A 288,358-nucleotide genomic window follows, 5' to 3' on the forward strand; every position below is an offset into this window, starting at 1 on the left:
TCTATCACAGTGCTGGTGTCAGTGCTCTATATCACAGTGCTGGTGTCAGTGCACTCTATCACGGTGCTGGTGTCAGTGCTCTATATCACGGTGCTGGTGTCAGTGCACCCTATCATGGTGCTGGTGTCAGTGCACTCTATCACGGTGCTGGTGTCAGTGCACTCTATCACGGTGCTGGTGTCAGTGCACTCTACCACAGTGCTGGTGTCAGTGCACTCTACCACAGTGCTGGTGCCAGTGCTCTACATCACGGTGCTGGTGTCAGTGCACTCTATCACGATGCTGGTGTCAGTGCTCTATATCACGGTGCACAGCTAGTAATTATTTTGTTGCTGGAAATGTGACCTGTAGGTTTTTAACCACTTCAATACAGGGCACTTAAACACCTTCCTGCCCAGACCAATTTTGAGCTTTCAGCGCTGTCGCACTTTGAATGACAATTGCGCGGTCAAGCTACACTGTACCCAAATGAAATTTTTATCGTTTTTTTCCCATAAATAGAGCTTTCTTTTGGTGGTATTTGATCACCTCTACGGTTTTTATTTTTTGCGCTACAAATAAAAAAATACCGAAAATTTTGAAAAAAAAAATGTTTTTTTTTGTTTCAGTTTCAAAACTTTGTAAATAAGTACGTTTTCTCCTTCACTGATGGGCACTGATGGGGCTACACTGATGGGCACTGATAAGGCGGCACTGATGGGCACCAATGTGGCACCAATGAAGTGGCACTGATAGGCGGCACGGATAGGCGGCACGGATGGGCGACACGGATGGGCGACACGGACGGACACTGATAGGTGGCACAAATTGGCACTGATAGCTGGCACGGATGGGCGGCATGGATGGGCGGCACAGATGGGCATGGATAGGCGGCACAGATGGGCATGGATAGGCGGCACAGATGGGCATGGATGGGCATGGATAGGCGGCACAGGTGGGCACTGATAGGCGGCACAGGTGGGCACTCATAGGCGGCACAGGTGGGCACTCATAGGCGGCACAGGTGGGCACTCATAGGCAGCATTGGTGTTATACTATAGTAATGGATGCCAATCAGTGCCAAACAATAATGCATGCCAATCAGTGATGCCCATTGTGGTCACTGATTGGCATCCATTATGGGCACTGATTGGCACCCATTGTGCTGACTGGCATCCCTGGTGGTCTAGGGAGGATTGCCTTTTCCCTGGTGGTCTGGTGGCATCCCTGGTGGTCCAGTGTGGGCATCCTGGGGGGGCTGTGCTGATAATCGATCAGCACAGACCCCCCCCTGTCAGAGGAGCAGCCGATCGGCTCTCCTCTACTCGCGTCTGACAGACGCGAGTGAGGGAAAGCCGATCACCGGCTCTTCCCATTTACACTGTGATCAGCCGTGATTGGACACGGCTGATCACGTGGTAAAGAGTCTCCGTCGGAGACTCTTTACCGAGATCGTAGTTGCCGGGTGTCAGACTGACACCCCGCAACAACGATCGCCGCGATGCGCGCCCCCGGGGGCGCGCAGCGGCTCATAATCCTGATCACGTCATATGACGTCCGGTCAGGATTATGAAACCACTTTGCAGCCGTCAATTGCCTATTGGGCGGGCGGCAAGTGGTTAAAGTTCGCCTGCCATTGAAGTCAATGGAGCCCGCCGTGAACTTTGCGGTTCGCAAACTTTCGGCCACGTTCACGGTTCGCCTTTCGCGAAATGTCCCGTCGGAAGTTCATCCATCTCTACTTTTAACTCCTGCAGATGCCTGTACTACAGAACACCAGTAATAAAGGGTAGCTTCAGGTGTATATTGTGCTGGATGCACACAACACCCACTGTAAATGCTGCAGATGCCTGTATTAGAGAACACCAGCAATAAAGGGTAGCTACAGGTGTATACTGTGCTGGAGGCACACAACACCCACTTTAACTCCTGCAGATGCCTGTATTAGAGAACACCAGCAATAAAGAGTAGCTACAGGTGTATACTGTTCAGGAGGCACACAACACCCACTTTAACTTCTGCAGATGTCTGTATTACAGAACACCAGTAATAAAGGGTAGCTTCAGGTGTATATTGTGCTGGAGGCACACAACACTCACTGTAAATGCTGCAGATGCCTGTATTACAGAACACCAGCAATAAAGGGTAGCTACAGGTGTACACTGTGCTGGAGGCACACAACACCCATTTTAACTCCTGTAGATGACTGTATTAGAGAACACCAGCAATAAAGGGTAGATACAGGTGTATACTGTGCTGGAGGCACACAACACCCACTTTAACTCCTGCAGATGCCTGTATTAGAGAACACCAGTAATAAAGGGTAGATACAGGTGTATACTGTGCTGGAGGGACACAACACCCACTTTAACTCCTGCATATGACTGTATTAGAGAACACCAGCAATAAAGGGTAGATACAGGTGTATACTGTGCTGGAGGCACACAACACCCACTTTAACTCCTGCAGATGCCTGTATTAGAGAACACCAGCAATAAAGGGTAGATACAGATGTATACTGTGCTGGAGGCACACAACACCCACTTTAACTCCTGCAGATGCCTGTATTAGAGAACACCAGCAATAAAGGGTAGATACAGGTGTATACTGTGCTGGAGGCACACAACCCCCACTTTAACTCCTGCAGATGCCTGTATTAGAGAACACCAGCAATAAAGGGTAGATACAGGTGTATACTGTGCTGGAGGCACACAGCACCCACTTCAACTCCTGCAGATGCCTGTATTAGAGAACACCAGCAATAAAGGGTAGATACAGGTGTATACTGTGCTGGAGGCACACAACACCCACTTTAACTCCTGCAGATGCCTGTATTAGAGAACACCAGCAATAAAGGGTAGATACAGGTGTATACTGTGCTGGAGGCACACAACACCCACTTTAACTCCTGCAGATGCCTGTATTAGAGAACACCAGCAATAAAGGGTAGATACAGGTTTATACTGTGCTGGAGGCACACAACACCCACTTTAACTCCTGCATATGCCTGAGAAAAGAACACACTGTCCCTGCCTATCCTTCTCTCCCTGCACGCTGAAACACACTACACAAGGCCACCACGCTGGCGGCCTTATATAGTGTGGGGTGTGTACTAAACCCCCTGAGCTGTAATTAGCCACAGGCATCCTGCCTGTGGCCAATTATGGCTCTCCTCGCTGCCGGCGCTGTGATTGGCCAAGCATGTGGGGTCACAGTGCATGCTTGGCCAATCATGAGCTAGCAATGCACTGCGATGGTACAGTGCATTGTGGGCCGTGAGCGCCACAAGAATTTGGCGCCAACGGCCCATAACATTCGGTATTCGCCAAACGGGCGAACAGCCAGTGTTCGAGTCGAACATGCGTTTGACTCGAACACCAAGCTCATCCCTATTAACGAGTCCTGGATTAGCTGCAGCTATCAAGCCCCTGATGCCAATGTCACTGATTAAGTGCTTTCTGGATCTGGAATCTCTGAAAGACTGTCTAGGCTGCCTTGCTTTGTGGGTGTTGATTTCATCTGGAAAAAAAAATTTGGTGTAGGTTTCATGGGCACAATTAACACCCAAGGACCAATTTTTACACACCTGTTTGACAGGTTCATATCATTTAAATTTTTGACAGCAATGCCAATGCTTGCTTTCATCAAGAGTACCTCTATAGGGTTACCAGTGTGAAGGCACCACCAGCACCCAAAGCCCAATTTTTCACGCACCTGTTACTTCTATCCAAAGTCTGAGAAAGAGACACCGTAATCTATCCAAAAAATTTCTAATCCTGTTCCGAATGCACAAAATTGTTGCCTCATCATACAGACTCCACAAGCCATTGTTTATAAAATAAAGAAAGCTTGAATGAAAAACATTATTTTTTTGGCTTTAGTAATGTTGTTATTGCTGCAGCAGGCTCTATACACGGTACAGATGTAACACATTACAGGCAGACTAAGGGGACCCCCGGGCACTATATTGAAAGGAATTTCTCATTTTAATTATTTTTAATTATTATGGTTTCACGTTAAGCATCAGTAAATGGGGGCATGGTCTGGATGGGCATGAGGACGGACGCACTTCCCGTGAGCTCCACAAGCCTCCTGTCATCTATCCTGTTTCCAGGGCACCATACACCCTGATATCTCTCATCTTCCATGGCTTCCAAGGCCAAGGGTAAGCCAAAGCTGGACCCGCGGCCTCCACGCTCCATACGAGGCAAGGACTCGGGTGCCACCACCGCCATTTTGCCAGAGCCTGCATCTTCTCCTCACTCTTCACCGCACTCCATGAGGATGGCCGCACAGAGCTCTGGCGGGGGCCCCACTGAGAGTGCTGTACCCTCTTCTACCCCTAAGGCTGGTGCAGAGCCAATCACTAAGAACATTCTAGAGGCTATAAATGCCAGCAAGGGGGCATTAATGGTCAGAAATGATCACTTGGCATCTGAATGCATGCTCATTCGCCATGACATTGACAAAATGAGAGGCCAACTGTCGACTGTGGAAGGTCGCATCTCTGAGGTGGAGGACTCCATCTCCCATACAGCCCAGCTATCTAAACTGCAGAACATGGTAAAGGCATTGCAGCACAGGGCAGATGATGCAGAGGATCAGCAAGGGAGAAACAAAGTGCGGGTGGTGGAGCTCCATGAAGAGGCTGAAGGTTCTAAGACCACTACATTCACCGACTAGTTCTTTAATCACCTCAATACAGTGCACTTACACCACCTTCCTGTCCAGAGCAATTTTCATCTTTCAGCGCTCTCACAGTTTGAATGACATTTACTCAGTCATGCAACACAGTACCCATATGAAACGCGGCCAAAAGTTTGCGAACCACAAAGTTCGCGGTGGACGCCATTGACTTTAATGGCAGGCGAACCTTAAAAACCTACAGGTCATATTTTCAGCCACAAAATACTTTAGCTGTGCACACATAGTCCCACCACATGGACTCTGACATAACAAAAGTATTAAGTGAATCTGGGAACGACAACGACAAGCATTCTTTTTTTATCTGTGAAATTTTGACAATTCAGGAGCGCATGAAGGACATGGAGGAGAGGCAAGGTCAGGGCAGTCTATGAAGGGGGTGCAGGAGATGATAAGTGCCACAGTCAGGGCAGCGCAGTCCTGTGCCAGTGTCCCAACCTGTGCTTGAGCCCCTCCCTCTGCCCGGCCCTTACCCCCACCTATGCAGGGCTCCACTGCAGTGGTCCGGAGGTGCCAGTCCAGTGCTGATCCTCAGCCATGGTGCTGGCACTGCCTGCTGATTGGCTTCTCCCTCACTGTCTGAAACCAGCACCGCGATAGAGACTGAGCACTGACACCAGCACTGTGATAGAGAGCAATGACACCAGCACCGAGATAGAGAGCACTGACGCCAGCACCGTGATAGAGAGCACTGACACCAGCACCGTGATAGAGAGTACTGGCACCAGCACCGTGATAGAGAGCACTGACACCAGCACCGAGATAGAGAGCACTGACACCACACCAGCACCATGATAGAGAGCACTGAGACCACACCAGAACCGAGACCGGGAGCACTGACACCACGCCAGCACCGTGATAGAGAGCACTGACACCAGCACCGTGATAGAGAGCACTGAGACCACACCAGCACTGAGATAGAGAGAACTGACACCACACCAGCACCGTGATAGAGAGCACTGAGACCACACCAGCACCGAGATAGAGAGCACTGACACCACACCAGCACTGTGATAGAGAGCACTGACACCAGCACCATGATAGAGAGCACTGACACCAGCACTGTGATAGAGAGCACTGAGACCACACCAGCACAGAGATAGAGAGAGAGCACTAACACCAGCACTGAGATAAAGAGCACTGACACCAGCACCGAGATAGAGAGCACTGACAGCAGCACTGATACCAGCAACTCGCTGCGGGACCCAAAAATATGACACCGCTCAACCTCTTCAAACAGGAGGGTACGGTCATATAGTACGGTGTGCTTTTTTGTACAAGGAAGGGAGCCAAAGGTAGAAAAAAGGTCTGTGTGCTTGATTAAATAAATCGTTTATAGAGTTATGCATATACATTGTCTACTGGTCACATGTGTTGAATTCCTTCAAGATCCATGCCTCATTCATTTTTATAAATGTGAGGTAGTCAACACTGTTGTGAGCTAGGCGAGTGCGCTTATCGGTCATGATCCCCCCTGCTGCACTGAACGTCCTTTCGGACAGGACACTGGATGAGAGGCAAGCCAACAGTTCCATTGCAAATTGAGCGAGCTCTGGCCAGAGGTCAAGCCTGCCCACCCAGTAGTCCAGGGGTTCATCACTCCTCAGAGCGTCCACTTCGGCCGTTAACCTGATGTAGTCGGACACCTGACGGTCTAAGCCTTCCCTGATGCTGGATCCGGATGAGACCTGTCGATGGGTCGGCTGAAAGAATGACCTCATATCAGAAGTCACCAACACATCTTCAAAACGCCCTCTTCTTGCAGGCGCTGTTGGATTGGTACCCGCAACTCTTTCTCTGGGAGTGGAAATTCCTCCTCTGCCAGCGCAGAATGCAGCATTTCTCGAAGCAAGGCCTGGAAGTGCTCCATTCTGACAGCCCTCTGTGACATTGGTAACATTTCCACCATTTTGTGTTTGTACCGGGGGTCTAAGTACGTTGCCACCCAGTACTGGTCCTTGACCCTTATGCTTTTTATAGGGGTCCACTAAATTTGAAGCGGTGTGGTGGCCTGGCTCCTGCTCATCATCCAGGATAATGTCATCCTCCTCGTTCTCCTCTCCCCATCCACGCACAACAACAGGGATCCCAGAAAGGTTTAAAGCATGCTCTTATTGCTCCTCCTCATCTGCCCCGGCACCATTCTCCTCTGACTCCTCTTCAGACTTCTGTTGTTGACTTGTCTCAGATAGAGTAGCCCCCCCTGGGAATTCATCCAGCATTGCGACTTCCTCATATTCCTGCTCCTGCTCCTCCACAGCTTGATTAATGACACAGCGCAATGCAACGCTCCATAAAGAAGGCTTAAGGTACCATGTCACTGATGGCGCCATGGCTGTGACTGACCAGTTTGGTGATCTCATCAAATGGCCGCAGAAGTCTGCATGTATCACGCACGAGCAGCCACTGGCGCGGTGAAAAAAAAACAAGCTCCCGAGAACCTGACCTGCCACAGAATTCATACAGGTAGTCGTTAACTGCACGTTTCTGCTGGAGCAGCCTATCAAGCATATAGAAGGTTGTGTTCCATCGCGTCGGGCAATCGCAAATAAGACATCTGACTGGCAGATTGTGTCGCAGCACGGCGAGCCATGGCCGTGTAAGATCTTCTGAAATGGGCCAAGATTTTACTTGCCTGCCGCAAGATGTCCTGGACCCCAGGGTATTGGACAACGAATCGCTGCACGACCAAGTTTAAGACGTGTGCCATGCATGCCACGTGTGTAATTTTGCCCTGTTTCAATGCACTAAACAGATTGGCACCGTTGTCACACACCACTTTACCAACTGTCAAATTGAGCGGTGTTAGCCACTGATCTGCCTGTGAACGCAAAGCTGAAAGGAGTGCAGGGCCAGTGTGGCTCTTGGCTTCCAGGCACAATAGACGCATCACAGCATGGCAACGTCTCACCTGGCATGTCGAATAGGTTCTAGGGAGCTTGGGCGGCGCAGCGGAAGAGGCGCTAGCAGCAGAAAAGGAGGAGTCAGCTGAGGAGGAGAGGGAGAAGGATGGAGTAGGAGGAGGAGAAGAAGAGGCAGGCCTGCATGAAGTCCGTGGCGGTAAAACCAAATCTTCACGGGTGCCACGGGTTACATGCTTGACGGCCGTCAGAAGGTTCACCCAGTGGGCAGTAAAAGTTATATACCTTCCCTGCCCCGTCAGAAGGTTCACCCAGTGGGCAGTAAAAGTTATATACCTTCCCTGCCCGTGTTTGCTAGACCACGTGTCTGTGGTCAGATGTAACTTGGCACCGACACTGTGTGCCAGAGATACATTCAGTTGCCGCTGAACATGGCCATATAGCTCTGGGATGCCCTTCTGCGAGAAATACTTCCTTCCTGGGACCTTCCATTGTGGTGTTCCAATGGCCACAAATTTTTGAAAAGGCCTCCGAGTCCACCAGTTTATATGGCAGTAGTTGGTGGGCTATCAGTTCTGACAAGCCAGCTGTCAACCGTTAGGCAAGAGGGTTATCCGGCGTCATAATTTTTTACGCTCGACCATTAGGCCCACGGACGCCTGCCTTTTTGCAGAAAAACGTGAGGACGGCATGATGGAGGGTGGAGTGGAGGACAATTGTGAGGAGAGAGGAGAAGGAGAAGTAGAAGACGAGGCTGGATGGTGAGAGCCTGGAGTGTGGCTTTGTGGGTTCCATTGCTCCCACTGGGCTCGGTAATGGAAGCTCACGGTCGTCCCTAGGTGAGTGTTGGGCGTACCGCGACTTATGCGTTGACTGCAAAGATTGCAGATGGCAACACTATTGTCCGCAGCGGACACGTTAAAAAAGGCCCACACTGCGGAGCCATACATGTTACATGGTTGATGCCTCGCTCCTGATACATTAGCAGTCTGCTTTGTCCCTTCTGTGCAATCTAAGTTCCGCCTGCTTCTCCTCCCTATCTTCTGGTCCATATCTCCCTCTGAACTCCCCTCCTCTTCCTCTCTTGTCGGCACCCACGTGGCATCACTAGAAACGTCATCATCAATGTCACCTTCCCCACCGCTATAATTAGAGATCTCGGAGTAGGCAGCAACAGTGGGCACCAACCTCCTCCTTGGGCTGATCTGGGTACTGTCGTCAGACTGCTGAGTGGCGGTTGTTGCTACCTCCTCTTCCTGATCCAATGCAAAGAATGGCTGCGCATCGGAAATGTCTTGTGATGGATCGGAAAATAATTCCTGTTACTCGAGCGAGTCTTTGGGGGTGCACACAGCAGAGAGTGAAGAGGGTGCAGATCGAGAGGATGAGGAGGGTGCAGAAGAGTAAGGCTGAGTGAGCCACTCAACCAAGTCTGGTGCGTCCTTTGACGTAATCGCACCTTCTGCAATTTGCCCTTTTGGTTCAAGTCTGTTGCTCCTGCTCTACCCCTACCACCCCTGCGGAAGGGCCTGCCTCTTCCTCTGCCTGTCATTTTTTAAATGACCCTGTGACAAAAGTCTCTAGAGAAGTGCAGTATGTATGTGGAAGAAGGTATATAACACCCCGCTTCAATCTGTCGTTTTTGGGAGCCACTGGTCTATCACACCAGGTTATAATACTTTTTTTTTAATTGTGTTTGCCACTCTTTGTAGTATCGCTGCAGAACCCCTCACTAGTCACAATGCTGCACAGTGGAAATGCACTATACTATGCTTTCTATATGTGCAAGTATTTTATACGTGTATTACACCCCTATATACTGCACACCAAATAGTACACCTATACTAGTCCTTAAAAGGACCTTTGTGGACCTAGTAGCTCGTGAATTGCAGACTGTCCTTCAGTCCCTACACTGATAAAAGACAGTTGCAGAATCAGTCAGCAGTCAAGTATAATAGGCTTTCTATATTTGAAAGAAAGTATATTATACGTGTACAACTCTATATACTGTACACCTATACCAGTCCTTAAAAGGACCTTTGTGGACCTAATAGTAATAGCTAGTGATTAAACTGACTGTCCCTGCTCCACACAGCGTCCTGTCCCTACACTGGCAAAAGACAGCTGCAGAATCGGTCAGCAGTGCACTCAGCAATCAGCAGCACAGCAGTCAGCAGCAGTGCACCAGAACCCTATATACTGTACACCTATACCAGTCCTTAAAAGGACCTTTGTGGACCTAATAGTAATAGCTAGTGATTAAACTGACTGTCCCTGCTCCACACAGCGTCCTGTCCCTACACTGACAAAAGACAGCTGCAGAATCGGTCAGCAGTGCACTGAGCAATCACCAGCACAGCAGTCAGCAGCAGTGCACCAGAACCCTATATACGGTACACCTATACCAGTCCTTAAAAGGACTTTTGTGGACCTAATAACTAGTGATTTGTGTCACTACAGTCTGTCCCTGCTCCACACAGCAACCTCTTCCTACACTGGCATAAGACAGAATGTAAAATGGCCGCTAGATCAGGTCTATTTATAAGGTAGGATGGATGTGTCATCATGGGTCAAAGTTCTTCACAATGTAAATGCATATGTCCACCGCGTGAACAGCGCCAGAAGTCCACCGGTTTGGCAAATCACGAATACGCAAATCTCGCCTCAAACCGACCGCCAGACGAACTGCAAGGCCATCCCTATTAATAACTAGTGGGTTTTTTATTTTTTGTGCTATAAATAAAAAAAGCTTACATTTTGTGAAAACAAATGCCTTTTTCTTTGTTTCTGTCATAAAAGTTTGCTAATTAGTCATTTTTCTTCATACATTTTGGCCAAAATTTATACTGCTACATATCTTTGGTAAAAAATAACCCACATTAGTGTATATTATTTGGTCTTTGTGAAAGTTATAGAGTCTACAAACTATGGTGCCAATCACTGAAAATTGAATCTGATCAGGCCTTCAGTACATCAGGTGTATCTCATTTCTTGAGACACTAACAAGTCAGGAAAGTACAAATACCCCCCAAATGACCCCTTTTTAGAAAGTAGGCATTCCAAGGTATTAAGTAAGTAGCATGGTGAGTTTTTTTAAGTTGTCATTTTTTCCCCACAATTCTTTGCAAAAGTAAGATTTTTTTTTTTTTTTTTGCTAAATTGTCATATTATCAGGTTATTTCTCACACACAGCATGCATATGCATACAACAAATTACACCCCAAAATACATTCTGCTACTCTTCCCGAGTATGGCGATACCACATGTGTTATACTTTTACACAGCCTGGCCACATACAGAGGCCGAACATTGAAGTAATACCTTCAGGCGTTCTAGGAGCATAAATTACACATCTCATTTCATTCCTTACCCATCACAATTTTGAAGGTCCTGGAGCACCAGGACAGTGGAATTACCCACAAAATGACCCCATTTTGGAAAGTAAACACCCCAACGTATATATTCAATGAGGCATGGGCTGCAAATAGGTACTCGGGTACTCTGATGGGCTGCAGATAGGTACTCGGGTACTCTGATGGGATGGTGATAGGGACTCGGGTACTCAGATGGATTGTGACAGGTACTCAGATGGACTGACAGGTACACGGGTACTCATATGGAGTGTGACAGGTACTCAGATGGACTGTGACAGGTACTCGGGTACTCTGATGGACTGTGACAGGTACTCGGGTACTCTGATGGACTGTGACAGGTACTCAGATGGACTGACAGGTACTCAGAAGGACTGACAGGTACTCGGGTACTCTGATGGACTGTCAGTGACAGGTACTATGATGGGTGGTGACAGGTCCTCTTTATTGGGGGGGCAAATCAGTGTGATTGGTGTGTACACTAAGCGGTTAACGAGATGTTACTGCAATCTCCTTCTCACACATGATCGGTGTGTGAGGAGGAGAACCCGGTAACATCTCGCTACCGCAGTTTGTTTACATTTAGTGATTGGCTGTGAAAGGATCACAGCCGATCACATGGGTAAACAGCCGTCCAATGGCTGTTTACCACCGTCGGTGATGAGCAGTGTTCTCGGGAACACGCCGCCACCAACGTGCACGCGCAGCGTGCTTGCGATCACGTGCAAGCGCCGTGCACAGTGGGGGTGGATCTATCATCACGGCCGATCACGTGGTAAACAGCCATACCCAATGGCTGTTCACCCCCCCTCAGTGGCGATCGGTATCTCCGTGAAACGCCGCCACTGAAGGAACAGGGATGCGTGCACACGATCGCACGCATTCCCTGTTTAAATGGGAGGACGTCATATGACGCCCTCCCACCAAAAGAGCTGCGCCGCCTGGCCATCATTTGACAGCCGGTGGTCGGCAAGTAATTAAACAGCTACTAGCTCTAGAAAATCTCCCTCCAACTTATGTTGTGGAGCGAGCCCATCGGGTTCCCACAGGTAATCCCTCCTCCTGATGCACCTCTTCGGCCCTTCCTTGTGCAATTTTTGAATTACCGAGATAGGGACGTGATACTGCCAGATGCCAGGAAGCATCCTGAATTACGCTATGAGAATGCAAGAGTTATGATTTTCTCTGATTTATGTCAGAAACCCAGAGAAGACGGCGCTATTTCATTGATATTCAGAAGCATTTGAGAGAAAAAGGCCTACAATACAGTATGCTTTATCCCAGCAGGCTCAGGGTGCAGCATAATGGTGCTGTGAAATTCTTTAACACCCCGCGGAAGAGTGTGACTGGCTGGATGCTATCCCTTAAAGTTATTTGGGATCTGAATGCAGGTATCTACTGCATTCTTGGCTGTTTTCTACAAATCCTGTCCCAGACTTTACTCCTTCTGTTTGCCAAGGATGACTTAGTTTATACCAACTGTCCCTTATTTGCTCTAGCACCGACTTTTTAGTCATAAATCCCATCTGGTCAGTGGCAACTAAGGAGGTAATGAATTGAGATAATCTTGATTCAGCAGTCTGAGATGCCTTTAAAGCTGTACATAGAAGGGAATCTTTTTTCGGGATTTAAAATGGTTCGCAAAGCATCTTCTATCCGTACATTTTTTGGACCTGACACATACCGAATGTGAAGACGAGGCTGAGTCTCTCTTCATTCAGGGTGACAAAAATGGCAAACTTCTTGCTATGCTGGTGGCCGAGCATAAAATCAACTCTATCATTCCAGTGATCAAAATCACTGTTGGAGAATTACTTAATAACCCATGGGACATTCTAGAAGAATTTACGAGATACTATTTACAAGGATTTACGAGCACTCTTTCTCTATTACTGAGTCGGATTAGCCCTTGTACACACGGTCGGACATTCCGACAACAAAATCCGTCGGACAAAGTTGTCGGAAAATCTGATCGTTCGTAACGTGATGATGTTATTTAGTTACGATGGGACTACGTTCAGGCTAGTAGCCAATAGCTTTGGTCTAGGAATTTGATCTGAGCATGTGTGGCACTTTGTCCGATCGGAATTCTCTACAAACGATCCGACAAAGTCCGATCGGATCATGTCTGAAAATTTTTATATCCAGCTCTCAAATTTTGTTGGTTGGACATTCCGACGGAAAAAGTCAGATGAAGCCCACACATGGTCGGATTATCCGACAACACGGTCCGATCGGACATTTTCCGTCGGAATGTCCGACCGTGTGTACAAGGGCTTACAGAATGACTCTTTAATTAAAACACTGTCAATAACCTATAAGGAGTTGTTTAGGATAGCTCCTCCTAGGATGCTCCAATGTAGGGAGAATTGGCAGATGGAGGTACCAAGCATAGATGGGGAAGTCTGGGATGACATTTGGGAACGTCCCTTTAAATACCTAGTCTAAGCTAGAGATGATGAGGCTGATTTCATTTAAAATTTCTACATCGTACTTACTTTACCCCGACCCATTTGGTGGGCATTTAACCATCCTGTATAGAAGTATGTTGGCAATTTTCATCATATATTTTGGAGTTGCCAAGCTATTGGGGATTTCACTATAATTCATAATTGACATCCTTACCATTCCGATTCCTCAATCCATCTCGGTGTGTCTTCTTGGTTTAGTGGATGCTGTGGTCTAAAGCACACAGGACCCTTCTTAATATTTTATTATTTTACGCCCCCAAGGCCATTCTGCAACACTGGAAAAAACCAACTCCTCCATGGGTGTCCTTCTGAAGGGGTTTGGTTAATTCCATGATCCCCTTCTATAGACCCACATACAGTATCTCACAAAAGTCAGTACACCCCTCACATTTTTGTACATATTTTATTATATCTTTTCATGTGATAACACTGAAGAAATGACACTTTGCTACAATGTAAAGTAGTGAGTGTACAGGGTGTATAGCAGTGTAAATTTGCTTTCCCCTCAAAAGAACTCAACACAATTGGGCCCAATTAGCCATTTTCCCTCCCCGATGTCATGTTACTCATTAGTGTTACAAGGTCTCAGGTGTGAATGGGAAGCAGGTGTGTTAAATTTGGTGTTATCGCTCTCATTCTCTCATACTGGTCACTGGAAGTTCAACATGGCACTTCATGGCAAAGAACTCTCTTAGGATCTGAACAAAAGAATTGTTGCTCTACATAAAAATGACCTAGGCTATAAGAAGATTGCCAAGACCCTGAAACTGAGCTGCAGCACAGTGAACAAGACCACACAGTGGTTTAACAGGACAGGTCCCACTCAGAACAAGCCTCCCCATGGTCCACCTAAGAAGTTGAGTAAACGTTCTTAGCATCATATCCAGGGGCTGTCTTTGGGAAATAGATGTATGAGTGCTTCCCTCATTGCTGCAGAGGTTGAAGGGGTGGGGGGGTCAGCCTGTCGGTGCTCAGACCATATGCTGCACACTACATCAAATTGGTCTGCATGGTTTTCATTCCAGAAGGAAGTCCCTTCTAAAGATAATGCACAAGAAAGCCTGCAAACAGTTTGCGGAAGACAAACAGACTAAGGACATGGATTGCTGGAACCATGTCCTGTGGTCTGGTGAGACCAAGATAAACGTATTTGGTTCTGATGGTGTTGAGCTTGTGTGGTGGCAACCAGGTGAGGCATACAAAGACAAGTGTGGTAGTGCGAGTGTCATGATCTGGGGTTGCATGAGTGCTGGGGAGCTACAGTTCATTGAGGGAACCATGAATGTCAACATGTACTGTGACATACTGAAGCAGAGCATGATCCCCTCCCTTCGGAGACTGGGCCGCAGGGCAGCATTCCAACATAATAAAGACCCAAAATATACCTTCAAGAAGACCACTGCCTTGCTAAAGAAGCTGAGGGTAAAGGTGAAGGACTGGCCAAGCATGTCTCCAGACCTAAACCCTATGGAGCATCTGTGGGGCATCCTCAAATGGAAGGTGGAGGAGTGCAAGGTCTCCAACATCCACCAGCTCCATGATGTTGTCACGGAGGAGTGGAAGAGGAAACCAGTGACAAACTGGAGCTCTAGTGAACTCCATGCCAAAGAGAGTTAAGGCAGTGCTAGAAAAAATTGATGGCCACACAAAATATCGACACCTTGGGCCCAATTTGGGCATTTTTATTTAGGGGTGTACTCACTTTTGTTGCCAGTGGTTTAGACAATCATGGTTGTGTGTTTTAATTTATTTTGAGGGGACAGCAAAGTTACACAAGCTTTACAATCACTGCTTTTACATTGTAGCAAAGTGTAATTTCTTCTGTGTTGTCACAAAAAGATATAATAAAATATTTACAGAAATGTGAGGGGTGTTCTTGCTTTTGTGAGATACTATATATCTCCAGGGGTTGTAAGAAGAAATTTACAAAGGTCTGGCAGGCATGGCTGGACTCACCCTCCACTGTAGGGTATGGGACAGTTGAGAATTGAAGCTCCTTGAGGATTTACTCTTATGTAACAGACAGGACAGAGGCTCAAATAACAATAATTGATAGATGGCCTCTCATTAATGTCCTTTACTACTAAGGTATTGGTGATCACTCTTTTACTTTTTGACCTCAATGTATCTGACATTTATGGAGCTGGGTGGGCTGAGGGCCACCCATCCCTTATACACTTGCTATGGGACCTGAATTTTACAGTTTTTCACTCTAGCCTGTTGGGGCTTCATGGTTGGAAGGGAGACAGTTGTGGGGATTGATAGAGTGGGGGTGGGGGGGGACTTTATTAAATAGGTTGATGCATGTATTTTTGTTACATGGCCCTGCATGACCAATTGAAGGTGATATCTATTGTATTTCACCAATTGTTGAAAACTCAGTAAAAAAAATAATGTTTTTTATAAACTTTTCTTTCATTCATACATGTCCTCCAAGGCAATATCCAAACCCCCATAGCCATTGTAATTCCCAATTACTTGCAGATAAGCCTTCAAAATGGGCGCTTTTGATTTTTCCAGTTCAGGTCCCATAGACTTCAATGGCATTCATTATAGGGCTCCGAACATTTACGATGTTTGATAGTTCTGCCATGAACTGAACAGTGGGTCTTTCAGCCCATCTCTAGGTTCCTGTATTTGACCCCTCTCTGCACTAATCAACCCCTCTCCTACCCACATCCAATTCCCCTGCTGGCACAGGAGGTCCAGTGCTACCCCCTTATCAGCGGCCCTGACTACAGAACAACTTCCCTTATAGAAATGGGGAAAGGTGTTCTGTAGTCCTCACATACTTACTGCCCTAGGGTGACAAAGTTGCTCTTCTATAGTATTATTAGTGATCATTGTCAATGAAGGACAAAAGGTTTTACTAGCAGGATCACCAGGTGAAAATAGAGGGGGAAAAAGAATGCAGCAACCAGATCTAAGGACTGGTAGGATACAATATACTACATGTTTCTTTCTGGAGTTTAGATATGTTTTGGAGGCTATTTATATTTTTTTTTTTTAAATGGTAGTGTAAGTTTCTGAGAAATCATGCAAAAGTAACATTCTCTAACTTCTGATCCTAAGTAAAAATAGCCTTAAGAGCATTCATCCAAACAAGTTTAAGAACATTCGACCAATAGAGAAAATAGCCTAACACTGTAGGCAAAGAACAATCATCCAGAAGAGGAAATAACATGTGGAAGACCTCTGCACTGTAAACTATGGGGCGTGAAACTGCATGTACATTTATTTTATGCAAACTGGAGCAAAAAAGAATACTATTAGTCAATTTTCTATCCTGTTCAAATGCTTTTCATTTATAGTCAGAATAGAGTAAATCAGGAAAAAAAATTGCACCGTGACCACTAGATGGAGCTGAAGACCCTAGTAAACAAGTCATTCTTTGTAATAAAATAGCTGCTGCAGAGAGTAAACTGATATACAGAATTGATACAATGTTGCAGAGACAAGGCTCCATTGTTTGACAAGTTTACCTGACGGAAACCCTTCACAGATCACCTATGGTAAACAACAGTGTTCTGTACAAATGAAAAATATTCAAATGGAAGAGAAAATAGCCGAATAACATTATTTTTTGCCCCAATTCACAAAAAACAAATGTACATGCAGTTTCCCAGGATAAATAGCGCTGCTATTTTTTTTTTATTATTATTGGATTGGCTGTGAGAATCAGAGGCGCGGGCTGATGATGTTACAGCCTCTGCCAATCCGAGCAGAAATTGTATTCAATAATAGAATGCATAGCTCACCGTGATTGGCTCAAGGCGGTATACTGTATGTATACTGTGAAACAACATGTTACCCGGCGTCAACTTTATTTCTGAACATACGGTATTACCGCACAAGGGGATCGTCTTATACAGTGAGTACAGCATAAAACCAAAGTTTTAATTAGAAAAGTAAGGGGTCGTCTTATATGCCGGGTCATCTTATACGCCGTTAAATACAGTAGTTAAAGTGGTTGTATAGTAATTTTTTTTTACTTTTCCCTACAGGTAAGCCCAGGGCTGGACTGGGACAGAAATTTGGCCCTGGACTTCATCCAGACCGGCCCACTTACATTTTGAGTGTCCCATCAGCACCCCCTTACATCAGAGTGTCCCATCAGCACCACCTTACATCAGAGTGTCCCATTACCAGCCCCCTTACATCAGAGTGTCCCATCAGCACCACCTTACAACAGAGTGTCCCATAAGCACCAACTTACATCAGAGTGTCCTATCAGCAGCCCCCTTACATCAAAGTGTCCCATCAGCACCACCTTACATCAGAGTGGCCCACTGAGCCATCGGCCCACCGGGAAACTCCCGGTAGTCCCGATGGCCAGTACATGCCTGGGTAAGCCTATAATAAGGCTTACCTGTAGGTAAAAAAATATCTCCTAAACCTGTACGGTTTAGGAGATATTCTCCTCGCAATGCGCCGCTGACTGCAGCGGCGCATGCGCACAGGATATTCTTGGCTGAAAGTCTGGCAGACGCCGGACCCTGCCGGAAAGAACTCTCCCGCGCGCATGCGAGGGAGTGACAATATCGCGGCTCTGGCCACTCACAGCACCAGAGCCGCGATACCTGGAAGACACGCCGAGGGATCATGTCAGCTTCCTCAGCGTGGACCGAGTCAGATGTCGGGGCCTCATTCTAAGGTAAGTATTTCATAATGAGCTAATATGCGGTGCATATTAGCTCATTATGCCTTTTTCGTTGCAGGTAAAAAAAAAAAAAACTTCAGTGGGTTTACTCCCGCTTTAAAGTCCTTGTAGGTCTTATTTTCAGGGTAGGGCTTATTTTTGGGGGAAACAGGGTAGGGCTTATTTGGGGGGTAGGGCTGATATTGCAGCCATCACCGACAATCACGCTAGGTCTTATTTTCGGGGAAACAGGGTAGTATCAAAGGTCAGCCTGTGTAAGGCAAAAAAACAACAACAACATTTCACACTTGTTACAAAAGTTACAAGGATTATTTGTGACTTTCGCATACCAAATCTATTATAAGCAGACCTCTTTCTTTAACCGCTTGCTGACCTCCCTATAGCAGTCTTGCCACTACAGAATGGCTGATGTGCGCAGGATCACATATATATATATATATATATATATATATATATATATACTGTACACACGCACAAACACACACACACACACACACACACACACACACATATATATATATATGTATGATCCTGCACTTCCAGGTAGGAGGTATGAATGCACGCTGCAATCGGCATGGACCGGACAATCGTCAGGCAGAAACACAGAGCTGCAATCTGCTTATGTAAACATAAGCTTATGTAAACAAAGCATATTGCCGTTCTGATGGGGGGGGGGGGTGGAGTTTGTCATCTGAGCAGTTTTTATCATACTTTGTGGGTTAAAGCATATGCTTGACCAGCCTCAGCAACTGTCCTCAAGCTCTTACCCCCCCCCCCCCCCCATTCTCCCATTCTTCTCCTATATCATTTTTGGATGATGGTACTATTTTATGCCTAGATTTAGGCCTTGTTACTTGAGGCTATACTCAAAAATTCTCGCACAGTATAGTAAAACACTGGCTACACACACAGTTAACCCTTTGATCGCCCCTGATGTTAACCCCTTCCCAGCCAGTGTCATTAGTACAGTGACAGTGCATATTTTTAGCACTGATCATTAGCACTGTATTAGTGTCACTGGTCCCCAAAAAGTGTAAATTTTGCAGTCACACTAGACTTTTTCCTACCAAAAATATGTAACAAAATACAAATTGGCATAAATTGATGAAGAAATTTGATGTTTTCCATTTTTTTATTGGATATGTTTTATAGCAGTAAATAAAAAAATATTTTTTTCTAAATTGGTAGTTTTTTTTTTCTTAATAGCATAAAAAATGTAAAATGTAGAGGTGATCAAATACCACAAAAAGAAAGTTCTTACAAAATGTGATTCTGATGGTATTTTGATATCACTAATATACTGTTATTGTTCTGAACCTAATCGCTGATCTGAAACCGCTGTCTTACATTGTTATCTTCCTTTTCCTATTTCCGTTATACTTACATTGTGTTTCTTGAAACATATGCTCTTAAACATCTGTGTATGCTATATCCTTATTATTTACCCGTGAAACCTTTAATTTAAAGAAAAAAAAAAAAGCTCTTTTTGTGGTTAAAAATTACACAAATTTTATTTGGGTATAGTGTCGCACGACTGTGCAATTGTCAGTTAAAGTAATGCATTGGAAAGAATGTCCTGGTCCCGAAGAGCAGGTAAATCTTCCGGGGGTCAAGTGCTATCTGTCTGTTTTAAAGTGGTTGTAAACCCTTACAAACCCCTTTGACCTACAGGTAAGCCTAGATAAAGGCTTACCTGTAGGTCCAAGAAATATCTCCTAAACAGAGGCGGCTCTCTAATTAGGCAAAAGAGGCGGTTGCCTAAGGCCCCGCGCTCCCGGGGGCCTCGCGACCCGGCCAGTGTCTCCAAGCTGGCAGGGTGAGCGGGCCGGTATGGTAAAGCCTCACCGTCTTTAGTATACAGCGCTGCTGCAGAGTGCAGAGGAATTGTAGAGGAGGCGGAGCTGCCTCCACTGCTGAAACCGTCAGGAGGTAGGGGCGGACTGGGCCAGGGGGGCTCGTAAAAATGGTGCTTGCTCTGCACCACTGCCTGCAGACGACCGTGACCCGCCGGCCACCGCTGCACTGTGTTAACTCTGCAGCAGAGCGGTGCGAGTATTCTATGGGTCCGTCCATCGGACGCATTTACTGCTCTGTCAGGCGGAGTGATCTTCGCCCGACAGGAGCTTCCTAGTCCCGCCCGGTGTGATGTCCTTCATTCACAGGCCGGGAGGCGGGAGGAACAGGCAGAGGAGATTGTGGCTGCACAGACCTGCGAGGAGCCAGTAAAGCCCCATGCAAGAGTGAAAGTAAGTTTGCAGATGGTATTTGTAATATGCAGCATGGAGGGGGTTAATGCATTACTATACATTAACGACCAGTGTTAGTTAATTAACCCCTTTGTGCTGCATTAGTGGCAACAGTATCAGTGTTAATTAACCCCTATATGGTGCAGCATGAAAGGGTTCATAAACACTGATACTGTTGCCACTAATGCAGTGCAAAGGGGTTAATTAACTACCACTAGTCACTAATGCATCAGTGGTGTATTTGATACTATCCCCACCATACACTACGCACCCCTCTCATCTACATAATATCCCCACCATACACTCCGCACCCCTCTCATCTACATAATACCCCCACCATACACTCCGCACCCCTCTCATCTACATAATACCCCCACCATACACTCCGCACCCCTCTCATCTATATAATACCCCCACCATACACTCCGCACCCCTCTCATCTACATAATACCTCCACCATACACTCCGCACCCCTCTCATCTACATAATACCCCCACCATACACTCCGCACCCCTCTCATCTACATAATACCCCCACCATACACTCCACAACCCCTCTCATCTACAAAATACCCCCACCATACACTCCGCACCCCTCTCATCTACATAATACCCCCACCATACACTCCACAACCCCTCTCATCTACATAATACCCCCACCATACACTCCGCACCCCTCTCATCTACATAATACCACCACCATACACTCCACACCCCCTCTCATCTACATAATACCCCCACCATACACTCCGCACCCCTCTCATCTACATACTACCCCCACCATACACTCCACACCCCTCTCATGTACATACTACCCCCACCATACACTCCGCACCCCTCTCATCTACATACTACCCCCACCATACACTCCACACCCCTCTCATCTACATACTACCCCCACCATACACTCCACACCCCTCTCATCTATATACTACCCCCACCATACACTCCACACCCCTCTCATCTACATACTACCCCCACCATACACTCCACACCCCTCTCATCTACATAATACCCCCACCATATACTCCGCACCCCTCTCATCTACATAATACCCCCACCATACACTCCACACCCCTCTCATCTACATACTACCCCCACCATACACTCCACACCCCTCTCATATACATACTACCCCCACCATACACTCCACACCCCTCTCATCTATATACTACCCCCACCATACACTCCACACCCCTCTCATCTACATACTACCCCCACCATACACTCCACACCCCTCTCATCTACATACTACCCCCACCATACACTCCACACCCCTCTCATGTAAATACTACCCCCACCATACACTCCACACCCCTCTCATGTACATACTACCCCCATCATACACTCCGCACCCCTCTCATCTATACTACCCCCACCGTACATTCCACACCCCTCTAATTTACATACTACCCCCACCATACACTCCACACCCCTCTCATCTACATACTACCCCCACCATACACTCCACACCCCTCTCATCTACATACTACCCCCACCATACACTCCGCACCCCTCTCATGTACATACTACCCCCACCATACACTCCGCACCCCTCTCATGTACATACTACCCCCACCATACACTCCGCACCCCTCTCATGTACATACTACCCCCACCATACACTCCGCACCCCTCTCATGTACATACTACCCCCACCATACACTCCGCACCCCTCTCATCTACATAATACCACCACCATACACTCCGCACCCTTCTCATCTACATAATACCCCCACCATACACTCCGCACCCCTCTCATCTACATACTACCCCCACCATACACTCCACACCCCTCTCATCTACATACTACCCCCACCATACACTCCACACCCCTCTCATCTACATACTACCCCCACCATACACTCCACACCCCTCTCATGTAAATACTACCGCCACCATACACTCCACACCCCTCTCATGTACATACTACCCCCACCATACACTCCGCACCCCTCTCATCTACATACTACCCCCACCGTACATTCCACACACCTCTAATCTACATACTACCCCCACCATACACTCCGCACCCCTCTCATCTACATACTACCCCCACCATACACTCCGCACCCCTCTCATCTACATAATACCACCACCATACACTCCGCACCCTTCTCATCTACATAATACCCCTACCATACACTCCGCACCCCTCTCATCTACATACTACCCCCACCATACACTCCACACCCCTCTCATCTACATACTACCCCCACCATACACTCCACACCCCTCTCATCTACATACTAACCCCACTATACACTCCACACCCCTCTCATGTAAATACTACCCCCACCATACACTCCACACCCCTCTCATGTACATACTACCCCCACCATACACTCCGCACCCCTCTCATCTACATACTACCCCCACCGTACATTCCACACCCCTCTAATCTACATACTACCCCCACCATACACTCCACACCCCTCACATCTACATACTACCTCCACCATACACTCCGCACCCCTCTCATCTACATACTACCGCCACCATACACTCCGCACCCCTCTCATCTACATACTACCACCACCATACACTCCGCACCCCTCTCATCTACATACTACCCCCACCATACACTCCGCACCCCTCTCATGTACATACTACCTCCACCATACACTCTGCACCCCTCTCATGTACATACTACCTCCACCATACACTCTGCACCCCTCTCATGTACATACTACCTCCACCATACACTCTGCACCCCTCTCATGTACATACTACCTCCACCATACACTCCGCACCCCTCTCATGTACATACTACCTCCACCATACACTCCGCACCCCTCTCATGTACATACTACCTCCACCATACACTCCGCACCCCTCTCATGTACATACTACCCCCACCATACACTCCGCACCCCTCTCATCTACATACTACCCCCACCATACACTCCGCACCCCTCTCATCTACATACTACCCCACCATACACTCCGCACCCCTCTCATGTACATACTACCCCCACCATACACTCCACACCCCTCTCATCTACATACTACCCACCATAAACTCTGCACCCCTCTCATCTACATACTACCAACCATACACTTCGCACCCCTCTCATCTACATACTACCCACCATACACTCCGCACCCCTCTCATCTACATACTACCCCCCACCATGCACTCCACATTCCTCTCATGTAAATACTACCCACCATACACTCCGCACCCCCCTCATGTACATACCACCCACCATACACTCCGCACCCCTCTCATGTACATACTACCCACCATACAATCCGCACCCCTCTCATGTACATACTACCCACCATACACTCCGCACCCCTCTCATGTACATACTACCCACCCCCATACACTCCGCACCCTTCTCATGTACATACTACCCACCATACACTCCGCACCCCTCTCCTCTACATACTACCCACCATGCACTCCGCACCCCTCTCATGTACATACTACCCACCATACACTCCGCACCCCTCTCATATACATACTACCCACCATACACTCCGCACCCCTCTCATGTACATACTACCCACCCCCATACACTCCGCACCCTTCTCATGTACATACTACCCACCATACACTCCACATTCCTCTCCTCTACATACTACCCACCATACACTCCACATTCCTCTCCTCTACATACTACTTGCCTCCATAGACTCCGCACCTCTCTCATGTACATATTACCCACCGTCATACCCTCCACTTTCCTCTCCTACTCAAATTTACCGCCACTGTACAGTAGGGGCCCCTACTAGGGAGATGGTGACCCGTGGCATACAGAAAAAACAGTCAGTGTGGATAAATGATGCTACCTATTGGGCATGGCTTTTTAGTTTGATTAGAAATTTTAGTTTTTTTTTTTTTATATTCTTTACAGTTTTATTTTTTATACAATCTTTTTATTTATTTTTTTGCGTCTTTTGGTGAAAGTTTTTGGTTTCTTTGGTGAGATATCAGGGGTCTAAACAGAACCCTGAAGTCTCACTTTTGAGACAGAGAAAGGAAATGAGGAAACACGTTCCCCAGTTCCTTTCTCTATAGCGTCAGCTGCACTGCAGATGAATGAACAGGAGACAGAGGCTCCTGTTAATTCATAAACTAAAGCATAGTATGCTATGAATGAACACAGTGAGTGATAAGTTCCAATCACTCACTGTGTTCTTTTAGAAAAGGTAGGTTTACCAGCCCCCTTTTTCCTGGCCTCTATCCTGAAGATCCCCCCACAGCAGTCAGCTGGAGAGCAGAGGAGGGAAGTGGGGGCACACCTTTATTTTTTATCGATTGAATTATTTTTTCCATTATGGTCGTGAGTGGGGCCTCATGTCTAAGTTTTGCCTAAGGCCTCACAAAGCCTAGAGCCGCCTCTGCTCCTAAACCTATATGGTTTAGGAGATATTTGCCCGAAAACAGGCACCGTAGACAGCGGTGCGCAGGCACACTGAGCGCGGCATTCTCAATGAAGGAGCTGCCGCACGTGTCGGCTCCTGTGCGCATGCGCGGGGGTGACGTCATCCCGGCTTCGCCGAATGACAGCGGCGGAGCTACGAGACCCCACCAAGAAGATGGATGCAGCGGACTACAGGGGACAGCGGTGACATCGCTGGCTCCTGTGTCAGGTAAGTGACACATAATGGACTACTATGCGATGCATAGTAGTCCATTATGCTTTACCTTTGCAGGGAATGAAAGAGGAAGTAAACTCATTAGGGTTTACTTCCTCTTTAACCTATTGCCACCATATAACATATATAATATATATAAAAGGGTGAACATGTGCGTAACTGGGCAGTAAATGTTTGTGGGCTGAGAGCGCGCTTACTGAGTGCTCGTCCCCAGCACAGAGATTGAGCTGTCAATCAAGGGTAATGGCTGCCAATCATGTGACCACAGTGGTCACATGATTTCTGATCCTTCCCACCACTGGTGTGGGAGGGAAGGGGTTAAGTACACTTGTAAATCGAACCAAGTATCATTCTTTCCAAGCAACACAACAAATTGTAGTATTGTCTGCAATAATTGAACTAAAAAAGGGTTAACTACAGAATGATAATGTTAATTGCGGAATAATAACAGGCACTATAGAAGTTTTCATTTTTGCATGTCAGGATTTAACAGGTTGAAAATCTTCCTAACCTTTTGTTCCCTTATCTCACAAAACAATCGATTCAAGCCTCTCTCTGTGTGATGACCTGACAGCAGGTCCAGCTCGTGCAATTTAAGAGTTGAGGCTAGAAGGAATTTTCATTGTTCTTGTACTATGTCAGTTTTCCTCATCCAGTCAGGTTCATACCCCAAGAGGTATTTTCGGCAGCTTCAAGAGATACTTCTGTCTATTCAACTCAGCTGTGTATAACAATGTTAGTTTTTAACAGAAACATTGTAAAACAAATCTGTGAATGCTGTACATTTTTATATATTTCCTTAAACCATTGCCAAGTATCAGCTAATAAACATCTAATTGGTGCAGAAATGACCAACAAAAACTCTGCTCTACTCGGTCCCCAAAGACCCAACAGGTGCTGCCATCTTGCCTTTCATACAGCATACAGTAGGTGAAGACAGGCTATCGGTCACAGGCGCCATTCGTTTTCAATACAACACAATGCACAGGCACTGCAGAGCATCACAATGCACTGTAATTGACTACTATATGTTATGATGCACTACAATGCAAAAATTCATGCATGTCCAATTATTGTGGGACATTTTTGTGCTTTGCTAACCCATTTGTGTGAATAAGCAGTGTCAACTTACATAGAAACATGTGTTAATGCAATGCATCAGGGCCCCAAAGTCCTCAAAGGTGAAATTTACAGTGATTTGTTTTTTAAACAGCACAAGGGATGTTACTTACCAGCAATGAAGTGTGTCCCTGTGCTGGTGACTGCTATTTAGACCCCTTTCACACTGAGGTGGTTTTCAGGCATTTTAGCGCTAGAAACAGCCTCTAAATAACACCTGAAAACTGCCTCCCATTCATTGGAAGCTCTCTTGCATAAACCTGTTGAAATGGTTCTGCGCTGTGAGCATATATTCAATATATTCAATTTGCATATTTTTATGACAACTAAGCTGACTATTGCTCAGGCACAGAAATAGCATTCTCTTTATCTTGCTGAAGTTAATAGTCACATACAAGGCACATTTATGGTTGATGGCTATCCCAAACAACAGACATGACCAGTTTCTCAAAATCTGGAGACATTGGCTTGATTACCATGCACCTTCCCAAGCGACAAGTACTTATTGGACCTGTAGAGAGAGTCTACTTTACTATGCAATTTTCTGTGATGGCCTTTGGGGTACCCCCCCCCCCCCTATCATAAACTGAGGCATTGTTTATTGTATACCTTTATTGAAAGTGAATATTAATTCACCACAGCTGAACTGCGGTGACCAACTGAGCCTTCAGGTGAGCCCTGGTGCAGACATACTGCAGCTCTCCTCTCAATTGTAGTGTGAACCAGGCACCTAGACAACATAGTATTGTCTTCCATGGTGTCAACAAGCCCATACCCGTTTCCCAAAACAGTAACGTCTCCTTCACTTGGGCACACCTAGGTGTACACCCATGTGGCTGGGTTTTGCCTGCACAGGTATTCATCCGCAGGTGTTCATCCACATGCAGGCAGCGATTATTGGGACACTGCTCTTAATTTGACTTGTGTGTGGATACAAATCCATGTCAGTGCAACAGTGTGAGAAGGGGCACATGCACCCGCACCCACACGAATGTCAGATTGGGAGCAGCGGCTGAGTCTGAGCAAATCACAAAAGTCAATTCACTTAGGCCTCGTTTACACTTACAATTGGGGGGTGGGGGGTAAAATCCATGGTTAAGACATGTTTTTACCTCCTCTCAACAACTCCCTTTTTGCTGCTGAGGCAGCGCTCGGGGTTGTACACGTGCCGCAGCAGGAATTATATCCTTTGTCGTGCTCAGTGGACAGTACCGACTGCCAAATGTGACCCATTCAAGTGAAAGGGGTTGTGCTGCAACACGCATTCGTTTCAGTGTAGTAGTTCAGCATTTAGGGGGTTAAAACAGGTGGTGAGGAGGCGATATAACACCTCATCACCATCTGTTTATTGCTGTCTAAAGAGCGTCCTGAAAGTGGATCATGTTTTAGACTGCAAAACTCTATACTGTAGACGATCCATTAAAAATTGTATTCTTAGAATAACTTATGTGATATTTATATCAAAAGCAGTCAATTCACAAAAAAAAGTGGTACATTTTAATGTTTTGTGACATCTAGTGCTACTTTTATGTTGCTTTATCACTTTTTTCACAGGCTAACACTACACCAGAGGGCGATTGCTCTTTGAATGAAGGCACACAGAAATATTGCGAAAACATTTTAGCATACCTTCATTCACACAACCATCTCCCTCTATTACAGTGATCTTCAAATTGTGGCTTGGGCCTGAATACAGACATTTTTCTGTCTTGATCCGGCCACTGGGGAACTATTCCTTTCACTTGACATCAACAGTGGAGCATGATTCCTGCCAATGACGCCAATGGGGCACTATTCCTACTACTTATACCAATGATGGGGTGCTATTCCTTCTACTAATACCAACGATTGGGCACTATTCCTCTCAATATTACCAATGATGGGGTACTATTCCTCCAACTAACAACAATGATGGGGTACTAATTCTCCTACTAATAGCAGTGATAGGGTATTATTCCTCTAACAAATACTAATGATGGGGCACGGGCACTATTCTTCCAGCTAACACCAATGATGGGGCACTATTCCTCCTACTAATATCAGTGATAGGGTATTATTCCTCTAACAAATACCAATGATGGGACACTATTCCTCCAACTAATACCAATGATGGGGCAACATTCATCCAACTAATACCAATGATGGGGCAATATTCCTCCAACTAATACCAATGATGGGGCAATATTCCACCAACTAATACTAATTATGGGGCACTATTCCACCAACTAATACCAATGATGGGGCACTATTCCATCAACTAATACCAATGATGAGGTACTATTCCCCAAACTAATACCAATGATGGGGCAATATTCCTCCAACCAATACCGTTGATGGACCATTGTTAATTCAACTAATATCAATTAGACATGTGCAGAACGGAAAAATTTGTTCAGGTTCAGATAGATTTTTTTAAATTGTATTTTTATAAAATTTCAAAGCAAGTACAAAATAATCAAGCAATGAAATGATCAATAAGCAGAAATAAACATAGATTATAACGTAAACGTTAACTATAGAAGTCAGATATTAATGTCCATAGATGCAGGCACAAAAGTGAACTGCATAACTGTTACACTTAAAGTAAATAACATACAGTTTATGAAAAACGAAAGTCGGTACGACAATAGGCCGGAGGCCAAAGATAGACAAAGCAACAAAACAGCCATAAGAACATCATGACAATTCTCAGGGGAAGGGGAGAAGGTTACCCGGACTAATACATATAGAAAGTTAATGGGATGGGGAAAGATGGGCGCAAAGGCTGGAAAGGAGGCACTACCACCGGCAAAACTGCAGCCGTTAAGGGTGTACAGACAGGGGGGACCCAAATTCCGACCGATCCCAGGGTTCCCAGACTTTATTAAACTGGGAAACCAAGTCATGTACCGAGGCCGTCAGGTACTCCATTCTCCGTATTTCGGAAACCAGCATAACGGTATGAGCCTCTTAGCAGCTAAAAGAATATATGAGATCAGCTGGTTGGTATTTTTGGGTAGGCCTGGTAGAGGGAGACCCAACAAACAGTGTAGGGGATCGATCGGAAGGGACACCCCCGTCACCCCCATCACCAACGACCCCACCTTCAACCAAAAAGGACTTATCAGGGAGCACTTCCAGAAGATGTGGAACAATGACCCGACATTGAGCCCACATCTCCAGCATCGCGGCGAGACTGAGGGTTCAAATTTGTGGATGACATCGGGGGTCCTATACCAGAACATGAGAATTTTAATTGCCGTTTCCTTTTGCGTGACACACTTAGAGGACTTAAAAGTAGAGGCCCAAATCTTATCCCATGTCTGTAGGGGGATAGGTCTGTCTAACAACTGAGACCATTTACTTATATACAGAGGTGTAATTTCATTTAAGGGGGTTGACTCATGGAGGATTTGGTGGATAGAGGAGATTAGATGTAATTGGTGGGGACCCTGGGCGCAAAGGTGTTCAAAAGTCGTGGGATTGTCAAGGGTTAAGGTTGTAGATTTGGAGCTGAAAAGGTGCCTAACCTGTAGGTAAAAGTAAAACGAGTGCTTGGGGATGTCATATTTGTCATGTAAGGTTTCAAAGGTGTGAAGTCTACGCGAGATGGGGTGCACCAGGTTTCTAAGTTGGAAAAGGGGAGGGTCTAACCACGTGAAGATCCTGCCCAAAGACAGTCCATCCGGGATACTGGGGTTGAACAACACATTCGTGAGGGGGGGGCAGGGCGAGGAAAGGGAGTACTTTTTGTTGCATCTTTGCCATATGTCCAGGGTGAAGGACATTGGAGCCGTACATTGGCTCCTGAGGTTAGGATGCAGAGGGGAAGGGGCACCCCAGATCAAGGAGCATGGGTGCACCGGATACAGGACCCCCTTCTCAATGGCAGCCCACTGGCTTGTGGCGTTAAGAGAGGACCAAGAGGTAATAATTCGTAAATGGGTGGCATGATAATATTTTACGATATCCGGAGCCCCCAGACCTCCCCGAGCTCGAGGAGCAAATACCACTGAACTGGCAAGACGGTGAGATCTGTCAGCCCATATAAATTTTAAAAACCGTCTTTGGAGAAGTTTAAGCTGGGGGGTTGGAAGGGCGACTGGCAGTGTCTCAAAATTATAGATCAACCTGGGCAAAACTGACATTTTGAGGACGTTGATCCTGCCCAAGAGGGATAGAGGGTATTTGGACCAGGTCAGTAGGGAGTTATTGATGTCTTGGAATAGGGGAGGGAAATTTGCACGGAACAGGTGGGAATATGAAGGAGTCAGAAAAACACCCAAATATTTGAGTAAGTCAGTGCACCATCTATAAGGGTAAGTATCTTTAAGCCTGGAGAGTTGTGTAGTGGGTATGTGTATGGGTAGAGCTTCAGAGGTTCGGGTAGATTTGTTATGTTACTAATTTAGTTTCATTATGGAATTTGTTTTGTTTTGTTTTACATTTGCTGGTTGTTTTTGCTGGATGACAGTTTTTTGGGGCTAATGCCCCACAACTGTGAGCACATTTTTTGGGCTCACGGTTTCAGTGCAGCATCATTGACTTGAATAGGAGAGTTTGATAGATGGTGAAGCCTGCCGGCATGCCACGTTAATTTTGCATCATGGTCGTGGCATGTGAACAGCTCCCTCTAGTTGTATGGTAGACATTAGCTTTCCTCACAGGGCAGCAGATAGCAGCGGAAGCTCCTACCCCTTCCAGCCCCCCCACCCATACCTACAGTGGCAAGAAAAAAGTATGTAAACCCCTTGGAATTAGCAGGTTTTCTGCAGTAATTTGACATAAAGGGGGTTATTTACGAAAGGCAAATCCACTTTGCACTACAAGTGCAAAGTGCACTTGAAATTGCACTTGGAAGTGCAGTCGTTGTAAATCTGAGGGATAGATCTGAAATGAGGGGAAGCTCTGCTGATTTTATTATCCAATCATGTGCAAGCTAAAATGCTGTTTTTTACTTCCCTTGCATGTCCCCCTGGGATTTACAGTGACTGCACTTCTAAGTGCTTTCAGTGCAATTTCAAGTGCACTTTGCACTTGTAGTGCAAAGTGGATTTGCCTTTAGTAGATAACCCCCAAAATGTCATCTGATGCTCATCTAAGTTCCAAAAGACAAACAAAGTGGGGATGATTTACTAAAGACAAATATACTGTGCACTGCAAGTGCAGTTGCTCCAGAGATTAGTAAATGAGGTAAAGCTTCACTTTGCAAAGAATATCCAATCACATGCAAGGAAAATAAAAAAAACAGCAATTCTGCCTGCATGCAATAGAACGCAATATACCACTCAGGTGTAGATACTCACAAGGGTAACAGACAGGTGCTGACCCCAGTTAAGATTAGGCATAAAAACACGTTAACTGCATGTCAAGTCCTTGTGCTGTTTGTCCCATCTTGGAGGAATAAAGGATTTTTATTGGACAACATCAGAAGTCTGTGGCCACGTTTTACTTTCTCTTTAGTATTTTTGATTGTACATGATTGGATGATAAAAATCAGCAGAGCTTTCCCTCATTTCAGAGCTTTTATTCAGATCTAGAGCAACTGCACTTGCAGTGCACGGTGTATTTGTAAATCAACCCCAATGTGCCTAACATTCACAGTTCTGGGGGAAAACGTAAGTGAACCTTGATGTTAATAGCTGGACCTCCTTTGGTAATGATTTCCAGCAAGTACTTTCGGTGGCTCTGGATCAGACCTGCACAACTTTCAGGAGGAATTTTTGACCATCCCTGCTTACAAAACTACTTCAGTTCAAACGTATTTGTAGGATGTCCGGTGTGAACTGCTCTCTTGAAGTCATTCCACAGCATTTCTATGGGTTAAGGTCTGGGCTCTGACTGAGCCACTCCAAAAGACACATTTTCCTTTTCTGAAGCCGGCCTGTAATTGATTTACTTCAATGCTTAGGGTAATTGTCCTGCTGCATCATCCTACTTCTACTAAGCTTAAACTGGTGGACAGCCACCCTGACAATATCCTGTACGATATTTTGGTAAACTTGTCAAGTAATTTTCCCTACAATGATGGCAAGTGATCCATTCCCTGAGATAATTAAGCATGCCCAAATCATGATGTTCTCTCCACCATACTTCCCCGTTGGGATTATGTATTGATGTTGGTAAGCTGTGCCCTTTGGCACCATCCATAGAGCATTCTTCCCCAACTTTTCAGTTTTAGATTCATCAGTCCTCAAAACATTTTCCTGGTAGCCTTGCAGATCACCAAGGTGCTATTTGGTAAACCTCAGGGATGCAGCAATATTTTTTGGAGAGCAGCGGCTTCCTCAGTGGTAGTCTGCCACGGACACCCTGCCTCTTTAAAGACTTGCGTATGGCAGATTCATGAACTGGTATGTTTGCCAGTTCCAGACTCATGAACAGGGATGCTTGTTAGTTCCACTGATTTCTTTAAGCCTCTAGCTGTTACACATGGGTTCTTTTTACCTCACTGAGGATTCTGCATTGTGCCTTGGGAGTCATCTTGGCTGGGTGCCCACTTCTAGGAAGAGTAGCCAGTGAACTTAATTGTCTCCATTTATAGACAATTTGTCTAACTACAAACCCTACATAGGAGAATATAACAGCCTCAGCCAGGCCCCAGCCAGGCCATGTTCTCAACGTGTTACACTCCATCCCTGGAGCCTAGTCATGGGGAATCCTCATGACTAAGCTCCAGGGGCAGAGCAAAACATTGAGGTTGGCAACCCTGGTTCCGAGCCGCATTCCTGCCTGAATAATGTGTGTGGGTTTCAGGTGCACTGAAACCCGGACACGTGACTCAAAACCTGGACTGTCCGGGTGAATCCTGGACAGCAACCCTAAAACACGCCTGAGCCCCCCTTTAATCGGTGACTGCTATGGTGGGAGGACTATTTCACAACATAACTGGCAAGCCTAGCAATAGCTTAGCAAGTCATTTTCAAACTTGCAGCACCATTGCTTGCTATCTGGGCAGTAATACAAAGGATATGTGTCCACTCTTTTGCCATTTAACCACATGGGTAGCTAAATATTACATATAATCACCGGTACCTCCAAACATTTGGAGATGGAAATGAGGTACAAATACTAGTAAATGTATGTAGGCATAGGACACGCCCCATCACACCTCCTTAAAGGATTAACCCCCCAAAAAAGGTTAGATAAATCCACAAGAGACTTATTTTATCACTACTATTCCTTTATATTCGGTTATAAAATTTACAAATGCAGCAATTTAGAAATTGGATGAAAGGTTTAGCACTGGGAAACACTTTTTGAAAGATAAAAAGTGAATTTTCTATAAAATTATATAGATCAGACCAAAATGAGGGACAAATGAGAGGGAAAGAGGGACATTGCTCCAGGGACAGTTGAGCGCTATACTCACAGAGCTTTCTGTACAGAGGGATAGTAACCACACTGTGCACTGTTGGAAAGCAGACAGGAAGTTCCAGCTGTGTGTACAGCACGCAGCATCATGGAAGGAACGCGCTCTCTGATTGGCTGCTGTCTTTAGTAACAGAGTTACGCTTGGGGGCGGGACTTGGTAACTGGCAGCCAGGGCCGTGTGATGCCCCTCGGGTGGGTACGGGCTGTAGGTGACGGCGTTGTCCGGGTGGGTATGGGCTGTCGGTGTACGGGGCACACTCCGGGAAGATGAAGAAGTTCTTCGGTATCGGGAAGAAGAAGAAGAGCGGGCCCTCTCCCAGCCCTTCGGAGAGCGGCAGTGTGCTGTCTGTGGGCTACGAGCTGAAGGACAAGGAGCTGAGCAAGTTACACCGGGCTGCCTCCGCCGGAGATGTCCCCAAGATCAGGCAGCTGCTGCACAAGCAGGACATCAACCAAGTGGATAAAGAGAACCGGTGAGTAACACGTGACCAGCCTGCACTCCTCTAGCAGGGATGGACACCTGGAGGGGCTCTGCCAGCATCTACAGGGTCCTGCATGGCAGCCGATCCTCATCCCAAGTGCAGCCTTCAGCCTTTTCTTGTAAAGCTGAACCTGAATCCTCCAGGCCCCACTGCACAGGCTAACTGCTGTTTTTGTCTAGGGCAGTGATGGTCAACCTTGGCCCCCCCCAGATGTTTTGGAACTACATTTCCCATCATTCGCTACTACACTGCAGAGTGCATGAGCATCATGGGAAATGTATTTCCACAACATCCGGGGTGCCAAGGTGCACCACCACCTGATCCTCCGCTCCAGTGGTAATCGCCGCTCCCCCAGCATCCAGCAGTAGGCTGTTCCTGACGTCCTCGCATCCAAAGCAGGTCTATGAGTGTGATGACGGCGGAAATACCCCACCGCACTAGGTGCTGGAGCTTCAGGTTTTGCGCTGGGAGGATCGGAAGATTAGGTGAGTATATCTCTGTTCTCCAATCCCCTAGACAAAGACCAGCAGTACTGCGGGCACAGCCCGACTGTGGGAAAAACTATTTGCCCAGAGTTCAGCTTTAGCCTGAGTTCACACTAGGGATAAGCTCCGGCGTGTTCACACAGCCCACCAGGAAGTCTGCGCTGCACTAATCACAGGCAGTGAGACATTGTCCCGATGAGCAGCTGCAGAGATAGGGAAATGTCTCACTGTCTGTGATTAGCGCAGTGCCAACTTCCTGGTGGGCTCTGCACGTGGGCTGTGCAAACACGCCGAAGCTCATCCCTAGTTCACACTATTGCAAAGACAGGCATCGGATGGGATTTGCACCGCATTGCTGTGCAGATTACATGCAATGTCTGTGCAATGGATGTTCAACCAGTTCAAGTTAGTTGTACGGCTAAACTCGCATTAGATTTACACGCACTGGAATCAGATCGCATGGGCATTCATAATAATGTGATCCAATTCCTGTCCATATTCACAGTTCGCACTGCGACTGCGAACCGATCTGGGGGTGTCAATAACTTTGTATTGACACCCGCAGCGGTTCACAGAGGGCAGTGTGAACTGTCTGCGGGGGGAGATGTGATGTGGGAACCGCCACTGGAATCGCACTGGTTCCCACATCACAATAGTGTGAACCCAGCTTAACCTCCCTGGCGGTACGATTATTTCGGATTTTAGGTGCTGAAAGCGGTACCATTATTTTGCATGAAAATTTGGTGTTTTATATTGTAGTCCTGTAATTCTTAGCAATAACTCACTTAAATCTGTCCAAACCAGAGTCTAGCAGACATTCCGGGTATGATACAGTTTGAAAAATGAAATCATAAATTATAATATAATAAATAATTATAAATAATTGTACCAAATAATAATATAACAATAATAAAAATTATTCAATAATGTAATCAAAACAAAAACACTGTAATTTGCTCAGTTGCAGAATTGTCACTGTCATTACTTTTCAGTATTTGATGACAGATCTCCCCACAAATCACTATTCCTCAATTCTGTGAGTGATTACAATTTATTATCGCTGTTTTCTAGCTGGTCTAAAATCACTTTTGATGTAAAGGGACAGTTTTGGTTGCTATGGACAATCTCCAGTTTCCAGGCATAAAGAACAGTTTTTATTATATAAAACTACATGCAGGACACTGGACAGACCACTAGGGACAAAGGGGATGTGAAATTATTACATACAGCAATGTAATCTGTAAGATTACATTATACTGTATGTAATGTGTGTGTTTCGCTTTTTGAATTTGGCGCCGATCTCCGTCCCCATGCGTCGCAACGCTCGCAGGGCACGGAGATCGGCTCCATGATAGATCGAGCGAGACACGGCTCGCTCGTACAGCGGGGGGACATCGCTGGATCCAAGGGAGAAGGTAAGTAAGCATCCTCCTGGATCCAGCGATGCAGTCCCGAGTCTGGCTCGGGGTTACCACTTTTGGCATAAAAATTCCACCCCGAGCCAGACTCAGAAATACCGTCAGGGGGGGTTAAAGCAGAAGTAAACCCATTGATTTAACAGTTTAAAGAAACCGTTACTTTCCCGGCACGTGTCTGAAATGTAACTGTCACATTGTTTGTATTCCTAACCAAACTGTCAAACTATCCAGCGACTGGTGTCATAACTGATCACATGTGCAGGATCATGGCAGTTGAAGATTAAACAGAGGCCAACATGGCAGCTTCCATGGCTGGAAATGATAGGAGGGTTTACTTCCACTTTAAAGCAGTGTTCCACCCACAACTTTTTTTTCTTTTAAAGTCAGCAGGTATAAACACTGTAGCTGCTTTCTTTATAAGGACACTTACCTGTCGAGGAGCCCGTGATGTCTGCCCCCCGAGGCTGATCCATCCATCAGATCGGGTGCAGATGCTGCCATTCTAATTAAGGGAAACCAGCAGGGGAGCCTTGCGGCTTCACTGCCCGTTTCCTACTGCGCATGCGTGTTCGCGCATAACTTTGTGAATGGCCAGCTGTCTTCTGGGGCACACACATCCCAGAATACATGGGGGACGGGGGTCTCACCAAAGAAGAGGATATGACGTCCTGCTCCACAGACGGGATGGATCGGAAGTACAGGCTGTACTAAAAAAAGGTAAGTTAGAAGAAGAAAAATTTTTTTTCTTTAACTAGCCAAAAATGAGAGGTGGAGAGGTGGTCTTTCATTTAATACCACCTCTCAAAAGTGGGTGGAACACTGCTTTAAAGTGGAACTTTAGTCAGAAAATTAAGTCCTGCTTGATAACTTCTGGATGGCACCTTTTGCAGGTATAGTTTTGTAAAACGGGACTGTACTGTTTAAAATCCAGTAATACACTGTCTCACCCTGCTCTGTATGTGCTCAGTTTCTTCCATTTTAGGCACTGCCGAGTTTGTAGGGGCCGATCTGTTGACAGCCTTAAAGCGTAATTAAACCCTCCTATCATTACAGCCAATGAAGCTGCTTCTGTTTGAACTGCAACTGCCCTGGTGCTGCACATGTGATCAGTTATGACATTAACCATTTGATGGTTTGACAGTTTGGTTGAGGACAGAAACAAATGTGAGAAAGTCGTTATGACATTTTGCAATCTCTCCTAAGCCCACGTTCAAACTGGTGCGACTTGTTTATGCGATTTGACAGGCCCTAACCGCATGACAAGTCGCGCCCTATTGCCGGTAATGGAACTGTTCAAATCGCTGTGTCACCGATTTTGCGGTGCCGCACCTATTTGAAAATGTGGTTCCTGCTCTATATTTAGCGATTGTAGGTGCATGAGATTGCATAGACTTATGTGCATGAAATTGCACAAATATCAGCCAAGTCACACTGACATGTGACTTTGCAATTGTGCGATTTCAAATGAAGGCGCACAATTTAAAAGCCGCATTAAGCGTGAACCTAGATTAAATTCCTTTCTTCCTGTCAGCGGCGTTTTGGTGCAAACGATTGGCGCAAGTGTTTAGGCACATCAAACGCTTGGACGTTAATTAATTTAATTGGCTAAAATAATAGTTATTTATTTCAATGGCCAGAATAAATTAACTAGAGGTGCACTGACTGTACATACTGTTATATATATTTTGTAAATATTTTATTATATCTTTTCATGTGACAACACTGAAGAAATTACACTTTCCTACAATGTAAAGTAGTGAGTGTACAGCTTGTATAACAGTGTATATTTCTGTCTCACAGCCATTAATGTCTAAACCGCTGGCAACAAAAGTGAGTACACCCCTAAGTGAAAATATCCAAATTGGGCCCAAAATATGTCAATATTTTGTATGGCCATTATTATTTTCCAGCACTGCCTTAACCCTTTTGGGCATAGAGTATAGCATAGCTTCACAGGTTGCCACTGGAGCCCTCTTCCTCTGCTCCATGATGACCTCATAGAGCTGGTGGATGTTGGAGACCTTGGGCTCCTCCACCTTCTGTTTGAGGATGCCCCCAAGACACACTTGTCTTTGTACTTGTCACCTGGTTGCCACCACACATGCTTCACACCATCTGAACCAAATAAGTTTATCTTGGTCTCATCAGAACACAGGACATGGTTCTGGTAATCCACATCCTTAGCCCCTGTACACACGGTCTGAGAATCTGTCGGAATGCGTCTTATCGGACCGTGTCGTCAGATAATCCCACTGTGTGTGGTATGCATCGGACTGATTCCGTCCGAATCTCCGTCCGACCCAATTTTCCAACATGTTGGAAATATTTCCCGACCAACTGGGCCGGTCGGACCTAATCCGATCATGTGTATAGCATTTTGATCGGACCAAGTGCCACGCATGCTCAGATCAAATTCCTACATCAAAGCTATTGGCTACTAGCCTGAATGTAGTGCCATCGTAATGAAATTACGTCATCACGTTCTGAAAGATCGGATTTTTCGCCAACTTGGCCCGACCGTGTGTATGCAACAGTTTCGGACACAATCCGTCGGACTAAATCCGACGGACAAAATCCGACGGATTTGGTTGGCAAAATCTCCGACCGTGTGTACAGGGGCTTAGTCTCCTTACCTTCAGCAAACTTTTTGCAGGCTTTCTTGTGCATCATCTTTAGAAGACGCTTCCTTCTGGGACGACAGCCATGCAGACTAATTTCATGCAGTGTGTGGCATATGGTCTGAGCACTGACAGGCTGACCTCCCACCTCTTCAGCCTCTGCAGCAATGGTGACGGCACTCATACATCTATTTCCTAAAGACAACCTCTGCATATGATGCAGAACACGTGCACTCAACTTCTTTGGTCGACCATGGCGAGGCGTGTTCTGAGTGGAACCTGTTCTGTTAAACTACTGTATGGTCTTGGCCAACATGCTTCAGCTCAGTTTCAGGGTCTTGGAAATCTTCTTATAGCCTAGGCCAGCGGTGGCGAACCTTGGCACCCCAGATGTTTTGGAACTACATTTCCCATGATCCTCATGCACTCAGCGGTGTAGTGGAGAATCATGGGAAATGTAGTTCCAAAACATCTGGGGTGCCAAGGTTCGCCATCACTGGCCTAGGCCATCATTATGTAGAGCAAAAATTATTTTTTTCAGATCCTCAGAGAGTTCTTTGCCACAAGGTGCCACGTTGAATTTCCAGTGAACAGTATGTATGAGTGAGAGCGATTACACCAAATTTAACACACCTGCTCCCCATTCACACCTGAGAATTTGTAACACTAATGAGTCACATGACAGCGGGGAGGGAAAATGGCTAATTGGGCCCAATTTGGACATTTTCACTTAGGGGTCTACTCACTTTTGTTGCCAGCAGTTTAGACATTAATGGCTGTGTGTTGAGTTATTTTGAGGGGACAGCAAATTTACACTGTTATACAAGCTGTACACTCACTACTTTACATTTGGACATTACATTACTTTAGCAAAATGTAATTTCTTCAGTGTTGTCACATGAAAAGATAGAATAAAATATTTACAAAAAGGTGAGGGGTGTACTTTTGTGATATATATATATATATATATATATATATATATATATATATATAGTGTATATGTGTTAGATCCTGGATTAAATAGTCCTGGTCTCCAAATTGGCCCCACCCATTCAGCATCATCATGGGGTTGAAATCAACCAATGGGCTCACAAATTGTGAGGAGATGGGGCACATCCCTAGATCCCCTCCCATAGTTGCGGCCGATGGCATCAGTCTCACCACGTAAGTACAGCCGAGAGTGTCGGCTGTGCATAACATGGTGGACCCAGCCCAGTACTGCGCATCCTTGCCACCAGATTGGCGGCAATTTGATGACGCAGGACATGAGGGAGCCGGAAGCGTCAGAAGTCGCTGAAGATGGCGCCGATCCCTCTTGACTCAAGGGGCAGAAGCAAAAGGAGGCATGAACCACTCCATCCTTCGCTGGGGACACCACTGCCATGGGGAAAGGAGAAATTCCCATGGACAGGTGTCACCCAACACAATTTACGGAAAGTGGAGGAGGCATTGCAGCTCCCATGGAAAAAATAACGTGAGACCTGCTGGGACAAAAAAAACAAAAAAAAAAACACACCGCCTCAACCCTTCTAACATTAGCTCTCATTGCCTATTTCTCAACATATTGTCAGCTATTTTTCTCTAAATTCTTATTTTACCAAGGAGACAGCTAATACGTGTATTTAGTGAGAGGCACAAAAAGAGACAGATAAAGGAGCCACAGAGAGAGACATATAAATGGACACACACACATAGAGAGAGAGACTATGGGGGGGATTTACTAAAACTAAAAAAGCACTCAGCATCTGGTGCAGCTGTGCATGGTAGCCAATCAGCTTCTAACCTCATCTTGTTTCATTAAGCTTTGACAATAAAACCTGCCAGGAAGCTCATTGGTTTCTATGCAGAAGTGAGCCTGATTTTGCACTCTCCAGCTTTAGTAAATAAACCTTGTATAGGTGGGAGGGTAATAGTGTGACATTAGGTCTCTGCACCCCCCAAGCTTCCATGCTCTGCCAGGCCCACAGATCTGCAGATTTCTGAGGGCTAGAACCGAATGAGGATGCATTTTAGAGGGGTGCACACAATGTGAATAAGGTTATAACAACATTATTCACTAAACTTTGCAAAAAATTTGGGGGTACAACCAGTTCAGCCCCAGAAGGTCCCCCCCCCCCATGACCAAGCCATTTTTTGCGATACAGCACTGCGTAGTTTAACTGACAAGTGCGTGGTCGTGCGACGCTGTACCCACATAAAATTGATGTCCTTTTTTTGCCACAAATAGAGCGTTCTTTTGGTTGTATTTGATCTCCTGTGGTTTTTAATTTTTGCACTATAAACAAAAAAAGACTGACTGTTTTGAGAAAAAAAAAACAATATTTCTTCCTTTCTACTATAAAACACATCCAATAAAAAATGTAAAAAATAAAATTTCTTCATCAATTTAGGCCAATATGTATTCTGCTACAATTTTTGGTAAAAAAAAATCCCAATAAGCATATATTGATTGATTTTCGCAAAAGTTATAGCATCTACAAACTATGGGATATTTTTATGGAATTGTAATTTATTTTTATTTTTTTAAACTAGTAATGCTGGTGATCAGCAAAATATAGTGGGACTGCGATATTGCGGCGGACAAATCAGACACTTTTTAGGGGAACCAGTAATACCAATACAATGATCAGTGTTAAAAATATGAGCTATCACTGTACTAATGACACTGGCAGGGAAGGTGTTAACATCGGGGGCAATCAAAGGGTGAAATGTGTTCCTAGGTAGTGCTTACTAACTTTGGGGGATGTGCTTGTACTGTGAGAAAGCAGAGAGCCGTGTTCCTGCTTAGCAGAAACACAGGATCACTACCTTCCCTTCTCACAGAATGTATGTTCTATGTACACAAGGTAGATCACCATTCTGCTTCCCTCGGGAACGTTCAGTGGGTCCCTCGGGAGCGATCAGCGGGTCCCAGCGGACATTGAGTCTGCCAGACCTGCTGATTGGCTCCCGCTGTGTCCATTCACAGTGGGTCGCAGGCGGTGCACGTGCCACTGAGTATGTAAAGTATACAGTTGGCAAGTGGTTAAGCTGTTGAAGACTAAAGCTGGGCATACATGTAAACAATTTTGTTTTAAGAGCATTCGTTAGATTTTTTTGTTGGGGTCAAATCAATGTTCATTTTCAACCACAGTAATGGGAACATTAGAAGGAGCAGAATAGAAAACTTTACTCAACTGAACACATTTTCAGACCTTGTATGTGGTTTTCCTTCAGAAATTACATTCGTTTTAAAATCGAATGTTAAAGGCAAGCAACGTTTTTAAACTTCTTTTTTTTTACGGCCAGTTCACACCAGATGCAGTTGCGTGCGCTTTTTTTCTGCACAAAATGCATGCACAGTGTTTTCCATGTATTCCAATGGCCCTAGTTCACACCATGCAGTCAGTTTCCGGTCCAGAAACTGACTGCATGGTGTGAACTAGGGCCATTGGAATACATGGAAAACACTGTGCATGCCGTTCATTGATTACAGTGGATGGATTGAAAGCAGCGCAGCCATTGGCTCGCGCTGCTGTCAATCACATCCAATGATGCTGCGCGCCAGTGGGTGGGGCCGCTATGGCCGCTGGCTGTATCACAGGAGCGTGCCCGCAAGCACTCCACACCATGCGAGGGAGTCCTTACGGGGGGGGAGCCGAAACAGCCGCTAAGGGACCCCAGAAGACCATGTTTGGGGCCACTCTGTGCAAAACGAGCTGCACAGTGGAGGTAAGTATAACATGTTTGTTATTTAAAAAAATATATATATATCTTTAGTGATCCTTTAAGCAACAAAATGCTCAGCTTTGAGTGGGAGCTAGAACCTTTACAATCTTTGAGAATGAACTTCTTCATAGTACAGGCAGTCCCTGGGTTACAAACAAGATAGGTTCTGTAGGTTTGTTCTTAAGTTGAATTTGTATATGTGTTGGAACAAGTAAACTTTTTTTAAGTGTGACTCCAGCCAAAAAAAAATGTTTTTTTAATGTTTTTTTTGGAAAGCATAGGGAAGGGTTAACACTAGAGGTCGACCGATATGGGTTTTTCTCTGGCCGATGCGGATGCCGATATTTAGAAATCATGGCGGCTGATGGCCGATATATGATGCCGATTTTTTTTGGGCCGATATGTTAGGCCGATTTTTTTTTTATTTTATTTTTTATCCCCCTTCATCAAAAAAAAAAAAATGGACTAACTACTGTTTTATTTTTATTTTTATTTATTTTTTAAATCATTTAGTGTATTTTTTCCCCCCCAAAAAAATGCATTTGAAAGACCTCTGCGCAAATGCCGTGTGACATAAAATGTTGCAACAACCGCTATTTTATTCCCTAGGATCTCTGCTAAAAAAATATATATACTTTTTGGGAGGTCTAAGTGATTTTCTGGCAGAAAATACAGGACTTTTACTTGTAAGCAACAAGTGTCAGAAAAGATTTAGTCTTTAAATGGTTAAACTGAGAACTTCTACACACAGAGATGACTTCATTCATTCACATGTAAACATTGTATCTTTCTGTTCTTTTCTTGGCAGACTGCCCAGAGAGGAGGAAAGACCTTTCTATGATGACTCAGGCAACTTGCACTGACTTCTATTACAGAAGTCATTTCCAAGTCCCACTGTTCTAAATCGGCCTTTTTATCAGCTCAATCGGCCGATGCCGATTAATTAAAAAACGGCAAATATCGGCCGATATATCGGTCAACCTCTAGTTAACACCCTGTAATGTTTATTTTGCTGTCTGTGCCGCTGTTCAGAAGATTTCACCTCCCTTTCTGTCCTTGTGACAATTGGATTTAGAACATTTTGGGTTGTTGTGGAGACCAGGATTGGGGATAAAGCTTCAGGGGAGACACCTATTCCCATGATAACTCTGATGCCACACACACACGATCGGAATTTTGGCCAGCAAAAGACCGATGAGAGCTTTTCATCAGAAAATGCGACCGTGTGTTTGCTCCATTGGAATTTAGCTGGCCGAATTCCCGCCAGCAAAAATTTGAGAGCACGTTTTCAATTTTTCCAATGGAAAAACTTTTGAAAACTTTTGGAATATGCAATTCCAACGCGCAAAAACTCACATATGTTCAGATTCATCTACGAGATGGAAGCTATTGGCTACTGGGTATTGAACTTCCTTTTTCTAGTCCCGTCATACGTGTTGTACGTCACTGTGTTCTTGACGGTCGGAATTTAGTGTGACCATGTGTATGCAAGACAACTTGAGCGAAATCCCGTCAGGAAAACCATCAGAGCTTTTTCCGACTAAAATTCCGATCATATGTATGCTGCATTACAGGAGTGAATTTCCTCTAGCTTCCTGTTGTCTCCCACTGTTTGGAGGTATGAGTTGTTTGTAATTCGGGGACTGCTTGTATATGTAGCTAGAGTACATGTGTCAGACACAAGGCCCGCAGGCCTAATCCAGTCCTCCAGGCCATTGCACCCAGGGCTTTCTTTTAGAATGTGGTGGAACTCCATTCTGCCACCTTCAGCTGTCGCCCTCCGCTCCCCTTTCAGCACTGTTACTTTTAGACAACAAAGCCTTCTGTGTTTACAGAGACAGCTTTCCTCTCGGTGGTTCTCCCAGATCCCTGCCTCCCCTGAATTCATGGCAGGGACAAGGGAGATGCAGAGGTCAGAGCCAAGGAAGGGTGGAAGTGAGAAGTGGCCAGCCTGTGAAAGAGACTTTAACCATGCACACTGTGCATAGCACACCTCTAAACCTTGCACTGTGTACATGGTGCACTCCTCAACCCTGCACTGTGTACACGGTGCACTCCTCAACCCTGCACTCTGTATATAGTGCATTCCTGAACAATGCACTCCTGGTATTTATTGTCCCGTTAAGATCCTCCCACTGTTAGTGCAATTTGGCCACACCCACTGATGCAGTTTGAAGTGGGAGGGGGCATGGTTAAGTTCCTGCACCTATTCCATGAGGGAAAAAAGCCTTGGATACATTTATATAGTCTTTCAGATACAACTGGCCCTTTGAGGACAACCATAATTTTAAAGTGGAATCATACAATGCACAATTTTGTGTCTATGAAGCATGGAGAGGGAGCGATTAGTAATTAGCTGGAAAATTCACATTTTCACATAACAAGCTCTGCAAGGGGACATCTGCTGGGGTTGGGTAGAGCCTACAGAGATGAGATAATTGCTTGATCTGACCAGAACTCGCTTAACAAGACAAACATTCTGATCTACCTGTAGGCCCTCTAGTGCACTCTATGGAGGTTTCTTAGCAGGTGCTTCTCAGCCCTATTATATCATGGAAGTTGTATTTGATAACTCCCACAGTAAATGTCTGCTATTTTTTAAGGGGAAAATTGCTGCATAGTTGCTTTTGTGTTAAAAAATGGACTGCTGTAGACTTTGTGTAGCTTTTTTAGAGAATGAGCAAGTATCCTTCTTCTCCCCCCCCCCCCTTTTTATTTCTCAGTGCATAAAAAATTAATTAGCCCTATGTATAATTTTATATATTTTGTTTTATAGAGGTCTAATTTCTGCATGTTTGTAACATAACAGAGATGTCCGTGGATTATCAGCAATAGGTGCACCACAATCCAGGGAAGTCTGTTAGCTGTATTTTTACATGACTTCCAAAATGTCAAATTGTCAATTGGCTAGTCATACACTTTAAATGCCTAGGCTGCAAAACTGGACTATCCCCGGTCACTGTGGCGACTGAAATAACTCTCTGGGGACAGGGCCATTAAGAGCAAGAGTAAAGGAAGTGCAAGACAAACTGAACTAAAACTGGCCATAGATGAGTAGCCTTTTTCGTTCAGCCAGTAGGATCAACAAAAACATCAATAAGATGGATCGACTTGCGTACAACTAGCCTGCTCATACATGGATCAATATTCAGACGGTCCCTGCTGAACTGGCTGAATTTTGATCCATGTATGGCCAGCTTAAAGTGGTTCTAAAGGCAGAATGTTTTTTAACTTGAGGCTGGGTTCACACTATTGCAAATTGGATGTGGGTTCCCTGCATCCAATTCGCAATAGCAGGAGATTTTGACCGGCACTCTATAGAGCCGGTTCACACATTTTGGCAGCGGCTCCGGTGCGATTTGCACCGGAGCCCTGTCTGTCTTTTGGTTCGTTTCAGATCCGAATTCAGGCTGAAATTGGACCTGAAACGGTGAACCTGCTGTGAGCCGCGCACAAAGATAGTGTGAACCCAGCCTTGGGCTGGGTTCACACTATTGTGAATCGGATACAGAATTCCACGCATCCAATTTGCGTGTCAGGAGATTTTGACCGGCTCTCTATGGAGCCATTTCACACATCGATGGAGTGGCTCCGGTGCAAATTGCACATGAGTCCTGTGTGTATTCTGGTCCATTTCTGGTCTGAATTCAGGTCCGATTTCAGTCTGAATTTTTTACTGAAACGGTGAACAGAGAGGCACCAGACCCCTGCTGTGAGCCGATCCATGCTTCAGTGTGAACCCAGCCTCATGCATTAGGCTAAAAAACCTTCTGGGTGCAGCCCCCCCATACTTACCTGAGCCCCAAAATGACCTACCTTCCAAAGATACTCTACACTTTAGAGTCCTACCATTCCAAATACCCAGTCATGTCCTACATATAGAACATTGAAAGCTCCTGAATTTTATATGGCACTCCCATTGACTTGACTTAGGTTAGCTGCACGTTTTATGCCACTGCAGATTGACTGGTGGACTTGGTGTCCCAGACCTGGGGAAAGTGCTACACCACCATCTGACAACTTTGGTGTCACCCCACACCACTCATGAATTACCCATATAGACCCAATTACATTTTATTGACAGCTTGCCAATGCACATCTACAATTTGATCGGACTCTCTATACCTAATACATTTCTACAGCAATCCCTGAAACAATGGGACTTGATCAGTTTGGACACATTTTCAAAACTGGTCACTCTCTGGAAACTGGGGACTACTGACCACAGTCCATGTAATTGTTTACTGATAAATGCTAAAAAATGCGGCTCACCAGCATTTTTGGGCATTTTTGATCCCATTGATTTTTTAAGCCTGAGTTCTGTTTGGGGTGTCGTCTATTGAACAATAGCCTGGGTTCACACTGGTGCCGGTTGAACAGCGTAAGTGACAAAAGCACCGCATTCACATGCGATGTCTGTGCGATGCGATTGGAGCCATACATTTTGCATGGCTCCAATCGGATCGCGCTCAACACCAAGTGTTGTTGGAAGCCTTTTCTCACCCCAGCCAATTAAATGATTCCAGTGCGGACCAAAAGAAGGGTCCTGCACCATTTTGGTGTGAGATTTAATCTTGGTTGTAGCCTCTCCAAAAGTTGATCAAATGATGTAATGGACATGCACGTAAAGTTAAAGAATTTCTCCGGATAACTACGCAGCCCTGTATACATATTTGCAAAATATCCAGAGGATATGTGATGGGATAGCAAAGGATGGGTCCAGAATCGTCTTTGATGGCTACTTCACTCCTCCGGCTGTCTCTGTCTGCTCACCATCCTTAATAAAATCAGTAGCCTAGCCTCATCCATTTTCTGCATCACAGGATCCATAACACAGCAAGAACAAGCAAAATCGCTCCTGAATAATGCAGTGCTTCCTCTGTCCTCTAGAACAGTGGTCATCAACTCTGTCCTCAGGGCCCACTAACAGGCCAGGTTTTATGTATTACCTTGGGGAGATGCAGACTAGAATACTGCAATCACTGAGCAGCAAATTACATCACCTGTGATGTATTTCAGTTATCTTGCAAACCTGGCCTGTTAGTGGGCCCTGAGGAAAGGGTTGATGACCACTAATCTAGAACTCTTTCTGCCCTGAAAATGGTCACTAAACAATACACACAGGCTTTGCAGAGATGCATTGCGGGTAAATAGGGGTAAATGGGGGATACTAATAGCAGAGAGGTGGTTCTAGCTAAAAATCGCTGAAAAATGCTAATGCCAAAAACGCTTTTGCAAAAACGTTAAAAAAACATTGAAACTCACTGCAAAGCTACTGACGTTTTTATAACGTTTTTTTATCGTCCAGTGTCCATGAGGCCTAAATGTGCAAGATCAGCTTAGCAGTGCAGTATATGTTTCTTGGTCAGAAAATGTAGACTAGGCAACCAGTCTTTGTTGGGGAAACATTTAAAATTTGATACATTTTTCTTTATCCTATAGATGAACTACATTATACCGGGTCTGGAATCCACTAATAACCCATAACCCTTTTTAACTGTAATCAGATAACTAGCATTGTTTGCGTGGTTCTTTTTCAGTTATTCCCAACGTTGTGCAACTTGTTTTCAGTTGAAATGTTAATGACTGTTCTGCTTCCAGTTCACATTTCCCTTGTATTACTGGGGCATCTTGGTGTACTCGCTGCTATGGTAACCACCGCAAACATCTTTTGTCAAATAGGCAAGGTGCTCATTAATGTGCCCTCACATGTCTTGTCACAGAATAGATCCGCTCTGTATTGTTTTCTATCATTACATTTACATTCCTTACACATTCCTTCTAGCACCTTTTCACTGTGTAGTTTTACATTTTTTAAATACATTTAGTATTCTGCATCCTATAGTTAAAAACAATACTTTTTTAAATGTATTTTTGTTTTTTTTGTTTATTTTAGTTTTTTTTGTTTTTTAACCACTTGCCGACCGCCGCACGCCGATGTACGTCGGCAGAATGGCACGGGCAGGCATAAGCACATACATGTACGTGATTTGCCTCCCGCGGGTCGGGGGCCCGATCGGGCCCCCGCCCGGTGCCTGCGGCGGTCGGTTTTCGTTCGGGAGCGATCCCGGACGAGGGGACGGCCATTCATTCATGGCCACCCCCTCGCGATCGCTCCCGACGAATGGAAATCCCCGGTGACATCACTTCCTCTCCTGTAATGTAAACACAGGAGAGGAAGTGATGTATTCTCTCCTCCGTGTCGGTATTTTTCGTTCCGACACGGAGGAGAGCGGATCAGTGAGTTGCACCAACACATCCCACACACAGTAGAACATGCCAGGCACACTCACACCCCCCCTTTACCCCCCGATCACCCCCCCAATTACCCCTGCCCCCCAGTCACAGTGACACCAATGTCATTTTTTTTTTTTTTTTTTTTTTTTTGCATTGGTGTCATTTGTGACTGTAATAACTGTTAGGGCAGTTAGGGTTAGCCCCCTTTAGTTCTAATGTACCCCCCTAACCCCCCCAATAAAGGTTTAACCCCGTGATCACCCCCCGTCGCCAGTGTCACTAAGGCTGGGTTCACATTGCAGCGGTTTATGAGAACGAATGTGATTCGCACCGCACTGCAGTGCAAATCACATCCGATCTCTGTGCGATTCGAGTTCAGCCATTCGCCGCACCCGCCGCACCCGCCACACCCGCCGCACCCGCCGCAAATTCGCACGGGACCCTTTTTTTGGCCCGCAGCAGAATCGGATCGCATGGGTGTTCACACCATGCGATCCGAGTTTGCAGATCGCACTGCGATATGCGAACTGATCTGGGGGTGTCAGTAACATTTCACTGACACTCCCAGCAGTTCGCATAGGGCAGTGTGAACTGCCGCCGGGAGGCATGCGATGCGGGAACCCGCCGCGGATTCGCGGCGTTTCCGCATCGCTCCAGTGTGAACCCAGCCTAATAAGCGATCATTTTTCTGATCGCCGTATTAGTGTCACAGGTGACGCTAGTTAGGCAGGTAGGTATTTAGGTTCGCCGCAGCTTTTTATAGCGCTAGGGACCCCCATATACTACCGCATAAAGCCCCCTGATTGCCCCCTAGTTAACCCTTTCACCAGTGATCACCATATAACTGTTACAGGTGACGCTGGTTGGTTAGTTATTTTTTTATAGTTTCAGGGCACCCGCCATTTATTACCTAATAAAGGTTTAACCCCCTGATCACCCGGCAGGTGTCATTTGTGACTAATAACTGTTAGGGCAGTTAGGGTTAGCCCCCTTTAGTTCTAAGGTACCCCCCTAACCCCCCCAATAAAGGTTTAACCCCGTGATCACCCCCCGTCGCCAGTGTCACTAAGGCTGGGTTCACATTGCAGCGGTTTATGAGAACGGATGTGATTCGCACCGCACTGCAGTGCAAATCACATCCGATCTCTGTGCGATTCGAGTTCAGCTATACAGATAGTATGGCTGAATTCGTGTCGCACCCGCCGCAAACTCGCACGGGACCCTTTTTTTGGTCCGCAGCAGAATCGGATCGCATGGGTGTTCACACCATGCGATCCAAGTTTGCAGATCGCACTGCGATATGCGAACTGATCTGGGGGTGTCATTAACATTTCACTGACACTCCCAGCAGTTCGCATAGGGCAGTGTGAACTGCCGCCGGGAGGCATGCGATGCGGGAACCCGCCGCGCATTCGTGGCGTTCCCGCATCGCTCCAGTGTGAACCCAGCCTAATAAGCGATCGTTTTTCTGATCGCTGTATTAGTGTCACAGGTGACGCTAGTTAGGCAGGTAGGTATTTAGGTTCGCCGCAGCTTTTTATAGCGCCAGGGACCCCCATATACTACCGCATAAAGCCCCCTGATTGCCCCCTAGTTAACCCTTTCACCAGTGATCACCATATAACTGTTACAGGTGACGCTGGTTGGTTAGTTATTTTTTTATAGTTTCAGGGCACCCGCCATTTATTACCTAGTCTCACTAGTGTACCCCTAAATTTAGGGGTGTCTACTTTCTAAAATGGGGTCATTTGGGGGGGGGGGGTTTGTGCCATCTTGGCATTTTATGGCCTTCAAAACTGTAACGCCCTTAGAAAGCCTGAAGGCGGTGCTTGGTTTTTGGGGCCCCGTACGCGGCTAGGCTCCCAAAAAGTCCCACATATGTGGTATCCCCGTACTCAGGAGAAGCAGCAGAATTTATTTTGGGGTGTCATTTCACATATGCCCATGGCATGTGTGAGCAATATATCATTTAGTGACAACTTTGTGAAAAAAAAAAAAAGTTTGTAATTTTCCCGCAACTTGTGGCAAAATATAAAATATTCCATGGACTCAACATGCCTCTCAGCAAATAGCTTGGGGTGTCTACTTTCTAAAATGGGGTCATTTGTGGGGGTTTTGTGCCATCTTGGCATTTTATGGCCTTCAAAACTGTAATAGGTAGTGAGAAGTGAACTCAAAAAATTACGCCCTTAGAAAGCCTGAAGGCGGTGCTTGGTTTTCGGGGCCCCGTACGCGGCTAGGCTCCCAAAAAGTCCCACATATGTGGTATCCCCGTACTCAGGAGAAGCAGCAGAATTTATTTTGGGGTGTCATTTCACATATGCCCATGGCATGCATGAGCAATATATCATTTAGTGACAACTTTGTGAAAAAAAAAAAAAAAAAAAAAAAGTTTGTAATTTTCCCGCAACTTGTGGCAAAATATAAAATATTCCATGGACTCAACATGCCTCTCAGCAAATAGCTTGGGGTGTCTACTTTCTAAAATGGGGTCATTTGTGGGGGTTTTGTGCCATCTTGGCATTTTATGGCCTTCAAAACTGTAATAGGTAGTGAGGCGTGAAATCAAACATTTACGCCCTTAGAAAGCCTGAAGGCGGTGCTTGGTTTTCGGGGCCCTGTACGCGGCTAGGCTCCCAAAAAGTCCCACATATGTGGTATCCCCGTACTCAGGAGAAGCAGCAGAATTTATTTTGGGGTGTCATTTCACATACGCCCATAGCATGTGTGAGCAATATATCATTTAGTGACAACTTTGTGTAAAAAAAAAAAAAATATTTTTTTTTTGTCATTATTCAATCGCTTGAGGCAAAAAAATAAAATATTCAATGGGCTCAACATGCCTCTTATCAATTTCCTTAGGGGGTCTACTTTCCAAAATGGGGTCATTTGGGGGGGTTTTGTACTGCCCTGTCATTTTAGCACCTCAAGAAATGAGATAGGCAGTCGTAAACTAAAAGCTGCGTAAATTCCAGAAAACGTACCTTAGTTTGTAGATGTGACAACTTTTGCGCAAACCAATAAATATACAATTATTGACTTTTTTTTTACCAAAGACATGTGGCTGAATACATTTTGGCCTAAATGTATGACTAAAATTGAGTTTATTGGATTTTTCTAATAACAAAAAGTAGAAAATATCATTTTTTTTCAAAATTTGCGGTCTTTTTACGTTTATATCGCAAAAAATAAAAATCGCAGAGGCAATCAAATACCATCAAAAGAAAGCTCTATTTGTGGGAAGAAAAGGACGCAAATTTTGTTTGGGTACAACATTGCATGACCGCGCAATTACCAGTTAAAGCAGCGCAGTGCCAAAGTGTAAAAAGACCTCTGGTCATTTACCAGCAAAATGGTCCGGTCTGAAAGTGGTTAAATGGAAGTCCTTATTTCAGGAGTATTGTAACTCCATTAGACCAAGGCTCATTCTTCTATTTTACAATCTTTATGTAGACTTGACCTATTAAAGCAGACTTGTCTGCAGGCTATGGAAGGTAATTCTAAGATTAGTATGGTATTATCTCTATGGACCTTGTAAGAAGGGCATTTCTGCCAGCTGCCTTGTATTCTCCCTGAGTTTATTTTGCTTTTATTTTCCCTAGAGTCTTGTTATATAGTATCCATGCAACAATGTCTAAATCTCTTCAAGGATAAGCATAGTAAAAACAGCACATTTTTTAATCAGATTTGTTTCCTTTCCTAAAAGTACACTTCAGTTGAAGCTGAAAATTGAACCTTGAGATGCAAACAAGGTGCATAGCTTTCTTGCTAAGTAGTTTAGTTTCTTATCTAGACATAGCTTTACTGTAACCCCCCCCCCCCCCTCTGTGTTTTGTCTTTGATCTGGTAATCCTGGAACACACCCCCTGGGGATGAAGGAATGCACTCATTATGCTGTCACCAATAGCAGCTACCAATCACATGCAGGCAAACCGAGAGAGCAATTTAAGCTGCATTCACACCTGGGCATCACATTTTTTTAAGCGATTTTTATTTATTCATTTATTTTTAAATAAATAAAATATGTGAGGTCCCCCCTCTCCCCCCAAAAAAATCCATATTAGTCCCTCCGGTCTAGTATGGATTTTAAAGGGAACCCCACGCTCAAAAAAAAAAAAATGTGTGCGTTCCCCCCTAAAATCCATAGCAGACCCTTATCCGAGCATGTAGCCTGACTGGCTGCATGGCACATGCTAAGGCATATTTAGACACTTTCAGGAGCGTTTTGGGCATTTATTGATTTCATTGGCCAAAATATTGATTTATTCTGACAATTAAATGAATGAAAATGAATAAATGAATAAAAAATTTACTTAATCACTAAACGCGCTAGCATTTAGACACATTTTAGACGTGTTTACAAGAGTCTCAGTGCGTTGGGTGTTTTTTCAGCCCAAATGTTCCACTCCTAAAGGCAGCTTTGCTGTGTTCAAGTTTCTGCCCATAAATGCCCCTGTCTTATAGGCAAGCATGGAGGGGCATTTTAGGGGCAAAAAAAAAGTTAAATTCCTATAAAATGGGCGTTTGACAGCCTTATTAAGCCTTAAAATGTAGAGTTAATATTGAATGATGCTAATTGCAAAAACCTGTGGAACCTATGTGTGTGTTTGCATAGGGGGTCAAGGGGGTTTTAAAAAAAAAAAGTTTTAACTATTTTTATTATTTTAAATCCGCCTATCTGTACCTTGTATGAGCGCGGCTCCAGGTGCTCAGCTGATTGTCGGCTATATCTCTCTCCTCTCTCCCCCTCCTCCCCGGCTGGCGCCAGTGGGACAGCTTGGCCCTGCCCACTGCAGCTGTGAGCTGGAGAGGAATCGGCTGTGCGCCCGGAGCGGAGCTTATATCGACAGATTTTTTAGAGAACACAGGCACAGGGACACATGTTATTTAGGTACAGAGGGGAAAAGAAGATTTAATAGAAGTGAGTTAACAACCACTTTAATCTTCTCCACATAAAAAAATTTTAAAATATGAATTTTGTTCCAAACTCTTATACCAGCGCTATACAAATCTAATCTCCAGCCAAACAGCCGAATACACTGGTAAAGCCTAATTTCCAGCTTGGGCAAAAAAAATGGATCCCCAGGCGGATTTAAAGAAAAAAAAAAACTCAGTTTACGATATTTACTTCCTTTCCAGCACTATCTGCCTGCTAACCTCATTCAACTCCCTTCTTATGGGCACCATGGTGTCACGTCTCTTCCCCAGCCCTGGACATGAAGGGGAATGCTGTGAGCGGGCCACCACATCATTATGTGGTGCAGCTTTCTGCAGCATTTAGGAACCTCCTACCACTATAGGAAGAAGACCATGGACACCTGGAAAAAACATATGTATACAGCTACTTTTTTTTTTTTTTTTTTAAGGGAGCGGGGGTGCCATTTAGCGGTGGACTTGCAGGCATTTTCAAATTCTTGAAGTTGTCCTTTACACCATACATCTTGGTCATTCATCAAAAGCAGCCTGTGATTGGATAACAGGAACAGAAGCATGCTGATTAGGTCATCCACCTATAAAAGACAAAAACTGAACATTCCATGGCGCAACTCGCCAACCAGTCTGCTAACCAACCAAATTAACCTGTCCAACAGTCTGCGTTTAAAAACAGGGGTTTAGTTAGCATGCATTTCCAAACTCATCCATAAGCTGCAAGGCCTCTTCACGGCACTCTGTGTATGCTTGCAGTCCTAACACTACTGAATTTATGAGCGTCTCCACAGTGGGAGCACATGCATTCAATAGATAGAGGGGCAGGTGGGCCTGGGGGCAGCCCAATCCCCCTTAAAGGAACAGGAGAGCACTGGTTACCCAACATGTAGCACAGTGTGTCCCTGGACCATATTTACACCAGTAACAAACACATGCCCCTGCCCCCACCTATAACTGGCCTTCACAGCAAGGAGCACATGGCAGGGCAAATGCATAAAAGACAAAAACAGAACATTCCATACATTACATCCACATGTAAGCCTGTTATGGAAGGGAGGTTGATGGCAGTGAGCAAAGCCCTGATTGGCTTACATTGTTGACCCTCGCACTTCCACTTCTGTCCAGGATTACAATAGTTTGGTAGCAAGATATTTGCAGACACTAAGTGGCCTATTCACAGTGGAGTGAGGGTAACGTTATCTGCATTTTCTGGGACACCACAGTGCTTACTCTACACCATGTCTGTATTAATAAGCCATTTTTAAAATGATAAAATGCAGGCCACAGTGTGGAGCATGCAGTACCCCCTGAGTTGTCGCTGTGTGATTGGAAGACGGCCGGTCACATGACTTGCATTACGTTCCATTTGGGACTCTGTCATCACTAAGGATTTTTGGTGGCTGGAAGCTGATTTTCTGCCTTTTTTATGAAATGCTGTAGAAAAACAATTATTTTGGTACAACATATTTCCAGGGCTCATTCTTGATGACATTTGCTTTCAGTTCCTTGTATCAGCTGCTGGAGAAATGATGAACTTTTGTCTTCCCATTAACCAAACTGTTTACACACAATTCTCTAGGGCAACTTATTAGCTTGTCAATTCACAGCAACTGCAATTTGTTTTTTCCTTGGTGTTTACAGAGATATATAACATGGTTGTTATAGAAACCTGAGATTAGATACTTCACACTGACATAGGAACCCTGCACCACACATGTTACATTGTATGGTTTCTTTGTAGTCTGTGTGCTGCTGTTTATTTATTATTGTTTTAACATGTTTTTATTTTGAAAATCTGTCTTTTTTTTTTTCATTAAGACATCAAGTTCCACAAAATACATCCACAATCTCTTATAGTAACGATACATTTTAGGGTAGCTTAATATTCCACAACTGTATACTTTGGGATTTATTTACTAAAGGCAAATCCACTTTGCACTGCAAATGCATTTGGAAGTGCAGTCACTGTAGGTCTGAGGGGGGCATGCAGGAAAAATAAAAAGCAGCGTTTTTGCTTGCACATGATTGGATAATAAAAATCAGCAGAGCTTCCCCTCATTTTGGATCTTTCCCTCAGATTTACAGTGACTGCACTTCCAAGTGCACTTCATAGTGGAATTGCCTTTAGTAAATTAACCCCATAATATTCCAGTCTCAATAAAGCTCCTTCTTGTCTTCATGTTTTAGTAAGTAGCCACCACTAATGCATCAGGATTTACCCAAATGGACTCTTCAATTCTCCTCTTTCTTTCTTTTTTAAACAGAGAAAAGGGGATGGGGGGTGGGGGGAGAAGGAAGAAAAATAAACAATGATTCTCAGAGGAAATGGATTACCTGTGTGTATTGATTGGAACGAAGGCGGGGGGGAACGCACTCCCCCGAGCGACTCTAGCCTCTTCCGAATATACAAACGAATCCTGAGATGACCACGTTTTAGTATATTGTTTATTTCTGTCTTGAACGGAAAGCAGTAGCTCCTCCATGGTACCGATACTTCTGACCCTTTTAAATGGGGTTTATACATGTTCGTGTTTTTTCACCTTAATGCAGCCTATGCATTAAGGTGAAAAAACACCTGTCAGTGACCGCCCCCCCCATTTTTACTTACCTGAACCCTCGAACTAGGGGATTATTCTCGGCTGTTGTTTGGATAGATTGATAGCAGTGCAGCTATTGGCTCCCACTGCTGTCAATCAAATCCAATCACGTGGCAGCCGGGGGGGGGGGGGGGCGGGCCAAGTCCTGCATTCTGCGGTTATGGCCGCCGAATGCTGGACTCAGGAGCAAAATACTAATTTTGATGATGTTACATTGGCCAAACCAAGAGTATAAGCCTTGGTTCAATTTATCCAATAGGGATCGTACTGAGTTAAATAAAGATGGAAAATTTGCCACAAAACTGAATTTGATGGTACCCAAGTACCTTAACGCTGAACACGTCCATATAAGGTTAAAGTTAAGTTGTATAGTGCGACGCACAAAAAGAGGCAATGCAACTCCCATAGCTTCAGATTTGGTGTAATTTATTTTTGGATTTAATAAAGCTTCGTAGCATTCTTTTTGTGATAATTTTATATACTATTTCTCTGTTGGCTAAAAGAAAGAAAAATGTGTGTGTGTGTGTATGTGTGTATATATGTATATATATATATATATATATATATATATATATATTTAGTAATGTTATCCAACGTGTGTGTGTGTGTATGTATATGTATGTATATATATATATATATATATATATATATACACACACACTATACATTATATTGTAAGTAAGTTATAAGTATTTGGGACATCTGCCTTTACATGCAAATTAACTTTAATGGTATGCCAGTCTAATGCCTTGTACATATGATCAGTTAAACATACGACTTGTTTGCATTTTGTTGCATAATGCTAATATCGAATTCAACAGTGCATTTTGCGCTCTACGAAATGTACGATTCTGGAAAACCTTCCTGTTTGCATAGCTACGTATCAGAAATGATGTCAAATATATGTGACCCCTGTGTCTGCCAGGCCTTTTGGCTATTTCCTTTTGTATTGTAGAGGCATATTCGTGTACATTGTGCAAATGATTTTCTGTTCATATGTTGGAGCATTTTTGTAGTATGAACATGGTTTACGTTCTCCCATACCCTTCCTGGTTATTTTCGTGTTTCTGATCATGCTTGGTGTTTGTCTATCGATTTTTTTAGCAGACGCATAATGTACTGATTAAACTATTGTTGTTCGCTGGGCTATCGTCCAAGCAAAGTTTTCATGTTTGTCCCTTCGGATATTGGTGGACAAACTGTCATGATCAGCTGTTGAAAGATGTGTACTAACGATCAGACTATCCTGCGATCAATCTGAGAGTGATTTTGATCATCCAATTATCTGATCGTGTTTACGAGGCATTAATCTGTAGGGTTCAATATTGAGTTGGCCCACCGTTTGCAGCTATAACAACTTTAACTCTTTTGGGGAGGCTGTCTACAAGGTTTAGGAGTGTGTCTATGGGAATGTTTGACCATTCTTCCAGAAGCGTATTTGTGAGGTTGGGCAATAATGTTGGATGAGAAGGCCAGGCTTGCAGTCTCCGCTCTAATTCATCCCAAAGGCATTCTATCGGGTTGAGGCCAGGACTCTGTGCAGGCCAGTTAAGGAGTCATCCCTAAACTCTTCCCACAAAGTTTTTAGCATGAAATTGTCCAATATGTCTTGATATGCTGAAGTCTTAAGAGTTCCCTTCACTGCAGCTAAGGAGCCAAGCCCAACTCCTGAAAAACAACCTCACACCATAATCTCTCCTCCATCAAATGATTTGGACCAGTGCGCAAAGCAAGGGTGAGCCAACTTCATATCGAACCCTATGGTAAAGCGCTGCTAAGCCACTACATTGGCTGTATATTTGGGGCCGTTGTCATGCTGCAGTAAAAATTTGGCGGTGAAGGTGTGGCATGATAGATAAGCATTGGCCTGTATTTCTCGGCATTGAGAACACTATTGATTATGACCAAATCTCCAACAGGAATGCAGCCCTAAACTTGCAAGAAACCTCCACCATGCTTCACTGCTGCTTGCAGACACGTATTATAAAAAATAAACCACCAAATAATTATGCACTTGGTGCTAGAGGGTGATGCTGCACAGTATGTTCCGGATACAGGAAAAAATTAAATTATATAAACAGTGCACAAAACCTTTGACCAATAAAAACTCTATGAATACAAACAAAAAAGTGACTCCACTAGGGGGCCAATATAAAAATCTTGTGTGAAAATGAAAGTCCATTCCCGAGTGAATATTTCAGGGCTCCACTAGGGAGGCCAGTATGGAATATTTGTGTGTGTGTGTGTTTTAGTCCCAATCACCTTGGACATAGTCCTATATTCCCTAAGGCCCCTTTCACACTACTGCAACTTCAAAGTCGTGCGATTTTACGGCAATTTTGCGCCCACGATTTTGATGCAAACTTTTTTCTTTTTTTTGCCATGATTTCAGGAATGCCCTTGTAAACTTGAGGTATATGGACCTCAACTCGCATCAAAGCCAGACCAAAGTAGTACATGGACTACTTTGTAGTGTGAAAGGGGCCTTACTGAATAACCAGGATTTCCAGATTTTAAGAGATCTCTAGCGCAGGATACACCAAATACGAATCACACCAGGGTAATGGTAGCAACCTCCACGCCTACCAGGTCCTCCGCTGGCTGTCCAGAAAGCGCAATTCTCCACAGTAAGATTCAAAATATTGATTTAATTTAGATTTTTCTTTTGCTTGCTCACTTTTCATTTTAAAATTTGATACATTTAAAATTAAATATATTTATTTGAAAGCTTTCTTACTTTACAGCATTGCTTCATGTTCTGCATGTATTTTCTTTCACTAATGCACAATAACACAAAATGTGCTCTCCTCAAACATACACAATAAATGCTCTATAAAAAAAGTGGTGCTGCTGAAAAAAACCCGTAATTTATGAATATCTGTATCCATATCAAGTGTTTTTGTGATAAACAATACACACAATATCTTAAAAAAATATATATTATAATAATTCTATAATTTTGTATGTGCATCTTGAACACATTTGTAAGGGTAATTTGTTACACTTTTGCTTCACATTGTTGGTAGCACAGTAGGGTAGGGTTGCATTATATATTTTTTTTTCTAAAATGTTTTATTCATTTAACTAAATATGCCTAATAATTTCTTTCAGGACACCCTTACATATTGCTTGTGCTAATGGACATTTGGATGCTGTGAAGTTGCTGGTAGAAAGCAAGGCAAAGTTAAATCTTTGCGACAATGACAGTCGAACACCTTTATTCAAGGTATCTGTATAATGCCTTAGGAACTTTATTAATTACGGTAACTATTTTGCAAAGGGTATGAGAATTTTTCCCTATGACAATTATTTACTTTTTCTTTTCTAGTCTATACAGTGTCAGCATGAGCACTGCGCTACTGCTTTGTTAGAGCACAATGCAGATCCCAATGTTGTAGATGTCAATGGAAATTCAGCCCTTCATCTTGCTGCTCTTATTCCATCTTTGGCCATAGCAAATCAGCTACTGGAACATGGCGCTAGCATTAATACTGTAAATAAAGTAAGTATTACTTTGTATGGACTAAATTGTTAACCATGTTATGGTACAGAAGATAAATGCTGCAATGTTACATAGTTAGTAAGGTTGAATAAAGACACCAGTCCATCCAGTTCAACCTGAGTGAATGTCTACAATTGTCCCTATCCCTGTACACTGCACACTCACATCGGTCCCTACCCTCAAGGAGCCCACAATCCAAGGTCCACATTCATATACTAGGGCCAATTTTTGACAGAGGCCAATTAACCTACCTACATGTCTTTGGAGTGTGGGAGGAAACCGGAAGTACCCGGAGGAAACCCACGCAGGCACAGGAAGAACATGCAAACTCCAGGCAGGTAGTGTCGTGGTTGGGATGTGAACCAGCGACCCTTTTTACTGCTAGGCGAGAGTGCTAACCACTACACCACTATGCCGCCCATAAAATTATACTTTTATAGTAATTATCCTACAATATGAAATGGTAATGTCAAAATTCACAATGGATGTGTGACATTTTCAGTGTCCTTCCAGAAAAGGTGAAGAAGCAGCAGAATGTTAAAAAAAAAAAGATATTTAAATAATATACATTGTCATACACAATTGTAATATTTAGACTGTATTAAACTATGTTTAGTATGCATGTTAGCAATGATGTCAAATCTTTATAAGGTAACTGTAAGATAAATTAAAACCAATCCAAGAGAAGGTCAGAGACTGCAGGCATGCTTCAAGAGACAGATAGAAACTGCAGACATTAAATGACACTGGAATCACAGCCTCTCTGATGCTCCCATCACTTGCTCCATTCCCCAACAAGAAGACAAGGGCAGTCAAATGATAATCTGCTTGGGGCAGTCTTACAGCACCGTGGTTGTTGCAGAAAGGTTGCACATAGGTAGTATTTTGCCAGCTGGATGGCAACATAGTGGTACATTGGGCCATATGTAGGTACTGTTTGGGCTGCATGCTGAGCAGCAGGCCAGCACAAGTTTGCCAGCAAGGACATCTAAATCTCCTACTCGGGGAACCTGTGAGGGAGGAGGTTAGATCGATTTAATGTTCTGTTTATGTATTTATTTTTCTCAGGGAAGGGAGAATTCTGTAAACTAAACTAACCTGAATCTCTAATAATAATAAATTGGTGAATCCCTTCCTGAATGCTTTTATCTTTATACAAATAGATTTTCTGAGTTATCTACTTTAATTAGGCTATTTTATTATAACGCACCACTTGAGCATGTGTGGAAAATTCAATTGATAACTGTTATAAGAAGGTTTTGTAGTGCAAACAGCTCCTATTGCTCTGACAGGCTTGGAGTTGCCTCCAGTAGTTAATTGGTATGAGTCCCGGGAGAAGGTGACCCACACTGTTTGGCAAAAGTTGACCAGTTGCAGTATTACATATAAATATGTACTACTCTTGATTTTCACCCAGCAGGCTTTTTTTTTTGTGTTTCATGAAACCAAACGTTTACACAACTCAATAGCCAAAGCTTAGACTACACCTATACTCCTTCCTTCCTTTCTTTGCCCCTAGGGCTCCATACAGGGTCTCAGATAGAGAGAGAGCGAGAGTCTAAGGGTGCATTCGCATGTGCGCTTTGATTAGATGGCCAGTGGCCATGATTAGCTGCAGGAGCTGACAGCCTGTCATTGTTTTCAATAGGTCTGTCTCCTGTAGTTAATCATGAGAACCCCTGTTGAGTTTCTCGCATCTAATGGGAGTGCAGGTGCATTTGCAGATGTAAATATATCCTCACCTCTATTTCTGTGATCTGTATTAGAAAACCCATAATGCATTACATAACCAGTGTCTTTGGTGCACCCTGTACTGTATATGTTATTTGTAAAATAAAGGTTTTCTATCATATACTGTAGGTTAAAAAAAAGACGTGCCTGTCCAAGTTCAACCAAAACTATTAATAAGAAACTAAGAAAAAAATCCTGAAAAAATAAATAAATTGATCATAAAACCACTAAAGTTTTTTAATGTGAGCAGTTTTATTTTAAAGATATATTTATTGAGCTTTAAAAAAGGCAATACAAATTTGGAGAAAAGAAAACCCTAATTAATACAGAGAAAAAAAAAACCCTGAGTTGTTTCTCAATACTTCACAATTCACAGCAGAGTAGTACAACAGATGATACATTGAATACTGTAGGTCGTATAAATGTGCACAGTTTAATCCTAAATGTATGGTTTATATTGTTATATTGACGTTTTGTATTTACTGTAATATACTAATACTCTATCGGTTTGGATTTTAGGACGGCTGTACACCACTTGTTCTAGCAGCTACTGAAAATCATCAGGAAATGGTTGAATTTTTAATTAAAGAAGGAGCTGATGTGAATTCAAAGGACAAAAATGGAAGGTATGTTTAAGGGTAGATGTGCATGTGTTTATAGAACTGGAATGAGAAAAGGGTTTTTGTATTCCAAGCCAAGGACCACCATGTTTGGTGAAGATGAATATTGCAGTATGAGGAATAGATTTAGTCACCTAAATATAACTACAGTAAATGTATTATGATGTTAAAGTGGAGGGCCGCTCCCTAAAACAAAAAAAAAAATAACATAACATTGTTCCTAAAAATCTGAAGAAAAAAAACGAAAACATATATTTTTTTAACTTGCCAGACATGGCTGTTGCTAGGCAGATCGTCCTAATCTGCCACTTCCTACACCGCGGTGATCTTCAGTCTTCTCCTCCTCATGTTGTCTTCTGAGGAATGGGGAGCGCTGTGTTCTGGGAACTGTGTGTGGCCCAGAACACAGCCGGTTATTCACAAAGCGCTGCGCAGTAGAAAACGGGCAGTGAAGCCACAACGCTCCACTGCCTGTTTCCCTTAGTTAGAATGGCTGCCCCAGGAGCCGAGGGACGGGGTCGGCTTTGGGCGGCCGACATCGCGGGCACCCTGGACAGGTAAGTGCTTATTAAAAGTCAGCAGATACAGTGTTTGTAGCTGCTGACTTTAAAAAAAAAAAATAATAATTTCAGCTGGCCCACCGCTTTAATTTTATACTGGTGAGATGACTGTTTGCTAGTGCCACAACCAGGAAACTTGGGTGGTTATGTGCACTACAGAACACTGGCTTTTTGGTTGGAGTGGTGGTATACAGCAGATCCAAGACAGTGTAGAGAACCTCCTAATTGGAGTAAGTGGCACTCCTCCTTCTATCCCACTCCTGTTGACTTTAATGGGCAACCCCCCTCACATAGACGTTGCATGGAGCAGTAGTTTTCACTCCTTTTTGTTTATCACATTTATCATATTTATATGTCATTATTATAGTATTTCATATATGGATTTTGATTAGGAAGTCTGTTTTACTTCATCACATTGTTATTGAATTCCCCAAACTACTTCACCTGTGACACTGAGGAGGTGTCCTATTGTCCCGATTAGCAGCAATGTAGGCTAGCAAAAAGCTAAATGGGGTAGGGGCGGGGGGAGGATAAAACGGGTAATAAATTCTTACCTCTTGCATTACAGAACATCTTTAATGGTTGCTGCAGGCAATGGTCAGATCAGTTTAGTGAAGTATTTACTACAAAATAATGCTGATATCTTTGTAAAAGACGAGACTGGATGGACTGCTGATGATCATGCTGTTATGAATGGCCATCATGCGTAAGTTTTTAAAATTTACTTTTATTTTATTTTTTTATCTCTGCATTAAAGTGGTTGTAAACCTCAGATGTGAAATATGAACAAAGCATTTCCCTCTCTAGCGTGTACACGTCTCAATTAAGGTCACTAAGGGGTTAATTTACTAAAACGTAAAAAGTTAGAAGCTGATTGGTTTCTATGCAGAGCTGCACCATATTTTGCACTCTACAATTTTAGTAAATCAACCCCTAAGTGTCATTTCTGTCTGCTGCTTTGTTCTATTGCTATCAGCATGAATAATTTCTGACAAGTTTTCCTGACACCAAGAGAAAAAAGATGACATGGCGGGGACCTCCAGCTGATTGACAGCCTCAGCTCTGTTCCTATGTGCTGTGCAAGGGAGGGTGTGTCCCTTCCCTCCAATCGGCTCTCTCAGAGCTCTCCTCATTGAGTGCTGATTTTGCGATTAAGGGCCCTGCCACAGTATATGTACGTGGATCGGTCCTTAATCGGTTAAACTTGGGTACACATTTGCCGAAAATTGGTAAAGAACTATCCGTTCGGCAGGAATCGGTCAACTTTCTTTCTGTGTATACAGCTTCTCATACAACAGAAGCAGGTCTTATGAGAATGCTGGAACGCCAGCATCCTATCAGCCCTTGCATCCAGTGGCAGTCCCCCCTGTTAGAACACAATAACTCAGCAGGGAGATTGCAGCACTAACATCGGATGTGTTGCTACGGCGATCTGTACATTTTTTATTTTTGTTCTGCCCGCTGAGTTGAACAAAAGACAACTTTTTGCCATGTGTACCCAGCATTAGGCAGAACTAAAGTCACTCAGTGATGATCAAAGGCCTTTATTATAGGCCATTAGACCTCTTCAAATGAAAGCAATTGACTGGCATAACTAAATATGAACTCATACTTTGATTATATAAACATATATGAGAAATATTTAGGCTGCCGTTGCTGGTCTCTTTCAAAAAGTGCAAATTTCTTTGGCTGTTATCCCTGACCAAAAATACCTATTTATGCTACCTATAATATTTAAAGGGATCAATATTTAAAGGCAGACTTTTCATGTAATTTTCTAACATTTTAATTATTTCTTTTTTTTTCAGTTGTTCACATTTAATTATTGAACACGGTTCAAAGAATAAGCGTTCATCCCTTTACAGTGGTGGTAAAAAAGGCACATCAGTATTTAACAGTCCTGATCGAGTTGTGGAAGGTGGATTTGCTTTGGGCAGCCCAGCTATAAATAAAGAAGGTAAACCCGGATCTCTAGTTCTATTATGTATAGTTATTTTTTTAAAGCTAATATTTTTCACAAATTCTGATTAGAAGATAAACCTGGTTTATTCAGCAAAACAGTTTGGGCATAGAATGAAAAAAAATATTAGTGCCAACAGATCAATCTTCTAAGTTCTGTATGAATTGTTCCTGCTGGCGTCCAGCAGCAATCCATGTGGGTAATCCCTGGCTGGGTGGACAGCCACCGATAGCTGCAGCCGCCTCTGACTTGTCATATAGACCACTTTCACACTGGTGCTGCCCGTTCGTTATTGCTAAACTGCTGCTCATTGTAGTGGCGCTTTACCGCTGTTTACGCAGCACTTTTCGGCCACTACCAGGGTGCTTTTAACCAAAAGAAGGCGTTAAAATGCCCCTGTTGTGGCACTTTCGAAACGCTTTTCAGGCGTTTTGGAAGTGCTGCCCATTAATTTCAATGGGCAGGGTGTTTTGGGAGCGCTCCTAAACCACCCCAAAGATACTGCATGCAGGACTTTTTCTAATGTCCCGCAAGCACACCGCCCCAGTGTGAAAGCACTCGGGCTTTCACACTCAAGTCTTGGGAGGCAGTTTTCAGGCGCTATTTCTAGCGCTAAAATGCCTGAAAACTGCCTCATTGTGAAAGGGGTCTGAAGTGTATAGGGCTCGGCGGCTGCAGCTTCTCATTTGCAGGTGGCAGAAACGTGTACAGAAATCAGCAGATTCTTGCTGCTGTAATTTGCAGCGGCTCTAGTCACCTGTGCGAATGTAGCCTAAAAAGCCCAATTTAAAATGATGGTACGGGAATTTGGAGGACACTCTCGTATCAGTGTTTATACTTTGGGGGTTATTTACGAAAGTAAAATCCACTTTACACTACAAGTGCACTTGGAAGTGCAGTCGCTGTAAATCTGAGGGGTAGATTTGAAATGAGAGGAAGCTCTGCTGATTTTATCATCCATCATGTGCAAGCTAAAATTATGTTTTTTATTTTCCTTGCATGTCCTCCCTTTTCCTCCCTCCATGTCCCCCATAGATTTACAACGATGTACACTTCCAAGTGTACTTGTAGTGAAAAGTGGATTTGCCTTTCGTAGATAACCCCCTTTATGGGTGGTAAAACACCTAAGAGGTGGTCATTTGTTGTTCAAACATTTGTGTTATAATTTATTTTATGTACTTGCCATCCATTTATAATAGCTTATCAGCTTAGCCTTCTAATGTCCAGGGTATGATTACCATTTTTGTTTCTGTTCTTTCCATGCCTTTTCATGTATGGATGTAGAATTGCAAGTGACTTCAAAGCAAAAGTCAAGAAAAAGAGATTCAGAGAAAGGTATTATGTAGTGAATACACGTTAGCCATTAACGCGGCTTTATGCCTGTATACAATAAAGTAAGAATTCAATATAGGGTAGCAATCCTTAGATGCAGAGATGCAGGAGACACAAACTATAAATCAGGTAAGACTGATGTTTTGTGAATGTCCACATATTTGACACAGACCTTATAGTGACCGTCAGTGTACCGTTTTGTACAGCACTGCTCCTGATCATGAATTACAGATACTTCTAGTAACCAGGCCTGAACAGTGGAGGATTCCTAAGTACATATTTCAGCACAGTCCTGTGTTTGCGCTATAATCATACTTTATTATGTGATGATTGGTAGAACAAGGTGGAGTGTAAATAATATTAGTTGAGGCCCCAATGCCAAATCCCAAAAGCTAAAATTGCCTCTTTTCAAACCATTCTCTCTGATATGTGATCTAAAATATTTGCATTTAGATTAATTCTAATATCCATTTTAATGAAGGCACATCCAGTTTTCCAAGCTGCTGGACAATAATCCAACCATGCAGTACTATTTGAAAGGAAAACATTTGTTTAGAAGTACATAACAGACAAAATTCAACTTAGTTATGCCTAGCTTTAGGCATGGTCCTTTTTATACTGTATGATCATTTTACACAACATTTCTGTTTCAGATTGTGTTCATTATAGCTGTTTTATCCAGATTTAATTTACATGAAACCTTGTCATCAACAATAGACTAATTTTCCTCTTTTCTTTCCCATTTGCTGCCTTTATAGCACCTGTACCTATTAGTTGATAATATATTTCACATTCAAAATGATGAGAATGTTTTCTCTCTATAGGAACTGATGACTTTTCCCAAGGTGACTCCGAATCCCAGTAAGATTTTTCTAATTTCTTTAGTTTTAAATTCATCTGCAAATATATCATTGTAATTTTAAGCTGCGTTTTTGTTTTAAGAGTTTTTCATATGGTATTGGTGGCCTTATTACTCAGATTTTTACAGCAGAAATCTATTTTAGCACATGGACATTAACCACTTGCCGCCCGCCCTATTACAAATAGACGGCGGCAAAGTGGTTTGATAATCCTGACCGGACGTCATATGACGTCCTCAGGATTATGAGACGCTGCGCATCGCGGCGATCGTTGTTGCGGGGTGTCAGTCTGACACCCGGCAACTACGATCTCGGTAAAGAGTCTCCGACGGAGACTCTTTACCACGTGATCAGCCGTGTCCAATCACGGCTGATCACAGTGTAAATGGGAAGAGCCGGTGATCGGCTTTTCCTCACTCGCGTCTGTCAGACGCGAGTAGAGGAGAGCCGATCGGCTGCTCCTCTGACAGGGGGGGTCTGTGCTGATCGATTATCAGCACAGCCCCCCCGAGGATGCCCACACTGGACCACCAGGGACACCACCAGGGAAAAGGTAATCCTCCCTAGACCACCAGGGATGCCCATGGTCAGCACAATGGATGCCAATCAGTGCCCATAATGGATGCCAATCAGTGCCCACAATGGGCATCACTGATTGGCATGCATTATTGTTTGGCACTGATTGGCATCCATTAGTACAGTATAAAACCAATGCCGCCTATGAGTGCCCACCCGTGCCGCCTATGAGTGCCCACCTGTTATGAGTGCCCACCTGTGCCGCCTATGAGTGCCCACCTGTGCCGCCTATGAGTGCCCACCTGTGCCGCCTATGAGTGCCCACCTGTGCCGCCTATGAGTGCCCACCCATGCCCATCTGTGCCGCCTATCCATGCCGATCTGTGCCGCCTATCCATGCCCATCTGTGCCGCCTATCCATGCCAATCCGTGCCAGCTATCAGTGCCAATTTGTGCCACCTATCAGTGTCCATCCGTGTCACCCATCCGTGTCGCCCATCCGTGCCGCCCATCCGTGCCGCCTATCCGTGCCGCCTATCAGTGCCGCCTATCAGGCCGCGTACACACGCGGGGACTGTTCGCCCAACTTTGTCCGCTGAACAGTGTTTCGGCGGACAGTCCGCCCGTGTGTGGGCTTTCAGCGGACAGTTTCAGCGAACAGTTTGCTGAACAAGGTTTTTCGGAATTTCCGAAAAACTGTCCGCTGAAACTTGGTTTCAGCGAACAGTCCCCTCGTGTGTAGGCTTGTTCGTCAAACTAAGTTCCGCGCATGCTCAGAAAGGATTTACACGCCGAAAGTTGTAATGCAGTGTATAGGACGTTGTATTTTCCGTCCCGTCGTACGTGCCGTTCACGTCATCGCGCACGGTTTCAGCAAACTGTTCGTTCGTCGTGTGTGGGCAAGTCCGTCCATGCTAATTTTGAGCGGACTGTTTGCTGAAACTGTTTGACGGACAAAGTTGAGCGAACAGTCCCCGCGTGTGTACGCGGCCTTAGTGTCCATCAATGCCACCTCATCAGTGCCACTTCATTGGTGCCCATCAGTGCCGCCTTATCAGTGCCCATCAGTGTAGCCTCATCAGTGCCCATCAGTGAAGGAGAAAACTTACTTATTTACAAAGTTTTGAAACTGAAACAAAAAAAAACATTTTTTTTTTCAAAATTTTCGGTATTTTTTTATTTGTAGCGCAAAAAATAAAAACCGTAGAGGTGATCAAATACCACCAAAAGAAAGCTCTATTTGTGGGAAAAAAATGATAAAAATTTCATTTGGGTACAGTGTAGCATGACCGCGCAATTGTCATTCAAAGTGCGACAGCGCTGAAAGCTCAAAATTGGTCTGGGCAGGAAGGTGTTTAAGTGCCCTGTATTGAAGTGGTTAAAGGGGATGTAAAGGCTCAAGGTTTTTTACCTTCATGCATTCTATGCTGGCTCCAGAGCCAACTTAGGAGCGAGCACGCATGAGTGCCCCCATAGCAAGCCGCTTGCTATGGGGGCACTCGGCAAGGGGTAGGGGAGGGCCCCAGAGCACTGTTATACGTACATGTGCAATGGTTTTGCACAGATCAGACCAGATCCTCCTCTTCTGGGGTTCCTTGCCAGTGCCCTCCTCTCCTTCCCCCTGTTGAGTGCTCCCATAGGAAGCTGCTTGCTATGGGGACTCTTGTACGGGCTTAATCCTCAGCCATGCTCTGTGTGTCCATTGGCACACAGAGTGTGGCTAGGCCCCACCCCCAATCCCTCCTCACTGGCTGTGATTGACAGCAGCTGGAGCCAATAGCTTCTGCTACTGCCTATCTGTCCAGTGAGAAGAGACACAAAGCAGAGAGAGACACAGATAAGGTTTTTTACCTTCATGCATAGAAAGCAATAAGGTAAAAAAAAAAAATATATATATATATATATATATATATATATATATATATATATATTATTATTTTTTTTTAAACCTTACCAGTTTAACATGGCTCAAGTACATTTTCTGTTTAGCGCAATAATGTAATCCAGTAGAGTTTAATTCAATTAATGTATAGGAAACGGTAGCTCTACATGATTTAGGCTTTACTGTATTGCTCCCTGTAGTTATGCCAACATGTTTACGGGGATTGCACACAGCTAACCTTACTAGTAGGGTGATGCTCAGTCATGGCCGATGAGTAAATTGAAGATCAGACGTTGGCACAAGAAGCTACAGTGTGGTTTTAATGCAGTTATCGCAGGAGTGTTTTAATCATTTTTAATAGCTAGACAAGTAACGCAAATAAAACAGGTCATATTTATTTAATATATTTTAGTTATGATTGGATTTTTGCAGTATAAAGTGATCACGTACTTGGGAGAGGTAAGGCATCATAATGCCACTGTATTTAGAGTATTTAGTAAAAAAGCTATTTATAAAAAAAATGCAGAAGTTACTGCTAGTTGCCAGTCACATTTGAAAAGATAAAACCTGACTAAATATCTGAAGGAGCACCTGAAAAAATACAAGAGGGAGGTTGTGGCCCTGCAGTTGAGAACCACTCTGGTACAGTAGAAGGCTGCGATACAGCTGAGCTCCATTGCAACACAATTCTATATAGTATGTATAAAACAGCAACACAGCTAGTGCAATGATGTACAGTGTTACAGTATTCCGGTGTTACAATATTTTCAATAGCAAACTATTGTGTTAAATTGACATTACCAGGAACACAACTTTGAGTAAACTGAGAATTCCTACTAATGTAGTAATGCCTTCAAATTAAATCCGGTCTGCTACTGTTTCTGTAATATAGATCATTTTTAACAGGTCTTGCAGATATAATACATCCTGAAACATTGATAATTTGGTCAACAATATTTAGTCTAGTGATCTGCAGTAACTTCTTTATTTCACTTTTTTTTTCTGAATGTTTTTTTGGTACATAAATTCTCATTACAGTGTTTCTGGAAAAGCAGACTCCTGGCCTTCCTCTGATGAAGATGACTTAGATTTCAGTCCAAAGGTAAAAACAGGCTTTTACAATAACGTATAGGATAGTTAACGTAAACGGTATTGGTTTTACAGTTATCTGTTCTTTCAAATAGCTTTTGACAAAAAATATGGTCCAGACTGCTGCAGTAATAAACAAACCAAGGGTTGTGTGGGCTTACTTTGGCAGGCACACTGCAGCACTGATTCCAGAACAAAAGGTGTTTGGTGTAGAACTCTGGAACTCTTTCCCTGTTACTTTTGCCTTATTCAGGGACATACACAGATCGAAAGTCAGCCAATCTCTCCATCCACACTAAAGCCGGCCATAGATGGTTCAAATCTAAGCCAGTTTGGGTGGGACCGGCCGAGATTCAAACCATATATGGGTAGGGGGGTAATAATCAGCAATAAACTAGCAATAAACACTGTTCTCCCGGCCAAGATGGCTCTCCATGCACAATAGCTCCCTGGGAGGGATTCCCCCAATCCACACTGACTGATGGGGGAATCAAGCAAATTTCTTTCCTGCAACCATGTCGCGCTGTCTATGGCCAGCTTAAAGTGGAGTTCTACTCATTTTTGTGTTTATTAAAAATCAGCAGCTACAAAAAGTGTAGCTGGGGACTTTTAATAAACACACACTCACCTGTCCCACGGTCTCTTTTCTCTTATCCTTTCCATGGCCCCGGCATTGCAAGTGTTGGCACCCAGCTGTAACAGCTTGCGGCATCGCAGCCGGGTGCACACTGTGCATGTGCGAGTCACGCAGCGCCTCCCCATTGATCGGGCAATCTTCGGGGACCTGTGACATATCCCAGAAGATTGCAGGGAAGGAGGGGAAGAGGAGAAGCTTGAGTGGAAGGTGGAGCAGGTACCTGTCAAAACTAGGTACAGGGGGGAGGAGTGCTTAAAATTGAACTTCCCCTTTTGGGTGGAGCTGTTAGGGTCTCAATTTCTGCATGGCTCAGTTTATTTTTCTTGTTCAATATTTTTATTTATCAAAGGTAGATAGAGAATAAACTCCCATTTGATGCATGTGGCACAGGCAGTTATAGTACAATTATTTACAAAGGAGAGTAATGACTGTGGAAAGGGCCTCAGAGGAGTACCCCGGGAGGCCCTGACCACATATCATCAGATAACGTCTGAGGAGGGAGATGAAAGATATGTAGAGGAAAAGATAAGAAGAAAGAAAAAGCGTAAGAGAAGAAAAAGTGTAGGAGAAACAGCAAAGAGGGAGGAGGGAGAGGCCGTCTGTTCCGTATTAGGGTAGGGGATTAACTAAAGTAGGAGATTGGTCTTGCAACCTTAAGGTTCCAGGAGCATGGGATCTAATCGTGGAGGGAGGAAATGATTCACCCATGGTTGCAATATTTTCATGTGCCGTGGGATCTTATTTAGGATGGTCTCCTCGATCTTACTGTGGATCCTAGCGTGGGTGACTATATTTTGTCTCTACCGAGCAGAGATATGAGGATTTCCAGGCCCTTGCAAGATCACTTTCTAGTTGGTCTCAACAGCGAGCATGTTTTGGGACAAGGAATTAGTCGTGCCCTAATGTGATCCCAATCTTCCTGTTCTAGAGAGATGTTCAGGTCATTGGTCCAACGGGCAGTATAAGAGAGGAAGTGGGAATATGTAGTCGTGAGGTGGGTGTACAACTTGGAAATGATACCTGGAGCATGGGGATCAGAGTGGCAGATGCCTTTGCACAGCGTCATATTAGCTGGTGATGTAGAGGCACACAGGTAAGGAGAAAAAAAATGGGATATTTGTAGGTAATGGAGGATTTCCCCGTTTGGGATTTGGAATTACTCCTACAAGATCGAAAAGGTTTTCAGGGAAGAGGAAGTGACCAGAGTGATTAGCCTAGTTAAACTGAGATGCTTCCAAATTGTGAAAGCGTCTGGGTCAATGTGAGCCGGGAAGAACAGCGGGTGGCCTAGGAAGGATAGTAAGGGGTAGTGTGGGGAGTGTAGTTTAAAAAGGCCTTTGAGCCTATCCCATAGCTGCAGGAAGTGTGCTGTCACCGGATTATGTAAGGACTTACGTTCTGGGTGTTGTAACCAAAGCAAATTATCTACCAATAGAGGGTCGAGGCCTATAGCTTCAAGGCTCACCCACAGCGGAACCTCTGCAGTGTCGTGATATAGGGCAATCTGGGCCACCTGGTAGTATTTGGAAAAGCAAGGGACACCCATTCCCCCTGTATAATTTGTGGCACATTAGTATGGCGGAAGATTGCTCAGTTTATTTTTAAATCTGCCTTTGTCAAGCCAGGAGGTGCTTGCAAGTCCATTTATGGCTCCAAATGTTATCCAGTTTAGCAGGAATCGGTGTAAGAGCCGGTTCACACAGGGACAACCCGGAATCCGATTTCAGGTCGCCCCAAGTCGCGCTGTCAAGAAAATCAATGGTAGTGAATGGAGCCGTCTTAATGTACACTACAGCAGTCGCTCCGACTTCAAACCGACTTCTAGGCGACTTGTACCCATTGATTTCAATGGAAGGTGCCTCCAAGTCGGATCTCCATCTGTATTGAAGCGACAATGTCGCCTCTCTAATAATAAAAACGAGCGAGCGCCCCCTCCTGAACCATACCAGGCCACATCCTCTCAACATGATGAGGTGGGTGCTTTGGGGAAGGGGGGTGCCCTGTGTACCCCCCACCCCAAAGCCCCTTGTGCCCATGTTGATGAGGACAAAGGCCTCTTCCCGACAACCCTGGCCATTGGTTGTCGGGGTCTGCGGGCAGGGGGCTTATTGTAATTCGGGACCCCCCTTTAATAAGGGGGCCCCCACCCTATGTGAATGAGTAATGGGGTACATCGTACCCCTACCCATTCACCAAAGGAAAGAAATGTCAATAAAAAAACAAACTACACAGGTTTTTAAAGTAATTTATTGGGCAGCTCCGGGGGTCTTTTGACTTCTCTGCTCTCTTCGGCCTCTTCTCCCGGTGTCCGGCCTTTTCTCCCACTCTCCGGTTCTTCTGTCAGCTCCTCCGCTATCTTCTTCCAGCCCTTTTGCTAGCATTGGCCCAATCTTCTGTGTCATCTTCTTCCCTCTTCTCTTCCTGCGATGTTGACATGACGCTCTCTCCCGCTGTAATGCCGTGTGAGCGGGGCATGCTGGGACTGTGACATCATAAGGGTCGGGGTCACCGTGTGACATCACCGGGTGACCATGCCTATATAAGTTGCTGCACACCGCTCACACGGTATTACAGCGGGAGAGAGCGTCGTGTCAACATCGCAGGAAGAGAAGAGGGAAGACGCAGAAGATCGGGCCAGTGCTAGCAATAGGGCTGGAAGAAGATAGTGGAGGAGCCGATAGAAGAACCGGAGAGCGGGAGAAGAGGCCAGACACTGGGAGAAGAGTCCGAAGAGAGCAGAGAAGTCGGAAGAGACCTCCGAAGTCAGAAGAAGACCCCTGTAGCTGCCCAATAAATTACTTTAAAAACCTGTGTAGTGTGTTTATTAACACTTTTTTTCCCTCCGGTGAATGGGTAGGGGTACGATGTACCCCATATTCCTTCACATAGGGTGGGGGGGCCGGGATCTGGGGGCCCCCTTATTAAAGGGGGCTCCCGGATTGCAATAAGCCTCCCGCCCGCAGACCTCGACAACCAACAGCCAGGGTTGTCGGGAAGAGGCCCTTGTCCTCATCAACATGGGGACAAGGCCCCCTTCCCCAAAGCACCCACCCCCCATGTTGAGGGCATGCGACCTGGTACGGTTTGGGGGGGCGCTCGCGTGTCCCCACCCCCTTTCCTGACCGGCTGGGCTGTGTGCTCGGATAAGGGTCTGGTATGGATTTTGGGGGGACCCCACACCGTTTTGTCGTGTTGTAGGTCTCCCCAAGTCGTGTTGAAGTTGCGCTGTGATTCATACTCAAGTCATGTCCAAGTTGCCTCCCAAAGTCGTGCTGGAAGTCGTGTTGCCCCTGTGTGAACCGGCTCTTAGACAGTCCCTTTTATAGGGCTCCTGCCACATCTAAATAGAATACTTTCTCCAAATATGGCAAAGGTTCCAACAACATAGATGCCGGGGTCCACAACTGCAGGCACTTCCTGTCTTCAATGTGGCTCACAGATGTGCTCTAGTTTTGTAAATAGAATAACACTATCCAACCACCAATTTAGTGCATACACAGCAAAGCCACTGCTGACACTCATTCACATTCCCTCAGTTAATAAGCAGTAAATGTATTACAAAAGCATCGCCTTCACCTCCATTGCTGTTTATATTAGTGACAAGGAAGAGTGAATGCAGAGGGGAATTACAGGATGTCTTGCATATTTTTAGATACATTGTTGAAGGTAGCAGTATAGATATCAGTGACTTATAAGGATTGTGCTTCTACTAAACAAACAGTATGGAAAAAACAAATAGTGGTGTAGTTTAGTATAGGTAATGAGATTGACAGATGGGGTGTTTGGTACAGTAGAGCACTTGCTGCATTGGGTTGCAAAGCAGGGCCTCTGTTTTATAGCTCAGCAAAAATGGTACAATGCAGAACATGAATAGATATGCACTGATGGAAAAATACTGTGCTTCTTAATTTGTCTCCTATAATGTAAATCATTGAACTTGTCTTCAAACTAATGCCATGTATTTATGGTTCTTTTATAGAAAACATCTAAGCCAAATTTAACACAGCTACTGAGCTCCAAAAAAAAAGGTTAGTGGTGAAACCATTTTAGTAAACTGTGCAAGTTGTCGTGCTTGTTTGCATCTATGGGATTCTTAACTGATTTGTGCTTGTTTCTTTTGCTGTAGTTAATGAAAGCTTTGCCCTACAGAGTAAATCAGATAGTGATGAAGACTCTTTTCATGATAGTGAAGATGATGATGCAAACATTGCATCCCCTCCTAAGCCTGTTCCCGAAATCCCTTCCTTTCCTCAACCTTTGATTTTCTCACCTGGCTCCTTTACAAAACCTCCCCAGCTGGCTTCTGCTTCCCTCCACAGCATTATTAAGGTAAATGTTCACAATTATTTGTTTCATTAACTTGTTCTATTTTCTCCTGCTTTATTTGGCTTCATAATGGATTGTTGACTTATCAAGATGAGACAAAATCACAAGCCTGTGCTAATCAAAAGTCTGAGAAAAACGTTTGTCAAGAGAAAGATAAGGTGGAGGAAGAAAATAATGAAGAATGTGAAGAGGGTAATGACCAGTGTGAGGAAGATGGCGAAGAATCTGAAGCTTTATATGATGGGGAAGAGGAAGAAGAATGTGAAAGTGAGGAAGATCAAGAAGAGTCTGAAGCTGTAGCTGATGAGGAAGAACAATGTGAAGAGGATGAGGAGGAAGAACAACGTGAAGTTGATGAGGAAGAACAATGTGAAGAGGATGAGGAGGAAGAACAATGCAAAGAGGAGGATGAGGGTAGTTGTGACAATGATGAAGATGAAGAACCATGTCCTGAAATAAAAAATGATGGTGATGTTGATGATAGTTTTAAAGATGGTGAACATAACCATGGAAATGAAGTTGTAGGAAGTCTAGATCCTGATGAAGGTGATCATAGACAAACCAGTGAAATTACTGGGTCTGCTAGGCATGAAAGTGTAGGTGCTTCTTGTTGTGATGGATATCGGGATACCTCTCAGGTTGAGCAAAATGCTGAAGACGTCCCAGACGATAATGATGTACCAGTATCTCTTATATATGGGCTACCTGAAAATTCAGATGAAAATAGAACTTCTACTGAACATGATCAGGGCTTATTAACAACCTGCATAAAAGCTTCCATTCTAAAAGACCAAGACATTGAAGATACCAATAAAATAGGAGGGCAAAATAACAATGATCAAAGCAATAAGAATGACTTGCACATAATAAAGGAATGTCAAAGATTTCAGAGTTGTCAACAACTAGAATTAAATACTGAGATAGATTCAGATTTTAAAGGGAGCGATGTAACATGCTTGCAAAGGACTCATACTAGTAAATTCCAAGATCATGTGAGTAAATAGCCCTGTGTGCTTAGAGTTGAGAGGTTTTGTGATTCTTTGTGTGTTTTTTAGATATTAGAGAGTGCAACCCCTTCCTTTTTTTTTTTTTTTTTTTTGCGTTTCATGTGCCTATTTTGTGAAATCTCCTTTTGTTTGTTGAATTTATATATGTGTTTTTGTGTTTGTGTATTTTCTTCCTTCCTCCCATATAACCTATAGTGCACATTTGGACATGGTCTTTTAAAATAGAACGTAAAGATTACAAATCAAATTTTGTATTAGTTTATTTATATTACTATTACATCATCCCTTATTACATGAGTGTCTCCCCAAGGGTACTGTAGTATCCATCACCTAGACATTGGTTCTTCATGTATATTGCATTAATTGAACCAAATAATGTTTTTGCATTTATCAACAGTCTAGTGATGATGTTCCTTAAGCCCCGTACACACTATCAGATTGTCTGCTGAGTTTTTCCTTCACATTTACCAAAACCATATAATATGAGGTCAAACCTTAGGAGTTTCAATGTGTGTTTGCAATCAGGCAGGCCCTTCTACTACATGGTTTTGGTAAATCTGAAGGAAAATCTCAGCAGACAATCTGATAGTGTGTACGGGGCTTTATCCTACCACAGCCTGTTTCAGTGGTATACCATGTACTAGAGAGGCACCATGCATGGCCATCAGCTAATTAGTAGAGCCAGTAATGTGATGCATTGTGGATTCTGATAGCGGTGATTGTACCCGTAATTGTATTGTACAATGGTCAATATGGCTCAAGGCCCAAGATATTGTACCTTTTTGACCATGGATTAGCTTTTGCACAGCAGCTGTTTTAAGATTTGTCTTGATTCAGTCAGAATGCTACATTCTCAGTTATGCTGAATACTGCCCCCCTGGCACTAAACATTTTTCTCTTTTCAAAAGTTTGTTGGGTCATGCCTTTAGGGTATCCTCAGGAATCTGTTCACCTACAAGAGAAGTGTAAGATTGAAGATAGAATGTCTCTATGTTGTTCTACATATGCAGATGAGGGTGGGCCCATTGTTGATTTAGGGGCTGAATTTTTTTCTCTTCCAAGTGCATCATTCCTTATTTTTTTTTTTTTATTGTGTTAATATAGGAGTGCAAACTTGCATAATATAGTTGGTTAAAGGAAATATGATTGAAGTCTTGCTGCATCCAGACAACGCATTAAACACTATTTCTGTATATGGATGATGACACTGTAATTATTTATATAAAAAAAACAAAAAAACAATCCAAGTACCTTTTTTCCTAATTGATATACAGCTGTCTCATGACCCAGCTTTTTCCCAGCCTGTCTGCAGGAAACCATAAGCAGGAGGAGCTTCAAGTCCTCTGCTGCTGGTCAAAAAATCAGCCTTTGGAATACTGAGTAAAAATAAGTAATAATAAACCATTTTAAATTGTCATATAGATATATATTTGAAATCAAATATTTGTTATTTTGTGGAAATATCCTGGTGTGAGCTGATTTCTGCCAGTAACAGCCTGTGTCATGACCCTCTAGCCTGTGTCTTAGAATAAGAGTGAGGTGAAGCCCCCATTAATCTACATGTAATATCCTGTCCAATTTGTGTTTAGCTGGTTAGTGGGCATGGACGAGGAGGGAGGGAGTGGGCTGTCATTTACCAATGTGTATATGCCCACATGTGTAATTCTATAGTCCCATTGGCTGCTCAGATGTAATAGGGAGGAAATGCCCAGCATAGAAACTCACTGAAAACTGAGCATGTGCATAGTTGCCACCAAAGTTGCAAAATCCCTAGGTGAATTAGGGACATGGACAGAAGGTGGAAATAGAGAGCAGCAGGATCAACTAGGTTTTTTGCAGAATACAGAAACTGAATCCCATGGTGACTGAGTGAGTATGTAATACAGATTTATATGATGTGGGTATAGTGACACTCTAAAGTGTCAAGAATTTTTGCGGGCTCCCCTGTGTCAAGAATTTGTGGCTCCCCTGTGTCAGTGAATGGGATAGAGTACCGACAACAGAGATGCAAGGGAATTGCAAAGGTTGATGCCATGATCTGGGAATTCAGCCCGGTTGACGAGCCCTCACTTACACAGAGAAGCCACCGCTTTTCAATCAAGTGACTGCACCAAAGCTGATTAAAAACTATTTACACTGATCTTTTTTTAAAGACGTATGTAGCATAGGTAGGAGTGGGGGAGCATTTTTTTTTTAACCAGACTTGTATTAGCCTTTGCTTATTTTGCCTTCTATATAATGTAGATTGTAATGTAATATAATTAAAAATGCACTCCAGTCCAAATAAACTTTTGGGATGCATACAGAGAGTACAGCCTACTGCCGAGTATTTTTTCATTCAGGCATGCCTGTAGTATAGCACATCCTTCACTCCCTTGTCTATTATCTGGAGATCCTGGAATACACCTGCTGGTGATTGTGGAACACCCTCTTTGTTGACTTTTATTCAGTGAAAGAATAATATCGCAAAAAATGCCAGCACTAAAGTTTCTAGTTGCCTCCATATTCAAATCTGATTTTGACATTTGATAGTGATTTGGTTAGAGAGCGTTACACACCACAGGCTTCAGAAAGTACACTCTGAATGACCCTCTATGGAGCTGTTTGTGCTTATTCTGCAGGGGAACACGGAACAAGGTAAATTGAGTAAATTTTCTGACTTTTTAACCATTGCTTTGCTTACTAGTAGCATTGGTACCTCACTGAATGCTTTCACTTATTTCCTAAAATTGTTCTTTAAGATATTTATTTTGGCCTGCATGCTATTCTTTTAGGAAAAATCTTTTTCAAGTGATGAAGATGATGATGATGATGATGAAGGCAGTGAAAGTTCTGAACATTCATTCACAGCAAATACTGCTGGGCAAGCAAAGGTACAAGCCGGTGGAGATGTGGGAAGGAAAGGTTTGTATATATTTTTGCTTATTTTTTTTTTCCCTATCTGTCCCAAATGTACATCTAAAGTAAAAGAGCAGAGCAGTCTAATCTAGTGCTAATTTGGATTACAGGGAATTTTTTGGTACATAGGCTCAACTGGCCAAGGCTGGAAGAAGACAGAAATGGCTAGTATAAAACCTTTAGACCCCTTTCACAATGGGTCATTTTACAGGCGCTATTGCTTTAAAAATAGCACCTGCAAACCGACCTGATACAGCCGCTGCTAAGTTTCCAGTGTGAAAGCCCTGAGGGCTTTCACATTGGAGCGGTGCACTAGTGGTAAAAAAAAGTCCTGTTGGCAGCATCTTTGGAGCGGTGAAGGAGCGATGTGTATACCGCTCCTTCACCGCTCCTGTCCATTGAAATCAATGGGGCACCGTGGCTATACCGCCAGCAAAGCGCCTCTGCAGAGGTGCTTTGCGGTGGTTTTTAACCCTTTCTCGGCCGCTAGCGGGGGTTAAAACCACAACGCTAGCGGCCGAATAGCGCCGCAAATCCGACGGTAAAAATAGCGTCGCTTTACCGCAACGCACCTCCCGCCCCAGTGTGAAAGGGGCCATAGAAGAACAGGAAGGGAGAACTATTTTGTTAATGTAGCTGTTGGATGTATATTATTATTATCCAAATCGGTGCAACTTTGTAAACCTTGGGAGTTATACCCAAGGTGGGGATGGCATTTAATTCTGCTTCTGGCACTGGATCCTGCTTGGGCGCTCACCTTGGCACTTAATGCAACACGTGTAATTAGCCACAGGGTGCTTGCTATACAGGGCCATGGTCCATCACTATGGAACTCAGGCTCTGTAGACCACTCTGGGGGCATGCCCACCATAACCGGCAAATCCTGGACCCTGATTAGGGAACAGTGACATGGACAGGTAAGACAAGGTTACCCTGTACTGAACTGATACTGTAGCCTAACTTGTTACAGGTTGTCAGAATAGTATTCATTCTATGTGAAAACTTTCAAGAAACTGGGAATTGTTTGAAAATCATTCACTTGTTCAGTGTTAAACTTTTCAAACTTGACCATAAAATTCCACCATTCAGAGCATAGTTTCAGGTTTCTCTGCTATAGTGTGAACTGGCCCTCAGACAGTGAGCTGAATGAATAAGACCCAGAGGCAGTGTTAGAGGAGGTTGCAGAAGATTTCTCACCCAGCCTCTCGTGCACTTGATGGTATGGCTTCACCAAATATGCTTGCCAATGTAGATATGCTCACTTCTGCTGTGCGCAAAAGCCTCAATATTGTGGCACTCAATTCTCGCCATTCCCTCTGGGGTACTAAGAGACTTGGTAAGTCAAAAATACATTCCCCATTCATGCGCAAATAGAATGGGCAATCTATGATGCTTAGGTTAACCCTGAAAAGATTTTCATTCCACGTGCACTATGCCGATATGTAAACTGCTCCTGTCTTCCAGAATCAAACCTTGGCAGAATTCTATTTAAATCTGTTCTTAAAGCGGAGTTCCACTGAAAAACAAAAAGTTTAGCTGCTGACCTTTTTAATAATTGGACTAGGCTGAGAGTGGTATTGTTGCGTATCAGTGACAGCATGGTGTAAGGTTGACCAGCCATCTGTCACAAGTTGGTGAAGTTGTCACTGGTCTAACGCCGTGTCTGTTGCAGGTGTTTCCTGTAGCCTCTGTTACCCAGCTTTGCAAGGCCACCACCTAGTCTTTAGTTCACACTTTCTCCAAGTTCTACCAGACAGGCCTCCAAGCTTCTGCAGATGCAGCTTTCAGCTGCAAAGTTCTTGCAGCAGCACTCTGAGTTGGTCCATTTACGTTTGTTATTGTTGGGGCTGTTAGCACAGTTCTGTTTTGCCTTATTGTTGCTCTCCACTGCTTGCTAAAAAAACTGAGGTCTTATGAAATGGGGTAGGGTTTTAAATGTTCGCCCAGTGGGCATGCCCTTTAAAGTTTTGCCAGTGTCCAGTCACCTGAAGGTACCAGTCTATGAATATATAGCTTGAGTCCTGTACTGTGCTCTATGATATGGAATTTAAGTCAAAATTCCTTGTTTTGCTCTAATTGGCAAGAATGTGTAGGATTGATGCATATAGTATTGTGATGATCGTCATTTTGGCATTTTTTTAAATCTTTCTGTAGTTGTACTAATGTCAGAACTTGGACTGGAAGATGATGATGTTGAATCACCTTGGGATTCTGAGGTAGGTTTCATCCTGATTTACAGTGATACTCTTGGTTAAAAAAGATAAAAACATTCTATCTATTTAGGTATGTTTTCCTATTGCTCTTCGCCTCCTACAATTCTTATGTTTTTTTTCTTTTTGCTGCTTTGACCTAACTTCCTATTAGAGGGTGGCTTCATTCATTCTCCATGGTCTCACTGTAAATAAGAATGTAGCCACCCTCTCTTGCTCCCTTTCCTGGTTGACTAGGGACTATAGACTTTGGATTAAGAGAATTGTAGTGCACATAACCGCAACTAACATACGCTGCTCATTTAAAACAAATGGAAGTGAAGGGGGGAAAAAAATAGAGCTTCAAGAGCTTATGGAGGATGTTACAAGAAGAGGAGAAAAATGCAGTAAAAAATATATTTTTTTTAAAGTAGGTAACAGCCATTTAAAGTGGTTTTAATACCAATTGTCATGTCTGTGCAATCCACCCTGTTCGACAACATGTGCCCCACTGTATGTCCTTTATGTAAAAGAAAGCAGATTTCTACCTTTATATCAGAGTGTCTCCCGCGCTCATGTGACTACTCGGCTCTCTCAGAAGGAGGGACCGAGAACTTCCACTGAGGCGCTCTGATGCAAGGTAGAAATCCCGCTTTTTTTTAAAATAAAGGACATACAATGGGACACATGTTATTATCCAACAGAGTGGATTGTAGGGACATTACTCTATTATTTTACCAGCAGAAGGGGAGTGGACGGAGCTGACAGGCGGGTGGGGGGGTGGGGATGGCAATCGGGAGAGAGAGGAGCACAGTGGATGACGGAAGCACGTAAACTAACCAAGGTGTTGTGGTTCAACAGCCATTATAAAGCATGGTCCATGGGGGGGAGGGCAGGATCAGCCAGGTATTTTAGGTGATATACAGGGTCAAATTACACAGCACAAGCACTGTACTGTATAAAATGCTTTAAAGGAACAGGGTCCATTATTATTTTTTTTTTATAGAGTTACAAGCACTTAGTAGTGGATGACTATGGAATATTTTTAGAGAACTCTTACTTTACTTTAAAGTGATTGTAAACACTTAGAAATCCACTTTTGACTACAGGTAAGCCTATAATAAGGCTTACCCGTAGCTACCCCGGATATCTCCTAAACCTGCACGGTTTAGGAGATATCCCATGTATCTGCATGTGCCGACATCATCGGCACATGGGCACTGAAGCCATGGCACATGCCATGGCTTCAGTTAGTGTTCTGTCGTCGCTGCTCTGGCCAGTCAAAGCACCGGGGCCCGTGATAACCAGAAGTAACTCCAGGAGTGATGTCGCCGGCCGAAGCTGTGTACTGGGACTGCTGCGGGGGCTTCAATCTAAGGTGAGTATTTCATAATGAGATAGTATGCTGTGCAGGTGTGTTTTGTGGGTTTACAACCACTTTAATAATGATGTTAAAATAAATGCATGTGTTGTATTCTTGATGTGGTTATTTACAGCTTTTTTGTAAATTCTTTTTTCAGTCTGCCTCAGACAGCCCTAGAAAGCAGTCTACCAGTGACATGCCTACACCTGCTGCTCCAGTCCATATGCAGTGTATTTCAGAGGAATCCCATGAGGGTATGTGTTGCCAATCTTCATGTAGATTATGATTTCAGTCTTATTGAAAAGCTGAATTGCAGTAAATCTAATTTACCTGTGCAGCAAGCCACATTTCTGAGTTTTATTCCAGTTACAGTTTATGTACCAGCTATGAATGCTTCCAGTAGAGCAAGCATGAGAAGACAATGAAGGCTACCACGTACGACCTCTCATTCTGAAAATGACAGTTCACGCATTTATTTGATTTTACGGCAGGGCAACAAGCTGATCTGGTTTCTCTGGATTGGTCGCTCTTTATAATATTGTTTTGCTTTACCCCTGCATTTGTTTATTTACCTGCATATGTAAGTTCTAAATTCTGGTTCCCTCATTAGATATGTATTACCGTCCTTGTTTTCTTAAACGTTCAAGAAGTTGTAAGATGCAGGATGAGGACTGGCTCTATAGACAGAGCGGTACGATTATGAATTTAATAAGACAATCCTTTGGATGCATGGCAGAAATAACAGGCTCCGTGTTCCTGCTATACTAATTCTCTGGCACTGCATATTCTGAAAAATTCTACTACTGTGGGCACCGAGCATGACTCTTTGCATGAAATCTGACTGTACAGATTAGATGAACTGAATTCCACTTTATTTTCTTTTCTTTAGAAGTTTCTGAAAAAAGTATAGCTCGGGAAGCTAACAAGGTACTGTTTGTTTCTTTTGTATACTTTTAATAAAATGTTCAAAACATATTATGCAAATAATATTGTTTTTCCATTTATTAAGCCACAGAAAACAGATTTGCAAATGAATAATGGTTCCTCTACTAACTCCGTGTCAAAATTAAATGAAAGAAACAGCAAATCAGGTATTTTTTTTATTTGTTTTTTAACACCATTGATTAATCATCCAGGTGTGTGTGTGTGTGTGTGTGTGTGTGTGTGTGTGTATGTATATATATATATATATATATATATATATATATATATATATATATATATATGATAGATAGATTTAACTTTTTTTTTTTTTTTTATGTCATAGATCTCATGGCAGATTTGGGCCTAGATGATGCAGATGATATTGAAGGTAATGTTCTTGTATTTTGTGTGTGTGTATAAAATTGGCTACAGGTAGGTGTCATCTATGTTTTCACCCAGCTGGAAGGGCCTAAATTTACATCTCTATACTGTACTAAAGATCTGACATGTTTCTCATGTGGGAAAATTCTACCCAATACTGTAAATCTAGTACTGGATACACAATATTATTAACCCAGAGTTTTTTTTTTTGTTTTTGTTTTTTCTGGTCTCCTCTCACTCAGAAATTAGCCTTACCTTTTTGGATCTAGTGAAGCCTGCTACTTGAAGCCTAGGACGCTATACTATGGCTCCATAAACAGTTTCCTACACTGTATTTTGGAATTGTTTTGAAGGCTCTGAAAATGGTAGCCAAGCTCACAGTTTTATGCCCCATGCACACGATCAGAAATTCTGCCAGCAAAAATCGGATGTGAGCTTTTGGTCAGAAATTCCGACCGTCTGTATGCTCCATCCGACTTTTGCTAGCTGAATTCCAACCAGAAAAAGATTGAGGGCAGGTTCTCTATTTTTTGGTCGGAAAAAGTTCCTATCCAAAAATGCGTTTGTCTGTATGCAATTCGGACATGCAAAAAATGCTCAGAAACAATTTGGCGCATGCTCGGAAGCATTGAACTTCATCTTGAAGTAATGCCTGTGTAATCTTGAGGTCTCTGGACATCAAGTGGCATCAAAGTCGGACCAAATTAGTGCAAGGACTACTTTGAAGTCACACAGATTAGAACGGTACTCATGGGAAATCATGGGGTACGACTTGTCATGCGACTTTGCAGTCCCAAGTCGCAGGACAAATCGCACACGTGTGAAAGGGGCCTAAAGTGGAACTACACTGCATCTGAGAACTAAAAACCAATAATGCTATTTAATTCATTTTGAATATTCAAAGCAAACACACCCATCCATCCACGTCTCAATGGTTTATTTTGCTGAGAAATGACTGAAAAACACCCCCTTAGCATTTCTGGTTGTGGCCCTTTTAAGTAAGGGCACTCATGTTGATGATTCATGTAGCATTTCCTTCCTGGAGTCCATTTGCCCTTAGCTCACTCAGGCAGGAGGATGTGCTTTAATGTAAAAATGTAAATAGTTATTTGTAGGAAGCACAAGGCATCTTAACTTTAATGCTTTGTTACTAATGGCACTTTTTAGATAAAATTCTATTTGAATGTAACTCTTGAAGCTTTTGGAAGACATTTTTACTATTCTGTTTTTGTTTAGATGCATCTGATTGGGACTCTACAAGCCATTCTCTTAAATTCTCTTCTCATATGCCGAGAAGTGTGGCTCAATCCCATCATAAGCTAAATGAAAGTACATCTCCACAAACCATCCTGGACAGTGCTTCAGCAAAAGGCACAGCAGCTTCCCTGTCTGCAGCATTAAGTTCAGTACAAGAAAATGACATTGAAGAGCATGTGCATCTGAAAAAGGACAACGCACAGAGCATGTCCAAGGACATTTCACAAGATTTACGGAAAAAGGAACATGGTAAGTTTATTTTTTTCAATTCATATTAATTGTTTGAGGTTTAAAGCTAAAATTGTATTATGTTTTGAACTTGTTAAGATCCATTTTAAACTGTTGTTTTTCTTTTTTTATATTATTAATACATGTTCTGTAATTTCAAGTTGAAGGGAATTCTAGATTTCAGAAGATTGTTTGTAGTGTTCAACATCTGTGTTTTCTGTCAAGGATATATAGATTCATTTTTTTTTTTTGTTTTTTTTCTTGTGTTATTTCCAAACTACGCGCACATTAATGTTGTGCAGTATTAAATCATTTTGGTGGTGGGTAACAGAAAAACAGACATTGAATACGATTACACTGTATTTTATACTGTATTTTTGTTAAACTAAATTTGAAACTTTGCAAGTAAGTGATTGGTTCTTGAAAGCTTAGTAAATCCATTTTAATATATTCATTTTAAAAAGAAAATTTCAGAAACCTAACAAACACCATGATTTTATTTTATTTTTTTAGGTTTACCGAATGGAAAAACAGTAATAAAGGATCATAATTCCCTAAAGGTAAGTTATAGTTATAGCATCATTCTTATTATTATTAGGTTTAGGAGTGTGTCTTTTTGAATTTTTGACCATTCTTCCAGAAGTGCATTTGTAACGTCAGGCCTGGCTCGCAGTCTCTGCTGTAATTGATCCCAAAGGTGTTCTATCGGGTTGAGGTCAGGACTCTGTGCAGGCCATTCAAGTTCCTCTACCCCAGACTCGCTCATCCATGTCTCTATGGTCCTTGCTTTGTGTATGGGTATGCAGTCATTTTGGAACAGGAAGGGGCCATTCCGAAACTGTTCCCACAAAGTTGGGAGCACAAAATTGTCCAAAATGTCTTGGTATGCTGATGCCTTAAGAGTTCCCTTCACTGGAACTAAGGGGCCAAGCCCAACCCCTGAAAAGCAACCCCACACCATAATCCGCCCTTCACCAAATGATTTGGACCAGTGCACAAAGCAAGGTCCATAAAGCCATGTATGATCGAGTTTGGGGTGGAGGAACTTGACTGGCCTGGACAGGGTCCTGACCTCAACCCGATAGAACACTTTTGGGATCAATTACAGTGGAGACTGTGAGCCAGACCTTCTCGTCTACATCAGTGCCTGACCTCACAAATGTGCTTCTGGTTAAACATTCTCTATATATGCACTCCTAAATCTTGTGGACAGCCTTCCCAGAAGAGTTGAAGCTGTTATAGCTGCAAAGGGTGGGCCAACTCAATATTGAACCCTACAGACGAAGACTGCGATTCCATTAAAGTTCATGTATGTGTAAAGGCATGTGTCCCAATACTTTTGACAGTATGGTGTATGTGCCGTGTTGGCAAACACTGGAGAAAAGCTAACCTGTCTGTGGTTATCCATGGATGGTTCTTTTTGATATGCTTGTGCCAGTCCAAAACCTTTTGTGTGATTAGCTATGGATTAGACAAACTGTTATGGACATATTCAAAAGTACTGGTAACTGACCTGGAAAACACCAAGTTGGTGCAGTCAGTCTGCCACTCAGCAAATTACAAATCCATCGCTTTTTAGAGGGCAGCAGAGCACTACCTTCCTGAAGTTCGGGAGACGTTCCTGCCACCTCCTGAATGCATTCTATTTTGTCTGTTTTTTTCTAAGCCAAATAGGGATTTTGCAGTGAAATGTTGCACCACAAGCCAAGCTTAGGCTCTTGGTTGCAGTGTGGCCCCATTAACTTCAGTGGCGAGTTTAACAAGTGGTGCAATCTAACAAAATCAGTGGCCATTAAGAAAACCATCACAGTTGCAGCATGTGTAAAATTCCCCTTCGACTGCTATGCCCACTTATAGGTATGAAGTCTAGGAGCAGTAAAAACACAGCAACTGCCTGTTTTTACCACCCCTTGACCTATCGTGTGAAAGCTTATTGGGTTCCTTGTTATTATTAATTTCATGTTCATTGAGGGCACAGGAATTTAAATACTGTACTGCTGTCTACTGGAGAACTGAACAATGGCAAATAAAAAACTGCAGGCCCGTCCGAGGTAACCCCTCCCTCCTTTACCTAGTATGTCCTAGGATTTGCTAGTGTCCTAGGAGAACGGATGACTATGTCTTTACCTTGCCCCTATGCTATGAAGTGTTGCCTGTCTAGCAGGCTGAAGCCCCAATTAAAAGAGTTATTTTTACGTCTGATATCTGATAATAAAGTCACAGTGGTCACCCAGTTCATACAGATGACCCAGTTGTCTTATGCCACCCTATTAAATATTAGTGAACACTCCAGACAAATTAAAAAATAAACACACTCTAATCCATGTTGGGCTACACGTACACTAGCACACCGTGGCCACGGGAAACCTGCAAAAACGTGTTTTTGCTGAGATTTGCATTTTCTCCATGGCTGGCGGTCAAAAGATTCCTATCCTGAAGGAAATTCTTCCACGTTCAGGAGAGGGAGGTTTAACCTCACCTAAACGCTGCAGCTCCGAAATTCTGATAAAAACCTATGTGTACATGGATAGGCTTTTTTTGGAGTTAAGTTTAGGAGCTTTGGAAAACAAAACACCAAAAGCTCCTAAACTCAAGTTTAGGAATTGCTAGTGTACATAAATCCTAAAGTGACACTAAAGCTTTGTTTTTGTTTTTTTAAATAATAAACATGTAATAGTTACCTCCACTGTGCAGCTCGTTTTGCACAGAGAACATCCTCTTCTGAGGTCCCTCGGTGGCTCTTGCAGCCGTCCCCTTGTTGGATGACCCCCTGGGAGAAGTGCTCTCCCGGGGGGGTTACCTTGCGGGCGCTCTCCTGAGTCATTCATTCGGCATCCATAGAAGCCCGAATGTATAAATCGGCCCCGGCGCCTGGGTCATTGGATTTGATTGAGAGCAGCAGGAGTCCATGGCTGCACTGCTATTAATCCATCCAATCAGGACCTGAGACACCGGCTTTTGCTGGTGTGCTCATCCCCGGGATGAGATAGAAGGGGGTACAGGTCAGTAAAACTGAGTCTCGGGAGGGCTACAGCATTTAAGGGTGTTTTCCACCTCAATGCATAGAATGCACTTTTTCAGACTTTGTTTTTGTTTTTTGTATGTATTTTGTGTATTTATGTGCATTTTTGTGTATATGCATTCGCACAAATGTGCGAAAATGTATTCTTGCATTCTCCTTCTGCACAATATGCAAATGGGCATTTGCGCAAATGAGGCGTAAATTACTGACCAAAAAAGCAGATTTTTCTATTTTTATTTATATATATATATATATATATATATATATATATATATTTTACTGAAGAATGCACAGCGCTCGTTTACGCCTGTGTGCATAGACACATTACAATTAATGGGCTGTATTTTAGCTTATTAAAAAAAAAAAAGGTTGTACTGATTGAAGCTGCAGTGTGCAAGAGGCCTTACAGGAGGAATCTGACATTATACATTATGAACCAATCAAATCAGACTCCATTGCATTTCATAATGTTCTCAAACCTGTACAGTAAATTTTCAGGTTTTGGAAGCTGAAAGAGGGGGGAGTCCAGAGAAAACTTCACCATTGAGGCTGAGGCGGCTCCTTGGCCTGTCCACATGTGTCCAAATGTTAATTTCAGGCATTTGGGAAGCATTGAAAACACTCAAGCCGGGTGCACAGTGGCCGAATGTCGGGAGACATTTGCCGGTTAAAAAAAAAAAAAAAGCCAACATTCGGGCTGTGTGTATGTCAGTATGTCTGACAGAAGCAAGCAGCCGACCGATTTCATGATCAGTGCTCTCAGCCAATGGCAGAGAGCGCTGATCGGAGTGTTCTGGTGGTGGCGGTGGGGAGCTCATTGGAGGGAAGAGACACACCCCCTTCATAGAGCTCACAGGAACAGAACTGAGGCTGTCAATCAGCTGGCGATCCCTCCCCTGTCATTTTTCTCTTGGTGTCAGGAAAACTTGTCAGAAGTGATTAATGCTGACCACAGAGGAATGGAGCAGAAAACAGAAATTACACTTATTGTTTTTAATTGAGACAAGTACGCACTATAGAGTTATATGCATTTGTTCATATTTCATGTCTGAGGTTTACAACCACATCCTGACAGCTGTAATAAAAGTCAGCCGAAATATTTCCCAATTGCACACATATATACATACAGGTGGTGGTCTTTGCTCTTACATACCATGATGTAGATATGATATCCAAATTCACAGCACACAAGGGATGTGACATAAGTATTGCAAACTAGCAAGGTGGTTTATTGCTTGTTCATTGTTTCAGTGGAGTACAGTCCATCTTTCTCAAGGCCCACGACTGCTCCGACTTGAATATCGTCTATATCTCTTCTTCTTTTTTATTTTATTTTTTAAACCTAATAACTGTTTAGTTGGCGTTCCAACTAAGAATGATTGTAAATGGCAACTAGAAATAAAAGTAGATACATTTGTGGGAAAACTGTAGCTAATCCAGTTAAGATGCTCTTTAGTATTATGGCATCACAGTAATTTGTCATTTATTTAACCAAACATCAAAAACATGTCTTTATAAAGGGTACACATAGGGGTTTATTTACTAAAAGCAAATCCACTTTGCACTGCAAGTGCACTTTGAAGTGCACTCACTGTAGATCTGAGGAGGACATGCAAGGAAAATAAAAAAAGCATTTTTGCTTGTACATGATTGGATGATAAAATCAGCAGCGCTTCCCCTCATTTCAGATCTTCCCCTCAGATCTAAAGCGACTGCACTTCCAAGGGCACTTGTAGTGCAAAGGGGATTTGCCTTTCGTAAATCAACCCCATCATATTTTCTGTGCATTTGCAGTCACCTTGTTTTCTATCACGGACTCTGTGGCCTGGTGTCACTGAAAACTGATATGTTTAAATCTCATGTAATTTGTAGTGATTTTGTTTCCATAAATGTATACAGCGTGTAACATTTTGTTGTTGATTGTTTTGTATCTCTTTATGTAATGGAGAATGAGCATATATTAATGACGTCCAACTTTAAAGTGAATCCTGAGCCAATCAGTCAGGAGGCGATTTCCCAACAGCCACTTGAAAACATGCCTGTCATGCAAAACGTTGATGAAAAACAGGAGTCTTCTGACTCTGAACTTCCTTGGGAGGAAAAATATGAAAACCTGTGGGTTGACAGTGAAAAAAAAGATGTAAAATCTCATTTTAAAGACATTACTGCAGAGCTAAAACAGAAATTTGGGGAATTCTCTAAAATGAAGAAAAAAAGTCCTTCCAAGACTAGTAAAAGTCAAGAAGAGGAGAGCTGCCCTAGTTCTCGGGATCCAGAAAAATGCCCTGGACAAGGAGCTAAAACTTCAGGCAGTATTGTAATGTATCCGGTTAGTGTTGATAAGGATGATAAGAGTCTTGGAAACAGCGAGTCAACTGACTGGAGTGAAGACACAAAAAGCAAAATGCAGGAACGATTTTTGGTTACACCTAACCATGGTGAGAAAGGTTCAAACCACATAAATCTGCAAGAAAAAGAACAGCAACCTTTTACATGTGGAGTTTCTAACTTTCCTATAAAGAAAAATGTAGGACATATATCTGCATTATCAACCAAAGATGTTGGGAAGAGTTGTCTCAATCCAGACTTAAAATTAGGAAGTGCATCATTGCAAGCTAAAGATAAAGTTGGATGTGTGAATAGGAAGGAAAGCGATGTGCATCCATCTAAAGGTTGCAATCAGAAGGTGATAGACAGTCCTCATCAGCTGGAAGAACATCTGCGGCAGCCCTGGCCTTATGATGCTCCTACTAAGCATAAGGATAAGCAAATGGAACAAGATATGAGAAAATTTAAGAATGAGGTAGGAGTGCTACAGTTGGAATTCCTGAATTTGACAAGAGAGCGATCGCAACTGCAAAAAGAGGTAGAGGTGTGCATTCTTCGGGCCCTTTTTTCTATGCTTTTCTCTGAACATTAAAAAAAATAATAATGTTCAGCTCTGTTGCCCTGTAAAAAAAAAAAAAAATCAAAGGATCCTGCTCTGTGGATATATACTGGTTGTCATCTTTACTTTACGTCCATCATCATTCCACTGTCCTTTTGCTGTGGTGTGTTCTTCAGTTGCGTTGTCTTAGCCTCATCTTCTTGAAGCTGTAATCTACCGTAATTGTGAATCATAATTATATTCATTTTCCTCTTGTTAACCAGGCTTTATTGTGTTCTGATAATTCACATTAATTCCAAATAAATGCTAAATTCCATTGTCCCAATGTTGTGTGTGTGTGTGTGTGTACTTCACTTTGCATTCATTTTAGTTGGTGCATGTGTATAGTGAACTGCAAATAGTATTCGTCATTTCTTTAATTTGCCTTCTTGCAGGTTGAGCGAGAAAAGACTAATATAAACAGACAGTTGGATCTGGAAAAATCAAAAAGAAGCTGTGACACAGAGTGTGATCTGCAAGCAAAATCACATATTCAGCCAAAAATTACATCAGAATCCGGCTCTTATGAAGGGTAAGTGAATATGTAGGAGGACCTTTTGAGGTTTCCGATTTTTCAGGGTTTTCAGTTATATATTGTGTTTTACGCGTATATTTTTGATTGATCCAAAAACTTGCAGTGTATATGTATGTGTGTGTGTATTTGCCGATTAGGAGAATGTACAGTACCTTGAAAAAGTATTCATACCCCTTGAAATTTTCCACATTTTGTCGTGTTACAGCCAAAAACATAAATGTATTTTATTGGTATTTTATGTGATAGACCAACACAAAGTGGCGCATAATTGTAAAGTGATAAATGGTTTTCAATTTTATTTTTTATTTTTTACAAATAAGTATCTGAAAAGTGTGGCGTGCATTTGTATTCAGCCCCCCTGAGTCAATACATTGTAGAATCACCTTTCGCTGCAATTACAGCTGCAAGTCTTTTTGAGGAGGTCTCCACCAGCTTTGCAAATCTTGAGAGAAATTTTTGCCCAGTCTTCTTTGCAAAATAGCTCAAGCTCTGTCAAATTGGATGGAGAGCATCTGTAAACGGCAGATTTCAAGTCTTGCCATAGATTCTCAATTGGATTTAGGTGTGGACTGGGCCATTCTAACGCATGAATATGCATTGATCTAACGTTAAAAATATTATGTGGCGCTACCTAACTAAAGAGTAAATTATTAATAAAAAATATATAAAAAGTGCGTCAAATATCAAATATAAATATGTGCAAAATAAGCAAATTCAGATGTGCAATGTACAAACCTTACGGTAAAAGTGCAACAAGTATTAAAGTGCAAAAAATCTCATAAGGTGCAATAAACAACTTATTTAAAAGTAAGCTGTGCAATAATCATAACTGTGAAATCCTCAAAGTATAATACTCAAATATACTGAAAAGTCTGTGTGTCCCAGCAAATATCTGAATAAATAATTGTTCAGTCCAGAAATTATAAAAATTCAAGTAGTGAAAGTTCAATCCATCTCCATGCTGTGAAAATCAGGATGTGCGGTACCAGTGGGTCTATATATCTGGAAAGTGGTTTTTGAAGGTAGAGGTTGCACATGTGAATGAAGTCTTAAAGCGGAGTTCCACCCAAAAGTGGAACTTCCGCTCATTGGTCTCCTCTCCCACTCCGGTGCCACAATTGGCACCTTTTGGGGGGGGGGGGGAGGGACAGGATACCACAGGTATCCACATCACCGCGGGGCACCCTCCTCCTCTTCCTTTTGCCAGGCCAGTAGGAGAGAGGAACGAGGCCTCGTACATGCACAGTGGGTTTCCCGGCATGAAGCCATAAGGCTACACTGCCGGGCTCCATTACCCGAAGTGGCGGTGGCAGCACCCGACAGCTGATGGAAACATGAGTTGTGGTGCCGACATCGTGGGACTCCAGGACAGGTAAGTGTCCTATTGTTAAAAGGCAGAAGCTGCAGTGTGTGTAGCTGCTGGCTTTAATTTTTTTGGGCGGAACACTGCTTTAAAGGGGAAAGTACAGCAGTGGTTGTAAAGCTCACAGGACACTAAGGCCGCGTACACACGGGCGGACTGTTCGCCCAACTTTGTCCGCTGAACAGTGTTTCAGCGGACAGTCCGCTCGTGTGTGGGCTTCAGCGGACAGTTTCAGCGGACAGTCTGACGAACAAAGTTTTTCGGAATTCCCGTAAGACAGTCCGCTGAAACTTGGTTTGAGCGGACAGTCCGCTCGTGTGTAGGCTTGTTCATCAAACTAAGTTCCGCGCATGCTCAGAAAGGATTTACACGCCGAAGGTTGCATTGCAGTGTATAGGACGTCGTTTTTCGAGTCCCGTCGTACGTGCCGTTCACGTCATCGCGCACGCTTTCAGCGGACTGTTCGTTCATCGTGTGTGGTCAAGTCCGCTCAAGCAAATTTTGAGCGGACTGTTTGTCGGATTGTTTGACAAACTAAGTTGGGCGAACAGTCCGCCCGTGTGTACGCGGCCTTAGGCTCGGTTCACACAGGGGGAGACACGACTTGCCGCACCGCGACCTGCCGCGACCTCAGCGGCGACTTGCAAATGACTTCTGTATAGAAGTCAATGCAAGTCGCCCAAAAGTAGTACAGGAACCTTTTTTCTAAGTCGGAGCGACTCGAGTCGCTCCTCTTAGAACGGTTCCGTAGTACAGAACGGGGGCGACTTGTCATTTTGCGGCGCGGCAAGTCGTGCCGCGTCGTGTCGTCCCCTGTGTGAACCGAGCCTAAGGCACCTTTTCTTGCATAAGGAAACTAATTTGGGACTTTCTCATTTTTGGGACTTTTTGTATTGGTTTGATGTTTCATATATAATGTGGTTTTATGTATAAACTAAGGGTATATAGTATTGAGCACATAACACTGTATATACAGTATATTTATGTATATCATTTTTTTTCTTCGCTTTGCTTGGATTTTTTTATAGTTTGGCTGAGCACTGTATTTACAGTTGTGCTCATAAGTTTACATACCCTGGCAGAGTTTATGATTTTTTTTAGCCGTTTTTCAGAGAATATGAATGATAACACAAAAACTTTTCTTTCATTCATGGTTAGTGTTTGGCTGAAGCCATTTATTATCAATCAACTGTGTTTACTCTTTTTAAATCATAATCACAACAGAAACAACGCAAATTACCCTGTTTACATACCCTGGAATGTTTGGCCAGATAACATGCACACAAGTTGACACAAGGGGGTTTGAATGGCTATTAAAAGGTAACCATCCTTGAAACTCTAATCAAGAAGTGGAAAATGAGGGTTTCTGTTGAAACCAAACCACGGGCAGGTAGACCAACTAAAAATTTCAGCCATAACTGCCAGGAAAATTGATCGAGATGTAAAGAAAAACCCTCAAATAACTTCAGGTGAAATACTCTCTGAAAACATGTAGTGTAGCTATTTCAAGATGCACAATAAGGAGGCACTTGAAGAAAGATGGGCTACATGGCTCAATGTTTCTCTATCAGCAGCTGCAGCCAATTGGCTGCAGCCGCTGATATGTGTATTCTGACTGTGGCGGGTCCTGCCTTCTATAGTGCTTCGTATATTTCCATAAGATATCCTCCTCTTTACCGCCATTTGTTTATAAGGTCACTTGCACACTGCAGCTTGAAAAAGCTCAGTACAGCTTCTTTTTTTTTATTTTTATTTTTTTGTGAGCTAAAATACAGCTTATTAATTGTAATGTGCCTATGCACACAGGCACGTAAACGAGAGCTGTGCATTCTTCAGTTATACAAAAATGGAAAAATCTGATTTTGGTCAGTAATTTACGCCTTGTGTATAAATACTCACAAATGTTAATTTGCATATTGTGCAGATCAAGAACGCAAGAACACGTTTTTGCACATTCGCTTGAAGGTGCGCAAATGCATATACGCAAAATGTGCATAAATACATGCAAATACATACAAAAAAAAGTCTGAAAAAGTAGATGCTCAAACAGGAGTGTCGTGCAAGAGGCCTAACTGTTTTTAGCACTGCTTCTCACAACTCTTGTACTTGGTTTAGTAATTGTATTTTTAAGCTAGTTAAAATGATGATATCTCTACAAAATATCAGTTTTAATGCTGCACTAGTAATCTGATTCTGTGGTCAACATCAGCATTCTGATCCTTTGCCACAAATTACTTTAATGATATATATTTGGCTGCAACCATCTTTAGATTTCCATAGTGATTTACCAAGCTCCATTTTTGCTTTCACTCCAGGAAAAATGTCAGACCTTCTCTCCAGTCTGGGTCAAAGCAAGATGATCAAAAGATTTCTAAAGTACAAAAGCAAATGGAGAATGGAGATGCACTTAAAGGACTTGATGATCATACACTCAGTGAGAATTCACAGAAATCTGGCAAAAGGTAAAAGGGAATTTTCTATATGTCTCAATTTATAACACTGACCTTTGATAGAGATTTAGCATCAGGCAATCTGTTGCAGCTTTTTTTGAGTATACTCACTTCTCATTGTATGCTGTTTTCAAGAGACTCAGGTGTCATGAAGGAAGACCTGTACTATTGCACTGAGATAGAACTCTATGGAGGTGCTATTTTTAGCGCTGTAGCGTCTGAAAAACGCTCCAGTGTGAAAGGGTTCTTAGTGTTTATCCACTGTTTAGAAGTAGATTCTGTTATTTTACAGTCTAGCTAATCTATAGATGTGCAAGCTAAGATGTATTTCTGCAATCATTTATTTCTTTTTATTATTTTTTTATTTTAGGGCAGCCGCTAAAGCTGTTGATGAAAAGTCTAAGGTATAATTACATTTTAATTTGAAATATTTTTTATTAAAGTTTGTAATTTGGTCCAAGTCACCTCCTATCTTCTTATACCGCTTTGGGTCTCAAGTGGTTTGTTCACCTTGCCAAAGTTCTGTCTCTGACCATCTTTGGGTGTTCCCAATCCAGGTCACAAAATAATTAAGGACAATGATTCTCCCTTGTAGGTATAACATTTAATTGAGTAATGACAGATACATTTTCTAATATAACTACATTTTGTTATCTGTTACAAGAATACTTGGCTATAGATGCCTTTTTGCCAAGGAGTCCCACCCTGTTCTTTTGCTGCTTGGCACAGAGGATCAAAATCAGGCACATGCAAGCAGTCCTGAGACGAGACTCTATTACAAGTTGTAGCTACAGTATATACAGGACCAGTGTGTGAGTAAATGACCAATCTTAATTGTTTGGAGGGTGATCTCACCTTTTAGGGAAGATAGTGAGCTTGGCCATATATTCAGTTCACAATGACATTTCTAAAGCATTAGGTCAGTTAAGGAGAAGCCATACTAATGTCCTTTATATGGTGCCCTAACCAGGTTCTGGAGGCATTTCTATACATTAATGAGCCACAATCCATTAAATATTAATTTCTCCATCACCATGCTACCTTCTTAGTCTTCTCAGGTGATACAATATGAAGCCTGATTGTCCTTTTTGGGTAATGGTAGCAAATTTTACACCATCTTTCATAAATGAGGCCCAGAACAAGGGATGTTTAGTCCCAAAATACAAACACTTTGCATCTAACGGAGACAAAAACGACTTAGGTTAAATAAACTGTGCTGGGGTTTTATTTTTGCTTAAAGCATTTGTTACCCCAACACTTCATATTCCTGATATGTGTCTGCTGTACCATGTACTTATATGAGAAAGTATCCTGTTCTATTTGTATTGCTTCCTTTACGTGAAATCCCTGGTGACCCTGTCAGTTATTAATAGTTAGTATTATTTTATTTTTTTATATCTAGGCACAAATGTTTTCATTTCTATTTTAAAATGAATAGGTTGTTTTACAAGGTGATTGTTTACAATCACTATAAGGGGATTCTCTGATTTTAATTGTGATCATCTGGGACTGAATTGACTATCCATCTGCTATTGACTCACTCAGATTCTTCAGTAACAATCATTTTATTTGTCATGCACATAATAGTGATATGTGCACTGTTTAGAAATTTTGCACAGGATTCTTGGATTTGATTTTTGCACAGGACCATTGGACACTGTTACACATATTTATTTAGTCTCTATATTATATTGTTTACTAGCATCATTTGCACAGTGATTATATGTGTGTGTGTGTGTGTGTGTGTGTGTGTGTGTGTGTATATATACAGTGCCTTGCGAAAGTATTCGGCCCCCTTAAAATTTTCAACCTTTTGCCACATTTCAGGCTTCAAACATAAAAATATATAATTTTAATTTTTTGTGTAGAATCACCATAAGTGGGACACAATTGTGAAGTGGAACGAAATCTATTGGATAATTTAAACTTTTTTTAGCAAATAAAAAACTGAAAAGTGGTGCGTGCAAAATTATTCGGCCCCTTTACTTTCAGTGCAGCAAACTCACTCCAGAAGTTCAGCGAGGATCTCTGAATGATCCAATGTTGTCCTAAATGACTGATGGTGATAAATAGAATCCACCTGTGTGTAATCAAGTCTCTGTATAAATGCACCTGCTCTGTGATAGTCTCAGGGTTCTGTTGAAAGCGCAGAGAGCATCATGAAGACCAAGGAACACACCAGGCAGGTCCGTAATACTGTTGTGGAGAAGTTTAAAGCTGGATTTGGATACAAAAAGATTTCCCAAGCTTTAACCATCCCAAGGAGCACTGTGCAAGCGATCATTTTCAAATGGAAGGAGTATCAGACCACTGCAAATCTACCAAGACCTGGCCGTACCTCTAAACTTTCAGCTCAGACAAGGAGAAGACTGATCAGAGATGCAGCCAAGAGGCCCATGATCACTCTGGATGAACTGCAGAGAACTACAGCTGAGGTGGGAGAGTCTGTCCATAGGACAACAATCAGTCGTACACTGCACAAATCTGGCCTTTATGGAAGAGTGGCAAGAAGAAAGCCATTTCTCAAAGATATCCATAAAAAGTCTCGTCTAAAGTTTGCCACCTGGGAGACACACCAAACATGTGGAAGAAGGTGCTCTGGTCAGATGAAACCAAAATCGAACTTTTTGCCCACAATGCAAAACGATATGTTTGGCGTAAAAGCAACACAGCTCATCACCCTCAACACACCATCCCCACTGTCAAACATGGTGGTGGCAGCATCATGGTTTGGGCCTGCTTTTCTTCAGCAGGGACAGGGAAGATGGTTAAAATTGAGGGGAAGATGGATGCAACCAAATACAGGACCATTCTGGATGAAAACCTGTTGGAGTCTGCAAAAGACCTGAAACTGGGATGGAGATTTATCTTCCAACAAGACAATGATGCCAGACATACAGCAAAATCTACAAAGGAATGGTTCACAAATAAACGTATCCAGGTGTTAGAATGGCCAAGTCAAAGTCCAGACCTGAATCCAATCGAGAATCTGTGGAAAGAGCTGAAAACTGCTGTTCACAAACGCTCTCCATCCAACCTCACTGAGCTCAAGCTGTTTTGCAAGGAAGAATGGGCAAGAATTTCAGTCTCTCGATGTGCAAAACTGATAGAGACATACCCCAAGCGACTTGCAGCTGTAATTGCAGCAAAAGGTGGCTCTACAAAGTATTAACGCAAGGGGGGCGAATAATTTTGCACGCCCCACTTTTCATTTTTTTATTAGTTAAAAAAGTTTCAAAAATCCAATAGATTTCGTTCCACTTCACAATTGTGTCCCACTTGTTGGTGATTCTTCACAAAAAATAAAATTTTTATATCTTTATGTTTGAAGCCTGAAATGTGGCAAAAGGTTGAAAAGTTCAATATATATAAAATATTGTTTACAAGCATTATTTGCACAGGATTTATACCTCATGATTGTAGTTTAATTAGTTGTGCTGATCACTTTCTATATATTTTATCTGTTATGAATGCACTGTATACACTTGAGATCTAGCTGCAATTTTTAGATAGATTATTGTTCATTTAATATATTCACTTTGATAGCGGGAGGGACCACACTTTATATTCACTTTAAGGGGATTGTGGTTTACAGACAAGGGAATATAAATTAAAGTGATATTAAACCCTGTTATATATTTTTTTTATTATTATAAATTCTCTTTTTAATATTGTCTTTTTCTCCTCTGTCCTGTCCCCAAGCCATTTTTTCTCCCCCGAACCCCAACCAGTTTGTAGGGGTCTGCTTAGCTGGCTGTTAAGGAGACAGCTGTGTTTGTGTGCACTCCCAAACAGTGCCATGTACACCCATAGATGCACACAAGGTGCCCAGCAAAGCACGCCCCATTCTCTCTCCTCCCAGGAGTTTGACGGCAGCAGGACCTTATAGCTGTGCTCTCTTCAGTACCCTTCTCTGCAATACAGAAGATCAGGGAAGTGATGCAGGGAGGTAGTGGTGGTGAGCATGGACCACAGGTCCAAAAATAAGTGGCACTGTAGTATTTTTTAGCCTAATGAAAGAATGCATTAGGGTAAAAAAATGTCTAGAATTTAGTACCATTTTAAAGAGAGGAAAATATGATTTTTAAATTCAACATCATACATACACAAAACTTACCTTGTAAACATGTAAAAAAAATGTTAGAAGTTGAAATACACACTCCTAAATGTGTTTTTTTTCCCTTTTTTCAGGACAATGATGATGAGGATATAGATGATTTTTCACAATCATCAGACTCAGTGACTGAAGAATTTGAAGTCCCTACCTCTGCATTTAGAAATGCCATGCTGTTAATTGAGCAACTTAACCTCGAAGGCCAAGGTAATTAAAAAGTGCCCTGTAGACAATGTTGTAATAGTTGTAGAAAGCTGTACCAGTGGTGCTCCTGTGCTCTTTGTCCAACGGCTTTTTACTGGGTTTCCCTAAGCCCCTGTGTCATCCATGCGGCTCCAACCTCCAGGTACTGTCAGTTTTTTAATCCAAGTCTCTCCATGACCATCAATTCACTGCTGTATGCCTTGGTGAACATTTTATTATTCTTTCAACAATAATAAAACGTTTTTACTTTGCCTCTGAGGGTCCTGCCGATCAGCGCTGTTCACCCCTTTGATTATATCTTCTGTCCTCATTTGTCTATGAGTTTTGGACAGCAGTGGCCACAGCTACATTTAATTTTTCTTTTTGAATTTGCACTTGGCCTCTGGTATGTGTGCCTGGATTTTTGTTTTTAGTGCACTGATGTCAGCGTGAGAAGGATGCCGATAACTGGCAAATCCTGTTTACATTGGGATTATCCGTGATTGACACACCGGTCACAGATGACTGCGGATGCCCACCACAGGGGGCATCATATAACATCTTCCCGGCAATGTGCACCCATGCTGTAGCCATCATTTGGCAATAGCGTGGTCGTGAAGAGGTTAAGTATAATACGAACTGGATAATGGTTGGCAGATCAGTTGTCATTTTTTTCAGATAATCCTGAGTGAATGAATAACCACTTTTGTTTTTTTATGTTTTTGTTTTCTATTGTATGGCTCAGATTCTGTGAATGTGTTGAAAATGCAAAATATTATTCATGAATATGAACGAGTAATAGAAAAAGAGAACCAACGGCATGTATTACTAGCCCAAGAAGTTAAAAAATTGCGCGAGGAACGAAAAGAAATGCAGCAAATGACAGAAAAAAACAGAGAGCTCAAGTCTTTGTTGGAATACAACAAAGTGGAATGGGACAGCGATATAAGCAGCTTAAGGTGAGAACATTACTGGGTATTATTTTCTGAACATTTATTGCAGGTGGAGGCGATGCTGTGCCATCAACAGTATAGGTACAGGTTCAGCCATTTTACACCATAGCCATGCCTGGCTCATAAGTACCTGTACATACTGTAGAATGTGGCGTACTGTAGACATTAACTCTTCCCAACCACTGACTACTAGACTATGGTAGATTGAAGGGTTGCTATGATACATCTAAGGTACCTGAATGTATGGATGAGGAAGGGGGCGGGGGTCTCATTCTCAAAGTTTGCTTTTTCTTTTCAGAAAAGTACTGTTCTTTAAAAAAAAAAAAAAATTGTAGCCAAGATTAACGTGTTGCTGCGTAATAGAGAAATAGACTGAAAAAACGATAGCATGTAAATCTGTAAATTGTGATTTATGTCTCCATACTTGGAGAGACCATAAGGCTGGTGTTATAAAGGGTCACAGACTTCAACGTATTGTATATTCTTTAGTTCTTATAAGCCTTATCATCGATTATTGATTTTTATTAACCTTTTTTATATGTCCTTATTTTCAATCAATATAGTGGCTTTCCGCAGTGTTTGCAACTTACCCCATGGAGGATGCATTTTAATAGCTGTATCCCCACTCCTAGATGCACAGACCTTGCTGTATGGTGTGTGTAAAATGTACAGCGCAGGACAAAAATCTAGCTCTTGTTTTCAGATTGAGAGAAAAAAAACAATGGGTCCTATGCGATTCCTATTACAGTAATAATTCTTTCACAGAACATTCCATTAAAGTATCTTATACCTATTGTGGTAGGTCTTCTCTCAAACAAGAAGAAGAAAAGAGAAAGAGTGCAGAAATGCTACATGACATGAGCAAAGAACAGTTCAGAAGGAAGGAGGAACAGTGCCGGCATGAAATAGAAGAAAAGCAACAGCTGGAACTAACATTAAGAAATCTAGAGCTTGAAATGAGAAGTCTGAGGAACAGCATGAAACAGGTACAAATCCATGGGACACTGAATTTATCATAATTGGAGCAGAAATAATCTGAAGTAGATATGCATGGCAACCAATCCACTTCTAGCTTCCAGTTTGAAAGCTTAACTGAACAAGCTGAAAATAGAAGCTGATTGGTTGATATGCAAAGCTGCTCCTTTTTTGATAAATGTCAATCTAAAGTTTATATTTAATTCATTTTTCTACTGGTAACCTAGTGTATAGTGATCATATTATTGTTTTGCTATATAGGCTCTTTAAGTATCCATGGTGCCTAATAGCTTTGTAAATATATTTGTGTCTGGGCAAACAGAGCCAGTAGAATATATCACTCTGTTTAGAGTTTTACAAAGTTGGTAACTTCATCTGTCTTGTGGAATCACATTTGTTAGGGAGTCAAGTTAGGTGTTTTCTAAAAACAAATGACTATTACAAAAAAACTGTACCTGCTTATTTTCTCAGGTTGAAGAAGAACGCAATGAATCTCAGCGACTATACACACAAGAACATAGTGCCAGATTACTTCAAGAAGAAGCTCTTAATAACTTGAGGAGAAGGCATGAAGAGGAAGAGAACAAAAAAAGGCTTGCTAAAAGTGTTGAGGTATGCAGCTTAGACTGGTACTCACTAATTGCAATGACATTTTTTACGATGTTCCCTAATTGTCTACAGTTTGATCCTCCTGTCGGGGGCTAGCAAAATATTTACCAACACCTATGTTTTAATAGTGATGGAGTCAAAGCGGGAAAGGAGTCCTGTGCCATGCTAGCAATTATTTCCTGTAAGCCAGTCTGCTAGAGATATGCATCCGCCCCTCAGTTGATGCTCTAAAGTTAGTAAAGGCTCTGCCATCCTCAGAAAGGCCAAACCAAGATTGAACCTTTTATACACCAAGACAAGTAACTGTTTTTATTATTTATATCTTAATTGTACAGTAGAAGATACAAGAATGAATTAATAGACCATGGGTTATATGCCACTACCTTCAGGTGATTGGGCGCTGGCAAAAGCTTTTCTGGGAACCGCCTCTCAGTGTACCCATATTACTAGTGTCCTTAGGTGATGGACCTCCTCTCCTGTTGGAGAAGAATTTTTTTTTCTTCTTTTTTTGCACTCGTTTTCTTTTTCTTTCTTCTCTGACACTTCTATCGAGACCTGACTGATTATTGACTTATGGCTCATTAGCAGTTTCCATGTTGGTTACCCTTGTCTACATTTTGGGAACTGCAGCCGGTCCAGCCTGTAATTTTTGCTTTGGGCACTGGATCTTGCGTTTGTCAATCACCTTGGTACATGATGCAACAACTGAGTTAGCCACAGGGTCCAGGGCTGTGGTCCATTCCTATGGCACCCAGACTTTGAAGAGCCCCTCCTTCGTCTTCCCACAGTAAACATGCAGGCACCAGGGACCTGAAGACCAGTGGAGAACTGGCCCGAGTAAGGATGGCACTGGATCCTTGGACAGGTGAGTGTCCTTTTATTAAAAGTCAGCAGTTACAATATTTTAATTTTTCTCTTTCGTTCACTGACTGACACAGCTCCAGTAATCTTGACCGTAGGGTTAATACGCCACCTTCAGGAGAGGACTAGGCAGAACATGTAATACATGTAAAAAAAACAGAACTTTACAGTTCCACCCTTGGGGCAGTCACTCTGGTAATAACCCCTCAGCCTACTTCCTGCAGCTCAGTTTTTGTTCTGCCTGGTGAAGGAGAAAGACCTAGGCTCCCTGCGGGACCATTGGTCCTGGGATTTTTTTGCTGAATGTTTGCCTTTTGCGCAAGTTTTTAAGATCCTGTGATCTCCTATCAACAGCTGGCTGGATGACAGGCTGTATACTCTAGATCCTTGTAGTCTCCCCAGCCTGGCCATCGAGTGTGTGTAGACCCTAGCTACGCGTTGGGTCGGCCATGACATGCCCCTCAGGCTCCAGGGGTGGCCGGTGGGCGCAACGCTCCGGGGCACCCATATGACCGGACTACCGATGTCCTTGTCACAGTGTGCCGTTGCGAGCAGCCACCCCATACTGCTCGGAGAGTGGGTCTGTTATGAGATGTTCCCAGCTCATCCGGACGGTAAGTACAGCTCTCCCTGCCTCAGCGGGATTGAGCAACTGGGCATTCCCTGGGCGGTCGATTAGGGGGTCCCTCTCCTCCCTCTCTTCTCTCCCTGTCCCTATTCCCCCTCGTGGTGGATGCTGCATGATGGGCTGCTAGCGGTGTGTGTGCGCCTGTAGCCAGGGGTTCCCTGGGGGCTCTCATGCTGATCGTCATAGCGCTGTTCTGCTGTCTCTTCACTGTGTACAGTTGTTTGTCGGCCATTTTTGGTGTGCCTCAGTGGAAAGCATGGTCAGGGGCCATTTTCTTTGTGATTATGTCCCTTACACAGGGCGGCCATTTTGTTGTAGCCCAGCGTGGTTTTTATTCTCAGCGCGGGTCCCTGCTGCTCAGAACGGCACGTTTTTTTGCTCAGGACACCTGGGAGCTGGTACTGGACACAGACACCTGTAACTGAATGGCGCAGCACTCGGTTGGGGTGGTGAGTCCTGCGGTGGGTGCTCCTCAGTCTGCTGCAGCTATGAGGGTGGGATTTTTCACCTGTCCTAAGTCCCCAAGGGTGGCAGACAGGGTGGGTCAGCATGGCTTCAGAAACTGGTGTTTCTTCCCAAGAACTCCGTGCAATTGCAACCGGCTCATCTATAAACAGTGCAGTGCCTTTGGATGCTTTTTCAGCGGTCCTTGAAATGTTCGTTGCCAGAGTGGAGGTGGTGTGCGGGTGCAAAGATGGTAAAAAGCGGGCCTCTGCCCCGACCCCCATCCTCCGGGGAGAGCTCTGACGCAGACTCGGCCCATTCTACTAGGGCAATTGGAACCTCTTGGGCTTTCCGACATCAAGCATCAGTCGCTCATGTGTGTAAGGTGGCGACTTGGTCGTCCGTTCACACTTTTACCAAATTCTGCAAAGTGGATGTAAGCACATTGTCTGATGCCTGCTTTGGCCGCAAAGTTTTGCAGGTGGCCGTGTAATGTTGCAATTCTGCACTCTTTCCTCTGTTTTTAAAAATACAGTTACTTTTGAGTATTAATTCACTGTGGCATTTGTTGACCGCAAGTTCTGATGCGGTTAGTTAAGATGATGGCTCCCCTGTTAGGGAGCACTGTTGGTTGTGGGTGAAGTTTTATGCTGTTCCCACCCCTCGTTATGACACTGCTTGGGGATGTCCCTACGGTTAAGATTACTGGAGCTGTGTCAGTCAGTGAATGAAAGAGAAAATAGGATTTTTGTACTCACCATAAAATCCTTTTCTCTGAAGTTCACTGAGCTGCAGGAAGCAAGCTAAAGGGTTATTACCAGAGGGACCTCCCCCTGGGCGGAACTGTAAAGTTCTGTTTTCTCACATGTATTACATGTTCTGCCTAGTCCTCTCCTGAAGGTGGCTTATTAACCCTATGGTCAAGATTACTGGAGCTGTGTCAGTCAGTGAACTTCAGAGAAAAGGATTTTACGGTGAGTACAAAAATCCTATTTTTTCATACAGCCTGAAGATAATCTTTAAAGCCTGGTACACACAATGAGATTATCAGGCAAATGATCGTCTGTGTTTTTTTTTTTTTTTTTTGCATGCTAGCCTCATATCAAAAATGAAGAGGTTACTAATGAAAATTGTATGATCTGGTATCGTAAGAGAAAAAAAATTGTGTTTTGTTCACAGATAATTTTGGATGAAAGCTGTGTACTAATGATCAGATTATCGTAACGATCACTACCAAAGTGGTATTTTTTGTATGATTTTCTGATCACGTGTACAATCCTTACATCCTGTACTGTACAATTAAGACTATGAAGTGTGATATATCTGTAAATTCCATATCTTCAGGACACAGGTCCCTCCCCTATGTCTTTGGTAATCTTGCTGCTTGCTAAAATATTAGAGCCTCAAGGAATGGGAGGTGCTTTATGGGTACACTGGGAGGCAGTTCCCAGCAAAGCTTTTGCCAGTGTCCAAACACCTAAAGTTCAAGGCATACAACCTGTGGTCTGAGAATCCACTGATGTGTCCTGTACTGTACTCCAAGTTGAGGTACAGTAAAATTCCGAAGTATGGCTACATTCCTTTTTTCTGCATAGGTCGGGAAGGCGCAAGTTTTCTAATGAAAGTGCATTTATCCTTTTATTCTTTTCAAACTTTGTAAATGTTATTATGGTGTAGCTGTTATACTGTGGTAACACTAAAAGAAATTACAGTGATCACATTACAAGGGTATTCCATGTTGGATGGGAATTACATGTTCAGATCTCCTACATGATCTACCTGCCATCTACATTGCTTTAAGAGCTGTTACTGCTGATAAACTGCAAACAAAAGCAATTGCATCTATTTTCTGGCTTGCTGGACATAAAATCTGGTTGGCTAACTTAAATGTTCATTTATTAGCAGGTACGAGGAGAACCTTCTGAAACCAATGTAAAGGTGAAGGACTTAACCCAGAAAAACATAACACTAGAAGAGGAAATCTATATGCTTAAACAAGAGCTGGAGCAAGTACGATCCCGTTTTCAAGAAGAGGAGAGTAGATATTTGGATGAAAATGAAGGCTTGAAGGAAAAGAATGATGATCTAAGGAAAGATCTTAAAGTAAATGAAGAAACCTTAACCCAAACTGTAATCCAATGCAACGGACAGCTTAATGCACTAAAGACCGAGACAAACCTACTATGTTCAAAGTTAGAACATGAAAAGCAGGCAAAAGAGAGACTGGAAACTGAACTAGAGTCAGTCCGTTCCCGGCTGAACTCTGCCCTACAGGATCTAGAAAGAAGCCAGATTTCGAAAACCGATGCAGAACGCACCTTGCAAAGAGAGCGTGATGACTGGTTGCGATCCAAAGATAAACTCAATCATGATCTTTCAAGTCTGCGTGAAAGCCACAACAACTTGTCCCAGCAGCTTAGCAGAGCTGAGGCTAAATCAAACACTTTTGAAAATGACCTTCATAGAACTGGCTTATCTCTACAAGAGAAAACTCTCCTCTTTGAGAGTTCTCAGAGGGACCTGAAAGAAGCGCAGAACAGAATAAAAGACCTTGAACGATCAGTTCAAGTGGAAAAAGACCAGACCAACAAAAGCAGTATAAAACAAGAGACCATGCAGGAGAGACTTGCCCAGATTACTAGTGAGAACATGCAGCTCCGTCAACAGCTAGAGGAAGCACAGAATAAAGGCATTATCAAGGAAAAAGCTGTCTGCGATGTACAAGACAGATTTACAGATATATTCAGCAAGCTGCGAACGGACACTGAAAGACAAGTTCAGATAGTCGAAGAGAGAAACAAGGACTTGATCAATAAGTCTAATGAGCTTAGAGAACAAATTTATAAGCTGGAGACTGAAAAAGTTGAGCGGGAGGTAGGCATTTATTCAATAATATTATGTATGCTTTGACTCCATTCAAAAGAAGCCATCAGCATGGATAGCTGTGCTGAATATATAGTTTATACTATACTTTATTATGTATTTATCTTAAAGCTGAATGTCAGGCAAAAATTGTTAAATACACAGTTAAAACACACATGGGTGCTGCTTACCTGCAAAATGATTTGTATTTCTATCCATCCAGTCCTAATGTTTGCACAGCCCTGCCAGACAGCAGTGCCAAGCTGGTAACCTGACATTTCACTACTGCCAATACCAAAACACAGCCTGGTCACCTCCCCAAACCAGCCTCTACTGGACAGTTAAGGAGACTAATGAGGTCATCTCTCTGCTCTCTCCTCTTGTCGGAATGTTCCTTATCGGCACATTTAAATGCAAAAGTTAGAAATCCCCATCATTATGCTTGTTCCACGTCAGTGACCAAAAGTAAGTGAAGTGGAGGCATCAGAATGAGAGCCAGGCAACTAACATTTTAAAAGGAGTGTTTAGCAATGGCTGCCTACATGTTTCTCTTAATAAAGATAATAAGTAATCTAAGATTTTTGAATTCCTATAAAGATACAACACCAAAGATGAAACAGCACATAATGTATGTTTCTTTATTGTACTTCCCAGGACACAGGGTATTTTCATCTGTATTATGATAGGTATATGCTGCCACCTTCAGATGATTGGACACTGGCCAAAAAAGACAGGAAGTCTCCATTCAGGGATACACCCCTCCTTGTTGGGCAAGGATTCCGATTTTTTTTTTTCTTTCTAGCCACTTAGGTGATGGTTATTTTGGTGAAGTTCTCTTCACGAAACCATAACTAGCTTCCCAAAGGTTCTCAGGCCCAAAGCCCAAACCCTAAAATAAGTTTAAGGTTTGTAGCATACATAACACATCAAGGAGTCATCACAAGTTGGACAGCCCAGGAGGGAGTGGATCTTCTCTCTTGGGTAGAACTCCTGCGCTATCTACCTTCCATTTCCAGACATGGAGAACTGGCAGGTGAATTTCCTCAGCCATTAACAACTGTCTCCAGGGAAGTGGGCTCTTCACCTGGAGGGGTTTTGAGAAGTTCTGCCGATGGCAGAAACCCCCAAATGTGATTTTCACCCTCGCAAATATGTGGTTGGCTGCATCCTGGTGTTTTCTCCAGTCTGGCTTTGGGACTAGCCTTAAAGCCAAACTACAGGTTTTGGTAAACTTTATGTAGTTCATTTGGACATAACTGGTCTAAACAAAATGTTTCCTTCACTAACATATGCAGCAGCTGTCAGTGTTGTATGAACTACATGTAATCTCAGCTACATACAGTACATAGTGCTGTGTTCCAGCAGCAGGTCGGGCCTTCCCGTTCCACTCCCAGAACAAAATCGAGTTGGCTGAGTACTGGAAACACAGAAAGATTTGTATTTTCTGAATAAATACAAAGCTTTCTCTGATTGGCTTGAAGCAGACATCATGACGTCACCCATCCACCCTTTTCCTTGAGGGGATATCAGATACAGCTTATGGAAATGATGACTAAATAGCTGTTCCTGTTATCCCCTGAGGCTTTGTTGGCTGGTTTTGGGGTGGTCCGGGTGTGCATCCTCTCGGGCACACATCACATATATAGGTTTTTAATTGATTGGTTTACCCTTGATGTTATACTGTAAAGTATACTTATCCCATTAATCTCCTGAAGAAATGCCATAGGTAGTCCATGAAACATCTCTATAAGAAATCCTCTCCCCACCCCTGATATGGCAGATTTGGGGATGTTCATGTTACATGTCTGCAATCTATAGTTCAGTGTAGGAGGAGAAAATAATAGAAGAGATGCAATAAAGCCAGGTAATCTGATTACCATGTCTGTGCTCTAATATTTTAATGCAGAATATTGTTTTAAGGAAAATTTAAAAAAACGTAAAATTTTATTATAATGGTGTGTTGGTTCCTTAAAACTTCCATGTTGGTTTATCATTTGATTTTATTCTAGGAATATTGGTGCCTTCCCTATAAGGGTATGATATCATACTAAAGGTTTTTATCTTTTTAGTATACAGTGCCTTGCGAAAGTATTCGCCCCCCTTGAACTTTTAAAACTTTTGCCACATTTCAGGCTTCAAACATAAAGATATAAAAATTTTATTTTTTGTGCCCATGCCGATGTGCAAAACTGATAGAGACATACCCCAAGCGACTTGCAGCTGTAATCGCAGCAAAAGGTGGCTCTACAAAGTATTAACGCAAGGGGGCCGAATAATTTTGCATGCCCCACTTTTCTTTTTTTTATTAGTTAAAAAAGTTTCAAAAATCCAATAGATTTCGTTCCACTTCACAATTGTGTCCCACTTGTTGGTGATTCTTCACAAAAAATTAAAATTTTATATCTTCATGTTTGAAGCCTGAAATGTGGCAAAAGGTTGAAAAGTTCAAGGGGGACGAATACTTTTGCAAGGCACTGTATGTAGAGAAATGAATTACTACTTTTGCGTCCCAAATTTATTGGTAATGTACTGATCACCAGATTGCATTTCTTATGTCAGTGTTTTTCTTGCATTTAGGAAATTTTGATGGATATAAATCATCCTCTTTGAACATACTGTTCACCAAAATTTGCTTATCTATACCAGTGTTTCTGAAGATTTTTTTTTTCAGTCAAGGCACCCTTTAAAATTAGGCACAATCTAGAGGCTCCATTCTAAAATGTAAAAAACAAAGTTAATAGTATAGCATAATGCAGCAACATCCACGCACATAGGACACCCAACATTAGAGGAGATTGATTCTTCTAAAGCAAACGGACCTTGATGGTAAGGCCGCGTACACACGCGGGGACTGTTCGCCCAACTTTGTCCGCTGAACAGTGTTTCGGCGGACAGTCCGCTCGTGTGTGGGCTTTCAGCGGACAGTTTCAGCGAACAGTCTGCTGAACAAAGTTTTTCGGAAATTCCGAAAAACTGTCCGCTGAAACTTGGTTTCAGCGAACAGTCCCCTCGTGTATAGGCTTGTTCGTCAAACTAAGTTCCGCGCATGCTCAGAAAGGATTTACACGCCGAAAGTTGTAATGCAGTGTATAGGACGTCGTATTTTCCGTCCCGTCGTACGTGCCGTTCACGTCATCGCGCATGGTTTCAGCAAACTGTTCGTTCGTCGTGTGTGGGCAAGTCCGTCCATGCTAATTTTGAGCGGACTGTTTGCTGAAACTGTTTGACGGACAAAGTTGAGCGAACAGTCCCCGCGTGTGTACGCGGCCTAAGGACTAGTATTCCAGTGTGTCTCTCCTTCACTCTACAATGTGACCCCAGTTCTGATTGAGACGGTCAAGGGAGGTATAAACAAGGATGCTGTGCAGGAGCCAGTGGTCCCCCTTATCAACCAGTGAAGTCATCGGTTGTTAGGTCTCCAGCTGCTGGAAGATTGTAGTGCACAATTAAAACCCGTGGATCGTATACAAGCCCTGTCCACTCGATGCCTCGTATACAATTTTTGGGCAGCTTTTAGGCATTTTGTCAAGGCATCCCTGAATGAAACCCTAGGGTGTCTGGACACCCCAGTTGAAAAAGGCTGATCAGTACTACAGTGCCTTAATATTCATACTCCTTGAAATTTTGCACATTCTGTCATGTTACAACCAAAAACGTAAACTTATTTTTTTGGGGATTTTATGTGATAGACCAACACAAAGTGGCACATAATTGTGAAGTGGAAGGAAAATGATAAATGGTTTCCAAAGGTTTTTACAAATAAATATCTGAAAAGTATGGCGTGCATTTGTATTCAGCCCCCCTGAGTCAATACTTTGTAGAAACCACTTTCAATGCTGGCGGCACTTTTGGGCGGCACAGTGGTGTAGTGGTTAGCACTCTCGCCTAGCAGTAAGAAGGGTCGCTGGTTCGAATCCCAACCACAGCACTACCTGCCTGGAGTCTGCATGTTCTCCCTGTGCCTGCGTGGGTTTCCTTAGGGTACTCCGGTTTCCCCTCACAATCCAAAGACATGCATGTAGGTTAATTGGCTTCTGTGCAAAATTGGCCCTAGTATATGAATGGGGACCTTGGATTGTGGGCTCCTTGAGGGTAGGGGCCGATGCGAGTGTGCAATGTACAGGGATATGGGCAATTGTAGACACTCACTCAGGTTGAACTGGATGGACTGGGGTCTTTATTCAACCTTACTAACTATGAAAAAAACTATGATGCATTTACAGCTGCAAGTCTTTTTGGGGATATCTTTACCAGCTTTGCACATATAGAGAGTGACATTTTTGCCCTTTTCTTCCTTGCAAAATGGCTCAAGCTCTGTCAGGTTGGATAGAGAGCATCTGTGAACAGCAATTTTCAAGTCTCGCCACATATTCTCAATTGGATGTAGGTCTGGACTTTGACTGGGCCATTCTAACACATGAATATACTTTTGATCTAAACCCTTCCATTGTATCTCTGGCTGTATGTTTATGGTCGTCCTGCTGGAAGGTGAACCTCTGCCCCAGTCTTAAGTCTTTTGCAGACTCTAACAGGTTTTCTTCTAAGATTGCCCTGTATTTGGCTCCATCCATCTTCCCATCAACTCTCACCAGCTTCCCTGCTGAAGAAAAGCATCCCTGCAACATGATCTGCCACCACCATGTTTCACGGTGGGGATGGTATGTTCAGGGTGATGTGCAGTGTTCATTTTTCGCCACACATAGCGTTTTGCTTTTAGGCCATAAAGTTAAATTTTGCTCTCATCTGACCAGAGCACCTTCTTCCACATGTTTGCTGTGTCCCCCACATGGCCTTTCGCAAACTGCAAACAATACTTCTTATGGCTTTCTTTCAACAATGGCTTTCTTCTTGCCACTCTCACATAAAGGCCAGATTTGTGGAGTGCACGACTAATAGTTGTCCTGTGGACAGATTCTCCCACCTCAGCTGTGGATCTCTGCAGCTCCTCAAGAGTTACCTCTTGGCAACTTCTCTGATGCTCTCATTGCTTGGCCTGTCAGTTTAGGTGGACGGCCATGTCTTGGTAGGTTTGCAGTTGTGCCATACTCTTTCCATTTTCAGATGATGGATTGAACAGTGCTCCTGAGATGTTTAAAGCTTGGGATATTTTTTTTTTTATAACCTAACCCTGCTTTAAACTTCTCCACAACTTTATCCCTGACATCTGGTGTGTTTCTTGGCCTTTGTGATGCTGTTTGTTCACTAAGGTTCTCTAACAAACCTCTTGGGGCTCTCTTACTCTAATTTAAATAAACTTACTAATTAGGTGACTTATGAAGTTAATTGGTTCCATTAGATTTTAGTTAGTGGGCTGAATACAAATGCACTCCACACTTTTCAGATATTTATTTGTAAAAAAATTTAAAAACATTTATAATTTTTCTTCCACTTCACAATTATGTGCCACTTTGTGTTGGTCTATCACATAAAAATCCAAATTAAATACATTTACATTTTTGGTTGTAACATGACACAATGTGGAAAATTTCAAGGGGTACAAATACTATTTCAAGGCACTGTATGTAGTAAGAAAGAAAGAGAAAAGGAAAATTAAACAAGTAAGAAATGCAATCGATAGTTTAAAGTGGGCCATTTACAGTATATTGAGTACACGCATGTCTTTGAAGCATCTTTGACTAGCAGCACCAAGCTTCTTCCTCTGTGACATTAGTTTATTATATTGGACTTTACTGTTTTCCCAGGTATGTGACAACATACAGACGTGACACACCTGTCCTGGAAATTTGATGTAATTGGTTTATGTGAAATCTTTTATTCTTGTTGAGAACGTGCTAAAAAAATAGATCTGTTATTGAACACGTTTGTTAGTGTAAGCTGGAGATTTTTTTTCTCACTTTCAGAGTTCTATAAGACAGCTACAACAGGAGCTTGCTGATGCTTTGAAGAAGCTATCAATGTCTGAGGCGTCACTTGAAGTTATTACACGTTATCGGAATGACTTAGAAGAAGAGAAACAGCACCTTCACAAAGAACTTGAAAAGTTCAGGACAAAGGTATGTAAAAGCTCTATTATGTTCTGATCGGACAATGATAATATGGATGTATGGATTTCATGATCCTTTTAGTCCTTAGGCATGGTTCAGTTTTGTGTATTTTATTTCTGTAGATACAGGATCTAGAAGAACAGTTTCTTCAGTCAGAGAGACGTAACCATCAATTGAAAAACTTATTAGATGATAAGGAGAGGGAAGTGATTGCAGCATTCCACAAAGTGCAGGAGCTTTCATCTGCAACAGCTGGCAGTGAGAAGTCAGTCAAACAACTGGAGGAACACATACAGAAGTAAGCTTTGCGAATTCACTTCCATTACTTATTTTATGATGTTCTAGTCAGTTGAAATGTATTAAAATATGTAAGCAAAGACTGAAGCTGACCATACGCTCAGTTGTTTTTTTGTTTTGTTCCCCCCCCCCCAACTTTCAGATTCCTCCATCCACAAACAAGGGACAAGGTGGATGGAGGAATGTCCACCACCTTGCCAGGATGTTGTATTCTGACAGCAGCAGAATACACTGATCAGTGGCAGCCGCATTGAGGAAATGTTTCCAACATGTGCCATCAACAGAAATCAATCAAACTATAGAAACATGTCGAGCAAGGATGTCCACACAGTGAAATTAGCCTGGTCCCTGCTGAACCTGCTAAATTGTGATCAGTGTATAACCAGCTTTAGCACCTCTGCCTGACTGCCTGTGTCACAGTTGGGGGCGATTTGCTCTTTACTTACCGACATATGACCGGAAGTTAGGGAAATTTCACAAAAATTTGAAGAAATCCACATGTGACAATTTTGTCACTGGAACAGGTGTTCCCCCATGAAGGATATGTCAGCCAATATTGCCAATTTTTTTTTTTAGTACCTTTTTTAGTTTTTTTTCCAAAATTGTCTTTGATGGTAGTCCTGCTTTTTAGGATAACCATAAATTACTTGATTTCATATTAATGTGCAATGATCGGGCAAGGATCAGGCCTTGTTGGGCTTTCCTAGGGGACCACCTTCTGTTATAGAAAGTATGATTTCCATGACACTGCCCACGTATCCATTAACGGAGACTGCGCTCCCTTGTTTTGTTGGGTTTTGTGCTGGAAGTGAGGATGTGTAAATATCTTCTGCTATACGAAGACAGTGCTGTATCTCTAGAGAACAATAACAAATGCTTCTGACATTCTGGAGTGATTGTTATCATACCCGGCGAATGGCCCATCCACCCCGCTTCACGCAGTATCATCTTCTTTTTTTATTTTATTTTATCAGGCTTGAAATTGAAAATGCCAAGATTGAAGCAACTGCAAAACAGCAGTCTGTACAGATTGAGACACTTCAGAAAGAACTGCAGGAATCCATTTCTGTAAGTAACTCACAGCTCAGATGTTAGATTATAAGCATTAGAAGCAATCCACAGCTGCAACAACAGCTAGCTGATTTCCAGGAACTGCTTTTGTAGGGAAGGAGATGGTGTATTTCCCACTTCCTCATGTACTGAATTTTTACAATGCAAAGTTATACCATTCATATTTCCTAGATGATAGTCATACTACAAACCCTTCAAGGGGTAATATTAGTATTATTTTTTTATTATAGTATTTCCTTTGCTTACGAAAACTGTATTTTGGCATATGTTACTATATATTTGTATTTGTGTATGTGTATGTATGTATGTATGTATGTATGTATATATAGAATACACACACACACATTTAGTAAATACATATTTGTACACTCCTGATATCCTCACACATGTTTTACAGATTCGGAATCGGCTAGAAGATTTAGTAACTGGTTTGCAAACATCAAAATTTGGGTTGGAAGAGAAGTTAAACCAGCACGTGAGTAGAGTTCTGTTCAGAACTTCAATATATACTGCTATAGATAATGTTTAGTAGCACAAATGTGCTCTTGCATTGCAATACTGGACTGTTCTTGGCTCACAAGAAAGCAACAAGATAGGATTTCAGTATGTGCTCTTGTGCAACTACAGTATTTGTTTTCTTAACTACTTTTACACCAAGGACAATTATTAAATTTTTCACATACATGTTCAAATCTGCATTTGTTGCTATGACCTAAAACACCCAAAAAATTATGTTTTCTAAAATAAAGGCCCTGTAGCATACATTGGTGGCAGTTGCAATTTTGTATGTTGCATGATATTTGCAGATATTTTTAGCAAATATATATTTTGAGGAGCAAATACACTAAAATAAATTTTAGTACACACAAACACAATAGAACAGCCAATTTTTGATAAAATATACAATTTGGGCTTGTGTCACGTAAATACACCAAACATGTCAAGCTTTAAATTTGCATTGTCCATAAAATTGTGAAAAACCCAAAACTGTCTATAAGTACAATCACAATATTCCCAATGCACACGTTCCTGGAAGTGGCTGTTGGGCAACAAGGGGTGCTGCAGGGATCAGCGGCTGGAAACCATTTGATAAAAGAAGCAGCCGGCAACTCCATAACATCAAGCGTATTTTAAAGCCTTCACAGTGAGTACAGTCAGCAGCAGACTAGTTTCGGCGATAAGCCTTGTTGGAAACCATTTGAAGCAGAAAAAATGTCACGAGCAAACCAGAGATTCTCCAAACTGTTCCAGAGCTTTATTCAGCGATCACATCAAACTTACAAGGGCAACGTTTCAGAGCTGTGCAGGACCCCTTCATCAGGCAAGTGACTGCTGATGCCTGATCAAGGGGCCCTGCGTGTCTCCAAAACATTGCCTTTTTACAACTGATGTGGCTGCTGAATAAATCCCTGGTGTGCTGAGGGACATATCCTTACAAGTTATTAGTATAGAGTTAACCGTGAATGGTAGAACTAGAATTATTGCTCTTATGCTGGCATTTGCAGGACTTGTGGCACAATCGCTTTATACAGGGGGGGGGGGGGGGGGATGGAGTTGCTTTTATATATATATATATATATATATATATATATATATATATATATATATATATATAGTATACTGTATACCTGTAATATAATTCTAGATTTTTTATATATTTTTTTGTATTTCATTTTTAAACACTTTTTTTTATTTTTTTTTTTACTTTTTGCTATCACAAGGGGGATAACCAGACATGTAAATCATAAAATACTTAAAGATATTTTTACTTTTTTTTATTTTATTTTTATTTTTTTATTGAAAGTGTCATGATCTTCTCTTTTAATCTAAACTACATGCTCCACTTCCTCCCAGATTAGTGTTCTTTTCTAACAAATTCAAAACACACTTGCCATTTTTATTACCTTTCCATCACAGAAAGTTAAAGTTCAGTCAATAATCCCTTTGGTTCTCCAAACTTCCTCCTTTACTATATAACCACCACTTCTCCTCTTCTCACCAGGTGGATACGGTCTCGTTTAGCATATCCTGATAAATGATGCTACATAAAGTTTATATAGCATAAATCTGTTTAATAAAATTATATAAAAATAAAAAATAAATCTGTTCACTCATGTAGAAAGGGGACACAGCACTAGAATAGCAGCTGGAACAAACCGGCCCACTAGTTATAGCTCAGCCTCACATGTTTCATCAGATTGGTTTATAAACCAATGGTTTTGAATGTACAATTGGGCAAAAAGCACAAATGAATTTGATGCGTGGCTGCTTCCACTATCCTGAAATGAGGAATAAAGCACTTATTTTGAGGATTTGTGATGGAAGTGAGGCTTACTGTATACTGCAGATGCCTTCTTTTTTAAGACTACTTTGCTTCATGTGACACTGTTGAAATGCAATTTCCACTGAGTTAAGTACATTCCCATATTTTGTATTTTTCCTGCTTTTTTATTAACCTCAATATACTCTTCACACCAGCCAGGTAGCAGCCTAGTTACAGTTAACACAGTTACAGAAATGTGTATTTATGAGAACTTTAGGTAAAAATCCTACAACAATCATGTTTTAAAAGAAGCCTTTATTGCAAGATAAATGGAGGGCTGTTGTTACTAGCCTCACCTTCTAAAAATGTTGATTGGGTGTCATGTAGAGCTAGTGGCTTTATTTTTTCCAGAGTCCCTAGCATGGAAAGCATGCAGATTGACCTCACTTACTGCATGCTTGTAGCTCATCATGGATTCAGAAAACATTGATGTCAGAGGAAGCCATTTTCAGAAAGTGGTCAGTTTAAGAAGCCCCTACATATTTGTTTCTCATTAACATTGGGTTAACACTTATGAAAATTGAATGTAGGTTTCCCCGCATCCAATTTGCATGACCGGAGAGTGTGACTGTCTCTCTAAGGAGCCGGTTCACACACCTCCGGGGCGCCCGCGTTCCACATTTGGAAAGGGTCCTGTGCGTCTTTGCCCCCGAATCAGTTGCAAATTCAGGCAGAAATTGGGAGCTGATTCGCACCCAATTCGGTATACAGGGATGCACCCGACCCCTGCTGTGGGCCGCATGTGTGAACCAAGCCTAAAGACGAGGTCTGTCTTCTACTAGTTGGCGTTGGTGTACTATATCAGAGGCAGATAACGTTTTAATGCAGAGTTGAATTTAGCAATATAAAAATTATTTAGGAATGATGGCTACAGTTTTGTATTATGTGTACGTTTTTCTGTCCCATCTTTGTTTTCAGGTTGTGCGACTAACACTTCTTTAGTACACTATGCACACTAAAAATATGTAATATATTTAAATGTATTCTGTGAAAATAACATAATTGTTCTAAATAAGACTTTTGATGTATGTAATCAATGATCTAGGTGCATAAGCAAACTGTGCTGTCGCAAAACGCACAAGACTCTCATAATTTGTGGGAAGAAGAGCTGAAATCACGATCACGATTAGGCGTTCGCTTGGCAGAACTCGATCGATCAAAGGCAGATTTAGTTGAACAGGTAGGTTACATCCTATTTTAGCTAAATAAAATTTTTGTTTTCCTTTTTACACAATTGATTACAGTATGTGATTTTTTTATTTCCACTAACCTTTACATTTTCAGGACAAACATTTAGGGGTGTATCCCATTCTTTTTAAGGTTTTTAATTTAACATTTTTCAAAGATCCTTCAACTAATTGTGGGACATTCCAAAAATTATTTGGTTGTGTTACCTTTTCCAGAGTAATAGATCTGGTAATAAATAACGGGATATAAACGTTTTCATTTGTATTTCTCATTATGTACTAAAGAGATAATAAGGGGTATTTACATCTTGGGTTTATTATTTATGTTGCTTTTGTTTTATTGTTTAAGGTTGAAAGTGAGAAAAAGAAAGTAAGGAAATTGTTGGATCAGAAGAAGTCTATGGAGGAGCGCTTTGATCAAGAAATAAAGAGGAACAATGACTTACAGCGTGAAGTATCTGGGTATACTGAAATATTTTTACCAATGTGTTTTAAGGATAACACAATAATCAAATATAGACTTGTAAATCCACTTAATAATTTGATGATCATTACATTCATTAAATTGAAAGGCTCACTACACAAGCATTGCTGTACTAAAATAGTGGGTGCTCCCTTTCTTAAATTCACCAGATAAATTCTAGGAATTATGTACACTCCCTTGCAGCATGTAGTATACTTACAAAGACACCTCTCCTCATTTTACCTTGCCACCATGCACCCCCCTTCCAAAAGAATTCTGAAAAGAGTTGTGTCAAACAGCAGAGCCAGATCCTGCACATCCACTGTAAATATAGAATATGTAAAGCCAAAACATATTTTGGTTTTGGATACAATAGGGAAGGGTTGGAACCTATGTCAGATTTTTACTGCTGGGTGTGCAATTATGAAAGCTCTAAAGGAAAGTATAAGGCCCGTTTCACACTGGAGCATTTTTTGAAAGGGGCCAGATTTTTTCAGGCGCTACACAGGCACCATCTTTAGTGCTTTAGCGCCTGAAAAAATCTGACCCCTTTCACTACAGTGTGAAAGCCAGCGGGCTTTCACACTGGAGCGGTGCGCTAGCAGGACGGTGAAAAAAGTCCTGCTAGCAGCATCTTTGGAGCGGTGAAGGAGCGATGTATTTACCGCTCCTAAACCACTCCTACCCATTGAAATCAATGGGGCAGCGTGGCTATACCGCCGGCAAAGCGCCGGTGTAGCGGCTCTTTGCGGGCGGTTTTAACCCTTTTTTCGGCTGCTAGTGGGGGTTAAAACCGCCCCGCTATCTTTAGAACGACCTTATGAGTTACTTACCTGTTTCCCCTGACCCTTCCCCGACTATGTCACGCTAGACCTCCTATTACTAATTATAGTGATAAAAAGTTATTTTCTACTGTGAAAATGTTATATTTTTGAAAGTGATAGGGCGGCTGCGTCCGCAAATGTTTGGCTTACTTATATGTACATTTGCAATGTCACTTGAATGCTCAACCATAAGAACATAGACCTTTAGCTCTTGCTAGTCACAGTCAGATCCCTTTAGGGGTGACTGGGTATTGAAACACCTATTATATATATCACTAACACACACAAAAATAATAAAGGGGCCGAACCAGAGCTTTATAAAGTGTCAGGATTATTGTTTAATCTCTAGAGTAAAATATATGTCCAGGAAGAAATAATGTTGTCACAGAGGGTCTGACTATATGCTTTGCAGAAGCACAGGGTCACATTGTGGGCCCACTCAGAAGACTGCTTGCTGTTAAGGGTACTTCATACTGTTTTTTTATTAGATTGTTTTTTTTTTTTTAAATTAGTATTTTTTTCCTATTTTTATGCACCTTGAAACTCTTTGCCCCATTAGACTGAAAAAACTTTTAAAGACTACAAAGAAAAAATTGAAGGAGTTTGAAAGTGGTGAAAAACAGCCAATTAGTATGAAGGAAGGGTCCTACAGAGGAAGCCATGAAACAGACAGTGATGTCCTCAAACTAAAGGAAAAGGTAATGCATTTAGTCACCTGTGATCTACACTCTTTTTTGCCCTGTACACACGCTCGGAAATTCTGATGGAAAAAGTCTGATCGGATTATGTTGTCTGAAAATCCGATCGTGTGTGGGCTCTATCGACTTTTTCTGTCGGATTTTCCGACACACAGAGTTTGAGAGCGGGATCTAAAACTTTCCAACAAAATGCGATCACATAAATTCCGATCGTGTGTAGACAATTCCGACAGACAAAGTGCCACGCATGCTCAGAATAAACTAAGAGACAAAAGCTATTGACTACTGGCCTGTTTATAGTCCCGTTGTACGTGTTCTACGTCATCTCGTTCAGAATGAGCAGATTTTCCGACAAATTTGTGCGACCGTGTGTATGCAACACAAGTTTCGGTCAAAATCCGTCGGAAAAAATCCAGGCAGATTTTGTGGTCGAAATGTCCAACCGTGTGTACAGGGCATTTCATCCCAAACACCAGATTTTAATGGATTCTCTTTTGCTGGACACTAAGGCTCGATTCACATCTATGAATGTTGCTTTTGAGCGTTTTTGCGGTGCTTGTCGCGTTTTTACCTTGATTTTGCTGCGTTTTGCTTTTTTTTCTTTCTTTTTTTTTATACACTGTGGTTGCTTAGCAACCAGATATATACAGTGAAAAAAAATGCAAATTGCAAATCGCGGCAAAAAAAACGCGGTACTTGCGTTTTTGATGCAGGTCCATTGACTTCTATTACATGCAAAATGCTGCATTTTGCATGAAAAAAAGTCCCTGACCCTTTCCAAAAACGCAGAGGCACAAAAATGCATTGATGTGAACATGTTCCATAGGAACCCATGTTAAAAAATTTCCTTGCATTTCTGCAAAATGCATCAAAAAATGCGCTTGTGTGAATCGAGCCTAAGCCGTTGTTTACACTGATGCAGTGCAGGAAAATGCAGTGATTCCTGCGCGTGTCCCGCCCCACATAGCAACTGCACTGTGTTCATGCGATCTGCTGCAGGTGTCAATTAAAAGTTAACAGCACCCTAAAAGCAGTTCGCAAAACACAGTGCATTTGCCTGAACTGGATAGCATGGTGCACCTTTTTCAGGCGGCTGTAGTGCGATTTGAGCCATTCAAAACAAATGGCCTTAAATTGCACCGCACAGAACTTTGTGTGATTTGCATAGGAATGTGGTGTGATTTGTATGCGAATCACATGCGCTGTGCAATGGGAATTGTGCTAATGCAAATACTGCAGCAGGTGCTCGCTTCTTCCCCAGCCAGTAAAATCAGTGGATATCCAACCGAGAGAGAACCGTACCAACTTCTCTCATTTCATAGGGCATATTGGGAAAGAAGGAAGTGGTTTACATTTTACTTTCCACTAAATGTCTTTAATGCTCTCTCTCTAATGTCAGCAGTTCACCGCCTTGTATTTATATTGTTTTGTTGTATTCTTTTACATTGCTCAGATTGAAGAGCTTTCCTCACATTTGGAAAGAGAATCCCACAAATACATTCAATTTGAGGCTTCAAACCGTGACTTACGTGAACAGTTATCTTCAATGAAGGCTTTGCACAAGAATCATGATCGATTAGAGAGAAGCAAGAGGCAGCTGGAAGAAGAAGTGGCTGAGCTCAGAAGACACATAGGTTCAAGCAAGATGGATCAAAGTTACATGGAACAATATAAAAGAGAGCTTGATGAGAGGAGCAGGCAAGAATTACGACAAAAGCTGGAGGAGGTCAATATGTTTCTACAGGTATAAATGAGAAAACCACTTTCACAGATTATAGTCACTCATATTTGCATAATTAAATCAGTATTAAACCCAAAAGCAAACATTTATTATATTGCGGCTTACTAATTCTTAGATGTGACGGGTGCTTTCGTTTTCTTTTTTAAGCTTTCTTGCTTCTATTTTCATTTGGTGATCCAGCCAGTAAGTGTGTTGGTTTTCAATAGAAAAGCTCTCTTGCAGTTACAGGGATGGGACAGACAATTTAACATTTGCATGGGTGCTTACAATGATCAGCTTTTATTTATTTATGTGAAACCTTTATTTCAAAAGGAAAAAACTGCTTGCTGATTATAAAGTATTAGCTGGAGCTCAGCTTCAATTTGTTAGACTGACAATGTTTCTGCTGAAATCTGCCCGCTGTGCTAATTTATCCAGCGTGGTGTCTGTATAATACTGACCAGATCACCAAGGGAAAACAGAGAGAAAAGGCCTAAAAACCCCTAATACAGCGAAAACATCTGATTAGTAAGCTGCAATATATTACATTTTTGGTTTTAAGTTTTATACTTTGCTTAATATTAGGCTGTTGGTTTGTTTACTACAGAGATACACAAATGGGGTTAATTTACTAAAACTAGAGAGTGCAAAATTTTGTGCAGCTGTGCATAGAAACCAATCAGCTTCCAGGTTTTTTTGTCAGCTTATGTAGAAGTCCACTCTAAGGCTGGGTTCACACCGCTGCGGGTGGGAGACCCGGATCTGATTCGCACTGCAGTGCAAATCACATCCGATCTCTGTGTGATGCGAGTTCAGCCATACAGATAGTATGGCTGAATTCGCATCACACCCGCCGCAAACTCGCACAGGACCCTTTTTTTGGTCCGCAGCAGAATCGGATCGCATGGGTGTTCACACCATGCGATCCGATTCCTGTCCGGGTTTGCAGAATTGCACTGCGATATGCGGACTGATCTGGGGGTGTCATTAAGATTTCATTGACACTCCCAGCAGTCCGCATAGGGCAGTGTGAACTGCCGGCGGGAGGTATGCGATGCGGGAAAACGCAGCGGATTTGCGGCCTTCCCGCATCGCTCCGGTGTGAACCTAGCCTAAAGGCCCATACACACGATCTGACTTTTTGACAACAAACATGCAAATTAGCTGTTTTAAGGCAACATCCGACCGTGTGTACGCTCAATTGGACAAACTTTTTTTGGTTTTCATCGGACTTTTGTTGGCTGTGCGAACGGACAAACTTTCTGGGAACAAAGGTCCGATGGAGCAAAGTCTGATTGTGTGTACAGAAAACCATAGAACTTTTGTACAAAGTACAAACACACATGCTCAGAACCAATGCAAAAGATCAGACAACAATACAGAAGTTGACCAAAGGTGGCGGTAACGAGCAGAAAAACCACGTGATTTGGTGAAAGTTGGCTGAAAAAGTCCTGCCGAGTGTTTGCAATACAAGTTCAGAGCCGACGCCCTTTGTACAAAAATCCACGGGAAAGTTTGTACAAAATCTGATCGTGTGTATGAGGCTTAACACAAAATTGCTACATCTATAGACATCCACAATCTAAAGCCTCACACACACGATCGGACTTTGTACAAACTTTCACGTGGACTTTTGTACAAAGGGTGTAGTCCACAAGTTTGTATTGCATACACACGATCTGACTTTTTAGGCAACAAACATGAGCGTAGTGACGTTTCAACGTACTGACGACACTTCAAAAGAGGACATTCAATTACTCCAGCGCCACCTTTGGTCAACTTCTGTATTGTTGTCTGATCTTTTGCATTGGTTCTGAGCATGCGTGTTTGTACCTTGTGCAAAAGTCCGATGGTTTTGCATACACACGATCGGACTTTGCTCCATCGGACTTTTGTTGTCAAAAAGTTTGTCCGTTCGCACAGCCAACAAAAGTCAGATGAAAATGGAAAAAGTTTGTCCGATGGAGCATACACACAGTCGGATGTTGCTCCAAAACAGCTAATTTGCATGTTTGTTGTCAAAAAGTCTGATCGTGTGTACGGGCCTTTACACTAACCTATATAGCCCTGCAAAGAAGAAATCCATATGCATACCTTTTCTGAAGTTGCTCCGGTACGGTCCCATGCTGACCTGTCAGCGGTGGCTTCTCTATGGCAGCCGACAACGTAAGCCCCATAGTAAATCTATGAGTGAAATCGCTCTCCATTCATTTTACACCGTTATCAGCTGTGTTCTCTGCTTCCGCTGCTGGATACCGGACCCGAGCAGCATCAAAAAAGGTATGTATACAGATTTCTCCTTTACAGGGCTAGATAGGTTAGCGTTGGATCATGGATGCCTGTACAGTGGTGTGAAAAAGTGTTTGCCCCCTTCCTCATTTCCTGTTCCTTTGCATGTTTGTCACACTTAAGTGTTTCGGAACATCAAACCAATTTAAACAATAGTCAAGGACAACACAAGTAAACACAAAATGCAATTTGTAAATGAAGGTGTTTATTATTAAAGGTGAAAAAAAATCCAAACCATCATGGCCCTGTGTGAAAAAGTGATTGCCCCCTTGTTAAAACATACTATAACTGTGGTTGTCCACACCCGAGTTCAATTTCTCTAGCCACACCCAGGCCTGATTATTGCCACACCTGTTCACAATCAAGGCATCACTTAAATAGGAGCTGCTTGACACAGTAAGGTCCACCAGAAGATCCTTAAAAGCTACACATCATGCCGAGACCCAAACAAATTCAGGAACAATTGAGAAAGAAAGTAATTGAGATCTATCAGTCTGGAAAGGGTTATAAAGCCGTTTCCAAAGCTTTGGGAATCCAGCGAACCACAGTGAGAGCCATTATCCACAAATGGCGAAGACATGGAACATTGGTGAACCTTCCTAGGAGTGGCCGGCCGCCCAAAATTACCCCAAGAGCGCAGCGACGACTCATCCAAGAGGTCACAAAAGACCCCACAACAACGTCCAAGGAACTGCAGGCCTCACTTGCCTCAGTTAAGGTCAGCGTTCATGCCTCCACCATCAGGAAAAGACTGGGCAAAAATGGCCTGCATGGCAGAGTTCCAAGGAGAAAACCACTGCTGAGCAAAAAGAACATCAAAGCTCGTCTCAATTTCTCCACAACACATCTTGATGATCCCCAAGACTTTTGGGACAACATTCTGTGGACCGATGAGACAAAAGTGGAACTCTTTGGAAGGTGTATGTCCAAGTATATCTGGCGTAGAAGGAACACTGCATTTCATAAAAAGAACATTATACCAACAGTAAAATATGGTGGTGGTAGTGTGATGGTCTGGGGCTGTTTTGCTGCTTCAGGACCTGGAAGACTTGCCGTGATAAAAGGAACTATGAATTCTGCTGTCTACCAAGAGATCCTGAAGGAGAATGTCCGACCATCTGTTCGTGTACTCAAGCTGAAACGAACTTGGGTTCTGCAGCAGGACAATGATCCTAAACACACCAGCAAGTCCACCACCGAATGGCTGAAGAAAAACAAAATGAAGACTTTGGAGTGGCCTAGCCAAAGACCTGACCTGAATCCTATTGAGATGTTGTGGTATGACCTTAAAAAGGCCGTTCATGCTCGAAAACCCTCTAATGTAACTGAATTAGGACAATTCTGCAAAGATGAGTGGGCCAAAATTCCTCCAGGACGCTGTAAAAGCCTCATTGCACGTTATCGCAAACGCTTGGTTGCAGTTGTTGCTGCTAAGGGTGGCCCAACCAGTTATTAGGTTTAGGGGGCAATCACTTTTTCACACAGGGCCATGATGGTTTGGATTTTTTTTCACCTTTAATAATAAACACCTTCATTTACAAATTGCATTTTGTGTTTACTTGTGTTGTCCTTGACTATTGTTTAAATTGGTTTGATGTTCCGAAACACTTAAGTGTGACAAACATGCAAAGGAACAGGAAATGAGGAAGGGGGCAAACACTTTTTCACACCACTGTAGATGTAGTGATTTTAGTGTTTGTTTAGTGTTGGATTTCCACTTTAATTGACAAGCTAAAGTTAGAAGCTGATTGGATACCATGCACAAATGATTTTGCACTCTCCAATTTTAGTAAATCAATCCCTAAGTGTTTAGAAGATTTGTGACAGTCCCTACAATGTGCAGTCTTGTATAGACTCTGGGCATTGAACCGCCGCATCTGTTGCTATAGGTACAGCAGAACACTGGTCAAGTTTTAGCTGCTCACATTGTTCAGGGGACTGAAAATTTGTCACAATGCAGATGTCTAAAATTGCTTCCATCTCTGCAAAAACAAGACAAATGATAGAGAAAGGGGGAAATAAATGGAAAATAACTTTTTTTTTTTATTATTAAGAAACACAAGCCAAATTGGTCTTGCATAGTTACATAGTAGGTGAGGTTGAAAAACGAGTCCAACCTATGTGTGTGATTATATGTCCGTATTACATTGTATATCCCTGTATGTTGCGGTCGTTCAGGTGCTTATCTAATAGTTTCTTGAAACTATCGATGCCCCTCACTGAGACCACCGCCTGTGGAAGAGAATTCCACATCCTTGCCAGTCTTACAGTAAAGAACACTCTACACAGTTTAAGGTTAAACCTCTTTCATTCTAATTTTAATGAGTGGCCTCGAGTCTTGATAAAAAAGTTTTATTCCTATTGTGGGGTCACCAGTACGGTATTTATAAATTGAAATCATATCCCCTCTAAAGCTTCTCTTCTCCAGAGAGAATAAGTTCAGTGCTCGCAACCTTTCCTCATAACTAGTATTCTCCAGACCCTTTATTAGCTTTGTTGCTCTATTTCCAGTACATCCTACCTGAGGACTGGTGCCCAGAACTGAACAGCATACTCTAGGTGCGGCCGAACCAGAGTCTTGTAGAGTGGGAGAATTATCGTTTTATCGCTGGAGTCGATCCTCTTTTTTTAATGCATGCCAATATTCTTTGTTAGCAGCTTGGCATATCATCTACTAGGACCCCCAGGTCCTTTTCCATCCTTGATTCCCCCAGAGGTTCTCCCCTGAGTGTATAGATTGCATTCATATTTTTGCCATCCAAATGCATTATTTTAAATTTTTCTACATTAACCACTTCAGTACCATGCACTTTCGCCCCTTCCTGCCCAGGGTAATTTTCAGCTTTCAGTGCTGTCGCAGTTTGAATGACAATTACGCGGTCATACAACGCTGTACCCAAACTAGATTTTTATAATTTTCTTCCCACAAATAGAACTTTATTTTTGTGGTATTTGATCACCTCTGCGGTTTTTATTTTTTGCTAAACCAACTAAAAAAGACCAACATTTTTGAGGAAAAAAAAGGTTTTCTTAGTTTTGGTTAAAAAAATAGTTTTCTTCTTCACTGTTGGGCACTGATGAGTTTGCACTGATATGTAGAATTGATGGGCACTGATAGGCGGCACTGATATGCAGCACTGATGGACACCAATAGGCGGCACTTATATGCAGTACTGATGGGCACTGACAGGTGGCACAGATGGGCACTGATAAGCGGCTGTTATGGGCACTGATAGGCGGCACTGGCACTGATAGGCAGCACTGATCGGCACTGGCAGGTGGCACTGATGATGAGGTTTTGACATGTGTTACTGTAGGGCACTGATTGGCAATGTGGTGGGCACTATATGGCACTGATTGCCACTTTATTGGGCACTGATAGGCGATCCTGAGGGGGCACTGACTGGGTACCTTTTTGGCACATGTGCTGATTATCACGCCCAGTCAGGATAACAGAACCACTTCCCGTTATTGACTGGGCGGGAAGTGGTTAAACCTCATTTGCCATGTAGTTGCCCACCCCATTAATTTGTTCAGATCTTCCTGCAAGGTTTCCACATCCTGCAGAGAAGTTATTGCCCTGCTTAGCTTAGTGTTGTCTGCAAATACAGAGATTGAACTGTACCCCATCCTTCGGGTCGTTTATGAACAAATTAAATAGGATTGGTCCCAGGACAGAACTCTGTCTTACTTTAATTTAAAGTAGTCCTAAAGGCACAACTTTTTTTCTTTTAATTTTGGTAAATGTTTTTTGCCCTTAGGGATATTTCCCTTCACTTCCTGTCCCATAGCCAAAACCGGAATTGGGAGAAAATCCCTCTAAAGTGAGAAAATTACTTGTTGTCACCAGAACTAGCTTCCCCATTGGAAATTTCCCCTTCTATTCCTGTTGTGGTGACAGCCCAAAATATGAGACTTTCTTTCTTTCAGTGAGAGCAGTAAACAGGCCAAATATAGAGGGTGAATCTATCTAACGAGGGCACAGACAGCAATAAAAACCTGAAAAATTTACAAATCCATAAGATATTAGAAAAAAGGAGGGTGCACTGACCTAGTGCATTACCAAAAATATTTTTAATCCAAGTAAAAATAGCAATAGTTCTGCTCAAATACAGACATAGTATATAGACATATCATGACAAATGCAAATCCGAACAGTCTTTGTCAGGTCTGTTGTATGAACCTGTGATGCCAGAAGACCAGGCGATATTTTCAATGGCTAACGTTTTTTGAGGGTGGACCCTTTTCCTCAGAGCCAAAGCAAAGAATGACTGACCTCTTCTTGCTACTTATATTTACTTATACACACACACGCACACACACACGCCCACATGATGATATGTCACACGGTTCCCATGGAGACTAGGGGAAGGAGAGTGTGCACCACTGTCAGACCAACATTACACAAGAGTGTCTTCTAAAACCCATCAGGGTGGGATTGCTGTACCCCATGCCCCTGTGTGATAGCCAGACAATGGCTTACATCTATTGGATTCATGTAGTCTAAAGCAAGTATGCTCCTTCTAGTACTCCTTTTTGTATTAGGAGTAATGAGAATCTTCCTAGGCGTGCTTTCCTTGCTATTCCTAACTAAATAAAACTACTAATGGGTCTACCTAGGCTCCTGGATATATATACCCCACTACATAGATGTAGAGGTACTCCAGGCCTAACATGTAAATGTGACCAATGCAAGGGATAAAACATAGAATAATGCTTGACAGAAGAGGCTGGGAAGGAGGGAAATAAAACTAAGCAAGAGCTAATTGCTTGAAGGGACCTGCCAAACAGAATATGTTTAGTGAAGAAGAAAGAAAAAGACACTTGGGGCTAAACCACATGAAGTAATTCAATCTCTTCGTTGAGACCTTTGGGGGTGAGGGATCCCAGAGTGAAGATCCAGAAAGCCTCTTATGTATCATTTCTGATGTTTTTTACCGCTATCCAGATCATTCTGACCAAATGTTCTAATCTCACTCCATTCTATCCAAAACTAATTAAAAATGGTTCCCGTTAAGTGTTACTAAACCCAGGACACTGCATTCACTATATCTGGCCTCCTACATTAAACAGAACATGGAAATGCAATAGTTTTAGTAAATATAAACTGCTAAATAGCTTTTCTCATTATCAGTTAGAACAGTCTTGTGACTTCTGTCAGTGTCTGTTTAGAGTTTGTAGGATAATTTTTCATTCTACTCTGGCTGTCCTATAAGGCTGCAGGACTGTCTGGACAGTGCTGATTGGTTCTCTGCTGATCACATGCATTTTCCCAAGAAAAACTCTCTAACAATACACACCAAACTGAGCATGTGCAGTGTGTCTTCTAGACTCACTATCAGCAGATGGGCTGGGGACAGTGGAAGAGGTGGTGAGGAACAGAGAGGACAGGATCAAACAGCCTTTTTATACAATGCAGAGGATTAACCCCCTAGGTTCCACCGTGATTATAACAAGCACTCTTTACTGCATATACAGACTGATTTTACTGTTGTGGTTTTAGTAACACTTTAACTGTGTAGTGTGAATAGTCTTACAATGTACATGTCATACTTTCCCAGAAGCAGTATCTCCCCACTAAGCATTTATTGTAAAAATTTGTAAATGGACCCAGATAGTAACTGTGAATTTTTTTTTCAGGCGCAAGCTGCATCAAAAGACAAGTTAGAACAGTTGAGAGCTGAAAATGACACTACAGTCAAGAATCAGTTGGATCATAGAATTCAAGACCTTGAATCTGAGCTAAACAAAATTAAGAATAAACAGGAAGAAAATATGAGCCAAAAAGACTCCACTCTCGCAGAGCTTAATAGGATCAAAGACATGTATGCTGAAGAGCAGAAGACTAGAAAATCATTGGCTTCAAAGCTAGAAAGGTGAGCAACTCTGAAGATATCAGTGAAGGAAATACATTCTTTATTGCTATTAGGAACAAAGAATGCGGAGGAGAGATGGGTTTGCTTTAAGAGCATATTAAATAAGGGCATTAGCCAATGCTTCCCATTGGGTAATAAATTGAAAAGAGTGAAAAAAAGTCCTGAATGGCTTAACTCCAATGTAAAAATGCATATAAAAGCAAAGGAGAAGGCCTTCAAATAATACAAGGTTGAGGGATCATCATCAGCATTCAGACTTTATAAAGAATGCAACAAGATATGTAAGGGTGCAATAAGGACGACTAAGATAGAACATGAAAGACACATAGCAGAGGAGAGCAAAAAAAATCCAAGAAATTCTTTAAGTATGTAAACAGTAAAAAAGGGAGGACAGACCATATTGGCCCCATAAAGAATGAGGAAGGACATCTGGTTACAAAGGATGGGGAGTTGGTGAAGGTATTGAATTTATTCTTCTGCTCGGTCTTCACAAGGGAATCGGGGGGGGCTTCAGTAATCTAAACTGCAGTGTTTATCCTCATGACACATCACAGGAAGCACCTCCATGGTTAACAGAGGACAGAATTAAAATTAGACTTGGGAAACTTAACATTAACAAGTCATCGGGACCAGATGGCTTGCACCCGAGGGTACTTAGGGAACTCAGTCAAGTAATTGCCAGACCATTGTTCCTAATTTTTACTGACCGTCTACTGACTGGAATGGTAACAGCTGATTGGAGAAAAGCCAATGTAGCACCAATATTTAAAAAGGGCCCAAAATACATCCCTGGGAATTACAGACCAGTTAGTATAACATCAATAGTATGTAAACTCTTGGAGGGGATGATAAGGGTCTATATACAAGATTTTAGTAATGAGAACGGTATCATTAGCAAAAAGATCTGAACAAATTAATGGGGTGGGCAACTACATGGCAAATGAGATTCAATGTAGAAAAATGTAAAATAATGCATTTGGGTGGAAAAAATATGAATGCAATCTATACACTGAGGAGAGAACCTCTGGGGGAATCTAGGATGGAAAAGGACCTCAGTAGGCTCAGTAATGACATGCAATGCAAGCTGCTGCTAACAAAGCAAACAGAATATTGTCATGCATTAAAAAGGGGATCAACTCCAGAGATAAACCAATATTTCTCCCACTCTACAAGACTCTGGTCCGGCCACACCTGGAGTATGCTGTTCAGTTCTGGGCACCAGTCCTCAGGAAGGATGTACTGGAAATGGAGCGAGTACAAAGAAGGGCAACAAAGCTAATAAAGGGTCTGGAGGATATTATTTATGAGGAAAGGTTACGAGCACTGAACTTATTCTCTCTGGAGAAGAGACGCTTGAGAGGGGATATGATTTCATTATACAAATACCGTACTGGTGACCCCACAATAGAGATAAAACTTTTTCGCAAAAGGGAGTTTAACAAGACTTGTGATCACTCATTAAAATTAGAAGAAAAAAGGTTTAACCTTAAACTGCGTAGAGGGTTCTGTACTGTAAGAGCAGCAAGGATGTGCAATCCCCTTCCACAGGCAGTGGTCTCAGCGGGGGGCATTGATAGTTTCAAGAAACTATTAGATAAGCACCTGAACGACCACAACATACAGGGATATACAATGTAATACTGACATATAACCACACACATAGGTTGGACTTGTGTCTTTTTTCAACCTCACCTACTATGTAACTATAGAACTGAAAATGTACAATATAATAAGATCAAAGCTGAGAATCAATTTATACTCCATCCTTTTATAATATCTCGATACTTCTTGCATCTACAGACTGAATAATCTGCCTTGAACACTTTCAATGAGAAATGTATATTGTATCTGTTTAGCAAATATATGTAAGCTCACTGTGTAATTGTTATTCTTGCTTGAAGGTGAGTAACATTTATTAGTTTCCAAAACTAGAATTATATGAGCTGTGTTTGACCACTTCTGCATAAAGCAAAAAAAAAAAAGTATAATTTAATATTTTTACAGAGCTAATGAAAGGCTTGCAGAAGTAAATGCCAAGCTACTTAATGAACGGCAAAGAAGCAAATCCTTGTTTGCAAGCAGTTTTCTGAACGGAAGTCTAAATGGAAACCCTCTTTTGGATACAAGTTCTCTTGGAGGTCTTGGTAGTAATCCAGCTCTGAGCCGAAGTCTGGGACTTGGAGGGGGTTTTCTCAACCCAGTCGGGAGTGGTTTTAGTGCTAATGAAATGGGAGCTTACTTTGTAAAGGTTAGTTGCATTTATGATTTTACATTGCGCCTGTCAAATTTTCTATTTTCCTTTGAACCTAATTTAAAGTGATAACTGATGGCCATGCAGACATGACTGCACCAAACCTAAAGAAACAATCATAGGTGTGCACAGCCTATTGCATTAGGGTGTGCACCCCAAAGCTCAAACGCAGAGCAACAGAGGCAGTGAATAGGGGGTGTACACATGCCTTGCAGCCACGGAGGAAATTATAGAGCGCAACGCACATGTAAACAAGTCCTTCATTATATATATATTTTTTATTTCATATGTTTTTAGACTTTACTTTTTTTACTTATTTATTTTTAACTGCCCTGTTGGGGGGCTTCGGTGAAATATCAGGGGTCTAAACAGATCCCTGATGTCTTACATTTAGGACAGAAAAAGAACTGAGGACATAGATTCATCAGCCCCTTTCTCTGCAGCCTTAGCTGCACAGATGAATAAATAGGAAGTGCTCTCAGGCTTCCTATTCGTTCACAATCTGAATCATACAAAACAGTTTACTATGTTTCAGCAATGAATGGGCAAAGGAGAAATCATTACCAATCACTCACTGTGTTCATTCAGAAAAGGAATATGTCATTTTTTTCAGCCCCTTCCCCCGCTCTCCATCGTGAAACATCCCTGTGTGCCCAGCGCTGCAGGGGAAAAGGGCACATGGTGAAGGGCCCAGACAGCAGGAAAATGGGGCCACAGATGCTTGAACTTATCTCCCTACAGCTCAGCCAGAGGGAGAGGAGGAGAAGCTTACAGCACTGCAGGAACAAAAGGACCGCTGCCTGCAATAAAACAATACAGTTCTGATAGGGCCTGGTCCAGGAGGGCCAGCTGTACTGTAGGAATTCTCATTACAGCCAGATTAGGTGATTATTTCCTGCCATCACTCAGGAGGGTGAAGCAGAAAACTGTTAGCAGCCATTTCTCTAGGGTATGTTGTACCAAAAAGGTTGTCCTGAGATGAGATGTTCCAGCACCATCTGCCTGCCCTGCACTCCAATTCCCACATCCCTCCTAACTCCATAGCCATAAACAGGAATGCTTGCCTCACAGAGGTGCCATATAGTGATCAGATTGTGCTTGAATGCCTGTCCTTCCCGTGTCCAAAGACAACCTAATGTGGTTGAAAAGGCAGAAGGTTTTTTTTTTTTTATCCGAATGCATTCTATGTATTAAGATAAAAAAAAACCTTCTGTGTGCAGCAGCCTCCCTAATACTTCCCTGAGCCCCATCTAAATCCAGCGAGAGACTCAGCTGTCCGGGACTCCCCTCCTCATTGGCTGAGACAGCAACGTGGCGCTATGGGCTCTGGCTAATCAAAGTCACTGAGCCAATGAGGGGGGGGGGCTGGGCAGGCCCACAGCTCAATGTCTGAATGGACACAGAGAGCTGCAGCTCAAGGCGGGTGCCCCAGTAGCAAGCTGCTTGCTGTGGGAGCACTCAACAGGAGAAAGGAACCCAAGAAGAGGAGGATCTGGGCTGCTCTGTGCAAAACCACTGCACAGCGCAGGTAAGTATAACATGTTTGTTATTTTTGACAAAAAAAACAAACTAGACTTTAGTATCACTTAGATAGCCCTATGACTTTTCAGATAGTGACGGTCAACATTTGCTTCCTACTTGATTGCATTATTGGCATATCATCTTTCAAAAAGTCACAGTGCTTATCTAAATATATATGAGCAGGGTTTAGCTTTGACAGAAAAAAAACAGAGCAATGGTAAATACTTACCCCTGAAAGTCAGCAACATGGAAAGATTCTTTGCATAGTCTGAACTGCATTCTTAGCCTTCCAAGTAGGTTACTGTATTAAAAAGGGGGTTCAGTCAGTGCAAAAACCAACACTAAAATACCAAAGCAGCTAAGCACTCAAGGTCAATATATCAAACCAAAACAAATGGCCCTTGTCCAATATATCAATCCCTAGGAATAAATTCATAAATAGTAAATGAAGCGCTAAAAATATTATATAATAAAATAAATAAAAATTCATATATGGCAAAGGAAAACTATACACACGAGTCCAAGTTCATATATAAGATCCGTAGCCAATCCAAGAAAGTGAAAAAAATACAGAAGCGGAAAACACGACAGAAGTTTGTTTCGCCAGTTGTGACTGGGGTGCTCAGAAATAAATCCTCTATGTGTATCCGTATCAGTGGCTCCTCCCTAGACAATGCGGGCCGCTCATCTCAGACTGTGGACCTCTGACTTAACAGACAGGTCAAACAAGACTTCCCAGATGGATATAATGGATGATCGTTGCCTCTGTGGGGATCCAGTTATTGATATCCTGCTGCTCCACATCACCAGCTGTATAGCACACTCAAATACCAGATGGAATTGTTGCGCTATGCAAAATCAATAGGAGATACATAGTGCTCTCTGACTTAGAACGTAATTTATTGAATATAAATACACTTACAAGCAATGTACTGATGACCAAGTGCCTGGATTCAAAGATTCAAAGCGTTCAGTAAGCATCTCGGCGAGACCATGAAATGAAAGGTGCTGCAAAAGATTTCATGGCGTCCTCCCGCACGGGTATCGTCCCAGTGGGTGGGACTTCCTCAGCGATTATGAAGGCTCGCACCATCATCCCACTTAAATACACACCACCTAATCACTTAACACATGTGATCCACCTCCTCACTGCATTCATTGCCATAGTGGCAGAGATGCTAAATGTCACTTCCTCGGTTATCAAAAAAACAGTGCGCTAATCTGGCTCTGAAAAAAGGCACCAAAGTCAGATAGTTTATAGTGGGAAAACAACACATCTTCAGCTCACCGGACATGACACTTGAGAAGGCCAGGATTCTCTATTTAAACTATTAGAATAAAAATCCTAATCCAATCATTATGGAGCTATAATGTATAAATACAACAATGCCATCATAATTATTCTAACGTCAAAGAAGCCGCCCTTCATTATACACATGATTAATACATAAAATTTCCTAAAAATGACATTACAATTACATTAAACATTACCTAATAACATCAGCGATCTAATAAGGCACATAATGAATTCCTAAAAGATTCCTCATAATAAACAACTATTAAATACTACCTAGTTATTAATAGTTGGTTATTATGAGGAATCCTTTATGAATTCATTATGTGCCTTATTAGATCGCTGATGCTATTAGGTCATTTTTAAGTAGTCCTTTTTACAAATTTTTATGTATTAATCAATACACAATTAATGTGTATAACGAAGAGTGGCTGTTTTGACGTTGGAGTACTTATGATGATATTGTTGTATTTATATATCTCCATAATGATTGGATTATAATGTCTTGTTTGCCTGCTATAACCTATCTGGCTTTGGTACACTTTTTGCAAAGCCAAATTAGTGCGCTGGATTTTTGATAACCGGGGAAGTTAAGTTTAGCATCTCTATCACTATGGAAATGGATGCAGTGAGGAGGCTGATCACATGTGTTAAAGTGGTTGTAATCCCTTACAACACACTTTGACCTACAGGTAAGCCTAGATTAAGGCTTACCTGTAGGTCCAAGAAATATCTCCTAAACCTACACGGTTTAGAAGATATTTGCCGAAAGACAGGCACGCTGTCTACGGCGCATGCCGCGAGTGGTAGCTCCTGTGCGCATGCGCGGGAGTGACGTCATCTCGGCTTCGCCGAATGACAGCAACGGAGCAGCGAGACCCACCGAGAAGATGGATGCGACGGACTACAGGGGACAGCGGTGACTTCACTGGCTTCTGTGTCAGGTAAGTGACACATAATGGTCTACTATGCGATGCATAGTAGTCCATTATGCTTTACCTTTGCATGGAATGAAACAGGAAGTAAACTCATCAGGGTTTACTTCCTCTTTAAGTGATTAGGTGGTGTGTATTTAAGATGATGTGTGAGCCTCCGTAATCTTTGAGGAAGTCACGCCCGCTAGGACGATACCCATGCAGGAGGACTCCATGACGTCATCTGTAGCCACCTTTCATTTCATTGTCTTGCCCAAAACGCTTACTGAACGCTTTGAATCCAGGCACTAGGTCATCAGTGCCTCGCTTGTAATTGTATTTTTAATCAATAAATTACAGTTGTGTTCATAAGTTTACATACCCTGGCAGAATTTATGATTTCTTGCCCATTTTTCAGAGAATATGAATAATGACACGAAAACTTTTGTGTCATTATGATTTAAAAAGAGTTGATTGATAATGGCAACAGAAACTACCCAAATGACCCAGATCAAATGTTTACATACCTTGGCGATTTTGGCCTCATAACATGCACACAAGCTGACACAAAATGGTTTGAATGGCTATTAAAGGTAACCATCTGCACCTGTGATCTGTTTGCTTGTAATTAGTGTGTGTGTGTGTATTAAAGGCCAATGAATTTCTGGGCTCCTGACAGACCCTTGCATATTTCATCCAGTGCTGCACTGACGTTTCTGGATTCTGAGTCATGGGGAAAGCAAAAGAATTGTCAAAGGATCTGTGGGAAAAGGTAGTGTTGAACTCTATAAAATAGGAAAGGGATATAAAAAGGTATGCAAGGAATTGATAATGCCGATCGGCAGTGTTCAAACTCTAATCAAGAAGTGTAAAATGAGGGGTTCTTTTGAAACCAAACTACAGTCAGGTAGACCAACTAATATTTCAGCCACAACTGCCAGGAAAATTGGAATGAAAAGAAAAACCCACAAATAACTTCAGGTGAAATACAGGACTCTCTGAAAACATGTGGTGCGGCTGTTTCAAGATGCACAATAAGGAGGCAGAAAGATGGGCTGCATGGTCGATACGCCAGAAGAAAGCCATTGCTAAGCAAATGCCACAAAGTATCCCGCTTACAATACGCCAAACAGCACAGAGACAAGCCTCAAACCTTCTGGCACAAAGTCATTTGGAGTGATGACACCAAAATTGAGCTTTTTGGCCACAACCATAAACACTACATTTGGATCACTGATGTTTTGGGGATGTGTGAGCTACAAAGGCACAGGAAATTTGGTCAAAATTGATTGCATGATGAATGCAGTATGTTATCAAAAAATACTGGAGGAACATTTGCATTCATCAGCCAGGAAGCTGCACATGGGATGTACTTGGACATTCCAACATGGCAATGATCCAAAACACAAGGCCAAGTCAACCCATCATTGGCTACAGCAGAATAAAGTGAAGGTTCTGGAGTGACCATCTCAGTCTCCTGACTTCAATATCATTGAGCCACTCTGGAGAGATCTCAAACATGCAGTTCATGCAAGACAGCCCAATAATTTACAGCAACTGGCGGCTTTTTGCCAAGAGGAATGGGCAACTTTACCATCTGAGAAGATAAAGAGCCTCATCCACAAATACCACAAAATACTTCAAGCTGTCATTGATATTAAAGGGGGCAATACACAGTATTAATAACAGGGGTATGTAAACTTTTGATCAGGGTCATTTGGGTAGTTTCTTTTGCCATTATGGTTTAAAAAGAGTAAACACAGTTGATTGATAATAAATGGCTTCAGCCAAACACCAACCATGAGTGAAGGAAAAGTTTGTGTTATCATTCATATTCTCTGAGAAATCATAAATTCTCTTAGGGTATGTGAACTTATGAGCACAACTGTATGTTCTAAGTCAGAGAGCACTAAGTATTTCCTATTGATTTTGCATGGTGCAACAATTCCATCTGGCATTTGAGTGTGCTATCCAGCTGGTGATGTGGAGCGGCAGGATTTTATTAACTGGATCCCCACAGAGGCAAAGATAATCCATTATATCCATCTGAGAAGGCTTGTTTGATCTGTCTGTTAAGTCAGAGGTCCACAGTCTGAGGTGAGCGGCCCGCATTGTCTAGGGTGGAGCCACTGATACAGATGCACATAGAGGATTTATTTCTGAGCAACCTAGTCACAACTGTGGAGAAACAAACTTCTTTCTGTCTGGTGTTCCGCTTCTGTGTTTTTTTATTTTTTCCGCTTTCTTGGATTGGCTACGGTTCTTATATGTGAACTTGGACTCGTGTGTATGGTTTTCTCTTGCCATATATGATTTTTTTTATTATATACTTTTTTTTAATTATATAAAATCAGTCAGTCTGCACTGACTATTTATGAATTATGTTGCTGTATTGCCTTACTGTTGTCGGTTTCATTGATGAGATGAAAATGGAAAATTAAAAATTTGGCAGTAGGTGGATTTGAAGCTCTGCAGTTCATAGGGTTATTTGACAAATGTTAACCCCCTTTAACAAAAGGGTGTATTTGAACTGAACTTTGTGTGGTAAATGTAAGCTTAGTTACATACAGTGTGCGTTACATTTTTAATACTCACCAGCAGTGCAAATATGTATTCCAGATGCAGCAGGAGCTGGAAAAGAATATCACTAAAGAATTGGACCAAGGTATGACCACCCATTTTTTGAAAAAGGATTGCTACTGTATTTCAAAAATGTTTTTAGATCCTTCATAAACATTTGAAGGCAGAGCATCACACACTGCTAGGACATGCTAATGAGATTGGTAGCTTGTATTATAGCTTAAAGTATGAGTTCACTTTTTAAAAATATAAATATATAAATGCACTTTTTTTTGTAGGTAAAAATGTGCATTTATTTTTTGTTGCAGGAGCCTGTAAAGCTTTGCACCAGCAAGCAGGAGATCGCTGGTGCCATGCAGGTCTCCTGCAGATCTGTCAGTGTATCAGCTTGCTCAAACCTCGTACGAGGAAACTGATACATTCAGGAAGACTCGATGAACTACCGCAGCACTGTGGTAATTCATGGAAAACTACATGCCGACAGCCACAAGGTTGCCGGACCTTGTCGTTTTTCCATTCACAGAGGACTGTGAATGAGTGACGCGACTGCAGGGAAGAGGATCTTCTGCCTGGTGCACTTCACTTGTGGGAGATGATCCCCTGCTTGGTGCGCTTCCATTGTGGGAGATGATCCTCCACCTGGTGCTCTTTCATTGTGGGAGATGATCTTCCACCTGGTGCGCTTCCATTGTGGGAGATGATCCTCTGCCTGGTGTGTTTCCATTGTGGGAGATGATCCCCTGCCTGGTGCGTTTCCATTGTGGGAGATGATCCCTTGCCTTTTGCGCTGCCATTGTGGGAGATAATCTCCTGCCTGGTGCGCTGCCATTGTGGGAGATGATCCTCCACCTGGTGCACTTCCATTGTGGGAGATGATCCTCCACCTGGTGCTCTTTCATCGTGGGAGATGATCCTCTGCCTGGTGCACTTCCATTGTGGGAGATGATCCCCTGCCTGGTGCATTTCCATTGTAGGAGATGATCCCCTGCCTGGTGCGCTTCCATTGTGGGAGATGATCCCCTGCCTGGTGCGCTTCCATTGTGGGAGATGATCCCTTGCCTATTGCTCTTCCATTGTGGGAGATGATCCCCTGCTTATTGCGCTTCCATTTTGTGAGATGATCCCCTGCCTGGTGCGCTTCCATTGTGGGAGATGATCCTCCACCTGGTGGGCTTCCATTGTGGGAGATAATCCTCCACCTAGTGGGCTTCCATTGTGGAAGATGATCCCCTGCCTATTGTGCTTTCATTGTGGGAGATGATCCCCCACTTGTTGCATTTTCATTGCGGGAGATGATCCTCCATCTGGTGTGCTTCCATTGTGGGAGATGATCCCCTATCTATTGCACTTTTATTGTGGGAGATAATCTCCTGCCTGGTGCGCTTCCATTGTGGGAGACGATCCCTTGCCTATTGCGCTTTTATTGTGGGAGATAATCTGCCTGGTGCGCTTCCATTGTGGGAGATGATCCCTTGCCTGGTGCACTTTTATTGTGGGAGATAATCTCCTGCCTGGTGCTCTGCCATTGTGGGAGATGATCCCCTGCCTGGTGTGCTTCCATTGTGGGAGATGATCCCCTGCCTGGTGCGCTTCCATTGTGGGAGATAATCTCCTGCCTGGTGCTCTGCCATTGTGGGAGATGATCCCCTGCCTGGTGCTCTGCCATTGTGGGAGATGATCCCCTGCCTGGTGCTCTGCCATTGTGGGAGATGATCCCCTGCCTGGTGATCTGCCATTGTGGGAGATGATCCCCCTGCCTGGTGTGCTTCCATTGTGGGAGATGATCCCCTGCCTGGTGTGCTTCCATTGTGGGAGATGATCCCCCTGCCTGGTGTGCTTCCATTGTGGGAGATGATCCCCTGCCTGGTGTGCTTCCATTGTGGGAGATGATCCCCTGCCTGGTGTGCTTCCATTCTGGGAGATCCTACAGGGAGGATGTGGTCAGTATAGTGAATACTTTTAAAGCGGCTGCTCTGATGACTAGAACATTGAATCAAAGTAGCAGTAAAACACTTAGAAAAAGGTAAATCTGAATTTAGAATATTAGGATTTATACACTTGCCAAAATGAAGTATTATTTTTCCCAAATGATGAAGATGTACCTTATTATTCTCTTTGTGTTTGAAGCAAATGCAGAGCTGGATACAGGATGTGCCAGAGTCTCTCCTGTGGGATCAACAGGCGGTTCCATGAGGAACCTAAGCAATGACCAGGACCTTGTTTCTCAAGCAAGACAGCAGTATCTGGAGGTCTTAAAGAAAAATTACAAAATTTAAACACTACTAGAACGTTTTAAACTTGAAATTGTTTACAGTAAAGATAAATCTTAATGTGAAAATGTTTTTTATGCTGTCTTAGCCAGTCATCTGGTTTGCAAAGATGCACAATGCACTTGCACTCAAATCACATCACTTAACAGAGTTGTGATGAATTGTTTTATATTGTTTTTTATTTATGTATTTATTGTGTTTTACTATACTCCTTCCATTGAACCACTACTACCGACTAAGTGTCTACTCTGAATAGTGTTTCATAACATGGTTGATGTTTTTCTAGGGTACGGCTACATTTGGGAAGCATCACCATATAGCTGATGAAAAATACATAATCCATCCCAGTGGGTTTTTTTAGGGAACCTATTCACTTTAGAGTGAATAAACCTGACAACAAGCAGCATTCTTTGCACACTTACTGCAGGCTAAAAGAGCTATATTGTTTTTCAATAATTTTTAGGTGCACCTGTAAAAGAGATTCACTCGATGTAAATAATATTGCCAGTATGTGTTTATCTTTGTAAAAAAAAAAAAACTTGATTCTCTGCATAGGTTTTAATTGTATGTAGGGAAGCAACCATATTTGCTATTGATCTAAGAAGACTTTTCTTCCTGCCTCACAATGATACATGTTTGTGCTTTAAAGTAATCCTTTCCGAAGAGAAATATGGGGGCTGCCATTGAATTCCTTCTGAAAATATTAGTTGCCTGGCCATTATGCTGACCCACGCTGGTTTCAACATTTTCAGGCTCACTCCATACATGATCCAGGTTAGTGACTAAAGCCATTGAAGTAAAATAGTCAGCCTGGGAGCCAAGCATTGGCAGAATGGTAAGTCGGCTAAGGCATTCTCCCTGCTTCTCTCACTAAAGTTTTGCTTTAAAGCCCAAATACAGTCAAAAGTTTGTTTTGATTGCCATTTGTGTCGTTCTTATGAAGCTTTTCTCTCACTTCTTGCCCTGTCATACAGAACAGGAAGCAAGGGGAAATAATAATGGGGGCACATAATGCATTGAAAACCTGATGGGGATTCTAACTCTTTCTAGTCTATCCAAAATTTAAAAACACATTTTATTTCTAATTGGACTTTAATGCTGCTTCTCACAATGCAAGTCTAAGTGGAACAACTCACTGAAAAAGATGCACTCAAAGTGTGGCTAATATCTTATGTTCAGCAACCCTGGGGTTGGTTTACTAAAACTGGAAAGTTCAGCATCTTGTGCAGCTCTGCATAGAAACCAATCAGCTTCCAAATTTTTTGTCAAAGCTTAACCACTAGCCCACGTCATTTGACAGCAGAATGGCTCCCCTGCGCAAATTGCTTTAGCTGTACAGCGTCAGCTTTAAGGGGTATGGGGGATGTGCGTGCCCACCACGTCACTGAGGAGAGCCGATGCTTGTGCCTGGGGGCAGCAATGTCCACCGGCACCCGCAATTGTTCGTGACAGGGCAGGAACGTGTATCTGTTTATGTAAACGCACAAATCCACGTCCTGTCAGGGCAGAAGAGACAGATCGTGTGTTCCTAGTATATAGGAACACTGATCAGTCTCCTCCCCCAGTCAGTCCCACCCCCCCCCACAGTTAGAACACACAATGAGGGAACACATTTAACCCCTTGATTGCCCCCCTAGTGTTAACCCCTTCCCTGCCAGTGACACTTATACAGTAATCTGTGGCTATTTATAGCACTGATCACTGTATAAAAGTCAATGGTTTCAAAAAAAATATCCGATCTTTACACCGTGATGTCGCAGTCCCAATAAAAAAAATCGCAGATCGCTGCCATTACTAGTAAAAAAAAAATTAAAAAATACCATAAATCAATCGCCTATTTTGTAGGCACTATAACTTTTGCTCAAACCAATCAATATACGCTTATTGCGATTTTTTTTTTTTTTTTACCTTAATATGTAGAAGAATATATTTTTTTTAATTGGGGATATTAATTATAGCAAAAAGTAAAAAAAATTAGTTTTTTGTTTTTCAAATTGTTAATAGCGCGAAAAATAAAAACCGCAGAGGTGATCAAATACCACCAAAAGAAAGCTCTATTTGTGGGGAAAAAATTACATCAATTTTGTTTGGGTACAGCATTGTACGCCCACGTCAGTTAAAGCGACACAGTGCCATATCACAAAAAAAATTGCCTGGTCAGGAAGGGGGTAAATTCTTCTGGGACTGAAGTGGTTAATAGAACAAGCTGAAGTTAGAAGCTGATTGGCTACCATGCACTGGTGTACCAGATTTTACACTCTCCAGTTTTAGTAAATCGACCCCTCTGTCGCAAAAATCAATCACAAAAATCAAAGCTGCCCCTGCAAAGAAGAAACAAAATATTTACTTCACCCATTGCCCACACCACCATACACCACTTTTGATGCGTCCTCTGAAGTCTCCTTGGAAACCAATACTACCTGGAGTGTCAATTTTCTCTTGTCCCCGCTGTGGTCTGTGGTTTCTGTTGCTGACCCCAAAGAACAGGTGTTAGGCATTTCGTCTTTGCATGGTCAACTCCTATTATGATTTTTTCGCAAGTCATTTTAAGCAGTTAGGCTGTCATAGCAGCGAGTCCACCCTGCACCTAGTGCCTAATGTACAATTCATAACATTTATTACCATTTGCAAAATATATAAAAATCACATCAGAAATTACTTTATACCTGAGAAATAACACCTAGAAAATGCATTGTACTTTCCTTTAAAATGGAACTGCAGAGAAAAACACCTTAAATGATGTCGCATTCCGAGGCAATACCTAAGCTCCTAATGGTGCAGTGTCATGCACCAAATTAACAGATTGAAATGGAAGCTAGCACAGGGTTTGCATCTGTATGGAATACAACAGTTTTCTATATAGTAAAACTGCCACTCATTCCTGTCAGGTACAACCTTGTCTAAAACAGACAGCTCACATCCCTCTCTCTGCTCATGCAGTGATTACACTACCCAAGCAGAGACTGCACAGGGTTAACCTCCTTCATTCCTCTGCTCTGGACCAAGGAGGAGGGCTGGGGATGGCAGAGAGATCGGAGGTCACTTTTTCTCTTGCAGTCACATCCATTGAGGTTGGCAATACTCCCATGGACCTTAAACTGTCTAAAAAGTATTGTCAGCCATAGTCATAGGCACATCTTATAACCTTTTACCTTGTGTGACCTGCTTTTCTATTTTGCTTCAGATCTCCTTCGACACATTTGCTTGCTCTGGTCCATGTTCAGTGTGGTGTGCACAATACTGAACAGCAAAATTACTACTTTCCATTTCAATAGGCTGACTGACTGATTACAAGATTAAAGACGTGAGATATTAATTAAAGAAAACAGTATATGCCTTGTACATCCGATAAGAATATCGGACGATTGATCATCAGTTTTCGGACGATTGATCATCAGTTTTTCTGTTTTTATTTTTGCATGCTAGTCTCATATCGAAAACCAATATGTTACTGTTAGGGTTGCACCAATATAATTTATTTATTTTTTTTACCGGCGAGTATGAGTCTCGATACTTTACTTTCGGTCAAGTACTTGTCGATACTGAGTACCGATACCTTTGTGGTGCGATTTTGAGCCCACACAAAATGAATGGGCTCAAATCACATTGCAAAGAATCTAATGCGATTTGAACAGGAATGTGGTGTGATTCCTGTACAAATCGCATGTGGTTCCCCCACCGCTCCTGTGTTAACCCAGGCTGAAATCACTATGACAAGCCTAGGCTGACACGAGCGGTGTGAGAAACTGCATCCGTTTTGGACAGGAATCGCACTGTATTCCTGTTCAAATCGCATACGATTCTTTGTAGTGCGATTTGAGACAATTCATTTTGTATAGGCTCAAATCGTACTGCAAAGGTCTCAGTTTTGGGTATCGGAGCATTTTCATGAGTAAGAGCACTTGTGAAAATTTCGGTATCGGCACCAATACCGTTATTGGTGCAACCTTTGTTCCTATAGTTACGGAAATTCTCATAGGACAGAATACAACTTCGGAAGTGATGTATTGAATTGTAATGTATTCTTCCGTTTCCAAGCATCTTCTTTCTCACACAATTTCTTTTTCGAACAAATACCATACTAATTACATGAAAATTGTTCATACTGTTATCGTAAAGCCGCGTACACACGGGTGGACTGTCTGGCCAACTTAGTCCATCGAAACACATTTCAGCGGACAGTCCGCTCGTGTGTGGGCTTCAGCGGACTTTTTCAGCGTGCAGTCTGGCGGACTAAGTATTTCGGAATTTCCGTAATATTGTCCGTCGTACTTTGGTTTCAGCGGACAATCCGCTCGTGAGTAGGCTAGTTCGACGGACTAAGTATGGCGCATGCTCAGAAAGGATTTACACGGCGAAAGGTTGCATTGCTGTGTATTGGACTTCCTATTTCTAGTCCCGTCGTACGTGCTGTACACGTCATCACGCAAACTTTCGACGGACTGTTTGTACATCCGTGTGTGGTCAAGTCCGTTCATTCGAAAGTAGGACGGACTGTCCGTCGGATTGTCTGACGGACTAAGTTGGCCATACAGTCCGCCCGTGTGTACGGGCTTTAGAGAAAAAGTTTTGTGCTTGTCCCTTTGGATAATTTTGCGTGAACTGTCGTGATTGGCTGTGTACCAGTGATCCAGTTATCTGCCAATCGTTCATAAAGCGGTATTTTTCGTCCTATTTTCTCATCATGTGTACTAGACATTAGTTTGAAATATCACTATGATCCATTTATTTATATTCTTTTCTTTAAAAAAAATGTGGTCTAAGCCATTTTAAAAGCAATAATTTTCTCTTTTCACGCTTTGCTTTAGGTTGACATACCAAAGGCTTGCATGTATACATGAGGCGATTGCTTTGATTTCATCACTCTTCAGGGGGAATGAAACTTTTTTTTTCAATGAGTTGTAAGGGTACCAACACATTTGTCTATGGCTGTAACTGATGTACCTTTTGCATTCCAAAGCATTGTGAAAAGTATCCTGAATACCAGTCTATATACACCTTTCTATCAGCCACCTTGGCTCCATCAAAGTTAGACTTTTGTATTGTAACAAAATAAGTGTAAAATTATTTTTTGTGGAAGGTGTGTGTATGTATGTGTGTGTGTATGTGTATGTGTGTGTGTATATATGTATATATATATATATATATATATATATACATACATACATACATACATACACACATATATATATATATATATATATATATATATACATACACACACACACACACACACACATATATATATTTTATTAAATATGTATTACCTGCATAAGTAACCTGCAGACATCTATGGAATTCATTGACTGGTACTGACTGTAGGTATACATCTATTTTATTACTCTTTTAAAATATACTATATCTAAATGACTGTATTTTCTTAAACATTGATCTTATAAAGTTACATAAAGAAGACCTTGAACCCAAAGCATTTATTTCTGAGTTGACGGAGACAAAAAAAAAAATAACATTTATACTTTGCTTTTGTAAAACTGTTGATGTCCGACACCAGGAGATCCCTGGTAAATCTCTTATCCGTACAAAAAGATATGTGGGTTATTGATTCCACCCCTCCTGTTTGGAAGCGTATCTGTACCTAAAATTTTCTTTCAGTTTTGGATAGAGTGGGGAAGGATTAGAAATCCTGGCAGGTTTTACTGCAATTGGAATTTCTGTTGGAGAGATTCCTTCATTTCCTATCTGGCAAAAGGTTTTTTCCCAGGACTCAAAGTCGGTGGAAAATTACCAGTAATACAGAAATAAAATTTTTTTTTTAATATATAACTAAAGGCAAAATGTAGAGTGGAGAGGGATTAGAATCCCTGTCAGGTTAGGGCAAGGTTTCTCAACCAGGGTTCCTCCTGAGGTTGCATTGGGTTCCTTGAGCAATGAGCAGTTTTTGCCTCTCATTAGTAACCACTGGCATCAGTGATCTTTTTAGATATCTGTTATTCCCAATGATCACAAATGTAAGGCGCATCCCTCCCACCAACCATCACATTTTTGTACTGTGAGCTGTAAATATAATACTTATTAGCAGGGGTTCCCTGGAGCCAAAAGATTATATTAAGGGTTCCTCCATGTAAAGGAGGTTGAGAAAGGATGGGTTAGGGAGATCCACTCTCTTATTTGTCCTGTTTACCATTATTATCGAAAGTGGGTAAAAGAAAATCACTAATTTTGGGTTGACACCAGAACAGGAATAGAGGGGAAATCTTCCAATAGGGACTAGTTCTGGTTGACATCCCAGGATTCCCTCACTTTGGAGGGATTTCCTCTACCTTCCTGTTTGGCTATGGGACAGGAAGTGAAGGGAAATCTTCCCAATGGGTCACAGATGGAAACTATCCAAAATGAAAAGAAAAGTTTTGCCTTTCTACTCTGTTAAGTAAGGGAATGCTAAAACCTCAGCCAGCTTTATATTGTTGTCTGTTTCCCAGTTTTGTGTTTTCCCTCACTTCCTGTCAGGCAAAACATTGTCCCTGGAGCAGTAAGCGGAGAGAAAACTGTCTTAAAGAGCCCCAGATAGCAGTAAAACCTGACAGGGGTTCCAGCCTTTCCCCGTTCTATAGAAAACGTAAAGGTCTGGGGTACAGATGCACATGAAAAACACGTGTAATTCTGCAAACATGACGCTGGCCCTTTATGTAAACAAAACTAAATGTATATGGTCTTTAATGTGCTTTATGTTCAGTGTGGTCCAGTTTGTTTTCTGTCAACATATTAATGTATATACTGTATTTCTTATATATTCTAATGTTTATCCATTCCGTACCTAGCTCATCCTTTGTCAGTATTTACCCAAAGTGTTAGTGCCAAGAAAGATTTGCTATGTATTTTTCTAGAGATAACTTTTATTCATAATATACTGCTGTGGAGACGGTACAGTTTTTTGCTTTTGTTGCTGAATTTGGTACGGATAGAAAATGTACTGTGTACCTTTGGTACAGTCTGCCTCAGATTGTCTTAGTCTAGACTGCCTCAAATGTTTATGGTTTTAAGCAGTCCTATCACCTACATTTAATAGAGAAAATGATACACAGTTGCTAAAACATTCCACATTATTTTTTAATGTCCACTTTTCTATTCATCAATGTCAATAAAATGGGTACAAGACTTCAGTTTACACAAAACTCTTCTGTAATTACTGTGCAAAAATACTATCATAATGTCACAAAAAATATACTTTGTGTTCATACCAAATAAACATTTTTTTTTTACAGATTTACTGCCTTTTTTGTCTTATTACAATGCAAGACTCTGAATTTTGTAAGCACATATTTTAATATGATTTAATTCTTGAATAAATTGACAGGCAGGTGCTTACCAAAATCTGTAAACCATAACTGAAATATGACTAAATTGTTTCCTATTAGTAGGGGAAAGGTATCCTGTGCAAAGTATTTAGGAGTTTACTGCAGTTCCTTAAAAAAAGAAATACCCTGGAGCTGAAGCTACTTTTTGGTATGGGAGTTGGAGAAGTGCTTACTTTTATTGAGTATTTTTCTTTTTCAGTCCATGACAGCTTAATTGTTTGCTCCTTTTCAAGAACCTCAGTGGTTTCTGGTCTTTTTCAGGTCAGGTTAAGCATCCTTTTATTGCTCTATGTTGCATCTGCTGGTTCCTCCTGGAGCTGGCTCTGGTTGCATTTTTCTATCAAATCCAGTGCAGCTGTCAGCGCAACCCAAAGATCCTGATTCGGAGCATGGGTGGGACGTGATTTAAGTACATCATGGATGTATGACATCACAAGCTGTGCAAAAGCACCTGGCTTACATTCCAGATACTTTCAGATCACACTTGTGTCTTTTGGAGGACCCTGAATTGGACTGGCATAGTGGAGCAGGTGTCTGGGTGGGGTACCATGCTGCAAGTGGCTCACCCTTTTTTAAGCAGCATGGAGCTCGATGGCAGCTTCATAGGTCCAGATGGCAGAGATGTAGTGGCTGCAGAGGATGCCTTTGGCCCAGTAAGTGGGAATCCTGCCTCCTGTTTGTCTTTTTTTTCTTTGCTGATTAGCTTCGAAAAGTGTTTACCTTTCTTCTAGTTATTTTCCATAAACCAAATGACCAGAGAGGAAAGAAAACCTGACCTGCATTAAAATCTAGCAGGAAGTCTAGAAGATGTGCAGCTAAAAGTCGAATTAAAATGTAATTAAAGTCCAATGTGGAGTCCAAGGGAAACATTTTGTGGCTCAGTTTATACTAGCTGACTCCAAAGTCAGATCAAAGTAGTGCAGGAACATTTTCTGAAGTTGCAACGACTTCAGTAGTGTCAATTGGAACAGCTCTCATAGAGATGCATGGCATTTCACATGTCCTGCAACTTTGGGTCTCAAAGTCGGATCCTAAGTCGCAGGAGTGTAAACCGAGCCTTAAGGCCTGCTTTAAACCTGTGGCTGCTATCCAAGAGCTATAAGTGAACTCTAAAAAAAAGGATTCAAGCAGAAAGAGGGGAAGCACCAACAATTTTTATTCAGCTCAAAAATTGTCAACTCGCATGTTAAAAACAGCAACTCGCTAATCAAAAATAGGTAAACACCATTGTCGTTCTAGTCCCAGGTTCCCACTGTGTACCAGGCAGCCACCGCTGTGTCTGTGTAGATATTGTAGCAGCCAGAGCCGACAAACCAGAGCCAGGAAGTGGAAGAGTAATGCAATGCAGCTTGGAGCGCACCACCATTGCAGGGGCAAAAGTGATGTCAGTCCTGCGCACAGAGTGGTGTATGAGCATGGCTACACGTTACAGAGCATGTGCTCCTTCCTCAGACCATTGGCATAGACACACTCATGCACCACTCTGTGCCCCAGGATTGACATTCCTGCATTGGCAGTGTGCTCCAAGCTGGATTGAATTACTCTTCTGCCTCCTGGTTCTGGTTGCTACAGTATCCACACAGACAACGGTGGCTGCCTGGTACACAATGGGAACCTGGGACTGGGACGACAGCAGTGTTTACCTGTTTTTGATGAGCAAGTTGACATTTTTAGCATGTGAGTTGCCAATTTATGAGCATATTAAAAAAATGTTGGTCTGCTACACTTAAATGGCGCTTCCCTCTTTCTGCTTGCATCTGATGGTGATGTCGCTGCGGAAGTTCCAATGATGAAACTGACAGATGAAGCACGGCAATCACCACAGGCCTCTTACTCTGCAGCTTTTCCATTCATCCATTCCATTCTTGGAAGACTTTCCTCCCAAATGCTTGATCTTGATCACCTAGAACGTCCAATCGATAGTGTCGAATGAACGTAGACATGCTTGACCACATGGCGGCCTTACATATCTGCTCTGGGGTAGCACTGTCTCTTTCTGCCCATGACGTGGCTAATGCCCTTGTGGAGATTGCATTCAAGTCTTGTGGAGGGTCAAAGTGTAAAGTTTTGTACCCTTCTGAAATGGCCATCTTTATCCACCTAGCTATTGTCCCTTTAGAAGCTGATTTACCTTTCTGATTTCCTGAGAAGAGGATAAACAAGGTCTCTGATGTTCTAAAGCTTTTGGTGGCTTCCAAATAGCCTATGAGACATCTGACATACAACCAATATAGTTGCTCTTCTTTGCTATTCAATAGTTTACTACAGAAGGAGGTTAACATTATATCCTGACTTCTGTGAAAGGTAGAAGCAACCTTGGGGATAAATACTTGGTCAGTCCCGAGAATGACCCTATCCTCCAATATCTGCATAAAGGGCTCTCTAACTGACAGAGCCTGTAGTTTGCTGACCCTAGCGATAAGAAAAATGTTTTACGGGTAATCGGTCTTAAAGATGTCTGTTCTGTCCAGAATTTGGCGAGGACTCTTGGGATCAGATGCATTCTGGAGGACGTCGACTGCCAATGGCTGATCTCTTGGGTTCAGCGAGGGAAAAAAAATTGTATTTTGGGGTTTGCTTTTTTTGCAAATAAGTCGATCTCTGGGAGGCCCCACTTGGAAACTATTTCCACAACCACTGTTGGATCTAGTGACCATTCTTCTTGTGAGATTAACTGTCTTCTCAAAAGGCCGGCTAGGTTGTTCTGCACTCCTTTTGAGATGGATTGCTGAAAGAGATTCTAGATTTTCGTCTGCCCAGGAGAATATTTCCTGTGCTATATTCATCAAGATGGGACTCCTGGTCCCTCCTTGTTTGTTTAGGTACGCTACAGAGGTTGTATTGTCCGATCTGACCTGTATATGTTGGCCTCTGAGCTGACTTTGAAATGCTGAGATTCCTCTGGCTACATCTTTGAGTTCCTTGTAGTTGAATGAGTGTTGTTTCCCTAGTTGAGTCCAGGTACCCTGCGCCCATTGTCCCTCTAAATGGGCCCCCCACCCCTGACTGCTGGCACCTGTAGTCAATCTGCATGAAATCAGGAAGCTACACAGTAGTCCCTCTTGTAGATTTGTTTGGTTTCTCCACCACCAAAGGGTTTGCCTTTTTTTTTTTTTCTGGGAGATACACCTTGTCCTCTTAAGTCTTTTCCCCACAAATTTTGAAGGAGGAAGGACTCTGGTAAAACCTGGCCCATTTGACTGCCGGGATGGAGGGCATCATAAGTCCTAAAACTTATTGTAACTGGGAGATTTGTCTGTATTTGTGATATCCGTTGTCCCATGCGATCGACCTTTTCTTGTGAGAGTACTATTGTTTGTTCCTTTGAATGGATAGTGTAACCTAGAAACAAGATTTCTTGAGAGAGATTCGAGTTCTCCATGTTGATGATCCATCCTAGCTGAGATAATCACTGTTGTGCCACTATTAGGTCTCTTAGTAGTTTCTCTTTTGTTGGTGCTATGAACAGCAAGTCGTCTAACTATGGAATAGTTGTTATGGCTTGCAGTCTTAGTGGTGCCAGGTATTTTGCCAGGATCTTGGTAAAGATTCTCGGGGACAAGGAGAGACCAAAGGATAAGGCTCGGGTTTGAAAGTGATAGATCCTTTCCCCTATCCATATTGCTATGCGGGAAAAAAAATTGAGCTTTCCCTGATGGGGATATGCAGATAGGCGTCATTTAGGTCTATTTTTGCCATGAAACAATCTTTTTGGAGCAGATTCCTGACAGAGTACATTGACGCCATTCAAATTTTTTTGTACTGTATGACTGTGTTCAATGGCTTTAGGTTGAAGCTCAGGTGGTATTTACCTGAAGGTTTCTGCACCAAAAAACATGTGCGAGTAAAAACCCTTTCCTTCTTCCTGTTTGGGGATTGGTATTAGGACTTTTTGGTCTACTAATTTCCCTATGAGTTGTAATGCCTGAGCTTTTGCTGGGTCTCTGAATATTTGAGTAATCAATACTCTTGCAGGAGGTCTTTGGTTGAACTCTAAGGCCGCGTACACACGCGCGGACTGTTCGCCCAACTTTGTCCGCTGAACAGTGTTTCAGCGGACAGTCCGCTCGTGTGTGGGCTTCAGCGGACAGTTTCAGCGGACAGTCTGACGAACAAAGTTTTTCGGAATTCCCGTTAGACAGTCCGCTGAAACTTGGTTTGAGCGGACAGTCCGCTCGTGTGTAGGCTTGTTCGTCAAACTAAGTTCCGCGCATACTCAGAAAGGATTTACACGCCGAAGGTTGCATTGCAGTGTATAGGACGTCGTTTTCTAGTCCCGTCGTACGTGCCGTTCACGTCATCGCGCACGGTTTCAGCGGACTGTTCGTTCATCGTGTGTGGTCAAGTCCGTTCATGCTAATTTTGAGCGGACTGTTTGTCAAACTGTTTGACGAACAAGGTTGGGCGAACAGTCCGCGCGTGTGTACGCGGCCTAAGGCATATCCTTTCTCGATCACTCCCCTGACAAACTGTTGGAGGTTAGTTTTTTTCCACTGTGGAAGGAAATCCTCCAATCTTCCTCCCACTTGGCAGCTGGCATAACTGTGGTTTGGGATTTTTGTCAGGAGGGTTAAAAAGCATGATTGTCTTTTGCCTCCCTTTCTGGGCATACTAGTTATTTTTTGGCTTTCTTTTATTCTATTATTCTATATTCTTTATAGGGATGACATTTTTTTCTGGGAAATTATTTTTTCTTAACAGGAAAGGTCTTTTTCCTATCGGCTCTATGCTCCAAGGCTTCATCTACAGTGGTGTGAAAAAGTGTTTGCCCCCTTCCTCATTTCCTGTTCCTTTGCATGTTTGTCACACTTAAGTGTTTCGGAACATCAAACCAATTTAAACAATAGTCAAGGACAACACAAGTAAACACAAAATGCAATTTGTAAATGAAGGTGTTTATTATTAAAGGTGAAAAAAAATCCAAACCATCATGGCCCTGTGTGAAAAAGTGATTGCCCCCTAAACCTAATAACTGGTTGGGCCACCCTTAGCAGCAACAACTGCAACCAAGCGTTTGCGATAACGTGCAATGAGGCTTTTACAGCGTCCTGGCGGAATTTTGGCCCACTCATCTTTGCAGAATTGTCCTAATTCAGTTACATAAGAGGGTTTTCGAGCATGAACGGCCTTTTTAAGGTCATACCACAACATCTCAATAGGATTCAGGTCAGGACTTTGGCTAGGCCACTCCAAAGTCTTTATTTTGTTTTTCTTCAGCCATTCGGTGGTGGACTTGCTGGGGTGTTTAGGATCATTGTCCTGCTGCAGAACCCAAGTTCGTTTCAGCTTGAGTACACAAACAGATGGTCGGACATTCTCCTTCAGGATCTCTTGGTAGACAGCAGAATTCATAGTTCCTTTTATCACGGCAAGTCTTCCAGGTCCTGAAGCAGCAAAACAGCCCCAGACCATCACACTACCACCACCATATTTTACTGTTGGTATAATGTTCTTTTTATGAAATGCAGTGTTCCTTCTACGCCAGATATACTTGGACACACACCTTCCAAAGAGTTCCACTTTTGTCTCATTGGTCCACAGAATGTTGTCCCAAAAGTCTTGGGGATCATCAAGATGTGTTGTGGAGAAATTGAGACGAGCTTTGATGTTCTTTTTGCTCAGCAGTGGTTTTCTCCTTGGAACTCTGCCATGCAGGCCATTTTTGCCCAGTCTTTTCCTGATGGTGGAGGCATGAACGCTGACCTTAACTGAGGCAAGTGAGGCCTGCAGTTCCTTGGACGTTGTTGTGGGGTCTTTTGTGACCTCTTGGATGAGTCGTCGCTGCGCTCTTGGGGTAATTTTGGGCGGCCGGCCACTCCTGGGAAGGTTCACCACTGTTCCATGTCTTCGCCATTTGTGGATAATGGCTCTCACTGTGGTTCACTGGATTCCCAAAGCTTTGGAAATGGCTTTATATCCCTTTTCAGACTGATAGATCTCAATTACTTTCTTTCTCAATTGTTCCTGAATTTCTTTGGGTCTCGGCATGATGTGTAGCTTTTAAGGATCTTCTGGTGGACCTTACTGTGTCAAGCAGCTCCTATTTAAGTGATGCCTTGATTGTGAACAGGTGTTGCAATAATCAGGCCTGGGTGTGGCTAGAGAAATTGAACTCAGGTGTGGACAACCACAGTTATAGTATGTTTTAACAAAGGGGGCAATCACTTTTTCACACAGGGCCATGATGGTTTGGATTTTTTTTCACCTTTAATAATAAACACCTTCATTTACAAATTGCATTTTGTGTTTACTTGTGTTGTCCTTGACTATTGTTTAAATTGGTTTGATGTTCTGAAACACTTAAGTGTGACAAACATGCAAAGGAACAGGAAATGAGGAAGGGGGCAAACACTTTTTCACACCACTGTAGGTGAGTGGCAAAAAAAAACTTGCCTGAAAAAGAAACACTACATAAGCGTAACTTGGGGGTTGTGTCCCCCGGCCAGGTTTTGAGCCAAAGGGTTCATCTGGCTGCTACAGATAATGAGGTTGCTCTGGCTGAGAGTTTTACAGACTCTGCAGAGGCTTCCGCAATGAAGCCTACTGCTTTAAAGAGCATGGGGAAAGATTTTACTTTCAATATTTTTATTGTTTTGCAAGTATAATACAGTAACAAGTTTTCTATAGAAGGTTCAACAAAATAAGTTGACAACAGCGGACAACAGAATACAGGCTGAGCGTATATATGGGAGAGAGATTGGGAGAGTGGGAAGGGAGTCAAGCTGAGCAGGTAGGGAGGGTTATTAGCCTAGAAACAAAGTTATGCCTTACTATAGGAGGAATAAAGATATATTTTAGGACTTGCATTTAGAATTTTTCCCCCGAAAATCAATGATCAATCACCTGAACCTTAGTGTCCCTGTGAAGATCACTAGAGAGGACTCTGGAGTGTAGGCTTTCCAGGCCCTCCGCGCTGAGCTCCCAAGATGTAATCCCAGTAGAGGGTGGTTTGGGCAGCTTGCCACAACATACAACCTCCCACTCCTAGGTATGCAAACATACATATAATGCTCGCCAACATAACCTGTAGGAACTTGAGAATATTTAAACATCAAGAAAAGCTGTGTTGTCGACCACACTATGGCATGAAACAGGACAAAGGAACCAATTAAGGGCTATCAAAAGGGGAAGAGAGGAAAGCACAAGAGGCAAGGAGAGTATAGGAAAGAGAAGAAGACAGAGGTCAGCATAGACAACGAGGGCGAGGAAGAGGCCTCTATTTAACCACCACTGGAATGCTCTGATGTCCAAACCTGGTGGGAAGTGAGGATTATTAAAGAGGTGTCTTAAAGGGCAGAGTTCAGAGGTTACATAGTAAGGTTGAATAAAGACACCAGTTAAACCTGAGTGTCTACAATTGTCCCTATCCCTGTACATTGCACACTCACATTGGTCCCTACCCTCAGGGAGCCCACAATCCAAGGTCCTCATTCATATACTAGGGCCAATTTTGGACAGAAGCCAATTACCCTACCTGCATGTCTTTGGAGTGCGTGCTGGGTTGGCTAGGAGTGTATGACACAGGGTCATAGAATGGAAAAGGGTGTGTGCTAAGATCGGAGGTCTACTTTTCCTGAGGCCACCAAATAAGGTAATCTATGGTGTATTTGGGAATGGATTGGCACTCCAAATATACCAAATCCGGTTTAATCCCTCTCGTGTAGATTATGGAGAACTGTGCCAGTTGAGCTGCCTGATAATATTTCCACAGGGCTGGAAGACCCAGGCCCCCTTGAGTTTGTAGTCTAAAGAGAACACTCCTAGGGCATCGATAGCCTTTGAAGCCCCAAATAAATTTGATAACTTTGGATTGAAATTTATTAAATTGAGATTTTTGGATTGGGATAGGGAGGGATCTAAATGGGTACAATAAGCACGGGAGAAGGGTCATTTTGACCGAAGCCACTCTGCCCAGCCAGGATAGATCACATTTTGCCCACGTGTCCAGATCGGTGCTCAGTTTTCTATATATTGCAGGGAAGTTATAATTATCCCACGTTAGCTGTCAGGTTGACCCCCAAATACGGAAGGGAGGAGGAGCTCCAGTTAAAAGGAAATATACTTAAGTCTCTCAGTAAGAGACGTTGGAACTGTGATGTTAAGTGCTGTAGATTTTTAGAGGTTAATATGTAAACCTGTCTTAAAAACATTTAAAAAAACCACCGCCCAGTTCTCTTTATAAACACAAGCGCTCACACACAAAAAAGTGTGCATACACTGGGGTCTGTGTAATTTCAGCACAATCTCAATCTATTCCAGCAGCCGCTTTAAATCTATTCAAGCATGAATAAAAAAACAATTATCATCCAAAAGGATCTATAAAACAAATAGTTGTATACAGATCTAGCAGCACTGATCAATTAAAATAAACTCCAATGTTTGTTGTATATAATAATTTTCATATCAAATGTGTATAAAAATTGACAGTTTAAAAAGTCCACATGAAATCAATGTAAATATTTGTCCATCAATTATATACTGAACAACGAGTCTTTTCGTGTTACAAGATGTGTTGCGCCACAGCCCATTAATCCGATTCACCTCCACACGTGCAGAAAAAACACACACAAGGGGAGAAAAAACATGTAAACCTGATACCTTCTCAAAGTTGTGTAAAAGAGCTAGGACATTTGGTGTAGAAGTTAAGGGTGATGTGATAAAAAGTAGTAAGTTATCCCTGAATAAAGTGCACTTGTGAGTCTCTGGGCTGCACTGAACCCCTCGAATGTCTGGGTGATTCCTGATGCCTATTGACAATGTCTCGATAGCTATTGCAAATATCAAAGGCGACAGGGGGCATCCTTGTCTAGTGCCCTTTGATAAAGGAAACCACTCCGAGTACTGGCCCTGAAGTCTCACACTTGCATTGGGATTTGAGTATAGGGCCTTGAGGATCTCCAGAAAATGGGGGCCAAATCGCCACCTGGCTAATACCTTGAATAGGAATGGCCTCTATTGTATGAAATGTCTTCTGCAGGTCGATCGACAAGAGATATCCCTCCTGAGGGGGGCCCTCATCCCACCCTGAGTGTAGTAGAGAGATAATGTCAATGGCTCTCCGTATTTGATCAGGTCCTTGTCTCCCCCCCGAATAAAACCCACTTGATCTTTGCGTACATATCATTCTATAAATGCGGACAGTCTATTTGCTAAGATTTTTGTTAGAATTTTAAGATCATTATTGATCAGCGAAATTGGTCTGTAATTGTTAACTTCAGAGGTGTCCTTGCCCAGTTTCAGGATGACCGATATGTATGCAGAATTAGCATCACCATTAATATGGGCGCCCTTCTGGAGAGCGTTGAAAAGTCTCGCTAGATACGGAGAGAGTGTTGGAGCAAAAGTCATATAACAGCAGACGGAGAACCCGTCAGGTCCCGGGACAGAGATTTTTAATTACTTCCAACTCTTTGATAGATTCCTCAAGGTCAGAGAGGTAAGCCGAAACCAGTTTGGGAAGGGGGATCCCATCAAGAAAGTTCTTCAACTCTCTGGAGGGGGTAAGAGCGTCAGCCTGATATAACTGAATAGAATTTATGGAATGTGGCCATTGTCTGGGTTTTGGGGGAATGAAAAGGATTGTGTTTAAGGAGTCAGTCTGTTCATGGGGAAAGATTGTAACAGCTTTACCCTAGGAGTACCCACCGTTAGATGCCCTTGCAGCTGTTTTAACCAAAATTCTAAATTTCGGGCTGCGCAAATTGTTGACAGTGCTGGTCTGAGTTTTGCCATTGTGGTATCCCATGATATTTTTAGGTTCACATTGCCTCTTTTGTCTATGGGGTGCCCCATGTCCTCAAAGACCAGATCCGAGTTTTTTGACACTTTTGCTAGGGGGCATGTATATTAGGGGATTGATTCCAGACTGGGTTTGAGTCCTCATCAAAGGGAAATCTTCTTTCCAGGCTACTTGAAAATTAGGGCCTTTTGACTGGTTCCGCCAACTCCCTAAGCACTAAATCTGACATGATGTGCACTGAGAATACCTTGGGTTTCTTTTTATTCAACCCTTGGTATATTTTGTCATGCTTTGAGAGTGAGGTTTTTTTCCTTCTTCATCTCTAAGGTCTCATAGCTTGCCCCCACTAGTTCATCCACTTCCTCCTGGGAAAGTTTGAACCTTGTGGGTACTTCTTAATCCTCCTGTCCTGAATCTGATTGGGAGGAATCCAGGACAGTGTTTTTAAGGGAATTCTCCCTACTTTCGAAATGCTCTCCTGAACCTGAAGCTACCGAAGTAGGGGAAGTGGGCACCTGATCAGGCTGGCTAACGGTCATGCCTGGTACTTGTGTATGAGATAAATTTTCTGAATGACTGAAAAGTAGATTGCATTTCATCCTTGAAGGAGCAGAGGAGTTTTAAAAAAGTAGAATCCTCATCGCTCTTTAACATGGCTGTGATGCAAGTGGGACACAAGGTTTTCGTGTAGCTAGATGTGAGCCTTGAACTACAAGGACATTTCTTCTTGTCTGTCTTGGTAGTGGCTTTCTCTGATCTGGATGATTCTGAGAGGGGACAAGAAGGAGAGAGTGGGGTTGTTTAACAAAAGAAACACATCCAGTCCTGGCCTCCTGCCAGTGTGCCAAGGTGCTCAACAGAGCTATAAGGTAGTTCCCCAGAGGGTCTTCTAGCGCCATTTGTAATGAGTGATACACAGGAAAAAATGCTCTGGCCAGGCCAGCCTACCTGTGATGAGCCAGCGTGGGATGCCTCCATGGTGCTCCATTGCTGTTGGCATCTAAAGCCCATGCTGTTGCGCCTTTTATATACGCCGACTCAGCCTTCCTCTTTGCTCTGTGCCCCGGAGGCCAGAACCACAACCTCTGGCACACAGTGATGACATCATATCTGCTGGAAGTGAAGCCCAGCGTTTTCCGGGTCAAGGCGTCCTACAGCGTGGAGAGTGAGCTCTCTCACTGCCAATGCTCTGTCATCACTGCCCACTCCCTCACCGGCACTGGAGAGAGGGGGGACAGGGAACTCCATACCAATGCAGAGGGAACCCATGGCCTGCGGAGAAGAAAGGTGAGGGGTATATTCGGCTGGTTTGGACAGCCGAATTTGGATGGATGCTCTCCAACTCCATCTCCCCATTGAATGATGGTTCCTCCAGGCAACATGACTCCTCCGACTGATCGAACATAAAAAAACTGTCCGCGTGCCCTCAACATGGGGGGTGCCTTGGGGAAGGGGGGCCGCGCGCCCCCCCCCCCACCCCAAAGCACCTTGTCCCCATGTTGATGAGGGGAAGGGCCTCTTCCCGCCAACCCTGGCCGTTGGTTGTTCGGTCTGCGGGCGGGGAGCTTATCGGAATCCGTGAGCCCCCTTAATAAGGGGGCCCCCGGATCCCGGCCCCCCACCCTATGTGAATGAGTATGGGGTACAATGTACCCCATACCCATTCATCTGTGTAAAAAAACACAACACACAAGGGTTAAAATAGTTTATTGCACAGCTCCGGGGGTCTTCTCACCGGACTCCTCCGCTATCTTCTGCTAGCTCTTTTACTAGCGGAGGAGCCCGGCTTTCTTCTTCGCCGCCGCCCTCTTCTTCTGACTTTGGGGGTCTTGTCCCCCTCTTTGGTTCTTCTTGCTGGGCCACCGCGCCTTCTTCTAGCTCTTTTACAAGCGGAGGCCCGGTCTTCTGTATCAAATCATGCAGTATGTGAATCCACACTGTGCCATGAAGTAAACTAACTCCGTGAGCAAAAAGAATAATTCCACCGGTGATCTTGTGAATCCTCAGAATCAGGTGTTCACACACTGAGTGCAATGGCTACCTTACCTCACTGCTGTAAGGTAAACCGCAATTAATTCTCAATTCCAGCAGTTACAATGTTATCGGCTGGTATAGGCACTACAGGCAGTCCCCTCTAGGTTCTAGATGGGAATTCCCTGATGAAGTCACATGATCAGTGACGATACGCGTAGGATTAGATTAGGAGGATACCGAAAGTGACGTCCAGGGTACGAACGTGGAGCCCGTTCGTTTTATGCTGTAACTTTGCTGATGAATATGTGATTAAATGTGAGTACCCAGGACTATGTCCTTTTTATAATAAAGTATATTTGGCAGTACATACTTCACTATTGGAGCTCCTTTTTTCTTTTATGGATATGATCCATGGTTTATGGCTGAGAACCTAGAGGGGGCTGCCTGTAGTGCCTATACCAGCTGATAACAACATTGTAACTGCTGGAATTAAGAATTAATTGCTGTTTACCTTACAGCAGTGAGGTAAGGTAGTCATTGCACTCAGTGTGTGAAAACCTGATTCTGAGGATTCACAAGATCACTGGTGCAATTATTCTTTTTGCTCATGGAGTTAGTTTACTTTATGGCACAGTGTGGATTCACATACTGCATGATTTGATACGGATTGCTTTGATGTTATAGATAAGAGACACTTTAATTTTTATTGGACTTTTTTTACCAACATTTTGTTCACTGTATGCACTTTGTGGATTGAGACACAATTTTGAATTTTATTGCAATTTTAGTATTAATTTATTTTTTCACTGTATGCACTTTATGGATTGAGACACAATATTGAACTCTATTGTATTTTCAGTAATTATTTATTTTCACTGCATGCACTTTTATTCACATTGCATTGGATTGAACATTGCTTGGTTGGCACCAATGCACTCTAGAAGGTGCACATTTAAAGTAATTGACTTTGAATAGTCATGTGTAATGTAAGGCTTACATCGGCATCAGGAAGGGTATTTACACAAACTCCCAGCTTCTGCAGCAGCCAAGACGGTGTGTACATTTGTAAATCCCACTCTGTTTTCTGATATTTTTTTTGTTTATATAATAAAAAGAACAACAAAATGAAAAAAATATACCATATTTATCAGCATATAACATGCACCCCAAGTTTAGGAGGGAATTTTAAGGAAAAAAACTTTTAGGAGGGAATTTTAAGGAAAACAAACTTATATTTAAATGCCCATCAATGCAGCCTTATCAGTGTCCATCATTACAGCCTTCCAGTTTAACCAGTTGCCGACCAGCGCACGCCGATGTACGTCGGCAGAATGGCACGGGCAGGCAAATGGGCGTACCTGTACGTCCCTTTAAATTTGCCGCCCTGCCATCGCGCTGGCCGGGACCCCCGTGAGTCCGGTCGCGGGACCCGCGGACTCGATCGCCGGAGGCATACCCGCGATCGTCTCATGGAGCGGCCGAATGAAGAAATGCCTTTGTAAACAGCATTTCTCCATTCTGCCTAGCAACTAGTGACGCTGATCTCTGCTCTATGTGATTGGAGCAGAGATCAGTGTTCACTAAATTAAAGCCCAGCCCCCAACAGTTAATAACACACCCCTAGGAACACTTAACCCCTACACTGCCACCCACTGGTTAACCCCTTCACTGCCATTTACACAGGAATCACTGCATTTATATAGCAGTGATTGCGGTATAAATGACAATGGTCCCACAAATGTGTCAAAAATGTCCACCATAATGTCGCAGTCACAATAAAAATCTCTGATCGCCGCCATTACTAGTAAAAAAAAATATATATTAATAAAAATGCCATAAAACTATCCCCTAAACGCTATAACTTTTGCGCAAACCAATCAATAATCGCTTATTGCGATTTTTTTTTACCAAAAATATGTAGAAGAATACATATCGGCCTAAACTGAGGGGAAAAAAAGTTTTTTTTATATATTTTTGGAGGGATATTTATTATAACAAAGTAAAAAATAATGCGTTTTTTTCAAAATTTTCGCTCTATTTTTGTTTATAGCGCAAAAAATAAAAAAATAATTTGAGGTGATCAAATACCACCAAAAGAAAGCTCTATTTGTGGGAAAAAAAGGACGTCCATTTGGTTTGGGAGCCACGTTGCACGACCGCGCAATTGTCAGTTAAAGCGACGCAGTGCCAAATCTCAAAAAGTGGTCTGGTCTTTGACCAGCAAAATGGTCCGGTCTGTAAGTGGTTAAATATGGCGTCGCCAAGATACAGAGCCGGATGTCCTGTGTATCTCGGCGGCGCAAGGCTCCTCTCGCAGTCCCACCCCATGATGGGCATAACACAGGTCAACTGGTGGGACTGCAACCGTGACTGAGCAGAGCCCCGCCGATATACACATAGCCGAGTGTACTCGGCAAGGCTCTACTCCTCTCGTAGTCACGCCCAGTCCCTGTGTTATGTCCATCATAGGGCGGGCTGGGCTTGACTGTGAGTGGAGCCGAGCACACTCAGCTATATGTATTTTGGCAGCGTACGCTACGCTCACAATCAGCATATAACACGCACCCACGATTTTCCCCTGATTTTTAAAGTGTGTGTTATACACCAATAAATACGGTATATATTTTACTTTGTTATAAAACATATCCAATAAAATTTCTTCATAAAACTTAGGGCAAAATGCATTCCGCTACATGTCTTTGTTTAAAAAAAAAAAAAAAAAAAATGCATTTTGGGGGACACAAAAAAAAGCTCTGATCATGAGCAAGATACTGTTGTATGAACACTATACTAGTAATGGTGGTGATCAGTGACTTATAGTGTGGCAGTCAATCTGGAGCCAACTGACATCACTAGTGACAGTAATAATACTGAACACTGTCACTATACTAATGACACTGGCAAAGCAACAAGGCATTCAAAGGGTTAAACATGCCTAACAAATATGTGCTTATAGTCACACAGAATCTGGCTGGCTTCTTTCCCTAAACGAAAAGAGCTCAGGGAGGAAGAAACTGGCCAGATCCTGTATGTTCTGTTTTCAAACACACAGAGGTCTGTGCTCTGATTGGCCACAGTGTATAAGCAGTTATATGGACATTATCATTGACTGTAACCTGCTGACACTTGTGATGTGGCCAGTCACAGCACAGGTCAGCAGGGGGCGAGTGCACGTGCACCCAGAATCAAGTCATGACGTACGGGTATGTTTCCTAGCCTGCAGCTGCTGCTTATCTGCAGTACTGCAAGTGTGTGGCAAGTGGTTAAAAGAGGAGGGGATGATACAATGTGGTAAACATGGCCCTATCCAAACATTAAGATGTGTTGCCGCTATCAATATCAAACTTACCTTTCTTGTTTTTTTTAATAAAATGGTAAATTTTCTCAGTTTAAACATTTGATATGATTTCTATTGTGAATAAAATATGAGTTTGAGATTTGCAAATCATTGCATGTTTTTATGTAGAGGTTACACAAGTTTATTGCAATTGGGGTTGTATACTGGCAGCCTTATTTATTTGCAAGCAATTGATCTTAAAAAGGGGTTGTAAACCCTCAAGTTTTTCCACCTTAATGCATCCTATACATTAAGGTGAAAACTTCTGACACTGACTGCCGGGGGATGGCAGAAGTTGCCACTCTGTGCAAAACAAACTGCACAGTGAAAATAAGTTTAATTTTATTTATTTTTTAAAAGAGGGTTTACAACCCCTTTAAGAGAAATTTGCCTTAAGAACATTCAACCAGAAGAGTTAGGCTCGGTTCACATATTAGTCGTGTGCAGTTCACACCAGGAGTCCGGTGTGTGCTGTTCCCCCGTTTCAGGTCTGATTTCAGCCCAAATTTTGGGCTGAATTAAGACCTGAAATGGACCAAAAGACACAGTTTTTGTGCAAAACGCACCAAACCCACTGCAGAGATATGTGAACCGACTCCAAAGAGAGGCGTTAAAAATCACCTGCTATTGCAAGTTGGATGCTGAGATCCCGCATCCAATTTGAAACGGTGTGAACCCAGCCTGAAAGACAGAAGAGGAAATACTAAGAGGGTGACCCCTGCTAAGTGTACGGTGCTCACCACTGACAGTGTAATGAATCAACTCTACTGCAGAGGGAACTGCTATACAGAATGGATACAATATTGCAACCTGTGATGATGCCTGAATTACAGCTTTAAAAGTGAAAAAAAAAAAAATATATCTAAATCCACTAACAGCAGCAATCCAGTGGGTGCAAGAATATCAGCCTGGATTCCTTGCTCTTTTACTTCTTTATAATACAAAGCAAATAGCCTAAATACAGACCATAGTAGCATGAAGAAAAAGTCTAAAAATGTACAAACATTTTATTATACATAATAAAGTAAACACAACAACAATAATAATACATATGATGTTTATCCAAACGCTTGTAAGAAAACATATATAATGAATAAAATCATGTACAGCTCATTATTTACACAGGGATCAATTTACAACAGAGTTCAAAGGTTCTGCTCTGATGTTCCCCAGATCCAATGCAGAGTCCGTCTCCTCGTCTATTTCTCCAATGACCGCTCTGTAGTGAGTGATGGAAAGAGTTAAAAGCAGAAAATTCTTAACAATATTCAATTAGTATCTTCCTGTGAAATATGGTACTGTTATAAACAAACAAGACAAGGGGCATTGTTCTGACCAGGGTGCTACCACATTCTGTACATCATGTACAAAGGTTAACAAATTTTCAAAGTGAAATCTCTTGCGACACCCTACTGACCATGACCACTAGATCCACACAAAAAAAAAAAAAAAATATCACCTCATTTGTAGCCACATACATAAACCCCACCCCACTTTTAACACACCCTGCAACAATTTGGCATGGGATTTTGGAATTAAAAAAAAAAAAAAAAAAAAAAAAAAAAAGACATGGAAGGCCTAAACATCAAAAAGTAAAGGCATTATGAGTAGAGAGATGATGTGGCATATGCTATGCATGCCTTGGAGAATTGTGGGTAAGGTCAAATTGTGGTAACAGTGAGAGGGTCCTAAAAGGGGCATGGTTAAATAAAACCTGAGCCTACTCTGCTATGGGTCAGGAGTATGTAAGGCACAGAGTGCAAGGGTCAGAAATATGTAATGTACAGGCCAGTGTACACAGTATAGCCAAAAATGACCCCCTTCACCAAGTGTAAATCCCCACAGTAAAGATTCCAAGGCCCTCTTCCCCTCCCAAATCCTCCTCAGTACAGCCCGCTCTCACCAAATGTTCTGTACAGACCTCTCTGCAACCTTCCTTCCTCCCCCCCCCCCCCCCCCCAGTACACTTAATTTCTTCCCTCCCCCCCCCCCCCCCCCCCTCTTCCTCAGTCCTGGTCTGAAAATTACAGCAATTGCAGTGCATATGGCACTACAGTACCAAAAGTTAAAATAAATAAATAAATAAGTCTGGTGGTCACTGTGTCAATAAGCACGGCACCCTGCAAGAGATAATGTGCACAGCACTAGCAACAAAATTTGCACTGCACCATGTGATGGCCAGGGACAACTCCAGGCTGATATTACCGAGTATACCTGGCAGTTCATACAAGCCAGTGTCTACATGGAAAATTATGGTGGGGAGCACTGCAAGTAATCAACACCACAAATTTTGTGTGCTACATAAAGCATTTTTAGCCTAAAGCCTCGTATACACGATCAGATTGTTGGGCAACAAAGCGTCAGACTTTTGTCCGAAGAGCATGTGCCAGGAACTTGTCTTGCATACTAACAGCACACAATTTTCAGCCAAACATGAACGTAGTGACGTACCACATGGAATTTCAGCTCTTGAGTGTCACCCTTTGGGCACCTTCTGCTAATGTCGTGTTTGGTGAGCACTGATTCCGAGCATGCGTGTTTGCACTTTGGACTTGTGTGACAGACTCGTGTACATACAATACGAAAATTTTACAACAGACTGTTGTCCGCCCAAAACTTACCAGCCTGCCATCAAACATTTGTTGGACAGAAGTTGTACAACAATTGTCTGAAGAGGCGTACCAACGGTCGGATTTTTGGCAGTCTGTCATCGCACAATTCCCTGCAGAAAATCCAATCGTGTGTACAAAGCTTTAGGCTGGGTATACAAGGGCTAAAAATCAGCCAGTTTGGCCGGAACCAGTCCACTTTCAGCCTGTGTGTACAGCGGTCTGTTGGACAGAAGCTTGTCTTATGACCAGCTTCTGTTGAACAGTCATGTTGGAAAACCAGCATCCAATCGGCCAATGGCTGCTAGCACTGATCAATGTGTTCTGGTGGAGGGGCAGCTCCCCTGTCAGAACACAATAGCACCGTGGGAGAGATCGCTGCACTAACATCACTAAGTTAATACATCGATCTGTCAATTTTTTTCCTGTTCAGCCCACTGGGTTAAAAACATAAAAAAAAAAACCCCACACACAAATTGTCTTGTGTGTACCCCCACATTACAAACACCAGTTTCAAAGGTTGTATAGGTAAACACATACAATACATAATACAATATAAAAAAAAAAAAAAATCACAATACATACACATTGTCTCCTCGTACAATGTATAGTCCCAGTACTACTTGCTCCACTCCTTGCGAAGAGCTGAATACTCGCTCATGGCTCTCGTCCAAAATTAGGTTTATTGTCTGATCAAAACCCTTGAGTGTTCCCTTAAAAGAAATAAAACAAACAGTGAAGTACATGCATATATACACACACACACACACACACACACACACACACACACATTTCAGGAATACACAGGCTGCCATTGCTAACAATGGCCATTGGTTTGAGTCCCTTAAAAGGGGCATGCAGCAAGTGAAATCAGAATTAACTGCATGCTGGTTCTGTCAGTAAATAAAAGCACTTATGAAATTGTTTAGAACAGCCTGGCAATACTTTTAATGTGATTTAACAACGGCATCCTACATACTTCTCTCAGTACAGATTGCCTTTAAAATGTACACTGATGTAATAAAATAAAAAAAGTGACCATTGCTTACATTGAACCTTTGAGTTTGGAAATGTGGGGGCTTATAAATTATGAACCCAAGCTGGACAAAGTGCAAGTTTACTGTTAGTGAATTTGTACTACGTTACTCACCAGGTCCTAGGTGCAGCCTGCTATGTTAAATACTTACCTTTCTCCCTGTTGGATTGGAATGAATGATCTGTGGCAAGTGTGCACACTACAAAGTCAGCAGGAATGTTTCTGGGCAGGAAGGTACAGTAAAGATTGCTATAGCTGTGATAAAGGCGAGTATTTAACATAGCAGGCTACACTCAGAACTAGTGCCCAATTAAATATAGTACAAGTTCAATAAACTGGTCAATTTATAAATGCAAGAAATGTGTACCCCTTGTGGGGATGAGAACATATAAACAAACAGCTGCCCCATGATATACATCGGCAGAATGGCACAGGCAGGCAGAGTAATGTACCTGTACATGTACGTTACTCCCCTCTCGCGGGCGGGGGGTGCGATCGCTGCCCGAGGTGGTTGGCATTGTTCCAGTAGCAATCTGTCCTGAGGGGGAGGCCACCGATTCGTGGCCTCTCCCTCACGATTGCTCCTGACTAATGAGAAGCTTCCTCTGCTTCTGAAACTGTAAACAGAAGCAGAGGAAGTGATGTCATCTTGCCTTGTATAGCCTTTTCGTTCAAGCCCGAAAAGAGAAGACATCACAGTGACTTGCACCAACAGCACACCAACACCAGTACACGTATGCACACAAATCACCCCCCCATCACAGTGACATCAATAGCAGTTTCCATTTTTACTGATCACTGCATTGGTGTCATTTTGTGACTGTTAGAAGTGTTAGGGCTGTAAGTGGTAGGCCCCTAACTCCCCCTAATAAAGGTTTAACCCCTCGATCGCCCCGTCACCAGTGTCACTAAGTGATCTTTTTTCTGATTGCCATATTAGTGTCGCGGGTGATGCTAGTTAGCCAGTTAGGTTCACCATCAGGTACCCCCATACATTACCTAAGGTTTTAACCCCCTGATTGCTCCCTAGTTAACCCTTTCACCTCGTCACCAGTGATCGCCGTATAAGTGTTACTGGTGATGCTGGTTAGTGTTTTTTTTTTTTTGTTTTTTTTTTTTTTTATAGTAACAGGGCACCCAATGAAGGTTTAACTCTCTGATCTGCAGATGATATCAGTTAGGGTCAGTTAGAGTCTGCGTCGCCCCAGGGAGCGTCAGATTAGTGGCAGTAGCACTAACACCCATGCATGCAGCATGCACCTACCTTAGTGGTATAGTGTCTGAACGGATTAATATCTAATCAGAACTATATTAGCGTCCCCAGCAGTTTAGGGCTCCCAAAAATGCAGTGTAAGCCCCTGTACACACGGTCGGAGATTTTGCCATCCAAATCCGTTGGATTTAGTCCGACGGATTGTGTCCGAAACTGTTGCATACACACGGTCTGGCCAAGTTGGCGAAAAATCCGATCTTTCAGAACGTGATGACGTAATTTCGTTACGATGGGACTACATTCAGGCTAGTAGCCAATAGCTTTGATGTAGGAATTTGATCTGAGCATGCGTGGCACTTGGTCCGATCAAAATGCTCTACACATGATCGGATTAGGTCCGTCCGGCCCAGTTGGTCGGGAAATATTTCCAACATGTTGGAAATTTGGATCGGACGGAGATTCGGATGGAATCAGTCCGATGCATACCACACACAGTCGGATTATCTGACGACACGGTCCGATAAGACTCATTCCGACAGATTCTCCGACCGTGTGTACAAGGGCTTAGAGGGATCAGCCCAGATACCTGCTAGCACCCGCGTTTTGCGCCTCCGCCCAGCCCACCCAAGTGCAGTATCAATCGATCACTGTTACTTACTAAAACACATAACTGCACCGTTCGCAGAGTCAGGCCTATTCCCTGCGATGGCTAACAGTTTTTTTTGGTAGCGTTTGATACAGTTGCTGACAGCCTAGGAAATTTTTTTCCTGTGAAGCTTACTAGTGTACCATAAATTTAGAGCCCAAAATGGCAAATCGAAGGTACACTAGTGAAGAGGCCTACACATTTCTGAGCATGACAGATAGTGAAGAGGAAGTCACTCATCTGTCAGATTCAGGCTCAGAATACGATCCTGTAGACGATAGCGGCTCCACGAGAGATGGCAGGGACCACAACTCTGTCGTCAGCGCTAAGGTCAGGCGTACCCTGACCCCGTTCTTTTTCTGCTGTTGAGGTGCAAGAACCACAGGGCTCGTATGGAGCAGAGAAGTACTAGTGCCGCTCATCTTTCTGGTGAACTGGCAAGCACCAGCAGCGGCCCAGTACACCCTGGTCGTACATCCAGCACTGCAGTAACACATGGGGACATGGCGAGTCCCATAAGTGAAGTTCAAGCTGGCGAGGTAGCATGCACAAGTAGTGTCCCATGCCCAACAAGAAGACAAAAAGACAGGCCCATTGTGCCCACCACTTCTGCAGCACCCATACGTCCTGCATTCACTGGCCAACCCAGAATTAAGGTGTAAACAGTTAATTTTATGTCACTTGATTTCTATTCGCGTTTCTCTATAGATCTGTTGTGGACCAAAGTTATTTGTTTGCTGGTCAATTCATCGCTGTTAATCCCCAGTTGTCCTCCCTAGCCAGAGATTGGAAACCAATTACAGTTTCCTAACTTAAGACCTTTCTGGGCCTATCCCTTGACATGAGCATAGTTAAAATTAGTACGTTGCGGTCATATTAGTCCATTGACCCAATTTATGATATGCCCCTGTTCTCTGATTTGTCTTGACAGCAACAGTGTTTGCTCCCACGATATGTAAATCAGCGACTTCCGTGCTGCAGGAGGCAATTTCACCACCACAGTTAACAAAATGGTGCATGTAAGCCCATCATTAGAAGTGGGTGGATGAAGGGAGGTATTCTAATGGTGGGCATACCCACCAATCAATCTCTTTTTTTCATTCAGCCCACAGGCTGCATGAAGAAAAGAAAAAAAAGATTACAATATATGCCCAACAAGAATATGTTGCTGGACTTTGAGTGGTTATACCAGAATGATGCCGGCTTTCATGTAAAAGAAATCCTAGCAGCCAATTAGCCTTGCTTTTTTTTTTTTTTTTTTTTTTTTTTTAAACACACATTACGCGTGTGAATGAGTGTATTTACTGTACAGCTCACCCTTGATTTTATTTTTTTTTACAGGAATTTTCTGCTAGGAATCTGATGTTGATGTAGAGCCGGGCGATTTTCCCAAAAAACAAAAAAAAAAAAACTCGATTCACGATTCCCGAGGAGCTGCGGGCAGGAGTTTCTAGGCGAGGCCAAGGCGTTCGGCCTCGCAGACTAGGCTGAAGCTGTGGCCTAGCCTAAAAACTCCTGGCCGCAGCGCACCTCATGTGTCAGCGCCGGTCCTGGTGGAAAAAAGTACCAGTTACTTACCGGTAACTGTCTTTCTGGGAAATCTTCCAGGACGGCACACCTGAGAGATGAGAGGCTCCTCCCTACAGGAAACACAATCAATCGACAGCTGTTTTAAGTCCCCACCCTTCCCCTTGATCCTCAGTTTGTAGAGAAGTAACTCCTGAACCAGGTTCACAAGGGAAATCATTCCTCATAGGTACTCACCTTCTAGTGTTCTAGAATTTTCCCTCCTCCAACGGGCGGGAAGTAGGCCTGCCGTCCTGGAAGATTTCCCAGAAAGACAGTTACCGGTAAGTAACTGGTACTTTTCTCAAGTCATCTTCCAGGACGGCACACCTGAGAGGATAAACAAGTACCTCAGGCCTACCTTAGGGTGGGGCCACTGCAAAACCCTCTTGGCGAACCTTGGCTCTGCAGTGAGCTTTACCTCCACTCCATACGCTCATATGCTTGATGAAGGCATGTTAGCTGGATCATGCGGCTGATCTGCAGGTCTGCTCCACAGATGTTCCTGCCTTTTCCGCTTCAGATGCAGTATCTAGGTGAAATGGGCTCTTAAAAATGGAATCAGAAAACATGTTAAACTTGTAGGTTAGCAATGTTGCCTATCTCACACATCTAACAACCATGGCCTATTATGCCTGTAGGTGCTACTTAGAACCACTAAAAAGATAAATAAGAGACCTGTGTAAGACAAGGACACTACATTAATCAATAAGAGGGCCTGTCTTAACACTATCCTGTTGAGGGAAATAAAACTGCTTCCCTTTTATCTTTATGTCAGCAAAAGACTAAAGGGAAGCCTACTTAAGGGAAATAGATTAACAGAAGCTTGAACCCTGGGTTTAAGGCATGCCCAATCTATGTCCTTACTTACGCCTGAGAGCCTTCTTCAGGAGATTAAAGTCCCTAGCAGGAGTAGACTACCCATATTGCTATGTCTAGTTTTGCTAAAAGGGCAAAATGAAGGCCATGCACCGAGCCGAAACCTATTCGATCGGGTATACATCTTTATACTTCATCCTCAGGCCCTAATACTCCTCTGAACAGAACTCTCCAAGTTCTTACTAAACAGGGCGATTCATTATCCCCTTCCTCCAGTGTCCCATAACCCTACAGGGCTTCAACCCTAGGAAATGGTTCTGGCATCCCTGAATGCAAGTGGTCAAGGTTTTCTGACATGTGGCAGCTGCAGCCCGAACTCCTGGCCCCTCCATGGAAAAGAAGGCTGAAATACAAAAGGTGATACATGCATTATTAATATCACAAATAAAATGATCATAGATTGTGGGCACGGCACAATAGATTTAGACAGAAAGGACACAAGCATAGACAACAATGTTGTGTGCCTGAGTGTGACTAGCTAAACCAATATATCAAATATGGGAAGAGACCCAAATCTGAACCTCAATGTAGACAAACAGTCCTCATAGTCTGGTTTTCTGATGTGCTGCCAAGACGTAAAAACATTAAGACACAAGCAAACCCTAAATGCTGCGTATTTCTTTAGTGCAGCTAGCTAGGTCATAACTGATATATAAATACGGAAAGGACAGGAACCCCCTTTACTCTTGTGCTTTACCTATGTACAGCAAAACAAGGCTATAAAGACAGAAAGACCCAAACTTCTATGTTGTGTATTTCTGACAAACCACCAAATACAGTTATAAGATTAATATGAACACCAACTCCCGTGTTGTGCATTTCTGCTATGCCACAGGGAAAAATATGGAACACAAGACAATCCTTTCTGTCATGCACTTCTGTAGTGTAGTTCAGATAGAACCAACACTGTGAAAGGATACAAGCAACCTGCAGCATTGTGTTTTTCTGAAACAGAAAGCACCAACAAGCTTCAATCTTGAGTATTTCTGCTGTGCAACAACATAAAAGCAGACACTGAGGAAAAAGACAGACAGCCTTTACAGCTGCAATCTTTCTGGTCCACTGCAAAATAAAACAATAACGCCATGATGAGTATTCCTGCTGTGTAGCAAAACCTCAATCAGAAGGGACAGATAAGTTTAGGGTTCCCACACCCGTGCGACCCAACCTGCGACTTGGGACTGCAAGACGCATGAGAAGTCATATACTATGGCTTCCAATGGGTACCATTTGTGTCTGTGCGACACCAGCAGTCCCTGATTCCTGGATCCACAGACCTCAAGATTACACAGGTCGCAGGGAAAAAAAAAAAAAAAAAACAAATAGCAATTTTCAGGTCGAACAAGTAAGGGGTCCCCAATGCTGTGACTCCCTGGAGGATTGCAGCCAACAAACCCCTGCTGTGTATCCCTAAGATGCAGAAAGGTAGATCCATGAGAAACACTGCTTAGCCTGATATACAAACGATAAGGCAGTAAATATAGGACATACAGGACACAAACATTCAATCTTTGTGTATGTCTGATGTGTAGTAATATGCCAATACTGAGCAGAGAGGCCACCATCCTCAATGTGTCTCTCAGCTGAGCAGCAAAAACAAAATCAGAAAAAGACAAGCAACCTTCACTGCTGTGTCCTTTCTGATATGCAGCCAATAAGGCAGTATATGCAAGACATAAAAGGACAGACAACCTTCAATCTTGTATATGTCTGATGTGCAACAATATAACAATTCTGAATAGAGATAGCACATCCATATTGAAGCGATTTGGCCTTGCGACTCAACATGTCAAATCGCATGGCTAAAATCAGCACAACACCACTTTGTGGTGCTACACGGATTACCAAAGGCAGTATATGTACTACACCTGGCAGGGGTTCAATTTGTATTTCTACTATGTAGCCCAACAAATTCGAACCATCAATTTTCACTGCTGCCTTTCTGATAAGGCAGTAATACAGGACACAAAAACCTCACAGACCTTAATGCTGTATAAATCTGATGTGCAACAATAAAACACTATGAATAGAGATAGCACATCCATATTGAAATGATTTGTCATGCGACTCAACATGTCAAATCGCATGTTTAAACTCGGCAGCCATTGCTGTTAATAGCACTGTCTGAATCAGCACAGCACCACGCAAATCAGGACCATCAGACTTCACTGCTGCCTTTCTGATAAGTAACCAACAAGGCAGTAAAACAGGACACAAAGCCCCACAGACAGACCTCAATCTTGTGTATGTCTGATGTGCAGCAATATAACCATTATGAGCAGAGATGTCACCAGACACAATGATGTGCATTTCTGCTGTGCAACACAAAACCAGAAAGTACAGATCACCTTCACTGTTGTATTTTTCTGATCTGTAGCCAAACAAAGCAGTACCTTTAGTATATAAAGGACAGCAAACAAGCTTCAGTGCAGTGCATTTCTGATGTACAGCAATATAGCCCTTATTAAGCAGAGATGTCACAAATCTCAATGTGTATTTCTGCTGTGCCACAAAAACATCCCAGCAAGCACAAACCTTCACTACTGAGGTCTACTGGTGTGCAGCCAATGAGGAGTCATGGTCTATCCCTTTATGAAATAACCAACAGGCAATTTATTTCATAGGCATAGCCTGGGCTGTAGATACTAAACCCTCACCACCAGAGAAGGAACAGATCCTAAAATGGTTGGACACCCTACTATTAGTAGTAGTTGTTGTCCTACCTTACCTCCATAGACTGAGCAAACGCTAGCCAGCACATATCCAGGTGGTGCTGATTAGCAACTAAAGTCTCAATGAGCCCAGCCCTAGAGACCAATTTAAGACCTCTCTAGAAGAGGTGGTTACCAGTTTAGCCTGGGAGGTAAATAGCTATCTGCAGGCTTCAAACAATCAATTATGTAGCTCTTGCATAGGTTTGCACAGAAAATCCTCAATTAAAAGGATGTAGGGAGCGATCTATGGTGAATCGCCTTTAGATCTGCCACTGAGTGGATTGTAGCCCAAACCAATAAAAAAAAAAGTTTCTTCTTACCTCCTACACTATAATATAAACACAGTGTAAAGGTGGAGTGGGAGGTTGGAGCTTATGAAAGTTAACTATAGCAAGCAACCCCCAAAAGGAGGATCTGTGACAAGGGAACCCCTACTGTGCCACACAGTAGCTTGGTCTCTGCCCCTCCTTGAATGTTAGGTCAGCTTTTAAACATTGTGAAGCAACTTCAGATTCCTAGCAGCTGGGCTAATAGGGCCGGTAACCTAGTGCACCTGCTGACCAGGGGAGCTTCTGAATCCACCAACCACTGCCCAATTAATAACCTGTTCAGTGGTATACCTGGCCTGTAAGTAACTTTGTATCTACCAGGTCCCCTCTGTACGCTATATTCATCCCTACTAAATGTACCACAACTGGGCATGTAGGGAGAGGCTGGCAACCTACTGCTGCGATAACCACAGTGTCTCTGCTGTAAGAGGGAGCTGTGGCTGGTGGTTTTAGCAGTGGCGTCTGCGCTATTTGTATCCCGACCCCAAGTTCTGCACTGCACCAGTCAGTATATACACGGGGAAGGGGGAGCAATGGCCTACCTACCTCTTTCTCATCTGAAGTGGCTTAGGCACACTCGTTCCTCTGCACCACCTGTCCACCATACAGCTTCTCTGATGTAAGAGGGGCTGCAGCTGGTGTTTTTAGCAGAAGCTTAAGGGCTATTTGAATCCAGACCCTAGGTGAGATCTCAAATGCCCAGGAACCCTCTGGCTGGAATTGGGGATTTTGCAGCTAAATTCCCACGGCAAAAGGAAAGTAAAGTACTCACCGTTGTAGTCTTCCTCTTTTTGCCACAGCCAGCGGGCTTGCTTTTCCATCCTTATGGTCCACACGCAAGGAGGATAGCCGCCAAAGTGCTTCCCCCCCCCCAACTGCTGTCCCCATAGGGAGGTGCCAGGTTAGGCTGTGTCCTGCACTGTACCAGTCAGTCTATATACATGGGGGGGGGGGGGGGGGGCAATGCCTTCCATTCCTCATTCCCATCTTCATATCTGAGGTGGTTAAGGCAGACATCCACCGTAGTAAACTGGTGCCTCCTCGCTCTAGAGAAAGGAGGATGTGGGCGCCTGCTCCTACTGACTCACAGCCTTCCCTCCTGGGTAAGAACGCCGCTGCCATTTTCCCGAAGTTTGAAAATGACGCGGTACTTGTTGCCACGCCCTCTCCGGCAGCCCACGCGAGCTACCGGGGACCCAGGAGTCGGGGACAAGATCCCCCTGGAAAGAACCGATGGCCAGCACCCCCGTCTGAACAGCCACCTGTACAGGTAAGGAGGGGGAGACAGGATAATGGCCCCTGAAGTTCTGGGTACACCACTGTACCCAGGGTCCTTCAGCTCTCAGGGGGGCTCTTCCAATTTCTGCTGCCCGACCTGAGGAAAAGATAGGGGAACCCCCCAGGAAGGACAAGAATATCCTACCAGACCCAGAGGCTTCCCAGGCTTGTGGTCCGGCTCCCAGGGGGAGACCACCAGCCCCAGGCTTCGGGTCATTTGGAAAAAAACAAACAGTTTCGCTGTGTAGGGAGAAACACAATCAAAAACTGAGGATCAAGGGGAAGGGTGGGGACTTAAAACAGCTGTCGATTGATTGTGTTTCCTGTAGGGAGGAGCCTCTCATCTCTCAGGTGTGCCGTCCTGGAAGATGACTTGAGAAAAATAAATAAATAGATTTGCTGAAATTTGGAATCGATTTGACCTCTCAACTCAAGATTTAAATCGATTTTTTTCCCCAGCCCTATGTTGATGCATCAATACCATGTCCAAGAACCCTAAAAAAAAAAAGTAAGAAACTTCCATAACAGCAGCACAACACTAACACATTTACAGCTATTATTCCAATAGCTTGTAGACAACTCTGTTCAAACAGAAAATCTTACCACAATCATCCTCCCGTCTGCTGTAATAACGGCAACTGTTCCTGAAAAATGTCTGTTAAGGACGTAAACTGGTTTTAGGCAATGCAGTTAAATGAAAATGTATTAATGTACATCCACCAACAGGGATCCATGCTTCTTACACAGCTGCCACATTTTGTTTTTCTTCCCCACATGGAAAGTATAGCTGGTCTGGTAATGTCAAAGGTAAGGATGTGCTTAACCCTCTGCAAACACAGACTTTCAGAAAGTCACTGGGGTTGATTTACTAAAACTGTTGAGGGCAAAATCTGGTGCAGTTATGCACGGTAGCCAATCAGTTCAATTAATCTTTGACAAAAAGCTGATTGGTTTCTATGCAGAGCTGCACCAGATTGTGCATGATACAGTTTTAGTAAATCAACCCCATTGCCTCATTGTACCCCTGCATCCTGTGTGCCACTTCCTATCAAGAAGCGCAGACACCGAATGTCATTACTCACCATACTGGATTCATCAGGGACCTCATCTCCCATTGTGTATATATCCGAATTGATAAGATTTTGTAGATGTGACGACGCTGCCTGCACAGACACCCCGGTGGACAACACAAGGAAGACACACCTCTGCTCTTCCTTTGGGGTTTTGTTGTCCGCTATGCTGTCTGTGTGTGTCGGTGCAAGCAGCATGCGCTCCTCGCCAACGGGGGGCTGCGGGTGGAAGCGTGCGCTCCTTGCCAACAGGGGGCTGCGGGCGGAAGCGTGCGCTCCTCGCCAACAGGTGCAAACTTATTCCTTTAACACCAAATACATTAATTACACAGGTTCTGTGGGCTGTTAAGTTGCTAAATAAACCCACTCTGTGCCTTAGGTAAGGCTCAGAACCTGTATAATTTATGTGTCTGGTTTTAAAGGAAAGAGGTGACAACCATAACCTCGCTGCGGAGAAGGGAGGCAGTAAAGTTGTTGCTCTGTCCTGTATGACCAAAACTCAGGTTTGCTGTAAGCAGGCAGAGTAGGAACTATTCCCAGGATACACAGGAAAAAAAAAAGAGCAACTGTGAGCAGCTCACACATACAGCACACTAAACCAGTCACAACTACTGTAAACTACAAGCCAGAAAGCCAACACTCAGTGCAGGATACGGTTGATATAGTTCTCCAGAGCTGTCGCCATACTACCGGTTCTCTGCAATCCACCTCACTCACTCAGCGTACAGAAACAACCGCTCCGGCGCTTCTCTTACGTCATCACCCCGCGTTCTCTAGTAGGAGTACTAGAGAACGCCGTCCGGTGACCCATAGCCGCCATGTTTCCGAAGCCCGCGCAGAAAGAAGCGCTGCTATGCAGAACAAATGCGGTATAATTGGCATCACTGGGAGACTACGCCCAGAGCAGTGCAGCTCTGCCTCGGGAACACAGACAAGGCCTGAGTCACACCTATACATTTATAGTATTTTTTGCATTTTGCAGGTTTGCACGTGCATAGGAAATCTTGTTAAATGGACTGTGGTGCAAAAAGAACTAACAATGCATAGGTAATGAATCAAGCCTCAGGGTCAGAGCATGCACAGCAACGTTGGACTATTTTATAGTATAAAAGAGAGGCATGCTGCCCACTGCAACCATTATCATTAACCACTTGGCCTCTGGAAAGTTTTACCCCCTCTTTAATTACCAGGGGCAAACTTCTGGCTCAGTTTGCGGAGCCAGAAGTGGGAGCGGGTACCTGGTTTTGACAAAAGGTATAGCCACTTGGCCTACGGAAGGTTTTACCCCCCCTTCATTACCAGGGCGTTTTTTGCTATTCAGCACAGTGTTACTTTAAAGCGGAGCTCCACCCAAAAAGGGAAGCTCCCCTTGTCTGCCCCCCTCCACTGTCACATTTGGCACCTTTTGGGAGGAGGCAGACAAGGGGAGCTTCCCTTTTTGGGTGGAGCTCCGCTTTAAAGTAACACTGTGCTGAATAGCAAAAAACGCCCTGGTAATGAAGGGGGGGGAGAGGGTAAAACCTTCCGTAGGCCAAGTGGTTATACCTTTTGTCAAAACGAGGTACCCGCTCCCACTTCTGGCTTCGTGAACTGAGCCAGAAGTGCCCCTCCCCCATTCCCTCCTCAGCCTTCTGGGGCACTTCACAGGTCCCAGAAGACTACGGTCCATTCCTAAATTGCAGCTCGCTTCGGGCATGCGGAGTAGGAATCCGCCTGTGAATCTTCACTTCTAGTTTCCCTTAGGATGGCGGCGCCAGCATCTGATATCCGACTGAAGAATCGGCTCAGATGAGGACATCGTGGGATGGCCGGACAGGTAAGTGCCCTCATTTTAAAACTCAGCAGCTACAATGTTTGTAGCTGCTGACTTAAAGGGGTTGTAAACGCCCTGTCCCCAGTACCCGCTGTCAATCAAATACAATGACTCACGCACCAGGGGGCAGGGCCAAGTCCAGGATTCTGTGTCTATGGATGTAAATTATGGATTCAGGAGTGCACCCACAAGGTAACCCCCCCCTCCCCCCCCCCGTGAGAGCGCTTCTCCCAGGGGGTTTACCGATGCGAGGAGGAGCCACGAGAGCCGCCGGGGGATTCCAGAAAACAAGGTTCGGGGCCACACAGTGCAAAATGAAATGCACAGTGGAGGTAAGTGTGACATGATTGTTATTTTATTTTATTTTTTTAAACAAAACTTTACAGTCACTTTAATTTTTTGGAGGGGAGCCTGGAGCTTTTCTTTAACTGGCAATTACACAGTCTTGCGACACTATATGCAAATTTAATTGATATACTTTTTTTCATACAAACAGAGCTGTCTTTTAGTGGTGGTCTTTTGATCACCACTGGGTTTTTTTGTTGTTGTTTTTTTGCAATATAAACAACAAAAAAAAGACCAAAAATGAAAAAAAATATATATTTTCTACTTTCTGTTATAGAACATATCCAATAAAAAAAATCTAATTTCTTTATAAATTTAGGCCAAAATGCATTCTGCTACATGTCTTTGGTAAAAAAATAAAATCCCATTAAGTGTATATTAATTGGTTTGCATGAAAGTTATAGCATCTACAAACTATGGTATATACTGTCATTTACACAGTTAGAGCCCTTTCTCACTGCCAGCACCTGGGCATCGACGGTAAAGAGCCGCTAGTTTGAACCGCACTTTACCTTAGTTTTGTGGTGCTTTTCGTGTGCTTTTAACCCCCTCTAATGGCTGAATAAAGGGTTAAAAGTGCCCGCTATGGCAGCGCTGCCCATTGCTTTTAATGGGCAGGGGCGCTTTAGGAGCGGTGTATTCACTGCTCCTAAAGCACTGCAAAGAAGCTGCTTGCAGGACTTTTTTTTACGTCCTGCCAGCACAGCACCCCAGCGTGAAAGCACTCAGGTTTTCACACTGGAATTGCAGGTGCTATTTTTAGTGCTAAAGCACCTGAAAAAGGCCTCCAATGTGAAAGGGGTCTTATAGATGCTATATTGTAATGGTGGTGATCAGTGGCTTTAAGTGGGACTGTGATAGGGAGGCAGGCAATGATGCTAACAAACACTGGCTGGGAGGGTCACTAACTAACACTGACGTCCCTAGTGACACTGATACATCGATCAGTGATAGTACTGTACACTGACACTTCTAATGGCACTGGCTGGGAATGGCGTTAACATCTAAGGGCAATCAAGGCAATTGTGTGCCTAACAATGTGTAATGTATGTTTCTTTTACTGAAAGTAAAACGTTACCCTAACAACTTGATAAAAAGCAATGTTCTTTAGCAAGGAACATGCATTCCACAGTACTAATTATGCTACCAAAATAAGGGTGTGCTGTAAATTGCCTCCAGCATTGCTCCTTTCTTCTTGCTGGAGGCTGCCATTTTGCTGAAGCCCAGAGCCCCTGAGCAGAAGTAAATCATAAAGCGGAACTAAACCTATTGATTAAAAAATCTGATAGGCTTGGTTCACATATTCCATGCAGGAAATGCCATGCAGCGAATCCTGTGTGTTTCCCACACCGCATTGAAATCGCACAGTGTTAATGTGAAGCACAGCGGTTGTCAATGTTAAGTTAACGACACTCCAAAATGGTTTGCAAAGCACATTGTGATTGACAGAATTCAATTGCAGGGGTGTGAACACCCATGTGATCCAATTCCAGTGCAGAAAAAAAAGGGTCCTGCACCTTTCTTTGTGCAAAAGCGATGCAATTTGAGCCATACAAATGAATGACTCAAATCGCACCACACAGACATTGCATGTGATTTGAATAGGAATGCAGTGTGCATTGCATATATGTGAACCCAGGCTTATGTTCCTGAAATGTTGGGATTGCTAAGGCTTGGTTCACATATATGTGAATTGGATGCATTTTGAACCGCATCTGATTTGCATGACATCGAACCAGCGAATCGGCTTCCTATGGAGCTGATTCACATATGTGTGGGCTGGCTATGGCACATTTTTAAATAGAGCCCTGTATGATTTTCAGTATGGTTCAGGTGTGATTTCAAGTGTCATACACTTTAAAGATTTATACCTAAACCGGTGAATGAAACCCCACCTGATTCCTTTTAAAAATACCAATGATACCATGCCCAGACATATGCGAGCCGGCTCTAACTGTCACATTTGCTTGTGTCTTCAACCAAACTGTCTAACCATAAAATGGCTGGTGTTCACTGATCACATGTGGGGCACCAAGGCAGTTACAGATCAAACACAGTTTTTTAATTAAGCTTAAAGTGGAACATTAGTCTTTTATATAGGTATAGCTATATGAAACATTAAAAATTAGTACCTATACTGTTCAAAATCCAGTAATACACTGTATCACCCTGCTCTGCACGTGCTCAGTTGCTCTCCATTTTAGGCGTTTGTAGAGACCGATCTGCTGACAGCCTTAAGGCCGGGTTCACACCGCTGCGATGCGGGAACGCCGCGAATCCGCGGCGTTTTCCCGCATCGCATGACTCCCGCCGGCAGTTCACACTGCCCTGTGCGAACGGCTGGGAGTGTCAATGATATGTTAATGACACCCCCAGATCCGATCGCATATCGCAGTGCGATCTGCCGACTCGCACAGGAATCGGATCGCATGGTGTGAACGCCCATGCGATCCGATTCTGTTGCGGACGAAAAAAAGGGTCCCGTGCGAGTTTGCTGCGGGACCGCTGCGAATTCAGCCATACTATCTGTATGGCTGAACTCGCAGCGCTACGGAGATCGGATGTGATTTGCGGTGCGAATCACATCCGGATCTCCCCCCGCAGCAGTGTGAACCCAGCCTTAAGCAGAATTAAACCCTCCTCTCCTTTAGAGCTCATTAGGGAACATTTTTACAGCTGCTGTTAGGGGCGTTTGATGTTTTTTTTTAACTGCCTCTAAAAGCCCCTCCATGTTAGCCTATGTGTCCATGCACACATAAACTGTCAGAGGCGTTGGAGGCATAAGCGTTTAGGGGCAGTAGAAAAAAATGACAGCCTTTGCTTCTAGGAGCAGTAAAAAACCAGAAACACCAAAAAAAAACGCGTTTGACGTTTTTACATTTTAGGTAGTTTTTTTAATGAAAAAACGCTAATGTGTAAAAACGTGGGGAAAACGTGCAATAGTGCTAATGTCTAAACGCAAAAAAAACAGGCATTTTAGCGCTGGCATTTTTAAAACATCCTGTTTGCACGAGGCCTTACAGTCAAGGCTGCTGCTTCTCTTTAACCACTTACAGACCGGAAGATTTGGCCCCTCCCCCCATGAACAGGCCATTGTTTTGTGATACGGCACTGCGACACTTTAACTGACAATTGCGCGGTCGTGCAACGCTGTCCCCAAACAAAATTGATGTCCTTTTTCTCCCACAAATAGAGCTTTCTTTTGGTGGTATTTGATCACCTCTGCGGTTTTTATTTATTGCATTGTAAACAAATAAAGAGCGAGTAATAAATAAAGAGTATTTTAATAATCAGACAAACTGCCACGACTCCAAAGCACTTTAATTTATCAGACCTATGGGGTAAGAGGCTGTGTTTTGCCTTGTTTTTCTATTTTACATTATTATATACAATTTTTTTGGATATTTCTCTTTTATAACCTTTTTCATGCACAATATCTGTATGTTTAGAATGTCATCCCTTTTTTTTTTTTTTTCTTTTTTTTTTTCAATGGTTCACAGTTCAATTCTGTTATCATTCTCTTTAGAGGAGAATGATATTCGCTCATACATTATAATTATGAATATGTGGGACGCCACCCAAATAAAGGGTTAATGTGTCCCCCGGCTTGAATAACTAATATGGTATTTTATACTGACTTGTAAATTTATGTCCTTATGTTCTACGTATAGGGTGGTGGTTGTGCTCCTTTCCGGCCATCAAAGATGTCTGGAAAGGAGCTCCACCACTAGAGTTATTTGATCAGAATGTGTTGACCCATATTGTTTAATGCCTTCTGTACCCTTTGTGATTTTGCTATGTACAAAACTTATTTATGCATATTTATTATATTTCTTCTTTAAATCAATCAATTTGTTTATACAATTTTGTTCTTTTGTAGAATATTATACGCTGCAATTGTCCTGAGGAAGCTCTATCTGAGCGAAACATGTAGAAAGAAACAATGCAGTTTGAATTATACACTAATGTGGTAACTTATGTAGTCTTCAAGGCTCATATACCTATTTCTGTATATCCGCATTTTGTACTGTATATGTAAAACAGACGAAAGTCACTTGTTTCAAATAATGTTTTTTGTACATTGAATAAAAATTACAATTGATTTTAAATATTGATTGATTATACTTAGTGCCGTTGATAAAGTCCCGGGGGTTGGTTACCCTCCAGTCCCCTTTGTTCACAATTTTTCCCCTCTCTTCTGTAATGATTCTCAACAGGGATGTGGCACTTTTTTCACCATTTAGATTAATATGAACCCGAGCCTTGTCATATATATATCCTCTTGTCTATGTTAACCAGGGTGGTATCCACCTAGTCACCAATTATAGACAAGGCTAACTTTGAAAGGTCTCAATTCTTTACTACAATAAACGTATTCTAATTTAAGAATACCTATTGATGACACTTCAATTGACAGGATTGAAACTTTAGATTTTAGTTAAACTTTTTTTTTTTTTTCTTTTCTCCTTCTTTCTTTAAAAATGGCTAAATTTTGTGGCAGTGAATTTGATGGACTCATGAATACTTTTCATCACTCCCAAGGGCAGGCAACGGGGGGACTAAGCATGGACGGTTTCTTTTTAAGACTCCAGCAAATGCTTGAGAAAAAATCACGAATATTTTGGAATAAACAGTATTTCCTAAAATATATTGAAGATGAGATGTCCCCTTGGGGCCTAAGAATACAGATTTTTCCCACCATCTATAAAATAGAACCCTCCTTCAAACACCAATGGGAGGCTAATCTTCAGCAATGTTCCACCACTATGATGCAGATACTTTGTTCTCATTATACTAATGAGTTGAACATTGCTGACAATGAAATCCAGAAATTATATGACGAGAATACATCAGTAATCTCGCATGAATCCTTTTTGGACCGGGAACACAATTTAAAATCCAATCTAGAACAATATGTGGCTACATTGATTTCCAACAAGGAAAAAAAGTACATGCGAGTCAAACTGGCCTATGATAATAATCAGGCCTATAACTGGACTTCTAGTCGAAACTATAAAACAAAATTTTTGCCCAAACAAGGCAAAACACGAAGTCATAACGTAGAACAAACAGATTCAGATATGTCTTCTAATTCTTCTGTTTCCTCCTCCTCTCTTTCCTCCTCACAGGTCACAGCAAATATCACATCGAGTAAGAAAACACGTCACGTCAAACGTACTAATGAGAAGGAAGGTATTTCTCAAACTAAACCGATTCCTCACATATCAAATACCTCTATTCACACAAGAGCCTCAGCAGCCAAAGTGGCTTCTGCGACCAAAACAAACACTTCACCCCTTTCACACCCGAGCTTGATGCCCGACCCACAGGCACCCATGGCCTCGCCCCAAATGGATGGGGGGCGGACCATGGGCGCCTCTGATTCGGGTTTTCGCACAGCCCCAATTTTCAACCAACCTGTTCCCAAAGCACTAGACCAAATTCACCTGAGACACAACAAAATCCCTTTGAAATAATCAATCTTTCCTCGAGCTCACTCACAGAAGCCCAAATTTCTCTGTTGAAATTGGGTCTTTCTTTCTGTCCTACACAACCTATTGACACTTTTGAATTGGTCAAGGACACATATCTTTTTGCACGGAAACTTTTTTACAAGGTAATTTTTGACAAATCATCAAATCCAAAACAGGATTCACCATTTTCTAGCACATCACTTGATGCCCTTAGTCTCTCAGAAATTAAGGCCATAGAGGATCTTATGGAATTATGGGAGGAGGGAGGCATTGATTCCACTGATTTGGAGGAAGCATCTGTATTGCTCGCTGATCAGGATACAGATACGGAGCGTCCGGTTGCAACCTCAAAATCGCACTTCTCGCATGCATTAAAAGAATACAAACCACGATCCAATAGGTTCCCTACCTTACAAAACAATCCCAACATATGGGCATTTGTACAACAAGTGACCCAAGAAATAATAAAGACCAAGTGGGAAAGCACACAACAACCTAACCTTACAGAGCAACAAGAAGAGGCCCTCTTAATGTTGAAATCAAACACAGACATTGTAATAAAACCGGCCGACAAAGGGGGAAACCTTGTAATAATGGATTCGATTCAATACGAGAATATGGTATTGGACCTTTTGCGAAACAAACAATGGTATCGCAAAGTTCCAGCAAGCCACGTTGGTTACATCAATACCCAATTTGGTAAATTAATTGCCAAAGCTTACAGAGAAGGTACTATTACGAAGAAAACGTGGGAATATTTAAATGTCCCCAATCCCAAAACTTCGACAATGTATGCCCTTCCTAAGGTGCATAAGGATCCTTTGAAACCTCCAGGCCGCCCTATTGTATCAGGAAGAGGCTGTTTGACTGAGCATGCGAGTGCCATGGTCGATGATTTTCTACGTCCCTTTGTGGAGGACCTAACATCATACTTACGAGACACCTCGGACTTGCTGCGAGCTCTGGATGGGATCTCGCTATCAGAGGGGACCTGGCTAGTGACCCTAGATGTAGAGGCCTTGTATAATTCAATCCCCCATGAACTGGGGGTACGGACAGTGGAAAGTTTTATAGTGGAGGATATACGTATTCCTCCCAACTTTAGAAACTTCATCCTTGATCTTCTACACTTCATCCTCACCAATAACATATTTATGTTCGGGCGCTCCCACTACCTCCAGGTGCAGGGGGTTGCTATGGGGACTAAATGTGCTCCCTCATATGCCAACCTGTACCTGGGGGGCTGGGAGTGCCAGATCTTTCGCCAGGAGAATTTACAGCGATTCTTTGACTTTATACCGATGTGGCGAAGGTTTATTGATGACATCTTTTTTGTGTGGACAGGGAGTGAGGATGAATTGAGGATGTTTGTGGATTTGTTGGGAACAAATTCCTTTAACCTCAATTTCACTATGGAAATGAGTCTTTCCAGGATAACCTTCCTGGACGTGCAAATCTTCACGGATGTAGATGGGGCTGTTCAGTCCACTCTCCACCGAAAAATAACTGCGGCAAATTCACTCTTACATGCATCTAGCTCACACCCGTCCCCTCTGGTGGCGAGTATCCCATACGGACAATATCTTCGTCTAAGACGAAATTGCAGCAGTCATGAGGATTTTGTCCTAGAGGCAAGGCAGCTGAGGTTGCGCCTCCGTCAAAGAGGCTACAGTAACAAATGCCTCAAAAGGGCCTATGCACAAGCCAAGAAACAGAATAGGGCCTCTTTAATACATAACCATAGACCACCAAAGACTAATCAAGAGGTCAGATTCATCACTACATATAATGAACAACATATGCAAGTCAAAGGAGTTCTTCAGAGATATTGGTACCTTTTGAAGGGTGACCCCCTTTTAGCCAAACATCTCCCGGATCATCCGGGTGTCACATATAGAAGGTCGCGATCTCTGAGGGACTCTTTAGTACAAAGTCATTTTTCTTCCTCTGTAAGGTTGGGTTCTAGACAATCAGGCTGTACCCCTTGCCATAAATGTGGCTTTTGCAGATACTTATATGCATCTAAATCCATACGTTTACCCAACGGCCATTTATTCAAGCCCAAATTTGCTGTGACCTGCCAGTCAGTAGGGGTTGTGTACATTATGGTTTGCCAGTGCAATGCTTTCTATGTTGGAAAGACGAAACGCCCCTTCTTCCACCGCATCAGGGACCATGTGTCCCTGGTGCGTGGGAAGAAAATGGAGACCCCAATCAGCCGACATTTTGGCTTATATCATCAATTCAATGATAATTTCATGCATTTCTTTCCTTTAGAACATATCCCCCCAGGAGAAAGAGGGGGTGATTACAATCAAATTCTCCTACAACGAGAAACTAGATGGATATTTAATTTGAAAGCTACTCGATCTCCGGGACTTAATGATGCTTATAGTTTCAAACCTTTTCTGTAATAAAGGTTAGCAAGGGTTTTTTTTTTTTTTTTGTGCGGATTACGGTGATGGATGTCATATCTGAAAGGGACTTCTCCCAAGGGACTTCCCTTGTGGGGTCTGTACGGGCACCCCGGGGCGGGCTTTGACTCTTCACCCTTCCTAACTGGTTAGGGGTACAGTCAGCCCGCCCCATTTCTAATTGGGAGTTCTTTCCCCCTCCTCTTTTTCAGCCATTGGGCTGCGAGTATCCTTCACTTTTCCATCTTGTTGAAATCAGGATTGTATGGTGATTGACCTATAATGTCGATTCACTTTTACCCCTGGTTACTCGCTATTTTGATGTATCTAATTACAAGATCTTGGCATTTGGCCTTCAGCCATCATGGCTGCATGTCTCTGACTTTATATTAGGTCATCGTCAGAGTACATGGGTTGATATATCATTTCCTGGCAAAATCGTTTTCTTGCCAGAATCCAAAATGGCCGCCAGCGCGATATGGACGCGACCTACGTCCTTCGCGCATGCGCAATTGACATCGTTATGCGCGGGACGGCGATCCTCTCAACAGGTGTGCCCGCAGCCCGGCGGTGACGTCAGACGCCGCCGGGCTGGAAGCACGAGGTATTAATGCGGGTCCCTGTCACTACCATCTCAACTAGTGATGGAAGCTGACGTGGGGAGCTGCTGAACGAGTGGAGGAGCATCTCAACCTTTAGGACTACACACTACTTAATTGAATAGGTAAGAAAGGAAAGGCTTTGAGGAGATCACATTGATGATCGCTTGGGGATATTCTTGCAACAGTAATGGGAACATGTGTGTTCTCTCTCTTTCTACTGTTTCTTTAGAGATCAGCACTGTGAAAACTTCTGTGCCTGAATTACACTCTATCTAATCCATGTCTGACAATACAGGGTGATTGCTGATATTGGGCTTGTTGAACTGGTTCTACTCTATTTATAAATACCATCAGGTTTCCACCAGGTATGTTTGGAGCATTGATTGGGCCAATTTGATGTTTTATTCGAACTGGCCCATTACATATTTATTTCTTGTGCTTCTGCAGATCCCTAGAGGGGTTGATTGGGAGATCCCTAATGATGCCCTCACCGTGATCCGCTCATTTGATGACAGAATAAAATAAGACAACTGGTCTGTATTTTAATAATCAGACAAACTGCCACGACTCCAAAGCACTTTAATTTATCAGACCTATGGGGTAAGAGGCTGTGTTTTGCCTTGTTTTTCTATTTTACATTATTATATACAATTTTTTTGGATATTTCTCTTTTATAACCTTTTTCATGCACAATATCTGTATGTTTAGAATGTCATCCCTTTTTTTTTTTTTTTTTTTTTTTTCAATGGTTCACAGTTCAATTCTGTTATCATTCTCTTTAGAGGAGAATGATATTCGCTCATACATTATAATTATGAATATGTGGGACGCCACCCAAATAAAGGGTTAATGTGTCCCCCGGCTTGAATAACTAATATGGTATTTTATACTGACTTGTAAATTTATGTCCTTATGTTCTACGTATAGGGTGGTGGTTGTGCTCCTTTCCGGCCATCAAAGATGTCTGGAAAGGAGCTCCACCACTAGAGTTATTTGATCAGAATGTGTTGACCCATATTGTTTAATGCCTTCTGTACCCTTTGTGATTTTGCTATGTACAAAACTTATTTATGCATATTTATTATATTTCTTCTTTAAATCAATCAATTTGTTTATACAATTTTGTTCTTTTGTAGAATATTATACGCTGCAATTGTCCTGAGGAAGCTCTATCTGAGCGAAACATGTAGAAAGAAACAATGCAGTTTGAATTATACACTAATGTGGTAACTTATGTAGTCTTCAAGGCTCATATACCTATTTCTGTATATCCGCATTTTGTACTGTATATGTAAAACAGACGAAAGTCACTTGTTTCAAATAATGTTTTTTGTACATTGAATAAAAATTACAATTGATTTTAAATATTGATTGATTATACTTAGTGCCGTTGATAAAGTCCCGGGGGTTGGTTACCCTCCAGTCCCCTTTGTTCACAATTTTTCCCCTCTCTTCTGAAATAAAGAGCGACAATTTTGAAAAAAAAATATATTTTTAACTTTTTTCTATAAAAAAAATTCCCCAACAAAAATTAAAAAAAAAATTTCTACATCAGTTTAGGCCAATATATATTCTTCAACATATTTTTGGTAAAAAAAAAAAAAACGCAAAAAGCGTATGTTGATTGGTTTGCGTAAAAGTTATAGTGTCTACAAAATATGGGATAGATTTATGGCATTTTTATTATTATTATTATTTTTTTTTTTACTAGTATTTGCGGTGATCAGCGATTTTTAGCATGTCCCATAGACACACACACACAGAGGCAGCTCAAGAGTGAGCATGCATGAGTGCCTCCAGAGCAAGCAGCTTGCTAATTGGGGCACTCAGCAAAGTAGAGGGGACAGAAGCGCCGGGGGGGGGGACCCATGATGGGGTGCAATGCAAAACCATTACACAGAGTATGGAGAGGAAGATTGGGGCTGCTCTGTGCAAAACCATTACACAGAGCATGTAAGTATGAAATGTTTGTTATAAAAAAAAATGAGCCCTTACAATCTCTTTAAATTGGCTTGTGAATTCTCACTGTTGCCAGTGGACATCACTGGTATCATTGGACATAGTATGAGATTTCACAAACAAAACTAAGTTATGAATACTTAAATTTTCTTTTAGCCAATCCAGTAGGAGGTTTATACCACTGGTGCATGCTAGGGGGGGGGGGGGCATATAAATATTTGGGACAAGCCATGTGTTCACTCGCTTTCCCTGGGCTGAGGCCCAAAGAGGTGCTGCTGGATGGAGCTCTGCTGGTAGGCCCAATAACCTGGTTTGGAGCCTAACGTGCTGAAGTGACATTGAAGCTGTCCTGTGTGGTCTGGAGAAGGCTGTGCCAAGGAGGAGACCTAAGGAAGGCTCCTTGCTGGGGAGAGCCAGGAAGAAGGCTGGTCTCTCAGAAGGGCCTGATGACTCACTTGGAGGAAGCACTGAAATTTGGGAATGTGCTTTGTGCTGCCAGGTTGGCTTAAAGGTTCTGACACTATGAAGCTGAATATTGAATTGCATAAACTGTTGGCACTATATAAATCAAATCTAATAATAATTTGGAGAGTCTGTAAGTGATCTGCTATAGTAGCTGGGACCCCTAACCCTCACCTCTCGAAATGTTCTGCAATAAAACTTTAAAAAGACCAATGTGACTGGTGCCAAATAATCTTTCTCTGTCCCCCCATTTTAGCCATGGACTCAGCCCTGGGGTGGAATGTTAGCCCACCCTTGCCTCTGGAGATGCTATCCTGCCTTTTGGGTGTCAGAGGGGTGTTATAGACATGCAATGCATGCATGCTTGGTTGCTATTTTAAGGGTTAAAATAGGAGGTGGGGAGGCAACATATCGCTGCTTGCTTTTCAGAGAGGCAGCGGTAATAGACGCACGTGCGAATGAGCCCTTAAAGTGTACTGGCACCTGTTGCGGTAGAGTGCATGTTGCTGCAATGCTATAGTGTGAACAGACCTGGTTGGAGGATGCTTGGGTGTTAATGTCAACGTGAGAAAGAATGCCCTAGGGTTAGTGGGGAAAAAAGTCTCCAGTGGTCAGAAAAATGCCCCAGCATCAGTAGGAGAGAAAAGTGCCCCAGACGGATCAGAAGGTGAAGGGGCTAACGTACAGGTCACATACAGTGGGGGAATGGAGATTATGCAGTTAATGTACCGATGTGCAAGATAAGGGAGATGGCGGGGTCAGATCAGAGACAGCGTGGGGCTGAGATGTACTGTAGTGGGGTAAATCACAATGAAGAGTGGATTTTTAATAATGTTGGCACTATTACTGGATTGCACTGGTGCTGGCTGGTGGTCAGGAGGCCTTCTTTGCTCTCACACACTAATCAATGTGTAAAGAGTACTTCCTGATCACCAAAGAGACATGACCGCTTACAGCAGCCTTTGCTTGCATTTTGTGATACTGTGATTGGTTGCAGTAATTACATGGTACAGAGCCGTTCTCAGAAGGCACAGGGGAGTGCCTTGCCATTCTTGGCTATGGGGCTGTGTTGATGCACACAGTGTAGAATGATACAACTCTAGTCCCTACATACAAGGGTGACTTCATAGGATGCTGCAAGAAAATGGAGCCACCATGAAATGGGAAACCAGTGGCATCAGTCATGACACCAGCTTAAACTGGAACTTAAGTAAGGAGTAAAAGACAAAAAATAGCTGCAATAAGTGATTAAATCCGCAGCTGAAAGTGCTTAACCACTTCCCACCCGGCCAGTGCACATATGCGGCCGGGTGGGAGCCGTCTACTTCTGATAGGACGTTCAGGAACGTCCTTCAGAAGGAGCGGGATCGCGCGCGCGTGCCCGCGCAGCGGCGCGATCCCGATGTGCTCGTGTCACCCGGACACGGCGCATCTCAGATTGGCAGGAGGGCTCTGTGATTGGCCCTCCTGATCACATGACGGCCGTGTCCAATCACGGCCGTCATGTGATGTAAACAAACAGCCGGTTGCTAGGCAATCGGCTCTCCTCTCCTTACACAGAAGTCATCGCTGAGGAGAGGAGAGCCGATCGCTGCAGCCGGCTGATGATCAGTGAGTATGAGCTGTTTTTTACAGCGTTTTACTCACTGATCACCAGTCTAGTGTAATACACAACACACCACACAGTATAAACACAGTCCCCACATATGTCCCCAAAACACACATGTCCCCAAAACATACATGTCCCCAAATGATAAAAACACATGTCCCTAATAATAAAAACATGTCCCCCACATATGTCTCACTAAAATCACATGTCCCAATGATTATCTGCACACATATGTACGTGATCACCTGCACACATATGTACATGATCATTTGCATACATATGTCCGTGATCACACAAACCAATTATTATACAGTTAACGGAATTTGTTTTACCAAAAACATGTAGCAGAATACATTTTGGCTTAAATTTATGACAAAATTTGATTTTATTGGATTTCTTTTAAAATAGAAAAAAGAAAATATTGTCTTTTTTCCAAATTTCCGCTTTTTTGCGCTTATATCGCAAAAAATAAAAAACGGAGTCGTGAATAAATAACACCAAAATAAAGCTCTATTTGTGCGAACAAAATGATAAAAATTTCATTTGGGTACAGTGTAGCATGACCGCGCAATTGTCACTGAAAGCGCTAGAGCGATGAAAGCTGAAGATTGGGCTGGGAAGGAAGGGGGCGAAAGTGCCCTGTATTGTAGTGGTTAAGATACTGAAGATTTATTATCGCTTTAATATAAATACAGTTTCTACTTCCTTAGTAAATCAAGCTGAGTATGTTTACAACCCCAAAATAAAGTTTGTGATTGTTGGATTTTTCAACTACAAAAAAAAGCTCAACAAAATCATGTTTTAGCCTTTATCAAAGAGTGTTTTTTTTTTTGAGTAGAAAAGATGAAAAAAACAACTTTTTTAATTCCCTCTAATTTCTTTTGATTGTTTTCTAGTCTTTATGGTTATTAACCACTAGGTGGCATTATCAGCACTATTGTTCAAACTACAGGCAGATGCTTTCACAAAATCATTACTGCAGCAATTTTGAGCTGAAAGCATTTTTTTTTTTTTTGTTTTTTATATTTGTCATTTTCAAGAATGTAAGCAGGTAAAAATGCCAAGCCATGCAAAAGTTTGCAGTTTATATGCAGTACATTGGAATCTTGACAATAGAGATTACATTATTATTATTCAGGAATTAGGATTTATATAGCGCCAAACAGTTTGTGCAGCACTTTACAACATGAGGGCAGACAGTACAGTTATAATACAATACAATACAGGAGGAATCAGAGGGCCAAGGGATGGATAATGTTGGATGATGTTATCAACAGCAATACCATGACTTATACAGATGTCACTGTTCTCTAAAATGTGCAATTCACGGTCTTGTTATGAATTCTCGAAGAAAAGGCATAGTATGAGGAAAGGTCTAGGGCAGCATCTGTCAGCAGGTGGTGTAAAAGTGACAAGGGAACGAGAAACAGAGGGGTGAAAAAAAGAGGTGGAAAATGAAGAAGGAAGAGAAAAAGGGCCATTGGGAGGAAGGAAATAACATTGGGGGAGTGGTAGCAGCTGCCAGGACATTCGGTCAGTAACCCTCAGGTAGGAAGGCAAAAATGGTAAGCGATCTTCATATTGTCAAAGGGTCTTTGTGAAAGGTAGGGGGAAAAAACACTCAATCCATGGTTCCAGCATTTCCAAAATGTGGCCATAGTATCATTTTGCTTCACAGTAAGTTTTTTCAAGGGATAAAACTTGGGAAATCCGGTCCAACAATTTGAGTTAATTTTTGGTGTCAGTTTTTTTTTTTTTTGGAAGGACCTTTTTAGAAGGAGATCAGAGGAGCTTTTGCAAAACAATATGCCTATGACTGTATAGATTCACTGATAATCGCCGGGCAGTCCTAAATATGCCTGAATGAGCCCTCAGCCTGACAACCACCAGAAAACACAATGATGAGTACGGTATGTAGGAACTGTATGAGATACCCTCTGGGGACTGGGAACCAGTGGAGGAGAAGTTTATAATTAGCCTCCAGGGCTAATACTTGTACTGAGCTTTTGGCCTTAGCAGTCCAGATATGGTACCAATCATCCTCCATTATGTGTTTGTGAAGGTCTTGTTCCCATTTTTGTGTATTAAAAGGGAAGGTGTTTATAGCTGTTGCAAGTACACTTTCTGGATTTACACAGACACACAGAGACACACCTCCAGCTCTGCAGCCCAGCAGCCCTGCAGCTCTCGATGGCCCTCTCATGACGCATCTCCCCCTCCCTTCGTGGCAAACTCTCATGAGTGAGAGAGAGAGCTGTGCATTATGTCATAAGCCTAGGCCAATGACCAGACAAGAAATAGGAAGTGGGCTGTGTAAGGTATTTACTGGCAGAATTAATTTTTTTATTATCCAAAGTTAAAACAATAAGGGCAGACGATTTAATAGATGAAAAGTTAAACAAAATGACTGAAGGTCTGCTTTAAGAACCATCCATGAGTACTGATATCCCTATATTGTCACCTAACTATAGATTTAACCCCTTAGAAACAACCGTACGCAAATATGCGCCCTTGGCTTTAAGGGGTCGTAACAGGATGATGCCTTTAGAGCGGGCGGTTGGCTCTTTAGGAATAACGACCGATGTGGCTAAAAGCCACTTGGCTGTTATCCTAAAGGAGCAAGAAACAGGCTAAACTCCTCCCACTGGTTCCTTCGGCTGCGCAACTCGCGGGCTTTTTCCAGGCTCCTCTCACGCTTACGCGCCAACAGTGGATGTCCATCATTTCACAAGATGGTGTAGTCAACTGTATTCACCATGTACACAGTTCTTTCTTTCGAGGGGTAACAGTAAATCCCGGACTGCGAGCCCCCACATGTAGCACTAACCCCCGAAGGAGCTGCTGGTTTGATTGGGCTTACCGTTACCTTCTTCACTTCGATTAGTGTCTAGGGGTTCCCGTGGTAGATGGCCCAGTAACTTTAGAGACTGATGACAGACTCGCTTAAAGGGATTTTTATTTGCAAAAACCGTAGTTAACGAACAGTCTCTTAACCCTTTCATGACTAAGCCTATTTTTGGAATTTGGTGTTTACAAGTTAAAATCCATATTTTTTGCTAGAAAATTACTTGGAACCCCCAAACATTATATATATTTTTTTAGCAGAGACTCTAGAGCAGTGATGGCGAACCTTGGCACCCCAGATGTTTTGGAACTACATTTCCCATGATGCTCCTGCACTCTGCAGGGTAGTTGAGCATCATGGGAAATGTAGTTCCAAAACATCTGGGGTGCCAAGGTTCGCCATCACTGCTCTAGAGAATAAAACAGCGATTGTTGCAATATTTTATGTCACACGGTATTTGCGCAGTGGTGTTTTAAACGCAACTTTTTGGGAAAAGGGACACTTTCATGAATAAAAAAAAAAAAAAAAACAGTAAAATTAGCCCAATTTTTTTGCGTAATGTGAAAGATAATGTTACGCCGAGTAAATAGATACCAAACATGTCACACTTTATAATTGCGCGCACTTGTAGATTGATGACAAAGTACGGTACCTAAAAATCTCAATAGGCGACGCTTAAAATTTTTTTTACGGTTACCAGGTTAGCGTTACAGAGGATGTCTAGTGCTAGAATTATTGCTCTCGCTCTGACGATCGCGGCGATACCTCACATGTGTAATTTGAACACCGTTTACATACGCGGGCGCGACTTCCGTATGCGTTTTCTTTGCTTCGCGAGCTCGCGGGGACGGCGGGCGCTTTAAAAAATTTTTTATTTTTATTTTATTTATTTAAAAATTACTAAATTGTTTAAAAAAAAAAAAAATTGATCACTTTTATTGCTGTCACAAGAAATGTAAACATCCCTTGTGACAGTAATAGGTGGTGACAGGTCCTCTTTATGGAGGGATCGGGGGTCTAAAAGACCCCCCACTCCTCCTTTACACTTCAATGTATTCAGATCGCCGAAAACGGCGATTCTGAATAACGGATATTTTTTTAAAACCGGCGCCATTGGCAGCCGAGTAAACGGGAAGTGAGGTCATGACGTCGCTTCCGTGTTTACGATGAGGAGACTGGAACGAAGCCGATTACGGCTTCGTTCCAGTTCCTCCGCAGCAGCCGGAGGCGTCGGATCTCTGATCGGTGCTCCCGATCGAGCGGGAGCACCGGTAACAGCGGCGAGAGGCGGCGGGAGGGGGGGACGTCCCCTCCCGCTCCTCCGGCATAACAGCCGAGCGGCTTTTAGCCGCATCGGTTGTTATGCCTGGATAGCCAATCGCCTGCTGCAAAAAACGGTACCGGGATGATGCCTGCAGGTGCGGGCATCATCCCGGTATAACCCCCGGAAGCCGAGTACGCATATCTGCGTACGCTCGGCGGGAAAGGGTTAAAATAGGATTAGAGGGTTAGGTGGAAAGTTCAGGTACTCTTATGCCACGTACGCACGACTGGACTTTTTGACAGCAAAGGTCAGACGTAACGACCATGGAGTCAGAACATCCTTCTGCACCGGAACCTCGAACCACGTGACATCCGCATCTTAAGTACCCTCTCCCAGAAAGCACAGCAAGAGTGACACTCCCACTGGGCGGGCTCCGAGAGAAAGTAACCTTAAAGCACCCAACCAGACTGTGGTTCCATGCCTGCCAGAAGAGACAATGCCCCCGGTGGCCAGGCTGAACATCCTATAGTCCAGTCAGACTGATGCTGAGGTCCAAATTTGGAACAATTGTGCCCAAACCAAACTGCAGTTCAGGTTTAACCTTAAATTTCAAAAACATAGCGCATGCTCGTCAGGAGCTGGCACTACATATACACACACATATATATATATATATATATATATATATATATATATATATATATATATATATATATATATATATAGCTTTATAATTAAAATTAATATATATATATTAATATATATCAATTTTAATTTTAAAGCTTTTCAGTGCTCCATGGCAGTTGAGAAATCTACCTGCTGTGGAGCTGACTACTTTAATTCAGCTATGAGCTATGGAGAGTGCAGGAACTAAAAGCACACCTAACATTGGGAACATCAGCAACGGAGGAAAGGGGGACTTTGACATTATTGTTATTATTATACAGGGTTTATACAGTGCCAACAGTTTATGCAGCACTTTACAACATAAGGGCAGACAGTACAATTATAATACAATTTCGTACAGTAGGAATCAGAGGGCCCGCTCGTTAGAGCTTACAATCTAAGAAAGAAGCATTAGAAGTACATTGTGGTGACATTCCCCTGAAATTGCTAAGCTATAACAATCTTTATATGCCAAAATGTTCTTTTTTTCAACATAGATCTAAAAACAGGAGTCACATGGCTGAAAAAACTGATTAATGGGGAATAATACATGTGCTATAGGGAATTGAGCTTACTGTCCTGTTTTATATAGCACTACCGGGGCCGAACTTACCATTGGGCTTGACTGGGCTCAAGCCAATGGGCCCCGCCAAGATACATAGCCGAGTGTACTCGGCTTGGCTCCACTCACAATCACGCCCAGTCCTGCCCTATGATGGGCATAACACAAGCACTGGACGTGACTGTAAACCAAGCGGCGTACACTTGGCTACTCTGGGCTCTGCTCGGGACTGCGAGAGGACCCGAGAGCCACCGAGAGGGCATGAGAGCTGCCAAGATACACAGGACCCTGTATCTCGACTGGGCCATTTTTAAACTTCAAGACTGCAATGACAAGGCTACACTGACAAGGCTGCAAATGACACTGACAAGGCTGCAATGACACTGGACAAGGCTGCAGATGGACACTGATAAGGCTGCATTGATGGACATTTAAATGTAAGTTTTTTCCTTAAACTTCCCTCCTAAAAGTTTTTTTCCTTAAAATTCCCTTCTAAACTTGGGGTGCATGTTATACTCCGGTGCGTGTTATACCCCGATAAATGCGGTAATGTATAGAAGGTAGGGCCCCGAAAGTGACTCAAGCCCAGGTGCCCCCACCACCCTAAGTCCTGCCCTGAGCAATACCTATATTTAAAAATGTAAATATATAATGAAAATTGCTAGACAGCTTACAGGTGATAATGTTAAAAAAGGGGAAGTAGCGCTAAACCCTTATATCAAAACAAAATTGTAAACAGTTAGACATACATGTGTAAAACTACATAGACTTTACAAAAAAATTTTTTTAGTGGATAAGTAAACACCAAATCATTGTGCTCGTGTATAAAAAGCAAATAATAAGAAAGTGAAAATATAAAGTCTCTTTGTATCCAGAAGAATATTCGAGTCCACGTGTAAATGACACTTCAAATATACTGTCCAGTCCCCAAAAGGGTAAACATGTGAACACCCATGTGATGATACCGCCACCTTAACAGATGTAGGCTTACCAGATGGTTATGACCCAAAAGAATATATATTCTGAGGATCTTGCAAGCTTTTTATTGATCGTGGACACTCAAATTTGGCGGTATTGGAATCCCAATGATGTAAATTGGCAAGGGCTAAACTGACAAACAGTCATCCAAAAATTCTTCACAACCGCAGTAGATTCTCTCCTGATCAGCCTCCTCTGTGTGTGTCTGACAGAAAGCACGAATACACAAGCATGAACGTAGTGACGTTCTACGAGGAATTTCAGCTCTTGAAATGTTTATTAGAGCAACAACTACTCTTTTTAAAAGACTGCAGAAAAACAAACCTCTTAATCCATTCAGATGCACTGAAAAATCAGATCTGATATTTCTTTACAGTATGTTGTAATACAACACCCGTTATTGCCATAAGGCCTCATTCACACAGGCAGACTTAAGCATACAAGGACACAGACGCTGCTCCCAATTTGACATCTGTGTGGGTGCAAGTCCCCAAACTCACATTGAAGACACAGCTGCTGTGTCCCAATTGATATGGATGGGTGTGCCTGCACAGGGATGCACAGGTGTATGCTTAAGTAAGCCTGAATGAACAAGGCCTGACTAAAATGCTGCTATTATTAATAAATGATACTTTATAATAAAATATCTAATATCGATTTATAAGCTGCAATAACTGTTTATGTTACAGTTATTTTATATCTCTTTTATTTATATCTATTCCAGGGACTAATGATTGATCTTTGGCAAAGCCTTTATAAAAAAACAAAAAAACAAACAAACAGCACATCCATAGATATGGTGGAGATTCCAAATTAAATATGTGCTAGTGATGTATAAGAGTAGCAAAGACAGGCATGTCATTTATGCAAGAAACTAGGTGGGGGGAGTGATTTGTACAGGAATATAAGGGGAAGAAAATGATTTGTTCATGAAATTTGATTCGGATTGGGGAGGAACTAATTTGTGCAGGGAATGGGAGTTTGTAGGGGAAAAGAGCAGACTCATGTATAATACATATTGTCACGGAATCCACTGTGACTTGGGCTCCTTGAGGGAATTAGGGGCAAGCCTTCTTCCCACTGACTAAGGAGACCCCCCACTTGGGGTTATAAGGGACCTTTTCCCCAAGAGGGTTATATCACTTCCCTGGGTACCTGGCTGCCAGTGAATATTAGCTACCCTTCCAATGCAATTAGGGATGGAGGGACTGTTTCTGGGACGCATTGTCATGCTGTGCATAGTGGAACTATTTCTAATCTGATGCTTGGGGTTAATTTGCTATCTACAGTCGTCCTAACTTAATTTTCTGGTCCTGTCCAATAATTATGCTATATTCTGGTTCTAGGGTGGAGAAAGCTGTAGTTTAGCGGAGATACCTAGTCGTGGTGTCAGGCAGTCCATCACACATATCTAGTACACTTGTTAAATAAATATAAACTCCCGTTCAGTGCTATATTGGGCCAATTATTATCCTAATAGCAGTTATGGCACTATTCATAGTGCTGGTTGTTCTCTGAGACTTGTATTTAGCTCCCAACCTCTGATAAGAGAACAGTTGCTATGGCAAATAATTGTCATGGCTTAGTGAACAGTGGCTACTGTGTGCTCTAGATTTGGTTGCTTATGTAGTTTCAGTACTCAAGAATTGCATTGTGGTTTAATTTGTTATGTAGCATACTGCCAATTACCTGCTATAACCTGAGCCATTTGCATTTTGTTCACTAAGGGTCAACTTCCATGTAGCAAATAAAGAGGCTGTTGTACTTAAAGCGGGAGTCCACCGGGACTCCGCGTTTTTTTTATTTTTTTATTTTTTAAAAGCCAGCAGCTACAAATACTGCAGCTGCTGACTTTTAAATAGTGACACTTACCTGTCCAGCGCGCCCGCGATGTCGGCACCCGAAGCCGATCGCTCGCTCGGCTGCCGGGTCCCGCCGCCATCTTGGGTATGGGAATCAGGAAATGGAGCCTTTCGGCTTCATTTCCCGGTTCCCTACTGCGCATGCGCGAGCCGCGCGGCGCAATCCGGACGGTCCCCGCTGCCTCTGGGAGCTGTGTGTTTCCCAGCAGGCAGCGGGGCACTTGCTGAAGGGGGCGGGCGCTTGCGGAACGGGGCGTAACGTACGCCCCGTTCCGCAGAGAGCTAGCCCGGAAGTGGGTGCAGTTACCTGGATTATCCAGGTAACTGCACCCCCCTCCCCCCTGAAAGGTGCCGATTGTGGCGCCGGAGGGGGGGGGGGATTCCGATGAGCGGAGGTCCATTTTAGGGTGGACCTCCGCTTTAAACTGAAGAGTGCAAGCTTAATCGAACAAGCTGAAGTCAGAAGCTGATTGGCTACCATGTCCAGTTGCACCAGATTTTGCACTCTCTGATTTTAGTAAATCAACCCCAAAGTGTCTTTGGTCAATTCATTGTATACAGTGAGGGAAAAGAATATTTGATCCCTGCTGATTTTGTCCCACCCTCTTTGCAGATCCTCTCCAATTCATTAAGAATATGAAGCGACGTTTACTCAAACCTTCAGCTCCTTACACATATTTTCTATGGGATTAAGGTCTGGAGACTGGTTAGGCCACTCCAGGACCTTAAAGAGGAGGACCGTTTAAAAAAAAAAAAATTTAAAGTCAGCAGCTGAAAACACTGCAGCTGCTGACTTAATAAGCACACTTACCTGTCCAGGGCACCCGCGATGTCGGCTGCCCAAGGCCGACCCGTCCCTCGGCTCTCGGGTCCCGGCGCCGCCATTCCTTCTAAGGGAAACAGGCAGTGGAGCCTTACGACTTCACTGCCCGCTTCCTACTGCGCATGCGCGTGTCGCGCAGCGCTTTGTGAATGGGACGCGCTGTGTTCTGGAACACACAGTTCCCAGAACACAGCGCGACCCATTACCCAGAAGACAATGCGACAAGGAGAGAAGAAAGAAGATCTCCGCGGAGGAGGAAGAGGAAGATTAGGATTATGTGCCTAGCAACAAGCATTTCTGGTAAGTAAAAAAAAATTAAAATTTTCATTTTCTTTTTTTTTTGATTTTTTTGTAATTTTTCATAATTTTTTTTTCAGGGTGGCCCTCCACTTTAATGTGTTCATTCTTGAGCCACTCCTTTTTTGTCTTGGCTGTGTGTTTTGGGTCCTTGTCATGCTGAAATACCCATCCACGACCCATTTTCAATGCCCTGGCTGAGGGAAGGAGGTTCTCACCTAAGATTTGATGATGTATGGCCTTGTCCATTGTGCCTTTGATGCGGTGAAATTGTCATGTCCCCTTAGCAGAAAAACACCCCCAAAGGATAATGTTTCCACCTCCATGTTTGATGGTGGGGATGGTATTCTTGGGGTCATAGGCAGCATTCCTCCTCCTCCAAACACGACAAGTTGAGTTGATGCCAGTTGAGCTTGATTACCCAGTTCTCCTCTGAATCATTCAGATGTTCATTAGCAAACTTCAGACAGGCCTGTACATGTGCTTTCTTGAGCAGGGGGACTTGTGGGAGCTGCAGTCCTTCATGGCGTAGTGTGTTACCAATTGTTTTCTTGGTGACTATGGTCCCAGCTGCCTTGAGATCATTGACAAGATTCTCCCATGTAGTTCTGGGCTGATTCCTTACCGTTCTCATTATCACTGAAACTCCACGAGGTGAGATCTTGCATGGAGCCCCAGACCCAGAAAAAAAATCTCTATTGTCACAAGTGGGTGGGTTCAGGGTGCAATGCTCTGTGCCCCGAGCCCAGCCTTTATCACGACAATTAGAGCATAAGGTTCTAATCATGTGGCTTGCAAAAAAAACTCATACAAACGTACGAGTCCGGCACCCTGCAGGGGTGCAGCGCCCCAGCTCTCCTAATGGACGGGCCGCTCCTGGTAAGATAAACATTTGCGCAAATATCGCGCTGCCTTAAAAATCAGTCACACTGTCTTTTTATTTTACTGGCCCTATGCTTTCAGAAAATATATGGTTTGGGGGGTCTTTCACAAATTCTAAATACTGTAAGGGAAAAATTAAAACCTTCAGATTTTTGGAGAAATGTATATATTTACATTTTTGTGTATGTTCAATTTTAACTATTTTGCAAAAAGGCGCAATGTAAAAATTACAAATATTTATTATGTATTAACTCGATGCAGGTTAAGCTTTTATATTTAGTTGGAATTTAGCAGGAATTTGGTAAAATTAGCTGTGTTTTTATCTGCTAATAATGGTTTTAGTGTATTTTTATCAAAAATATTGTTTTGATAAACATTTGCGCAAATACCGCAGGGCCTAAAAAATCAGTAGCACCTTCTTTTTATTCCAGAGGTCATATGCTTTCAGAAAATATATATGGGGGGTCTTTTACAAACTCTAAGAGAAATAAAAAATAGTGTAGCGCTTCTAAAGTGAACATATGTTGAAAGAATGATCATATAACAAAGATCATATAGATGTGTAGATTAGCAAAATAAAGTCCAAGTAATGGGTGTAAGCTTCCGTGGAAGGGCCGGCACAATGGTGATCAGACCGTATCAAAATGCGAGGCAAATCCCATTAAACGGATATGTCCATATACAACAGCTTGTCTGGAAACATTAGGAAAGAATAGATGGATACTTCTTACCAGATCTGTTGGACTCACACAGTCATATGACGGTTCAGTCAATAAGGCTTGAGGTCACAATCTGGGACCGAGGGGTGGATCGAAGGAGGTTCGTCAGCCTGGTGGGGAAACTCCAAGAGACCGTATGTCCAATGATGAATCTCACCGATGGAACTTCAGAATGGTTAGGAAATCCAACTCGGATATAGCCCACTGCACTCCGATACTCCGAATACCCCAAAATGAGGGGGAAGATGTTTAAAGGGTTTGGACCAAAAAAGGAAAAAGAAAGAAAAAGCTCCACATGGTGCGGGTCAGGCGATAAAAAATGATAATTTATTAAAAGTCAAAAGGGTAACAGATGACTTGGTGATCACAAAGCAATAAGGTAAAAGTAAAAGTAAAAGCAATGTGGGGTGCCAACAGCTAGCCCGACGCGTTTCGACACATATGTCTTCGACAGGGGCATGCCATCCCTTTTGACTTTTAATAAATTATCATTTTTTATCGCCTGACCCGCACCATGTGGAGCTTTTTCTTTCTTTTTCCTTTTTTGGTCCAAACCCTTTAAACATCTTCCCCCTCATTTTGGGGTATTCGGAGTATCGGAGTGCAGTGGGCTATATCCGAGTTGGATTTCCTAACCATTCTGAAGTTCCATCGGTGAGATTCATCATTGGACATACGGTCTCTTGGAGTTTCCCCACCAGGCTGACGAACCTCCTTCGATCCACCCCTCGGTCCCAGATTGTGACCTCAAGCCTTATTGACTCAACCGTCATATGACTGTGTGAGTCCAACAGATCTGGTAAGAAGTATCCATCTATTCTTTCCTAATGTTTCCAGACAAGCTGTTGTATATGGACATATCCGTTTAATGGGATTTGCCTCGCATTTTGATACGGTCTGATCACCATTGTGCCGGCCCTTCCACGGAAGCTTACACCCATTACTTGGACTTTATTTTGCTAATCTACACATCTATATGATCTTTGTTATATGATCATTCTTTCAACATATGTTCACTTTAGAAGCGCTACACTATTTTTTATTTCTGTTTGTTGAACTTTGTTTGTTTGAGTGTTGGCTGCTGTGCTCCTTTATGTATATTTGATTTTAGCGCAGTGCTTTCCCCTATCTCTACTTTTACAAACTCTGAAAGGTGTAAGTGAAAAATGAAAACCTGCAGATCTTTTGAGAGATTTTTGGATACGTTCTATTTTCACCATTTTGCAAAAAGGCTCAATGTAAAAAATGTTTTTTTTTGTTATTTATTAACTCCATACAGGTTAAGAGTTTACATTTAGTAGGGATTTAGCAGGAATTTTGTAAAATGATCTGTGTTTCTATCTGCTCATAACAGTTTTAGTGTTTTTATTTGGAAAATATATTGGTTTGATGAACATTTGCACAAATACTGCAGGGTCTAAAAAAATCAGTAGCACCTTCTTTTTATTCTAGCGGTCATATGCTTTCAGAAAATATATGGTTTTGGGGGTCTTCCACAAATTCTGAAAGCTGTAAGGGAAAAATTAAAACGTTCTGTTTTTTTACGTCTGTTCAGTCTTCACAATTTCACAAAAAGGTGCAATTTAAAACTTACAAATATTTGTTATTTATTAACTCAAGCTTTTATATTTAGGTACAGGCCACAGCATGGGGACTACTGACCTAAACCATCTTAATGACAGATGAGAGACATTTCCATAATTCTCCACCACAGTTCCAACTTGTGGAAACAGTCTCAACTGTGAATGGCAGAATTTTCAGATCTTTCATGTCCATTGAAAAAAAAAATAACAGGTAGTAGAAAGCTTTCAAAATTGCCTAAAGCCGGCTATGCGGATTAGAGGGTGATTGTACAAATTTCCTGTAATGTGAGATCCTATCTCAACATTCTATTATGCAACTTTGTGGAATATTTACATATGGCACTTGATATTACATATTGATTTTAATAAAGATATAGAAAATTCACTTAATATGTTATATCTGAGAACAGTGACACAAATGCATTTACAGAAATAAAATAAGATTAATCAGATAAATGTAAGAGTTAGTGTTCCATGGAGATAGGACAGTTCTCAAACTCTCTTGTGATTGCTAGAAATAATGATGTAGTTATTGCTTTCCATTGAGGAATGGAGCTTGTAAGGTAGGAATGATGCTGGACTGTTACAATTTTATAGGGCTGACTGCACAGCTCTGACCCCGTGTCACATGGGAGTGACCTTGGGTGGAAGGCCCATATGTTATTTAGCCTTGACACTGGCCCAGGTGATTAATACTTATCACCTACTTTCACAAACTAAGAACTAAATGGTTATTTGCTGACAGATGTAGTCTGCTGTAAATATTGGAAATAAGAAGAAAATTGGATAATGTGAAAGCTGCTGATAGAGAGTCAAACCTCCCTTGAAGCACACGCTGCATGACAGATGCTGATGAGAGAATAATAATGTTTTGAGCCAGTTAACCAAAGCTGTACTAAATTCATCTCTGTCAATTAAAACCATATAAAGCAACATGTCAAGGCAATCTCCTTCCAGTAACTGCACTGTATGGTATCATTTATTCATGGAAGATATGTGAATGGAACATTTTAAATGGCTTATGCAGCTCTTCTCTGGCATGTACGTTGAGGTGCTGTTTCTACATTGCTAAATGGAATACACTAGTGTTTGAGGTTTATAATCCATCAAGTCTATTCAAAAGCTTATTCAAATTTTAGAGAATAGCTCCAGTGGTGGGTTTGGAAGCAATGCTAGTTTTTGAGAAGTGACAAAGTGACAGAAGGGACTTTTGTAGACACCCTTTACAATTCCGTCAGGAAGCAGCACCGAAAGTGTTGGTGCTTGCACCCAATTCAGGTACCTGTATATGAACTTCCATGTCTGTACTGGGGAAGGAATACTCTTTCTCAGTGCACTCCTGCCCTTCCTCACCAGCCACTACACCTGTCACAGTTGTGAACTAGAGGTGGGTGGAGGGGAACTAAGAGATTAGTTCCCCCATTAGGTCTGCTTTACTACTGACTGACAGCTCATGGCAGTGGACGAATCCATAGCTGCTATTCAGATCAATAGTGGCTTTGGAATCCACCCACTGTCAATCACAGGCAGGGTGTACTTGAGAACTAGTCCCAGAGTTCCCCATCAGGCTCTGCCCACCCAACAGATGCAGCTGCCATGTTTCTGAATTTTCAGACAGGCTGAGCCTGAAGGGGTGCTCTGAGACTAGTTCCCCATCAGGTCTGCCTTGCTTGTGATTGACAGCAGATGACAGAGGTGGATTCCAATACCACTAGTAGCAGCTATGGATTCATCCACTGCCATGAGCTGTCAATCACTTCCTGCCTGATAAAATCTTTTCTACAGAACAGGGATTTAGAGTAAATCTATTTAACAGAACCCTGGGTAGCAGTAAAATGATAACGGGATTTTAACCCCCACTCTATCTATAATTAAAGAGGAACTTTATTCCCCTTACTGCTGGCTCTGCCCTCTTTTACTGGCTGCGTCAACTTTGATGGTCCATCACATGCACAGAAGCGCTGAAGCTCTCTTTCTGTCCTTCAAGATCTGGCAAAGCCTTACAACAGATCTGCACATGTGCAGGCATGCAAACGAGGTGCACTTAGGAAGGCACAGAAAATTATTTTCAGTCTGCGCACATGCCGATTATTCGGTGTCTGTGAAGACCGACTTTAAAGTTCTGTACTTTTCTTATAGTGTTGCACTCACACACACCCACTCATGTGAAGATGTGTTGAAGGAGCCCTTCAGCACATCTGCACACGGGTAGATCGGTGTAATGTAATTCTCAACTAGGCCAGGAAGATGGAAGTGCTGCTCTGCAGCACAGAAAAAAAAAGGTAAAATGATATTTAAAAGAATAAAATATCCAATTGTGGAAGAGTGAGTGGTCTGGAGCCAGGTACAAACAATTCGTTTTTGGGGGTAAAAGTCTGCTTTAAACACTTAACCCTTGGAAGAATTGGCTGCTCAATGACCAGGCCATTTTTTGTGAAACGGCACTGCGCCGCTTTAACTGATAATTGCGCGGTCGTGCGACGGTGTATCCAAAAATTGACGTCCTTTTTTTTTTTTACACACATAGAGCTTTCTTGTGGTGGTATTCAATTGCTCTTTAGTCTTTTTTGGGAAAGCATGTATACTGCATGGACCCTGTTCTCTGTCTGTGTTTTTAAATATTTTTTATCATTGCTTTTCTTGAGTGTGTTTTTAAAAATAATTTTTTTTAAATAAAATAATTTTTTGAATACTGCACTATAGAAGCCGATTTTCTCTTTTCCATGAGGAACATGATCAACTATATTTGCTACTGTCTTGATATCTGAAGGCTGTCTGAGGGACTGTGGATGCTGACAACTAACATTGGTCTATGCTGTGGATCTACATGTGGATTACTCCTGCAGGGGTTAAAGGAGCTGGTGAGTGGAGACCTATGAGGTGGAGCATGCAAGTCTCCTGCCAAGATTGTGTGAGCACTACAAGCCAACTGCAATAATCTATTAAAGCATGAACACTTAATCACATTGGAATGGATGCATTCATACGCTTTTTATAAGTGGAGTGATTATTGTGGTGCTTTTGTTTTTTGGTGCAATTTTTGCATTTCTTTTGTTTTTTTTCCTTTTTTGCACTTTTTTGTGGATTTTGCAGTTTTTTTGGACATTATCAAACAATTTTTTGGACACTTTCTATGTATAATATATAACCTTTGGTGTTTGGAATTTATGCATTATGGAGGTTCACCTCTAATTCTTTTGGATGTATGTTATCAATTGGTTATTCACTATTTAGTATATTTCACATAACTCTGGCCACATTGTAGGCACCAGTTTAATTTTAATTTTATTTAATACTATCCTTTGGGTAGGACATGGATCCCCAGTGTGGGCTCAGTTTGTGGGTTGGGAGCTTTGTTTATACAAAGGTGGACCAACACACTCTTTCATATCCTTGAATTAGAGCTAGATGTTTTACCCTACCACTGTAAATTTACCATATCTTCGTGTTGCTTTAGCGACTAAAGAGCGATTTTATAGATCGCTCTTTAGTATACAGGTAGCGCCATTTACCCCCTTTTTTTGTTTTATATTTTGTTATTCACTTAGAAGTCTCCTTCGGGGAGTTTTTTGGGAGGCAGCAACCTTTATAACTGTCCTAAGCATGGCATTTTTCTATCTTTTTTTCTACCTATTGTGGTGATATTTGATTTATTTTTTGCGCTATAAACAAGTAAAGCGCGACAATTTTGAAAAAAAAAACACACAATATTTTGTACTTTTTTGCTGTAATAAATAGCCCCAATTTTTTTTAAAAAAAGCAAATTTTTTCCTCAGTTAAGGCCGATATGTATTCTTCTACATATTTTTGGAATAAAAATAAAAAAAAGCATATATTGATTGGTTTGCGCAAAAGTTATAGGCTCCTCAAAATAGGGCATAGATCTATGGCATTTTTATTATTATTATTTAATTTTTTACTGGTAATGGCGGCAATCTGCAATTTTTAGCAAGACTGCGAGACTATGGCAGACACATCGGATACTTTTGACACATTTTTGGGTCGATTGACAATTATTTAGTGATCAGTGCTATAAAAATGTATGGATTACTGTATAAATGTCACTGGCGGGGAAGGGGTTAACACTAGGGGGCGATCAGAGGGATAAGTGTGTTTCCTATGTGTGTGTTCTAACTGTGTGGGATGGAACTGACTATAGGAGATGAGAGATCGTGATTACCAGCTCATAGGAACTCACAATCTCTCTCTCCTCTCCTCACAGAACAGGGATTTGTGTATTTACACACACACACATGTCCCTGTTCTGCCTCTCGTGCCCGCGATCGCCCCTGGCCGGCAGTCATTGCGACCGCCGGTAAGGAGCATCTGCACCCCCGCTGTGCCGCGAGCGTGTGTGCACCTGCTATCCCGCCTAAAGGGACCGACGTATAGCTACGATGGTTCGCGGGATCGTGCCGACCTGCTGCAGTATAATGACGGCAGCTGGTCGGCAAGTGGTTAAGGAAAAAAGGTCTGTCAGGACATACACTTTAATCATGATTATGCTGGAGATCTAGAAGTGCAAACTCCTGCAATTAAACTTAGACTCTAGAGTCTGAGGGAGGGAAATTAAAGGGATAATTTAGCTCACGACATCATGTGTGATATCACTGCCCTAATTAAGAAGTAATATTCTTCATTACTGAGATGGCATGCTTCCTTATTGCATGATGCACTTCACAGGGGAATAGGAACTTAACACAGATTGCGTCCCCTTAAATACCAGTGGCAAAGATGGTGGCATCCCATTGGGCCCTACAAGTGACCACAGGTCACTCGGGGGTGGGGAGCAGGTAAGCACTTTGCAGAGGCTAGGTTAAACATGTAAGCAGTGTTTTGAACCACTGTACCAGTATAGACGAGCATACAAGACAGATTCTGATACATGAGAACTGCCATCTGATGTGTGTGAAAGCCATCTTTTTGACTGTATTGTGTTTAGATGATAATTTTTCTATATGTGTTTGTGTTTCCTCTTTTACTTGCACTATGCACAGTTTCCAAGATAATTGCACATCTTGCAGCATCTCCATTTTACACCTTTTATTTGTATAATAAATGGGTCCTTCTTTGATGGATGGCTACAGATTAAGATAGCATAAAGTATTAATTTGTAGGTAATTGTCATCTGAAATACCAGCTTTGGCGAACAGCCTTATAATTAGCTCTAATCTGTGGATTCTATTCTACTAATATGTCAGATCTATTTATGAATATAGGCCTTGTTTCCCTCGAGGAGATTCTCCAGCTGTTTTTCTATTTCCATATCTTTGATATTTGTTCATGCAGAACTAGCAGCCGCAGAGCCCTTAACCAGTTCTCTTTCATGTCTGACTAGAAAGATTCCATGGCATTGAGTAGCTCAGAGGAACTTTGGATTTGTTATTACTTGCCTGCAATATGGCTAAAAAACAGAGAGCATAGTGAAGAATTGGAAGCATTGGATGACACGTAATTAGATCATTGATTTGATGCCTGACGTGGTTGAACTTGCCAGTATGCACTTATTAGATGTGCTCACTGCCCATGCTATTTATTTTTAACAAGTTTATCAAGCAGAGTTTCACTATTGGGTATTTTTGTGAGTTATTTGCCCTCATCTGAAATATCTACATCTGAAAATCGATGTCTTGGAGGGATTATTGATAATGTAGCTTTTTTGGGATTTGTCAATATGGTGAGTTCCTGCCCAATTTAGGGTGGAAGTATTCTTCACAAGGTGGAGTGTTTTCCTTTTGTCTGGCATTAGAGAATGACACATTGCAGAGGAGTGCCGAGAATACAGCAGGTAGTATGTTCAGGGAAGAAGTGAACTGCAAGCAGTATGTGTAATAGAAGAAGGCATAGGGAGCCGATCTCTTCACACGGAGGTCTTTACGAGGGAGGAGTAAAGGTTAAGACCTAAGGCAACAGGCCTGCTAAACATGAAGCAGGTTATTCTGGGACAGTGGAGGTGGCAGAGATCATGTGAGCAGCACTGCAGTCTCTGGGGGTTTTGGGAGGACACTAAAAATGAAAAAGGAAGCCTATGGAACTAGGGACAATGGTGGTTGGGGAAGGAGACAAAAATATCTAAACAGGTTATAAACTGGTACTGTGTCATGGAGTCCAGTGTACAGTCCATTTTACAGAGTACAGTGCAGAGAGTGCTGAGGACATGGAAGATGGGACAGGGCTTTGTTGCTGGATGGAGCTGAGAATCCCATTGGACCAGAGTCATTAGATATGAGACTTGGTGTGGTGCATTGAATAATGTGAGGAATTATCGGACATGCACTGGAGACTGAGGAGTTAACTCACATATGCTGAGCATTTATTGATTTTTTTTGTTGTTGCTGGGGAGTCCATTGTTGCTGGCTGCAGATGATCTATTTGACTGTCTGTCTTGCTATCATTAACAAAATTCCATACAGATTACTTAGATCCATAAAATGATTCCTGGTTTTGTATTCTTTAAAAGGGATAGTGCTCTGAGGTGGTTAGAGGTGGAGGCAAGCAACAGTGCTCAGAGGTGGGTAGGGGGCCATGACAAGGGATGTCTTGGGCAAGGGGGAGTACCAAACACCTAGTTTCTGAGATAAAAAGCCCTATAGAAGGCACATTACATTACGCATGTACTGGTAACTGGCTGCTAAGAGCTGAATGCATATGTTCTGGATACTGGCTATATTATCACTACTGGCTGCACTATTACCCTTTGTTCTTTGCTCGCTGCTGGCTGTCACTACCTTTGACCCTCCCCCCAACACCTAGTTTAAAAGCCCCTCCAACTGTGGCCATCTTCCTTCCCAATAGAGCTGCACCACCCCCATTAACCACTTTCAGACCGGACCATTTTGCTGGCTTAAGACCAGACCACTTTTTGCGATTCGGCACTACGTCGCTTTAACTGACAATTGCGCGGTCGTGCGACGTGGCTCCCAAACAAAATTGATGTCCCACAAATAGAGCTTTCTTTTGGTGGTATTCGATCTCCCCTGCGATTTTTATTTTTTGCGCTATAAACAAAAAACGACAATTTTGAAAAAAAACCTCATTATTTTTGTACTTTTTGCTATAATAAATATCCCCCAGAAATATATAAAAAAAATGTTTTTTATTATTATTATTATTCAGGATTTATATAGCGCCAGCAATTTACGCAGTGCTTTACAATATAAAAAGGAGACAATACAATTACAATACAATAAAATACAAGAAGATTAAGAGGGCCCTGCTCAGAAGAGTTTACAATCTAATAGGGTGGTGCAGGTGGTACAAAAGGTTATAACTGTCGGGAATGAGCTGATGGAAGTGGTAGGAGATTAGTTTGAGGCGTGATAGGCTTCCCTGAATAGAAGATTTTTTTTAGGGATTGCCTGAAGGTAGCAAGAGTAGGGGATAGCCGGACCAGTGGAGGTAGCGAGTTCCAGAGGATTGGAGAGGCTCTGGAGAAATCCTGGAGACGAGTATGGGAGGAGGAGACGAGAGAGCTTCAGAGTAGGAGGTCTTGAGAAGAACGGAGGGGACGATTTGGGTGATATTTGGAGACAAGATTGGTGATGTAGCTCGGGGCAGAGTTGTGAATGGCTTTGTATGTTGTGGTTAGTATTTTGAATTTAATTCGCTGGGTGATTGGGAGCCAGTGTCGGGATTGGAGGAGAGGGTTGGCAGACACTGAGTGGTTGGTAAGGTGGATAAGTCTGGCAGCAGCATTCATGATAGACTGAAGAGGAGATAGCCTATGGAGAGGCAGGCCAATGAGAAGGGAGTTGCAATAGTCAAGGCGAGATATAACAAGGGAGTGAATGAGAAGCTTGGTAGTTTCATTTGTTAAAAAGGGGTGAATTTTAGAGATGTTACGGAGGTGAAAACTACAAACTTTTTGTACAACGATTGGACTTTGGGCTGAAATGACAAGTCAGAGTCTAGGGATACACCTAGTACCCTAGCGTGAGGGGGGGGGGGGGCTGATGGTTGCATTGTTGATTTTGATGGAAAAGTCATGGAGGGGGGCATGTGCAGGGGGGAATATTAATAGCTCAGTTTTAGAGAGGTTTAGTTTAAGGAAGTGGTGTGACATCCATGCTGATATGTCAGTTAGCAGGTTAGTAATGCTAGAGGAGACTGAAGGAGTGAGGTGAGGAGTAGACAGATAGATTTGTGTGTCATCGGCGTATAAGTGGTTTTGGAAGCCGTGGGCGGTTATCAAGTGACCAGGGGAGGAGGTGTAAATAGAGAAGAGAAGGGGTCCAAGAACAGAGCCTTGGGGGACTCCCACAGAAAGAGGCAATGGAGAGGAGGATTCAGAGTTGTAGGTGACACTGAAGGAGCGCTGTGATAGATAGGCAGAGAATCAGGAAAAAGCAGAATCTCGGAGGCCAAGGGAATGTAGTTTATTGAGGAGGAGCGGGTGGTCAACAGTATCAAAGGCAGCAGAGAGGTCAAGTAGTAGGAGTATGGAGTACTGGCTGTTGGTTTTAGCAGTTAGTAGATCGTTAGTGAGTTTTAGTAAGGCAGTTTCCGTGGAGTGCTGCGAACGAAAGCCAGACTGTAATGGGTCAAGAAGGTTATTTTCACTGAGGTAGGAGCTAAGGCGGTTGTTGACTAAGCGTTCTAGAACTTTAGAGGTGAATTTTTTTCCTCAGTTTAGGCCGATACATATTCTTCTACATATTTTTGGTAAAAAAAATCACAATAAGCGATTATTGATTGGTTTGCACAAAATTTATAGCATTTACAAAATAGGGGATAGTTTTATGGCATTTTTATTAATAATTTTATTTTTTACTAGTCATGGCGGGGATCAGCGATTTTTTTTTTTTTTTTTTTTTTATTGTGACTGCCACATTATGGCGGACACATCGGACATTTTTGACACATGTTTGGGACCATTGTCATTTATACAGCAATCAGTGCTATACAAATGCACTAATGTCCTCACCCTAAGCTTGCAGGAGAGTTGGAAGCCAGTGCCACATCATACTTTGACTCCGCTTTCTGCAGCATTACCAAAAATGCAGCAGGCGTGTTTAGTAATGTCATTACCTAGATACATCATTTTGCAACATGTGAAAAGGAAAAATTACACTGCAAAACAAAATTTAGGATCTTTTACTTTGTAGGTGGGGTGCAATGTGGTGCGGCAGCAATAATTCACACAGTCAGGTGCAACAGAAAACTTATATTGAAGTAATGCAGCAATAGTTCATAAACCCGGTGGGAAGACCACCCAATTGAGTGCATTCATCGTTTTCAGCAACATAAAGGGATCAGTTATCAGAGACAGCATCTGTTTAGAGAGGCAGAATGGAACCTGACCATCCTGTGCCCAATTGGGAAGATGTCCCAAAGAGTTGCGTCCCTACACTTACCCTCCTCATCAGGTACTGTCCCTAACAAGGGTAAAGCCGCGTACACACGGGCGGACTGTATGGCCAACTTAGTCCGTCAGACAATCCGACGGACAGTCCGTCCTACTTTTGAATGAACGGACTTGACCACACACGGATGCACAAACAGTCCGTCGAAAGCTTGCGCGATGACGTGTACAGCACGTACGACGGGACTAGAAATAGGAAGTCCAATACACAGCAATGCAACCTTTCGCCGTGTAAATCCTTTCTGAGCATGCGCCATACTTAGTCCGTCGAACTAGCCTACTGACGAGCGGATTGTCCGCTGAAACCAAAGTATGACGGACAGTATTACGGAAATTCCGAAATACTTAGTCCGCCAGACTGCACGCTGAAAAAGTCAGCTGAAGCCCACACACGAGCGGACTGTCCGCTGAAATGTGTTTCGACGGACTAAGTTGGCCAGACAGTCCGCCCGTGTGTACGCGGCTTAAGAGGTGCATTTATTTGTTTTATATCTTTCTCTACACTACCTACTCGCATCAGGCACACTAAACCCAGGAGCAAGGGTCTTAAAGTGTTACTAAACCCACAACAGTAAAATCAGTCTGTATATGCGGTAAAGCATGCTTGTTATACTCACTTTGGAACGTAAGGGATTAATCTTCTGCATTGTGTAAAAAAGGCTGTTTGATGCTGTCTTTTCTGATTCTCCCCTTCCTCCACAGTTCCCAATCCATTTCCTGATAACACAGAGCCTTTGGAGTCACTCTGCTCAGTTTGGTGTGTATTGCTAAAGAGTTTTTCTTTTCTTGGGAGAGTGCATGTGATCAGCACAGAGTCAATCAGCACTGTCCAGAGGGTCAGGGGTCCTGCAGCCTCATATGAGAGTCAGAGTAGAATGAAAACTCCTCCTACAAGCTTTAACCAGACACTGATATAAGTCACAAGATTGCTATATACTGATGATGAGAAACTGCAGTTTATATTTGCTAAAATAATTGTATTTCCATGTTCTGTGTACTGTGGGAGACCAGATTTAGAATGTAGGGTCCATGGGTTTAGTAACAATTTAAATAGACTCTGCTCCACCTAGGATGGCCGCCAGAGTCACTGGGGCAGCCATCATCCAATCTGATGGCTGCCCCAGTGACTCAGGAAACTATTGAGGAACCCTGTTCCTCACAAATTCCTCTCCCTCTGCATTGCTGCTGCAGTTGAGCGCCACCTGCAGTGTAAACCGCGTACTGCACCTGTATACAAGTTGTTTAGTGACTTACATCTACTGGAAGTAGATCTGAGCCATAACTAAATGGCATTTTGTTTGCTAATGCACTGTGCATCATAAGTGATTGTTGTGTTTATTTTTCTTTAGAAAGTATTATTTTTACTTTTTTTATTTTTTTTATTTTGACTCTCAGTGCTGCTGACTTCCATAAGCATCTTTAAAGGCACTTCCTATCTGCTAGCATGTTCCCAGTGGCAGCTGTCATTTTTCTGGATGGGCTTCCTGATGGTGAAAAATGACAAAACAATGACTGTTCAGTAGGACCATGTCAGGTCACCTAGAGCCTAGGTGACAGATGCACACCGTAGGGTTTAGGGGTGCACCGCAAGGTTGTGGACCCTATGGCTGACTGCTGCAGACGGGGGACAAATCCCACTGGGGTTAGAGCGTAAGATTCCCTGGGGCGCGGAGTCTAAGAGCCAGCAGGTGTTCACCAGAGCCTCGAGTGGTGAGGATGGACTTGGCTGCAACTGGCTCCAGGTCGCGACCCCAAGGGGTCCCCCAGCTCACACCCACAGTAGGCAACAGGAGGATAGGGATGGTGAGGGACAAAGCCAAGGTCGGGGCCACAAGCAGACAAGAATAGTCGGGTACACTCCAAAAGGTCAGAATCACAGGGATAGTCAAGACACGCCAAAGTCGGTAATGGAAAACAGTAGCAGAGCACACGGCAGGAAACAGGAAGCTAACACACAAAGGTTGATCAGCAGGATAGGCTAGCAGTGCACAGGTTAATATAGAGTTGTCTGATAGAGCTAGGGTGGAGCCATGCCAGAGGATGGATTATAAAAGCAGTCAGGTAAGGCTCGGCTGGTCTCTAGAAATGAACACATGCAGACAGGTAAGCAGACGAACTCTATTGCATAACCATGACAATACCCCCCCTCTTACGAGGCCTCCCCCTTCCCCGCCTGGGACCAGGTTTAGAGGGGAACTTCAAATGAAACTTCCTCAACAGACGAGGTGCAAAGACCTTGGAAGCCGAAAATCCACGACCTCTCCTCAGGACCAAAACCTTTCCAGTGCACGAGGTACTGGAGAATGCCTCTACAGAGTCGGGAATCCAAAATTTGGCTAACCTCGTACTCCTGATCATCCTCAGAGACTGGTGCTACGGTAGAGAGAGGACGAGAAAACTTATTGAGGACTAAAGGCTTCAGAAGGGCAACATGGAAGGAGTTAGAGATTTTGAGGCTTTTGGAAATCTGGAGCTTGAAACAAACCGGATTCAGTTTAGAAATTATGGTGTATGGACCAATGAATCTTGGGGCAAATTTGAGGGAAGGAACCCAGAGTTTGATGTTCCTGGTGGAGAGCCAGACTTTGTCTCCTGGCTGAAGAGAAGGTGGCTTACGCCTGCGACGGTCAGCAAAACTTTTGAATTTGTTGGCAGCTTTCTGGAGGGAATCATGAACGTCAGCCCACATGGAATTGAATGATTCCTGAACAGTAGCCAAAGCTGGAATGTCAGAAGAACAAGTCATAGGAAGAGGAAGCTGAGGATGTCTTCCATAAACAGTGACAAAGGGTGTTTTCTGAGAACTGACGTTAACATGATTATTGTGGGAGAACTCAGCCCACGGTAATAGTGATGCCCAATCATCATGATGGGCAGAGACCAAGGTACGGAGAAAGACCTCCAACTCCTGATTAACTCTCTCAGTCTGGCCATTGGATTGGGGATGATAAGAAGAGGTAAAATCCAAGGTAATGTCGAGGGATTTGCAAAGGGCTCTCCAAAAACGAGAAGTAAATTGCACACCCCTGTCCGAAACGACATGAGAAGGAACACCATGAAGGCGGAAAATCTCTCGTACAAAAATGGGAACCAAGGCAGGGGCAGAAGGGAGACCAGGAAGAGGAACAAAATGAGCCATCTTGGAGAACCGATCGATTACTACCAAAATGGCCGTATTATTCTCCGATAGTGGAAGATCAGTGATAAAATCCATGGCGATATGAGACCAGGGCTCCTTAGGAATGGGCAAGGGCATGAGAAGACCAGCAGGGGCTTGAGTGGAAGATTTAGACTGAGCACAGACGGGACAAGCCTTAACATAGTCTTTAACATCCGAGCGGAGATTAGGCCACCAGTAGTGACGACTGATGAGCAGGAAGGATCGGAGGAACCCAGCATGACCTGCCACCTTGGAATCATGTCCCCAACGAAGGATCTTAGTTCTTAGCTCCGTGGGAACAAAGGTCTTACCAGGAGGAATTTTTGATTCCAGGGTGGTAGAATGGGCAACAATGCAAGAGGTAGGAATGATCGGCTCAGGATCAGGGTTGGACTCCTCGTCCAAAGTGTCAAATGACCTAGAGAGCGCATCAACTCGACCGTTGCAGGAACCAGGTTTGTACGTAATCGTGAATTTAAAACGAGAAAAGAAGAGACTCCACCTGGCCTGTCTGGGTTCAGACGTTTAGCATTCTGTAGGTACTGTAGATTCTTATGATCAGTAAAGATCGTTATGGAGTGAGGGGAACCTTCCAAGAGATGACGCCACTCCTCCAACGCCAATTTAATTGCAAGAAGTTCCCGATCACCAATGGCATAATTTCTCTCTGCCTGAGAATTTTTTTTGGAGAAGAACGCACATGGTTGACGTTTCTTCTCAAAGTCCTGAAGAAGCACAGCTCCCATCCCCATCGAAGAAGCGTCTACTTCAATAAAAAATGGGTCCTCAGGATTTGGTCTCCTCAAGAGGGGTCCAGAGACAAAGGCCTGTTTCAGATCATGAAACGCAGAGACAGCCTCGGAAGGCCAGTCTTTGGCATTCGCACCCTTCTTGGTCAAAGCGATAATAGGCGCAGCAATGGAAGAGTAATTCTTTATGAACTACCTATAATAATTTGTGAAGCCAAGAAAGCGCTGTGTGGCCTTGAGGCTAGCGGGAAGGGGCCAGTTGGTAATGGCTGAGACCTTTCCGGGATCCATGCGAAGACCCACACTAGAAACAAAACATCCCAGAAACAGGACCTCGGAACATTCAAAGGAACATTTCTCCATCTTGGCATAGAGATTGTTCTATCTAAGGCGCTGAAGTACGGTGCATACATGGTTTTGTGAGCAGGCAGATTTTCGGAAAAGATGAGAATATCATCCAGATAGATGACAACAAACTGGTACAGTAGATCCCTGAATATTTCATTGACAAAGTTCTGGAACACAGCTGGAGCATTACACAAACCAAAAGGCATAACCAAGTATTCGTAATGCCCGTCCCTAGTGTTAAACGCGGTCTTCCACTCGTCACCTTCCCATATTCGAATGAGATTGTATGCACCTCTGAGATCCAACTTAGTGAAAATGGAAGCCCCCTTCAACCTGTTAAATAGCTCAGATATTAGAGGTAAGGGTTAACGGTTTTTAATAGTCACAGCGTTTAAACCTCTATAGTCGATGCAGGGTCTGAGGGTACCATCCTTTTTGGCAACGAAAAAGAACCCTGCTCCTGCAGGCGATGAGGATTTCCGGATGAAACCTCTCTCCAGATTCTTGGCGACATACTCAGACATGGCCTGGGTCTCTGGAATGGACAAAGGGTAGGTACGACCCCTGGGCAGGGTTGCTCCAGGGACAAGGTCAATAGCACAGTCAAAAGATCTGTGAGGAGGAAGCACCTCAGCAGACTTCTTGCAGAACACATCCCGGAAATCGCTGTATGCCGCGGGAAGATCGGACGATACAGATGTGGTAGCAATGGGAAGTTTCCTCTTGGGGTCACCTTGGGAAGACAAGACAAGAAACACGAAGGACCCCAGGCCAGGATCTGCCCAGAGACCCAGTCCACATGTGGCGAGTGGAGCTGTAGCCAAGGAAGGCCCAATACAATGGGGGTAGAGGCCTTGGGTAGGATGAGGAAGGAGATCCACTCCTGGTGGAGTATCCCTACCGACATCCTAATAGGTAGCGTCTGGAAAAGGATAGGGCCCCCTGGGAGCACAGTGCCATCAATTGCCGAGACTACTAGTGGAGTAGCGAGGGGAGAAAGGGTAAGCTTCATAGAAGAAGCAGTTCTCCAGTCCATAAAATTGCCGGCAGCCCCGGAGTCCAGATATGCTAAGACCGATTGGGAAGAAGTGCCTACATGGAGGAACACCGGAAGAAGGAGACGAGAAGGTGATGTTTCTGGGTCCAATACTCCACCTTCCAAACGTATTAGACCCGAGCGTTTCCCGGACGGAGCGAGCAGGAGTCACGAAAATGACCCTTGCCCCCACAATAAAGACACAAGCCCAGAGTTCTGCGTCTAGCACGTTTTTCGGGGGTTAGTCTGGTCCGGCCCAGCTGCATGGGTTCCTCAGCAGACAGAGGATGCTCCACAGGGCGAAGGGAAAAAAGCTCAGGCTGACTAGAACCTAGGGGGTGCTGGCGTCTTTTTTCTAAGGACCTCTCCTGGAAACGAATGTCAATCTGATTACATAAGGAAATGACATCGTCCAGACCGGCGGGGATAGCTCTTCCTGCTAATTCATCCTTCACTCGGTCAGAGAGGCCATGTAAAAAGGTTGCGACCAGGGCCTCATTGTTCCAGCTCAATTCCGCCGTAAGGATACGGAACTGAAGTGCATATTGGCCCACTGAACAAGATTCTTGGCGAAGGCGTAAAAGGGCACTAGCCACAGAAGAAACCCGAGCTGGCTCCTCGAAGATGTTACGAAAGAGCTTCAAGAAGTTGGACAGGCTGGAAACCACTGGATCATTTTTCTCCCACAGGGGAGCAGCCCAGGCTAAAGCTTCACCGGAGAGGAGGGAAATTATATAGGCTACCTTTGCCCGATCGGACAGAAAGTTTTGAGGCTGGAACTCAAAATGATTGGTGCATTGGTTGAGGAAGCCCCTGCAGGCCTTGGAGTCCCCAGAGAAACGGGACTGAGCTGGCAGTAATAATGAATGCGTGGATGCGACTGGTGCGATAGGTGCAGTCGCAGACTGTACTTGAGGCTGCAGGTTCAGGGTTCCCAAGGAAGCCTGTAGCTGCTCAAAGCGGAAGCCAGATCCTGAAGGAATCGCATCACCTGAGTCTGATTAGATTCCTGGGTCTCGAGTCTCCGCACTATGCCCTGCAATGGATCGACTGCAGGGAGCGGCACGTCAGCCGCGTCCATGGCTGATCAAACTGTCAGGTCACCTAGAGCCCAGGTGACAGATGCACACCGTAGGGTTTAGGGGTGCACCGCAAGGTTGTGGACCCTACGGCTGACTGCTGCAGACGGGGGACAGATCCCACTGGGGTTAGAGCGTAAGATTCCCTGGGGCGCGGAGTCTAAGAGCCAGCAGGTGTTCACCAGGGCCTCAAGTGGTGAGGATGGACTTGGCTGCAACTGGCTCCAGGTCGCGACCCCCAGGGTCCCCCAGCTCACACCCACAGTAGGCAACAGGAGGATAGGGATGGTGAGGGACAAAGTCAAGGTCGGGGCCACAAGCAGACAAGAATAGTCGGGTACACGCCAAAAGGTCAGGATCACAGGCAAACAGGGATAGTCAAGACACGCCAAAGTCGGTAACGGAAAACAGTAGCAGAGCACACAGCAGGAAACAGGAAGCTAAAACACAAAGGTTGATCAGCAGGATAGGCTAGCAGTGCACAGGTTAATATAGAGTTGTCTGATAGGAGCTAGGGTGGAGCCATGCCAGAGGATGGATTATAAAAGCAGTCAGGTAAGGCTCGGCTGGTCTCTAGAGATGAACACATGCAGACAGGTAAGCAGACAAACTCTATTGCATAACCATGACAGACCACTTATAGGCTGAACTGGAAACACATGTAATTATGTAACAATGCAGGATAGCAATTAGGTTTTCTTTCAGATTCAGATTTTAGCCATCTTGTTTGGCCAGCCTGGGATTTTGTAACTCCACATGCAGTTAATTCATCCTGGCACCAAGGCATGCGTAGAACGTTCAGTGATCTTTGCTTTGGTGGCCTGGTGTACAGGTAGGGGAAACATTTCTGGGTAGCAAGACTCTTCTGCAATAAGGGGGTTTTGCCAGAAATGTTTCAATCTGATGGGGATGGCTTGGATGTGAAGATGTGCCTCACATCGGCTCCGGTATCCTGACACCATTCATCCTGTTGTGAGCGTGTATACCTGCAGAAATTGAAGGGAAACTTTGCTCCCGGTTTGGAGCTACTCCTACAGCGACCTCCGGTCAAAATCCATCCAAGTCAGGGATGACTAAAAAACAGGAGGAGAGCTTTCTTGCCAAGCGGCAGATCCAACATGGCGGATCCTCGCTCCAGCAGTGCACAGTGGAGGACTGACCTAACTCAGCGGCATCCATGCTGGAAAAGTATGCCCACGATCCGGGAGGCCAGAAATCTGTGCAGCAGCCACACACATCATACGCAGCAAAAACGGCAAAGAACAGCCCCTCTAAGGAACTGCAGCACATGGAGCAGCATGTAGCAGTGAAAATGTCGCCGGCAGCTCATGGGATCACAGGGAGTACCCTCTCTTCCCCCCTCCCCCATCTGGAATAGCAGACCCTCTGACTCTGAGCATAGAGAACTCTCTCTGCAAGGCATCCTTATTGCAGTACATACCTATGGGTCCACACTCGCTGAATTGTCAGCAGAAGTTAAAAGCATGAAGGAAGGTATACTGCATATTAGACATGACATGCAAAAGATCAGAGAAAGGGCTACTGCTTTGGAGGGTAGGGGGAGCTCTGTAGAGGAGGAACTGCCTCCACTTTTGCAAGATGTTCAAATGACAACAGCTAAAATGACAGAAACAGCGGCTAGAGTGGAAGATATGGAAAACAGGCTGCACCGTAGTAATATACGCATTGTTGGCATGCCTGAAAAATCTGAAGGGAAGAACCCTGTCAACTTCATTGAAACTTGACTAGCTGACACATTTGACAAAAATAAACTTACCCCCATTTTCTTCTGTGGAAAGAGCCCACAGGGTGCCTTCTCGGCCACCGCCACCAGAAGACAATGATAGACCATTCTTACTGAAGCTCTTACATTGTACAGAGATATTATCCTTCACCTGGCTAGACCAAAAGCTAATATGGAAGTACAAGGCACCAAAATATCCATATATCCAGATTTTTCAGCTGCAGTCCAAAGGCAGGGGGCAAGATTCACGGAGGTGAAAAAACATCTGCGAGCAATATCAGTGATTTATTCAATGCTTTACCCAGCCAAACTACATGTAGTAGCAAATGTTTCTGTACACTTCTTTGAAAACCTGGCTATGGCTACCAACTGGCTTGATCGTCATGAGCGTGGTGATGACCCGAGCTAGAAAAGTGCGTTAACTTGCCTACCTACTTGTCAGGTCACCTTGAGGCAAGGTGACAGATGCACACTGTAGGGATCAGGAGTGCACCGCAAGGTTGTGGACCCTAAGGCTGACTGTTGCGGACGGAGACAGATCCCACCGAGGTTAGAGCGTAAGATTCCCTGGGGCGCGGAGTCTAAGAGCCAGCAGGTGTTCACCAGAGCCCCTAGTGGTGAGGATGGACTTGGCTGCAACTGGCTCCAGGTCGCGACCCCCAGGGTCCCCCAGCTCACACCCACAGTAGGCAACAGGAGGATAGGGATGGTGAGGGACAAGCCAAGATCGGGGCCCCAAGCAGACAGGAATAGTCAGGGACACGCCAAAAGGTCTGGATCACAGGCAAACAGGGATAGTCAAGGACACGCCAAAGTCGGTAACGTAACAACAGCAGAGCACATGGTAGGTAACAGGAAGCTAACACACAAAGGAATACACAATGGTTGATCAGCAGGGTTGGCCTGCAGTGCACAGGTTAATATAGAGTTCTCTGATAGGAGCTAGGGTGGAGTCATGCCAGAGGATGGATTACAAAAGCAGTTAGGTGAGGGTCGGCTGGTCTCTAGAGATGAACACATGGAACAGGTAAGCAGACAAACTCTATTGCATAACCATGACAGTACCCTCCCTCTTACGAGGCCTCCCCCTCCCCCGCCTGGGTCCAGGCTTAAAGGGAAACTCCAGATGGAACCTCCTCAACAGACTAGGAGCAAAGACCTCAGATGCAGTGATCCAAGACGTCTCCTCAGGGCCAAACCCTTTCCAATGTAAGAGGTACTGAAGAATGCCTTTACGGAGCCGGGAATCCAAAACTTGACTAGCCTCGTATTTTAGATTATCCTCAGAGACTGGAACCAAGGTAGGGAGAGGACGAAAGGACTTGAGGACTAAAGGCTTTTTAGGAATGGGTAAGGGCATGAGAAGATCAGGAGCCTGAGCAGGGTCCCCCAGACCCTTAAAGATGAGCTGGGCATCTAGAACAGGACCACCAGACTGGGCAGAGGTCAGTGGATCCCTGAGGTCAGGTTGGTTAGAAGGTGACATGTCACAAGAGTCAAGCTGGATAGCTGAAACACAAACAGAATGCAGAGAACCCTAAGAAAAAGATTGAAAACCCCACCTGGCCGAATGAGGCAGTCTATCCAAAGGATGGATTGAGCCTCTTAAACGGGTTTGAACGGACATAGTAGCAGTAGGGTGGGGCCGGGTCACCGAAGGTCCTGAACAAGAAGCAGGAAGCTCATTGGGCATGGGCTGGACTGGCATAACTGGTGCAGAGGCCGACTGAATAGTATTGTCAGGTGTAGCGACCATCTCAATCGCATCACAGGGCATAGCAACTGTGGAATTTGCAGACAAGTTAGCCTGGCTGTGCGTCCAAGGGAGATTAGGGACAGGCAAAGGTAAATGGTTATGCAAACTGGAGTGAATGATCGACTCAGGTTCATAGGTGGGCCCCTCATCCAGAGTACCACATGACCTAGAGAGTGCATCAGTCCGACTATTGCAGGACGCATCCCAGAGATCACTATATACAGCGGAAAGAGCAGAAGATACTGGGATGGTGGTAACAGGAAGTTTCTCTTTTGGGGTACCCTTGAGTAGGCAGGAAGAGGAACAGGAGGAACCCCAAGCCAGGATCTGTCCAGCGGACCAGTCAACGTGTGGAGAATGGAGCGGTAACCAAGGAAGACCTAATATGATAGGAGATGAAGCCTTAGGTAAGACAAGGAAGGATATCCACTCCTGGTGGAGTGTCCCTCCTGACATCTTAACAGAAAGAGTCTGGAAGCGGATAGGGCCCCCTGGGAGAACAGTGCCATCAATCGCCAAGACCACCAATGGCGTTGTAAGGGGCAAAAGGGTAAGTCTCATGGAGGATGCAGTTTCCCAGTCCATGAAATTGGCAGCGGCTTCGGAATCCAGATGTGCTGAGACCGAACGAGAGGAAGCACCGACATGAAGCAACACAGAAAGGAGAAGACGAGAAGGTGAAGGTGATATTTCAGGGTCTAATACTCCACCTTCCAGATGTATTAGCCCTGAGCGTTTTTCCGGATGAAGAGAACAAGTGTCACGGAAATGATCTTTGGCCCCACAATAGAGGCATAGGCCCAGAGTTCTGCGCCTAGTACGTTCTTCGGGAGATAACTTAGTCCAGCCCAACTGCATAGGTTCCTCAGTAGGCAGGGGGTGCTCCTCGGATTGAAGAGAAGGGACTGGGGGCTCAGGCTGCTTAAAGCACGGGGAGTGCTGGCGTCTTTTTTCCAGGGCCCTCTCCTGAAAGCGAATATCGATCTGGTTACACAAGGTGATGACACTGACCAGATCAGCAGGAAGGGATCTTCCTGCTAATTCATCCTTCACTCTATCAGAGAGGCCATGTAAAAAGGTTGCAACTAGGGCCTCATTATTCCAGCTCAATTCAGCTGTAAGGATACGGAACTGAAGAGCATTCTGTCCCACAGAAGCGGACTCTTGGCGGAGACGTAAAAGAGTGCTAGCCGCTGAGGAAACACGACCCGGTTCCTCGAAGATATTCCGAAAAAGTTTCAAGAAATCAGACAGGCTAGAAACCACTGGATCATTCAGTTCCCACAGAGGGGCAGCCCAAGCTAGCGCCTCGCCGGACAATATATAATATATGCTACTTTTGCCCGATCGGACAGGAAGTTTTGGGGCTGAAGTTCAAAATGAATTGTGCACTGGCTAAGGAACCCCCTGCAAACCTTGGAGTCCCCAGGGAAAGGGGCCGGAGCTGGTAGTTGTAATGAATGTGTGGCTGTGACTGATGCAATAGGTGCAGCGGCAGATAGCGGTTGAAGTTGTCGAACCGAGGGTCCTAATGAGGCCTGAACCTGTTCAACACAGGATGCCAAATCCTGAAGGAATCGCATCACCTGGGTCTGATGCGATTCTTGGGTCTCAAGTCTGCGAACTAAGCCCTGCAATGGGTCATCTGCGGATAGCGGCACATCAGCTGGGTCCATGGCTGATCAAACTGTCAGGTCACCTTGAGGCAAGGTGACAGATGTACACCGTAGGGATCAGGAGTGCACCGCAAGGTTGTGGACCCTAAGGCTGACTGCTGCGGACGGAGACAGATCCCACCGAGGTTAGAGCGTAAGATTCCCTGGGGCGCTGAGTCTAAGAGCCAGCAGGTGTTCACCAGAGCCTCGAGTGGTGAGGATAGACTTGGCTGCAACTGGCTCCAGGTCACAACCCCCAGGGTCCCCCAGCTCACACCCACAGTAGGCAACAGGAGGATAGGGATGGTGAGGGACAAGCCAAGGTCAGGGCCACAAGCAGACAGGAATAGTCAGGGACACGCCAAAAGGTCAGGATCACAGGCAAACAGGGATAGTCAAGGACACGCCAAAGTCGGTAACGTAACAACAGCAGAGCACACGGTAGGTAACAGGAAGCTAACACACAAAGGAATACACAATGGTTGATCAGCAGGGTTGGCCTGCAGTGCACAGGTTAATATAGAGTTCTCTGATAGGAGCTAGGGTGGAGTCATGCCAGAGGATGGATTACAAAAGCAGTCAGGTGAGGGTCGGCTGGTCTCTAGAGATGAACACGTGGAACAGGTAAGCAGATAAACTCTATTGCATAACCATGACACTACATTTCTGTTTTCTCACCTTGCTAACAATGGAGCCCAAAGAGGAACACATTTGGATTTGCTGTTTTAATATTTTTCTTACCAGCAACTCTTGTGCTTGACTTTGAGAACACAAAGTCCTAGCCCTCGCTTGTCCCCCCTTACATAGCCCTGCGGGGCTCATTTGGAAGGCTTTCCAATGGGAACTTCCGCTTTCTTGGTTGGAAGACTGTTTATTTTTATTTTTGTTGTTTTCAAGCCCTGTTGAGAGGGCACTACCTCTGCAGGTCACATTACTGTTCTATTCTACCACAAGATACTGTTCTCCAGAGTAAGATTACTAATGCCAGCTGGTGTGCCTCCTGCATGCTGGAGTCTGTGGTATGCTACTTGACAGGATTTCCGGGTCCCCCGGCCACAGACTTGCCTCCCATTGGCCCTGGATGTCTTCAAATATGTTTTTAAATGAGTAACCATACAGAATCGGTCCTCTCCTGGAATGTGAGAGGCTTGCACAATCCTAAAATGAGGACTGCTTTGTTTACTTTTCTTTCACACCAGGTTCCCACTGTTATTTGGTTGCAGGAGACTCATCTCACTGGTGGTGACATTACCAATCTATTACGTCTATCGAAAGATCCTGTACCATATCATTCCGTGCATATTCAATACTCTAGAGGGGTTAGTGTATTATTTTCCAGTACTTCCTCATTCACTAAACTTGATGCCCAAAAAAACTCTGAGGGCAGATTATTTTTTCTGATGGGAATCTCATGTTTGTGTAATTGCTAGTGTTTATGTGCCCCCACCTTTTACTTTGGTAATACTACAATATTTGTCTAGGTTTCTGACTAGGCATCCCCAGCTCCCAGTGTATGTTTTGGGTGACTTTAACAGAGCACTGGATACCTCACTTGATGTACACAAGAAATACTGCCCGCAGGGCCCCAGAATAGTACCGCTTTAGACAAATATATAGCAGCACTTGGATTACTAGATCTATGAAGATGTAAGTTTCCTCTCAAGGCCCAGTTCTCCTGCCATTCACTGACCCACTCTACTCTCTCCGGTATAGATTTTATGCTGGGAAATATCATGACCCATTGTTATGACCCTGTGGTAAGATATCTGGCCAGGGGCCTGTCTGACCACTCTTCAGGGCAATTCAGTTTAAAATTCCATAAGGTTAGATTACCCATCCATTGGAAGCTGAATCTATTTTGGCTTCATCTGTGTACTGACACTGAATATATGCAGGTTCAGATCCGAAACTTCCTAGTAGATAATAGGCATTCAGCCACTTCTGGTGTAGTGTGGGATACAATGAAGGCTTTCATTAGTGGTATGAGCATTAGAGCGATTGCTACGATTAAGACCAAAAATAGACAATGGGCCAAAGATGCCAGTACATTTGTGGATAGGGCTGAAGAAAAATTCTGTGAGATCCTACACCTGATCATGAGAGGCAGTGGATAGATGCACAAAAACTTTACCCTACTATACATCAATAGCAAGCAGATAACAAGCGTTTCTTTACCTCTCAAACATATTTTGAAGAGGGTGAGAAAACTGGCCATATGCTGTCCATGATAGCTAGGTCCCAACAACCTTCACAGGTCATACACAGATTGGTCGTGTCACCCACTTAAGTGGGTACAAATACTTCCTCAAATTTGAAGGGGTGCCCTGCCTTCTTTCACAATGTTTATTCCTCAAAGGTCTCTTACCCTGCAGTTGAGTTTTCTAACTTCCTGGACGGCATTCAACTCCCGACACTTCAGGGGGAAGATAAAAAAACAACTAAATGCACCTCTTACCCTTGAGGAGTTACAACTTGCACTGGCCACGTTCCCCAACTCTAAGGCCTCAGGAAACAATGGCTTACCAATTGAATTGTACAAGAATTTTGGCATGCTCTTACCAAAGTTACTCCATACGATTACTGATGCACATTCCCTGGATTCTTTGCCGAGCTCTATGTATGAAGTGGTGGTAGTGGTCCTTTTGAAGCGAGGGAAGGATCCTGGTCAACCTGAATCCTATCTCCCTTCTGAATACAGATTTAAAATTGCTCACTAAAGTCATTGCCATGAGACTATCAAAGGTGGTGAGTAAACATATTCACTCAGACCAATCCGGATTCATACCTAATAAATCTACGGAAAACAAGCTTCATCTATATTTAAATATGCAGATCCCCACAGACAACCAGGGTTGGAGAGCCATCCCCTCACTCTACGCCGCTAAGGCATTCGATAGTGTTGAGTGGCATTACTTATGGCAGGTGTTAGAAAAATTCAACCTGGGGAGATGTTAATTTCATGGATCAAACTACTGTATAAGGCACCGAACGCCTGTATTAGAATTAATAACACTTTATCCCCTCCCTTTGATCAGCACAGGGGTACAAGACAGAGATGCCCCTTAACTATTTGCTCTGGCCATAGAGCCCCTGGCCGCAGCCATTGCAGGGAACACGGCTATATGTGGGTTTAAACTGGGTGATCTGGAAGACAGACGATGCGCTCCTCTTACTGGGTGACATGTCTGCCTCACTGACAAGCCATATGGAATTAATACATAGGTTTGGGAACTTTTCTGGGTTCAAAATAATAATATTTTGAACCCAGAATAATACTACCATTGGATCCTCTTGTGGCACCCCTACCCCGGATAGCAGAACAGATTAAGGTGGTAGATACCTTTTAGGTACCTGGGCATAGTTATCCACCCTTAGATCTTTATATCAAACTCAATATAAACCCATTGATTCAAACATTTCGGGTAAAAACAGCAAGCTGGATTAAATGACCACTCTCAGTAGTAGGCCGCTGTAACTTGATAAAAATTATTTGTAGTCCACAACTCTTGTATGCACTTCACTATGCTACCATCTGGATCCCTATCTGCGTGTTTATGAAATGCAATACCATTTTCCGCACATTGATATGGAGGAAACAGGTTTCACGTATAAAACTGGAAACTCCACAGGAAACAAAGGACTCGGGTGCCCTGGCAGTTCCAAGTCCATTTTATTATTTTATAGCAGCTCAATTGCAGCACTTAATGAGCTGGCTGTACCCCGAGTCCTCTGATCCTATAAGGAATATTAGGGGCGCTACCATCTTACCCCACCTTGGTACTCATAGACAGAATATGGAGTAAAGCCAAGCAGCACCTCCAATATGCGAAATACACTAACTGGTCCTGTATCTGGAACAATAGGAACTCCCCAGAACTAGCTAAATATCAGGGTTTCTCCACCTGGTTTAGGAGTGGTGTTGTGCATATTCCACAGTTGTACCATGGAGGCCTCTTGCGAGACTTTCAATTACTGCACGTGGAATGCAATCTGCCAAATACCTTATTTTTCCAATACTTACAACTTAGACACAGTATATTGGTACAATCTACAACATCTACCTGGGAACTAACTAGGTTCACAAAACTTACACAATTAGTTACATCATTGTCCCGGAAAGGGCAGATATCCTCCCTATATGGCTCTCTCCTATGTCAAGTATCTAAAGCTGTCACTGAACTTCAGTAATGGCTGGGAGGAAGATATAGGGCACCTTTTGGATGAGGAATGGGCCACTATACTAGATAATGTACTTAGAGTGTCACTCTCCTCATCTCTAAAATGTATTCAATTGTTTATTATCCACCGCACTTACCATACCCCTGATAAATTACACAATTGGCATAGAAGGGACAATAAGCTTTGTCCTCTTTGTTTGGTGGACAACGGTACACTTATACACATGCTGTGAAAATGTGCAAAATTGCAAAGATATTGGTCCACAGTGATAAGTTATATTAATAGAATTTGGAACCTTAAGCTTAACGTAGACCCTAAACTCTGCCTACTCGGCTGGTTAGATGAGGAACTGTATACACCCCACACCTATATAGCCATTCTAAGGGTTCTATTTATAGCTAGAAAACATATTGCTAGAAAACGGCTCTTAGTATCATCTCCTACACATATGGAATGGGTTGCAGCCATAAAGGACTCTCTTATAAGGGAAAAATTGACATACAAACATCGAGGTAGCCCAAGGAAGTTTTAAAATATCTGGGATGCTTGGCTAGAGGTTCCTGGTTTAGCCCCCTTACGCCTGGTTCAAAATAAAATTCTTGGTGGCAGGACCTCAACGTTTGCTTAACTGTAGAAATTATTAGCCTAGCGGGTGGTGTGTGTGGCCGGAGAGAGTAGCGCAGTAGGGCTCCATGTACAACTTAAACTGTAGTGATATACTTTATATGATGGTATCTTGCTCTGCAGTGGTTGACTGTATTGTTTTGTTATACCCAACAGTTAATGTATAAATATTGTGAACCACACCCCATTGTTTAGGGGTATGTGGCACTCCTGCCCCGCTCGATGGCCCTGTTAGGGGCTGGGAGCGGAGTTGGGAGACAGGATATAATGAGGACATACACAATATAAGGTAACTCAATGACAACAGACTCAGGTATACTTTTTTTTTAGAATATGTCTCTTTATTTTACATGAAATGTTGCCTTATATACAGTATGAACGCATACACTATGTAGCCAGCTGGCTACAAGAATTTATAAATTTGTGACCTCTCAGTTATGTGATATGTTTGTTGTAAAATTTAAATCTTTATTTTCAATAAAAATGATATGATTCAAACAAAGAAATGTTTCACTCTGAAACTATCCAAATCTACTTCCACTTGAAGCAGGCTCAAGTTAACAGGTCTTACCAAGTCAAGAAAAGTTTAGTGTCTTGGCCCAGGGGAAGACACCTGTGATAGAAACATAAACTAAAATGGAACTCGAGAAGCAAGTGGACGAATTTAAGATAGAATGTAGAAACTGGAATGCAATTGCTTACTGAAATCAATTAAGAAGATTGTCAACAAGTGGTTCAAACACTCAGTAGAAAGAGACTGTAATCACCTTCTACTCCTAACTGACACTGAAGATTTCCTGAAGGCAGTCACACTACCGCTACTTGTCAGGCGACTTAGCCGCCTGACAAGTCGCGCTCCGTTCTGTACTATGGAACCGTTCTAACAGGAGCGACTCAAGTCGCTCCGACTTAGAAAAAGGTTCCTGTACTATTTTTGGGGCGACTTCAGGCGACTTGCATTGACTTCTATACAGAAGTCGTTTTGCAAGTCGGCGCTGAAGTCGTGTGCAGGTCACGTCTGTGAGTCGCGCTGCAAGTCGCGTCGCCCCTGTGTGAACGGGCACTAAAAATGTGACTGTCCTCAAGTGTATGTGGGCAACATTCAACTTTCAATTCTATGATCTATGCTTGGAATGCAGTTGACTTTACTAGCTATACGTTTTCAAAATGTTTTTTTGCTTAGTGACTGCCATTTTTTGGAACATTTATTAAAACAAACATATGAATAATGCATTTTTTATCAAGAATGTAGATTCACTGTGGTGTTTAGAATTTTTTATTTTTTAAATAAGCTTGGGCTGTCAAAGCTGTCAAATGAATTAAGCAGAAAATCTGGATGAACACAATATGGGATACAATGCTGTATTGTGCTTTTTCATGCCGGAACAAGCAACACACATAAAACATTCATTTTAGCCAGACTGTCAAGTTATTGACTCTGCTGCTCTTATACAAAACGCAAAACAATATTACTTTTTGTTCTGACATTTGTCAAAGTCAAACCTGTCAGGATGGATTTTTCACCATTTTATACACATGATCTCAATAATATGAAGACAGAGGAGACACACCTGTCATGTATGAATAAGCACAGTCCTACCTTAACAGAGGGATATTAAAAAATAATGTAACCCAAGCAAATTCATTTTTCAAATATATTTTTTATGGAGTTATAATAATACAGAAAAAGTATTATTATACAGCTTAACATGAGGATATTAAATAAAATAAAAATACATTACATAGTAATGCACATATAAAGAGTACAAGAAACAACATAGATTATGTATATATATACATATTATTTTCTGTATATATTCTCATGTGATATATTAAAAAAAAATGTAGGCCAGGCGGGGAAGGTGTTATAATGTCATACGTACCAAATTATCCAGTGGATATATATAAAAAATGAATGACAGATAACATAGCACAATGCTATCATTTTAAACGATATTATCAACAAAAGGGGGGGGGGGGGGGGGGGGTTGGGAAACAAAGAGTGGAGGAAAAAAAAGGATAAAGAAAAAAGAAGAAAAAGAACAAATGCAGAGGAGGGGGTCCCATACTGTATCACAAGGGCAAGATTACCTACAAAATAATCTAATAATAACAGAGATCTGTCAAAGAGATTATGATTATTATTAAGATAGTATGTCACCCAGGAAGACCAGGTATTTTCAAACTTTTATATATCATTATTCAGAATTCATTTTTTCTTGGATCAATTACCAATTCGTTATACTTTTTACTTGAGCCACCGTTGAGGTAGAAGACTAACCACATTTTCACCAATGTTTGCTTGGTAGCCCTAAATACAGTGCCTTGAAAAGTATTCATACCCGTTGAAATTTTCCACATTTTGTCATGTTACAACCAAAAACGTAAATTTATTTTATTGGGATTTTATGTGATAGACCAACACAAAGTGGCACATAATTGTCAAGTGGAAAGAAAATCATAAATGGTTTTCAAAATATTTTTTTCAAATAAATATATGAAAAGAGATTGTAAGCTCTTCTGAGCAGGGCCCTCTTAATCCTCTTGTATCTTATTGTATTGTAACTGTATTGTCTCCTTTTTATATTGTAAAGCGCTGCGTAAATTGCTGGCGCTATATATAAATCCTGAATAATAATAAAAGTGTGGCGTGCATTTGTATTCAGCCCCATGAGTCAATACTTTGTAGAATCATATTTTGCTGTAATTACAGCTGCATTTATTTTTGGGAATGTCTTTACCAGCTTTGCACATCTAGAGAGTGAACTTTTTGCCCATTCTTCTTTGCAAAATAGCTCAAGCTCTGTCAGATTGGATGGAGAGTGTCTGTGAACAGCAATTTTCAAGTCTTGCCACAGATTCTCAATTGGATTTAGGTCTGGACCTTGACTGGGCCATTCTTAGCCCTTGTACACACGGTCGGACATTCCGACAACAAAATCCGTCGGATTTTTTCCGATGGAGCCCACACATGGTCGGATTATCCGACAACATGGTCCGATCGGACATTTTCCGTTGGAATATCTGGCCGTGTGTACAAGAGCTAACACATGAATATTCTTTGATCTAAACCAGGGATGGCCAACCTTTTAAAGAGAGAGGGCCACTTAAGCAACTTGGTAACCGGTCGTGGGCCACAATGAGCAGAGCAGGCGGATGACAGGTCCATGCAGAGCGGACACAGCCCACTCTACTCTATGGGTCCTCCGATCCAATCGGCCCTGATGGAAGGGGATTGATCCCCTTTCTGTTTATTTCTTTTTTCTTTTTTAGTGAATCAGATTGGAGGTAGACGGGTGTAAAAGGACACAAATCTGTTTACATCTGCCGTTGCATAGAGGTGAATGGAGGGTTCGATTGAATTGGACCGGTTGTGTGAAAGGGGCCTTTCACACGAATACAGCACAGTGCACCTGTGTCTTTCCTGCGGGTTAGCTACACTTTGCCATAGACTTCTATTATATCCTGCAGGTGTGGTGCACTTTCTGAAAGCTCACCAAACCCACAAGTAATAACAGAAGTCTATGGCTTAGTGCAGGTAACCTGAAGGTGCACTGCACCTGCGGATCAGTTTGAAAGCAGCCCAGTAACCACTGTGCAGATATGCCCATATATACAGTGCAATTTTAGTAATAAACTGACCTTTAATAACAGTCTTCCATTCAGGTATCACCTGCTGTTGCTGTCCCCAGCAGAGTGCATTTGGTATCACTCCGCCTGTGGGAAGAGACAGCGCTATACAGGAAGCATCAGCTTATACAACTCTGCTCCACAGCTGCTTGCTTTGCTGACTTCATTAACAACACAGATGCTCTGGGATGGTGGGTCTGCAACCTATGATCTGGGCTTGCAAATCTGCCATCCCACAGAAGGAGGTCGCTGGCCACACCAGAGGGCTCTGCGGGCCATATGTGGCCCCTCGGTCCACTGGTTGGGCACCCCTGATTTAAACCATTTCATTGTAGCTTTAGCTGTATGTTTAGGGTCGTTGTACTGCTGGAAAGTGAACCTCTGCCCCAGTCTCAAGTCTTTAGCAGACTCTAATGCCCCGTACACACGAGCGGACTTTTCGACATCCAAACTCCGACGGACTGAGTCCGGCGGACTATCCGATCGTGTGTGGGCTGCAACGGACTTTAGCGAAGCTAAAGTCTGACGGACTTTAGAAATGAAGCATGCTTTAAATTTTCCCGACGGAACTCCGCCGGACCCGGTCCCCTTTGAAAAATCCGCTCGTGTGTGTGCTACTCCGACGGACTAAAACCGACGCTAGGGCAGCTATTGGCTACTGTCTAGGAACTTCCTACGTCGAATCCAGTCGTACGTCATCACGTTCGACTCCGTCGGAGTTTGGTGTGATGGTGTGTGGTCAAGTCCGTTCGGTCGAAAAGTCCGCCAGAACTCCGTCGGAACTCCGGCGGAACTCCTTTGGAGGTCTGTCAGACTTAATCCCTCTCGTGTGTACGGGGCATTATAGTTTTTTTTCTAAGATTTCCCTGTATTTTGCTCTATCCATCTTCCCATTAACTCTGACCAGCTTCTCTGTCCTTGCTGAAGAAAAGCATCCCCACAACATGATGCTGCCACCACCCTGTTTCATGGTGGGGATGTGTGTTCAGGGTGATGTGCAGTGTTAGTTTTCTGCCACACATAGCGTTTTGTTTTGAGGCCAATTTTTTTTTAATTTTGGTGTCATCCGACCAAAGCATCTTTTTCCACGTGTTTGCTGTGCCCCCCACATGGCTTCAAGCAAACTGCAAATGGGACTTCATATCACTTTCTTTCAACAATCGCTTTCTTTTTGCCATTCTTCCATAAAGGCCATATTTGTGGAGTGCACAACTAATAGTTGTCCTGTGGACAGATTCTACCACCTGAGCTGTGGAGCTCTGCAGCTCCTCCAGAGTTCCCATGGGCTCCTTGGCTGCTTCTCTGATTAATGTTCTCCTTGCCCAGCCTGTCAGTTTAGATGGATGGCCATGTCTTGGTAGGTTGGCAGTTGTGGCATCCTCTTTCCATGTTCGGATGATGAAATGAACAGTGTTCCGTGAGATGTTTAAAGCTTGGGATATTTTTTTATAACCTAACCCTGCTTTAAATGTCTCCACAAATTTATCCCTGACGTGTCTGGTGTGTTCTTTGGACTTCATGATGCTGTTTGTTCACTAAAGTTCTCTAACAAACCTCTGAGGGATTCATAGAACAGCTGTATTTATACTGAGATTAAATTACACACAGGTGGACTCTATTTACTAATTAGGTGACTTCTGAAGGCAATTGGTTCCACTAGATTTTAGTTAGGGTTTTCAGAGTAAAGAGGGCTGAATACAAATGCACACCACACTTATTAGATTTTTATTTGTAAAATATTTTGAAAACCATTTATCATTTCCCTTCCACTTCACAATTATGTGCCACTTTGTGTTGGTCTATCACATAAAATCCAAATAAAATACCTTTTACGTTTTTGATTGTAACATGACAAAATTGGGACAATTTCAAGGGATATGAATACTTTTTTAAGGCACTGTAAAAATATCAATAAGCGGAACTGATCAGCTGTACAGCCAGTGAAGTTTAAAAGGGCTGCTTTAGGTAACCTACTTAAGTGTTTAACCAACAGATTGTATAATATACAATAGATTCCTATACAAAAATGTTTCATTTTGGGGCATTCCCATGAAATATGATAAAGAGTGCCCACAGTCTGACAAGCCTGGGAACATTTTTAGAAATTGCAGGATTATATTTTGCCAATCTTTAGGAAGTCATATACAAATGCATAAATCATTTTATTGAATGGACAATCATTTAAATGTATTTAATTTTATTAAATTTTTATTTCATTGAAATTATAATATGATTTAGGAGGATCACTAAAAAAGAGGATTGTCTCCAAATCTGGAAAACAACAGCTCACTGTTCTACTAATACTGCAGTCACAGTATCCAATTCTAAATTACTTATGTGTTGGTAACCTAACCAAATTTCAATGGTGTTTAAGGCTAGATTCACACTGCTGTGATACAATTTTGATCTGACTTTCAGTGCGATTATGTGGTGCAGCCTGAATGTGTCACATTTACCCCTAAAGCAGGTCATCAAACACAATAGCTAGCTTCTGTGTTCTTCACCTATAGTAGCCCCCTTTCCCATAAGGCAAGGAGGCCTACCCGTACTCGGTTGCCCCCAGGTCTTATACACAATGCTATAGTGCTTGGCCACCACGCCAGGGCAGACACAATCTGAGCAAAGCAAACAGGTACTTGCAATTGGTAGACAGGCATAGTGTTTCAATGTTAGTTCAGGTACAAGACAGGCAAGGTTCAGAGTAGTCAGGGTCCAATCCATAGTCAAAAGGCAGACAGAGTTCAGAGAATAGTCGATATCCAATCCAAGGACATAAATAGGGGAATCCAAACAGCAGAGCAGGACAGACAGACAGAGAGCTTGAGCATGTATCACGCACACTATCACAAGCATGAGACTGCAAGCTTGATTGGCTTAAATCAGGTTTGGTCTCCACCCTGAGACTGGCTACATAAATCACCTTGCAGGTGGACAGACCAGGAGAAGGCATCATAGCCAAAACTAGAATGCTGGAACCAACAGCTATGATGGAGCAAGAGCGCTACACACTCCTGACTTGGACAATACTTTGAAGTGCTTTGCATATGCTATGGGGCCAAAATTATGCTGGAATTGCACCAAAGCAGCAGAAGACCTGTTTCTGAAATCACACTAATGTCACTGGAGCCTTAGACTGACCAAAAGTTGAACAATACAATGGAATACAGTATGTTAAGTGATCATTTTTTATTTGTTTGCCCTAAACCTTTATTTTTCAGAACAAGCTTATGAAAGGTCAACCCCCTTCTTTTGGTCCAAGCAGTAGTGTTGATGAGCCAAACAACCCCCCCCCCCCACACCCCACGGTTCGGTTTGCACCAGAACTTGCGAACAGACAAAATTTGTGCGAACATGTTAAAGTCTATGGGACACAAACGTATATGCAAGTTATTGCCATAAAAAGTGTGGGAATCCGGATACTGCCCCAGGGGACATGTATCAATGCAAAAAAAGTTTTTAAAACTGTCGTTTTTTCAGGAGCAGTGATTTTAAGAATGCTTAAAATGAAACAATAAAATGAAATATTCCTTTAAATATCTTGCCTGGGGGTCCCCTTAGTCTGCCTGTAAAGTAGCAAATTTTCCCCATGTTTAGAAAAGTACCACAGCAAAATGACAATTCTAAAGGAAAAAATGTCATTTAAATTTGCTTGAGGCTTTAATATATTGTTGGATCCCAGCAATATACATAAACAATCATTGAAAAAAACAGCGTGGGTCGTCCCCCCCCCGTCCCCCCCCAGTGACAGACAGCGCCACCAAACCTATGCAGATCCATTTTAACCTAATCTTTCCTAAAAGTGAATAACTAACTTACATGTGCTGGATATGTCTCACACTGGCAGAGATCTAACACCAACAAGCTCCTTGCTCCATGACTAAATTACTTGAATGCAGCATTAACTGCGTAAACTCCAACTCTAACCTTTATGCATTAACTTAGCTTGTGGTCTAATTGAACACTTTTTGGTACCACAAATCCTTAATGAAGATATTGGTCATATTCTTCCTTATTTACACAAACTTAATAAAACAATGCAAAGAGCAGTTATAAAATGCACCAACCATTGCAAATAGATTTCCATTGATCATCAAAGGATGCTTTTCATTTGGTTGTCTCAGGTTACACTTTGCACATTGCTCTTTGCCATTTTTAAGGTTATCTGTGAATTTAGAAATGTATAAAGTGCTATTGCTGACTTGTTAAAGATATGAACTCTACGACTTTCCTCTTCCTATTTTCTTTTCTGTTTATTTAGTCAGAACAAGCATGTAAGGGGATGTTGGTGTCAAAGAGAACAAGTCCCTGCCCTGCTTCTTCTTGCCATAACACCCCACCTGCTTGAAGGCCTAGACCTCCGCCATCTTGTGCCCAACTTCTTGCCATAGACCTTCCCACAACATCCCAGACCGTTAGCCTTTATATTCTGAAGAAAGGAATGTCCATACAAAAGAAGTATAGTTGCTACACTTTACTAGTGTTACATCAGAAGATGGAAATTACACATCACCTAGGCATGCTACCTGGGGCTGAGCTACCAGTGGTGACAGTACTTTGTCAATCACCTATAGTGGATAATGCGCAGCAGTCACATGTGAAAACAGCATACACCACTTCACTCTTCAGCCATCTTCCCTTTCACATCCTCCCCCCCCCCCCCCCAGGTTCTTCAGTACTCCAAGGTTCTTCAGTACTCACTCAGAGTGCTCTGGCTTGCCATATGCAGGATACACACTATGGGGGTTATTTACTAAAGGAAAATCCACTTTCCACTGCAAGTGCACTGCACGTGCACTTGGAAGTAAAGTCACTGCAGATCCAAGGGAAACATGCAAGGAAAATAAATAACAGCATTTTAGCTGGCACATGATTGGATGATAAAATCAGCAGAGCTTCTCCTCATTTCAGCTTAGATTTAGAGTGACTGCACTTCCAAGTGCGCTTTCAGTGCAGTGCAAAGTGGATTTGCCTTTCATAAATAACCCCCTATTTGTTTTGTTTTTTTGTTTAGCCCATTAGGTGGAACGAAAAAAACTGACGGATTGCTGTACTAACATAAGTGATGTTAATACAGTGCCTTGCAAAAGTATTCAATCCCCTTGGCTTTTTACCAATTTTGTTACATTACAGCCTTTAGTTTATTGTTTTTTTAATCTGAATTATATGTGATGGATCAGAACACAATAGTCTTGGCATGTGGGTATGTATTCACCCCCTTTGTTATGAAGCTCATAAAAAGCTCTGGTTCAACCAATTACCTTCAGAAGTCACATAATTAGTGAAATGATGTCCACCTGTGTGCAATCTAAGTGTCACATGATCTGTCATTACATATACACACCTTTTTGAAAGGCCCCAGAGTCTGCAACACCTAAGCAAGAGGCACCACTAACCAAACAATTCCAGTAAGGAACTCTCCAAACAAGTAAGGGATAATGTTGCTGAGACTTACAAGTCAGGGTTAGGTTATCAAAAAATATCCAAATCTCTGATGATCCCTAGGAGCACCATCAAATCTATTGTAACCAAATGGAAAGAACATGGCACAATAGCAAACCTGCCAAGAGACGGCCGCACACCAAAACTCATGGACCGGGCAAGGAGGGCATTAATCAGAGAGGCAGCACAGAGACCTAAGGTAACCCTGGAGGCGCTGCAGAGTTCCACAGCAGAGACTGGAGTATCTTTACATAGGACAACAATAAGCTGTACGCTCCATAGAGTTCGGCTTTATGGCAGAGTGGCCAGAAGAAAGCCATTACTTTCAGCAAAAAACAAAATGGCACGTTTTGAGTTTGCGAAAAGACATGTAGGAGACTCCCAAAATGTATGGAGGAAGGTGCTCTGGTCTGATGAGACTAACATTGAACCTTTTTGGCCAAAGAAAATGCTATGTCTGGAGCAAACCCAACACCTCACATCTCCCAAAGAACACCATCCCCGCAGTGAAACATGGTGGTGGCAGCATCATGCTGTGGGGATGTTTTTCAGCAGTAGGGACCGGGAAACTGGTCATAGTTGAGGGCAGTGGCGGAATTATCAGGGTCGCAACAGTCGCAAGTGCGACTGGGCCCTGTAATTCTCGGCCACTTCAGGGGGCCCATCGGCAGCCCACCCGCCGCCCGAGGGGCCCACCTGACTGTCCGGCCGGGGGTGTGCGTGTGCAGTGTTATTAATGTCAGGTTCATGCCGTCCTTCACCAGCGTGAGAGAAGTGCTCGGTTGGCTCCGCCCCCGCCTCCCTTACAGTCGCTCTGGATAGGCGGGGGCGGAGCCAACCGAGCACTTCTCTCACGCTGGTGAAGGACGGCATGAACCTGACATTAATAACACCGCACACGCACACCCCCGGCCGGACAGTCAGGTGGGCCCCTCGGGCAGCGGGCGGGCTGCCGGTGGGCCCCCTGAAGTGGGCGAAAATTACAGGGCCCAGTCGCACTTGCGACTCTGCGACACAAAAAAACCTTCAGCCAATGCAGTGAAGGCACTCTCTGAAGCAAGGAGCAGCGGAGGCACGCTTCGTGGAGGAACTTTACGTCACTCTGCAGGATTCCCTCTGCAGGATTCTGAGGAGGGGGAATCGAGGGGGAATCGATCATCATCATCGACTGATTGGCAGTAAGTCACCACCCCCCCTCCAGATTGTGCCAGCCCGCCACCCCCCTCCAGTCCCACCACCTGCCCTCCATTGCCACCAGCCCACCATCGCCCCTCCAGTACCACCCCTCCAGACTGTGCCACCCCCTGCCCTCCAGTGCCACCAGCCCACTACCCCCCCTCCAGTGTCACCAGCCCCCCCCCTCCAGACTGTTCTACCACACCCCCCAGACTGTTCCACCCCATCCCCCCCCCCAGACTGTTCCACCCCCTCCCCCCCTCCAGACTGTTCCACCCCATCCCCTCCTCCAGACTGTTCCACCCCATCCCCCCCTCCAGACTGTGCCACCCCCTGCCCTCCAGTGCCACCAGCCCACTACCCCCCCCTCCAGTGTCACCAGCCCCCCCCCTCCAGACTGTTCTACCCCACCCCCCAGACTGTTCCACCCCATCCCCCCCCCCCGACTGTCCCACCCCATCCCCTCCTCCAGACTGTTCCACTCCATCCCCTCCTCCAGACTGTTCCACCCCCCCCCCCCCCGACTGTCCCACCCCATCCCCCCCTCCAGACTGTTCCACCCCATCCCCTCCTCCAGACTGTTCCACCCCATCCCCCTCCAGACTGTTCGCCACCACCGCCCCTCCAGACTGTGCCACCCCCTCCCTCCAGTGCCACCACCCCCCCTCCAGTGCCACCAGCCCACCACCCCCTCTCCAGTGCCACCACCCCCTCCAGTGCCACCAGCCCACAACCCCCTCCAGTGCCACCACCACCCCTCCAGACTGTGCCACCCGCCCTCCAGTGCCATCACCACCCCTCCAGACTGTTTCACCACCCCCCTCCAGACTGCCACCACCGCCCCTCCAGACTGTGCCACCACCTCCCTGCAGTGCCACCCCTCCCTCCAATGCCACCACCACCCCTCCAGTGCCACCATAGTGCCACCAGCCCACCACCCCCCCTCCTCTGCCACCACCCCCCTCCAGTGCCACCACCACCCCCCTCCAGTGCCGCTACCCCCACCTCCCTCCAGTGCCACCACCCCCTCCAGACTGTGCCACCACCACCCCTCGAGTGCCACTAGCCCACCACCCCCTTCCAGTGCCACCACCACCCCCTTCCAGTGCCACCACCCCTCCAGTGCCACCAGCCCTCCACCCCCCCTCCAGACTGCGCCACCACCACCCCCCCTCCAGACTGTTCTACCACACCCCCCCGACTGTTCCACCCCATCCCCCCCCCCAGACTGTTCCACCCCCCCCCCCCCCCCCGACTGTCCCACCCCATCCCCCCCTCCAGACTGTTCCACCCCATCCCCTCCTCCAGACTGTTCCACCCCATCCCCCCCCGACTGTCCCACCCCATCCCCTCCTCCAGACTGTTCCACCCCATCCCCTCCTCCAGACTGTTCCACCCCATCCCCTCCTCCAGACTGTTCCACCCCATCCCCCTCCAGACTGTTCGCCACCACCGCCCCTCCAGACTGTGCCACCACCTCTCTCCAGTGCCACCACCCCCCCTCCAGTGCCACCAGCCCACCACCCCCTCTCCAGTGCCACCACCCCCCTCCAGTGCCACCAGCCCACAACCCCCTCCAGTGCCACCACCACCCCTCCAGACTGTGCCACCACCTCCCTCCAGTGCCACCACCCCCCCCTCCAGTGCCACCAGCCCACCACCCCCTCTCCAGTGCCACCACCCCCCTCCAGTGCCACCAGCCCACAACCTCCTTCAGTGCCACCACCACCCCTCCAGACTGTGCCACCCGCCCTCCAGTGCCATCACCACCCCTCCAGACTGTTTCACCACCCCCCTCCAGACTGCCACCACCGCCCCTCCAGACTGTGCCACCACCTCCCTGCAGTGCCACCCCTCCCTCCAATGCCACCACCACCCCTCCAGTGCCACCATAGTGCCACCAGCCCACCACCCCCCCTCCTGTGCCACCACCCCCCTCCAGTGCCACCACCACCCCCCTCCAGTGCCGCTACCCCCACCTCCCTCCAGTGCCACCACCCCCCCTCCAGACTGTGCCACCACCACCCCTCGAGTGCCACTAGCCCACCACCCCCTTCCAGTGCCACCACCACCCCCTTCCAGTGCCACCACCCCTCCAGACTGTGCCACCACCCCTCCAGTGCCACCACCCGCCCTCCAGTGCCACCAGCCCTCCACCCCCCCTCCAGACTGTGCCACCACCACCCCCCTCCAGACTGTGCCACCACCACCCCCCCTCCAGACTGTTCCACCACCCCCCCTCCAGACTGTTCCACCACCCCCCCTCCAGACTGCCACCACCGCCCCTCCAGACTGTGCCACCACCTCCCTGCAGTGCCACCCCTCCCTCCAATGCCACCACCACCCCTCCAGTGCCACCATAGTGCCACCAGCCCACCACCCCCCCTCCTGTGCCACCACCACCCCTCCAGACTGTGCCACCCCCCTCCTGTGCCACCACCACCCCCCTCCAGTGCCGCTACCCCCACCTCCCTCCAGTGCCACCACCCCCCCTCCAGACTGTGCCACCACCACCCCTCGAGTGCCACTAGCCCACCACCCCCTTCCAGTGCCACCACCACCCCCTTCCAGTGCCACCACCCCTCCAGACTGTGCCACCACCCCTCCAGTGCCACCACCCGCCCTCCAGTGCCACCAGCCCTCCACCCCCCCTCCAGACTGTGCCACCACCACCCCCCCTCCAGACTGTGCCACCACCACCCCCCTCCAGTGCCACCAGCCCACCACCCCCTCTCCAGTGCCACCACCCCCCTCCAGTGCCAACAGCCCACAACCTCCTCCAGTGCCACCACCACCCCTCCAGACTGTGCCCCCCACCCTCCAGTGCCATCACCACCCCTCCAGACTGTTTCACCACCCCCCTCCAGACTGCCACCACCGCCCCTCCAGACTGTGCCACCCCTCCCTCCAATGCCACCACCACCCCTCCAGTGCTACCATAGTGCCACCAGCCCACCACCCCCCCCTCCTGTGCCACCACCACCCCTCCAGACTGTGCCACCCCCCTCCAGTGCCACCACCACCCCCCTCCAGTGCCGCTACCCCCACCTCCCTCCAGTGCCACCACCCCCCCTCCAGACTGTGCCACCACCACCCCTCGAGTGCCACTAGCCCACCACCCCCTTCCAGTGCCACCACCCCTCCAGACTGTGCCACCACCCCTCCAGTGCCACCACCCGCCCTCCAGTGCCACCAGCCCTCCACCCCCCCTCCAGACTGTGCCACCACCACCCCCCCTCCAGACTGTGACACCACCACCCCCCCTCCAGACTGTGACACCACCACCCCCCCTCCAGACTGTGACACCACCACCCCCCCTCCAGACTGTGACACCACCACCACCCCTCCAGACTGTTCCACCACCCCCCCTCCAGACTGCCACCACCGCCCTCCAGTGCCACCCCTCCCTCCAATGCCACCATCCCCCCTCCAGTGCCACCACCCCCCCTCCAGTACCACCAGCCCACCACCCCCCCTGCAGACTGCCAACACCACCCCTCCAGACTGTGCCACCACCACCCCCCCTCTAGTGCCTCCACCACCCCTCCAGACTGCCACTAGCCCCCTCTAGTGCCACCACCACCCCTCTAGTGCCACCACCACCCCTCCAGACCCCTCCAGACTGTGCCACCACCCTTCCAGACTGTGCCACCACCACCACCCTTCCAGACTGTGCCACCACCACCATCCCTCCAGACTGTGCCACCACCACCACCCCTCCAGACTGCCGCCACCCCTCCCTCCAATGCCACCATCCCCCCCTCCAGACTGTGCCACCACCACCACTCCTCCAGACTGTGCCACCACCACCACCACTCCTCCAGACTGTGCCACCACCACCACTCCTCCAGACTGTGCCACCACCACCACTCCTCCAGACTGTGCCACCACCACCACCCCCCTCCAGACTGTTCCACCACCCCCCTCCAGACTGTTCCACCACCGCCCTCCAGTGCCACCCCTCCCTCCAATGCCACCATCCCCTCTCCAGTGCCACCACCCCCCCTCCAGTACCACCAGCCCACCACCCTCCCTCCAGACTGCCACCACCCCTCCAGACTGTGCCACCACCACCCACTCCAGTACCACCGCCACCCCCTCTCCAGTACCACCACCATGCCACCCACCTCCAGTACCACCGCCACCCACCTCCAGGACAACCATGCCTCTCCAGTACCATCGCCACCCTCCTCCAGTACCACCACCCACCCTCCGGTACCACCGCCACCCCTCTCCAGGACCGCCACCCCCCTTCAGTACCACCACCACCACCCACCTCCAGTACCACCACCACCCCCTCTCCAGTACCACCACCATGCCACCCACCTCCAGTACCACCGCCACCCCTCTCCAGGACCATCATGCCTCTCCAGTACCATCACCACCCTCCTCAAGTACCACCACCCAGCCTCCAGTACCACCGCCACCCACCTCCGGTACCACCGCCACCCCTCTCCAGGACCGCTACCACCTTCAGTACCACCACCGCCACCCACCTCCAGTACCACCATCAGCCCCCCTCCAGTACCACCACCACCACCCACCTCCAGTACCACTGCCACCACCTCCAGTACCACTGCCATCCCTCTCCAGGACCACCACCGCCACCCACCTCCAGGACCACCATCCCCCTCCAGTACCACTGCCACCCTCCTCCAGTACCACCACTGCACTGGTGACACAGGTTTCACTCGGGACACAGGCTGCACAGAAATGTTTTACTTTGTTCTACAGTGGAAAAAAATATAGTATCAAAATCATGCTTTTCGGGGGGGGGGGGGGGGGGCCCTTCCTGATTTCTTGCATCGGGGCCCTGAGGTTTCTAGTTACGCCTCTGGTTGAGGGAAAGATGGATGGTGCTAAATACAGGGATATTCTTGAGGAAAACCTGTATCACTCTGTAGAGATTTGAGGCAAGGATGGAGGTTCACCTTCCAGCAAAACAATGACCCCAAACACACTGCTAAAGCAACACTTAAAGAGGAAGTAAACCCTGATGGGTTTACTTCCTCTTTTTTTCCCTGCAAAGGTAAAGCATAATGGACTACTATGCATCGCATAGTAGCTCATTATGTGTCACTTACCTGACACAGGAGCCAGCGAAGTCGCCGCTGTCCCCTGTAGTCCGCCGCATCCATGTTGCTGGTGGCGTCTCGCAGCTCTGACGAATCACAGCGGCGCAGCCGCGATGACGTCACTCCCGCGCATGCGCACGGGAGTCGCGTCTCGCAGCTCCGCCGCTGCCATATGGCGAAGCCGCGATGACGTCACTCCCGCGCATGCGCACGGGAGTCGACAAATTAGGCAAATCCATTCTTGGATTTGCCGCATTTAGTGCGCCTGCGCGCCGCTGTCTACGGCGCATGCGCCGTAGACAGCGGTGCCCATTTTCGGGCAAATATCTCCTAAACCATATAGGTTTAGGAGATATTGCTTGGACCTACAGGTAAGCCTTAATCTAGGCTTACCTATAGGTCCAAGTTGTTTGGAAGGGTTTACTTCCTCTTTAAGTGCATTAAGGGGAAACATGTAAACATGTTGGAATGGCCTAGTCAAAGCCCTGACCTCAATCCATTAGAAAATCTGTGGTCAGACTTAAAGATTGCTGTTCACAAACGCAAACCATCCAACTTGAAGGAGCTGGAGCAGTTTTGCAAGGAGGAATGGTCAAAAATCCCAGTGGTAAGATGTGGCAAGCTCTTAGAGACTTATCCAAAGCAACTTGGAGCTGTGATAGCCACAAAAGGTGGCTCTACAAAGTATTGACTTTAGAGGGGTGAATAGTTATGCACTTTGACTTTTTCTGTTATTTTGTTGTGTAAATTAAATTATGCAAATTCTCAAACAATCCATGTTAATTCTAGGTTGTGAGGAAACAAAACATGAAAAATGCCAAGGGGGTGAATACTTTTGCAAGACACTGTAGTTCTGCAGACATGCTTGGCCAATCCATCACCTTTACCCTCAGCTTTTTTAGCAAGGCAATGGTCATCTTGGAGGTGTGTTTGGGGTCGTAATCATGTTGCAATACTGCCTGGCGGCCCAGTCTCCAAAGGGAGGGAACCATGCTCTGCTTCAGTATGTCACAGTCACAGTACATATTGTCATTCATGGTTCCCTCAATGAACTGTAGTTCCCCAGCACTCATGCAGCCCCAGACCATGACACTTCCACCACCATACTTGACTGTAGGCAAGACACACTTGTATTTGTACTCAGTGCCGAGACGAAGTCATCCGGTACCCAGGGCAAAGATGGAAAAATACACCCCCACGGTTGTGAAAGCTACTGCGCCTACAAATGATGGAAATACTGAAAAAAATAATTTATACTGGTATTGATGGTAACCAGCGACGTATGCATGGTTCACACTGGGGCGACTAAGTTGCCTGGCAGGTCACTCTCTCGAAAGCAAAATTAGTGTGAATGAGCCCTAAGGCTTTAAGGTGAAGCAGAGAGACATTACACACCGATCCTGCATTCTTTTCTCCCAGGTAGAGATCTAATGTAGGAAACAGGATTTCTGCTGGTTTAAAGGAATGCGAATCCGTGTTCTGTCCTTCTGATGATGAAGATCTTTCACAGCCCGGTGTCAGGAGGAACATGAATAGATTGTAAGAGTATGTCTTCCTCGGATCCTGTTCCCCTCTCTCTCTGCTGCCTGCACTAAACAACCAACCTACCATGCTTCTGCCCCTCACCCTATCACTGACTCTCCATGCTGCTGTTTTCTATTCCTGAAGCAAAGGAAAAAAACTCACTGTGACTCAGAGGATCAGGGAGGTCATTTTAGCCATTTCCATCTCCTCTGGAACTGCTGCTTAAAGTTGTCCAAATCTGGCGGCAATGGAAAGGGGAGGGGCTGGAGTAGCACAATTGGCTAAGAATTAGCATGTGACTTCACAGATCCCTCCCTATGCTGACCAAGCACTGGTATGACATCATCCTGCATCTCCTTGCTGTGCTGTGCTGTGCTGAGTTTTGCCAGCATAGCTTTCTAAGCATACACAAGCAGGGGCACGCTGGGAGTGGGAGCGCTGCTCGCTTCAGGAGCCGTGTCTGCTGCAGTCATTATGACAAGCAGGAGACCTGGTCTGTGCTTCAGTTGGCAGCAGATGGGCGGCCTGGCTGTGCAAGCGCCCCTCGCACTAACATTGGAGTCAGCGAGGAGGGGGAGGGGGGAAGAAATCCACTGCAGGAGCTTGCTTGTGAGATTACTCCGCCTGAAAGAGAAGTGTGAGGCAGGGCAGGACTGGTCTCAGGCTTGTGCCGGGTGCAGGAGCGCACTCGACACATGCTGTTGTTATCTATGTAGTGCGGCTGGTACACCAGCACTTCTACTGTGCCCCCTTCCTCCAGTAAATGGTCCCGCCCAGGGCATCCACCCCTTCCACCCCCCTTGTACCAGCCCTGTTTGTACTCCTCACCTGGTTGCCGCCACACACGCTTGACACCATCTGAACTAAATAAGTTTATCTTGCTCTCATCAGACCACAGGACATGGTTTCAGTAATCCATGTCCTTAGTCTGCTTGTCTTCAGCAAATTGTTTGCAGGTTTTCTTGTGCATCACTTTTAGAAGAGGCTTCCCTCTGGGACGACAGCCATGCAGACCAATTTGATGCAGTGTGCGGCATATGGTCGGAGCAATGACAGGCTGACCCCCCACCCCTTCAACCTCTGCAGCAATGCTGGCAGCCCCCATACATCTATTTCCCAAAGACAACCTCTGGATATGATTCTGAGCACCTGCACTTCACTTCTTTAGTTGACTATGGAGAGGCCTGTTCTGAGTGGAACCTGTCCTGTTAGACTGCTATATGGTCTTGGCCACCATGCTGCAGCTCAGTTTCAGGGTCTTGTCAATCTTCTTATAGCCTAGGCAATATTTATGTAGAGCAACAATTATTTTTTTCAGATCCTCAGAGAGTTCTCTGCCATGAGGTGCTATGTTGAACTTCCATTAACCAGTATGAGAGAGTGAGAGCGATAACACCACATTTAACACACCTGCTCCCCATTCACACCTGAGACCTTGTAACACTAATGAGTCACATGACATTGGGGAGGAAAAATGGCTAATTGGGCCCACTTTGGACATTTTCACTTAGGGGTGTACTCACTTTTGTTGCTAGCGGTTTAGACATTAATGGCTGTGCGTTGCGTTATTTTGAGGGGACAGCAAATTGACACTATTATACAAGCTGTACACTCACTACTTTGCATTATAACAAAGTGTAATTTCTTCAGTGTTGTCACATGAAAAGATATGATACAATATTTACAAAAATGTGAGGGATGTACTCACTTTTGTGAGATACTGTATATGGACCTAACTGTATACCAGCTGGGATCCCTAATATACGGATTGAAGATGAAGTGGGATAGGTTATCATATACATCGGACAAATTAAAGTATATATCAAGTTGTCCTTAAAGCAGGAATTCCGCCGTTTGTTTTTTTAAGTCAGCTACAAATACTGCAGCTGCTGACTTAAAATATGGACACTCACCTATCCAGCACACCGGCGGTGTCCGCACCCGAAGCCGATCTGTCGCTTGGCTCTTGGGTGCTGCCGCCGCCATCTTCGCAATGGGAATAAGGAAGAGAAGCCTTGCGGCTTCACTTCCCGGTTCCATACTGCGCATGCGTGAGTCGCGCTGCGCAATACGGATGGTCCCTGCTGTCTCTGGGACCCGTGTGTTTCCCAACAGACAGTGGGGAAGGGACAGAAAGTGGCGTAAATACATGCAGATTCTGCGGCTATCTCTGCCTGGAGGTGGGTGCAAATACCTGTATTATACAGGTATCTGCACCCCCCCTCCCCCCTGAAAGGGGCCAATTGTGTCACCGGAGAGGGGGGAGGGTTCCGATGAGTGGAAAATCCACTTTAGGTTGGAGCTCTGCTTTAATTTTAGAGAGCCAATTCTATACAATAACCTACATAATCTTCTTAGGAGGTACTGCAAGTCACTGAGATGAACAGGACAGGAAATGGTATAGGCAATTAATTGTATGGCGATGTGAACACAGCCTCCAATCCACATTTAGCTATATCAAAAAACAAGTAATGTAGTAAGTAAGGGACTGCTTATAAATCATGCTTATTAGCGATATTAAAAGGACTACAAGTCATTAATTGTAAAATACTACAATACTTGGTTCTTTGTTCATAGGGACAAAGTCAGACTAACATTTTCCAGCAGATCTTTATTTTAACTGAAAACAACAGATTTATCTTGCAGTTCCCGGGGATGACATGTCTATACTCAACATTGCTTTGATTACCTGTTTCTAAATATACTTTTTCATACATTGCACATCCCACTCTTAAGCCAGCTATTGTAATAATTTTATTTTTGGAACTAGCCTCATGGGGTTTCTCAGCAGTTGAACTGTTTTCCTATGCAACATGGAGGTTGTCATCTGATCTGCTTTCAGTAATCCTTTAAATTCATGCACGATGTTTTGTCCCAGCTCTTTAAAAACCCAATTGTCAAATATCTAAAATCGCGTCTTACTGGATTTCTCTTTTAAAGTGCTTCCCTAGTTACAGTTGCTGTGGAAACTAGCTCCTTAGCATCTATGCACTATACTTCAATTAAGAGGTGTGGCGGTTTATAAAATCTTAGAATGTGATATTTTTCTCTTCATGATTTTTTATGCGTTATCTGTTCACTAGGTTACAGCTTCCTTTACCAAAGATTGCCTACTTAGGTTAATGTTTACAGAAAGTTCAGGAATAAAGCCAGCCATCAATTATGTAGCAGTTAAAAAAGTGTTATGAATATTTTTTTCTCCATTGTCTCTATTCCTTGTTTTTATACCTATCATTATTGGATGAAAATTTAGCACGGAAACTATTTAAGTCTATGGGAGGTGAATGCATGGGAGGAGACTTTTTTGCCCATTTTTAAGAATAATAGGCAAGCCATTGCTGAGTAAAGGGCATGGAGATCTGGGCACTGCCACGGCTGTCATGAACCAATTAAAATAGTCTTGTAGAGTAGAGAGACGTTCTGCGGCAACATTGTAAATGCACACATTTTTTAAACAGTATGCTTTGATGGTGTCTTAAATCTGCACAATTTTCATGGACAGTAGTAATTTAATAAAGAAGTGGGGGAAGAACAGTATAGTCTTCATCTTAAAATTCCAGCCAGACCCCTATCAAGGCGTACAGCCTGGAATGCCAGGAAAAGGAGGGCAACAAGTGTGCACCCATTTTCCAGTACCAAGCCACATGCTTTTCAATATTGGTGTGTTAACGTGCAAGGGAAATCCCCCTTACAAAGCACCCTTGTATCAATGTTGAGGGAAAAGGGCCTCTTCCCCACCTCCATGTGCCCCAAAAAGGAGGCAGAGGTAATAGTAAAATAAGGGGGACTTATGCTGAAATCTGGAAGCCCTCTTCCAAGGTAATGCATAGGGAGGTGCATTAGTACTCTTTACTTATTCCCACAAACAAACTAAAAAGCTCCTAATAGAATAAAGAGCACCTTTAGGCTTTTAAGGGGCATACATTAGGCATTTAATTCCCTAAATATCTATCATATTTATTGAGTCCCTGATGTGCTGGGATAGGAGAAACACCCACAAAATGTCTTTATTTTGGAAAGCAAACACCCTGAGGTATTTTCTGAAAATTTTATTTTTTGCTAAAAGTTTTTAGAAAATGTTTTTTGCACAAAGTTTAAAATTAATAAGATATTTCTAATACATGACATAGGCATACTTAGGATTACAGCCCAAAACACATTCTTCTAATTTTTCACAGCCTAGCCACATAGGGAGGCCTACAATCTAAGGAGCACCTTCAAGCTTTCTAGAGGCATAACTTTTGCATCTAATTTCCTGACTACTGTTTACATTTTTGGAGATCATGAAGCACCAGGAAATTAGAAACACATACAAAGTGACAACATTTTGGAGAGTAAACACCCCAATGTATTTTAAGAGGCATTGTGATTTTTTTTTAAGACTTTTTCTTTTTATGTGAATGGAAATAAAGATGATTATTTTTTTTTATTTTTTACGCATACTTGTCAATTTTACCCAGTAAAGTGACTGGCCTCAGGTGATACATAGAGATTTCCCCTACATCCATCTTTCCCCTACAGCCATTTAGAGTGCAGAATTTACATAGGGTCTCCCATTGCTAAAAAGTAGGGGGTGGGGAGTTGAAGTGAGGAGAGCTGATTGGAGGAAAGAGACACACACCCTTTCACATAACACACAGGGATAGTGCTGAGACTGTCAATCACAGACTATGCCCTCCCCTGTCAACATTTTTCTCTTAGCATCAGAAAAGGTGATTTGTGCTGATAGCAGAGAAACGAGGCAGTGGACAGAAATGGCACTTAGTGATCTGTGTTAGGACAAGTACACACTATAGAGGGTTATGCTTTGTTCAAATTTATTGTGTGAGGTATATTACAACATAAGATTTTTCACACACGGTATGGACATAGCTAGAATTTCACCCCAAAACACATTCTGCTACTCCTGGGTATGGTGATACCACATAGGTGAGACGATTTCAATGTTTGGACTGATTATGTACTAGATATTGCATCAAGTATCACACAAGTCAACCAATTGTATCATAAACAGTTTACTGTAATGCTCGTTTCTATATGAATGGTCAGGGAATATTGCTTAGTGTTGCATTACCTATAGCAATCCCCGTTCCTATAAGTCCAACCTTCTAGATTACTGGTACTTAGCTGCCCTCAGGAATGCCATAATCACTGGCCAGGAAATAAAGGAGACTGAAGAAAAGAAGAGAAAAGAGTTCCTGCGGTTCCAGTAGTGCAGTTGTCCATTTGGAATGGGGGAGATTGATGTTTTGCCAAAATGTAGTCAGTGGAATGTGCAGATGGGTCAGTTCAGCTGGCAGGCAGATACATGGGCAGCAAACAGGCAATGATTAATTCAGCCAGCAGGCAGAAAGATGGTCAATAAACAGGCCTGGGTCTGTACAGGCAGCAGGCAGAGGCAACACTGCACTGGTGTGGTGGTAATAAGCATCACTGTTGCTGCCTGCACTGGTTCTGGTGATACTGTATTAATGTGGTGGTAATCTGGTTTACTGTTGATGGCTCTGGTAACACTTGCACCGGTGTGGCTAGCGATCAGGAACATTGTTGATGTCTTCCACTGGTCTGGTGACACTGGGGACTAATGTGTGGCAGCAATCAGGAATACTGTTTTTGGCTTACACTGGTCTGGGGACATTGGAAATTGTCTGGCGGCGATCAGGAACACTGTGCTCACATACACTGGTCTGGTGACACTGACTGGTGTGACAGTGATAGGGAACACTGTTGCTGACCTACAATGGTTTGGTGAGACTAGGACTGGTGTTGCAGTGATCAGTAAAACTGTTGCTAGCTGCACTCATATGGTGTGGCAGTGATTGGGACTGTTCCTAGCGGCACTGGTCTGGTGTGGTGGTGATCAGAGACACTGTGACAGGCTGCGCTATTAGGGCTAGTTCACACATGAGGTTTGTGGGAGGTATAACCTCTCAGTTGAGCTGCAATTTTACCACCCCCAACTGCGAACTCTTTAGCTGCAGAAGAAGTGGGCAGGGGTGTACACATGCCGCGCCTGTGATGCTTTGCTTTGCCATCATGGCAGGAATTATACTCCAGAGGAACACCCAATCTGATTGCAAGATCCACACACATGTGCCTGGGCTCAGTGTGTCCGTACACACCAGAACAAGACAAATAGATGGATTGAGCCGACAACACTGTAGTTCATATAAAAATTTATTGGTGACTGGTTACAGAGGGCGTTATTGTCACCCCTTTGTAACCAGTCACCAATAAAATGTCATACAGACTACAGTGTTTCTGGCCAAATCATTCCACTTGTCTAGGAATTATACTTCCTGTGAGCTTTAGTGGGCATAGTGCCTGGTGATCACGACCCATTAAATTCATTTGGACCACTTGTGCAAGGATCAAGGGGTTAAATCAGGCAGTGAGGAGACGATGCAAGGCCTCCTCACCACCTGTCAAATGGTCTATGAAGAGCAATTTGTGCTCAACTGAGTGAGCACCGCACATGTAAAAGAGGCCTTATGGTGACACTGGGGCTGATGTGGTAGTGATCAGAGACATTGTGACTAGTTGCACTGGTCTGGAGATATTGTACTGCTGTGGTGGTAATTTGAGATAATTTACTGGTATGTTCTCCCAAATCCAGGAAGCCATGGTCCAGTCATTTATATGCATTGGCCAAGCGAGACACACTAGGGTCCCGTTCAAGGGTTACCTTGAATTAGTACAAGACTACTTCTCACATGTATGGTCCCTCTACAACTTCCCACTGCTAAAATGGGACCGCAAAGTCTCTTCTCCTCCCACCAAGGTCTCACCTCCTCCAAATGGTAAGTGACACACACGGGGAAATTAAACTACAGTAGAATTTAAAGTGATTGTAAAAGTTAGATTTGTTTTCTTTTTTGAAATAACAAACTTGTTATACTTACCTCCTCTGTGAAGTTGGTTTTGCACAGAGCAGCCTGAATCCTCCTCTTCTCGGGTCACTCTTCACTGCTCCTAGCCCCTCCCTCCTTTGAGTGCTCTGGCCAGCAACTTGCTACAGGGGACACCCAAGCTGAGTCAGAGCTCATTGTATCAATTCAGACACGGGGGCCCTGACCTGCCCCCCCCCCCCTGATTAGCTGACTGACTTTGACAGCCACGGGAACTAGTGGAGCTCTTGCTCTGTCCCAGCCAAACAGGAGGAGTGTCCTGGATGGCTGAGGGGATTGTGGACATCGCTGTTGAGAGAAGGGGCTCAGGTAGATAATTAAGGGGGTGCTGGGGGGCTGCTACACACAGAAGATTTTTTATCTTAATGCATTTTTTATGCATTAAGATAAAAAAACCTTCTGCTTTTACAACTCCTTTAACTGCTGAATAACGACACTTTAACACTCTAATATAATACAGCAATAACAATAAGGTACCTGCCCACAAGCTTGTCATATTTGCCTAAATAATAGCTCTCAGAAAAGTATTGAAAATATAATTTTCAGATAATTATGTCTGTTTAAAAAGTGATCCACGCCACTTCTTAATTATTTGACAAATCACTGTTAATTCTGCTGCAACCTAGTTCATAACTCTTGTTACAAATGTGCATAAACAGTCAAACATTCGCAGTTTGATTGCAGACATTTGCAAAACAAGAAGCTGTGCAGCACTCATATAGGGTACAATGGGAACTGCAAATATTTTGCACGCATTAACATGATGCAACATTTGACCTGTGAAAATGTGTTTGTAAATGTCCCTAAGTTTCTTTTAGATATATAATAACAACACTGCACATACTTGTCGTGAAACATTTTTAGAGTTGTGCTAATTTTAAAAATATTCCTGTTGCTACAACCATTTATGATTGCCTACATACTTTCTAAAGTACATACAGCATTCACATTTGGTTCACAGAAAGAAAGAATTTAATGGCAATGTATAAATGTGTGCTGCCCCTTAGTTCCACTGCATAATATGAGCAGCATGAGCTTTTTTATCATGCTTCAAAAACACATATTTATGAAAAGCTAATGTAGGCGTTAGGTTTGACAGCCTCCTTCCCAGAATGCAATGCATACACTCACATCCTATTTTAATATATTCCTATCTCATTTTCTGTATGAGTAAACTTCAAGTTTATTATAAGCTACAGTTTAATTAATTTAATATTTAGGTTCAACGTAGTTCAAAATGCCACAAATTTGACAGTTCATTTAAATGTCATCTGTCTTCTGATCTGAATCATTGTGCTATCAGCAAATAAACCCTCTAATTTTGTATCTAAATATTTTCAGCCTAAGAAATAGTTCCCCCCGATTATAAGCACTTGTTGCAAACTATAAAACAAAGGGTACAGTAGCATAAATGTAGTTATTGTGCACTGCGTGATGGCGTACTTATCTCCAACTGAGCTAGGTTCTTTGTAGAGAGAAATGCTATATTGATATTTGTCTGTGCTACCGCAGCTAGAACAGTGGTTTGACTTTTCTGTCTGACTTTGAGTCGTGCTTGGAGTGAAAACTACTTTGCATATCTACACTGAAATACCATTTTACTTCATAAGATGTTCCCTGTGTGAAGTTATATAAAGAGAGGCCCGTAGCATGCCCCAAAAGCAATAAACAAAGGGCGGCATGACAGGGGTTTAATGGGGCTTGAGACTGGGAGTAATGGTAAGAGGGCAGGGGAGTACGTGGTTAGGTTTTTGTTAAGGAGTTGTTAAATGGTTTAGGAGATATGGGTGGAGCTCTTAGAGGAAGTGAGCTGGAAAGGAAAGGGGGGTGGTTATTCAGTTGCAGGGGAAGAGCTGGGGAATCAGCTTCTCACCCTCCCTCCCTACAATTTTGGGGGAATTTGTCGTGTGGTGGCGGGGTGCAAGGTCCTTTTAGGTCATATGGGCACTTAAAAGGTATGGTGTAGGTACCCGTCTGAGGTACGGCTCCCAGTTGGTAGGGACCCATATGAAGTACGGCTCCCAGTTGCTGGGGACCCGTTTGAGATACGGCTCCCAGTTGGTAGGGACCCGTCTAAGGTACGGCTCCAAGTTGGTAGGGACCCGCCTGAGATACGGCTCCCAGTTGGTATGGGTACCTGCTAGTTGTCTCTGAGTAGGGGGTTTCGCGACTGGAGGCGTGATAAGACTAGCAGGTACAGTTATGACTTTGGGCTACATTATCTTTTAATAAAGATATATGTTATGTTTTGTAAGGTTATTGACATGTTAATTATTGGTATTTATATTTGGTTAATAAAATGACTGCTATGGCCAATTTACTCCAGTTATGTGTAGTGTGGTCATTAAAATGACTAAGGGGTGGGGTTATTGGTATAGCAGGTAACAAGCTATGGTTAATACCATAGTCAAGGTTTGGGGCATACATTTCCCTAACCCCACCATTCCCATTATAAAGTACAAAATTAGACTGAAATACTTTCTAGTGTAGTATCTTGTTATGTATGATATTGACAGGTAAGGCTGTCAATAACTCATGTTAAAACATGACTTAAAGAGAATCTGTGACCAGGTCATAGACATTCAGGTAGTAGCATTTCCCTACATGCTTAAACTAAGCTTTCATACAAGTCCTCACTGACCTCAGTTTACCCTACTCCCTCTCCCTAAGTACTAGCTCAGTGTTAAAGTAATATTAAACCCACAGCTTTTCATCTTAATACATTGAGCACACTAAAATAAACATTTCCCAGTAAACATTTTGTTAAAATTCTTATTCCAGGTGTATTCAGGGTGATTTGCAGTGTTAAGCCCCGTACACACTATCAGATTGTCTGCTGAGTTTTTCCTTCAGATTTACCAAAACCATGTAGTAGAAGGGCCTGCCTGATTGCATACACATTGAAACTCCTAAGGTTTGACCTCATATTACATGGTTTTGGTAAATCTGAAGGAAAAACTCAGCAGACAATCTGATAGTGTGTAAGGGGCTTTAGTTTTCCGCCACACATAGCGTTTTCCTTTTAGGCCAAAAAGTTCAACTTTGATGTCATCTGACCAGAGCACCTTCTTTTACATGTTTGCTGTGTCCCCCACGTGGCTTCTCGCAAACTGTAAATCAACTTCTTATGGCTTTCTTTCAACACTGGGTTTCTTTTTGTCACTCTTCTATAAAAGCCAGATTTGTGGAGTGCACTACTAATAGCTGTCCTTTGGACAGACTCTCCCACCTGAGCTTCGGATCTCTACAGCTCCTCCAGAGTTCCCATGGGCCTTTTGGCTGCTTCTCTTAATAATGCTTTCATTGCCTAGCCCAGTGATGGCGAATCTTGAAACCCCAGATGTTTTGGAACTACATTTCCCATGATGCTCCAGTACATTGCAAAGTGCACTAACATCAAGGGAAATGTAGTTCCAAAACATCTGGGGTGCCAAGGTTCGCCATCAATGGCCTAGCCTGTCAGTTAAGTTGGACAGCCATGTCTTGGTAGGTTTGCAGTTGTGCCATACTCTCAATTTTTGTATGATGGATTGAACAGTGCTCTGTGAGATGTTCAAAGCTTGAGATATTTTTTTTATACCCAACCCTGCTTTCAACTTCTCCACAACTGTATCCCTGACCTGTCTGGAGTGTTCCTTGTCCTTCATGATGCTGTTTGTTCTCTAAAGTTCTCTAACAAACCTATGAGGGCTTCACAGAACAGCTGTATTTATACTGAGATTAAATTACACACAGGTGGACTCTATTTAGTAATTATGTGACGTCTGAAGGCAATTGGTTCCACTAGATTTCAGTTAGGAGTATCAGAGTAAAGGGGGCTGAATACAGTTTTCATTTACGTATTTAAAAAAAAATGTTGAAAAAATTTTTTTATTTTTCTTTCACTTCACAATTACCACAATTACCACAAATGTACCACTTTGTGTTGGTCTATCACATAAAATCTCAATAAAATAAATTTACGGTACTTTTTTGATTGTAACATAACAAAATGTGGAAACTTTCACGGGGTATGAATACTTTTTCAAGGCACTGTATTTAGGGAACTCCAGCTAATCCCCAGGGTGGTGTGCACAAAAGGTGGTGGGAGAGTCCACAAGTAATTGGGGGCCTGAGCAGCAGGTGCAGCGTTCCTGGATCCAGTTCAGCTTTAGGAGACCCCTGTGTGGGGGTTCTGCCCCCTGGGGCAGAAGTCTGGGAAGAAGCCAGCCAGAAGACATTGGGGACCCAGCTACGCTTAGCTGGGGAGCCTGTTTGCAAGACCTAGTCCAAGAATCTAGTTGGGTCAGGAGAAAGCTCATGGGAGAGAGCCAGGAGGAAGTTGTGGGAGAGGGCCTAAGCTGTGCAGTGATGCGAAGTGTTACAGTGTGTAGCCTTAAACTCTGGAAGGAGTACAGATTACAGTCAGCCTAGAGATCGAGTGGGACATTTCTTTTGTTCAAGTACAGCCAGAAGTGTATGCAGTGCAGCCAGCAGCTTATACAGTGCAGCCAAAGGTGGGAGAGTCCTCAGGTTTTACAGTTTCACAGTTTCAGGATATCCCATGCTTCCTACTAGGGATGGGCCAAATGGACCCCTGTTTGGTTCATACCAGAACTTTCGAACACCGCGAACATTCGGACCCTAATAACAAACCCCATTAAAGTCAATGGAACCCAAACGTCAAAAATCAAAAGTGCCCAATTTAAAGGCTTATATGCAAGTAATTGGGCATACAATGGGGTCCTGCCCTGGGGGACATGTATCAACAAAAAAGTAAATTTTAAATGAGCAGTGATTTTTTTTATTTTTAAAGTGAAAGCATAAGAATGAAAAAGTCCTTTCAATATAGTGCCTTTAGGCCGGGTTCACACCGCTGCGATGCGGGAACGCCGCAAATCCGCGGCGTTTTCCCGCATCGCATTACTCCCGCCGGCAGTTCACACTGCCCTATGCGGACGGTTGGGAGTGTCAATGATATGTTAATGACACCCCCAGATCCGTCCGCATATCGCAGTGCGATCTGCAGACTCGCACAGGAATCGGATCGCATGGTGTGAACCCCCATGTGATCCGATTCTGTTGCGGACCAAAAAAAGGGTCCCGTGCGAGTTTGCTGCGGGAGCGATGCGAATTCAGCCATACTATCTGTATGGCTGAACTCGCATCGCTACGGAGATCGGATGTGATTTGCGGTGCGAATCACATCCGGATCTCCCCCCGCAGCAGTGTGAACCCAGCCTTAGTCTACCTGTAAAGTGGCAGATCCGTACCATGTCTAGAATCTGCTGCAGCAATAATTGCATTTATAAAGTAAAAAAATGACATTTTCCCTGCAAGCTGCCTTTATTTTGCTCCGCAACAGCTGGGGAGCCAGTGCACATGATGAGGTGACAATGTAGTGGACTGGGAACAAGATTCAAGATTTTTTGGATACATTCTGGTGTCACTTTGACTTTGAATAGTAGTAACGGGTGAGTAAAAATTGGTCTTTGGGTGTCCCTATAGAAGTACTCTTGATGAAAGCAAGAATTGGCATTGCTATAAAAAAATTGCACTGATATGCACCTGTTAAACAGGTGCACAAAAATCGGTGTTTGGGTGTTAATTGTGCCCATGAAACCTATACCAAAAACATTCTTCCAGATGAAATGATTGAACCCCCTCAAAGCTAAGCAGTCTCGAAGTCCTGCAGAGATTCCACATCCCAAAAAGACTTAATTAGTGACATCGGCATCAGGGGCTTCACAGCTGGTAATCCAGGACTGGTTCATTTTTATAAAAGTCAAACAGTCCATGGAGTCTGTGGACAAACATGTTCTATGGTCAGTAACGAAACTCCTGCAGCACTGAATGCCCATTCTGAAAGCACGCTGGATGCAGGACAGTCCAAAAACTCAATAGCATACTGGGCAAGTACAGGCCAGTGGTCTATTTTCATGACCCAGTAAGTCAGTGGATCATCAGCTGGAAAGCTCTCCATCTCTGTTTTGGCCCCGAGGTAATCATCCACCATGTGATGCAGACGTTGCCGATGGCATGTGGAAGCTGACAGCCCTGGGCGGCGAAGTACTAAAAAAATTCCAAAATGCTTCCGCCTTCTCCAACGCTCCTCTCAACAGAAGACTCCAAAAAACATTTTCCACCACACTGTAACCTACTGGAGTCAGGAAAACGTTCAATAAAATCCTCTCATGTCCTCAAGAGATTTTATCTTTTGCACTCTCTGTGGGATGGGATGAGTTCTTAGACCTTCCTCTTATAACAGTGGTCAAGGAGGGTCAAGGAGGGTTGTAATCATCCTTCTCCTTTATGCCACATATTCTTGGGTCCTTTCGCAGGCTTTGAAGCATGAAGTTGCCCATGCTCCTCAAATTTGCTGAGGCTTGAGAAGCAGACTCCACTCCTCAGGGTCACTCAGGATGACAACATCTGGAACTTCCTCCTCCCAGCCACGTACTACTCCCAAGAGTCCTGGGGTTGGAAAGCCATCGCTTACAGATTGACGCATGTCTTCCTCTTCCTCGAAGCCTATGAAAGTGCCAGAATCCTCATCCTCCTCCCCTCTCTCCTCCTGTGTGTTCTGTGACATAGGAATGATGGTGTCTGGATAAAGTGCGCCTTAAGAGCAACGGAAGTCCTCCTCTTCCTCCTGCTGCTCTGCCTCCAGTGCCCTTTCCATAATGCCACACAGAGTCTGCTCCAGCAGGAACACAACAAGGATTGTGACACTGATGCATGCACTGTCACTACTCACCATCCTTGTGGCCTCCTCAAATGGTGACAATATAGTGCATGCATCTTTAATGATCAGCCATTGGGGTGGGGAAAAAAAGCCAAGGCGGCCTGAGACTGTCGTTGTGCTGTACTGGCACAAGTACTCATTGCTGACCCTCTGCTGCATGTATAGCCACTGCGGCATTCCCAAAGTTGAGTTCCACCTGGTGGGCATGTCACAAATCAGGCAGTTTATGGGCAGGTGTAATTCCCGCTGAATTTCAGCCAACCGAGCACTGGCTGTGTATGATCACCTGAAATGGCTACAGACTCTTCTGCCCTGTTTTAGTACATCTTGCAACCCTGGGTACGTACTTAGGAAATGCTGCACCACCAAATTGAGGACATGTGCCAGGCATGGCACATGTTTGAACTTTCCCTGTCTAAGGGCAGACAGGAGGTTTCAGCCATTATTGGACACCACCATTCCTGGCTCCAGCTGGCATGGTGTATCTACCTCTGGGTCTGTTTCTGCAGAGCTGCAAGAATCTCTGCTCTGTTGTGGTTCCTGTCCCCTAAACACACCAGCTGAAGCACTGCATGGCACCTTTTAGATTGACTCTGGGAATAGCCCTTTGAACACTTAGGGGGTACCTGATGTCATAGGACAATTCTGCAGAGGAGAGCATGGAGGAGGAGAAGGAGGGGTAGAGCTTACAGGTCTGGCATCATCATCACCAGCTTTATGGAGACGTGGGGGCACAACAAGCTGCAGCACCGAGCCCTGTCCTGCATCCTTTTCGAGTTGCAAGCAGCGTTACCCAGTGTGCTGTGAACTAAATATATTGTCCCTGTCCATGTTTGCTGCACCATGTGTCAGCAGTAAGGTGGATTTTATGGCTGACTGCCTTGCTTAATGATGACAGAACATTCCCTTCCACGTGATGGTAGAAAGATGGAATGGCCTTACGTGAAAAGTAGTAGCGACTGGGAACCTGCCATTGTGGTACAGCACATTGTGCGAATTAATGGAAGGGGGCAGAATCCACCAGCCTGAAAGGCAGAAGTTAGAGAGCCTACAGCTTTGACAAGCTTGCAGTCAGATGCTGGGGATGTGGGTGGCAGGGACTATATTTTTTATTTAAATGCGGCAGATAAGGCAGAGAAATTTGCTGTCTACAGCTAGTGGTGTGCTGCTGGCAAATGTGCTGCTAGGACCTCTGACACTCTGTGTTATATCATTATCCCTGTCAGTGGAGGCTGGGGAAAGGTAATGACTGGCTGAAAGGTATTGCAGGGGCAGACTGAAGTGGATAAGGAGGAGGGACAGTTTTGTGCCCCTTTTGTGTGGCTTTTAGCCAATGGGCTGAGTGGATGGACGTTAAATGCCTTGCTAGGCATGTGGTAGCCAAATGGTTGATGTTTTGCCACATTTGATGTGCCTGAGTCATAGTTGCAGATAGCAACAATGCAATCTGCTGCAGATGTGCTGAAAAAGGCCCAGACATCTGAGCTTTGGGGAGTGGGCCGGGAGATAACAGCTGCAGAATGTGATGGAATAGGATGGCTGCTTTCTACTCTTTCTTGATGTCAGCCTCCTTGCGGCTGTGCCGCCTCACCTTCAGTTTCCCTTCTCTACTCTATCTTGCACTCAAGTCGCATCAGTGACCTCATCATCATCTCCATCTTCTCCATCTTCATCATTACCACCAGAGACAACTTGGCGATACGCTGCGGCTTAGGGAAGATGAATGCCAATTTGTCTACCAGTGTTGCTCCATCTCTCTAGGCTCATGTTCCTGTCATCCTCAACCTCAGAACCAGCATCTGAATCCAGTAATGGCTGGGCATCATCAAGGAGGAAGTGGCTGATGCTGTGGTCAAATAACACAGCTGACTCCTCAATGGCTGATGTTGGGGCTATGGTAGGAATAGATGTGGACAAGGAGGCAGGTTTAATGACTCTGGCAACTTCAGGGGACTGCACACTTGTCTCTACTTGCGTGACAGAGGATGAGGAGGATGAAGAAGGTTTAGTAAGCCAGTCCACCACCTCCTCTGCATGCTGTGGCTGGATACCATGGGCAAACTCACTAAACAGATGAAATGATGCCCTGCCTGAGGACTGACCACCACGTCCATCTTTACCTGTGGACAGATTTGTTGCCTTACAGGGCCCCCTTACAGTGCCAAGAGAATGTTTGCCTCTCCTTGTTGTCATCCCAGACATTATTGGGAGGGAGGGGACGGTGCTTATAAGCAAATGTAAAGAAGAAGTTAAAATCTGTACGTAGATGCACTTTAATAAATCTAAAGAGGTGTTTGGTGCAATTTAATTTGTTTACGCACACTACACAGACACACGCCACAGATACACTATAATATACTGCAATATAATGCACCAAACGTACAGTGACACACTATATGGCGTTAAACTGGCAGTAACGCACACAGAACTATATGGCATTATACTGACAGTAACGCCTGCAAAACTATATGGTGTTAAACTGGCAGTAATGCACACAGAAATGGCGTTAAACTGTCAGGCCGCGTACACACGGGCGGACTGTTCGTCCAACTTTGTCCGCTGAACAGTGTTTCAGCGGACAGTCCGCTCGTGTGTGGGCTTCAGCGGACAGTTTCAGCGGACAGTCTGACGAACAACGTTTTTCGGAATTTCCGTGAGACTGTCCGCTGAAACTTGGTTTGAGCGGACAGTCTGCTCGTGTGTAGGCTTGTTCGGCAAACTAAGTCTTGCGCATGCTCAGAAAGAATTTACACGGCGAAGGTTGCATTGCAGTGTATCGGACGCCGAATTTCTCGTCCCATCGTACGTGCCGTTCCCGTCATCGCGCAAGTTTTCAGCGGACTGTTCGTTCGTCGTGTGTGGTCAAGTCCGTTCATGCTAATTTTGAACGGACTGTTTGTCAAACTGTTTGACGAACCTAGTTGGGCGGACAGTCCGCCCGTGTGTACGCGGCCTCAGTAACGCACAAAACTATATGGCATTAAACTGGCAGTAACACACACAGAATTATATGGTGTTAAACTGGCAGTAATGCACGCAAAACTATATGGCGTTAAACTGGCAATAACACACACAGAAATAAATGGCATTAAACTGGCAGTAATTGTAACTGCATTGTATTCATTTCATCATTCCATAATTACCATGATTGTAATATGCTGTGAATGTCCTCTTTGTCCTCATGCATGCTGTAAGCTTTTAATGCTCCTTTTTTTGTTCTTCATGGATATTTGCCTTCACTAACCTCCCCAGCATGCTATCCTGGGCCCATACACACCTAGCCTAGTCACGTAACAATGTATTTTGTCAGCTCCATTGTAGTGCTTACCCTAAACACACCTGAAAATGTATCCAAATGTTATTGTTGTCCTCAAATTCAGGCAGAGTGCAAGAGCAATAATTTTTAACCCTCCCTGCCCCCCAACAGCTAAGTCAACCAATACCAATACTCTATCTGCTGACTTTGCCAAACCCATACACACTATACCTACCTCTTTTGTGTTCATATTTATGGATGAATTCACCAAGCATGTAGTGCAAGTGCTTGCCTGAATACTTTCAAATGGTACTGTTTAAAGTTTTGTTCTCCTATTATCTCGATAGGTAATTGCAGAATGTAAAAATGTGCTTCAATTTGGACAGTGTGTATTCATATTTTTGGATTTTGACACTTCTTACCTGTCCAGTGGGCTGCCAATTGTGTAAGTAAGGAGGGGCTGGCCAAAGTAGCACACTTTATTAATGCATTCAGCTCTCAATGAAGTGGAGAGGGTTACCTGTCCAAAACATCTACCCCCCCAACCATAACATTTTTCCAATGGGCCATCAGAGGGGATGAGGAATCTAAGTTGACCTTATTCTTTTGTCTTTAAATACTCATTTCAATAAATGTTATACTTATATTGGCCAAGAATGTTTGTGTTTAATCTGCTTGCAACATTGTGTGCAAAAGTACACATTTTTTGTTTCTTGTTTGAATCCACAGTTTCCTTCCAACCCACGGGAATGGCAGACTGTGGCTTCCCAATTCCACCAGCAGTGAGACTTTCCCAATTGTGGTGGTGCGATTGAAGGGAAGCACGTCAGGATCATCCCACCACCCAACTCGGGGTCGTACTACTTTAACTATAAGGGGTTCAGTGGTATAGTGATGTTGGCGGTGGTGACAGACAATTATGAATTCATATACCTGGACATAGGGAAGAACAACCATATGTCTGATGGAGTAATCGCCCAGACAGAGTTTTGCTGGCTTCTAGAAAATGGCACCTTCAGGTTGCAACCTCTGGAGGATAACGTTGCGGGCCTTTCGTGTTTGTGGCAGATGAGGCCTTTGCTCTGGGGGAACATCTGACAAAGCTGTTCCCCATGAGGACCATGACCCCAGAGCAGAAGGTTTTTAATTAGTGGCTGGCCTGTGCCAGAAGAGTGATTGAGAATGCCTTTGGCATAATGAATGGCCAGCCGGTTCAGACTTTTCCTTATGGCCATCAACATGGCCGAATACAAACTGAATCAAATTGTGTTGAGCTGCTGCATTCTGCACAACTTCCTTCGCAAGAATGTAGCCAGACCTGCAGAACCGACATCACTGACGGCACTCAAAAGTGGCCGTCCTGGCTTGCCCCCCCAAAGCACCCACGAAGTCTGGAAAAACTATGTCGATTACTTCATGGGTAGGGGGGCAATTGATTTACAAACAAATCTTGCAGCTGTATAATAATTTTTTTTTAAAAAAAACTCATATTTCATTTGAATTACTGTTTGTGTTTCTTATCTGTCTCCTAGGTTCTCAAATGGTGTTTTATTTTTGGCCATTTTCTTCAATAGTGCAAACGTAACTTATTTGATACATGAGGTGACAATTTCTTCTTCAGCTAACTATTATGTTGTGCTGTGAGTCTGATACACACACACAATGTTATTTTTGTTAATGTATGTAAAGCATTAAGGATAAAAATAATCATCCTTTTCAACTCCATGAATTAATTGCTCGTAGTCCCTAAAATGGCATGATTTTGGCACATTTTACAACACGGTGGGGGTTATTTACTAAAGGCAAATCCACTTTGCACTACAAGTGCACTGTGCATTTCCTCCTCTTACATTTGGATGCATGGACTCTGAATTAATATATTTTTAATATATATCTATTATTATGGACTTTCGTGTGCTTCTGAACATTTATACCCATTTTGCCAGTTACCTGCGCCTTTACTTGTATACTATATAGTGCACTTGTAGTGCAAAGTGGATTTGCTTTTAGTAAATAACCCCCATTGTCACTGTAACTACACCAACTTAAAAAATAAACTTGAGCATTGAAATAAGAGGCCACACATTATTGAGTATAAAACATTTTACTCCAAGCACATTCACATGTGCGTTATAAATGGTTTTGGAACAAACCAACATCTTGGTGACATCTTGGTGACATGTATGTTTGACATAAATTTGCCTTTTTTGGGGGCTAAACAGGCATGTTTAAAAAAATAACATACACATCCCCAACTCAGGAACTTCCAAAGTTCAACTTTGCTACAGTGAAGGCCATATGAGACATTAGTATGTCAAAACTCTGTTGATTTTGCCTTCATCAGATGGGATGATCTCACCCCTCTAAAAGCCACATTTTGAAGATGCACACAATTTGTCACTCAATATTTGGATTTCCCTTATGATCCCATGCCTAAAATCTGTGTATTTTCCCTACATCTATTTTGCTAAAGCCACAAGACACACAGTGTGTCAACATGTGCTATCTCCCATCATGGGATATCAATGTACGCGTTTTGTGGGTGCAACCCCTTCCTCCAAACTAAAGTAGGTGAGAGGAAGGGGTTTCACCCCTGAAACACGTCCATTGATCCCCCATGATGGGAGTTAGCACATGTTGACACACTGGGGCTTATTTCAGAAAGGACAATCCACTTTGCACTAAAACTGGACTTGCACTGGGACACCAACATAGTTGTAGATAAGAATGGTGTTGTGGTAACTTGACACACAAAATGAAAAAACAAATTACTACGGAGATCACTAGATCAGTAGGAAAAAAAAATATTATGGAGATCACTAGAAAAACAAACAAACAAAAAAAAAAAACAGTATTCTGAAGATCACTAGAAAAAATATATATATTATGGCGATCACTAGAAAAAAAATATTATTCTGGAGATCAAAAAAAAAAAAAACGCACAAAAAAAATATTATGGAGATCACTAGAAAAAAATGTTTATGTTTATCAGAACTCTGTGAATATCAGCAGCAAAGCAACTTCATTATTATACCGTTATAAAGAAGAAGAGAATGCATTGCATTGAGAGATTTCATAATTTGCCACGCCACGAATGTGATATCTCCATTACGAACACTAGTTTTACAAGACCGAGCGCTTCTGGCTCATCCTTGATTCTGTGCATGCGTGTTCGTACTTTGGACTTTTGTGCGATGGACTTGTGTACACACGATCGGAAAGTCCAAAAAACATTTGTTGGCAGAAAATTTGAGAACCTGCTAGCCAATATTTTTTTTGTCAGAAAATCCGCCAACAAATGTTCGATGGAGCATACACATGGTCGGACTTACCGCCAACAAGCACACATCCAACAATTCCTGTCGGAAAATCTGATCTTGTGTACACAGCATAACTCTCAAAGTTATGTACCAGAGAGAGTGCAAAAGAATTACCAATTGGTAAGACAATACAGGATTGGAAGCAGCTTACAAGACATGAGTACAAAGTGTTAAACGATTTTGTTCAATTATTGGTAGAAAATGGTGACAAGGATATTGGTGAGATTGTCAAGCATGCTCAGATGAAGGGAGTAATGATATTCTATTTTGTAAAGACTGATAAAAAAAGTCAGAGTTTTCCCACCACTACAGACTATTCCCAGTATTGTTGACTTTTTTAAGACAAGTGTCAGGAAATGTTCCATCTGCTGATCATATCTGTCTTTTGGCATGCAGTACTGAGGTCCACCAGCAGGTGTCTCCTGACAGTTTCAAACTGTCAGGAGAGCTTTTCCCTGCTGGTGTTATGTCATCTTTGGGCTGCAGTACTGGCGCCCACCAGCGGATGGATCCTGGCAGTGTGGAGCAGACAGCACCTCCTGCAATCAGGTGTCACTTGAGGCCAATCACAGGCCTATAAATATCTTGCAAGCATTGACATGTTTGCCTTGGTATTGTCCTTGTGCTCTGACCTGCTGCTTGTGATCCTGATCCTGATCCTGATTCTGAACCTGATTCTAAATCTGTTCCTGTGCCCTGAACCTGTGACCCGTGTTTCTGATCCTGTTTCCCTGTCCTGGTCCCTACCCCTACTATCTGCTGATCTCCCTGTGTATGACCTTGGGCTGGCTTGTGTCTCTGATTCTGGACTGCCCTGTGTTTATCTACTGATCCTCTGTACATGACCCTGGTCTGCCTATCATTTACGATCCTGGTATTTCCCATTTATTGTACATATCTGTCTGTTGTTATTTGGGGGTCTCTGTTGGTTGATTTATTGCACTGTGTGGTTGTACTTATATTATTCACTTTCCTTAATAAATCATTATATTTCACTTATACACGTTTGGGTTTCCTCTGTTGCAGTCCACACAGTTCTGGTCTTATCTGATATATGACAGAATACCAAGGCCATCCCTGACCAGAAGTGGCTACACAGAGGAACCATCTTGGTTCAGGTTGCTTACTGAAATGAATTTAGAGGTGATTCGTTATTATGCTTTGCTGGCGTCTGAGAGTAGTGACTATCTCCGCCAGACACTGAAAGAGTGGACCAGTGATCAGCTGTTGGAAACCATTCGTTTAGCTCACTCCTGTGTTGATCTGGGCTGTATGCTGTTCGGGGATGTTCAGCCATTAATTCAAATCTGCACAGAGCTGGCCCTGCCCTGCATCCCGGGGGGCCAGGATGATTTTTCTCCCCCCTTCAGTATAAATCAGGTCACATCACTGGTATGGCTTCTGGAAGATGATTCCCCTTACTTTTTTGAGCATTACACAGCCTGTTCCCAACAGATGATAATAGAATGTGTTGATTCTGTACAATCCCTTGTCAGACAGGCAGTATATAACCTGCAGTTTGTACAACCACTACTTTTAGCATGGTCTGGTATTTTGCAATTAGCCACAGCCAGCCCACAACAAACCATCTCTGCTACCAAACACCTGCCTGCCCAAGAGTCTATTCCTCCATCACCTATGGCAACCTCAGTTTCAGCCCAATATACTCTACTCCCCACCAAATAATACCCTGTTTCTTCCTGCTGCACATATCCTGCCTTTAATCCAACTGCCTCTTTCCCGTGGCCTACTATCCCTCAAGAACTTCCCCCAGCCACTGTTACCTATTCCCTGCCATATCCCAGCCCTTCATTTCAGTATGCCTCACCTCCTACCTACAGTCCTACAGCCACCTACAGATCTCCATCAGTTAAGCCAAAGAAGAAACAAAAGTTCTTCCCCACTCACACGATCCTGCCAGTAACCCAACTTGTTTCCACACCAACCAACCTGTTCCAGTCTGATGTCTTCCAGTCTGATGTCCCGCCTTCCAGTCTGATGTTACGGTCTTCCAGTCTGATGCCTTCCAGTCTGATGTCCCGGCCTTCCAGTCTGATGCCTTCCAGTCTGATGTCCTGGTCTTCCAGTCTGATGCCTTCCAGTCTGATGTCCCGGCCTTCCAGTCTGATGTCCCGGCCTTCCAGTCTGATGTCCCGGCCTTCCAGTCTGATGCCTTCCAGTCTGATGTCCCGGCCTTCCAGTCTGATGCCTTCCAGTCTGATGTCCCGGCCTTCCAGTCTGATGCCTTCCAGTCTGATGTCTCGCCTTCCAGTCTGATGCCTTCCAGTCTGATGTCCCGGCCTTCCAGTCCGATGCCTTCCAGTCTGATGTCACGGCCTTCCAGTCCGATGCCTTCCAGTCTGATGCCTTCCAGTCTGATGCCCCGGCCTTCCAGTCTGATGCCTTCCAGTCTGAGGCCTTCCAGTCTGATGTCCCGGCCTTCCAGTCTGAGACCTTCCAGTCTGATGTCCCGGCCTTCCAGTCTGAGGCCATCCAGTCTGATGTCCCGGCCTTCCAGTATGATGTCCCGGCTTTCCAGTCTGAGGCCTTCCAGTCTGATCTGCCTGACGTCCCAGTGCCTGCTTTCCAGCCTTACGTCCCAGTGCCTGCTGTCCAGCGTGACGTCCCTGCCTTCCAGCCTGACGTGCCGCTGCCGGCCTTCCAGCCTGATGTGCTGCTGCCGGCCTTCCAGCCTGACGTGCCGCTGCCGGCCTTCCAGCCTGACGTGCAGCCGCCTGCCTTCCAGCCTGACTTGCCGCTGTCTGCCTTCCAGTCCGATGTGCCAGATTCCTGGTCCGATGAGTTCCTGTCTGCTGTCCAGCCTGAGGTGTTCCTGTCTGCTGTCCAGTCTGAGGAGTTCCTGTCTTCTGCTCAGCCTGAAGTGCCCGCTGCTCAGCCTGAAGTGCCCGCTGTCCAGCTTGAAGCGCCTGTCAGGAGAGCTTATCCCTGCTGATGTTATGTCATCTTTGGGCTGCAGTACTGGCGTCCACCAGCGGATGGATCCTGGCAGTGTGGAGCAGACAGCACCTCCTGCAATCAGGTGTCAGTTGAGGCCAATCACAGGCCTATAAATAGCTGGCAAGCATTCACATGTTTGCCTTGGTATTGTCCTTGTGCCCTGACCTGCTGCTTGTGATCCTGAGCCTGATTCTGAACCTGTTCCTGTGTCCTGAACCTGTGACCCGTGTTTCTGATCCTGTTTCCCTGTCCTGGTACCTACAACATCTGCTGATCTCCCTGTATATGACCTTGGGCTGGCTTGTGTCTCTGATTCTGGACTGCCCTGTGTTTATCTACTGATCCTCTGTGCATGACTCTGGCCTGCCTATCGTTTAGGATCCTGGTATTTCCCATTTATTGTACATATCTGTCTGTTGTTATTTGGGGGTTTCTGTAGGTTGATTTATTGCACTGTGTGGTTGTACTTATATTATTCACTTTCCTTAATAAATCATTATATTTCACTTATACATGTTTGGGTTTCCTCTGTTGCAGTCCACACAGTTCTGGTCTTATCTGATATATGACAACAAGCAACAACAAAAATTGAAAAATGCTCTGATTTCAAAGCAGAGTCTATACTCAGGATCAGGAACAACCTCAGGCATTAACTTGATTAGGTAATAATGACAAAATAGTTACAAAAAACCTCAAACAAGGAAGGCAATAACTTGGTTAACTACAGCAATTTTTTTTCTTTTTGAAAGCCGATGGCGTGCAAAGCACACTCAAAAACTTCACCCGGTGCCCAAAAAAATATGCACACACATAAAGAATGAAACACAAAAAAGTGCAATGAGTAAATAAGCCCTCTGAAATCAGAGGGCCTTGCCCTGAATCCCCCGGGGCGTTAGGCTCCTGACAGGGACAAGGGTACTTAAAACGTGGTCCATCTGGCAGAAACCAGACAGACCCCTTTCTTTGGAAGGTCTGCCGAAACAGACCCACCCAAGTACTAGGTACTAGGTGGGGCTCCCCCGAAGGGAGACCCCATGAGAGAGAGGGAACTAAGCCAGAAGGCCATGTCCACCCCATCCCAAGACTTTCAGGGCAGGCCTGAGGACTTGCTACCCTACTCATCACACGTGCAGTGTACAACATAAAAATACGAAAACATGACACACAAAGGAAATAAAGTGGGGGGGGGGAATAAGTGGAGAGGAGAGTGTAAAACAATGACCAGGCCAGAAATAAAACATTCCCCTGGTCCCAGTCAAAAGGCCCATCCCAAGAGGCAGGTGCTAAAAAAGCATGTTATATGGTGCAGCGACCGTGGTGCCATAAATCAAAGTGACCCTCACTCACAGTGATTGTACGGCACCCCTGGACTGCCACTCCAGGGGCACATACTCCATAGGCTTTCAAACCCCAACCCCGACCAACAACCCAGACCACAGCAGCCCCCACTCCAGTAAGTTCTATCCTGAAAAACTGTCCAGAGCTAGAGCTACCCCAATCTAGGCCACAAGGCCAGGGACCTGACCCTCTGGGTCAGACCAAAATGCAGCACCCATCCTCACCAGGAGCCCCCTTCCCGACAGCTCAGACTCAGGCCCTACTGATGCCAGTATAGATGCCCAGATGCTGACCCCTACCGAAACTGCCCTTCCGGGTGCAATGACACCACTGGATTTGCCTCTGCCCTCCCCACACTCGGGAGTGACATTAGCGCCTCCTCTGGCAACTGATAAGAACAGATACTACACTTGATCTTATCCAAAAGGCAGAGAAGCGAGCAGGACGAGGACAGTGGGGAGCACTGCCAGGGAAGTCATTCAGGAGGTCCATTCCGGGTTTGATGAGTGAAAAGCACAGTGAGAAGTCCTGGGAGAGACATGCCAGGGTTGGATGTGAAGCCAAAGGGAGAGACTGTGGTGTAGTTGAAGTCAAGTTGCTGCAGCCAAGAGGGTTGGCAGGTTTGCACCAGACTTTCTGGGATCAGTAGTCCACCAAGTTTCTGTTAGCACAAATGTCCTTTTCCATTGCTATTTTGTTGCTACACCAAAGGGGATTGCAGGCCTCTGCCAGCAAATGGCTATTATTGAACTTTTGGGACTTATTCAGAGTAAGGCCTACCCTTGTGCTAACGATAACAGGAATCTAGGGTTGTACAGTAGAGAAAACAAAGTGATCTCAAGTAGTGTGCTGGAGGAGTGTGAAGCTCTAGAGACTGTCAATATAGTTCAAACAAGCAAGATTCATTATTTGGGCATCTCATGTCCCCTTTCCCCATCTTAAGTTTAATCCCCTAAATAAAATAACAAAAAAACAAGCTAAAGGACTGTTCATTGACTGGCAAAGTGTGTCTGAAGTGAATGCCTGGCCAAAAAGGGTGACGTGTGGAACTACTACATGCAGCGACCCCACGGGGGCACCGCTACATGGTCTACAGAATTTCCTGTATATCTGCTACCAGTTCCTGTATCTGATCTCCTGTTGCTGACCTGATCTGCATAGACCATGCTAGATTTCTGCCTGTAATGACCCCTGACTTGCCTTTGATGACGTCTCTGCCTGCTCCCTTTGCCTACCTGCCTTACCATTACTGACCCTGGTCTGGACTCTGACTACTCTCCTGTCTGTTGTTTTACTTCTGATTTGCCTGCCAGTTACTGGCCTGGCTTGCCTGTGCTCTGCCATCCATCAGCCTGCCAAATGCCTACTGTCTGTCTGCCAGTGACCTGCCAGCCTTTTATATTTGTCACTCAGCATCCTCGGTCCAGCCTGTATCTGGATATATACAGATGACTCTTCTGCATCTGTTACTGCAAGAACTGTCAGGCACTCGTGCCACTTTGAGCTCTTGAGCCTCCTGTTACCTTACTAGGAGTACTGAGCCAGAGGTATAAAAGGCACCTACCTCTCCACCTCAGGCTCCATCTCCAGGTACATGATGACATCTTAGACAACATATGAACAGTTTATCCTTACATGAAAAAGATATGATACATCTTCTGTAAATAATTGAGGGTCTACATATACGTACATGACAATGCATGGTTGTTTTTGTCAGAAACCACGAACCAGACTGAGACAGAAATACAGTAGAATCACACTTGTTTATTAATAGAAAATAAAAAGGTAAATAGAGTAAGCATAGTCAAAGCATAGCCAGAGTCCCGTAACCAGATCGGGTAATCAGCCAAGCCAGAGTTCAGTAACTAGATTGGGTAATCATCCAGGCCAGAAGTCAGGGATCCAAGTAGAGGAACAGCAAGCAGGATAAGGAGCCAGAAGGGATGGCTTTAAGTAGGCAGGACTGACAAGCAGAATCAACAACAGCTGAGTAACTGTGGAGAGAGATGGGAGTTAGCAATTAACCGACAGCTGAGCGGCCAGTTCAGAGAAGGAAGGGCTAAGCCCAGCCCTGACAGTTTTCCATTCATATCGCGGTTCTTTACAGCAGCATACCACATTCAAAAGGCCTTAAGATAGTGAGAGGGTGAGACCAATGGCAATATATTACCTTTGTGCTTCAATTACTAGACTTTATTTTTTAACATAATATCTTTACATTTGATAGCTCCCACTACCTCCAAGTACAAGGCATCACAATGGGCACTTTTTATGTTCCATTCTACTGCAGTCTATACCTGGGAGAGTGTTGGACTGGCATATTTTTTCCAGATGATGCCTTGTCAAAATATCTGTGCCATGTATTGCCAAGGTGCAGGTACATTGATGATGTGTTTATCAGTTCGGATTACGGCCAAGAGTTGCTGGATAGCTTTATCACATGTTTAAAATTCCAATTATTTTAATCTTGTCATGTCATGAGATCAAAGTAGAATCTCATTTCTGATTGTTTACATTTGAAAGAAGATAGTATTTTAGTAGTCTAAATTTGTTTACAACATAAACAGATGAGAGATCCTAATACTTGTTAACAAATGACCCACAAGTAACAAAATGTAACAGAGCTACCCTGGAGATTGTATTCAGATGGGCAACTTTCATGAAGGATAAATTGGTTAAAAGTTACTATAAACGGGATGAAAGGGGGTATCCCCGTATAAACAGAATCAACTCATAAGTGTGGCTCTTACAGCTAGTTTAAAAATATTAACGACTGGCATGGCACTGTACTGCCAAATGAAAAATTCTTTGCTCCAAGATGCTATGTCAAATGTAAAACAATAGGAGTAAATAATACTGTATATGTTAATATGCAAGTGGGACATTTTATATAGGGAAGACCCTGTGCCTTGATTTTCTGCTTCTGCAGCTGGAGACAGCCTGCCCCTAGCACCAGTCTCTACACCAGGTGTACGGTTTTCCCTGACACAACTTTCTCCCCTGACTTGGGTGAAAAAAAATCTTGTTTACCGCTTAACAATACCCGCAAGTGCAGGGAGTTTCTGTGCAATTTGTCTACACCTACCTCAGTTTTGCTGGGCATGATATGACACTGTTGGAGCATGCCATCTTCATACATATGTAGTTTTTTTTATACAGGATGACCATTTATGCCATCATGTTATAAATGTGTTTATCATGCAATGCGTGTTTGCCTTCTTTGGGCTATGCTTTTTAGTACTGTAAACCAAATAAAAAAAAGTTTGTAACATTTTATCATACCCCTTGTTAAACCATTCACTTACTCAACTGAGTCTGCCTATAAAGTCCCCATTGGAGAATTTTGTTGGTCTATTGCCTCTAGCAACAGAGGCAGAGAAAGAATGTGCTTAGCTGCTCGGGCCGAGATAGATTCTGACTGGTCAGTGGGATTTTTAGTCCTTCCCATCCCCTGGAAGCAGAGCAGGGACCCATATGGGATGTAGGGAGGGAGTTCATTGACTTGGAGGGAGAGAGAGCAGCCCAAAGAATGTGTGGGGCAGTGCCCCAGTGTGTTGTCAGGACCTGCAAGTTTCACAGAAGGGGCAATAGCATGCAGTGAGTCCATGGAGAGGACTCTGAAGTTCCAGAGACCCACAAGTGGATGGAAGCCTGTGTACAGGGGCTCAGGGCTGCCACTGCAGAGAACTGTATACCGTACCATATGTTGCTAGCTGAGATTCTGCTGCAGGCTCCTGAACTGAGAGCTGCCTATACAGAGACTTTGCTACACAGAGCCCAATGCTTCTATGCACAGGGGCTGCTGTTGTTACTGCGCTTTTGAATGCTGGAGGATTGCTGAGCCTGAGAGATGTGTGCTCTGCCTACTGTTCAGCTGAAGATTTGCTCTGTACCACATTTGGGTTGAACCTTTGCACATTTGGCCCCTTGTAGGGTGGTAGCCGACCATCATATATGGAAGCAGTATTCTACTACTTCTAATATGACAGCTTCCTACTGTCAATAATTGCTAAGGAAGCACTCGCTGCATCTCTAGCAACCACCACTGTCACCAGCACATTGCTTACAAGACCAGGAAACCCCAGGCATGTCAGTAAAGTGTCAGGGGATAGCAGTGACATCACTGATCAAATATGGTCAAGTCACTATGCATATTCAATGAAATTGTCCATATTTGGTCAATGATGTCACTACTGTCCCCACTTCTCCTCTTATTTAGGTGATGACAACTTGGGATTCAGCCATGTGAGTCAGGTCTGAGGGATATTTTTTGTCCTTCTTAGGACATCCAAAAGAGTTCCTTGCATGTGGTCCTCATCTATGGATAACCACCATACATATGCGTTCGACTCATGTTTGTACTGTGGGCCATTTTGCTTAGGCTACACTTTATGAACTACTTACACTATTCCATAGCATATATGGGCAGATAGAATGTTGTATTAGCACATTTTATATGATGGTTACATTTTCTTATTAGTTTTAATGTTTTCTAATAAAATGTGAATTTTTATACTTATATATTGTTGAGCATTTCTTTTAACTTGGGACACTAGTGGTTACCTTAAGTCATTTTTCCCCCTTTTTTCTTAGACCTTCTAGCTCTGTTTTTCAAATATACAAAATTAAGCAAAAGAGTTTTGCCTTAAGAAATACATGTTGCTGTCCTTTCCACAACCTCTTCTATTTTTTTTTAATGCGGGTTCTCTTCCTCATTCTGAAGATTGACAGCACAGAACATGAAAGCAGTTTTCTGTTATTCCTTTGTGGTTTTCATCATGTCTTGTAGAGGGTGCAGGGCACAGTGTTAAGGCAGATAAAAGTAAACCTTTGACAACACATAATACAAAGCGAAGGTTAACAGGATATTTTAACTTCAATGAACATAGAAGGTTAAAAAAGATTGTACAAGTTTCCTTAAAGTAAAACTTTTAATATTTTTCCTCTGTGCTTCTGGAATTAAGAAAAAATATCCATGTGCACATTGCAGCAGTTAAAGAGGAAGTAAACTCTCCCATTCTGATGCTTTTTTTCATTTAGTCCATTATAATAATTATCAGACTATAGCCACTGTAATCCAGCCCAAATCGCATATTACTTACTGTTTAAAGAAACTTTAAAAAAACGTATTTCCAGGGGTTAGGCAGCACCATCTTAAGTATTGTTTTCTGAGTCCACAGTGGAGTGTATTTGTGCACTTATATTGAGCACTTCCTGTACTGTTAACCAAGCCTCCTTCTCAATCAAACGTTTCTATGGCAACCCTACTTCCCTGTTCATAGCTTACTTGTTTATTTCATAGTATTTACTTGTGCCAATGTCTAATGTTTGCTTTTGTCAGACTTATCAGCTTCAGCTGAGAAGACTGCAGTATTGTCCAAGATTAGACTGTATGCGAGGTCACATGGTGTGTAGGAGGAAGCTCTGAGTGATTAGCAGAGTTCAGTGTTGTGCTGTAGGAAGTCCTGATAACAGATAGATAAGACATAGAGAGTGTGCCTTAAATCAGGGGAGATCTGGGCATGCTCAGGTTTTTTATGCTGATTTACATGGGACAAAGTTGTGGGGGAGGGTTTACAACCACTTTAAAGTGCATCCAACACTTTTATTGATTTAACTATATTTTACTATATATACAGAATACAGAATATCAAAAACATTGGGGGTTATTTACTAAAGGAAACTCCACTTTGCACTGCAAGTGCACTTGAAAGTGAAGTCGCTGTAGATCCAAGGGGGACATGCACAGAAAATAAAAAACAGTATTTTAGCTTGCACATGATTGGATGATAAAATCAGCAGAGCTTCCCCTCATTTCAGATCTACCCCTCAGATTTAGAGCGACTGCACTTCCAGTGCACTTTGCAGTGCAAAGTGGATTTGCCTTTCGTAAATAACCCCCATTGTTTCAATGATTGGATTAAGTGTATGGCCAGCATTAAAGGATCACTGGGCAAAAAAGAACCAAGATTTCTATGAGATGCATTTAACAGAGTTTTAATTTTTTGTTCAACAGCGCGTTTTCATCAAGGTCATTGACACCCTGTGTTATTTGTTTGGATATGCCGTTCATAGAGTTTATAAATGTGTTTGGGGAAAGAGGGAGGGGTTGGCACTTTTTTCATTTGCTAACATCCAACCAGCATCTTGCCTGGTTACCCCATACTTTATTACTTAGTTCACACTAAGGTAAGGTAGAAAATGGCTGTTTAACCACTTGGGATCCGCGCTATTGCCGAATGACGGCATTAGCGCGGACCTAGATTGCCGGGACTACGTCTATTGACGTAGTCCCGGTTACGAGCGGCCTGCGCGCCCCCTGAGGGGCGCGCGCGGCGCGCTCTGTGATCGGCGAGTCCGTGAGACTCGCCTGATCACCGATCCGTGTAAGGGGTCGATCCCGACCCCTTATCACGTGATCAGCTGTCAGCCAATGACAGCTGATCATGTGATAAAACGGCTAGTATTCCTCCTCGCGCTGACAACGCGAGGAGAAAAAAAAAAAGCCGATCGCCGGCGGCCGTGTTCGGGACATCAGTCCCGATCACGGCCAGCAATTCAAGCGGACACCTGCCCCCTGCCAGTGCCCACCTGCCACCCGCAGTGCCATCCTGAAATAAAGTAAGTGCCCCCCTGTCAGTGCCACCCAGCAGTGCCCATAGTGCCCACAGTGCCACCCAGCAGTGCCCACAGTGCCACCCAGCAGTGCCCACAGTGCCACCCACAGTGCCACCCACAGTGCCACCCAAAATCTGCCTCAAAGGTGCTGCACCCCAGTGCCGCCCATCAGTGCCCAGCAGTGCCACCCATCAGTGCCCAGCAGTGCCGCCCATCAGTGCCCAGCAGTGCCACCTATCAGAGCCACCTATCAGTGCCACCTATCAGTGCCCATCAGTCCCATCTATCTGTGGTACCTATCAGTGCCCATCCGTGCCACCCATCCGTGCCACTTATCCGTGCCACCCATCCGTGCCATCTTATCTGTGCCCATCTTTGCCCATCAGTGCCGCCTTATCTGTGCCCATCGGTGCCGCCTTATCTGTGCCTATTAGTGCCGCCTTAACTATGCCTATCAGTGCCCACCAGTGCAGCCTATCAGTGCCCACCAATGCAGCCCATCAGTGCCCACCAATGCAGCCCATCAGTGCCCACCAATGCAGCCTATCAGTGCCGCCTAATCAGCGCACTTCAATGAAGGAGAAAAATGACCCGTTTGCAAAATTTTATAACAAACTATTAAAACATGATTTTTTTTTTTTTTTTTGCATCTTTTTTTGTTTGTTTAGCAAAAAATAAAACTCCGAGCTGTAACTAAATACCACCAAAAGAAAGCTCTATTTGTGGGAAAAAAATGATAAAAATTTCATTTGGGTACAGTGTTGTATGATCGCGTAATTGTCACTCAAAGTGCATCAGCGCTGAAAGCTGAAAATTGGTCTGGGACTGAGGGGGGTTTAAGTGCCCAGTAAGCAAGTGGTTAATTGACCTTTGCTGGTGTATGGCCCCAGTACTGCAACGCACATTTTCACATGACCCTATGTCAATTGCGGCACGGTGCCATATTTTAAATGACACCCCAATGTACATACACAGGACACCACAGCACACAAGCATTTTAGCACACCAGATATGAATGCCTTGTGGCCATTTATCAAACAAGGTAGCAACATAGCTAGATGCAAATCAGGCTGCTTTTCACTTAGCGAAGTCTCTCCAACATGTTTACATCATATATATGTGACTCGTGTGTCTGAAATCCTCAGCAGCCAAATGCAACAGATTTGCAAGGTCTGGGACAGATATATTACTGAAGGTGTGACAGATTTTCACTCTAAACAGGCACAATTAACCCCTTTATGCAGACCGTATGCAAATATGCGGCCCCACTGGACTGGGCTTTTTTCCATGGGGCTACATATTTGCGTATCTCTCTTTGTACATAGGGCGTCGCACGCCGCACTCCCAACACAGAGACCAGGGTCTCACCGAGAGCCCCAGGCCCCATTCTAACGATCAGGACCCAGAGCGACTGATTCCAGGTTACCTGACCGCTGTGATAGCCTCTGATTGGCTATCACAGCGATCAGTCACAGTCAAGGTCAAAGGTCAGAGTTAGTATTTTTTTGGACAGATTTTTTTTTTATTTTTATAAATTAGTATCAGTGACAGTTAGTGTACTTGTCGGTGTGTTTTAGGTAGGATTAGAAAAAAAAAAAGCAAAATGTGCACTATTGTTTCTGGGCTGTACTACAGGTACAAACAACAACTAACATACACATACAGTATGTGGTATTGCTGCGATCATCAGGAGTAGAAGAATTTATTTTTGATTATTTTTTGGTGGTAGGTTGTAGCAAGAAATATACAGTAACATTTACATTTTTTTTTTTTTTTTTTTACTATTTTGGGCCAGTTTTCCTTTGATAATGAAAAAAAATCAAAAAAATATCCATTACCATTTCAAATGAAAACCCACCTGGATGTTAAAAGAAGTTTTGATGATATGTATGGTTTTACTAACACATGTCAAAATTTCAAATTTGGATTTCGGCATTTAGATTTATTTTACCCTTATGCGCAAAGGGGTTAAGAAGTAGTCAGGGTAATCTGTCTCACTGCTCCTGTTTAGAATTGTCTTGCTGTGCAATTGATAAGTTTCCCCCTGTATGTTTTGGTGCACTGCATTGTAAAAAAAAGTTCAGGCGTGTTAGCCACTTCAGCCCCTGAAGATTTGGCTGCTCAATGACCAGGCCATGTTTTGCGTCGCTTTAACTGACAATTGTGCAGTTGTGTGACGCTGTACCCAAACAAAATTAACATCCTTTTTTTCCCACAAATAGAGCTTTCTTTTGGTGGTATTTTATCACCTCTGTGGTTTTTATTTTTTGTGCTATAAACAAAAAAAGCGACATTTTTGAAAAAAAAAGCAATATTTTAAACTTTTTGCTATAATAAATACCCCCAAAAAATAGATAAAAAAAACTAATTTCTTCCACAGTTTAGGCCAATATATATTCTTCTACATATTTTTGGTAAAAAAATAAAATAAAATTGCAATAAGCATATATTGATTGATTTGCACAAAAATTATCACGTCTACAAAATAGGGGATAGATTTATGGCATTTGTATTAATAATTTTTTTTTATTAGTAATGGTGGCGATCTGCGACTTTTATCGTAACTGCGACATTGCAGTGGACAGATCGGACACTTTTGACACTATTTTGGGACCATTGGCATCTATACAGCGATCAGTGCTATAAAAATGCACTGATTACTGTGTAAATGTCACTGGCAGGGAAGGGGTTAAACTCTAAGATGCGAACAAGGGGTTAACTGTGTTCCCTCAGCATGTTCTAACTGTAGGGGGGATGGGCTCACTAGAACATGACAGAGATCACTGCTCCCGATCACTGGGAGCAGTAGATGCATGTCATGTTGCTAGGCAGAACAGGGAAACGCCTTATTTACGATTGTGGGCCCACGGCGGACATCGGGTCTGCAGGACCCGCACGCATGCTCCTGTGGCGTGCTCATGCCTGCTAGCCGCGGATGACGCATTAACATACGAGTACGTTGTTTTGTGCACCCATGACACTTTGCCGACGTATATCGGCATGAGCCAGTCGGCAGGTGGTTAAAGGAGCCGACATACAGCTATGATGGTTCGCGAGATCGTGCCGACCTGCCACAGTATAATGACAGCGGCTGGCCAGCAAGTGGTTAAGCTGGTCATTGGTACAAAAATTCTCATTGGTACATTTGATGACAAATGCCGTTCAAAAGTATTTCAAAAAAGTTTTCTTTTAACATTCAATTTTGGAGTGAATGGACTTAACCAAACAAAAACCACATTCACTGTTAGAATTTTGCTTTTTTGAATTTTCTCATCACTGCGGTTGAAAATGAACATCAATTTGACCCCACTGACAATTAGAAAAATGAATAAATGTTCTTCAAATTAAAGTTTTCGATTGAAATTCTAATAGTGTATGGCTAGTTTAAAAACTTGCATTGTAGTGTTTTCACAGACCAGTCAAAATGAACAGGCTGCCTGAACACAACACAGGTTACTGTGTATTAAATAATCAGATTTCGTTTGAATGTAGTCAGATCATTTAATCAGATTGCTGGCTGGCTGTATAGAATATTGCAGTTTGCGTGTTACCTTTTGGTATTGTCTTTCTAAATGGAGCTGAATGTTCCCATTCCTCTTGATGTGCATAAAAGCATAAAAATTCAAGGATATTTAACAATTCAATTTAAATCTCTTACCGTACTGCTTTGAATTTATAATAGACACATTGCTGAGTATGTAATATCAGAGTATTAGTTCAGCTCATATAACCCGTCACTGACATTTCCTTGAGATAAGGCTAGTTCTGAAAAGGAATATTCTGAATTGTAAGGCAGACTTCTGCTATTAGCATACTGTATGGGGAAGATCAGTGGAATATATTGTACTGTGATGTCTGTATCTACAACAGCTAATTCAAATCATTTCCATTGCTACATTTGATGTTTTGAGAGACTTCATAACTAGAGGCAGCGTAAAAATGAAAGAAATATTCTTATGTATTTCTTATTCAATGTTGCCTTTCACAGTGAGTGTTTAGGTATGGTCAGTTTAGCTTTGTTTACAGAAAATAGAATTATATATGTCCAGACACTCTAATTGCAGCTAAATGCTGGATTACCACTGTGAATGAGGCCAAAACATCAGACAAAGGATATGTCAACTTTCCTTTCTTACATCAAACCCACAGATTGAATCACTTTTCCTAAGAAAGTAGATTGTTATAGTCAGGGCCGTCTTTAAGGCAGGGCAAAAGGGGCAGCTGCCCTGGGCCCTGTCATTGTTGTGGGGTCCAAAGCAGATGCCTCATATTTGCCAACTATCCCAATTTAAATTCTCTTGTCCCTTGAAGTTTTAATCCTGTGATGTGCCCTGATATCTCAGTGTGAAGTGCTGGTACTAATGCTGCCCAGCTCTGCCCTATCTTTGTGTACAGATGACTCACCTGCAGACCCTGTGTTTACATGTAAATAACCGGCATTCATATGTAAAGAAGAGGCAGCATTACTAAGTAAATAGCTGCGGACGGCAGCATTGATATGTAAATAAAGGCAGCATGCATATGTATATCATGCTCCCCTGCAGCAAGGAGATGATGTAACCTCTAGCAACTAATCAGTGAACCGTAATGTGTGCTGTAACCTCTAGCAACCAGTCAATAAGCAGTAATGATATGCTGTAACTGCTGGCAGCAAATCGCAATTTCTGCCTGATCTGATACAGCAAATTGATTTTAAGTCTAGCTGCTATTTATTATATGTCTCAGAGCAGGTGGAGAGTGAAATTGCATGGGCAGGCCCCCAGAAAATGTTTGTCCAGGGTCCAATCAATATTAAAGATGGCCCTGGTTATAGTGTTATGTAACGATCAGATACCAGGAGGCTCCATTTCTGATAACCTTATCACTGTGATAGCTTCTGATTGGCTATCACAGTGATCATTCACTGTATAGCTCGCCTCTGTATTTTTTACTCCTCTTGAATGGAGAAAAAGATACTTTGTATTACCTACTAGATACCTTAGATAATACATTGTATCTGTTTCTCCTTTCTATAGAAGAAACGTGTAAACAAAGAAAAGTTAAAAAAATCTAGGTCAGGGTCAGAGTTTAGGGAAAAGCTTAGAGCCAAAGGTCATGGTCAGGGTTGGTCGGGGTCAAAGGTCAGTGTCAGCGTATTTTAGGTAGGATTTAAAAAAATATGTATTTAGTAGTATCACTTAGGAGATGATTTACTAAAACTGGAGAGTCTACATGGTAGCCAATCAGCTTCTAATTTCAGCTTGTTTAATTAAGCTTTGGCAAAAAAAAAAAAAAAAAACCTGGAAGCTGATTGGTTTCCATGCAGAGCTTCACCAGATTTTTGAACGTTCCAGTTTAAGTAAATCAACCCCTTAGTGTTGGTGTATTTTAGGTAGGATAAAAAAAGCAAAATGAGCATTATTGTTTCTGGGCCCTACTACCGGTACAAAGAACAAATAACATACACATACAGTAGCTGTATGTGGTATTACTGTGAATGTTAGGAGCAGAATAATTTACTTTGGGTTGTTCTTTGGTGGTAGTTGATAATAGCAAGAAGTATACAGGTAAATTAAAAATATATATATAATATTATTTTTTGCTATTTTGTACCAGTTTTTCTATGATAATAAAATATTTGTCCTGAAAAACACAATGTATAATTCACCTGGATACACTAAGTAGTTGCTATGATATGTACAATTTTACTAACAGAAATATTATTATGTATTGCTTTTTCAAAGTTGCAAAATTGGGTTCAAGCATTAAGATTTGTATTACTTTCACCATAAAGGGGTTAATGAGAACACTGACTGGTGATAACTCTATTTTCTGTCATCTTTCACCGTCTGCTCCTGTTAATGGGAATATTGACTTTAGATGCAGCTGCACTCCATCCTGAATGCTGAGACCCTTCTGTAAAATGTTTAATTCCTATAGCTAAACAAGGGCTTTTTTACTCATCTTCAATTTCCACCTGATCTCTCTGTGCTATTCTTTCCCATCTCATTCCTCGCATTACATTTCTGCCATAAGGGGACTTGGTCAGAATGACTTTTAACTGTCACAGATGAGGCTCCTCTCCAGGACTGGAGACTTCTATTGTTTAGCTCACAGAAATTGTACTATATGTCAGGTAGAACACACCTCTGCAACATTATGCACAGTAAATACCTTTGCTTGAACTAACATGACTTTGATGTTGATTAATGGTGGTTAATTGTGGTCCCAGCAATAAATATAAGCCATTCTAAAAAGTTCCCTAAAATGAATCCTCTAAGGTTCCTTCCTTGAACCTCTCCTATACTCGATCTACACTTGCTCCCTGGGTCGGCTTCCCATGGCTTTTAATATAATTTCTACGCTGAAGACACCCAAATCTATCTCTCTACCTCTCAGCTCACCCCATCAGTTTCCTCATGTACTAACAGACATAACCGACTGGATGTCATACCACTTCCTCAAACTCAAGCTTTCCAAAACCGAGCTCATAATATTTCCTCCCCCACATGCCCCTTCCCCAGACTTCTCTGTCAAGATCAATGGCACAACTATCAGGCAATCCTCACATGCCAGGGTGCTCGGGGTAACCTTAGAATGGGAACTGTCAGGCCCACATCAATCCCTGTCCAAATAATGCCACCTTAACCACCACATCTCCAGAATATGCCCCTTTTTAATCAATGACCCCACTAGTGTGTTAATATCGCGACGGCTGAAAGTTTATTTTTACTTCCTTCAGCCCCATAATGATAGATCCATGCCTCGTTATGGACCTGAGGCTGGGATGTAAACAATGAAAGAGACTGTGCATTGCACCCATGATACACCAATCTGGTTCCAATGCTCTTCAGGCTTTAATACATTAAGATTAAAAAAAACTTCTGACTTTACAACCACTTTAATAGTCTGCAGAGATAAACAAAATGACTGTCTTCCAAATAAAATAACAAAGCTAAACTCCCAGTTCTGACATTCTGTGAAGTTCATTGTAAATTGAGATGCAAAATGCAATCAACAAGGCCTGTGTTGCTTTGCATTTTCCGTCTGGATATACAATAAACTTCAGTGAAAAGCTATACAGAGAGTGTTTCTTCTTTATTTAACTTGAATTCTTAGCTTATAACGGCTATGCCTGCTCCTCACAGCTGCAGTGGCATGCCGGAAGGTTTTTGCTGCTTTCATTGGTACTGTTACATTGTGTGGATGTGTTCTTCTAAATAGGGTTAATGAGAAGCAGCTGGCCTTAATGTCAGTCAGATCCAAATTATGTGCCCCCTGTTCTGTCTGTAAGTGACAACTGTCTCTTGTTGACAAATTGCCTCCATCCTGAAAAGGAAACCATACACAGACATAAGACTGGTCTCTCGTAATCAATTTTCTATTATCATTCTATATACTGAGAAAATGTATTCACAAAAAAATAAATACATATACGATCTGATATTATAACACTACTGATAGGTGCAGTAAATTCATATGCACAATTCATGTAATATTATAAGTTATCAAAGATGGAAAAATTCAAAAAGGTTATTTTATGGCAAAACAAATGTAATTGATTATTTTTTCTGGCAATGTCTATAGGGTAGCATTATGCTGCAACAAAGCAACATCAGATGACAATATGGTCAAAATAAATATCATTTTAAATATAGTGAATTCTAATGAGCATTAATATCTGTCACCACTCTGCAATGTACTATTGGTTATGTAACATTTCAAAATACTCACTGCTGCTTAACCAGGCCTGGATTGGCCATAGGGCAAACCGGGCACTTGCCCGGTGGGCCGCGGCCGTCGGGGCTGCCGGGCTGCAAGTCCTTGCGGGGCTTGAGCTGCCGCCATTCATCCAGCCTCTCCTCGGCCGCCCGGCTGCTTAGCCATTGGTGCCGGGGGGGCAGCTAGAAGAGACTCCTTCGGCCGCCTGTATAGGTCAGCCGTCAGTGCCGGGAGGAGGAGCCAGTGCAGGTGAAGACACCTTGGAGTCGGTGAAACTGTGAGTTCAGCCCCCCCCCCCGTAAACTGCATAGGAGGAGCGGTGGGGACGGCTGCATATAGAAGAATAATTCTCTCCATCTTCCTCCTGCAGTAGCAGAATGCCTGCAAGAGGGAGAGGAGAAGCATTCCGAGACTGCAGGAGGAGGATGGAGAGAATTGTTCTTCCAAATGCATCCACCCCACCCCTCCTCCTATCCTGCTTCTCTCTGCTGCTCCCCCCTGGGCTCTCCACCGCACCCATATTCTCTGCCATCCCCCATACTCTCCACCTCCCCCCCATGCTCTCCGCCACCCCCCATGCTCTCCCCCATACTCTCCACCTCCCCCCCATGCTCTCCGCCACCCATGCTCTCCGCCACCCCCCATACTCTCCCCCATGCTCTCCGCCACCCCCCCATACTCTCCCCCATGCTCTCCACTACCCCCCATACTCTCCCCCCATGCTCTCTGCCATCCCCCCATGCTCTCCGCCATCCACCCATGCTCTCCGCCACCCCCCATACTCTCCCCCATGCTCTCCGCCACCCCCCCATACTCTCCCCCATGCTCTCCGCTACCCCCCATACTCTCCCCCCATGCTCTCTGCCATCCCCCCATGCTCTCCGCCATCCCCCCATGCTCTCCGCCACCCCCCCATGCTCTCCCCCTCCCTCCCATGCTCTCCGCCACCCCCCATGCTCTCCACCTCCCCCCATGCTCTCTGCCATCCCCCCATGCTCTCTGCCATCCCCCCATGCTCTCCACCTCCCCCCCATGCTCTCCACGGCACCCATACTCTCTGCCATCCCCCATATTCTCCACCTCCCCCCATGCTCTCCACATCCCCCAATGCTCTCCGCCATCCCCCCATACTCTCCGCCATCCCCCATACTCTTCGCCTCCCCCCATGCTCTCCGCCATCCCCCCATGCTCTCCGCCACCCCCCCATGCTCTCCCCCTCCCCCCCGTGCTCTCTGCCATCCCCCCATAGTCTCCACCTCCCCTCATGCTCTCCACCTCCCCCCATGCTCTCCACCTCCCCCCATGCTCTCTGCCATCCCCCCATGCTCTCTGCCATCCCCCATGCTCTCTGCCATCCCCCCATGCTCTCCGCCACCCCCCATGCTCTCCCCCTCCCTCCCATGCTCTCCGCCACCCCCCATGCTCTCCACCTCCCCCCATGCTCTCCACCTCCCCCCATGCTCTCTGCCATCCCCCCATGCTCTCCACCTCCCCCCCATGCTCTCCACGGCACCCATACTCTCTGCCATCCCCCCATATTCTCCACCTCCCCCCATGCTCTCCACATCCCCCAATGCTCTCCGCCATCCCCCCATACTCTCCGCCATCCCCCATACTCTCCGCCTCCCCCCATGCTCTCTGCCATCCCCCCATGCTCTCCGCCACCCCCCCATGCTCTCCCCCTCCCCCCGTGCTCTCTGCCATCCCCCCATAGTCTCCACCTCCCCTCATGCTCTCCACCTCCCCCCATGCTCTCCACCTCCCTCCCATGCTCTCTGCCACCCCCCCATGCTCTCTGCCACCCCCCCATGCTCTCTGCCATCCCATCATGCTCTCTGCCATCCCCCCATGCTCTCCACCTCCCTCCATGCTCTCTGCCACCCCCCCATGCTCTCTGCCATCCCCCATGCTCTCTGCCACCCCCAGCTCTCTGCCATCCCCCCATGCTCTCCACCTCCCCCCATGCTCTCCATGGCACCCAAACTCTCTGCCATCCCCCCATATTCTCCACCCCCCATACTCTCCACCCCCCCATGCTCTCTGCCATCTCCCATACTCTCCGCCATCCCCCATACTCTCCCGCTCCCCCCATGCTCTCCGCCACCCCCCCATGCTCTCCGCCACCCCCCCATGCTCTCCGCTATCCCCCCATGCTCTCCGCCATCCCACCCATGCTCTCTGCCATCCCCCCATAGTCTCCACCTCCCTCCATGCTCTCCGCCATCCCCTCATGCTCTCCACCTCCCCCCATGCTCTCCACCTCCCAACATGCTATCCACCTTCCCCCATGCTCTCCGCCATCCCCCCATGCACTCTGCTATCCCCCATGCTCTCTGCCACCCCCCATGCTCCCTGCCATCCCCCCATGCTCCCCACCTCCCCCCATGCTCTCTGCCATCCCCCCATGCTCTCTGCCATCCCCCCATGCTCTCCACCTCCCCCCATGCTCTCCACGGCACCCATACTCTCTGCCATCCCCCCATATTCTCCACCCCCCATACTCTCCACCCCCATGCTCTCTGCCATCCCCCCATACTCTCCACCTCCCCCCCCATACTCTCCACCTCCCCCCATGCTCTCCACCTCCCCTCATGCTCTCTGCCATCCCCCCCATACTCTCCACCTCCCCCCATACTCTCCACCTCCCCCCATACTCTCCGCTTCCCCCCATGCTCTCCACCTCCCCCCATGCTCTCTGCCACCCCCCCATGCTCTCCACGGCACCCATACTCTCTGCCATCCCCCCATATTCTCCACCCCCCCCATGCTCTCCATCTCCCCCCCATGCTCTCCACGGCACCCATACTCTCTGCCATCCCCCCATATTCTCCACCTCCCCCCATGCTCTCCGCCACCCCCCTGTGCTCTCCGCCACCCCCCCTGTGCTCTTCGCCCCCCCCCATGCTCTCCGCTACCCCCCGTGCTCTCTGCCGCCCTCCCTGTGCTCTCCACCTCCCCACATGCTCTCCACTGCCCCCTTGTGCTCTCCACCTCCCCCTATGCTCTACGTTGCCCCCCTGTGCTCTCCTCTTCCTCCCTGTGTTCTTTGCCTCTCCCCTGTGCTCTCGCCCCACCCCATGTTCTCAAGGTTCTTCCCTGTGCTCTCCAACCCCCCATGCTCTTTCCTGGTCCCACCTCACCCCCTTCCCCTCTCAGGGGATCTGTCAGGGAGGACAGTGGGGAAGGGGCCGGTTAACATGTCATGGGCTGCTCAATGAAAAATGCCCGGGCCTATTTTTTGTCCCAGTCCGGGCCTGTGCTCAACCCTGGATGCCCTTAGTTTACTTTGCAGGCTGATGGTGCTCACAGTTGAGTCCTGATTGCCATATACCATTGTTTTTTATTTCATAGAGCATCACACATCCTTGGGATCTCAAACTCAATTTATTGATCAGGATTAAAGTTACATATAGCCATGGGATGCACATGTAACTTTTACTGTGACCAATAATGAGATTTTGAAATCAAGGACGTGTGCCGTTCTATGAAATTGAAACTCTTGGTTATGTGCATACCAAAG

General features: G+C 43.7%; 2 protein-coding genes and 1 pseudogene across 9 annotated transcripts; 1 reads left to right on the forward strand and 2 right to left on the reverse strand.

Moving 5' to 3' along the window:
• The first annotated feature begins 33,516 nt into the window (after positions 1–33,516).
• Positions 33,517–147,839, forward strand: ANKRD26 (ankyrin repeat domain containing 26). Of its 8 annotated transcripts, none has more exons than XM_077470039.1 (41): positions 33,517–33,844; positions 58,957–59,071; positions 59,174–59,347; positions 61,598–61,704; positions 62,827–62,964; positions 64,067–64,215; positions 65,503–65,553; positions 66,375–66,411; positions 69,847–69,910; positions 74,514–74,562; positions 74,661–74,863; positions 78,642–78,771; positions 80,920–80,981; positions 82,475–82,571; positions 82,928–83,008; positions 83,207–83,244; positions 83,327–83,408; positions 83,585–83,629; positions 84,859–85,128; positions 85,621–85,667; positions 90,078–91,001; positions 91,451–91,587; positions 95,269–95,415; positions 95,774–95,807; positions 99,595–99,724; positions 100,446–100,659; positions 101,456–101,639; positions 102,100–102,240; positions 106,073–107,044; positions 112,894–113,046; positions 113,160–113,335; positions 114,309–114,402; positions 114,803–114,880; positions 117,774–117,908; positions 118,265–118,377; positions 119,762–119,900; positions 121,354–121,644; positions 129,550–129,785; positions 131,790–132,033; positions 138,385–138,430; positions 140,473–147,839. In XM_077470039.1, exons 1-41 carry the CDS (start codon positions 33,639–33,641, stop codon positions 140,619–140,621), a joined length of 6,882 nt encoding a protein of 2,293 aa, XP_077326165.1. In that variant the 5' UTR covers positions 33,517–33,638; the 3' UTR covers positions 140,622–147,839. The 8 variants fall into 8 exon arrangements, with proteins under 8 accessions (XP_077326165.1, XP_077326166.1, XP_077326167.1 ...); XM_077470040.1 differs by having other exon boundaries at positions 106,076–107,044; XM_077470041.1 differs by having other exon boundaries at positions 90,078–90,995.
• A 16,131-nt stretch (positions 147,840–163,970) lies between these two features.
• LSM8 (LSM8 homolog, U6 small nuclear RNA associated) lies at positions 163,971–177,126 on the reverse strand. Its single transcript, XM_077473406.1, has 4 exons — positions 176,976–177,126; positions 175,855–175,895; positions 166,176–166,303; positions 163,971–164,200 (listed from the first exon to the last, which is right to left on the reverse strand). The coding sequence occupies exons 1-4, from the start codon at positions 177,004–177,006 to the stop codon at positions 164,110–164,112; spliced, it is 291 nt and encodes a 96-aa protein (XP_077329532.1). The 5' UTR covers positions 177,007–177,126; the 3' UTR covers positions 163,971–164,109.
• A 93,722-nt stretch (positions 177,127–270,848) lies between these two features.
• Positions 270,849–270,959, reverse strand: LOC143964663 (U2 spliceosomal RNA; annotated as a pseudogene).
• Between the last annotated feature and the right edge of the window lie 17,399 nt (positions 270,960–288,358).

The sequence above is a fragment of the Lithobates pipiens genome, unplaced genomic scaffold (genome assembly GCF_037356315.1).
Source record: "Lithobates pipiens isolate NorthernLeopardFrog02 unplaced genomic scaffold, aLitPip1_a1.2 Scaffold_8, whole genome shotgun sequence".
Classification (NCBI taxonomy): Eukaryota; Metazoa; Chordata; class Amphibia; order Anura; family Ranidae; genus Lithobates; species Lithobates pipiens.

Bases quoted from the DNA above. Each gene is read 5' to 3' on its own strand.
- ANKRD26 (XM_077470039.1), top strand. From the start codon at position 33,639: ATGAAGAAGTTCTTCGGTATCGGGAAGAAGAAGAAGAGCGGGCCCTCT. The intron at 82,572-82,927 runs GTATGTGTTGCC...TTCCCTCATTAG, and splicing joins TTCAGAGGAATCCCATGAGG to ATATGTATTACCGTCCTTGT. The intron at 107,045-112,893 runs GTAGGCATTTAT...TCTCACTTTCAG, and splicing joins CTGAAAAAGTTGAGCGGGAG to AGTTCTATAAGACAGCTACA.
- LSM8 (XM_077473406.1), bottom strand. From the start codon at position 177,006: ATGGCGACAGCTCTGGAGAACTATATCAACC. The intron at 166,304-175,854 runs GTAAGATTTTCT...ATTTCTTTTAAG, and splicing joins CAGACGGGAGGATGATTGTG to GGAACACTCAAGGGTTTTGA. The intron at 164,201-166,175 runs GTATGTATTGTG...CACTCACTACAG, and splicing joins ATTGTACGAGGAGACAATGT to AGCGGTCATTGGAGAAATAG.